Source organism: Ahaetulla prasina, chromosome 1 (assembly GCF_028640845.1).
Source record: "Ahaetulla prasina isolate Xishuangbanna chromosome 1, ASM2864084v1, whole genome shotgun sequence".
Lineage (NCBI taxonomy): Eukaryota > Metazoa > Chordata > Lepidosauria > Squamata > Colubridae > Ahaetulla > Ahaetulla prasina.
In genome coordinates, this window is record NC_080539.1 from 259,496,922 (window position 1) to 259,716,115 (window position 219,194).

General features: G+C 38.3%; 3 protein-coding genes across 3 annotated transcripts; 2 read left to right on the top strand and 1 right to left on the bottom strand.

Moving 5' to 3' along the window:
• The first annotated feature begins 5,066 nt into the window (after positions 1-5,066).
• TESMIN (testis expressed metallothionein like protein) lies at positions 5,067-43,376 on the top strand. The gene is made up of 13 exons (XM_058156528.1): positions 5,067-6,508; positions 9,736-10,265; positions 11,738-11,852; positions 12,151-12,212; positions 12,872-13,033; positions 13,810-13,912; positions 29,586-29,662; positions 35,804-35,877; positions 36,478-36,549; positions 38,271-38,373; positions 40,231-40,368; positions 41,498-41,664; positions 42,788-43,376. The coding sequence occupies exons 1-13, from the start codon at positions 6,472-6,474 to the stop codon at positions 42,978-42,980; spliced, it is 1,833 nt and encodes a 610-aa protein (XP_058012511.1). The 5' UTR covers positions 5,067-6,471; the 3' UTR covers positions 42,981-43,376.
• A 36,140-nt stretch (positions 43,377-79,516) lies between these two features.
• GAL (galanin and GMAP prepropeptide) lies at positions 79,517-86,352 on the bottom strand. Its single transcript, XM_058156541.1, has 6 exons — positions 86,272-86,352; positions 85,500-85,554; positions 82,973-83,038; positions 82,182-82,262; positions 81,151-81,228; positions 79,517-79,578 (listed from the first exon to the last, which is right to left on the bottom strand). Exons 1-6 carry the CDS (start codon positions 86,350-86,352, stop codon positions 79,517-79,519), a joined length of 423 nt encoding a protein of 140 aa, XP_058012524.1.
• Positions 86,353-101,300: 14,948 nt separating this feature from the next.
• On the top strand, positions 101,301-207,489 carry LOC131186115 (sodium/hydrogen exchanger 10-like). The gene is made up of 26 exons (XM_058159426.1): positions 101,301-101,484; positions 106,878-106,958; positions 109,383-109,513; positions 119,866-120,031; positions 121,758-121,874; positions 126,728-126,889; positions 126,986-127,085; positions 131,028-131,171; positions 133,838-134,015; positions 140,075-140,156; positions 141,576-141,746; positions 143,601-143,731; positions 149,207-149,304; positions 151,508-151,627; positions 152,850-153,045; positions 174,143-174,331; positions 178,623-178,772; positions 179,602-179,653; positions 184,804-184,952; positions 188,006-188,128; positions 195,822-195,920; positions 200,203-200,409; positions 203,833-203,970; positions 205,226-205,411; positions 205,615-205,732; positions 207,341-207,489. Exons 1-26 carry the CDS (start codon positions 101,301-101,303, stop codon positions 207,487-207,489), a joined length of 3,621 nt encoding a protein of 1,206 aa, XP_058015409.1.
• The last annotated feature ends 11,705 nt before the right edge of the window (positions 207,490-219,194 follow it).

Here is a 219,194-nt window from a genome sequence, read left to right on the forward strand (position 1 = left end):
CCACCCGCCACATTATCATGGGTGATCTGCGCATGGTCCCGTTGTCCCGTTGCAAACTGGTAGTAAAGGTAAGTAGAACCCACCCCTGGGCTATTACCGTATATTATTTTATTATTTTTTATATATGATGCTTTTATATTCCTGTAAACTGCCTTGAGTCGCAATGTGCAAATAGGCAGCAATATAAATTTTCTAAATAAATAGCCGGTGGCATGTGTTGCCTTTCTCTCACTTGTCTTTGTGTATCTATCAATAAACAAGACTAACTTGGTCAATATAGACACAATAGCTCCCTTGGCATCTTGAGCAGAAAATGTTATTTTCTAGATCACCTTAAATCTGGGACTTGAAGCTGGGGGTAGGGTAGTAAAATATCACCCTGTTTTTTAGAAGCAACATTAGCACCAAAAATCCTGTTAATGTAAAAGGCAAGTGAAGGAAACAGGCCTTCATCTCTGCTGCAAAGTGTTTCCTGTTAAAGTTCTTCACTTTCCTTGTGATTTGCCTGCTTGTCCTTAACTTTACAGCAATTGAATATAATTGGTAGAACTTAAGAAACTGGGAGTTTGCCATCATGCATAGAACTACCATGCATGTGGTTATCTTATCCAATAAGGAACATATAAGCACAAGCCCCACCCTACCCCAAAACAAATCACATGCAATAGAAATGTGTTCCAGGTGGTCCTATTCTTCTCACCTGTCTTAGGCATTTCACTGGGGGAAAAGGAAAAGGTTACAAAGTTAGTATGTATAACAAAGGCATTAATTCCCTTAAAAGGGAAGAGACAAGTACCGTAACAGTATATTGTCTTTATATTTTCCGTTTGTAGGATATTAAGAGTAAATTGCATAATTTTCTTTATTGAGGATTTAATTTTTGAAAGTGTAGAAGGCTGTACTTATTATTGTGGCAGAATGCTAATTAAAAAGGCCACAAGAAAATGATCAAGGTATATTTTAAACTGGACTGGTTGAAGAACAAGAAACCCATGAATTTACAGGCTTTTAAGTTCTGTGAAACCAATAAGTAAGCTACCAGGTGCGTCTGAGTGCAGGTGGTTAATGACTGTCAATCTGCTGTTCACAGGATTTATTTATTTATTTAATTTTGTCATAATATACACAAGCATAACAAAAGATTATATAATATATAAACATATATATGAGGAGAAACAAGGTAGTATAAGCATATATATATATATATATAGGGGAAGAAACAATAGGACAGGAACGGTAGGCACATTTGTGCTCTTATGCACTCCCCTTAGAGTCCTCCTAGAAATGTGGTGAGGTCAACAGTGGATAGATTTTTAATAAAGCTTTTGGGGTTATGAGAAGAGACCACAAAGTCAGGTAATGCATTCCAAGCATAGACAATTCTGTTACAGAAATCGTGTTTTCTGCAATCTAAACTAGGATCTCCTAGTTTGATTTATGGACTCTTATGAATTTGGGTGTACGGGCTCATGTGCACTGCAGCCCTTTTTACCTATTATCCCCGTCGGAGAGAATGTTTTGTCTTTTGCTCAGAAAAGCAAAACTTCGTCTTCCCCTCCGTTTTCTTTTTCGGAAAGTGAAAAGGTCGAAACGACTTCGCCCATTTAAATACCTTCTCGTGAGAGGATGAGCACGAGTCTGGAGCTGGACCGTACGGAACGACAAGACCCTGCGTTTCCAAAAGCCACCGCTGCCCTGCGTGCAAAGCGCGCGCGCGCACAGCCACAGGCGAAGCGCTCGGGGGTGGGTTGGTGTTTGTACTCACAGAGAGGAGGTCATCTGACCCGGAACCAGCGCGTGCCCTCCAGGCTCCGCCTCAGCTCGAGACACCCGCTGCTCTTCTCCCCCTCCCCGCCCAACGGCTCTTCCTCCGCAAATTAGAGCAGGCGCTCGTCAGCGTAATGGAAGGGAAAAGGCGGGAATCTGGCGAGGGGAAAGGTGAGCGGGAGAGACGGAGAAGTACTGTATGCGTACGACTGACCCGTCAGGACTTGTTCGTCTCATGTAACATGCACACGCACACCCCTCCTCCACCCCGACAGATTGGAGGAAAAAATTTTGGGTGGGGGAATCAGATCAGATGTGATCTACTATAGCCCTTTTCTTGAGATAACGCGTATTAATCTACCCAGCAGCTGGAACTTATGGGTATAGGTGGATACAGATAATGCACGCTTATTAAACCTTGACGTGCCCGCAAGTTCTTTCAGTACAGGCGGTGTTGTAAAGTGTGAGGCAGCCCATCTTCGATGACGCATGAAAAAGTCACAACTATTCATTATTTTCAGAAGTGTCTATATGTGTGAAAAGTAAACAAAAGAGCCAGCAACTGTATGTATGACAATAATCATTTCCATCATGCACAGTGCAAAAAAAAAGCATCCCTGAAGAACTGTATATATAGACCTTGATTCCTCTTTGATTTACTTGGTACACATGATGAAATTCTGTAGGTGTGTATAATCGTTTCACAACATCAATATATTGTATCGACCTTCATCCTCATCACTGGTTTATCAGCATTGGAACCTACCCTAAAGAAGAGTCTTCCACCAGAAAGTCAGATCCACACCATAGAAAAAACTTAATTAAAATCTGAGCTGTTCAAAGAATATTTAATATCTTCATTGGTACATCTCTTATAACTTAAATTATCATTTTAAAGAAGCATTGCAGTTTATATTATTATATTTTACAATTATTTTAGTTTGTAATGTGCACTACCATGAGTTCCTGTGGAGTTTGAGGTCGTCCTCATCTTACAACCACAATTGAGCCCAAAATTTCTTTTGCTCAGTGAAACATTTGTTAAGTGACTTTTGCCCCATTTTATGACTTTTCTTGCCACAGTTGTTAAGTGAATTACTACAGTTGGTAATTTAGTAACACGGTTGTTAAGTGAAACTGGTTTCCCCATTGACTTTGCTTGTCAGAAGGTCGCAAAATATGGTCACATGACCCCTGGGCACTGCAATGGCCATAAACGAGTCAGTAACCAAACATCTGAATTTGGGGGTGCTACAATGGTTGTAAGTGTGAAAATGGTCTTAGCTCACTTTTTCAGTGATGATGTAACTTTGAATGGTCACTAAATGAAGTGTTGTAAGTTGAGGACTACCTGTATTAAATAATCTACAATAAATAAAGTTAATATACAAAGTAAATCCCTCCCCCACCCCTTTGATGTACAGTATCTGTTCATATAGAATACTGTAGGGGAATCGTAAAGCAAAAATTACCCAGATAAAATAGTGTTGTAAAGCTGAGGATGTAATGCTTTGAAAATTTTGAAAGGCTGATAAAAAATATTATTTAAAAGTGTGAATTTTATATTAGATATATAGACTTCTTATTATTTATAACTTTCATAGAAATTTCTATTGAAATTCATTTTGAAAGAATTGGTTTGCCAATATTTAGACTTTAAATATATGTATGTATGACAATAATCATTTCCATCATGCACAGTGCAAAAAAAAGCATCCCTGAAGAACTGTATATATAGACCTAGATTCCTCTTTGATTTACTTGGTACATGATGAAATTCTGTAGGTGTGTATAATCGTTTCACAACATCAATATATTGTATCGACCTTCATCCTCATCACTGGTTTATCAGCATTGGAACCTACCCTAAAGAAGAGTCTTCCACCAGAAAGTCAGATCCACACCATAGAAAAAACTTAATTAAAATCTGAGCTGTTCAAAGAATATTTAATATCTTCATTGGTACATCTCTTATAACTTAAATTATCATTTTAAAGAAGCATTGCAGTTTATATTATTATATTTTACAATTATTTTAGTTTGTAATGTGCACTACCATGAGTTCCTGTGGAGTTTGAGGTCGTCCTCATCTTACAACCACAATTGAGCCCAAAATTTCTTTTGCTCAGTGAAACATTTGTTAAGTGAATTACTACAGTTGGTAATTTAGTAACACGGTTGTTAAGTGAATTACTACAGTTGGTAATTTAGTAACACGGTTGTTAAGTGAATTACTACAGTTGGTAATTTAGTAACACGGTTGTTAAGTGAAACTGGTTTCCCATTGACTTTGCTTGTCAGAAGGTCGCAAAATATGGTCACATGATCAAAATTTAGATGCTTGACAATTGACTCGTTTATTTTGATTGCAGTGTCCCAGGGTCATGTGAGCACCTTTGGTGACCTTCCGACAAGCAATGAGAAAACCAAATTCATTTAACAATCTATTACTAACTTCACAATTGCAATGAAGCCCTTACCCCACTTAGGTACACTTATTTATTCACTTAACCTATCTCTGACTGCAACAATGTTAATAGCTTGCTGTTATGTGACCTATGCTCATTCAGTTGCTGGTTAGTAAAGCATATTTTCTTTGGTAAGGAAATTTTTTTTTGAAAACCATGGCTCCCTCTTTCTGGAACATCATTCCCCCAGAGATTAGAGTGGCCCACTCTAACAATCTTCCGGAAGGCACTGAAGACCTGGTTCTGCCAGCAGGCCTGGGGAACCCAGAGTAGGATAGAGCCCATTAAATGGCTTGTGTGATGTGTTGTCACTGGGGTGAAGGGTAGTAAAACCGGCAGGAGGCTCCACCCACCCACCCGCCACATTATCATGGGTGATCTGCGCATGGTCCCGTTGTCCTGTTGCAAACTGGTAGTAAAGGTAAGTAGAACCCACCCCTGGGCTATTACCGTATATTATTTTGTTATTTTTTATATATGATGCTTTTATATTCCTGTAAACTGCCTTGAGTCGCAATGTGCAAATAGGCAGCAATATAAATTTTCTAAATAAATAGCCGGTGGCATGTGTTGCCTTTCTCTCACTTGTCTTTGTGTATCTATCAATAAACAAGACTAACTTGGTCAATATAGACACAATAGCTCCCTTGGCATCTTGAGCAGAAAATGTTATTTTCTAGATCACCTTAAATCTGGGACTTGAAGCTGGGGGTAGGGTAGTAAAATATCACCCTGTTTTTTAGAAGCAACATTAGCACCAAAAATCCTGTTAATGTAAAAGGCAAGTGAAGGAAACAGGCCTTCATCTCTGCTGCAGTGTTTCCTGTTAAAGTTCTTCACTTTCCTTGTGATTTGCCTGCTTGTCCTTAACTTTACAGCAATTGAATATAATTGGTAGAACTTAAGAAACTGGGAGTTTGCCATCATGCATAGAACTACCATGCATGTGGTTATCTTATCCAATAAGGAACATATAAGCACAAGCCCCACCCTACCCCAAAACAAATCACATGCAATAGAAATGTGTTCCAGGTGGTCCTATTCTTCTCACCTGTCTTAGGCATTTCACTGGGGGAAAAGGAAAAGGTTACAAAGTTAGTATGTATAACAAAGGCATTAATTCCCTTAAAAGGGAAGAGACAAGTACCGTAACAGTATATTGTCTTTATATTTTCCGTTTGTAGGATATTAAGAGTAAATTGCATAATTTTCTTTATTGAGGATTTAATTTTTGAAAGTGTAGAAGGCTGTACTTATTATTGTGGCAGAATGCTAATTAAAAAGGCCACAAGAAAATGATCAAGGTATATTTTAAACTGGACTGGTTGAAGAACAAGAAACCCATGAATTTACAGGCTTTTAAGTTCTGTGAAACCAATAAGTAAGCTACCACGTGCGTCTGAGTGCAGGTAGTTAATGACTGTCAATCTGCTGTTCACAGGATTTATTTATTTATTTAATTTTGTCATAATATACACAAACATAACAAAAGATTATATAATATATAAACATATATATGAGGAGAAACAAGGTAGTATAAGCATATATATATATATATAGGGGAAGAAACAATAGGACAGGAACGGTAGGAACATTTGTGCTCTTATGCACGCCCCTTAAGAGTCCTCCTAGAAATGTGGTGAGGTCAACAGTGGATAGATTTTTAATAAAGCTTTTGGGGTTATGAGAAGAGACCACAAAGTCAGGTAATGCATTCCAAGCATAGACAATTCTGTTACAGAAATCGTGTTTTCTGCAATCTAAACTAGGATCTCCTAGTTTGATTTATGGACTCTTATGAATTTGGGTGTACGGGCTCATGTGCACTGCAGCCCTTTTTACCTATTATCCCCGTCGGAGAGAATGTTTTGTCTTTTGCTCAGAAAAGCAAAACTTCGTCTTCCCCTCCGTTTTCTTTTTCGGAAAGTGAAAAGGTCGAAACGACTTCGCCCATTTAAATACCTTCTCTTGAGAGGATGAGCACGAGTCTGGAGCTGGACCGTACGGAACGACAAGACCCTGCGTTTCCAAAAGACACCGCTGCCCTGCGTGCACAGCCACAGGCGAAGCGCTCGGGGGTGGGTTGGTGTTTGTACTCACAGAGAGGAGGTCATCTGACCCGGAACCAGCGCGTGCCCTCCAGGCTCCGCCTCAGCTCGAGACACCCGCTGCTCTTCTCCCCCTCCCCGCCCAACGGCTCTTCCTCCGCAAATTAGAGCAGGCGCTCGTCAGCGTAATGGAAGGGAAAAGGCGGGAATCTGGCGAGGGGAAAGGTGAGCGGGAGAGACGGAGAAGTACTGTATGCGTACGACTGACCCGTCAGGACTTGTTCGCCTCATGTGACATGCACACGCACACCCCTCCTCCACCCCGACAGATTGGAGGAAAAAATTTTGGGTGGGGGAATCAGATCAGATGTGATCTACTATAGCCCTTTTCTTGAGATAACGCGTATTAATCTACCCAGCAGCTGGAACTTATGGGTATAGGTGGATACAGATAATGCACGCTTATTAAACCTTGACGTGCCCGCAAGTTCTTTCAGTACAGGCGGTGCTGTAAAGTGTGAGGCAGCCCATCTTCGATGACGCATGAAAAAGTCACAGCTATTCATTATTTTCAGAAGTGTCTATATGTGTGAAAAGTAAACAAAAGAGCCAGCAACTGTATGTATGACAATAATCATTTCCATCATGCACAGTGCAAAAAAAAAAGCATCCCTGAAGAACTGTATATATAGACCTAGATTCCTCTTTGATTTACTTGGTACACACGATGAAATTCTGTAGGTGTGTATAATCGTTTCACAACATCAATATATTGTATCGACCTTCATCCTCATCACTGGTTTATCAGCATTGGAACCTACCCTAAAGAAGAGTCTTCCACCAGAAAGTCAGATCCACACCATAGAAAAAACTTAATTAAAATCTGAGCTGTTCAAAGAATATTTAATATCTTCATTGGTACATCTCTTATAACTTAAATTATCATTTTAAAGAAGCATTGCAGTTTATATTATTATATTTTACAATTATTTTAGTTTGTAATGTGCACTACCATGAGTTCCTGTGGAGTTTGAGGTCGTCCTCATCTTACAACCACAATTGAGCCCAAAATTTCTTTTGCTCAGTGAAACATTTGTTAAGTGACTTTTGCCCCATTTTATGACTTTTCTTGCCACAGTTGTTAAGTGAATTACTACAGTTGGTAATTTAGTAACACGGTTGTTAAGTGAAACTGGTTTCCCCATTGACTTTGCTTGTCAGAAGGTCGCAAAATATGGTCACATGACCCCTGGGCACTGCAATGGCCATAAACGAGTCAGTAACCAAACATCTGAATTTGGGGGTGCTACAATGGTTGTAAGTGTGAAAAATGGTCTTAGCTCACTTTTTTCAGTGATGATGTAACTTTGAATGGTCACTAAATGAAGTGTTGTAAGTTGAGGACTACCTGTATTAAATAATCTACAATAAATAAAGTTAATATACAAAGTAAATCCCACTCCCCCCACCCCCCTTTGATGTACAGTATCTGTTCATATAGAATACTGTAGGGGAATCGTAAAGCAAAAAATTACCCAGATAAAATAGTGTTGTAAAGCTGAGGATGTAATGCTTTGAAAATTTTGAAAGGCTGATAAAAAAATATTCTTGAATATATCAGTTCACTATATTTTTGTTGTAATTTTGATTTATATTAGCTTCTTGCTGATTTTCATATCCAATATTGATTTACTAAGTGAATCTACAGATATGCATTAGAGTCTGGTTTGCTTTGAAATTGTATTTCACAATATAAGTTGTAAAATCAGGAATATCAGTAATCATACTCAAAACACTAATTCACCTAGTGAGATCATAAACTATAATATTATCTGAATTGCCAAAATCTTTTCTTATTTGGAAGTTCTATAAAAACATGTAGACTCTAAGCATAGAGAAATTTAATCTTTGAATATACACCCAATCCATGTGTTAAATTGAAATCTATGAATGCTATCCAATTTGAATTAAATTTCTGTGTTAGATTTTCTTTTAAGATATAAAGTTATTTTAGATATCAAAGCATACTCCTAACAATTTCTTCAGCTATTCTTTCTTGATGAACGTATCTTTTCTTTTATGTACACTGAGAGCATATGCACCAAGACAAATTCCTTGTGTGTCCAATCACACTTGGCCAATAAAAATTCTATTCTATTCTATTCTTTCAGTATGAGAATCGTATGACTTTTGCAGTATAAAATTATAATATCCTTGAAGTAGCTATTTAAAAATCACAAACTGAAATGGGAATTCACCTATTAGATTGTTTCATTATGATATTAATCTATTTCAGAGCTTTACAAAATTGCCACCTACTATGAAACCATGATTGTTTGTACTTTAATTCTAAACTGACTATAATCAGAATATGAAAATAAATATGCTCATTTTATAATTGTAACTAGAAAACCAGTGCCCCCATTCAGTCATTGTTTCAGAGATATTTCCTTACCTAAATAGAGAAACAGAATTACCAAGGCTGTGCAAAAAAGCAGTAGGATGAGGAGTAGCTTCCAACTTCCTGCTGGCTTACCCATTGAATTCCTTATGGAAATCTAACAGGGAGCATCAGAAATGCTGTTGTGGGAGCAAGAGGGGAGCAAGGGATTGTAGACTGGCTTGTTAGCTATCACAGAACACTGAAAATGAAGATCACATGACTACACAATGTTTCCATCTTTCATTCCTTTAGGAATCTTGGATTTGGTCACATTCTGTAAGATAACTCATTTGATGTACGTTGGTTCAAAAATTGCCCTATATGCACCATTTCACCCAGTTAAAAGTCATGACAATGAGAGTTCTAGCAACATACTAACATTTCCAATGTACAGGATTATATTTATATTGGCATAGATGCATATTTTCATAGAAACAGAGATATCAGGTACGATAGAATAAAACCTTCACCTATGTCTAATATAGATTACTCTTCTTTTGTAATAAAAGCATTTTAGTATTTCAGATGTATAGAAAAAATGCAATGTGATTTATGTTTCTCTTAATGCATTTAAGATGCAAATATGTAACAATACTTAAATAAGCATAGAATTTTATATATAATCAATTTATAAAATAAGTATTGCCATCTACTTAGAATATGATTTATTTATATTTATTTATTTTATGTGTATCCCACCTATTATTTTTACAAATAACTTGAGGCCGTGAACACACTTTCTACTCCAATTGTCTCCACAGCAACTACCCTGTGAGGTGAGTTGGACTGAGAGTGACTGGCCCAAAGTCACCCGGCTGGCTTTCATGGCTAAAGCACGACTAGAACTCACAGTTTTCCGCTTTCTAATCCGGTGGTTTACTATATATTATAATGAATATATATAATGTATAGAGTATAACTTTATATTTAACATAGTCCGACTATATATGTAGAAAAATATTTAAATTTATGATGAGAGCTTTATATTACTTTTTTGTTTATTTTGAAGCTGATACATTTATCAAGAGGAAAACTGCTCTAGGACGTGTTTCCATTGAGATGAAACATAGCCAGTCTGAAATTTTAACTGTACCTACGGAAAATCATCTAATTCTTGCTGGAATTTCCAGGACAGATAAAGGACTTGCATTTAGCTCTGAAAACCATAAGATTGATTTACTAAATAAACCAGTTGAAAAGGGAGCCCTTTGTAGTCAAGATACTTGTTCAAATTGCTCAGGTGAAACTGCAGTTGATCATTTGAAACATACACTTAACAGGGAAAATGAAAATGCAGTGCTAGAAGTAAAAATGCAGCCATCTACACAAGATTATTGTGATGAAGACCTTGGAAAATATGAAAAAGTATCTGAAGAGGCTCCTTCAGAAGCAACAAGATGTGCATATTTACCAGAACTGCAGTTACATTCATACAGTGTTCAATTTTCTTCATTAATGACACAAGATAGAAATGCTGTACTATCTCTTGGTACCAGCACTCCTGATGGAACAATCAGTACAAATGCAGAAATTACACCAGTAAGATTGTGCTTCTATTTACCATTTAGAAAAACCATAACTATTATATTTATCACACTTTATTATATTTAATTATATTAAATTGTAACTAATAAACTAATTACATTATTGAATACTGCTGGTTAAAGCTGAAACAATTTTAAGACTGCTGAGTTACATTATCACATCATGCAGCTATGCAACACAAGTTCCTCTTTGCCTCAGAAGATGTTTCATTAGAATAGATTTGGAGATAAAAGCTGAAAATGGGGAAAGAATCTGTTGGAGGTGTATAAAACATTTTAAATTCAAAATTATTTGGACACGGAGTGTTCTATCTCAAATTCAGAACAATTATTTTGAACTTTTATGAGTTGAGCATTTTGAGTGCAAATATATCTGCTTTGAATTCAAATTAGAGTACTTCAAAATATTTTAAAATTTAAATATTTTATATAACTAAAAGCTATTCGGTTACCAAATGGAACAACTTGTTTTGTAATATACAGGCTGTAGAATTATATATTTTAGCCCTAAAATAATATTTTATCATTTAAATCCTGATAATTTGAGGAAGAAATCATGTTAATTTTATAAAAATATGTTGGGCATCATATAGTGATCAACAAAATATATGTTGAATATCATAACCAGAGCAAGATGATATTTTTGTTCTTTATCGATAATATGATAGTTTGCTGCCTTTGAATCTGGATTATTCAATTATTCAAATCCAGATATCTAAAGTTACAAAAGCTTTGGTGCATCCGTACCTACTTAGAACATTCCAATCTCCACTCTTGTGCAACATTTCCATTGCAAGAACTGATAATTTATAGGACTGGCTGTCCAAATTGACTGAAACAGGCTATTCAAAACACATGGAAAAAAAAGCACTTTAAAAATTCTTTGATCAAGGGCATCTCTTTCCAAGCTTCTGAAACTGAACTGGAAGCTGTTCTCTTCTGTTTATGCATGTATGCAAACACAGCCAGTTTGTTTCACTGCAGAAAAAGTATTTTTCCCATTACTTTCTGTTCTGTAATTTTTTGGGGCTAATCCATAAAAGGAGCTGTCTTATTATCCTAAATCAGTTCAGGAAGTATTGAGATTTGTGCAAAGCCTTATGAAAGTTTAAGTACTCTATAGAATCCCTCCACTTTCCTGTTTTCATGTTTCAAAAGAGCGTATGTTACTGAAAGGTTATATCATGACCTTAGATTATTGCTAAAATAGCCAACAATCTTAAACTCACTCCCTTCAGAAATCTATTCTGGAGGATCTGGGATAGTCTAATGGATTATGATAATAGAGAAAAATTATACAATATAACTGCAAAAGATAGTGGAACAGAAAATATGAGGTTCTACATTTAAGGAGGTTCTACAAATATTTTCTGCTAAAAAAACCTCAATATTAGATAACCATAGAGGCTTACTTTTACAATGTAAATAATAGTTTTAAGCTTCAAAGTATTCTACTTTGTTTCCTAGGTACTGAGACCTTTATTAACTCCTTCAAATGCAAATAGCACTATTTCTTGTGACCAAATCAAAGGGATTGTTAATTATTCTACAGTGTCACAATCCTTATCAGGCTGCTCTGATGGTAAGTGATTTTATAATATCAGTTCTTCTGTACCTGAATAAATTATATTGCAACCAGGATATGCCTCCTGCAAATGGGAAAAATCTTTCTATTTGAAATGGGATTAAGATTCAGGTGAACCTGCCATAGGGAGAAAGGTTAAAAAGATTTTTAATAGAGTTGCCTATGCCAGCTTTCACATTTGAGGTATTTTGGTGAATTAATCTCAGATACTTCCAAAGTTACTTTGCTTTTTGAGTTCAATGGTTTATATATAGTATAATTTGTCCTTATAATTTTTCACATTTGTTTTGTGCAGTAGAATCTTGCAATGGTATATGTATTTCACCTCAAGATGCAGATCCTGTTTATGATACATTTGTAAGTATTAATTTGACATTTATCGCAACATCTAATAGAATTTATGAATTAAGCAGAATCACCCATTTGAAGGCCTTCTGAAGCTGAACTTGGTTTCTATGTACCAATATCTACATATGCCCTGAATTAAGTTTTCAGATTATTTATTATACATATTAATCATTTAGGGGTTACTGTATTGCTCATCATTTTTATTCCAAGGGGAAGGATCGGTAATGGAAAAGAATATAAATATTTTAAACAAAGATTCAAAGTCTGATATTCTAATGGATTTGCTTTAGTACTATTAAAAACAAACATTCAGAATATAGATTGAATAAAAAATAACATTAAAATGCCCTGTCTTACAACTACTAACTAGTAGGAGTCTTTGATGAAACCCTTAAAAACCAAATGGCCACAGCTCATAAAGCAGGCGTTCTCTGGAGAAGTTGCAAAAAAAATTCTGCCATATTTTCTTCGATAGTCCTTTGCCTTTTGTTAAAAGAAAATGAAATTGTTCCTTATAAAAATATTTTAATGACAATTAAGAACAGTGGCAATTTGAAATTCTTATTTACATATCAATGTCAGCATATTCTGTTTAAATTATTAGATTTAATTCTTAATATTTTAATATAATGTATCCTATTTCAAATATGAAATTGCTTGTATTTCAGAATGAGATCAAAGAGACAGCTGTAAGCCTTGTAGTAAATAATACCGAAGAAGGTGTTTTTCAGAGTTCAAATGGTGCTGAGGCAGGCCACAATCTGGCAGCTGCACAAAATGCTGTGGAGGAACCCACTTATTCACAGAAAAATTACTCTACTCCTCAAGTGGTAAATATAAACTCTTCATAATAACAATATATATCTGCATTAGAGAATTTTGCATGTTTTTATTAAAAAAAAATTTGAGTCATCTATATATTTGTTAGATTTTTTTATGGTTAACATAGCTATCCAAATGGCACAATAATATTTTAAAAAGCTTGATACAGCTTTTATAATCCTTCCATCCTTCCGAGGTCGGTAAAATGAGGACCCAGATTGTTGGGGGCAATATGCTGACTCTATAAACCGCTTCGAGAGGGCTGTAAAGCACTGTGAAGCGGTATATAAGTCTAAGTGCTACTGCTATTGCTATAATATAAATAGACAATCCTTATCCACGTGAAAGTCACAAGTGGTAGAACTAAGTAGATTGGAGGTACGAGCCACTAGCAGGCATGGATAGGATGTGGTTTTCCTTCTCATATGCACGCAAGCACTCACACTTCTTTTTCATTATTTAATGCAAAAGATTAGAGCTCAGTCTTAAAATCTATAATTTAGAAGTAATAATACCCTTTCAGTTTAATAAGACCTACTCCCTGATAAATGTACATAAGATTGCAGTATTGTGCAATAAACAGAAATGTAAAGTATTGAGCATTGCTTAAGTACGAGTATGGACATCTTTGTGTATTCCTCCAAAACTACACAAGTAATACAAGAAACTAATAAGCTGATTTTAAGTAAAGATTTTAATGACTCCTTTTTTTAAATAAATACAGTACTTCTGCTACACATAGAATGAAAATTGTAGCAAACTAATAATTGGTTATGCATTTTAGATAATATGTCAGTTGAAAAATGGCACTCATATACTTTGTGTAAACAATACTGAGACAAGAGAATTGAAAGCTATTCATTTGGTTCCCCAGTATCAAGAACAGCGTAAGTATCTATAATAGATATATTGTTTCTGATATTCAAATTATTAACTATGTTGGTACTTCTTAAATGTTGATATGGAGCTCTAATGATACATTTATAAATTGAACATTATGGTTCAATTTCTTCAAGCTATAAAAATCCATCCCTGTGCATGATGTAAACATGTCCACTTTATATAATTGACCTACCTACCCATTGAAGATCTATTCCTTCCCCAAAAAATAAAAGTACATTGCCAGCTTTAAAAACTTTATCCTTTCTTGGCTTATCAATGATTAAGAATCTGTGGTATTTTTCACCAAAACATTCCATCATCCCTTATTAGTCTCTGATTTAAAGGACCACAGAATGCATGCTCCTATTTAGATTCATTCTATTACATTTTGATATATACATTGTATCATTGTATGCTAGTCCTGCCTGTATATTTACAGCAATTTTCATAGGGCAACAAAACTGAGAAAACCATTACTTTTTCCAAATTATAACGATTTCAATTTCAAGAAAATGCAGTGTTACCATAATAGAAGTAATAATGTAGGAGAAAAGAAAGTTTCTCAACTGAGTTAATAAAATATGCATTTATATATTATGAAAGGGGAAAGGCCCTGATGAAACTTAAAAAACCTAACTGTATTTATGCACAAACTATCCACTTGATGTCACTCTTTTATCAACAATGAAAAACATCTTATATATTAATAACCTGTATCTTGTACATAGCAATCATTCTTTTTGAACAGTAAAAAGGCAAACAAGAATAAAGCATTTCGGGATTTTTCAGAAAATATTGTTAAAATAGCTAGTAAGAACCTATTGAACATATACATTTAAAGTTTTTCCTTACTCATCTCCACCTTAAAACTACCTGAAAGTATATATTGATGCTTAATTTTAAAACGTTATTTTTATATAATATATGTCAATAACTCTTTCAGTAAATGTGGATTAATTTATTAGATCTGAAAACCTGGCTCTGCCAGTTGGCATAAGACCCTGATATGGGCTTATGCCCTTATATTGGGGGAGCCTGTTTGGGTTGACAGAGATGATATCCACCCCCATGTCACCCATCTTCTTAGTTTTTAGTTTCTTATTCAATCCTTTTAATTTTAATCATCTTGTATTTACCTTTTTATTCTATTGTGAGCCGCACAGAGTTACTATGAAATGGGCAGCATATAAATTAAATAATAAACAGACAAACAAATAAGAAAACATCCTTAACAACTCTAAGTAGATTAGCCTCTCTCAATGTGGTAACTTGCTACAGCAGTTATGTAAAATAATGGTTAGGTGAATCCAAGTAGTGGACCTTAGCGAACACAATAAAAAGAAATAGTAGCAAAACATTCTATAAACCAGGGCTTTTTTCATGCAATTTATTACAAATATGCATATGTCAGGAAATGTGTTTGTGCAAACGTGTTAGGAAATACAATAAGTGTTTTATGTAGCCTTATACAAAAAAAAACTATTAACTTTTTCTATTATAGCAATATATAGAGGGTTAACTTATACCAAATTACAGTACTAATTCATAAAGATAAATAACTATATTTCTAAGTACAGTAGCAATGATACTCTAGCTTTTCAATTCAGATTTTCCTAGCGTATTTCCCAAGCATGTAACATAGAATATTGAAGCTATGACATTTTGTATCTAACTCATAAAACTTGTAAAAAAAAGTCTGAGTGGTTTTTTACTGGTTTTTTTTTCTGACATCTACACATAATCATATGTCTACATTTGGTTTTGGGACCAATAAAATTGGAGAGGCCAGTCACTTTGAGATTGTTCTATAATATCCATCTGGAGCATCTTTCTACTTTCTTTTGTAATGCAGCTTTCAACTGCTCAGGAATCCTATATTGACATTGTCTAATCAGTCTGGTTTCCCCATTTCTATTCTGTGCTCTACTAAGTTAGTTACATCGGTTATATGGTAAACATATGTTTACAGTCCCACCATTTTTTCTTTCTCTATGGTCTCCTAGGTCTAAATTAATATGTATTTTTTCATGGGATAATTGCAGTATTGTCTCCAAGCTTAATTCAACAATTCTGGATGCCTTTCTTTTAGAACAAAGAAAGCCATTCTAGGTTCAGCTTTATTGCACCATTTCCTCAGGAGGTTGGCATGGTGGATTCTTTTTCCTGCCTTCTAATTCAAGTTCATAATTTACTGACCCAGTTCTTCTCTTTACTATGTGGGAACCTTACCTGTTTGCTTTCTTTAGCAAGTAATAACAACAGCACTTGATATCCTATATTAAATTGCTTTGCCTTTAAATCTTTATCATAGTGTCTTTCCAGCCTTCCCTGGCTATCTCTAAATATTCCTGGGCAATGTGTCCTAGGGCTTTTAACTTGTTCCTCTGCATTAATATATATTTGATTAAGTTCTTTGGGCCTTCTAAGTTTTCACACCACACCTTTAATAATGCCTAAAACTCTTGAAGGTTTTCTCTTATGTAGTAACACAAAAGAGCTAATTTTTTTTTATTTTGTTTTGTCACAAAAGTATACACAAACAATTGTCATAAATAAAACAACATATTTTGAAGAAAATATATACATATATGTAAAAAAAATATATGCATCAACTATATCAATTTGATATGATGAAGGGAACAATAGGACAGGAACGGTAGGCACTTTTGTGCTCTTATACACACCCCTTATAGCCCTCTTAGGAATGAGGTGAGGTCAATAGTAGACAGTCTTTGGTTGAAGATTTTGGGATTTTGAGTAGAGACTTTGGAGTCAGGTAATGAGTTCCAAGCATTAACAACTCTATTACAGAAGTCATATTTTCTGCAATCAAGTTTGAAGCGGTTGACATTTAGCTTGAATCTATTTTTTGCTCTTGTAATATTGCGATTGAAGCTGAAGTAGTCTTTTATAGGAAGGATATTGCAATAGATGATTTTGTGTGTTAAACACAGGTCATGTCAAAGTCGACAGAGTTGTAAGTTTTCTAATCCCAGGATTTCAAGTCTGTTGGTATAAGGTATTTTGTTGTTTTCGGAGGAGTGAAGAACTCTTCTAGTAAAATATTTCTGGACTCTTTCTATTGTATTTATGTCAGAGATGTGGTATGGGTTCCAGATGGATGAGCTGTATTCAAGAATAGGTCTGGCAAATGCTTTTGTATGCTCTAGTTAGTAGTGTAGAGTTTTTAGAAAAGAAGCTGCGTAAAATTAGGTTTACAACTCTTAGGGCCTTTTTGCTATGTAGTTGCAATGGGCTTTGGCATTAAGGTCATTTGATATGAGAACTCCAAGATCTTTGACAGGGTGAGGGTCATCAGTTAGGTAATGTCCATCAAGTTTGTACTTGATGTTAGGGTTCTTTTTTCCAATATGTAAGACTGAGCATTTGCTGGTTGAGATTTGGAGTTGCCAAGTTTTAGACCAATCGGAAATTAAGTCGAGGTCTTCTTGAAGGGTAGAAGTATTATTAGTGGTATTAAATAGTTTGACATCGTCAGCAAAGAGAACACAATAACTTGAGATGAGGTCGCAGAGATCATTTATGTATAGTATGAAGAGTGTTGGTCCAAGAACACTACCTTGGGGAACGCCACTTTTGACAGGAACAGGATTAGATATAGCGTTGCCAATTTTGACCACTTGTTGTCTGTTTGACAGGAAGGCATTTATCCAATTGTGAAGAGGTCCCGAAATGCTGTAGGATTTTAGTTTGAGGAGTAGTTTATCATGTACAACTGAATCAAAAGCTTTGCAGAAGTCTATGTAGATTGCATCTATTGCTTTTCCTTGAAAAATTTTGTTAATGCCTGGGGAATTATCCTGTAGGGAAACAATAGAAAAGGCGGCCACATATCGCAATGTTTTGAGTCTTGGCCTGCATATTTCTTGATATTTCTGGTTCGCCCTTTCCATAAGAATAATTCCCTGTGGATAAGGACTTGTATACACCCATTTTATTCCCAGGTGTATGCATAGAGCATTACTGATTGGAAATTGACTCCTTGATCTGCAAGGATCTCATTTGGTATGCCTACTCTTCTTAAAGATTTTGACCAGCTACTTTGCTATTATTTTGGTGATCACATTCCTTAATGGAACCTCTTCAGGATATTGAATTGCATAATCACAGATAACTGGAATATACTCATTTACTATATTGTGGCAAAAGGCCTACACAATATTCATAGCTATTTTAGAAAAGTAGAGATTAAAAGCAATCTCTCCATAGGAACTTTATCATATTCCCCTTTTGGTTTTAGCAACTGAAACATAGGGTAGGATTTACATTACTGGGCCACTTCTTTACAGATCCCTGGCCTAATATTCTAAAATCTAAAGTTCTGTATGTGATCCAGTGGTGGGTTGCTCCCAGTTCTGTCCAGTTCTATAGAATCAGCTCTGCCTACCCGGCACGATGTCATCATTGGTGATCTGCGCATGCGCAGAAGAGCACACAATCCTGCTGCAAACCGGTAGTAAAAGTAAGTGGAATCTACCCCTGATGTGATCCTATTCCTACCCATATGTCTAGATCATGTAATTTCAGTATATTCCTTGGCAAACTGTTATCTGTTCAATTTGTTCCTTCATATAGGGATTATTCAGTACAGCAACCATGATTTTTCTTAGAATCTGGGTGTTGTTTCCCTGTTTCTCTCCTTTTCTGCTGCTAGCCAACAATGTTGGTTTCTTTTGTAAGTGTCCCAGGTGAATCTTCCATTTAGGAATGTTTGTTGCTATGAGTTCATCCCTAGTTTGGTTGGCCTTTCGTAAAGCTTTTTCCTTTCTGGGGTATCTCATTTCTCCTACAAAACCAGGATGCTTAGGACAAATCCCAGGTTCCTTTACTTCCTGCTTTCGTTCCAGCCTTGTCTTTGTCTTAGACTGGGCTCTTATGGTTATATCCTCTATTTTAGCCTCCTTTGTGAATCCTTTTTTCTGAGTCCATCCCTCTATAAATGAAAAATCTGTTCCAATCATTAGGTTACATGGTAAATTAGAATTACTCTGATCACTATTACCTGTTTTTTTCCCCATATTGACAGTCTGGCTTTAACCAATGGAACCTTCTCAATGTGCCCAAACATACTTGTAAGGGGCTCTTTTCCCATAGATGCTGCCTTTTTACTAAATGAGAGTGTACCAACATTCATCTACTCGCAGTATCTACTAATCCTCTAACAGTGACCCCATTAATTTGCTGGGATTATAACTTTTCTCCCCAGAGATGCTTGCATACTGTAGACATTCCCTTTTTCCTCTGGCTTTTAGTTTTGACAAAAGTCCCACAGTTGTAACAACCACAGGGCTCTGATTTCCCAATGTTCCCCTTTTGTTTGGGCAGGAGCTAAACGCTTCTTTCTTTCATCTTTATCCCCTTCAATTTCTTTCTGGAACAGGCTTTCCTATTGTTTCTCCTTCTCTATTTTTCTAATATCCTCTGACCATTTTGTTGCCATGTAGTCCTCATCCAATTAATTCTGCTCTATTTCTGGGTTGTGTTTTGTACCCAAAACCTCAATTTGGTAAAGAGTACCTCTAGAAACTGTTCTAAAATTACCATATTTTTTGGACTATAAGACACTTCAAAGTGTAAGACGCATCTAGCTTTTGGGGAGGAAAACAAGGGGGGGAAATCTGCCTTTGCTTCCCAGCAATTTACCTGCTTGCAACGTACAGCAAACAGCCTGGTCAGCTTCAGCAGACCTGGCAGCTTGGAAGCTTCTGGTGCTAATATGGCTTCCAAAGCTGATTTAGCACAAGCAGCTGATTGGCAGTTAGATCAGCATCCTGGAATACTGCCTATCAGCTGTTCCAGGCTGCAGGGATCGCCACTGCCTGTTCCCACCATCACCATTGCTGCTGCTGCCTATTGCCACCTCCACGTGCCCCATTTTCGGCCTCCGCACATTCTATTTTTGGCCTGTTCCAGGCAGCAGAGATCACTGCTGGTGGTGCCTATTCCCACCACCTGGAATGGGCCAAAAACGGGACACGCAGAGGCCAAAAATGGGACACGCAGAGGCCAAAAATGGGGCACATGGAGGACAAAAATGGGACATGTGGAGGCAGCATTAGGCAGCAACAGCAATGGGCGGCAATGGGCAGTGACAATCCCTGCAGCCTAGAATAGCTGATAGGCGGTATTCCAGGAGGCCAATCCAACCGCCAATCAGGTGCTTGTGCTAAATCAGGCTGTGCTGAAGCTGACCAGGCTGTTTGCTGTTTGCTGCAAGGAGGTAAATTGCTGGGAGGCAGAGGCTGGCGGGTGGGGGCTGGCAGGTGGGCAGGGCTTCAGCATCATTCGCTGTATAAGATGCACAGATATTTCCACCCACCTTTTTTGGGGGGAAGTGCATCTTACACACCGAAAAATACAGTACTTCTGCCAATTTTCTTTGCTCCTTTTATCTGGCCTCAACTGTTTCCTAAGTATTTAATCTAAGTATTTAATCTTGTGCACAATACATGAATTGCTTCATATTTGTCATGTATAGCTCTAAACTTGTGGGAGTTACATCATGCCTATATAGGATTCTCTCTCTTGAACATGGGAGTAATCCATTACTTCTCTTGCTGCAAGAAGAGAAGCTCTATTATAAGCTCTCAAAGCCTTTCCTCTTAAACATGGGGCTATTAAGACTCATTCACAAGAGGTAGCAATTCTTTCAAACATGGCAAAATGTGCTTTTATGTTAGAACTTCTGACATCTTAGGGATTTTTATGTCTTTGGGACCATCTTCTCTCTATGCATTCTGAAAAACATAGAGGTGTTTATGCCTCTTCTGGTGACTGGACTGGGCCCTTTTAAATAAATCTATGAGCCCCTAAATTCTTATCTTCTTGCCTCTTTCATTCTTTTCCCATTGTAACCTATGTTTCCTTTCTATCTCCCTCCAAAGTGGTTTCTCCTGTTTTAATCAAAGCTTTTCCTGTTGCTGTTGCTTTAACATTTCTCTGGCGATACTGGCCCAAGTATTTGAGCCTAATCCCATTTCTGGCTGGTCTATCTTCTTTGGTTTAACTCCAGGCATAGAGTGGAGTTTTGTCTCTATCAAAATAGTAGTGTAAGGAGAATCTGTACCTTCTATCTTTTCCCTGTCTCTCTGTTTGTGGTGTAGGTTCTGGTAAGAGGTGCAATTTCTGCAGCTAGGATGTTGTTTATTGTTTGCAAAGTTTGAGTTCTGCAAAGCCAAATTCCCTTTATAGCTAATATTTGTTTCCTTTTCATGAAGCAGAGATGGGTTTCAGCAGGTTCTGACCAGTTTTTGAAGAACCGTTACTGGAAATTTTGAGTAGTTCGGAGAACCGGTAGTAAAAATTCTGACTGCCCCACCCCATCTATTCTCTGCCTCTCAAGCCCCAGGTGATCAGGAGGAAATGGGGATTTTGCAGTAACCTTCCCCTGGATTGGGGAGGGAATGGAGATTTTACAGTATCCTTCCCCTGCCACGCCCACCAAGCCATGCCCACCACTGTCATGAAATATTTAACTTGAATTGAGCCCCCAGTTGCCACCCCGAGTTGGATACCCCACCTGTTTATGGATATCCCACCATAACGTGTCTCAGGTTCTTTTAATTGTATCCAATTCTGTGGGCTCAAGACACAAAAGAGCCAACACAGCATATGCCCCTAGACAACATATACACAAGCACTCCAATTTATCTACTACTCACCACTACATCATTTCCCCCCACTGCTACAACTAGGATTTTTTGTGAGTCCTACTACTGCAACTACTATTCCTGATGAGTCCTACTCTTCCTGCTTCCAAATACTGCTAGAGAAAATTATTATCTTTCTGATTGCTTTACAAACACACAACCTCTTCTCTTTCCCACACACACCATCCCCAAATGTCTCTCAGCTGAGTTTTTATAGTCAACTTTGTTGACTGTGGAGAGGGCTTAAAGAGACAGGAGAATCGCAGCCCAGGTGTTGGCCATTTTCTCAGCAACCTGCTCTCTCTTCTGAGAGCTTTCCTGTCTGAAAAAGAAAGAAGTACTTCCTTTCTTTTACAAACCTTTTTTCCACAATTTTTACAAAACCATGCATTTTTAGTTTTTATACTTTCTACACAAAAATGAATACAGGTTGATACTGGAAGAAGTATCTATCATTGTACAGTATGCCTATTTTTCCTGCAGTGGAGCAGCTTATTTCTGTATTTCCTGCTTGCTCCAATATGTCAGTGAAGTTGGAAATATCTTTGGGGGGGGGACTATTTTTGTTACATATGGACATATAGAGCACCCATTTACATGCCCGCTGCTGATTGGGTAATCTAGCGGCAGGAAAAATAAACCACTGTCAATGGCCGGCAAGACTGCCGGAACTCTGTAAGAGAGAGCTCCAACAGCCTGCTGGCCTCTTGTTCCTGATCACACCTGAAAATATAGTGCTGGACAGACTACGGTGTCCCATCTCTTTTATTCACACCCCCATCTAACAATTTTCAATCTCGTTTTATTCTATGATAGAAATTCTATTCTATTATTCTATGATAGAAAACTGTATATGCTTGCCAAAGAGAACACAATGACTTGAGATAAGGTCTCACACATGGGAGCAATTTCTCTACATGAAAGATTTATTTTTCTATCTCCTTTTTGCTAATAAGATCCAACAGAACAGGGAGGTATATTTGACATGGAAGATACTGAAAATGGACAATAACAAGGCTATATTCTCTGTCTTCTACCAAAAATAAAAGGAAACTTTCTTTATACTGAATTTGGCACTTAGGCAATTTATAATTCACATTGGAGTTCAAATTTCTCCCCTCATGAAAGAGAAACAATAGTCAAATTGTTACTGTCAAGTTATCATTCCCTCGTGTGAAATTTTACTTGAGAAAACTGCTAGCTTTTAAAATACGCAATTTGCATTTGGTGCGCACTGCGCATGTGCGCGCATGCGTGGCCAGTGAACCGGTAGCAAACTGGTTCATGTTTCACCCCTGGTACTAGTACATTATCCTGAGGGTCATAACACTAAAATCTTCCCATATATTAATACAAAAACTAATAAAAAATGGGAAGTATCACAGTATGCTATGAAACATAAATACATTATATATATAAAAACATACTATGAAACAGCTACTTGCAAAACAGACCTAAAAACAGTTATTTAACTTGACCACTTGGGTAACAATATTTTTCATTAACTACCATATTTTTCAGAGTATAAGACACACCAGAGTATAAGACGCAGCTTAGTTTTGGGGGAGGAAAAAAGGAAAAAAAAATCTGCCTACCAGGTATTCATCTGGCTAGCATCCTTAGTCTGCTCAGCTTCAACACATTAGTTTGCTGTTTTTTATCCCCTGCTTGGGGATAAAAAACAGCTTCTAAAGCACAACCGATCTTTGGAGGGGGAACCAATGAGAAAAGCAGGCAAACCACGGAGATTGCTTCACTCTTTAGCGCCTCCTTAGAGTTGAAAAAAAGCTTCATAGCTGAGAGTCAGAGCAGGCAAAGCATGGAAAATTACTTCACTAAAAAAAAGCTTAGCACTGGAGATTGCTTCACTTGCTAGCATCACTAGCGCCTCGTTAGGGGTGAAAAAAAGCTTCAAAAAAGCTACATTTGGAGTATAAGACGCACCCAAATTTTCAGCCTCTTTTAGGAGGGAAAAAAGTGTGTCTTATACTCCCAAAAATATGGTAATGTGTAGTTTTATTATTGATGTATAATTTTTTAAAAAGCATGTCTAGGATTTAAATTAAGAAACCCATCCGGCTTTCCTTTTTCATCTCTTATGAGCAGAGAGCTCTTTCCTTGTTTTGGTCTTTTTCTTATCTCTTCTTGCCTGGTATTATCCTTTCTTTTTTCCTTTGACTTAAAACGATATCTTGCTTGCTTGATCTATTCCCTGCTGTATAAGATCCTTACAGAGTAGGGCAATCAGATCTGGTCTTTCCTATCACTGCCCTCCATTTTCCCCATGGAAAGGGTACAGAGAGAGTTTAAAATATATTTTATTTATAACCTTGAAGAATATCAGAAGCCACCTCTTTATTCTTTCTTTACTGTTTATTTATTCTTTAGTCTTTCTTTACTGTTTTTAATCTTTTTATTTTTGCTTTTTCTTTTATTTCTTTTTTCCTCCTTACTTTTGATGAGCTTGTGTTCACTTTTATCTTCTGTTGGGCATTTTTTTAATCCATTAAAAAACAGCCTGGCATCAGTTCAAAAGTAACAGCCACCAAGGAACATAACAGCAGGTTGGCAGTTTCCAGGGCAATGTTGCTGAGCATAGGAGGATTTGGGGCACTAATTATGCAGCCAGCTGACCATGGGTCTAGCACAGATATACCCAGAGCCCATATCAAAGTAGTATTTATTTTTGCTTCCTAATATAGCAAGTAGCCACTTTAATTAACTGGCATCTGTTAGAAAGCAAATACTTCCAAGTCAGATCCTTTAGTAAATTCACAATTTGATTGCTGAAAACTTTTTCAGCAATCATTACTAGCAGTTGATATCTTCTAGAATGATTTTCAACCTTATATTCTCTTGAATTCAAAACTGTTACTTTTTCTATATTTTTCACAGAGTGACTTAACTATTTCCCACACTCTGGTGTAAATGATACTTGCTTACTTAGAAGCGTCACACTTCTGCTCTGGAAAAGCTAGCTCCCTATACAGCATGATACCATGTAATATCTGTTCAGTTAAAAATATCAGGAGTTTGCAATTGAAAACCACCATTTTCAGTTTTGAGTACTTCTGTTTACATTCCCAGGGTTTTACAGACTATATGGTAGGTGGCATGGTGGCCTAGTGATGAACACACTTGCTTCTCACTCGGAAGGTTGAGAGTTCAATCCTAGGTAGGGGCAGATGTTTCTCTCCTAGGGCAAGATAAAAAATATCTGCTGTGAACTCCATGTGGTGTCAGGAAGAGCATTCAGCCAGTAAACGCTCAGCTACATCTAGTCGGCCCAACTCTACCCCAGAGATTACAGGGTTGTAAAAAGAGAGTTTTTATGGTATTGGCCATGCAATAACTCATCTCCAAGATATTAGATACTGTAGTCTGTTATAAATGCAACTAATTATTTGTAGTTCTAGTTCAAAAATCATTGTGCTAGTTTATTATATGTTTTGTGTCTTCAGCACCCTTGACTTTTTGTATAAATATCCGAAAAAAATCCCCACTCCTGCATTGTATTTCTCATTCACCAGTATCAAGCTTGATATCTAAATTCTATGATCTCTGAAGTCACACAAACATAATTTCTCTGTGATTTCCCTCTCCTCTTAACATTTACAGAATCCTTCCACCAAAAAAACAAAATAATCCCTATATCAATCAACCGATAGGCAGTATCTTTTTGTACAATATTAAAAATAATTAATGCAGGGTTACAGTTTGTCAAGATTCTGCTTTCTTTTTATGCCATGAGATTAGCCTTTTCTTCACCCTCTTTGTTCTCACCTTCTGTTGCAGAGATCATTCAATTTTTTTCATAGCATCTCACATGATTCCTTCATAAATTCCTTAAGATTTTGCATGTATATCCATTGGTCCTTCTTGGTCTCTGTGATACTTTCTGCTTTGATGGCAAAAGTGATTCTTACTACTTTACTGTTTCATCTACTGTCTTTGAAGGTTATACTCCTTTGGACTATCGCATCAGTGAGAAAAACTGTCTTGGAAACGGTGAGGATCAATTCTTTCACCTATTTTTCTCTTTTCATAGATACAGTAAGTTTCATACTCCATGTAAACGTTACATTCTTACTGAAAGTGATATGAAATTTCATGTTATTCAGACTATGATTCTACCTTGATCTCGCCACCTATGAAACCAAAGAAGATTTCACTGCATTATCTTAACATAGATGTACTTGGCTATTTTATTGGGTTTGCACGAAAACATTTCATAAGATGTCTTAACTTTTTATATGTCATTTCACCTCTGAAGCAAGCACTCACTTTTTCTTCACAATGTGTTTACCACCACCACTCAGACAGTGCATAACTACTAACATACTTGTGTTCACCATTGAGAATCTGAAAACATTTACTAGAATGGAGTCTGATCACATTCTACTAGGAAGACCTGTATCAGATAAAAGCTGCTCTGATAATGTTTCTCAAAAATCTTGTTCATCACTCTCTATAAATAATATGCACAATCTCAGATAGTTTTAAGCTTTAGTAGAACTATGCTTTCTTCAGTACAATATCCAATTGCCTGGCTACTTTCCCATTTGCATGATGCACAGAAATTATGAAAAAAAACCACGAGTGTTTACTTAAACCCAAGGTTATTTAAGCTGTCATCTCTGCATTCAAATAATCTACCTTCCATTTCTATAGAAATATTATTATTTCTTTAGAATGTAACTATTTCAGCTAATAGTGAGGAACACCTTGAATGTATATAGGGAGATGGAGACAATAACAAAATCTGGAGTAGTCCCTTGAACACCACCATCATTGATAAAAATCACCATTAGTCAATTGCAAAAGGAAGGCTTGCTTGGAACAGCTTATATCCTGTGATACCTTTAACACCATCAAACAACATCTGCCTTTTCCAGATCCTTGGTAATGACTTAATAGGTGAGCAAAAATGCCAAATCCAGTCTGACTGACAGTGCAAGAAATCATAATAATAGTAATAATCCTTCCTGTCTGGAGATTTGTCAATGGTAGAATATTTAGGCATGCAAATTCATTTATGGGAACATATGACCACTTAAAGAACTTCAGCTACCAATAAGTAGCCTGATCTATTTTGTAGTGTTGTCATCTATTTTGTTTGCCTTTCCCCTATTTTCTTTCAATCTGTTCTCTAGTTTTGTTTCACAGATAGGAGCAATTTTTCCAGTTTTCTGCCTACATTTATTTGTTGCTATTGGCATCTGAATTTGTAAGAATATTGTTCCTCCGCTAGGAAGGACATTTCTAGATTTCTGCCTATCAGAGTGGGATACATATCCTTTAAAGGATATCCTTCTATTTCAGGAATAAATATATCAATTGTTATTTTTGTAACAAAAATCTTCATTCTTAGTTATCTAGATATGTTATCCAGTTATGTACTGAAGATATTGTTGCACCAAATGTCATTCAATAAGTACTTTCTTATTAGATGCAAGCAACTCGGTAACCTCTGTACTTGGGCAGTTTTTGCCAGTTGCAGGTAAACTGAATACCTGTGCTCAAGAGGTAAGTATATTTTTCCTTTTCCTCCAATTAAGAATTTATAATCGTATACTATATGTTGTTGTCCCTTTTTTGTGCAAAGGATATCTCTATATTTTATTATCTTGCCACTGTCTGCCCAGATGCATGGATTCACCTTTCTGTGATTTTATTGTAGACTTTCTCTGCAAAAGGTGTAATAATGCAATTAAGAATAACTTCCCAGCAAAAACAGCATGGTTTTTTTTCCATGCTGAGAACTGTAAGCCACCCAGAATTGTTTGGAGTCCAGCAGTTTCTAAATTTGTATGAATAAATAAATAAATGTCATATATTAACAGATTATGGTTGGCATCCCTTGTGTGGAGCCTTCAATTACCACTCAGGATAAGGATACACTTTTTTTTTTTTTAATTCAATTTTTATACCGCCCTTCTCCTGAAGGACTCAGGGCGGTGTACAGCCATGTAAAAATCACAATATAAACATTAAAAGAAATTAAAACAAGCATATTATAAGGTGGCCGAATTTAAAACATTTAAAACATTAAAATATAAATAACCCCACTAAAATTTTAAGCCAGTCCCGCTTGAATACATAGGTGCGTTTTCAGCTCACGGCGAAAGGTCCGAAGATCAGGCACTTGACGTAACCCAGGGGGAAGCTCGTTCCAGAGCGTAGGGGCTCCCACAGAGAAGGCCCTACCTCTGGGGGCCGCCAGCCGACATTGTTTGGCGGACGGCACCCTGAGAAGGCCCTCTCTGTGAGAGCGTACGGGTCGGTGGGAGGCAAAAGGTAACAGCAGGCGGTCCCGTAAGTACCCGGGTCCTAAGCCATGGAGCGCTTTAAAGGTGGTAACCAGAATCTTAAAGCGCACCCGGAAAACCACAGGAAGCCAGTGCAGACTGCGCAGGATTGGTGTTACATGGGAGCAATGAGTTGCTCCCACTATTACCCGCGCAGCTGCATTCTGGACTAACTGCAGCCTCCGGGTGCACTTCAAGGGCAGCCCCATGTAGAGAGCATTGCAATAATCCAAGCGGGAAGTGACGAGGGCATGAGTGACCGTGCATAAGGCATCCCGGTCAAGGAAGGGGCGCAACTGGCGCACCAAGCGTATTTAGGAAGGCCCTCTTGGAGACGGCCGCCAAATGATCGCCAAACGACAGCCGCCCATCCAAGAGGACACCCAGGATCTGCCACTGGATACCGGAAGTCGTCTCATCACTGCATTATCTTAACATAGATGTACTTGGCTATTTTATTGGGTTTGCACGAAAACATTTCATAAGATGTCTTAACTTTTTATATGTCATTTCACCTCTGAAGCAAGCACTCACTTTTTCTTCACAATGTGTTTACCACCACCACTCAGACAGTGCATAACTACTAACATACTTGTGTTCACCATTGAGAATCTGAAAACATTTACTAGAATGGAGTCTGATCACATTCTACTAGGAAGACCTGTATCAGATAAAAGCTGCTCTGATAATGTTTCTCAAAAATCTTGTTCATCACTCTCTATAAATAATATGCACAATCTCAGATAGTTTTAAGCTTTAGTAGAACTATGCTTTCTTCAGTACAATATCCAATTGCCTGGCTACTTTCCCATTTGCATGATGCACAGAAATTATGAAAAAAAACCACGAGTGTTTACTTAAACCCAAGGTTATTTAAGCTGTCATCTCTGCATTCAAATAATCTACCTTCCATTTCTATAGAAATATTATTATTTCTTTAGAATGTAACTATTTCAGCTAATAGTGAGGAACACCTTGAATGTATATAGGGAGATGGAGACAATAACAAAATCTGGAGTAGTCCCTTGAACACCACCATCATTGATAAAAATCACCATTAGTCAATTGCAAAAGGAAGGCTTGCTTGGAACAGCTTATATCCTGTGATACCTTTAACACCATCAAACAACATCTGCCTTTTCCAGATCCTTGGTAATGACTTAATAGGTGAGCAAAAATGCCAAATCCAGTCTGACTGACAGTGCAAGAAATCATAATAATAGTAATAATCCTTCCTGTCTGGAGATTTGTCAATGGTAGAATATTTAGGCATGCAAATTCATTTATGGGAACATATGACCACTTAAAGACCTTCAGCTACCAATAAGTAGCCTGATCTATTTTGTAGTGTTGTCATCTATTTTGTTTGCCTTTCCCCTATTTTCTTTCAATCTGTTCTCTAGTTTTGTTTCACAGATAGGAGCAATTTTTCCAGTTTTCTGCCTACATTTATTTGTTGCTATTGGCATCTGAATTTGTAAGAATATTGTTCCTCCGCTAGGAAGGACATTTCTAGATTTCTGCCTATCAGAGTGGGATACATATCCTTTTAAAGGATATCCTTCTATTTCAGGAATAAATATATCAATTGTTATTTTTGTAACAAAAATCTTCATTCTTAGTTATCTAGATATGTTATCCAGTTATGTACTGAAGATATTGTTGCACCAAATGTCATTCAATAAGTACTTTCTTATTAGATGCAAGCAACTCGGTAACCTCTGTACTTGGGCAGTTTTTGCCAGTTGCAGGTAAACTGAATACCTGTGCTCAAGAGGTAAGTATATTTTTCCTTTTCCTCCAATTAAGAATTTATAATCGTATACTATATGTTGTTGTCCCTTTTTTGTGCAAAGGATATCTCTATATTTTATTATCTTGCCACTGTCTGCCCAGATGCATGGATTCACCTTTCTGTGATTTTATTGTAGACTTTCTCTGCAAAAGGTGTAATAATGCAATTAAGAATAACTTCCCAGCAAAAACAGCATGGTTTTTTTTCCATGCTGAGAACTGTAAGCCACCCAGAATTATTTGGAGTCCAGCAGTTTCTAAATTTGTATGAATAAATAAATAAATGTCATATATTAACAGATTATGGTTGGCATCCCTTGTGTGGAGCCTTCAATTACCACTCAGGATAAGGATACACTTTTTTTTTTTTTAATTCAATTTTTATACCGCCCTTCTCCTGAAGGACTCAGGGCGGTGTACAGCCATGTAAAAATCACAATATAAACATTAAAAGAAATTAAAACAAGCATATTATAAGGTGGCCGAATTTAAAACATTTAAAACATTAAAATATAAATAACCCCACTAAAATTTTAAGCCAGTCCCGCTTGTATACATAGGTGCGTTTTCTGCTCACGCGAAAGGTCCAAGATCAGGCACTTGACGTAACCCAGGGGGAAGCTCGTTCCAGAGCGTAGGGGCTCCCACAGAGAAGGCCCTACCTCTGGGGGCCGCCAGCCGACATTGTTTGGCGGACGGCACCCTGAGAAGGCCCTCTCTGTGAGAGCGTACGGGTCGGTGGGAGGCAAAAGGTAACAGCAGGCGGTCCCGTAAGTACCCGGGTCCTAAGCCATGGAGCGCTTTAAAGGTGGTAACCAGAATCTTAAAGCGCACCCGGAAAACCACAGGAAGCCAGTGCAGACTGCGCAGGATTGGTGTTACATGGGAGCAATGAGTTGCTCCCACTATTACCCGCGCAGCTGCATTCTGGACTAACTGCAGCCTCCGGGTGCACTTCAAGGGCAGCCCCATGTAGAGAGCATTGCAATAATCCAAGCGGGAAGTGACGAGGGCATGAGTGACCGTGCATAAGGCATCCCGGTCAAGGAAGGGGCGCAACTGGCGCACCAAGCGTACTTGGTGGAAGGCCCTCTTGGAGACGGCCGCCAAATGATCGTCAAACGACAGCCGCCCATCCAAGAGGACACCCAGGTTGCGCACCCTCCCCGTTGGGGCCAATAACTCGCCCCCCACAGCCAGCTGCGGCTGCAGCTGACTGAACCAGGGTGCCGGCATCCACAGCCACTCCGTCTTGGAGGGATTGAGCTTGAGTCTGTTTCTCCCCATCCAGACCCGTACGGCTTCCAGACACCAGGACAGCACTTCGACAGCTTCGTTGGGGTGGTCCGGGGTGAAAAAGTACAGCTGCGTATCATCAGCGTACAGATGATAACTCACCCCGAAACCACTGATGACCTCACCCAGCGGCTTCATGTAGATGTTGAACAGGAGGGGCGATAGAATCGACCCCTGAGGTACCCCACAAGTGAGGCGCCTCGCGGTCGACCTATGCCCCCCTGACAACACCGTCTGCGACCGGTCGGAGAGATAGGAGGAGAACCACCGATAAACGGTGCCTCCCACTCCCAGTCCCTCCAACCGGTGCAGCAGGATACCATGATCGATGGTATCGAACGCCGCTGAGAGATCTAATAGGACCAGGGCAGAGGAACAGCCCCTGTCCCTGGCCCTCCAGAGGTCATCCACCAACGCGACCAAAGCTGTCTCCGTACTGTGACCGGACCAGAAGCCGGACTGGAACGGGTCTAGATAGACAGCTTCATCCAGGTACTGGGGAAGCTGCCATGCCACCACACTCTCTACAACCTTCGCCACAAAGCGAAGGTTGGAGACTGGACGATAATTACCCAAAATAGCTGGGTCCAGGGAAGGCTTCTTGAGGAGGGGTCTCACCACCGCCTCTTTCAAGGCGGCGGGGAAAACCCCTTCCAACAACGAAGCATTTATAATTCCCTGGAGCCAGCCTCGTGTCACTTCCTGAGTAGCCAGCACCAGCCAGGAAGGACACGGGTCCAGTAAACATGTGGTTGCATGTAACCTTCCCAGCAACCTGTCCACGTCCTCGAGAGTCACAGACTCAAACTCATCCCAAACAACCTCAACAAGACGTGCCTCCGCCATCCCACTTGGATCATCGCAATTTTGGTCTAAACTATCCCGAAGCTGAACGATTTTATCGTATAGATAACCGTTAAACTCCTCAGCACATCCCTGTAGGGGGTCATCCCGCCCCTCCTGACGAAGGAGAGAGCGAGTCACCCGGAACAGGGCGGCTGGGCGGTTATCTGCCGATCCAATGAGGGTGGAAACGTAGGAACGTTTCACCTCCCTCATTGCCACTAGGTAGGTCTTAGTAAAAGACCTCACTAGTGTCCGATCAGCCTCGGAATGGCTAGACCTCCAGGTGCTCTCTAGGCGTCTTCTCCGGCGTTTCATCTCTCTCAGCTCCTCAGAGAACCAAGGAGCCAATTGAGATCTACGCCGGGTCAGAGGCCGCAAAGGCACGACACGGTCCAAAGCCCCAGCCGCGGCCCACTCCCAGGCCGCTACTAGTTCTTCAGTCGTGCCGTGGGCAAGATCCTCAGGGAACGGCCCAAGCTCCGTCTGGAACCTCTCCGGGTCCATCAGGCGCCTGGGACGGAACCAACGCATTGGCTCCGTCTCCCTGCGGTGGTTAGCGGTGGTCCGAAAGTCTAGGCGAAGGAGAAAATGATCTGACCATGACACCGGTTCTGTCACTAAATCTCCTAATTCCAGATCATTAATCCACTGTCCAGAGATAAAAATCAAGTCTAGCGTGCCTCCCCCCGTGTGTGTAGGGCCATCAGTTACTTGAATCATGTCCGCGGCCGTCATGGAAGCCAGGAACTCCTGAGCTGCCGTTGACGACAAGCCGGCCGATGGCAAGTTGAAATCCCCCATGACCAGAAGTCTGGGAATCTCAACTGCCACCTCGGCAAGCACCTCCAGCAGCTCAGGTAGGGCTGTAGTCACGCAGCAAGGAGCCAGGTACGTGATCAACAGACCCATCTGATTCCTATGGCCCCACTTCACAAGGAGGGATTCACAGCCAGCTATCTGAGACACAGTGGACTCCCTCGGCTCTAGGCTTTCCTTAATCACAACCGCCACCCCCCCACCCCTACCTTGGGCCCTCGGCTGATGAAATGCACGGAAACCTGGTGGGCACAGTTCAACCAGGGGAACACCCCCCTCTGTGCCCAACCAGGTCTCCGTAATGCCCGTAAAGTCCGCGGACTCCCTCTGGATAAGATCGTGAATCAAGGGAGCCTTATTAACCACGGAGCGGGCATTGCACAGCATCAACCGAAGACCCAGGCTCTGAGGATCCTGACCATCCGGGGAACGAGTAAGGACTGAGGGGCCGGAGCACGTGATCGCTTTAAGACATCGAGCACGTGCTCCCAGAGAATGATACGACCCCTTGCCTCCGCCATATCTGCCTCTCCCACTCACCGTACAGATGGGGAGAAACAGGCTCAAGCTCAATCCCTCCAAGACAGAGTGGCTGTGGATGCCGGCATCCCGGTACAGTCAGCTGAGTCCTCGGCTGACTGTTGGGGGCGAGTCATTGGCCCCGATGGAGAGGGTGCGCAACTTGGGCATCCTCCTGGATGAACGGCTGTCTTTTGAAGACCATTTGACGGCCGTCTCCAGGAGAGCTTTCCACCAGGTTCGCCTGGTACGCCAGTTGCGCCCCTTTCTAGACCGGGATGCCTTATGCACGGTCACTCACGCCCTCGTGACGTCTCGTCTGGATTACTGCAATGGTCTCTACATGGGGCTCCCCTTGAGGGGCATCCGGAGGCTTCAGTTAGTCCAGAATGCGGCTGCGCGGGTGATAGAGGGAGCCCCTCGTGGCTCCCGCGTGACACCTATCCTGCGCAGACTGCACTGGCTACCTGTGGCCTTCCGGGTGCGCAGAACCACTGAGGCAACTATCATGCTTCATTAAACTGAATAGAATAATTCAGAAGGAGGAAAAAGTTCCCCTGCTGGAAAAGAAGCTAGAGTACAGAAAAAAGTATAGGATCTTTCAACACTCATAGTAGAAATAATATACTGTACTTGAGCAGGGGTCCTCAAACTTTTTAAACAGGAGGCCAATTCACGGTCCCTCAGACTATTGGGGAGCCAGACTAGCTGGGTGGGTTTGGCTAAGTGGTCATGTGACTGGATGGGCATGTCCAATTTAGCAGTCCATTAAACAATACACACAAATTTAATTTGTTTTGCTCCTGGGGTTGTTTTATTTGCTTTTGTTTGTATGTTGCTCTTTTGGTTGACCTTTCTTTTTATTAGATCATTTTTAAGTTGTTTAGGAGTCTAGTGGTCTACTCCAGGAAACTCAGTTTTGCAGCAATTCTCTCAGCCCCATGGAGCTTACAATCAACAAGTCTCCCTCTCTCTCTCTCTCACTCTCACTCTCACTCTCTCTTCCTCCCTCTCTGTGTCTTGTCTCTCTCTCCTTCTCTCTCTCTCTCTCTAACTACTGTATCTGTGTCTCTGTGTGTGTCTTGTCTTTCTCTCTCTCTCTTTCCCTCCCTTTCCCTCTGTTTCTCTATATATATCTTTCTTTCTTTCTTTCCCTCTCTGTCTATCTCTGTCTTTCTCTGTGTTTCTTGTCTCTCTTTCCCTCCTTCTCTTTCTTTTTCCCTCCCTCTCTCTATATCTCGCTCATTCTCTCTGTCTCTCTCCCTTTCTCTCTCTCTCTCTCTCTCTCTCTCTCTCTCTCTGTGTGTGTGTATGCATACTGTATATATATGTCTATCTTCTGGAGGCAAGAGAGGCCAAAAAGAGGGCGCATGGACGCCTCGGGAGGCCTCAGCATGCCCCGTTTTTGGCCTCTCCCACCTCCAGAAGCACTCTGCTGGCCAAAAATGCTGGCCTTACCTTCCAGTTCCAGCCTTCAGGGCTCGTGAAGGTAAGTCTTGCACTCAGACAAAGGGTGGGGGCCAGCAGGTGGGCAGAGCAGCCTTGTGGTCCCACGCAGGCTGGATTAATGGCTTCAGTGGGCTGTATCTGGCTCGCTGGCCATAGTTTGAGGACCCCTGTACTTGAGCAACAAAATGTTTGGAGATTTTTCTGACCCACCCTGTTTAATGGAGCTAGTATCCTTCCCTTCACATGAATGGATACCTCCAGCCAATAATCTTAGCTGAAGCAGGTTAATTTCTCCCTGACTTTGCCCTCCCAAAAAGTGAACATGCCATCTCCTTACCATCTCGTATCTGCCAAGTTATTTATGGTGCTCTATGACTTTTCATAAAGATTTTTATTTTTTTTATTTTTTTGCCAATCTAATAGAAACCATGTCATGCTGCCTAATATAGAGCCAACTTTAATCCTTACTCTTTACCTGGTTGCTATTATCTATCTAGTCTGTCATTCCTTTGGCTTTGATCTTTTATATGCTCTCTTTTTCATTTCATCATCATTCATTATTTGTTTTAATTACTATATATATATATATATTCTGGGAGAAGCACGAAGCTGAAGCCTGAAGATGACGAATGAGACTTCGTCGAAACGTCGCCAAAACACTTCCAATTTTACGCGGGAGAAAACCCGAATAACCAAAGACCTACATACAAATACACGTGAAAACCTCAAAAAACAAACAAATATATATATATATATGTGTGTGTGTGTGTGTGTGTGTGTGTGTGTGTGTGTGTGTGTGTGTTTTCTGAGATATATATATATCAATCAATTTTTCTCTTTTGCTTCCTTCCCTTCTTTTTTTATTCCAACTCTTCACATTGCTATCGTTTCTTTTGTTTCACCTATTCATTTTTTCACTCTTCAAACATTTCCAACATTTGTAGTATTTTTGAGCAGCATATGCAGATTTTTTTTAAATTTTTTGGGTTCTGCTCAACAATCTGGAGCGGCTCCTAATCAGCAATGTGCAATATGTAGTAATATAAATGGAAGACAATAGGCTATGAAGGCAATGTTTTAAAATATCAGTTATTTCAAATGATGTTCTCTAAGACTATTAATTGTTATTAATATTATATAGTGTGTAAATGTATGTTAATTTAATGCAAATGGAATGTCTGGATTTTATTTTGAGCAGCTTGATAATGGATCCATACATACAAACAATTCAGATCTGACTTTTCAGGAGCCAACAAAACTTACTTTAGTTGGGTAAGAATTGTAAAAATGTACATTTCCCTGGCATCATTATGTGAAATAGCATTTATATAATTATCTCTGCAGACTGAAAAATTTATTGTTTACAATTGTTTTCAATAATGCATTTTTATACAGTACATATATTTTATTGATGCCTACACCTAGTTTCTAATGAGATATATGTATTTCATTTCAGTCAAGTGAACAAAAGGTTTACATTCTGAGATATTTTGTTAAATTTTGCAAGGTAAATTCATTTTAGGAATCATTGCTACATAATCAACAATGAGAATACTACATACATTGGCACTCAATATATTTGAATACTTTCCCCAATATAATAATTTATGTTTTGGAATTGCTAGATAATTTAATAAAAATGCGAAGTAATACAACTTAAACATCATTAAATAAATATTTTTGCTTATAATTTAATTATTCTACCAAAAAGATAGAATTCATGGATACCAAAAGAAGAAACTAAACGGAGATTCAGAAATGAAACTATTATATTTTTCTTGTTACCTTATCACTTTGGGGGTGTCATCTTTCTAATATGCACTAGTCCATAAATGCTTCATAATAGTTTAGATGCGACATGTGTTTGTTTAGGTTTCCTTGTGCTTCCTGGGATACAAAATCAAAGAAGCCATGCAACTGCACTAAATCACAGTGCCTCAAACTGTGAGTAAACAAAATGTCACTGAGATATTATTTGGCTATGTAAGAAAGGAGAAGTTTAATTTGTTTCTTTCGTATATACTCAAATATGTCATGCAGATGTTATTGTAGGAACGTCAGATGCAATACTTGAATAAACATAGACATGCTTTTATACTTCTAAAACAACTTTTTCTTTTTTTTCAATTTAAAAAATACACCACACAAAGTAACTAATCATGACAAAATATATATTATAGTACTAAGTTACTATACATTTTCTTCATAGTATTACTGGTAAGTAAAATAATCGTTGCTTTTTGCTTTTATATGCTAAATACTGTGCATGGCACAAGCGTATGAGTTTATGTTTATCAACTTCATTTAGACCTTTTATTTTTTGTATTTTTTTCTTTTTTAAATAATCTTAAGTAAAACATGGCTCATAGTGAAGATGGGAAGAATGCTTAATAACTTTTGCATTAAATTAGATGCATATCAAAACATAAAGCAACAGCATGTAATGAAAAGGAATCTCAAAAGATAACATAACAAATAAATGATAATAATAAAATGTTTGGAGTATATGAATGTATCCCAGAGCCTTTTAGCAAGGCTGATTTTCTGGAAGTGCATTTGTTAACAGTCTTCAAAGTACCCACATATGTGGCGAAATATATAAAGGATAAAATTAATAGATTATTCTGACCTAGGCTTCCCCAGCAGCATGAAGCCAAGTCCTCGTCCCAATAAACCCCTTTTATTTAATTTATTTATTTTATTTATTTATCACATTTACAGTGAATTCCTCTCCAGCAAAGTCTTTCCTTTCCCACAGTCTCTCAAGATAGTTCACAATCACCGACCTTTATCAGCCTTGGAGAGTGGCCAGGCCGATATCTTTCAGAAGCCACAATACTTGGCAAGAATGCAGTAATGAACTAATTGTCTCCTGCAAACTCTACTCTCCTTTCGCTCCTCTTTTATTCCCTTTGGGAGGGGCCATTCATCGTCCACCTGTGGCCTTACTCCCAAGTTGACCCTTATTCTTTAGCTGTTCCCTTCGTATGGCAATTCTGTGCATGCGCACACTGGGATTAGGCTCCAGCTGTTCGTCTGCCTCACTGATGACTGACTCCAAAGGCAGCTGATAACTGGCTGATAACTGGCTCTGGCCGCCTCTCTACCTCCTCCACAGAGCCCCCATCAGAGCCTTCCCCAGACTCCAGGACTAGCCCATGTTCCTCCCCAACCTCCTCACTGCCCGAATCTGCTTTCAGAACATAGATATCCATATAGTTTAACTTACTTGTTTCTCAGTCTAGTAGAGTGGGTTTAGTCCAAGTTCTTTCCCTAGTGAGGCTTAGGCAGCAATTTTCTGCAGCACCCTGGGATCTGGCAAGCCTCCATTCTCCTAGCCTTTAAGAGGGGGTTGAAAACCTGGCTGTTCCTTCAAGTATCGGGGTAATGTGAGGCTGGAGCCCAGTAATTGCAGTTGTGGATCAGTTAGGGGGCTGTTGGCTTAAGTGCAGAGATTCTTTTTCTTTCGTTTTCTGTATTTTAGTTTTCCTGTTTTGATGGATTTTACTGTGGTTCATGAACTGCCCAGAGTTGTGATGTTAAAACAAGTGTCTCTACAGGAATTTTAAATAAATTAAATAAATAAAAAATAGTAGATAAGAGTGAGCATTATCTGAAAATGCTGAACTACAAACAATTTAATGTACTTCTTTTGTTAAATATAGATACTGCGATTGTTTTGCCAATGGTGATTTCTGTAGTAATTGCAACTGTAATAATTGTTATAACAATCCAGAGCATGAAATAGAACGGTTTAAGGCTATTAAGGTAATTCAGCTATGTTCTCTTTTTATTTTGATATGAAAACTATTTACTTTTTATTCATTAGGTGTTATTTTAAAAACATTTTGAATGAATTGCATTTACATATTCCATCAATTTAGGATATCAAACTGAGTAAACATATGAATTAAAACAGCCTTTTGAAATATAGGTAGTCCTTGACTTGCAACAGTTCATTTAGTGATTGTTCAAAGTTACAATGGCACTTAAAAAAATGACTTAGGACCATTTTTCACACTTATGACCAGCATCCCCATGGTTACATGATCAAAATTCAGATGCTCGGCAATTGACTCATATTTATGATGGTTGCAGTGTCCCAGAGTCATGTGATCCCCTTTCACAAACTTCTCACAAGCAAAGTCAATGGGGAAGCCAGATTCAAGCATGTTGCTAACTTAACAACAGCAGTGATTTACTTAACAACTGTGGCAAGAATTATCATAAAATGGGGCAAAACTCAATAAATATTTCATTTAGCAACATAAATTTTGGGCTCAATTGTGGTTGTAACTTGAGGACTACCTGTAGTGATATCTTAATACTATCTCATTTTTTACATATCACTTGAATTAGGGAATGAGAAATTATGTTCAAAACATATCTGTTCAGTCACTTTAATGCAATTTCATCTCATCACAGATGATTTGCATACTGGTTCTCAATTCAAGTTTACTGGAAAATGCTGGAAATAATAGTAATTGTACTGCAATTAACAGATTTGAGCAATAATTTGGATACAAAGGCAAAAAAACATGCTTTGGAGCATATAGGGATAGGAAAATAATTGTTTGCAACTCCTAAGTAAGATGTACCGTGTTTCCCTGAAAATAAGACCCTGTTTTATATTTTTTTGAACCCTGAAATAAGCGCTTAAAAGCCCGATTGGGCTTATTATCGGGGGATGTCTTATTTTGGGGGAAACAGGCTATTTTTCCTGGGATTATATGGCAGCTGCATTTCTCTTCAGGCAATGGCACTTCTGAAAAACCTTACCAAGAAAATTGCAGGGACTTACTTGTCCAAGCAGTCTCTAGAATCAGCCATGATTGAATGGAAGAAAAAATGTACTGTTAATAGCCTATAATGTTAGAGTACTCTTCCCTTAGAAAGAAACAACACTTTGGTGGGAAAAAAGGAACTGAACTGAGACAGGAAGGAAGTGATGAAAATCCTGAAAAAAAATCAATCCAACCAATAGGATACATATTATATAGAAGCATTCTAAGTAAGTCTTTTTCACAAGATAAAATTATAAAAGTACAGAGCAACTCTAATAACTGTCTCTTCATCTAATACCTAGTGGTCAATGGATTTATAGATGCAGACAGCTGGTGCTGATCTGAATTCAAAGTGAGCTATCTTAAGATTTTTCTTCTCCCAAAAGTCTTCATCCAAGAGTTGGCTTACTGTTGTCAGATACATCAGGACTGCAAGTTACTTCATCAGATATGATGAAGTGAGCTACAGCTCACAAAAACTTATGTTTTTTTAATCAACTTTTCTGGTAGGAAAATATAGTATCAGATTCCTGATTTTCTGTTCTTGTTAGGTTTTCTTCGAACATGTGAAACATGCAAAAATTCTTTTAGGACTAATGGTTCAGATCAAGATAATAAAATACATACCAGTGCTTTAGATAATTTGACAGTGAATTTCTGCTTGATATACATTTTGCCTTATATAATTCTATTTCATAGGAGCAATAGCATGCTTAGAAATTTCTGTCTCATGAAAAGACTGAACTTTAGGAAAGGTTTGCTTTTAGGAAGCAAGTAAGCTGTTGTTTTTTTTCAAACTGCTTGAGAGGTATATTCTATATGAATAATATGTTTTATTTAGGCTTGTCTTGACAGAAATCCAGAAGCTTTCCTGCCAAAGATTGGAAAAGGAAAACTTGGCGATATTAAACCAAGACATAATAAAGGTTGTAACTGTAAGCGTTCAGGGTGCCTAAAAAATTACTGTGAATGCTTTGAGGTTTGTTGAAAATATTTTTCATCAGTTTTATAAAAGTATTATCATAGCAGAAGAATACTTAGACTAAGCATTAAGAGTCTTTATTTAATGGAACCTCCAGGGTATATGATCAGAGAAAACTGGAGAAAGCAATTGTGAAAAAAATTGTTTTTAAATTTTAAAAAGGTTAAAAAGGGATGAGAGAATGGCAAATAAGAAAACAAGCAGGACAAAGACAAATGCCTACCTATGGCATGCTGAATGGCAGTAACTAGCCAATTTTTGTTGATCCTTAAAAGCTAGGAGGTGGTCAGACCTTTTTAATACTTGGATAGGAGGCCACCAAGAAATCCCAAAATTGGGAAATCTGAAAAAAATTCCCAGAAAAAGATAATGGCAAATCACTTTTACATTGTAACCAGAAGATAACACAGCTATTAGGACTGTGCAATGCTCTGGTTTGAATCTTTATATTTTGAAGTGCAACAATGTATGAATTAAGCAGCAATATATAACACCCTAACAGGACTGCACTTTAAGTTGCTTGAACTGCTTTGTTTTGCAGACTGTTGCTACATTCATGTTTCTACTCTAAACCACTTTTAGAGATAAAATCTAAAACACTATCTAGCTCTAATATATACATCTATGAAATTACCAGGAGTCAAACTTACCTAATCTTGTCTATACTTTCCTTTTAGATATGAATGGTGCTGTTTGCTATGTATGACTTCATAGATCTGGAAAAGCTGTAAATAAAGATTTAAAATAAATATATAGTTTTAGATCCTAAATGTCTATGATTGTATCTCTGGACATAGAAAATTTTCATTTACAGAACAGGGAGTGAGGTTTTTCTTTCCAATACGTCCCTCATCTTCCAAACAATTTGAACCCCAAACCCTTTAAAGAGGTTGAAAACATTCTACAATAGTAGGGCAAATTCCTCTCATTTTAAAATATTTAAGCGTTCTCTGGATAAAAGAATCTTTGTTCAATGGAAAATTACTGGACTCAAGAGATTTATTTCCAACAAAGCAGCTGTATGATTGAATTGTCGAACAGTCCAATCTCATTGGGTTTTTTTAATTGTAGATCTTTATTAAATAACATGTCTTTTTAGGAATTAAAATATTTTGTTTCTCTGTAGGCTAAAATTATGTGCTCATCTATCTGCAAATGTATTGGATGCAAAAATTATGAAGAAAGCCCTGATAGAAAAACATTAATGAATATGCCAGTTCAAATGGAATTTAAAACCAATGAAGGAAATGATTCTGAATCATTTTCTGAAATATTAAAAACCAAGAAAGAAAGGTAGAAATTAATTACCTATGTAATATTTTTCTAAGACATTTCTTTTGTACTATGGGAATATTTTTAGATAATTCTTTGAGTCTGGACTTCCAAACTCTGTTCTTTTCATTTGTAGTTATCCAAACCAGATTCAATAATTTGTTACAGCTGTACTTTCTAACACATGTACAAATGTGTATGTTTTATGTATTATACAATTTCATAACTCTTTCAGAATTTACCATTATCCTGTTTATACTGAATTATAATATGGATACAAACAGAAAACATGGAAATATCCTGAAAACCTCCATACTCTAGATTTTAAAAAATTGAATCCAGTCACTCAAAGACTAGTAATAAGGGAAAGCTTCAGTAATCTTTAAAGAATTTACTATTTTCTCTGTAGTTACTTCAAGAATATAAGTGTTTCAGAGACAACTATGAAACCTACCTATTTCGGTGGGAAAAGATTGCCCTAGTTTGGTATTTTTAAAAGTACATTTATTATTAATTGGTATTATCTGACTAAGATTAAATTAACATTTGGCATTAGTTGAGTTCTGAAAGAATGAACTAAAATACTGAAAAACTGCATTAAAGGTACAAGAAGTGATGGATAACAGCAGAGAGCTTAATTCATCATTTGTTCCCTGTGCATTCAGTACCCCTAGATAGACAAGAAGATGCCAAAATTACAAGATGTGCATAATTCAAAACTCCCCCTTTCATATGGCTGTCCCAATCTGATCATTCATTGAATTAAGTTTTTGTCTGTCTTCTGCCAAAACATTGAATGCAAGTATGCAGAGATTACATTGTAACATGGCTCATATTTCAGCAATTGTCGTCCTTGTAGACAACCATGTCCCTATTTTTTTCCTGAAAGATCCCAGCTATCTGTATAAAAGGAGATTGGTTGCAGAAAGAAAGCTGCAAATTTTAAAAAATGTTTGGTGTCTCTCAGACTGACTTCTGCTGTCACTTAACATCTATTCAGGAATCAGTCAGTGTTGAAATACAAATCTGTCACAGAACAGTTAGTTAAACTATGAGTAAATTTAGAATTTGGTGGTTATGTATGGTAATTCTTGCATCAATTTATATATTTAAAATGTAATTATATATTGTTTTGTTGTAATAGACAATCTAGTACGTGTATATCTTGGGAGGTGGTTGAGGCAACATGTGCCTGTCTTCTTGCTCAAGCTGAAGAGGCAGAAAAACAAGATTACTCCATTTGCTTAGCTGAACAAATGATCCTAGAAGAATTTGGGAGATGCTTATCGCAGATTCTTCACTCTGAATTTAAATCCAAAGGATTGAAAGTAGAATAATGTGTTTTACTTGCAGTGCTAAAGTATTGCTTGAAATTATTTTAAATTTGATAAAATATATACAGTAACCCACTTAGTTTATTTTCTAATTCTATTTCTCCTGCTTTTATATTATCGTGATTGATAATTATTTTGTTCCAAATTAGCAGAGCAATGAAAAGTTCAGCTGGATTATTCTACATTTAAATTATTTTTTAAATGAATTCCTAATATGGTCTGTATGTGTGTGCATATAAAATTTCTTTACTCTTACTTTACTCTCCTTGTTCAGTACTCAGTGTCTGACTAAAGATGAACTAAAACTGAAGAAGTACAAGGTTCCTGTTTTAATGTTCAATTGTTAGAATGAAAGGAACTGTTTTCCATTTGCTTTATTTATTATAACAATGGCATATATTTCAGCTAATAAATATCCTTATTATTATAAGATCATTTGTGTGTGCTAGACAGTATTGTGCAACATATGTGTACCACATAAAACCAAAGGCTTGAGGCATGACATTCAAGACACCCCGCTGTCAGTGAGCAAGGACCTAGGTTGTTTAAATTTCTGGAAGATGATGTGGCAGAAACAATGCCTAGAGTACCATTAAAGAAAGACTACAAATCAAAGACTGAACATGGGTATATAAGCTCATATTCAAGTCTACAATCAGGTGATAAAAGTGGCAAAATATTATTATTTATTTCTTATTATGTAGGTGATTTATCAGTCAAGTGCTCATTTAGGATAATCCACTCCTGTGGGGAAGAGAATTGCCAGTAGATCTTTTCCCTAGCAGCTGGGACAATTTTGAACAGTATTTTGCAATTAGTCCATAGGAAGAGTATGATTAATCACAGAGATGCACATCTCACATATTAATGTATCATAATTTAATATGAATGTTATATGTTAAGTTATATCATAATTTCATATATCTTATGATAAGATATGAAGACTTTTGGTAGCTGGCTTGCAGCATAACAAATGAAACATGCATCAATCATTAATGGAAATTCTAGTTAAAATCTAGTTAGAAGCAATAGATTTGCAAAGGATCTATTATAGGAAACAATCAACCTCATCTAGTTTCTTCTTTAAAACTGAGCTGTGTCTATTTTCTACTTTACTGTATATGAGACCAAAAGAAGGAACTGCATAAATGCATTTCATAAAAAAATGCACCAAAATGTCATCACTGAGAATTCAACTCAAAAACATTTTTTAAAAAGTAGCTATGAAACTAGAGGGGGGAAATCTAGAGGACCTTGTATAGTGCACATTCTCTGCTTATGGAATTGAATATTTACTGCTTAAATATTATTCTTAAATGTAAAAAATGCATCTTTAGTGTTCAATTAAGACAAATATATGCCTTGATTTTCAGCAGGCAGTGTAATACAACCAATAATGACACAAGAATTACAGAAAGATACAGATTTATTTTGGAAAGCTCAATAATACATCTCAAAAAATGCTTTTCATACATCTTAATTATAATGTGGATTTTTGCTATCCTGTATTATCCACTTCAGAGATAAATGTGACTCACTATTAAATTAGTACAATGTAGGAACAACTCTAACACTGTCTCTTTGTGAACCATTTTTGTCGGAGTAATTACATTAGTAATAGCCGATTACTCAACAGTCTTATGTTTCTATGAAATTAAAATAATTACTGCAGCTAGAAACACATCTATCTATATTATGCTGTAATAAGAAAACTAGTTGGGGGTGTGCAATGTTTTCAATGTCTTTAAGGCATATATCATTATGGTAAAATTACATTATTAAGCAAAAGTTTTGGAAACACTGGAAAGAAGAAAGAAAGGGGAATACTTTTAAATGACAAAGCTAATTAGACATAAGAACATAATTCATAGCAGGTGGCTTAAAGAGAGGGAAAAGAGCATACATGTGTGAATCTAAAGACTTACTTACAGAAGAGATTCTGATAGTGGCACTATTCTGGAGCAGAAGATGAGTAGGAACATTTGTTGGATTTAATACAAATACACACCTTGAGTCACTGTAAAATTCTCTGCAATGCTCTTGCAGACATAAATCTTGGTATGTACAGGAGAGTGCTTGTGTCCATGTCAGGTTCTTGTAGGATCTGATGTTTATTTCACATTCAAGGAATTTATACTAAGTTGGAGAAGGTTTTTTTCTTCCAAAAAGACTATCTAGTTCTCTACTCATCTATCCATCCATTTCTTGTAGCAAAATCTTAAAGAGACCTTTTGTTGTTAGTGACGAAGTCGTGTCCGACCCATCGCAACCCCATGGACAATGTTCCTCCAGGCCTTCCTGTCCTCTACCATCTTCTGGAGTCCATTTAAGCTCATGCCTACTGCTTCAGTGATTCCATCTAGCGACCTCATGCTCTGTCGTCCCGTTCTTCTTTTGTCCTCAATCTTTCCTAGCATTAGGCTCTTCTCCAGAGAGTCCTTCCTTCTCATTAGGTGGCCAAAATATTTCAGTTTCATCTTCAGGATCTGGTCTTCTAAAGAGCAGTCAGGATTGATCTCTCTAGGACTGATTTGTTTGTTCGCCTTGCAATCCAAGGGACTCACAGGAGTTTTCTCCAGCACCAGAGTTCAAAGGCCTCAATTCTTTGGCACTCATCCTTTCTTATAGTCCAACCAATGGTGAGTTGCTACTGGTTCTCCCCAGTTCAGGCAAGCCGGTAGTGGTGATGGTGAGGTGAGAGCGAACTGGTTCCCTCCAACCATCAGCTGGGCCTTCCTGTCCACCCCTGCGCTATACCTACCTATATTTGTTCATTTTTAGTCCAGCTGATATGCACAGCAGAGCAGATTGCCGTGCCTCAGCTGTTGTGAAATGAAATGTGCTTGCGCAAAGTGAATCGCAAAGTATGTGCAAAGCAAATCGCAAAGTGTGCACAAAGCGCATGCACAAAGCAAACTGGTGGTAACCAATTGAAACCCAGCACTGGGTCTAACTTTCATAGCCATACATTGCAACTGGGAAAACCATAGGCTTGACTATACACACTTTTGTTGGCAGGGTGATGTCTCTGCTTTTTAGTATGCTGTCTAGATTTGCCATAGATTTCCTCCTTAGGAGCAAGCATCTTTTAATTTCTTGGCTGCAGTATCCATCTGCGGTGATCTTGGAGCCCAGGAAAATAAAATCTCTCCATTTCTTCCCCATCTATTTGCCAGGAAAAGAGACCTTATAAGCAAAAAGCTCTTCCTCAAAGCTGTATTCATATTTATTTATTTATTTTATAGTTTAATTTCTATACCGCCCTTCTCCCGAAGGACTCAGGGCAGTTTACAGCCTTTTTTTAAAAACACAAATAATACATAATATAAATAACAAATTTAAAACAAATTTAAAACAAAATATTAAATAGGCCTAATTTAACTAAAACGGTCATAGACCGACATAAAAACCCTTATAATTTAAAATTATAATTAAAATGCACTCAGGCAAGTCCCGCACGATTGAATAGTAAGGTCTTCAGTTCCCGCTTGAAGGTTCGGAGGTCGGGGAGTTGGCGTAACCCCAGAGGTAACTTGTTCCATGGGGGCGGTGCTACCATAGAGAAGGCTCTCCCCCTGAGGGCCGCCAACCGACATTGTTTGGTCGACGGCACTCTGAGCAGGAGCACACAGGTCGTTGGGAGGCCAGCGGTGGCAGTAGGCGGTCTCGTAAATAGCCCGGTCCTAAGCCATGGAGCGCTTTGAAGGTGGTCACTAACACCTTGAATTGCACCCGGAAGGCTACCGGCAGCCAGTGCAGGCCACGCAGGATAGGTGTTATATGGGAGCAACGTGGTGCTCCCTCTATTGCCCGTGCAGCCGCATTCTGGATTAGCTGGAGCCTCCTGGTGCTCTTCAAGGGGAGCCCCATGTAGAGAGCATTGCAATAGTCCAGGCGAGAAGTAATGAGGGCGTGAGTGACCGTGCGCAAGGAGTCCCGGTCAAGGAAGGGGTGCAACTGGCGGATCAGGCGAACCTGATAAAATGCTCCCCTGGCGACGGCCGTCAGATGTTCTTCTAAAGACAGCCGATCGTCTAGGAGAACGTCCAAGTTGCGCACCCTTCCCCTGGGGGCCAATACTTCACCCCCAACAGTCAGCGAAGGTGTAAGCTGACTACCGGGATGCCGGAACCCACAGCCACTCTGTCTTGGTGGGGTTGAGTTGGAGCCTGTTCCTCCCCATCCAGACCCGCACGGCTTCAAGACACTGGGCCATCACCTTGACTGCTTCGTTGGGGTGGTTCGGGGTGGAAAAGTACAGCTGAGTATCGTCAGCGTACAGATGATAATCCACCCCGAAACCACGGATAACCTCACCCAGCGGCTTCATGTAGATGTTGAAAAGGAGAGGCGAGAGAACCGACCCCTGAGGCACCCCACAAGTCGATCTCTGCCCCCCTGCCAACACCGTCTGCAAACGGTCAGAGAGATAGGATGAGAACCACCGATAAACGGTGCCCCCCACCCCCAATCCCTCCAACCGCTGCAGCAGGATACCATGGTCGATGGTATCAAAAGCCGCTGAGAGGTCTAACAGGACCAGGACAGAGGAACATCTCCTATCCCGAGCCCTCCAGAGGTCATCCACCAACGCGACCAGAGCCGTCTCAATGCTGTATCCAGGTCTGAAGCCGGACTGGAACAGATCTAGAAAGACAGATTCCTCCTGGTGCTGGGAAAGCTGATATGCCACCACACTCTCAACAACCTTCGCCAAGAAACGAAGGTTGGAGACTGGACGATAGTTCGCCAATATAGCTGGGTCCAGGGAAGGCTTCTTGAGGAGGGGCCTCACCACCGCCTCTTTGAAGGCAGTGGGGAAAAAGCCCCCCAACAAAGAAGCGTTGGTAACTCCCAGGAGCCAGCCTCGTGTCACCTCCCGTGTGGCCAGTACCAACCAGGAGGGACACAGGTCCAATAAACATGTGGTGGGATTCAGCCTGCCCAACAACCTGTCCATGTCATCAGGAGTCACAGGATCAAACTCAACCCAGGTAATATCCACAAGACTCGTCCCCACCATCTCGCCCAATCTATATAGATACTATAATTTTAATATATTTTATTATATTCATTATTTATATATTATTTATTTTATGGCTGCCCATCCCACAAAATGACTCTTAGTATAAATTGCGGTGCCTTGTTAGCCAGATTCTATTTTCCTTTAATGATGAGTCTGGTGACTGCTGTTAAATCCTTGCAATTTTAATATGGGTCAGTTGAAGGCAAGAGTTGGTGGATTTCCCTGACTCTGCTTCTCCCAGCTAATTTCACCTGACAAGGGGGGGGGGACTTCCAGCCACTGTCCTTAACAAGCAATCAGGTAACAACAACATCTCTGGGTGGATGCCTGAGATATAATCATTTGTCAAGTTGTTTGAACTTGAGGATCTCTATCCCATTGACCTCTGAGTTGTATATTTTTGAACATAGGTGTAGCACTCTTAAGAGTGCTGGACCTGTTCATTTAAATCAAGGGTCTGCCAAAATGTTCAGCTCATAATATTTCAGATTTTTCATTGACCCCTAAACTTATTATATGAAAATAAGTTCGTAAATACTATAATATTACTAATCATTGTTCTGACCTACCTTGTTTGTGTCACACAAATACAAGTTGCTAAATTAGTGAATTATTTACTTCAACCAGACAAATAACAATAGACAAGTTCATCAAGGTTTTTGCAAAGAGTGCTTGCCTTAATAATTCCATTTCAAATTCAGGCAGCAAGAAAATGCTCTAAATTTATTCCAGGAGTAAAAGAGCCAAGTCAGATAATTAGCCAGTCCAATAGACAAGAATTCAAGAGCAGGGAAACACAAAAACAAGAGTCATGAGCTGGAATTCCAAACTATTGATTCCAACTAAAGCTGAAGGCAAAATTGTTCCATAAATCAATCTATAAGCATCTGCCTTAAATACTCAGGCTTCACTCTTTGTGTCAGCCCTCCCAAATAAACCAGAGAGGAAACAAGACAAGATGAACTAATTCTGTTTTATTGTAAGGCTACATTAACAGAATCTTGCAATTCTCATTGTCGGGGGAAACGGCGGTCAGATTGGGGGAAAATCCTCTGGCTTGCCGTAGGACCGAGTCTGCAGAAACTTTTAGTAGCTCCGCCTCCTGTAGCCTTCCAGCTTTTCGACTCGGTCCTTGCCAGGACCACTAGTGTCGTTGCTGTCTCCTTCCACCTACTTCTAATTGTCTATCTAAAGAATTGTTATTATTTTTTATTTTTTTTATTTTTTTATTTTTTTTTTCCCAGCGTGTTGAGCGTTTTAATCAGGCTCCGCTGAGGACCGGTTTGTAAGTCCTTTCATAGGGAAACCGGCTATTCCTGGGTCAGCGAAGGCGGGCTTACCCCGCCGCGCGCCCAGAGGGCTCGCCTCTTTAAACCTAAGCGAGCAGGCAGCCGTTCTTGCCTTGACAGCTTGCCTTGAATTACCAACAGGGTTCATTATCGCGTTGGCAGCCTTCGGGCGAGCGATTAAGGAACCATTGTCTCTGGCGCTTTCAGCACTTCACGAAGAGGCGGCTCTGTCACATTTGAGCGCCAAACGAGATCGCGTTTTTGCAGCCGCTGAGGCGAGCGATCAGAGCGGAGGCACGTTTTTTGGCGGTTGTCGGCCCAACGAGGCAGCGAGTCATTCGAAATATCAGCTGAGACGGCAGAGGCAATTTGGGGCCGTGAGTAAACCATTTCAAAACGTCTTTTTTTGGTTTTGGCGGGAAAGCACCTAAAATGGCGGATGAAAATGGCGCAGTTTCCCTCAAGGGCCATAGCGGCAAGGGTCGCAGCCGCCATCTTAGCGATCCAGGAGAGGGCCCATCAGAGGCTTCTCCCACAGTATTGGCAGCCAATAAGAATTCCAAGCCTCCCAAATCTAATCCCCGGGCGGAAGAACGCCGGCACAAGGCCTTAGAAAAAGTTATTTCCAAATCTTTGAGGAAGGCTGACAAGACAGGGAGGCCCAGCTCTGAGGCAATTACTCCTTCGGATAATCCCAACTCAGTTTCTCCACCCACAACCCTCCCACATGCAGGAGCTTGGTCACCGGACCGCTCTGGGTCCACGGCTTTTACCCCCTCATCTGAAGTGGGTACCCTATTTCATAGTCAGTTGGAGGTGTCCTCTTTATTTCCTGTACCTCCCACCTCTGATCAGCAGCCACCCAAACAGTTGACTCCTGCTGCCCCCGGGCCCCAAAATTTCCTAGAGCAAACAGGACCAGCAACCCTCTTTCAGATGCTACCATCTTCAGCTCTGCCAAGTGCTGGTTTTTCTGCTCCCACTAACGTTTTACCAATTTTGCCACAACCGGCACTGCCTAATAACCTTCAATTACCACAACAACCCATACTACAATTACCTGATTCTTTCGGCATGTATATATCAGAAGCCATTAAACAGGGTATGGCTCAATGCCTCCATCAGAGTTCTGGATTTAATCAACCAGATAGTCAGTCACGTAAACGTGCATCACCCATATCAGATCTGCCTGGACAATCGAACAATCGAGATCAGGCACAGAATCACTCCCCGGATGCCGTAAGCCAGGGTTCCTTTTCGGATGAGGAGGAAGGCGAACTGGCCCTCTCTGACGATGAGGGCTTGGCCCCAGACCAGCCTTCTTTCGTTGGATTGTTTAAACCACATTTGTTTCGATCCTTGCTGTACAAAGCACAAACTTCCACGGGTTTAGGAATCTCACCACCAGCCCAATCATCTCAGGACCCTTCGGGTCATTTGTTCGCCCAACCAGCAGTGGTTTCGGAAGTCATCCCAACCCCAAAGCTTTTTCTTGATGTAGTCGAGCACCAATTACAGTCTCCTGGTTCCGGTTCCAATCCGAGTTCCACGGACAAGAGGTTCTACAATGTGGCTCGGAACTGGACAAACTGTTACAAGTACCTCAGTAGACGCTCCGTGGTGGCTCTTACAACCACTGCTCACCTAGCAGGACAGGCGGACGAATCCTTCGCCCAGAAGAGAAACGCGCGCCTGCATTTATGGTGAATTGTCATCAATCTTCTGCCTGGGCTATCAGAGCTTCCACATCATCCTCCTTCTTTAGCAGATCTGCTCTCCTATGGATCAAGCAGCTGCAGAGCAGAATCCCTTCATCAGATCTCAGATCACATCAGGATATAAACAAGATAGTGGCCGCCTTAGAGTTTTCGGCTGATGCATCACTCAACGCTGTTAAATTTTCGGCGAAAGCCATGGGTTCCGCTATTTCTTCTCGCCGTCTTCTTTGGCTCAGACACTGGCAGGCTGACACCAAGAGCAAATGGAGGCTCGCATCTTCTCCCTTCTCAGGGACCGCTCTCTTTGGGGCCTCCCTGGATCCTATAGTAATTGAGACTAAGGATAAACGGAAGATACTACCTTCCTTATCGAGAAGAGGGGAAATCCGTCAGCAGCCGATTTTCGTTCCCAGTCATTTCGTCCATCCGACACAGGAAGTTTTCCCTCCCGGTCTCAGCGTTTCTTTCCACCCAGAGGATCCCAACCTCGAGACGGGCAGGTTAGGCAGGGGTCTAGATATACCAATAGGAAACCCTTTCGAGGTGGGAGGGGGAGGGGATTCAGACGTTCAAAATGAGATTCTTTCAGATTTCCCCATTGGAGCCAGGCTTAAATATTTCTCGGCTCAATGGGAGGCCTCGACTTCTGACAAGTGGGTCAGAAACTCCGTTAAATTTGGTCTATCCCTGGAATTTCTATCCCTCCCCCCGAACACTTTTTTACGTTGCCCCGTGTCTCGTAACCCGGTTACCAGGTCTCTTGTTTCTGAGGCCATCAATCACTTGATTTCCATACGGGCTATCCAACCGGTACCTTCAGAGCAAAGGGGTCAAGGTTTTTATTCTCGGCTATTTGTGGTCAGTAAGTCTTCGGGGGGATGGAGGGCGATTCTTGATTTGAAGTCCCTTAATCGTCACATAGTTTACCACAAGTTCAAGATGCATTCACTTCGGACCATTTTAGAATGTATCCGTCCGGGTGACCTGTTATCTTCCATTGACTTAACTGAGGCCTACCTCCACATCCCTATCCTCCCTGCCCACCGTAAATTCCTTCGCTTCTGTTATAGGGGATATCACTATCAATACAGGGCATTGCCCTTTGGATTATCATCAGCCCCTCGGGCATTCACAAAGATCTTATCAGCCCTCTTAGCCCACATTCGTTCCACACCTATTAGGCTTCAAGCCTATCTTGATGACATCTTAATTATGTCATCTTCTTCTTCATCTGCGGAGATGGATGTATCATCTACTATCCAGATCTTACAGGATCATGGTTTTTCCATTAATTGGAATAAGAGTCACCTTTCCCCATCCACCCGCATTGTTCATTTGGGGGCAATTATTGACACGGAGGCCTCCATGGTTTTTCTCTCGGAAGATAGGCGTAACAGCCTATCCAACCTGGCTTCTCATTGCCAGTGGGTAGGCCCCATTCCCCTTATTCAATTGTCCCAATTGCTAGGAAAAATGGTCTCTACCTACGACATCATACCATGGTCTCGTCTCCATAGCAGGCCCCTTCAATGGATGCTCCTTCCACATCAGCGTCACCACACCAGTTCTTCCTGCAGGACGGTAACTCTTTCCAAGGAAGTTCGAGAGTCCTTGGAGTGGTGGACATCTCCAGCCATTCTCCGGGGGTCCTATTTCAGGGAACCTTCACGAATAACCATCACCACGGATGCCAGCCTCTCGGGCTGGGGAGCCCACCTGGACTCGCATCTGGCGCAGGGTCAATGGTCGGCATCCGAAGCTCGTCACAGCATCAATTTCCTGGAACTTCGAGCCATTTTCTTAGCACTCCAAGCATTCTCGACGCTCATCACCGCCATCACGTCCTGATCTTAACGGACAATACTACAGCGAAGGCCCATATAAACCGCATGGGCGGAACACATTCTCTCTCTCTCCTTCAGGAGTCCTTCCGAATTGGTCTTTGGGCGGAGGCTCTCCTCTGCTCTTTGAAGGCCGAACATATTTCGGGAGTAAACAACATCACGGCCGACTCCCTGAGTCGGAATACCATAGATCAATCGGAATGGGCCCTCACAGCTTCGCTGTTCAACGACCTGTCATTTCGCTTCGGCCTCCCATTGGTGGACCTGTTCTCTTCAGTCTCCAACCATCAACTCCCACGTTTCTTTACAAGATTCCCGTCTCGGGGAGCGGAGGCAGTGGATGCCCTACGCAGCCCTTGGCCTCGGGGTCTACTGTATGCCTTCCCTCCCCTTCCTCTAATTCCCAGGGTAATCCGCAAGCTTCTAGAACAGAAGGCCGAGTTGATTCTTGTCGCCCCGTTTTGGCCCAGGAGGCCATGGTTCGCCGATCTCCGGGCACTGTCGGTACAAGACCCATGGAGGATCCCAGAACACAAAGTGACGCTTCATCAAGGCCCCGTTTTTCACCCGGATCCTCAGTGGCTTTGCCTAACCGTCTGGAGGTTGAGCGGAGCCTGCTGACGGAGGCTCGGGTACCTTCCCAGGTTATTCCAATCATTCAAGCTGCTCGTCGGGATTCCACATCACGTATTTATCAGGCCACTTGGCGGGCGTTTGCTTCATGGTGTGAAACACGGTCCATATCGGCTATTGCGGCGTCGGTGATCCAAGTACTAGAATTTCTCCATGATGGTTTCGACGCTGGTCTATCACCAAATACTTTGAGGCGACAACTAGCGGCTATATCTTCGGTTCTTACTTGTGGATCAACGCATTCCTTATCCAGGGAACCCCTAATCAGGGATTTCCTTCGGGGAGCCACTAATTTGAGACCGCCGGTGGTTCACAGGTTCCCTTCATGGAATTTACACAAGGTTCTTTCCCGTTTGACCAAGAGTCCCTTTGAGCCGTTACGACAAGCGCCCCTTCGCTTCTTATCTTTCAAGGTGGCATTCCTGGTGGCCATTACTTCAGCCCGCAGGGTATCCGAACTCTCAGCACTTTCAATTAGGAAAGATCTGTGCGTTTTTCACAAAGACAGAGTTGTTCTGCGTTTGGATCCAACGTTCCTCACCAAGGTTAATACGGTTTTCCATCGGTCCCAAGAACTGGTCCTACCTAACTTCTGCCCGAGTCCTCAACGGTCTCAGGAATTCGTCTGGCATACCCTAGACGTCCGACGCGCCTTGAAGATTTACATCAGTCGTACGGAATCAATTCGGAGAACTGAGTCACTTTTCGTGTCATTCCAACCATCTTCCATGGGGTTGAAGGTCACCAAATCTGTTTTATCCAGATGGATAAGAGCAACAATTATCAAGGCTTATGAAGGGCATCCGGCTCAGATGCCTCGTGGCATATCAGCTCACTCAACCAGGAGCGCTGCTACCTCTGCGGCTTGGGCCACTCAAGCCTCAATCGATGAGATCTGTCGGGCGGCGGCCTGGTCCAGCCCAACTGCCTTCATACGACATTACCGACTTGATGCATACGCAGCTTCCGATGCGGCCTTTGGGCGACGAGTGCTTCAGGCAATTCACGACGTTTCGGCATGACTCATTCGGCCTCCTCCCACCCGTGTGGACTTCAAGCTTGGGTATGTCCCCAATCTGACCGCCGTTTCCCCCGACAATGAGAATGGGCGTTGGCTTACCTGAACGCCCCTTCTGGGAGAGGGGGAAACGGCGGTCAGTCCCTCCCTTATGCAGTCGGCCGACTGAGGATTGGGACCGTCGGGGTGGGGGACCACTAATTCTTTCTCATTTCAGCACGACACTCCAGTCTGCAGTCAACTCCTCGCCGAAAAGCTGGAAGGCTACAGGAGGCGGAGCTACTAAAAGTTTCTGCAGACTCGGTCCTACGGCAAGCCAGAGGATTTTCCCCCAATCTGACCGCCGTTTCCCCCTCTCCCAGAAGGGGCGTTCAGGTAAGCCAACGCCCAGTCTGAAGACATAAAACTTCCTGCCTCCACTTTAACTGTTTGATCCATTAGGGTGGGTCTTTCTTTCCCTGATTGTCTGCAGTTTCTTTCTCGTGCTCCTATTGTTTGATTGTTTCCTAGACTAAATCTTGTTCCCTCTTTCTTCAAGATAATTGATACATTCCATTACACTTTACCTAGTGAGAAACCTCATTGACTAATATTGCTTTGCTTACTGCTGCATACTTTGAGACCTGGGATTTGGGAGCCATGCCTCATCTTTCAATTGATCAGGAGATTCCTGTGGTTAATCAGCCCCATATGAATCATGGCTTGATGAATTCTGAGGCTGACAATTGATAGGCTCAGTTGGAGCAATGTTATGAATCAGATTCTGAATCTGAATTATAGTCTATGACCATAATAATAAATACTTCCATTAACCCTTAGAGGTCAGTAATGACCAGCTTGGGGAACTCTGATTAAATGTATATCTAGTAGTCTGTTATTCCTGCTTTATCCTATGCCTCTCTCCTACATAGACAACCTGGTTTTTGATCACTGGTTTAGCACTCTTCCATAACTACGACAAAGGTTATCAAGACCATTGAGAAAGTTGTTTCTGACTTCAATCTGCATTCTCTATTGTACATTGGAATATATTGTTTGGAAGTTGAAGAAAGGTAAAATAGAAAAAGACCAATCAATAATTAAGTAACTAGGTTCATTGCTTGAGAAAGATTTCTATTTTTAACATTTAGACATTCCTCTTTTATCAGTCAAAAATGGCCCTTTAGTTCACACAGAGATTATGGTTAAGCACAGAAAAAAGATCCCACCTTAGCAGGCTGGGAAACAAAATAGCTTCTGAATTTGAAAATAATTCCATTGCTGAGATTTCTGTAACCTAATCCCATTTTCTTTTCAATAAATCTGGCTAAAGAAGCCTCTGTGACAATCTTGGTTTTGGGTGAAATCAATTGTCCATTTCTTGACTGCTGCAAAGAATGTAAGTTTTGGCAGTGAGTGGCTATGGTCAGCAGCACCTCATTCTGGTCATGCCCATTGGCTATTCCTGTGACCTGTCATTTGGGCTTAGAGGAGAAACAGGCAGCTCTTACCATTTTATACCTAATCACATGGTAAATACTTTATGCTAAACTTTTAAAAGCAAAGTAATATAAATATTGTAAATTCTACTAAGACTCATAGCAAATGTAATTTTTGCTTTTAACAACATCACAACTTTCACTGTCTCATTTAAAAACGGAAAATTATACTATGTTTCACAAAATATGAACAAAATGTATTAAAGATTCTGGGTTATTTAGTACTGCTGTGATGTGGGTCACATAAATATTGCAATTGAATGTCAAGAGTTGTATTTTGACTAATGTTGCAATCAGTGGGTATGCATGTTGGTTTGTGCAATTTGTCAGAATTGTAGCTTGAACCTTGTGTTCTATTATCATAATGAAAATTAATGGCCACTAATATTTTACGATCCTGCTCAACAAGGCTTCTACTTACTGCTGGTGAAACCAAAACAACCCAAAAGAAAGCACTTTTCAATTATAGGACAGAAGGTTTTTTGAAAATGCAAATGAACACAACATATCATTAAGTACCTTTGCTATGGAATAATATTATTATGGATCGAAGATCACACTGTCATTTTCTAGTGAAATGTCCTTCTGATCCATGAATTACAGGATACTAGAGTATTAACTAAAATGCATTTTGCATCATTAGCTGTACAGTCTCATCCACAACTAATTGGAGAAAAGTTAGACCAAGGGTTTCTTCATCAATGAATGCAGTGACACTAAATAGACAAAAAGTTTGCAAAGTTTGTGTGTCTTTACAGCAGAGTGAATATTTTCATAGAATCATAGGATTAGAAGAAACCTCGAGAATCTTGTCCTACCTATTATGAATTTTGATTACAATAGTAAAAACAAATACAAATTAAACTTAGATTTTTTGCATCGGTCTTCACGCAAAAAGAAACTATAGCCCAACCTACCAGAAACATAAATGTAAAAAACAGACTGGAAATAAAAGTTAAAATAGGCAAAAAAAAAAAAAATAGTAAGAGAACACCTGTCTGATCTTGATGAATACAAATCACCAGGACCTGACGGATTACATCCCAGATTCTAAAGGAACTGGCAGATGTCATCTCAGAACCACTGCACCACATCTTTCAAAAATCGTGGAGCACCAGGGAACTACCAGAGAACTGGAAAAGAGCTAATGTGGTTCCCATCTTCAAAAAAAGGGGGGGGAAAAACAGACTCAGGAAACTACAGAACAATCACCCTAACATCAATACCCAGGAAGATACTGGAAAAGATAATTAAAAAACTTATCTGCCAACACCTAGAAATGAGTAACTAGCAGCCAGCATGGGTTTGTTAAAAACAGATCATGTCAAACCAATCTTATTTTATTCTTCAACATAGTGACTAAATTAGTAGACCAGCAAAATACTGTGGACATAATATACTTAGACTTCAGCAAAGCATTCGAAAAAGTAGACCACAACCTACTTCTTCGTAAGCTAGAAAAAAGTGGGATAGATAGCTTCACAACCAGATGGATTTGCAACTGGTTGACAAACCGTACTCAACGAGTAGTCCTTAATGGGTCTAAGTCTACATGGAGAGAAGTGAGCAGTGGGGTGCCATATCCACTAAAACTCATATATGAGCTAGCAGTGTGCAGTAGCAGCCAAAAAAGCCAATGCAATCCTAAATTGCTTTAACAGAGGGATACAATCAAGATCAAGTGAGGTACTAATACCACTCTTTAAAGCCCTAGTAAGACCACACCTAGAGTACTGCATCCAGTTTTGGTCACTACACTATAAAAAAGATGTTGAGACTCAGGAAAAAGTGCAGAGGAGAGCAACCAGGATGATTAGGGGACTGGAGACTAAAACATATGAAGAATGGTTACAGGACCTGGGCATGGCTAGTCTAGTGAAGAGAAGAGAAGGACCAGGGGAGACATGATAGCAGTGTTCCAATATTTGAGGGGCTGCCATAAAGAGGAGGGGGTCAAGCTATTTTCCAAAGCACCTGAAGGCCAGACAAGGAATAATGGATGGAAACTGACCAAAGAGAGATTCAACCTAGAAATGAGGAGGAATTTTCTGAAAGTGAGAACAATCAACCAATGGAACAGCTTGCCTTCGGAAGTTGTGGGAGGTTCATCACTTGAGACTTTCAAGAAAAGATTGGACTGCCATTTGTCAGAAATGGTGTAGGGTTTCCTGCTTGAGTGGGGGGTTGGACTAGATGACCTATGAGGTCTATGATGGGTTGCTCCCGGTTTGGTTCGGTTCTTTTGAACTGGTAGTAAAAGCTGTGGGAGGCTCCACCCACCCGCCCGGACATCATAATTGATGATCTGCACATGCGCAGAAGTGCACACGCTCCTATTTTGAACCAGTAGTAAAGGTAAGTAGAACCCACCCCTGTATAAGGTCCCTTCCAACTCTGTTAATCTGTTTTAATCTGTTTAGAGAAAAAGAATAGAATAGGATAAAGAAAAGGAATAAAAAGAATAAAAGATGAAAGAAAAAATAAAAAGAAGAAAAAGAAAGAAAATACATAAAGAAGTTACTTCCAACCTTCATTACATGCATAAACAAATTTAGTAATTCTTTACCTCCTATAAAATTACCAACATCTATCTCTGCATTCCATAACCCATGCTTTATCTATTCATAAAACATCAGCTTTTCTATCATGGTGTCAGCCAAAAATCCATAGAAAGTCACCAGAACTTGCAAAAATGCCTTATTTGAACTCCAATTAAATAAATCAATTTTATATTCCTTCTTTTTATTCTAACAGTTTTCATCTTAAATGTAATCAGATATTATCATAAGATTTGATTTATCTTCAAGTCTCCTTTTCCCCCATCACACAGATTTCTTTAAGGCTTTAACAAGTGTTTTTGGATAAGTTTATTCTACAAAATAATGTAGTGGTAAATCACTGAAAAATATAACCTATTCTGCACAGTGGTTGCTATTTTTTTCTTCTTAGTCTTTTACCTTTGAATTGTTAGATAATTTAACTACCAGGAGACAAGCATGATGGTCAAAGCCTAAATTAATGTAATTTTAACTTTCTAAAAGAGTAACGTGATATATTTGCCTTCATTCAGCAGATTAAAATCCAATATTTTGGATCAGACCTTCACTATGCTGGTTGAGTGTTTATCAGCTTTATTCAAAGATTATCGAAATTCTGATTTGGGACTTTCAGTTTTCAGTTGGTGATGATGACTCAGGATGCAAGTTGAGCTGAGCATTGTGATTTTGTCTTCTCCCTTCCACTTTGTCTCAGATTTTGGCTTTATGCCAAATTGAGAGGCAGCATTGAGAGATAGTAATTTAGCCTTCTCAATGATCAGCACATCAAAATTAGTATCAGATTCTCTAACAAAAGGAGATCTAATGAGACTTCTTCTGTGCCTATATGGGGCTGGGTAAAACAGAAAGAGAAAATATAACTATATGTCAAGCATTTATACTTGGTACCTCACATATTGTATTAGTCTTTTATTTGCTGCAGTAGTATATACATTTTCAAGGAGAAGGCTATAGAGACAGCTCTGTTCTCATATATGTGATCACAGCAATAGAACTATGTTTTGACTGTTTATTCAATAATTTGGGCTAATTCCTAAATTATTTGGTTTAAAAAAGATATTACTACATTACAATTTTATTTATGAATAAAATAGGTAACCTCTATTTAGTTTAGACACCCCTAAATTCAAGCTTCTAAGCTCTAAGGTATCCAGAATGATCAGTGACAAAATGTTTGGGTAAAAGGTAATTTATATATATATATATATATATATGCCTGATGAATACTGTACTTAATACTCTGGTAGTGACCTAAAACTTAACAAATATCATTGGTTGGTCATGTTCTCAGGTGATCTGGAACTTGATTGCTAGAAGCCCAAATGATCTAGAATTTGTTTGCTAGAACTTCTTTGTGCCTAGGAGTCCCACAAGAATTAAGAGTATAATTACTTCTACTAGTCCATATATTATCTCATTACAGTACTAGGAATTACCAGAGTCCAACCTTGTCCTGGATATACTTGCTGTGTGTGCTCTCAAGAGAGCCTGTTTATCTGACCCCATTTTTGGTGGCCTCCTTGAGGGATTGCCTTTTGGCTCATCAGAGAAATATGGTCCTCCAAGAAGCTTGTTTGACACAGCCTTGGTTTTGGGAAAGTTTTTCTTTGCCATCTATAAAACTGTTCCCATTTTTTTTTAAGGAAAAAAAAAGCAACCACAGCTAATTCCTGGGGATGAGAAAGAATGCATGTATGGTCTCAGCTATTCAGTAACTTTTTTTTCTCATTCCTCAGCCTTGTGCCAACATGCTACCTGGTGATCATCATAGCTAAAGTTTAACGTATTTGGCGACCATCAGGTTGAGGATGTTTGTTTATTTACTGGAAATAATCAATATTATAAATAAATATTATCCATTCATGAAAAATTAGGACATAGTGTAAAAACTAGTTAGGTTTATCTAAGTCCTTTACTGCAATCTATGTAGTTAATATGATTTTTTGTCAGGTGTTTAACCTATCTAGATTCTTTTGGTTCACTCACTTCCACTCTCCCATCTGTTCTAGTTTAATTTTATCACCCAATATTCTTCTTATAGCCAAGCTAATGATGTACATAAATTGCACCCAGTAAATGTTAAGAACATGCATTAAAAAGATTTCATATGGCATGTGAGACATGAGACTCCTTTGATCAGGTCCTTCTTGTCAGTGTGTACCAGTAGATCAATAATTCTGAATGTGTGCTTCTGTCCACACTGTTCTACATCTACCCAGTGATAATGGGTATAAAGTGATTACTTATTTCCTAAGGCTGGAAATATATAATGAAAATACTCCAGTTTAGTTTATTTCTATTATCTCCCTCCTTTCCAATTTGTCCATTTAGCAACATTTCCTCATTGCTTAGGAAGCTCATATCAAAATAATTTTTGTTCAAGTCATGAAGCTATGAAATCTATTCCAGCCATTGCAACATTATGATGTTATATTATGATGACAGCTTTGGGTTGATGCTATTAAACTAATCATTTTTCTTTAGCAATTACATGAAATCTACTCCTGGCTTTCAGCCTTTGTTTTTAACAAATAGCTGGTTTTATTTTGTATGTTGAATTACAGTTTGGAAGAGTTATTATCCAGTGCACAGAAATGAAGAGGCTAATCAGTACGCAAATCAGTAAATAATGCACCAAATCCTTTTAAGGAAAATGGGTGGAATTTTGCAGCTGGTCATCCCTCATGCACAGCAAGTTTCTGTTTCTAAAGATTTTTCCTTTAATCATTTCCATCCTATTTCATTAGCAGAACAAACTTACATACCTATATAAATCCCCAGATGCTCTTCCCTTTCATGGTAAGCAACTTTATATAAAGCAGAGAAAACCAACAGTAAATAGTCAAGCTCAAAATGTAAAGGAATAAGATAAAACTAAGGGAGATAGAACTAAATTTAGTTTATACCAATAGCAATCATTCTCCATAACTTACTATTTTTTTTAATAAACCATCTTTGTTTGCACTACATTAATATTGTTTCTTACATTGCTTTTAGTTCTTTAAATGATTCCCCTTGCTTCTAAAACAATTTGTAAGCCCCCCCCCTTTTTTTTTTCAGGAGAAGGATTTGAGTACATATATTGAGCAGTCAGAAAACAGCTTGAGAGGTTGCTCTGGCAGGAAGTGAGGAGAGATGCTGAGCAGCTCCAGAGTGTCAGAAGGAAAAACATCAGCCTCACCTCTTTGTCATCTACATGCTGGGTCAATTGCTGATGAAAGGGTATTCAGGAAGGAGGACAAGGGTTTTTTTGACACTCCCATCCCAAGGAGTGGGATAATGCTCCTACTCAACCTCACAGTTGTAGATTTGGTTGCAAAGACGAGGGTGCATGAGGTGGGCTTGTTTTCATTTTCAAAAGCTGGCAGATTCCAGCTGCAAAATTTGCACCCATTGCTAGGAAAACAATAGAGGCAAGGAGAAACACGCTGGGCAGCAGAGCCATATAGTTCACAGAGGCATTTCATGAGGTATAGACAGCCTGTCTTGCCAGCCACAGAGAGACACAGAGATGTGGTATGGAACCCATACCACATCTCTGACATAAACACAATAGAACGAGTCCAGAAATATTTTACTAGAAGAGTTCTTAACTCCTCCGAAAACAACAAAATACCTTATACCAACAGACTTGAAATCCTGGGATTAGAAAACTTACAACTCCGTTGACTTCGACATGACCTGTGTTTAACACAAAATCATCTATTGCAATATCCTTCCTATAAAAGACTACTTCAGCTTCAATCGCAATATTACAAGAGCAAAAAATAGATTCAAGCTAAATATCAACCGCTTCAAACTTGATTGCAGAAAATATGACTTCTGTAACAGAGTTGTTAATGCTTGGAACTCATTACCTGACTCCATAGTTTCTACTCAAAATCCCAAAATCTTTAACCAAAAGCTGTCTACTATTGACCTCACCCCATTCCTGAGAGGACTATAAGGGGCGTGCATAAGAGCACAAAAGTGCCTACCGTTCCTGTCCTATTGTTTCCTTCATTATATCCAATTAATATAATTGATGCATAATTTTAATTATATATATATATATATATATTTTCTTCAAGATATGCTGTTTTATCTATGACATTTGTTTGTGTATACTGTTGTGACAAAAAAAGAAAAAAAGAAAAGAAAGGCAGGGCCGTAAGGCAAGAAGATGGTCCAGCGAAACTCAAGGTACTTCCACCCGGTGGGTTGTGGTGGGGGAAATTAATCAACCAGTTGTAAACCAATGTGATGCTTCAGAACCAAATTTCTGTCCTTATTTAACAGATTAGTTTCCTGGTACTGCATGTAATACAAAGGAGACTTGCGAATGGCTTTTTAAAAAAATGTTCAGCTATTAAATTAAAAGAGAGGAAATGATGCAAGCACCCCGTAAAGCAGATGGCTCTGGGTTGTAAACTGACATATCCATTAAGCTAAGATAGAAACAGCTATGAAATGACTTGCATATATTATAAGCAAATTGGCTTGATGAAAGACCATTTAGACTTATTATCAATAAGACAATCTATTTTCTTTTGCTTTTCTTTCTCAAGATTTTTTTCTACCCTACAGAACTTGAGGGCGGAAGTAATTTATTACAAACTCAAAATTTTATACTCCCTGTTTGCTATTTCTTTTTAGCAGAGCTCCGTTGCAGGGCAACTTTGCTCCTTAATCTGCCCTAAAGTGATACTAGAGGGGGACAATCTAGAACAATGGTAGGCAATGGACACCTACCTGAAACAATGATGACCTGTAGCCATTCATTAAAGCTGGATAATGTTAAGGGAGGCAGTAATGTCTAGGATGGCATTTTATTCAAGACTCATATTCAGAATAGGTTTCTGTTACATCTTTTGTCAGGGTCCTCAAACATGGTTTATGACCCCACCAGGAGCAGCTCTGAGAGGTTTGCATGTTGTTTCATCTTATGTCCCGAAAACTGAAGCACTATCAAAACTTATTTCTATTTCCCTGTGCAAACTGGATTGCCCAGAAAAATGTGACACAAGGCCCAGAAAAGCTCCTTCCTCTGATGTTACATACTGACAGCATGAGGGTTTCCCTCAGGTCCGTTGTTTGAATGGGAAGAATACTCAAACGTGATTGGTTGAACTCCCTGACACTCCCTATATAAGGGCAAGCTGTCAGAGAGGCAAACTGCTGGATTGTATATAGTTCTCGAATAAAGAGCTGTTGTCTGAAGCCTGTTTCCAGTCTCTTCACTTACCCAATTTAACACTGGTGATGAAGGTGGGATTGGTGAAGGAGAACTGAAGCAAAAAGCGTTGACAACGAAACATCCAGCCAGGAGGACGAGAAGGAACGGCAGCCATTTTGCACACCAAATTTGAACGAGCAAAAAGCAGCAAGAATGTCTGCATTCCACCCGCCTACACCCTTCTATCCAACAAAAGAACACTGGGATACTTATATGACTCGATTCGAGTGCTTCATGGAAGCAAAAGATCTCCTCGGGTTATCAGACAATTGAAAAAGGGCATTATTACTCAGCCATTGCAGCCACGATGTGTTCGATACGGCAGAATCCCTGTCTGACCCAACTCGATGCAATCCGTACCATGGCAAGTGCTTCAGAACACACTAAAAACTCATTAACCTCCAGCCCCATCCAAGAAAATGAGACGCCACAAATTCTGGCACTGAATGCAGAAGAATGGCGGGTCCATAAACCAATATATTGCAGCACTTCTAAAAGCTGCTGCCACTGTGAGTTTAGAGACTTAAAATGATATCTTTTTGTATCAACTCATCTGCAGGATACAAGACATCCGGCTGCAACTAAGGCTGCTAGCCAAAACAAACCTGACTCTACAGGCCAGCTTAGATGAAGCGAGGGCCACCGGGTTGTCTAACAGGGCGGCTGAATCACTCCAGAAGCTCGCCACAGCCCCAGCAGCAGTGAAACCTACAACTACCATGCACAAAGAACACTACCAGGACAAAGAATCTGAGGGTAGCGAGGATGAGGTCTATCACACAGAAAGAAGGAGGCCTTCGGAGCAAGAAAGCAAACAGCAATCATATGCCAGCTGTAGGAGCCAGCACTCAAGAACATCCTGCTGCTACCGGGATGCCATCTGCCGGAGATGTGAACGGAAGGGGCACTTGGCAAGAGTATGCCAAGTAACTCTGCCCATCAACTGCAGAGCCACCCCAGAGTTTCTCTGCCTGATGCACCGAAGCCACATAAGCAGGAAACATGGAAACCGAAGTGCACACATAACGCAGGGGCATCTGAAATCAACCAGACAAGAATTGGCCAAGCGAGCACCTCCTCCCAAGAGAAACTAAACATGGTGGTACAGATCGACGGGTCCCCTTGTGAAATGGAGATTGACACCAGGTTATTGGTGACCATCATATCCTGGCAAGCCCTAAATGCAGTGGTCCCGAGATTCCAAAAGTGGGAACTGAAACGCCAACAGCTAAAGCTCAGCGACTACCAAAGGAATTGAATTCTGGTGTTGGGCTGTGGAACATTCAATGTGAAATACAACAAGTTCCATGGGAAGCAGTCATTAACTGTTTGGCGGAGACCTCCCAAACCTACTCGGTTTAGATTGGTTCGGTTCCCTCAGATTGGGGGTAACTGGCTATCAGGCAACTCGGCTGAGATCGTCAGAACCCTTTAAAAGCTTTTTTTCCTCTGGCAATCCCGGCTGAGTTGCCTGATCATCACATGCTTTTAAAAGCATTTTTTACAACCTCTTTGGCCAAAGAGCTTGTAGAAAAAATGCTTTTAAAAGTAAAAAAAAGAAAAAGTTGGCCACGCCCACCCAGTCATTAAAACCCCCCCAAGCCATGCCCACCGAACTGATAGTAACAAATTTTACATTTCACCCCGCCCCAAAGGCACCAGTACAGGAGTGGGAATGACCCCAAGCCCCATGGTCAAGGGTCCACATCGATTTTGCAGGCCCCTTCCATGGCCAAACATTCCTAGTGGTCGTGGATGCATACTCCAAATGGCTGGAGATCATCCTGATGGGCACGACCACTGCAGATGCAGTAATTAGAGTATTGAGGAAGTTCTTTGCAATGCACGGCCTACCCGATCTCATTGTGTCAGACAACGGCCCTCAATTTACTGCCACCCAGTTTGAGGGATTCTTGGCAGATCAGGTGTCGTGTCCCCCTCCCCCTCCGACGACCGGGTCTAGGAAGTCCGTATCAAGCGTGGCAACGAAGCCTCTGCAGTGTCAGGCCTGGAAACCATATTAGACTTTAGGTTTCCAGACGCTGCCACATTTTTCCCCTGAGGGGAAGAAGGGGGGCTGAGGGGTATGGTAACATTCTTTAGACGGTCAAGGTCAGATGGGGTTCACATCTGCAGGAAGAGTGGCAAGAAGATATTCGAATGGACTGGGAGAACGTGGGACCATGTGACCATCAAAGGGGTCATGGGGGTGGGACTCTTGGGGTTTGTATAACTGGGGACAAGAATCCGGAACTTCAGTTTTGGAATTGCACTCATCGTGTGCCAGTCTCCTCATGCTAGTAAAGAACTCTGGAAAAGAAATGTCTCTGAGTTTCTTTTACGCAGAAGAGGTATTTCTGGAACCTTGACATGCAGCTTTGCCAAATTCTTTCGAGGTCTCTCAGGGCAGGCAGGAGTCCAAGTTGTGACTTCAGCAAACTAGATGAGACTTTGCTTGACTCAAGGTTGGAATGCCAAAAGCAGGTCCTTTATATAGGCTGTGGGGTGTGGCTCTATGACTCAGCATTTATCCAGGCCTGCCCCACCATTCCTTCTGCTGGCATTGCCTCTCAGATCTCCAGAAGCGAGGATCCTCCCACTTTGAATTGTCTTCTGCTGTTTGGGAGGGGTCAGAAGGAGTAGGCCCGAGTAATTCCAATCCGTGGCTGACTTCCTCTGATGGCTGAGCCAAAGGAACACATGCCGTATGAGTGAGGTTTGTTTGTTCATTTCTGGAATCCTCTCCAGGCATGGGGCCAGGGCCGGGGGCTGGAGGCATGACAGGCCGATCATCTTCATTATCAGACTCGGAGTCTGATAGCAGGCCCGGGTGTAGATGGGAGGGGCCCGGCTGAGGAGAGGAGGGAGGACGAGGCACAACACCAGGGAATACAAAATGCCCTCACAGTGCCTTTTCATCTGGCCAGCAATGGGATGGCTGAAAGGATGGTGAGATCTGCCAAAAAAGCCTTGGACTGATTAGGACCTGGGATTGGCAAGCCCGGGTAGACAAATTCCTCCTATACAGCACATAATGCCCAGCATGATAACAGGAAGAAGCCCAGTTGAACTACTAATGGGTTTCTGGCTTTGGTAGGTCTTAGACCAGCTTCACCCAAACTATGCCCCAGAAACAGTAAAAGAATCAACCAGCCGCACCAGATCCTTTAGCACTGGGGACCCGGTGTGCACAATAAACTTTGCCAAAGGATCCCTATGGTTACCAGGGAAAATAAAAAAAATAACAGGCCCTAGGTTGTACAGTGTCAGATTAGACAACAGGCGCCAATGGAGGCAGCACATAGACCAACTATGCAGCCGCCTCTGCCCTAACACAGAAACCCAAGAACTAGACAATACTAATAACTAAGATGGCGCCGACGAAGGCTGCCTCGGTGAAATGCTCTCTAATTGTTTCTTTATTTCTAATTGTTCTCTGTGACTCACTACGGATTTCCTACTCACGAGACCATCTGCTAAAAATTAAGGAACATTTCTTTAAGGAGCAGCTTTCTTTAATCTCACCCCCGCCTGTCTTTACAAACACGGAGGAGATTCTAACACAGGAGGAGGCAATTCCCACGGAGCCATGGATTACTAAAAAAACCAAACGACGGAAACGAAGGAAAAGAGGTAAACGATCTGGGATCTTAATCAAGCTAAGAACTCGCACTAAAACTCCTCTGCCTTCAATTTTCCTAACAAATATACGCTCACTTGCAAATAAGATGGATGAAATACTCCTCTTAAACAAATACTATTCTGATTTTCGCAATTCAGCAGTCCTATGCTTCTCTGAAACCTGGTTAAATGAATCAATTGAAAATAGCAGCCTGAACATTCCAGGATTTCAAATTGAACGATCAGACAGGATTCCAGAAACATCTGGTAAAAAGAAAGGAGGAGGCTTATGCCTATATATTAATTCAACCTGGTGTCAAGATTTTAACATAATTTACAAATTCTGTGACAACAATTTAGAGACTCTAATTATCAACTGCAAACCTTACTATTCGCCTCGTGAATTTTCCTCATTTCTTCTAATTGCTGTTTATGTCCCACCACAAGCCTGTGTAAACGAGGCATTACGAACTCTAGCTGACCAAATCATGGAGGCTGAAGCCAAACACCCTGATTCACTGGCCATTGTTTTGGGAGATCTAAACAAGGCAAACTTAAGGAAAGAACTACCAAAATACTTTCAGCATGTCAATTGTCCCACCAGAGGCAAGAATACTCTAGACCACTGCTACACAACACTAAAAGATGCCTATCGGTCTTTACCACGTGCAGCTGTAGGACACTCTGATCATTGCATGATTCACCTTGTACCTGCTTACAGGCAAAGACTTAAAGCCATAAAACCAATAATTAAATCAGTGAAAACCTGGACGGAGGAATCAGAATTAAAGCTACAGGCATGTTTTGACTGCACTGATTGGAATATTTTAAAGATACCTCTGCAGACCTGGATGAACTCACAGATACTGTAACATCATATGTCAGCTTCTGTGAAGACCTATGTGTACCTACAAGGAACTTGCGAATACACAGTAATAACAAACCTTGGTTTACACCTAAACTTAAGCAGCTACGACATTCCAAAGAGGAAGCCTACAGAAAAGGTGATAAAATGCTGTACAATCAGGCCAGAAATGCACTAACAAGGAGATAAGAGCAGCAAAAAGAAGCTACTCTGAAAAGCTAAAGAATCAATTTTCAGCAAATGAACCAGCAAACATGTGGAAAACTCTTAAAAATATCACCGGCTATGGCAAACCCCCTTCCCAGGCTGAAGGTAATCAACAACTGGCAGATGACCTGAATGAGTTTTACTGCAGGTTTGAAAGGAAACTACAGCCACCTATCTCCACAATCCCATCTCAGACACACCAACAACAGCCAAGCCTCCTACAACTGACCCCATTTCATTGGGTTCACAACCCCTAGTGATCACAGAAAAGGAAGTGCAGGACCTATTTCACAGACAAAAGCCAGGAAAAGCTCCAGGCCCAGACAAGATAACTCCTTCTTGCTTAAAAGTCTGTGCTGACCAATTGGCCCCATCTTCACCCATATTTTCAATAAATCACTAGAGATGTGCTATGTTCCTTCTTGCTTCAAACGCCTACCATCATCCCAGTGCCAAGAAGCCCACCACCAAGGAACTGAATGACTACAGACCAGTTGCTCTAACATCTGTAGTCATGAAAACCTTTGAAAGGCTAGTGCTTTCCTACCTGAAAACCATCACGAATCCGCTCTTAGACCCCTTGCAATTTGCATACCGAGCAAATAGATCAACAGATGATGCTGTTAATATGGCTCTGCACTACATCCTACAACATCATGAGTCTCCAAAGACCTATGCAAGGGTCCTTTTGTAGACTTTAGTTCAGCATTCAATACCATCATTCCAGACATTCTTCTAACTAAGCTAAACCAGCTACAGGTACCGGAACAGACTTGTAAGTGGATCACAAGCTTCCTAACAAACAGGAAGCAGCAGGTGAAGCTAAGCAAGATCACATCAAATACCTGTACAATTAGCACAGGGGCCCCCAAGGCTGTGTGCTCTCCCACTTCTCTTCTCTCTGTATACCAATGACTGCATCTCCAATGATCCATTTGTTAAGCTACTGAAGTTCGCAGATGACACAACAGTGATTGGTCTCATTCGAGACAATGACGAATCCATATAGACGAGAGGTCGAACGACTAGCCTTGTGGTGCAACCAAAACAATCTGGAACTGAACACACTCAAAACCGTAGAAATGGTGGTAGACTTTAGGAAAACCCTTCCATACTTCCACCTCTCACAATACTTGACAACACAGTATCAACAGTAGAAACCTTCAAATTTCTGGGTTCTATCATATCGCAAGATCTCAAATGGACAGCTAACATCAAAACATCATTAAAAAGGACAACAAAGAATGTTCTTTCTGCGCCAACTCAGTAAGCTCAAACTGCCCAAGGAGCTGCTGATCCAATTCTACAGAGGAATTATTGAGTCTGTCATTTGCACCTCTATAACTGTCTGGTTCGGTTCTGCAACCCAACAAGAAAAACACAGACTTCAGAGGATAATTAGAACTGCAGAAAAAATAATTGCTACCAACTTGCCTTCCATTGAGGACCTGTATACTGCACGAATCAAGAAGAGGGCCATGAAAATATTTGCAGATCCCTCGCATCCTGGACATAAACTGTTTCAACTCCTACCCTCAAAACGACGCTATAGAGCACTGCACACCAGAACAACTAGACACAAGAACAGTTTTTTCCCGAAGGCCATCACTCTGCTAAACAAATAATTCCCTCAACACTGTCAGACTATTTACTGAATCTGCACTACTATTAATCGTTTCATAGTTCCCATCACCAATCTCTTTCCACTTATGACTGTATGACTATAACTTGTTGCTGGCAATCCTTATGATTTATATTGATATATTGATCATCAATTGTGTTGTAAATGTTGTACCTTGATGAACGTATCTTTTCTTTTATGTACACTGAGAGCATATGCACCAAGACAAATTCCTTGTGTGTCCAATCACACTTGGCCAATAAAATTCTATTCTATTCTATTCTATTCTATTCTATTCTATTCTATTCTATTCTATTCTATACTGAGCTAAAATATACTCCCTCCTTAGCAAACTCAAGCCCGGTGGAGACGGAGTATGCACCTGAAGAATCGGGAATCCAGCGACATTCCTACAGTGAACCGGTTCCATCCAAGTCTAAGGCCCTACCTGAAAAGTTCCACGAGTTTCCATGAGTGGACCAGGAGGCAGCAGCAGGCACTACCTCTCAGGCCACTGCCACCACAGCTACTGAGCTGCTCAGGTCTGGGAGGACTTGTAAACACCCCGCCTACTTGCATGACTACGTATGCAGAGTGGATTATTCCAACTAAGAAGGGAGGGGTGTTAGATACTGACAGCCTGAGGGTTTCCCACAGGTCCGTTGTTTGAGTGGGAAGAATACTCAAATGTGATTGGTTGAATTCCCTGACACCTCCCTATATAGAGGCAAGCTGTCAGAAAGACAAGTTGCTGGACTGTAAATAGTTCTTGAATAAAGAGCTGTTGTCTGAAGCCTGTTTCCAGTCTCTTCACTCACCCAACTTAACATCTGAGATCATCAAACAAACTCTGCACCGGCTTGTGTCAGGAGATGGGTAAGGTTTGCAGCTTGATCTTCTTTTCAACTGGGAACAGCCATGAAGATTGTGCCAGATTGAGAGGACAGACACATTCCCTCCTTACTCTAATGTCCACTGCCTCATTTGGGCCAGATGTTTGGTAGGTGAAGGTGGTTGCCTTCATGATTGGTGTGAAGGAACATAGCCAATGTCCTAGGCAAAATGAGGTCATTCTCACATGGCAAACTCATAGGAAAAGTAACCCTAGCTGGAATTACTTGTGGAAGGGACTTGTAGCTCAAGCTGTTTCCCAGTCATTCTAGACCGAAGTCAAAACCAGTAGATGTAATTGTGGTGGTCTGAGGGCCACTTCTCTACCTCAGTCCCCTTTCACGGGAACAAGGAGGGCAGATATGCTGTCCTGCTGAACCTGCTTTAAGCACTCAGAAACCAAAAAGGGAAAGTAGCACAGCAGAAACAACTCCTTTGCACTTAGAAGCCCATAGTGAGAAGCTAAGTGAGGAAGGGCTGACATATTCCCATGGGAAGCTAAGGCACCACTTGCCCATGTCAGCATGGAGTGAGTCTTCTAGGCACAAGAAGCCAAACACCACAAGGTCCTTCTGAATGGTTCTGCTCAGCTAGCAGCAAAGAGGTTTGAGCTTGGAGCTGGTAGAGCGATGAGCTGCAAACTGAGGAAGTCCCTTGGCCTTTCTTCTTGCATGCTGCAGCATGGCCATTGGGCCATTCAACTGCTCTCCGGGAAATTCTGCTTTTCCAAATGGAGTGAAGTACCAAATACTTCATTTATGCTTCACCAGTCTGTTAGAAAAAGTTATCAAGGAAGGTGCGAAAGAATCTTTCTGAATTTAAATAGCTCACTTTCTAAGTCTAGCCGAAGAACTATTATTAATATGAACAATTGCAATCCATGGACAAAGACCTTTTATTTAAGTATGGTATAAGGAAGAAATGCTGGCTTATAATATTTGAAAAAGAAAGTACACCATTTTCCCCCATATTCTTAAATAAAAAGTCTTTGTCCATGCACAAAAGGCAAATAATGCGAGCAGGTGATGTACTAACCAAAGCCTCCTTTTTCACTAAATCAACACCTTTTTGCCATAAAAGATTTCTTTTCTCCAAAGTACAGCTTTTATGATTGGTGGGATTTTTTCCTCCAAAAAATGAGTTTCTGATAAAAAGAATTTTACAAAATCTCATTGAACTCTATTAGATAATGAGATATTAGGGACCGTTCACATAATTAAATGGTCTTATTTTTTTTAGCTCACTGATGATAACAAGGCTTTTTAAAATTAAGAATAAACTATCAGATTTGGGTTCAGTTGTTTTGCTTTCAGGTTGGTTTTTTTTTTTTTTGTTATTGACAATTTAATTTTTGGTCACACAATGGATCTATTCAACATAGATTACTGCGGATTTCTGCTACAAATACAGATGAGAAAACTGAACTGAACAAATGCCTTTCATCAGTGCTGTATGGCAACCAGTTTTAAGAGAAATAATGATACGCCAGAAGGACTTTCCTGTTCTGCATATCAGGACAATCTGCCAGCAAATCCCTCTGAAAACTAATAAAAACTAATTTACAAGCTGAGCTAAGAAATCTATTTAGACAAATGAAGATCCTGAATTCTGGTTCCCAGTTAATCAGTTCAGAAGGGACAAGAGGTTTGAGGAGGTCTCTTTTCCCCTTTTGTGATTATATTTGTCTTCCATTTCCTATTCATGTCCCTTTTAGCTTAGTCAAAAGCTCCCTGTGCATCCCTAAGGGGTTTCTAAACTCTCCCCCCACTTTCCCCCCTCTCTTTGGAATGGTATGCAATTGTACTTCAATTTTCTTATTTATTAGAAGGCTTCAGTGCTACTGCAGTCTCTTTGTCTTAGAAATTTTTATCAATGGGATCCTGACTAGGACTTTTATAAGCTTATTGAAACTGGCTCTCCTGAAATCTGGTGTGCTGATATGACTATGTTCTGATTTTTCTTTTGGTAGTATCTTGACACACTACATTTATCTCTTCAACCAGCTTTTCTCTATTGGTTAGGATAAGCACTAAAAAACTGAACACTTTACAGTGTTTCTTCCTCAACTTTTTGGAAAATAAAACTGTCAGCAATGCTATTAAATATGTTTTTGGATTCTGCAGTCTTGGCCAAATTATTACAAAGTCTCCACTTATGATGTTTCTCCATTTTTTATTGACTCTATGTGTGATGTGCAGTATAAGGTGTTGATTAACATGTTGTAAGAAAAGTGAATTTTTAAATGAATGGGACCGTGTAAGACAAATGGAAACATAAAATGAATATATTGAAAAATAAGGAATGTTCCATAGCCTCGGAGCTTCAGCCTGTTGTATATTTTATCAGAACATCCCTAAGGTAACTCTTGGCACCCTGAGCTATCCCCTTCTTTTGATCTGTTTCTTCTCACTAAGACAATTGTTCTCTTTGAGGCAGTAGAAAGGCAGTAACCTAAGATCTACTACATTATTATTATTTATGAATATGTATATCTGCATCATTTCCCCTCCTTTCTGAAATGTATAATGTAAGGTAAAGGTAAAGGTTCCCCTTGCACATACATGCTAGTCGTTGCTGACTCTAGGGGGTGGTGCTCATCTCTGTTTCAAAGCCGAAGAGCCAGTACTGTCTGAAGACGTCTCCGTGGTCATGTGGCCGGCATGACTCAACGCCAAAGGCGCATGGAACGCTGTTACCTTCCCACCAAAGGTGGTCCCTATTTTTTCTACTTGCATTTTTACGTGCTTTCAAAACTGCTAGGTTGGCAGAAGCTGGGACAAGTAACGGGAGCTCACCCCATTACACGGCAGCACTAGGGATTCGAACCGCCAAGCTGCCAATCTTTCGATCGACAAGCTCATCGTCCTAGCCCCTGAGTCACTGCATCCCCATGTATAATGTATTTAATGTATAAATATCAGTGGATATCTGAATAGAATAGAATAGAATGGAATAGAATAGAATAGAATAGAATAATATCTTTTGTTTGCTGAGATAACTCAACAACCTTTTCATGGGGTCAACTCCAGTATGTACTGTTTATATGGTAAACATTGCAGTGAGCCTTAATTATTTGGTTTGGGTCCTGTGTTTTGATTCCACATTGTTGAAGTTGAAAGGAGGAATCTATTTCTTATTCAACCATGGAGGTCATTGAGGCCTTCAGCTCAGTCCCTCTTTGTAATGATTGTAATGGTGATGGGAAAAAATTAAGGGAGTTCCTCATGTAAGCTGCCTTGAGCTGTCAGAAAAAAGATGGAAGAGAAAAGCGCAGAAAAATAAGAGTCATTGGTTGTATGAAGCTAAATCCACTTCTACTTAATGACTGGTTCACCATTGGATCATCACAAGCAGGATGTTTATATATGTACATTGTGTTGCGAGTGCCTTCATATACTGTATGACTGTATTGTGGTCAAATGTATCAGAATACAGAATGGCAGAGTTGGAAGGGACCTTTGAGTTTTTGTCCAATCCCCTGCCTAAGCAAGAGAGGCTATACCAGTGGTGGAATGTAAAATTTGTTATTACCGGTTCTGTGGGCGTGGCTTGGTGGGGTGGTGGTAATGTGACTGAGTGGGCATGACTAACTTTTTTATTAACTTTTAAAAGCATGATTTCTACAACCTCTTCAGTCAAAGAGGCTGTAAAAGAAATGCTTTTAAAAAGTTCTGATGATCCAACTGAGCCGCGCGATCATCAGAGGCTTTTTTTTTTACTTTTAAAAGCATTTTTCAGCCGAAGAAAAATGCTTTTAAAAGTAAAAAAAAAATACCTCTGATGATCGCACCTCAGCTGGGCATGGGCAGGGGGAGGGCAGGGATTTTTGTTACTGGTTCTCCGAACCACCCGCTGCCATTGCTACCGGATCGGATGATCTGGTCTGAACCAGGAGCATTTCACCCCTGCCCTGTACCATTCCGGACAAATGGCTGTCTAATCTCTTGTTAAAAACCTCCAGTGTTGGAGCACTCACAACTTCTGAAGACAAGCTGTTTCTTAATTCTAGATTGAATCTCTCCTCTTTCCATCTGTTATTTCTTGTCTTGCTCTCAGGTGCTTTGAAGAATAGGTGGACCCCCCCTTTTTTGTGACAGCCTCTCAATTATTGGAAGACTGCTATCATGTCGCCCCTAGTCCATCAATACATGTCATGTCTAAATTGCACAAAAGCTTTGTAACCAACCAACCGACACACTGTTTGTATTTTGATTGAAGATGTTTTTATGTATGTTTGTTTAGAAAAAAAAAATTCAAAAATAAAATAAAATACATGTCATGTCATAAGTAAATGCAGGGCCCAAAGCTAGTCTCCTATTTCACTTGTTGTAGCTATGGAAGTATGTATCCATATGTGATTACATCTATGTTTGGGAGGAGTGAAATATTTGTTCTAAAATTTTTCAGACAATATATTCCGAGTCTTGAATCTTAAAGTCTGCCATTCATTTTTTTTTCTGTCATAAAAACCATACTTGATTATAACAAGTCATTCAATATCAACTTGCTTCTATGTTATACTTGCTACAATTTAATTTAATTTAATTTGTTTTTATTTTTTTATTATAACAGGATCAAAGGGAATTATTCCCCTTACTGATGTGCTCTCTTTTGTTTTATATTCATCCATCCTAGCTGAATTGTACAACCTGCAATGCATTTTCTAATATGAACTACTTACTTGTGACAAATTGCTTTGTCAACTTAGTAACTGATTGAATAAACAAAGTGATTTCTCTTTGTGCACCATTAAATCTGACAATTGAATTACACATATCCCAAATTATGATAGCTTTTAAAATGGGAGAAAAAGTTTTCCAGACAATTCAAATTCCACTCCATTTTTCTGCAGTTCATAGTTGCCTTTAGCTTAATAGTATATGGGGCAATATCCCACTTATATGTGTAATATAAAAACAGAATTATTTATTTTGCTACAAGAACCAAAGAATACTATTCCCACCAGAATACTATTCTTTCAAATTCAAATTAAATTTTAAAAGAAATCAAATTATTGTTTTCCTTTCATTAATGGCATCAATTCTTTGAAGAAACATAATTTTATGCTCACATTTGGCCATATCACATTTCTTAAGATTTATTAAACTAATCATGAATGCTATATGTGAGAGTATATCTAAGAAACGGGATAAAATGCACTAAATAGGTGATTAGATAGATAAAATGTGCAGATATGGGATTATGAATATCAGACACTGAGAAAGAACAGAAAATGGAAGATTAAAGGATATTTGCATCTTCCAAAAAAGAACTATTAAGGAGATATTTGAGAAGCCATAAATTGACATTGCAAACATTAAGAGGGAAATGACAGCCCGCCTGCCATGAATATGGTTTTCAGAATCAGTTCTGTTATGATATGTGTGGCTGACTTTTGGAGGCAGGGTAAAGAGACAAAGAGATAACCAAGGTAATGGTCAGGTAAAAGGCAGCTGAGCTTGCAGCAGGAATGTAGGCCCCACTTTCATGGACTGTACCACAACTCAGATTTCCTTTAAAATATTAACAGAAATTGGTACTAAATCTTGATATGGAGTTTTAATAGAAGTCATACAAAATTAACCACATTGTTAAATTACAGTGGATGATTGTGTAAAGACTGAAGTGGTTAGTCATAAAGACAATTCATGAATGAGCAGATTTTCTGCCAAGGTTCTGAAGTGTCCACTGTGGTTTGAAATTTTGCTTAAGTAAATTGCTAAAGATAAAACCTAAGTCAACTTCTGTAAGTTCTGAAGATTCCCTATTTCATTGCTTAGAGACCAATCAATATAAATAATACTCCTGTTTATCCTTGGTTAGCCTTCTACACAATGTGGAATTCAATAGATGAAACAACTTGGTTTTTTGGTAACAGTTAATTTCACTTATTACTCACAATGAAGTGGCTCTTGGCCTATCCTGTTATTGCCTTTTTCAGTCCCAGCTGTATATGTAGAGGAAATGAACCAATTTTATATATTATATATTGACAATCTACTTAGGCTACTGTCCCTTTGCTTCTATCTGACCTGCTGTGCTCAAAAATGAACTATAACTTATGAACTTGCCTTTTGATAGAAACTTGGAGAGATTATTATTTCCCATTTTTATGTCTTAATATGGGTAGTCCTTACTTATGATCTGTCACTTAGTGATCAAAGTCATGACAGAGAACCCAAAAGGTACTTACAATCCAGTTCTAAAATTAAGAAGTCTCTCCCACCGCCCCCGTCATGTGACTGTCTTTCGAGTGCTTGGGAGCCAGCCTGCCTTTGCAGCCATTTGTAGCATGTTGTGGTCATGTAATTGCAATTAACTATAGTTTTGCTGAAAATTAGCATTTTCTTCCTGTTTTCAGCAAAAATGGACTGTAGCAAATAAAGTGTTTGCTTAACGACTGCCATATAGAAGATCATAAAAATGAGTCTGGTCATGTGGTGACCCACTTTACAACCGTAATGGGCAGGCTCGATTACAGTCAAAAGTCCAGGACTACCTATCTCTTAAGGAGAATTATGCAAAAGGTCTTTTCAGGCACTTCCCCATCAATTGGTGCATTCTGAGATGTTACTTTTTGTGGGGATTTTAATATATCCTCTCTTCACTAGTCCTCTGGAACTACACTATTTTGCCAACATTTATTAAACAATGCTGTCAGTTCTTTCACCACAGCCTGGCCACCATATTTTAGGATCTCATCTAAGCCAACTGCCTTGTTGTTTTTAAGGCTTCTAACTGCCATCTTTACTTCTTCAATTGTAATTTCACCAGTATTCATCTGAAGCTCTTGTTGGACACACTGTTCATTAAAGTTGTATATAGTGAATGGGTTTGGCTGGCTAGAAATTTCATGGAAGTGTTCAACCCATCTTTTATTGTTCATCTAGGCCAGTGACCAAAAGGTGAGATATAATAAACAAAATATTTATAACTCAGTAGCACCTTCCCATTTTCAGTTTTATTAACTTTTTTAAAAATTTGAATATCCCCATGCAGGGCAGAGTCATGATGCCCCAACATTGCTCTAACAAATATCTAAACACAACTTAGTTAAATCTTACAATTTCCATATTTGTATTAGCCTAGTTCCTCTGGGAATGTTATGAGAAGAAAATGCTTATATCCATTCAATTTTGTAAGCCTGAGAAAGTTAGGAAATAAAGGGACTATAGGAGCATCCAGAAATCCAATGCATTTCATTAACTAAACGCTTCTGCACATAGCTGCAGCACTGTGCAGACTGTTAAGGCAGCAAATTGAAGCGGTTTGTCTGGCAGCTGCCATTTTGCCCCAACACACAAGCAGGTGGGAGAAAATGGTCGTCTTTGTGTAGCCCTGGGACACATGGCCTGCCCTCATTCCCCAAAAAGGGATCTGGAAAGCTCCAAAAGGTGTGATAGGTGATGGACATATGCAGGAGGTTCAAGCACTGCAGGTCCTGGTGGGGTGGGATGAAGGGAGAGAGGCAGGGGCATAAGAGCAAATGACTGCAGGGGCATTGCAGCCGTCATAACTTTGAAACAGGCTCTTATGTAATTTGGGCTGCCTGTTGAAACTTGGAACTTTGAAGTTTGTTAAGCTACCTGTTATATCTCAAGGACTATCTGTAGCCTCTTTCAGGTAGGGAGGCTTTTTTAACTTTTGAAGAATCAAATATTTAATATAATACAAGAGATAAAGGAGGCACTTCATCCTTTTTTACTACTTCTGTTTTTGCATTTCAAAAGCTGTACATTCAAAACCAGCTCTTTACTTCTTCCCTCCTGATGGGTTGTTTTCCAAAGGAAATGGTGTATCAATTGGATCGTTGTTGTTTGCTCTACAAATTTACAGGTGTCTCCCCAGTTCATCATTCAAGTCATCATACAATGGAGGATAATGCACTATATCTTTAACATTCTGGCAGCTGTTTTGTGTGGTCTCTGTAAAAGAACAAGCAATCTCTCCCACTGCAGTGGTACATTATGGTTTTTTTTAAAGAATGGATGCACTTTGCTAATGGATGGATTCAGCACCACATCTCACTTGATATAAATTGCATATGAAGAGATCTAACAGAGTTTGTACACATAGGAAACGTTCTGTGCTATGAAGGATGACTTTATAATTTGATATTGTTTCAGCTGAGTTGCTATTAATTCTTGGAAAGAGACCCAGGGAAGATTTCTATTATTTGAAATAGATATCTGTTCATTTTTAAATGAATTTACAGTCAAAGACCCAATTAAATTGTTCATTGTGCGCCTTTTTTGGTTTAAAGTAAAATGAGATTTCTCCTATCACCTTCACTTCCTCTGAAATGAAAGAGATTTAAAAGAAGAACAGAAGCCCCATTTCCCTAGGAACAGTAGCCCAAAAAGTAGCTGCTATTTTTTTTATTATTGTCATTTATCCAAAGCAATTGCTTTTATTAAGGATAAATCTTATAACATCACTGGGGAGAAAAGAACTTGACAATCAGCCAAAGTGTAACGTCATTGTAAACAATAAATAACGTCTTATTTTGTTCAGGGTTCAGATGAGATCAATTCAGAGTATAAATGCAATCTCTTTCAGGACTGATCTTTTTCTTCTGAAGAAACTGTTGTAACTATGTTGTCAAGAGCCCCGGCTTCTGCATCGAGAAAAGAAAAAGTAAAAAACATGTCTGCATTACAAGACAGGGAAAGAGCACTCAGTAACAGTGGCTGTACTTTTGCAGATAACGTTGACAAGACTTTTACACGGTTTTGTTCTCAGAAAAATTAAGACATCCTTAACACTATTAATTTGATCTTGAAAAATAGATTGTTGTAGTAGGGCAGCACATATTGCATCTTTACTTCTTCAGTTGTAATTTCACCAATATTCACCTGAAGCCAGCAAAGAGCCTTTAATCCATCAAAAGTAACCTTAGGGCCCTACTGGAAAATACCATGAGCAAAATTGGTTGATTTTGACTCAGAGATCATTGCTTTATTGATAACAGTGCTTTTATCACATTGCAATTACGGCCTTAGCCTTTCATCTTCCTGTTATTATTTTTTTTCTTCTTACAAATAATTTTCCAGTTTAGAAAAAAGGTAGGAAAAAAGATTACATGGCCTAAACAAATGAAAGTAGCTTTGGGATTCATAAATACACCCACCCCAAATATGTCAACATAATGCCCCTGGAAGGTTATTTATCACCGAATCATTTGACACTGAAAACCCGTAATTCCATATACTTTTCTCTCCATTTGATATTGCATTTCTCTCTTTATTTTTATACCCAAATATCTCAAAAACATATTAAAACAGAAGAGATGCTTACTAATGTCAGAGCTGAAATGCCAACACCATTTTATAATCAATCTTTTTTGCTATTAGTAAACTATCAATATTAATACTGACAATTTTAATTATCAATTGATATTTGATGATGGATTCTTTCTATTTGGACCCTCAAAAGAAGCCCTACTTACCATATCTGAAATCTAGTAAAATACAGAACAAAATATGGAGCATAACGGCAGAGCGAAAACAGCCCACCAAAGTTTAAAAAGAGAGATAATTATTTCAGAAAAAGAATTCGCTAGATGCTAAAAGGAAATAGCAAGGAAGCCAACCTCATCATTCTTGGGAGCATCAGATTCAGGGGTCAGAGACTCATATTCAAAAACATTCATCCCACATCCCAATCAATCTTACCCATGCTTAATTCTGAACAGTTGAGAACTTTGTAGACAACAGCTAATCAAGATTAGGTTTTTTCCAGCTAAGGAAGACCAACATCTGGTCTTAGCATTTGGATTGGGCCACCAACCTAAACTGAGCAAAGACAATCCAAATTTCAGAGGACACCAGATTAGATTTTCTAAATTGGAAAGTCCATTCTTGAGAATTAATGTGACCCTATACAACATATGCTAAGAGCTAATAATTTTATTCATTTTCATTTGTAGATCCGGTATAATCCTGGACTGGCTTTCCTATTGACTAGGGAAGCAATACAATGGCTTCTGAAACAATAGTGTACTGACTATTAGCTGGAATGGGAAGTTGGTATATGTCACTATATGGATACTAAGCTGTTATTTTCTTCCTAGGGCCCCTCATGACTAGATAACTTGAGGTCTGAGTAACAGCAACCTGCACATGCAATTTTGTATGTCCCTATATTAAAGTAGCATAACTATTCACGTTGTATGGGAGTAACTACTAACCTTTAAGATGTAGATAGGCCAAGAATTCAATTATTGTACGCATAATATTGTTATATGTCAGCAGTCTTGTGGAAGTATCTGGGGGGAAAATCAAGTATTACTGATTAAAAGAGAGAATGAAAATGGGAAAGCTAGATAAAAATGGTAGTTAAGGGTTAACTTATGATATGTCTCTATGAACAAAATTTTAATCTTGAAGCAAATGTAGGGGTTGCTTCTTGGAATTAAAAGTGGATGAACTATAAGAAAACTGGGATGGTATCCTCTGGAATTTATAATCATTAATGAAAAGTTTTGGTTAGCTTTAACACTTTTATTTACATGTTATTTTAAAATGTAAACTGTTCTGTGGGTGGAATTATTTTTATTTTATGTTTCTACATTTTATTGGTTATATGGTTATATATATAGATTTTTGCTGCCTGAAAAATGCATTGCATAGATTAAGATTTCTCAATCCTGGCAACTTTTAAGATGTGGGAATTGAAGCTCACACATCTTAAAGTTGCCAGGGATGAGAAACAATGGTATAGATAATAGAGAGTAGATTCCCTATCCACACTCCAGGGACTTCTTTCATGCAGATTTGGAGGGCATTCAAGGTGAGCAGAGGAGGGAGAAAGGAACCATGAGAGACTCACTGGGCAAGTTAGTCAATTCTCACAATGACAACAATCATATTATCTATTTAATTTTAATTAAATACAATGAAATCTAACTTGGATTTCATTCTACTCCTAACTACTACTGCTAGGGATATAGCTGCCCAGTTTAAACCTAAGGAAAATGCATGATTAATTTTGTACATATTACCCAATATTTCTTTCAAAATAGAAATATCACCTTGGGAAAATAAAATTATCCACTTAAATAGACTTCATCATGTTTCATTAAAACAACACCCACATAAAAGGGCAGCTCTTCAAGCAGAAAAGTTGTGCATCATGATTTAGGAAAGAAGAAATTGGGAACAGCTTTTAAGATATGCTTGGAAGTACAAAGCAGAAACGTATTAGAAGAAGAAAAGTTACCTGCTTTTACATTTTCTTCGAGGTTTATGTCACGTTTACCAGCCAAACCATGCTTGACACTAAAAATTCTGTCTATTGCATCTGCAAATAAAACAAGAGGTGAGATCAGGTTTTATTACCCTAACATTCACCAGCGTGAGATATTTCTCCACTAGGTAAAAAGATTCTGAACAAAAATGTAACATATATTTTTGATGGAATGATGCACATTGAATGAGTGGGGGGGGGAAACATTTCACTAACTGTAAAGCAAAATATCTTTGCTATCTGTAATAGCAAAGACCTATTGCAACATTGGCATACAACACCAGCAAAATTCAGCACAATGTCACATTTTGGGTGTAATCATGCAGCTGTTGGTATAATGAAAAGACAAGCAAGGAGTTGCCTTCCAGGTGCTGTTGGACTGCGCTTCTAACATTTCTCATTCTTTACCATTTGAAGCTTGAGCAGCTAAGAATGGAAGTTCAATGGCATCTGGAAGGTCACAACTTGCTCATCTCTGGCATAATGCAAATGTTTTGATTCAGCCAAATATGGGATTAAGCCATTGCCACTAAATTAAAGAAAATCATCTCTGGTACAATAGCCACTTTATAGCCATTTGTTTGCTCTGGTTGAAAAAGATGAACATATTTGAGTGCACGTACTGTGCTGCCTTGAGTTTAGTCTGTTTACTTGAGAACATGCAGCACAGTAATTGCTTCCTTTGATTTTAAGAAACACATTAGATTTATTTTAACAGTAAACTGCAGTTAGTTTACACAAATAACCTCCAAAAGCCATCTTACATTCCCCAGGTGGCTCTTCTCTCCCCCTTGCATTGGGCATTTCCTTGAGGAGCTGTTCAATACGACCTGAAACAGATGATGGCTATTACCTATCCTTAGAGAAAATTGAACTTGAAAAGTAGATTTCCTTTGTAAGGCATGGAGGTTTGGCCATCTTTCATCCATTTTGCCACCATTCATTCGAACCCAACATAAACAGAATAAAATATTCCAAGAAAAAATATTTGAGTTCTGTTCACTTAGTGAATGTATTAATCCTGCCTTTCTTTTCATAAGTAATAACATTATATGGTTTTAAAGTAGTGTCCAGACATAATAATGTCTAATGTACACATCAAGTAGCAAAGTACATCTGTAACATGTTTGCTTTCCTGAAATAATTTTAATTAATGTATTACATATATTTGTATACCGCACCCAAAATTAGCTTCAGTTGATCCAATGAACAGTGCTGACTCATACTCAGCATGATCAATTACATGACAAGATTTTTTTCATGCATATTGTTACCAAAGTAGATTGATACTGTCTATTGGTCATTCTTTGCCTTGCATTTTATTTTATTTTTTCTTAAGTGAAGAACCTTATATTTATCTCCATTCAATTACAGTTTGAATGTTAGAGAAGCCCACTTCTCTAACCTATAAGTACCATTTTAAAAACATATTGTGTTTACTTACTGGTATCATGAACAACAGAGGTTGTTTTAAAAAATAATAAAAACAAAATCGCTGAGATGTGATGTTCAATTATTCTGTCCCCCACTCAGAATTGCCTCTCAAGAACACGGTTTCTTTTGTTTTTGCACCTATTAAAATGGCAGGTTCTTGGGCTAAAGGGAATATTCCCCCCTTGCCTTTATTTTTCAATCCATATCGGATTAATTTTCTAAAGCAAATATATGATTATTGGGAAGTTAAGGAAATTTATTGGGAAAACAAATAAATCCTTCCACCTGATAACACAAAACTGGAGAGAAAGTGGACAGACTGATGTTATATAGCCTGATGTCAAGTGAAATGATGATAAGTAGCTTCTATGTATTGTACCATTTTTGTCAAAACATTTTTTTGTGATGTGTGTGTGTGTTAGGGAAATCTTATCCAAGTTCATGTTAATGTGGAACTTCATAGCTTTTCTAGCAAACAGCAGCTGCCACCCTCTCAGCTGCAGCACTGAATGGAAAAATCACCTTTCTTCAACATTGTTGTAAACTCTTTGGGAGCATCTTTTCTGAGGCAATGTAGTATTTTCTATGCCTATGTTTTTAGAGGGCTGATAAGTTGAAAAGATTTTCTCAATTTCAATCTGAAATTTGAACTGAAGGGGATGGTAATTAAATGGCTTGTGTGGTGTATTGGGGGTAGAGGGCTGGGTTGGGGGTAGAGGGTTATTATATTATTTTATTATCTTATTATTTTATTCTATTAGTTTTATTTTTTATATATGGTTTTTTTATATTCATGTAAGCTGCCTTGAGTCACCGTGCACGAATAGGCAGAAATATAAAATTTTTAATTAAAAAATTATTGTTTTTCTTAAAATCATGCAGACCTAATTATGTTGAAACTTGCAAAAAACTGCAACAGCTGTTTAAACTGTCTCAATATGGTGCCCTCCAAAGATTTTGAATGGTTACCACTAATTTTGATGATCAGAGTTTATGGGAACAGATGTATAAACATTCATCTATGCCCATAGCTGTTTACAGCAAACATAGCTATTTGGATTTTTAAGAATACATAGATAAGCATATGATGTTGACAGCTATGAGAAAGGCTTTCTAAGTGTATAATTCTACCAAAATGTTAATTGGCCCAGTCATGGCTGACAAAAGTATTTGTCATGTACTTAGCAATAACCAAGGGCAAAGCCACATAAATATCTTCTGCCAGCCCATAATAGTCACTTAAATCATTTGACTGAAACCCCTTCCTCAGTCCTACCAGGTATTATGTATTGCTTTACTTCAAAACTGTAATGTAGCCCTGTGTATTACCTGACTGCTTATTTTGTTACTTGGGATATAATGGCCCTACCAAAGTCTCAAATATTTGCAGGCAATCTAAAATATATGACTCTTACTAGACAGTTGCAGAAAAGAAGGCAAATAGAAAGAAGCAGCTTGAAAAATAACAAAAACCATTTTCAAGAACTATATTCTTTATATTTATGAAATGGAATGGAACCAGAAAGTTGATCAGTATATCCAGGGAACACTGGTACATCAGATTAATGCATTGACATGGTCTGGAAGTGAAAATGGAGCTCAGATTAAATTGGTTTGCTCTTAAGGGTTCAAGTGAGGTAATGGAGGACTTGTTCCTTCAAAGTACTCAGTTGGAAATAGTTTAAACCAAGCTAGGGAAAGCTGTAACTGAAAAATTTCATAGCCTCTCCCATCAAGAGCAGGGAGTGAAAACTATATATATATATTTCTCATTTCTCTTCAATTCATATGCAAATAGCTGTAGAAATTAACATTCTTCCACATTGCTTTAAATGTATATTAAATATTTTAACTCACGTGGGCCAAGCAGATAGCCAGCACTATTCATAGTCCATCCCCTTTTCTCTTTAGCCTTACAGAAGGAAAATGCATGATTAATTTTGTACACATTACCCAATATTTCTTTTAAAACAAAAATACCATACTGGGAAAATAAAATCATCCACTTAAATGGATGTCATTTTCATTAAAATAACATCTATTGGGGGGGAATGCAATTAATCACAAGTTATAGTAGTTACACAGGATTTACCAGAATTTACACAGGATACTTTTTAAAACAAGCTGTACATTATAAAGTAAACCAACTGTGTATAAGAATTAGTTTCAAAGTTATCTAGGATTTCAGAGAACTCAGAAGTAAGCTCCACAGATTTTATAAGGAATTAATGACTTTCCTTGGAATAAAAGTGCTTAGGAGTTAGAGTTAAGTATTACATATGCATCTCAGTAGCAAGGATTTAATGTTAGGTCTGCTCCTGAATTTTGCCAAAAGATCTGCGTCTTTTTCATTTCAGCCACTCTGCTCTTCTTTCACAAATTGCTGCCCAGTTGGACCCATCAAATCTTTGCCAGTGATTTTGCTCCTGACACTGCCACACACATTTAAGAGACAGCCATCCCCGTGTTTGTAATTTTAAGAGACAGTCACGACCCCTGCTTGCAATGACGTCCTGGGTTTGTAAAGCCACCAGGAGGTCGAGTCGGAGCACGTGTTACGGGTCTCTTGTAGTCTTCTGAAAGATGCGCAAGCGGCCGAGAACTATACTCGCTTACTTAAGTTACTTACGGATAAAACCAGCCCAAACGTCTCTGAGAGGGCAGCGCAAAAGATTAAGCCGACAAACAGGAGCCCGGGATGCCGCTGCATCTAAAAAAAAGAGACCTAAAATCATTTCTTTCCCGCCCTCCGCGATTCTCGCCCCCCAACCAGGGACCCAAGAGGGTCTGCCTTTCCAGAGACAGACGAAGACCCTTAGTGGAAATGGCCCGTCCACCGGAATCCTGAGGTTTTATGGGTGTTTTAAACTCCTGATCTTAAAAATTAGCGAGTGTTCCTAGCCTAAAGTGGGAGCACACGACGAAAAGAAGCGGGAGGGCGGACAAGATGGGGAACTTGAAGGAAAGTACCTTGCCCCGGAGCTAAGGGTGCCCTTGCCTGTTGAAACAACCTGCTCGATTCGCCCCGTCGCAGCTGGGAGAAGGGAGACCAAGGGGAAGGAGGGATCCTTGGACCGATCTCTCTATCGGATCTCCTCAGTCACTGCATGGCTCGGGTGCCAGCCCAGAGATGAGCTCTGCGGATGGACGCCACGGGCAGCGCCAGACAAGGAGATCGCAGTAGAGATCAAACCTGCTTCTCCTCAGCTATTTATGAGCTGCGGTTCAACATCATTACTGGCGCGCCTCGTCACTCGCTTCGGGGGGATCAGGAGACGCCCACACTCCATGGCCGTTTCCCCGCGGCAAGGCAATGCATTAGGAAGGGCAAAAAAAAAAAAAAAAGACGGCAACTTAATTAGAGGCGTTTGGAGCCTGCAGATGGCGCGCAGTTCGGCCAATTACCTTTCATTACGGCCAGGCTGGTCCCCTCGACGAGAAGGCCGCGGCTGCAGACGCGCCTCGATGTTTCTTCCTCTTCAACTTCAGAAGTTCTTTCTTGCTGTTCGCGAAGGAGGGAATAGCTCTGCCTTGTCGGGGAGCCGGCAGTGAAATTCGAGGGGGAAGGAAGGAGGCCTTTGTATTTCCATTATGGCTATTATTATTCGCCATCAGATTCACAGGTCTTCCAATTACAGGTTTCCTGGCCTTTTTCTCATCTCTCGAGGAAACAAGTTTTACCTATGGAATTCCTTTTTTTTTTTTTTTTGATTCAAGGCAGTTTCCTCTCTTGGCTTTCTGCCTACCGGTTTTCTTTTTTTTTAGATAAAGCTTGCTTTGTCCCCATAAGCTCCCTGGTGCACCCAAGAGAGGCTGTTGTGGAGGCAAAGGTGATATAACAAATAAGAGCCCAGCGATTTGAGTTAAGCTCCCACAACTAGCTAAGTTATTTTGATTTCTGAGGCAGAAAATCCTCAAGCACTCCTGTACTATCCATAGCAGTAAAAATACAAGATGCATTCAATAGTTCAGGATTCCTTGCCCTTCTACAACAATCCCACTTATCGTTGGTCTCCCTAATGGTAGGGCAGGCCCTGCTTCTAGAATCATTTTCTCTGGAGTACTGCAATGCAGGACTACTTTTCTTGTTTCAAAATCCAAACTCTACAGGATAGAATGGCTCAAAAGGTTTATCATGACTTTTAATCAGGCAAGCATGGAAGAGCCAAGAAAAGGTAGGTTAAGCTGTGAGATCTGCATTTTCAAGAGCTTCAGAATGAAGATAGATTGAAATGCAGATGGCATTTTAAATACAGGTCGATCTCAATTTACAACAGTTCATTTAGTGACTCTTCAAAGTTACAATGGCACAAAAGTACAAAAGTGGCATAACTTTTTTCTCACAACTAATGCAGCTTTCCCTTGGTCATGTGATCAAAATTCATATGCCTTGCAACTGACTCGTTTATTATGGTTGCACTTTCCCTGGGTCATGTGATTACCTTTTCTGACCTGACAAGCAAAGTCAATGAGGAAGCCAGATTCACTTAATAACTGTGGTACTAACTTAACAACTGTAATGGCTCATTAATTGTAGCAAGAAAGATTGTAAAATGAGGCTGTTGAGCCCAGCCCACGGGCTCGCCACAACTGGGGGGGACAACGAGGCAAGGGCACCGGCAGTCATGGCAGCAGAGGCAGGAATGGCCAACGGAGGTGAAAATTACCGGCGCATCGCCGAAATCGTGGGAGGCACCAAAGAGCCCCTGTGCCTCTCAGCTGTTCCCCGGCGCATCATGGAGGGCTTGGGAGGAGCCTCTCTCTCTGTGCCTCTCTGCTATTCACCAGCACTATCAGAGGCACTGGGATGCCGCTGCACAGCTGATAGGACCAGTGGAGACCTGGGCATTCAGTCGTGGCCGGGTCTGTGGCAGCTGAAATTACGCCACCAGCAACGCTGGCCCAGAACGGCGCCAGGGATATTGCCTGAATCAAACCATGGCCACCTATGCGGGATGTTAGCTGCCGGGGGGGGCGCTTAGCCGCAGGGTAATTGGGGATAAGAGGAGGTTAACTGCTGGGTAAACGGGGTGAGGCATTAAGGATAAAAGCAGTGCTGGAAGGTAGATGCTCCCAGTGCTGACTTCACATGGCTTATTGCATTTTCACTACGTTCTGTGGCTAGCCTGTTATGGAAGAAATAAAGACACAGTTCCAGCTGCTTTTGTGGTCACTTCGTGTTGGCTTTGTTTTTGTTCCAGCCAGGCTTGCCCTGACAGGCTGAGAGGGACAAAATTCACTTAACTATCTCACTTAGCAATAGAGATTTTGGGCTCAATTGTCTTAAATTGAGGACTACCTGTACACAAGCAGCAACATTTAACACACTGGAATGAATTCCTTCCTGGCTGAAATTGCACTGAAAATGTAAGTGAACTTGGAATGACTTTCTTCTGGGATAACATAATTTGCATTGTTTTATTGGGCATTGTTCTACCCTGGCAGATGGAGTTGTAAAGTTCTAAAAATCTATCATAGATATAATTTTATTTATTCTGATTACAGGGTGGTACAGTGCTTTTAAACCAATGATTTGAACTTGGATGATTTATGCATTTATTTCTCAAATCTTTGGTAAAATAACTGGTGTTTATCAGGTGAGTAGACAGTGAAACCTTTTTTATTATTAAAGATTCAGCCCAGTAGTTTTCTACTTAATTTTTTTGACCCCTCTTTTCTCCTTTTATCTCAACTAGATTGTCAGGACAGAGTTAAATCATTTTCTTCTCAGATGCACATTGTTCTTTCAGTTCTGCTTGTCAAGAATATTATTAATCCTTTTTTTATTTTTCAGTACTGACATGTCTAGTTGTGCAGGCAGGATAATTCACAGTGAGTATTATGGTTGCACTTTTATGTTAGCATTCAAATGAGTCCATTGTCCAAATCAAATTGCAGTATAATATTGTGGGTTGACTCTCTAATACATTTACTTCTTACTATTCCTCAGCATGAAAAATAACTTGAGGTTTTTAAATTTATCCTAAAATCACATCACAGGAGTTGATTCATCTTTCAGTTAAAACTTGTGTAGGAATGCATGATAGAATGCCCCAACTTTGACCTCTGTCCTTTTGGAAAGTAATCTTTCTGACTGCTCGGGACAATCATCTATGTTTCCTTTCTGTCGTCTCCAAACTTTGTCTGATTCTGAAGAAAATAACAAAATGAAAGAATTGGAAGGGACTTTGGAGATCTTCTAGTCCCATGTTGGCGAACCTATGGCAAGCATACCAGAGATAGCAATCAGCGCCCTTTCTGTGGGCACATGAGCTGTCACCCCAGTTTAGCCCTACCGTGCATGTGTGCACACCTCCTGCCAGCTGGCTGGTCTTTAGGTCCCTGTTGTGCAGGGGAGGGGTGCATGCGGAGGGCACTCACACATGCGCTGGGGAAGGGATGAATGTGCGAGAGCCGAGCATGCATTGCATTATGGGGGTTTAGGCGCGTGCATTCACACACACACACACGCTTTGGGCACTTGGTCCAGAAAGGGTTAGCCATCACTATCTAGTCCAACCTCCTGCTCATGCAGGAAACCCTGTACCATTTCAGACAAATTGTTATCCAATCTCTTCTTTAAAATCTCCAGTGTTGGAGAACCCACAATTTCTGGAGGCAAGTCATTCCACTGATTAATTGTCCTAATTGTCAGGAAATTTCTCTTTAGTTCTAGGTTGATTTTCTCCTTGATTAGTTTCCATCCATTGCTTCTTGTCCTGACTTCAGGTGCTTTGGAGAATAGGTTGATTCTGAATGAAGGACTTTTTCCATTTAAGTAGGATCAAGTGGATACTTCTTGCTGAAAGAAGATGGTGAGGAAATATTTTTCCTGAAGACCAAAAAGGAACATGATTTCTGAGAAGCTATTGCAATATACGGGTGCTACTGTAGAGAAGCAGTGCTTTCTAGTTAAGTCTTCCCCCATCTCTCAAAAAGAACAAGAAGTAGTTTCTGCCTGAAAGATCTAATGGGCAGGGTAATTCCATTGGAAGAAGGTGGTATTGCCCATGCCCAGATGCTTATATAGATAGGTTGATAGATTGATAAATTGATTGATATCTCAACTTTTCTAGTATCTTCAGTAATTTTCCCAAACTTTGCTGGTTCTAATATAAAGTTAGAAAATAAAAAGCAAGAGAAATAGAGAACATTTGCCTCTTTCCTTTGATGTGCTTCTAATAATTTATTAAATGATTACAATTCTTATGTTAAAATTCAATGTTTTTAACAAGTTTTGAAACAAAAATACTGAAGTCAGTGAGATTATTCCCAGTATCTACATCTAAGAGTGTAATCTTGAATTTTGAATTTCTGTGTTAGTTTCTAATAGAAAAATAGGATATAATCCCCCCTCCCACAGTGAGACTGTGAAGACTTCCCTAGGGAAATGGTGATATATATTTTTCACAATGAGCTCTTGTACAGTAAAATGTAAAATTTATCATAATAAAATGCCTCTTACATTTCTGTTTTGTTCTATGTATTTATTGCTTTCTTAAAGACGCGAAGAAACTGATTCCATCTCAAATACTGGCAAGTTTTATGGGGGCTACTTTATGTGCCATCTCCTTAATATAATAATAAATAAAGTCAAGCTTTTTCTCTGCTCTAGCTATGTTCAGTTCTGAAATATTAATAGAAATGCTAACCTTCGGTTGTAGAAATTCCCAGGCTAACCAAACAAAGAACAAGGATGACATTAAATTCAAAGTAATTTTAAAGCAAAAAGGTAGAAATATTATACTCATTAGTTTAAAGCCAAACTAAAAAGTACCCATTAGGTCCTTGATCATAAATCAAATTTAGGGCCATGTAAATTCCTGGCCTTGCACAAATGCCAAGACAATTATTAAGTAGTAACAAACCTGGAGAGAAGCTTCTGAATTGTCAGATGTGAACAATCAGATGCATATATGAAGAGTTCAATTAACTACTTTATTGTTCATTCCTAGAATAAATGAATCTTCTCAGACTGGTAGTTTGCACCTGAGCCAGACTAGACAAGGTTCAGCAGCATACAAGGTGGGGGGGGCCCCTGGACTTTGCCTTCTTCTGCTTATGTAGGGATTCCAGACAAATTCCCTGTCTCTTTCCAATATGCATACTGTAGGGCTATAATAGCTGGGCAAAATTATAGTAATTTAAGAAGTTTATATAGAAGGAAGTGATTATTTAACATAAAACAGAATACAATAGAATTGTATTGTATAAAATTTAATTTGAATATATCACAGACTACTTTGCTATAATTGTATCCAACCACACTTTTATCCAAGAAGTTCAAAGCCATTTTCTAACTTTAAATTGTAAGTTAGGATCAGAACCTAGATTTGTAATGCTATATCCAAATCCAGTATTACTGCATTGAAATAACTATAGTTTCAATAAAGAAATAACAATTACGCCACTTTGTAAAGAAAATAATTCCTTGCCTTTGTCTCCAGTTTTAGATTTTCGTTTAATGATATTACAGGAACTTATTTGAACTTTTTGTTTGCTGCTATCTGGAGTTTGTTTTTATGACATAGACTGAGACATTTTCTGCATCTTTTAGGTTTGCAAAGGGGACATGTTGCATTTTTCAGTATTAAAAATAGAACTACATTCAGCAATACTCTCAGAAAAATAGCCATATGGATATAGAGATGTAGTTTGATGCACATACCAGGATAATTGAAGAAATTATTCTGGAACCATTAGTGTGAATGTTCAAAAACCTGGGGGAAGCCCTAAAGATCACAAATCTTGATTACTCAAGCACTTATATGCTGAAACATAATAATGTAATAGGCATTGTAAATTTTTGTTCTCTGAAAGTCTTTGAAGCTCTTTCAGTCATATTACTAAGATTTCCTGGCACTTTTATTTCAACTCATTATTGTGTATCCATTTAGGGATTTTAGTCAAGGTATTTTGGGGATAAGACATGATGCTAAGATGTTGTGGCCCTGTCATCTACAGTCTTCTAATGTCCTGGATATATTTTATTTTTTATTATATAGTTTTTATTCCATATATATTCCATAATTACAGAGGCTGCTTTTATCTTTGTTCATTTTGTCACATTTGTGAGAACAATTGAAATCTTTTTAATCAACCAAGAACAGAAAAAGGTGATGGAAAAACATGAAAATGGATGGTAATAACAGAACACTCATTTTCCTAGTATTTCCAAAGCCTCTGCTATCGTTTTCTCATTATCCAATTCTGTCTAATGGAGTGGGAAGAGGACATGAGTAGCCTCATATCTGAATAATTTACTTTTTACCTCATAGTGAGTCAAACTGAGGTAAATATTAAAATACTTATTGAAGAAGTGTCTGCTTTCTTTTCCTAGTTACATGTCTGATTTCAGCTACTATAAAAATAGTTCGTTCTGTGTCAGTAATTTAACAATATATCTTTGTTGTACCCTGTTCAGTTTCATCACTGGTAAAATGATTCAAATGGACAATTATACCTGTGAAAGAACTTAACAGTGACTCGATTCTGACCCCTCCAATACTGAATTCATCTTTATGTCCCACAACTATGGACTAAAAAGGGAAAAGGACACATTGATAGAGAGAACATATTATTCCAATTCCTTATTCAATATTGGAAATCTACAGCAAAGCTAAATAGTTTTGGGTTCGACTGGATGTTTTTTTGTGGCAGGCCTGAAAACATCCTAAAAAGAATAATTCATCATAATGATTGCCTATTTCCTTATGAATCACTGTGGATATAGGCTAGCTTCTGTATTTAAGACTACTTGTTATTTTGGATCACTTGTTTTCCCAGTATATTCTAATGTTCCCATCTTTGATCTAGTTCAAACACTGCTCTAAGCCAGTATTTCTTTAACTATGGTTTACTGAATATATAACACACTGCAGTAAGGCTTAAACCGTAATGGTTTTAGGCATATCCTGGTTCCTCAAAAAATAAGACCTCCCTGAATAATAAGCCCAATCAGGCTTTTGAGCGCATAAGTTATAATAAGCCCTCCCCTGAAAATAAGCCCTCCCTGAAAATATTTAAACGCATGTGCAGCTGGTTCCCACCATTTGGTCTATGTTGCCACGCAAACAACACAAGGTGAGACGAGGATGGAGGGGGGGAAAGGGAGCGAGGAACATGCCCCACGCACCCCACACGCCCTTATCTAATGGCTGCTCCTGCAACCCTAGCCATCATACCCCTTCTGTCATGCTAATGGCCACTGCAAAAGCCATTAGTGAAGAACGGAGGCAACAGCAATGATGGGACATCTGGTCGCAGCGGGGTGGCTGGGCTGACAGCATGGTGCAGAGTCCTGGGAAGCATGGCTGGAAGAGTGTGCATGGCCTCGGGTGAACAGCTGATGAGCAGCTATGTCAGCAGCAGCCATGAGGTACCCACAATCGCCACCTCCTGCACCTCAAAAATAATAAGACTTTCTCAAAAATAAGGCCAAATGCTTATTTCGGGGATTAAAAGCAAATAAAACCCTGTCTTATTTTCGGGGAAATACGGTACATTATCTAGGTCATAAACCTTTAGGAAAATCTGATGAATGAAACTAGTCTTAAAGAAACAAGCTGCAGTTTGGTTGCGAGAGAAGCATGACAAACAAAACAGGTAGTCCTCACCTTATGACCACAATTGAGCCCAAAATTTTTGTTGTGAAGCAAGACAGGTGAATTTTATGACCCTTCTTGCCATAGTTATTGAATGAACCACTGCAGTTGATAATAACAGGATTATTAAGTGAATCTGTCTTTTCCATTGACTTTGTTTGTCAGAAGATTGCAAAAGATGTTCATACTACAATTGTCATAAATATATGCCAGTTGCCAAGCATCCAAATTTGAATCCTGTGACCATGCAATGGTTATAAGTCACTTTTTTCAGTACTGTTGTAATTTCACAGTCATTAAACAAATGGTTGTAAGTCAATAACTACTTGTTGTAGAGTCCTAAGTCTAGAAGATAACGTTGTACTTTAGAGATGGGAGTCTGTAATATTAATCCAATAAGTAGCGCACTCAAATAGAAATACTGTAAAGGAAGTAGGCTTGAGACATGCTGGGAGAAGTGTAGAAATGTATGCACATATCATCTTTAGTTATTTTTCTTCCCATGATACTAATAGTATTTTGCTAATATGAGGCACTATGACTTTATATGTTAAATAATCAGAAGATAAACTGCTTTAAAAGTTTCAGCTATGAATTTTAGTGCTAAAATCTAAGCTGGTCTTTTGTGCTTATTATGTTTAAAAGCATCATCATAACTCAATTGAAATGACCACTGCTGAATAGAAAGCTCTTAAATTTTATTCATGCTTCAAACTATAATAGAATCCTATTACTGAATTAGAATTTTGCATTTATATGACAGACTATTTTTTTATTTCTGCAATTTTAAATTGGTGAATGGAATCTTTCTGCATCATACATTCTTATATTGTATTCTACTCTGAAAATAAAGTTAAATCTCGATACTAATCTTTCAAAAGTGACATAGTTAACCTATACATACATATATATATATATAGGAAAGGACTAGAATTATGAAGATCATTTTAACTTTAAGTTAGAATTTAATCGGAATAAAAAGACAATATAATATTCCAATATTCCATGACATAAATTGAATATATTGCGTTTCTTTATACCAATACCTCCAAACTCTAAACTAAAGATCTTTTTATCCAGACTGCTTCTATACGAGGTCGTGGAAAGTTTGAGATTATGTTAGTATATTGTACATGGTTAATATGTGTTCATATGTGTTCATATGCTAACATTTAGCCATTTTCACTTGTGTGTTACACTTTAACCAACATTTATGATCTGTATTATCAAAACCGCCTATGCCCATAATGTTGTCTTTCCAGAATCCAAGATTCACAGTCTGCAATAAACTTTGTTACAAATCCTGGTTTCCCGCAATCCAATTTATATGGGTTTCTTTGATATAATTAACTCTGGCAGATACAGTATTGTTCACTATTGATTGTAAACATGTAGACATGTTTATGATTTTGACATTTTAAATATCAGCATATATCTGAAAAAACTAAAGAGAATTTGAAACTAAATTTTAGTTTCAAAACTTTAGTTTAACTGAATTTTTGAAAATTCAGTTAATATTAATTAGAAAGCCTTAAGGAATGGATGCCAGATTCATGGAGAGAGGCATATGTAACACTAATACCTGTGGTGGGTTGCTACCGGTTCTCCCCAGTTCGCAAGAACTGGTAGTAAACATTTTGAGTAGTTAGGAGAACCGGTAGTAAAAATTCTGCCTGGCCCTGCCCACAAACTATTGCTGCCTCCCGACTCCCAGCTGATCGGCTGGAAGGAAAAAAACTCAGGGCTCACTTGACAAAGAAGAGAAAAAAAAACGCAAGACGCCGTCGCTTTAAAATGAGAAGCCAAGAAGCCTCCCAACTGACCGGCTACAATGAAAAAATCAGGACTCGCTTCTCAGCCAGGAGATCGCTTGGCAAAGAAGAAGGTGGGGGGGGGGGGAAACGCTGTCGCTTTAAATTGACAGAGCTGGAAGCTCCTTTCTGGGTCAGCTGAACAACAAATTGGATAAGTGGAGGAATTCTTACATGGTTCAAAGTTTTTGAAGTTTTGGAGTTTGTGCAACATGGGGCTTTGTGTTTCTAAAAAGGTTTGGGCGATTTCCATTGTGAAGTATCCTGTCTTGAATGAGTTTTCTGCCTGCTTGTAAATGGAGCCAAACTTCCGGCTTCCACCTCTAAGCACTGGTAGCTGTTTTCTGCTTACAAATGCAGCTGGCAAGAATGTGGAATTCCAGGCAGGTTAACAGCTTAATTATTTCTTAATTATCTAGTAATATTTTATTTGGGAAATGAAGAAGGGGGAGTTTGTTGAAAACTTCTTCAGCTTCAATCACAACAATACAAGAGCAAATGATAGGTTTAAACTTAATGTTAACCGCTTCAATCTTGATTGCAGAAAATATAACTTCTGTAACAGAGTTATTAATGCTTGGAACACATTACCTGACTCTGTGGTCTCTTCTCAAAATCCCAAAATCTTTAACCAAAAACTATCTACTACTGACCTTACCCCATTCCTAAGAGGTCTATAAAGGGCGTGCATAAGAGCACAAATGTGCCTACCGTTCCCTGTCCTATTGTTCCTCTTCAATATATCCAATTAATATAGTTATTACATATTTATGCTCATATATATGCTTATATATTATATAGTTATTTCATATTAATGCTTATACAGTATATATTATGACAAAATAAATAAAATAAAAATAAAAAAGTTATGACAAAATAAATAAAATAAAAATAAAAAAGTTTGATTCCTTCCCAGAACAGATTAGTGGGGTGGAGAGGGAATGGAGATTTTGAAGTAACCTTCCCCTGGAGTGGGGAGGAAATGGGGATTTTAGACCTGTTGTCAAACATCAGCCATAATACTAATGACTGTTTTGAACAATATGCAGGTTGTATTACATGAATGACTATTTTATATGTGAAATTATGACTGAAACCTATATAGGTTCACACTGTCAGGAAGTTTGTCCTTAGTTTTAGGTTGCTTCTCTCTTTGTTGAGTTTCTATCCATTACTTGTTTTGCCTTCTGGTGCTTTGGAAAATACTTTGCCCCCCCTTCTTTCTAGCAGCCCCTTAAAACACGTTGCCTATCACACTCTTGGGCAAAGCATGTGAGCCATTTCCTCCATTCAGTGGTCCATGAAAGTGCATCTATAGCAGAGGTCTCTAACCTTGGCCACTTTAAGACTTTAAGACAGCAAAGGCTGAGGAATTCTGGGAGTTGAAGTCCACAAGTCTTAAAGTGGCCAAGTTTGGAGACCCCTGATCTATAGTATGTAGATAATAAAGTTGAAAAAAGGTGAACAACATTTTTGAAGAACTATAGATACGTTGAGGCTGGGTGTGACAAGGAATGGCTGGGAGGGGAGGGGCCAGGCAAGGTACTCCTTGACGTGAGTGACATTGAGTTGGCCACACCTACCCAGTCACATGACCATCAAGCAACATCCACTGTCACATGACCATCAAGCCACGCCCACAAAATAAGCCACACCCACATAACCAGTAGTAAAAAAATTTAGAACCCATCCCTGACTTATACCCAAAGAAGACGCAGACTTACAACTGATAAAAAATTATAGACCGATTTCAGTACTAAATGTGGACTATAAGATTTTTGCTTCAATAATGGCAAACAGATTAAAAAGATTGTTAAATCAATTTATCCACATAGATCAAAATAGTTTTTTTACCTAAGAGACAAATTAGAGATAATACGAGGATAATATTAAATGTATTGGAATACTATGAAGCACATCCAAGAAACAAATGGCGATGATATTCTTAGACGCACAAAAAGCTTTTGACTACATGAATTGGCAATTTATGATAAAACAACTGAAGACAATGGACTTTGGGGAGAGATTTGTAAACATTATAAAAACAATTTATGAGAAACAGCCAGCCAAGATAATGATAAATGGAGAAATGACAGGAAATGTTAAAATCAGGAAAGGTACAAGGCAAGGTTGTCCGCTATCCCCATTGCTATTTATTTTGACATTAGAAGTTCTGAACAGGAACAACAGATAAAATGAAAATATAAAAGGAATAAAAATTAAAAAAGAAGAATACAAACTGCAAGCTTTTGCTGATGACCTAGTATTTATTCTGGAAGAACCACTTACATCAGGTTCTAAATTACTAGAATAAATAGAGGCTTATGGAAAAATTTCTGGCTTAAAAATAAACAAGGAAAATATTGGTGAAAAACATGACAGAAAAACAGAAGAGAGAGATAAAAGAAAGATTAGATATTCAAGTGGTGAAAAAAGTGAAATATTTAGGAATATTTTTAACATCAAGATGTGTAACGATAAAAGAAATTATTATAAGTTAAAAGATCAAATTGAGAAAGATTTGGAGAAATGGAAAAACTTGCAATTTTCACTCATGGAGAAAATAGCAATCATAAAGATGAACATATTACCAAGATTACTGTATCTATTTCAGACAGTACTGATAAAACTTGAAAAAACTTATTTTCAACCTCTCAACAAGATATGAAAATTTATATGACAAAGGAAAAAAGCTAGAATAAGTTTAAAGATGTTACAGGACACGAGGTTAAGGGGAGGATTTGGACTGCTAAATTGGGAACTATATTACCAGGCAGCAGCACTGACTTGGATGAAGGACTGGGTGGAATTAAGGAATATAAGACTACTGACTTTGGAAGGACATGATTTGCAACTAGGATGGCATGCCTTTTTATGGTATGGGAGAATTAAGATGCATATGTACTTTCATAGACATTATGTAAGAAATGCACTGCTATTGGTATGGGAGAAGGTCAGAGACAAATATTATATGAAAATTCCAATATGGTTATCAACAATGGAGGCTTTAATATATCCAAATACTTTTAATTTTAGAAATATTTTTAGGTATAAGGACTTATTAACAGATGGGGGGGGTTGAAGCAGAAACAAGATTTGGAAGAAAGGGGATTGAGTTAGATTGGTATATGCAAATACAAACAAGATACCAGAAAGATGTTAAATTATATGGTTTTTATTTAGAAAAGACAGAGCTAGATAGGATTCTCACAGGAATGGAGGATAAATTAATTAAAAAAACTATAACATTTTGTTGGGGATTGAGTTAGAAGAGGAACAAGTAAAGGAAACTATGAAAGCATGGGCTAAAAATTGTGGATACTCAATAAACCTAGACAAATGGCAACAGTTATGGGAGAGGAATTATAAATTAACAATGTCCACTGCATATAAAGAAAATCAATACAAAATGTTTTATAGATGGCATATGTCACCTGAGAAACTGGCAAAAATGTGTAAAGATAAACCAGCTAAATCTTGGAAATGTTACCAGTTACCAGGATCTTATTATCACATGTGGTAGACATGTCCGGAAGCCAAAAACTATTGAGAGAAAATAAAGGGTTGGTTAGAAGAAATGATCCAACAACATATTGACTCAAAACAGGAGCTGTTTTTATTGGGGATTCTACCAGAGAAAATCCATAAAGAAAATAGCTATTTGATTATACATTTAATTACAGCAGCAAGAATTGTAATTGCGCAAAATTGGAAAGCAGAGAAAATATCCCTGGAAGGAGAAATTATTAGAAAAAATTTAGATTGTGCAGAAATGAACAGGTTAACTTTGATGATTAAAGAAAGAGGATTCAGAATATTTTAAGATATGGGATAAATTTTACCATTGGTTAGAAGAAAGGTACAGATAAGCAATGGATAATTATGTAAGAAAATGATAATGTATTTGTGGAAAAATGGTAATAGTTTAAATTGAAGTGAAGAAAGAAGAAACAATAAAAGATGGAGCCAGGAAGAAAACACCGAGATGTCACACGGAAGAAATTACTGATGTTTTAAATGTATGTTTGTTTATAAAATAAAAAACTTTTTTCAAAAAAAATGATTTCCCTTAAATACAAGACACTTTTTTTAAAAATTTGCATTTATATCCCGCCCTTCTCCGGAGACTCAGGGTGGCTTACACTGTGTTAAGCAAGTCTTCATCCATTTGTATATTATATACAAAGTCAACTTATTGCCCTCCAACAATCTGGGTCACTGAGACACTGAGTTCTAGTCAAATGAATCTTTCCTTTTAAGTTTTTTTCTCCAGGGATTCACCACTGGAACTGCAGGCTTCTAAGGGAAAAAGTTGTAAAGTGACCAATATTTATGATGTGTTGAGTTTGTCACCCAATAGAGTGTAATCTAGACCTTTATTTTGTATATAAGGTAATTTGTATACCAATCAAGGGTTTATTTGGCACAAAGTTGATAATATAAAGTATTTGTATAATTGTACAAATTGTAATGTATTGCTATTTAGTTGTAACTTTTTTCGAGGCATGTAATGATGCACTCCATTGAGCTGGATCTCTATAAGCTACAATTTCTCTAAATAGAAATACCAACACTTTGAAACTACTTTTAATATCTAAGTGAGCGATTCCATCTTTTGCAAAGTAAATATATTTGTTACAGCGCTACTCCTTAGAAAACTAATTGATATCCACTGTTTATTATAAAGCGTCGAAATACCAAAAGTGGGGCTGACAGACGTATTTCTAAATTATACTAACAATGTGGCAGCCTGCAGCTCTTTTCAGTAAGTAAACGGCTCGGAAAGTATTTTTTGTGCCTTGTTAAGCCCGACGCGATTCACAAATCAATCTTTCTTAGAGCAAGACATTTCTCCCGCCTTCCGGCTCTTTGCGGTTGACGAGCCATGTCAGACTAAACAGATTGGAATGCCAACGGCCGGTCGCGCGCTTGCTCTACGGAGATGCTGAGACCTTTTCCCGCTTCTTGGAACATTGGTAGCAACACGCACTCGCCCATTGGCGTGGCGTGCGCAGTTTTGAAAAGCCCCCCCCCCCTGCTCGTGTCACTCCAACGGTTTTCCCGCTGGAAAGAAGCTCTTGAAAAGCCATACCTGAGGGGGAGGGCTAAAGAGAGAAAGGGAGTGGGTAGTGTGTGCGTGATAGGGAGGTTTACGGGTTTCTGAAGTCGCTATTTGGCAAACGAGTCGTATGAATCTCCCGCTTTGTTGAGGGTGTGAAGTGGCGTATGCAGTACATGGTAGCATGAATTCCTTAAACCTGAGCCTTGCTGTCACCGGCGCCTTTGCCGAAGTTATTTCTCCGCATTATGAAAGTCGGCATGTTGATGGCAAAAACGAGGAAGATCAGTTTCATGGCAAATTTCACATCATCCCTAAGGACAGACCGATAGTTCTATTGGTAATGTGTGTGAGCTGCGCCTTTGGAGGTAGGAAGTCGGAGGTGGCTCTTGACTAAGCGCCCAGAAATATCCTTTAAACATGGCCTTGGGCACTCTGAATCCTAAAAAGCAATAACTGAATCTTTGGCTTGGATGTACATTGTTACAATATAGGTTACTTATGGTTAGTGGACAATCTACATTAATGAATGGTCAATGGATAAAACACATTAATAGTCATACAAAATGTCTTCAGATACTTAGAAATTGCAACAGGGATTGAAACCAAATGAGCCAAATTAAGGGTTAATGGGATATAGTATGGCAATTCAGTCTTCTAGTGGATGGGTTTTCCATTTTAGATTTCTGATGTAGATGTGTGTGGCCCTAAATGCAGTCTGAAACCAGAAAGATTGTTTAAAAATAGCATTACATCACAATGTGTAATTGACAGCTGTGTTGTACATCCATCTATTTTAGACTGTTTTTTCTAAAATGTGAAAAGCTCTTACAGCAGCTTGCAAATAACTCAAATTTATAGGCTGCTGATCTAATGGTTTGAGGTGATTGAAGAGCTTACTAAACATTGAACAAATAAAATAGCAGTATATACAAATTACAATAAGAAATATAAAAATATATGTAATGTATTAACAAAGAAAACAAAATAATTAAAATATCCTAAATGGATTAATTGTAAAGTTTTCACCTGATACCAAAAATATCAAATTCAGCAGGAGATGAGTTTTGTTGGGGAAATGTTAGGTAATCAAATGATATAGCTGATGAGAGCATGTAGTTTGCAAAACATATTCATATGGTTTATTTAATCTGATTTTCTGGATTCTTGTGATACACAGAAGTATAAATTATCCACATTGGATGGATTTACATAATCTTGTTAGTACCTGGATAGTAATGCTTCTCTTTTGAAGGTGGGATTTTCTGCCACTTACAGTAGGCTGTATAGGTAGTCCTTGAGTTATAAAAACAATTGAGAATTTTGATTGTTAAAGCAAGGGGGTTGTTAAGAAGTTATGCCCAACTTTACAATCTTTTTTGCCATGGTTGTTAAGCAAATCACTGCAGTTAAGTGAATCTGGCTTCTCCCCATGATTGCTTGCTAGAAGCCAGCTGGGAGGGTAGCAAATGGTGATCACATGACTCCAGGATACTGCAACTGGTTGCCAAGTGCTTAAATTTTGATCACATTATCATGTGACTGCTGTGACAGTTATCACTTTTGACTGCCACTGTAACTTTGAGTCACTAAATCAGTGGTAGTCAGTCTGGTCCCTACCGCCCACTAGTGGGTGTTCCAACTTTCATGGTGGGCAGTAGGGGTTTTGTCCCATACTGAAGCACTTTCCTTTTTTTTAATTTAATTGACTTTTTTTAAAAAAATTCATAGCATTATTTAAAAATATTTTCATTAGGTTTTCATAAAATTCCCCGTGATAATTTAAATTTCTGAAAATATACTATTTGTATCACCCGTGCATACGTTTAGTTCACATTACATAAGTGAAACTAAATGGCACTATAGCGCGACCACAAACAAAAGAGCCTTGTCCCGGAATAGCTCACGCATCTTCCCCCACACCACCCAGCTGTAACAGACAAGCAGAGCTGGTAGCCGGTGCCACCCCCCAAACCCAATCCACGATGCGGGAGAGGCATGCGCAGACAACGATACACTTTATAAATCACCATTACTGTGGAACCAGTGGGCAGTTAGAAAATTATACTACTAACAGAGATACAAAAGTGGGCGGTAGGTATAAAAAGCTTGACTACCCCTGCACTAAATGAATGGTTGTGAGTCAAGGACTACTGCATTGAATTAAAGTAAAAAGATGGCTATATAATGCAGCTGTCAATTAAACATTGCAATTTAATCCCATTAAAAAAATCTGTTTCAGACCCTATTTAGGACATAGTCCCTTCCATAGAAGGCTGTACTTTGTTCTCTAGATTCCATGTTTGATCAAGCTAGTGGGCAAATGCTGTCATGTTACAACTTCAGTACCTCTCAGATGAAATGCATTATCTTGATTCCCTTCAGTCTGGATTTAGAACTTGTTTTGGTATGAAGACAAATCATCCTGCTGAATAATTTGTAGGAAAAAGATGGGTAATCAGCCCCCCCCCTCCATTCCTGCTTCTCTGCAGCTTTTGTGACTGTTAATCAAGGCTGTGCAAATCCTTTGAAGGAAGTGTTTTTGAATGCATATATTTTTCCTGATGTTTGCGTAATAGATCTATTAATTTTGCATTCCTGCTTAAATACTCTGAATTGCCTTCTTCAATTTTATAATCTACTTCATAAATATGTGGATTTATTTCTTATTTTCAAACATTTTTGTGGACTGCAGCTCATTTTATTAGATGTACAGAGTGCCTGAACTTATGTAGGATTTAAATGTGGGTGGGTTAGGGAGATGCAGGTTGCACGTCAGACACATAATTTATGAATTAATAATTGTAATGTGTTAAAACCCAATGTGTTTATTAAGATCATTTGTGATTGCCCGTAACTTTTGACATGTAGGTAAATTCAGCAATCTCTGGCTGAATTGTGTTAGTCTCAAATGTCTTTTAATAAGATTTGCTAATTGAAAAATGTTGCTATCATGTTTGTTTGTTTTTTGCCATCATAAACTATTATGCCCCCATAGGGTCTTAGATTAATCACTGTCATTATTCATTAGCATTCATTAGCATTAGTGATGATAAATGCAGGGGCTAGTAAAGTCTGCAGAAAATTGCAATAAAATGACACTTTGTACAAGGTGACAATCATATGATGCCATCTCTGCTTGTGTCCTGATGTAATTGCACAATGCCATCATACATATTTTATCATTAGCTTCCATTCACCACCTTTTTGGATGACCAAAAGAGAGGTAGGGAGAACCACATGTGTTGTCTTTTATTACTTGAAAGAAAGATGGAGTATAAATGCTGTGGTTAACATAGCAATTTATTCCTTTAGTGGAACAGTTTAATGTACATTTTGCTTTTCTGATACATGAATCTGTTCACAACTGTCAACCAAATTATACTGCCTGTCTATTAAAATTGATGTTAAAATTTTGTAAATTATGATTTTACAAAGCAATTCTTAAAACACTGAAACTTAGTATTAGAGTGGTCTGGCTTTTCAGATGTCAGTTTTTCAAAAATCTCTATTTGTAGTACATTATACCAATGAAACTGGGGCTTGGAACCAGATGTAATTAGGATAATATTTGTAGAGTGTTAGTATAGTCATTGTGTGTAATTGCAATCACTCAGTTTGACAGCATGCAAAGTGTAAATCGACCTGATTTGTAGAGTAATAAAATAGCAACTTTCTCCATGAAGAATTGCAGTATTTCCACATTTCAGCAAAATTAATAAAAAATATAGAACATAAGATTGCAACTACAGTATATAAGCATGCTATTTTAAAAATTAATGTAGCAGATGTCTTCATTTTCTAGACAACCTTTTTAAAAATAGAGTTTTAGCACAGTTGATAGAATGATTATATACCATCTGATCAATGTTGACTCTTTGTGACCAGATGGATAAATTATTTTCCATGACGATCGGTCCCTAACCTGATCTTTCAGGATTTCACAATTCATTATGTGAATTCAGGCCTTTTGGTTGTTAAATAATATATTAAATAATGTAATAGTGAATCTCTTGTGCTTTATGCAGCAAATCATCTAATCCATTGTTTAATGTAATGAGTAAATACATTCTGTGAAGATAACCCCTTTGATTATTTTTTAGCATGCTGAATGAATTATAATTTATGATGTAATGCAGTATGTGAACCAGCCTTATAACAAGAAGGGTGTTTCCATTTGTGGAGAGCCTGTTTGATGTACAGTAATTATACCATGACTTTGTTCTATAATGGCACACCAAATATGCCAGCAATGGATTTTTAATGGCTCCTTTAAAGAGAAAGACTCAACAGATTCCTGTAGTCCTCAATTTACAATAGGTTGTTAGCGACGATTTGAAATTATGATAGAACATCACCACCCCTGCCAAATATACATATCACCCAATTTTAAAGTTAAAACTTTGCTGATCAGCTATAGGCTCCCTTGCATAACTGAGTAGTTGATTTGGGAGCAGGCCAAGACCTGGAGTGACCCTGATGGACAAGGTACACTGGGTGCCTTAGGTAGGAGAAGCCTTGGGAAGCCCAGGGCAAGCATGCCTGCAGCATGGGCCTGTGCTAAGCCTCCAAAGGCCTCCTCCACCTGAGGCATCCTGTGCTCCAACTAATGACCTGCACTTTTGTTTAATGATTGCATTGGGAAAGCAGGATTGGGGAGGTTGTTAAGTGAGATGCTTCACAATGGCCGTTGCAACATGTGAATGTAACGGGCAGACTAGGTCATAAGTCAAAGACTACTTGTTATAATAATAGTTATACTACTTGCATTATAATAATATCGCCATAGGGGAAAATTTGGCAAAATACGGAAAAAATATTGTTTTCATACTTATTTTTCAAAAAGTCAATTTAAATTTTTGCTTATCCGCTATTGCTCTATTGAGAAACTTCTGAAAATTTTTAATACATACCGTATATTCATATTAGCCTTTTTCTTTATTTGCCATAAACAGAATTCAGATTGTTTTATTTCTAGGCTTACTAGTTATTATGTTTTAGTATAACAAATATAGTTATTTATTCACAAATATAAAATAAGAGCAGTAGTTTAGCTTTCTAAGTAGAAATACAGTTTGCTTACAACATGAAAAATATTTTTTCTTCCTAATCTATCCTGCATCATGATTCTGTAAGAAAAAGAAATGAATTAGATTTTTTTTTAAATAGAAGTTTTATAAACAGAAAAATAAGAGATGTAACTTATACTTTGATTCTGTGACTGAACTGTAGTAATATTTCTGAAGATAAAATTCATCTGTTGTCTTATACTTGTACTAACCAACTGCAGTGCATCCTGTTTCTTTTTGGATCTATTTCAGAGAGCTTTAAAATGTTTCCTGATTCAGGAACCAAGTAACTGATTTTTTGTATATGCTATTCAGATCATTATCAGATTAGTTTCCATTGCCATGTGAGGTGAAATGGGTAAACACTCGAGAGTTTATCTTGGTGATAGCATCTTTATTGTACAAGACTTTCTGATTCATTGGGCACAAAGCAAAAACTTTTCCAAACTGTTGCTTTTGTTCTTATTTTATTTTATTTCATTGTAGCTTAGACTATATTAACGCTTCTTTGATATCATTTAACTACACTAATTACATGTTTGTTACTTCAATTAGCTCAGAAAGGTAAAAATTTATTTGAATGTTGCATATAAATTATTGCTGATTCAAAAATGCTATTCTCATTTAAAACATAGATAGTGCTTTAAGATTCAGCACAAAATTACATATTTAATGGTAATATTTTCTTTCAGCCTTATTACGAACTATTTTGAAGGAAACAAAAATCCCTATTCTTGTAATTATATTCATGGTTGGACTTATCCTTGGAATAATAGCCCATTTTTCACAAAAGGTACAGTATTAAAATAGTAGTATATAGAGAACCAGGGAATATATATTATTGCAGTTTATAAATAGGCATTGTAGATTAATGTATATTAGGCTGGGATGGCAAAAGGATAAAGGAAATTTGGTCTCCTCTTCTAACAAATCCAATGGGTTTCTACTCCCAGAAGATATTGGAAACTATTCCTGTGAACCCATTGTTCTAGAACAGAGGTATCAAACTCAAGGCCCACGGGCCAGATCCAGCCCATGAGAAGTTTAGATTTGGCCCAGGGGGCTGCCCTAGAAATATCAAAGGACCAGCCCGCGATGCCTCTGCCAGCGAAAACAGAGCTCGGCTCCCTGAGCTCCATTTTCGCTGACAGAGGGCTGCAGGAGGGCACCATGGCTCAAAACAGGGCCTGGGGGTGCACATGTCACCTCCCCCACCTGAGCTTGGTTTTCTCTGGCAGAGGGTTAGCAAAACAAAGTAAAAACAAAACAAAACAAAAAAAGAAATGTTTCCTCTTTTGCATTTGAGCATCCAAGAAGGGACAGGAAAGGAGAAAGGGAAAGAGCGAAGTTAAAGAAAAAGATGGGAGGAGAGCAAGGAAAGAAAAATAAGTACAGGGGAAGGAAGAAGAAAGGAGAAGAGGGAAGGAAAAAGAAGGGAAGGAAGGAAGGAGATTATAATGAGAGGAAGGGAGGGTCTAAGGGAAGTACTGCCTTAGCACTTGGCCACCACAGATGTCCCCAACACAAGTAACATTGAGGTGACCACGTCCACCTGAGGTCAAACACAACCCTGATGCAGTCCTCAATGAAATCAAGTTTGATACCCCATTCTAGAATCTTTATGGGTTAAATGGATTTAAGACATAGTCTCAACACTGTTTTAATGAAATTGATTTAAAGAAACCAAGTGCTATAGGATTGGTTAAATTTATTGTAGGAACTTTAGATTTAAATGATTGATTATATTGGAATAACTGGGAAAATATTTTCTATCTGATGAAAAAATATAATAGGATTTATTAAAAAATATTAGGAGTTAGAATGGCTCTTTATCATCTGATCTGTCACTTATTCCTATTGATCTTTGGAGAAAATTTGTTTTCCTGATGTTGGCATGTTAATTTCCCCAACTTCCAGAAGAACATAGGAAGCTTATATAAAGCTACGGTGAAGTGAGTGTTTGGTTACCCTCTCCTACACTAATACACTTACCTTAGAATTCATAACACATGTTCTTCAGTCTTAGTAATATTAATTGCAAAAGTTTGCATGAATATATTAGGAAATATGTGCGTTGATGGGGGAGGAGGCTTTAGTGATTGATAAATAAGGGTACCTCCCCCAACTTAAAGATCAGTACTGTTGAAACGCTTTCTATTTATCCAGTTTCCTATGTACTAGTTATCGACTCTGAATTAATATATAATGTAGCTATTTATGTGGTATGGTTTATGGAATAATATGTAGTGAGGTATTATCATTATTTCTAAATATATGAATCAGTAAAATGATAATCAAATATGAATAAAAAATTACTTATATGTAAGATGTATATGTTTTGGTTTTAGCAGTAATCACAGGGTTAGTATGGTAGACAAAACAGAACAAGGTTTATTAAATCGTCTAGACTAGAGGAAGCAGACTTTAGCCCCATAACAGTTTCACTTCTCCACTAATAAGATCCCTCCCTCCCAGTCCTCCTTTGGAGTCTAAACAGGAATGCCCAAGAATCAGCACTGAATAAATTAAAACCTACTCTGGATCTTTTGAGCCCAAAAATTACAGGATGGGCGTATCATTTTTAATTTGTCAATTTGAGCAGTGATCAGACATACTAAATTCTTGTTGGGATGGACACAAGTCAAATGGATGCTGTCCAAAGTACTGCTAAAAGAATGGTTTGCAAGAAAATGATTTCTGTGAGAAAAGAACATACCTGTTATGCTCTATTCAAATGGCACATTTCCACTCCTCTTAAGGGAGAGAGAGGGAAACCATCTTAAGTGACTTCAGTTTGATTTTTTTAATGAAATTTTATTCTAATAAATATTTTAATTCTGCAACAGTACAGTTCATCTTCTATTTTCTTCTTTGTTCCACTTATCAATTTTATAGATTATTTATGAAATAATAAATTATTATTATTATTTCCAACTCTGTTATTCCCCTTCCAACTCTGTTGTTGTTATTATTGTTATTATTATTATTGTTGTTGTTGTTATTTAATATATACTGCAACATCTAAATTCATCAATAAATAAAACATTTGTAAATATGGGTTATCCTCCAATATTTATAACTCAAAGTTACTATTAATGAATCGATATGCAGATTATTCATTCATTCAATATTTGAAGCTAGCATATAAAATAATCTTACATTATATAGTATTCTTACAATATCTTTTACTCATTTTTGTCAGTTGCCTTTTGTGAAGATTATCGCAGATATAGATCCGATACTTTTTCTTCATTTATTTACACCAATCATAATATTTACAGCTGCATTTGAGATGGATTTATATATATTTCGAAAATCATTTTGGCAGGTAAGTCCAATATGTTTTTACTTTTTTCTTTAGAAACATGATAATCAGTAACTCAACCATTTGCTATTTCTTTTCCTCAAATTTCCTCAAATCCTTCCTGGAATTTATATGGTTTTAGGTGTTTTGAGCCTTTTCTTTTCAGTCAGAGTATGAGACAGTTCATTAATGAGGAGCTGCAGATTCTTCACCTCTAATTTGGATGATGGAAACATCTAGGAGTAACAGATGAGGCCAGAATTTTTGTGAGGAAAACAGCATTATTGATTACAAAAAGGGGCAAATTTCAAGGTAGTTATGGCTCCTTCCAGAATTGTGAAAAGATATGGAGAGGAGAAGAGGTTAGAGAAAAGTCCAGGGTGATGTCCAGTGGTGCTTCAACATTTGTGAGGAAAAGGAATTGAAGTGGAGACTGAAAAGCAAGATACATCAAAAGAAGGGGGAAGGTAAGACTCTTCTTTGTTAGGATGAATTCAGCAAGAGATTAGTGCTGTAGCTGCCTAGTCATAAGAATTCTTTGAATATAAAATCTTATATGTTTTAACTTCAGCTTTTCAGTAGCTGTTAGTCTATATTCTTGCAGTTTTCATTGCAGTTCTAAGACAAGTTACAATTGTATTGGTATGCATGCACAAGTATATTACAAGTTATTTTGCACTTTGTCAGCCCTGGTGCTATTATCTCAACAAATAGTTGCCATAGTTTCAATAGGGAAAATGTGACAATCTTAGACCAGGCTAAGTCCAAAAATGACAGGGAATTTCTAGAAGCTTGACACTCTTACAAGTCAGCCATTAATAGACACATAGACATTAACAACATTTATAGACTATACAAAAGAGACAACCAGCCCAAAAGAGAAAAAGAATCCAAAACCTCTCCACCAGTAATTAGCACTCAGGTCAGCACAGATTAACTCCAAGGTCAACTTCAGACCAACAATCAAGTAAGCAATACCCCAATCAAGAAACTCAGAGCCATCAGTAAACAGTTCAACCAAAGAATCTCTACCCACACAGACAAACATGTCACCAGAATATAAACTGATAGCAAACAGCACTTCTCACTAGCATTGATGATGTTACCTAGTTAAGGGTAATGAAACGTCTGCAAGAAAACAAGCAAGCTCAAAGAACACCAAGGACCCCTCAACAAGTAGTTACCCACTTGCTGGTTTAAAGTTATAAATAGGCCTAAAGTAAAAAAATAAAATAAAAATAAAAATGGGCCTGTGATTCTGTGAGCAGGAAATGTTGACTGTTATAATAGTTATCACTTTATCATGCATTACTCTTCTGTTTATTCATAATCTGGAAAATTAACTTTTAATAAAACGTCAAATCATTTTTATAAATATCAGTTTGTTAAGCTTGACTAGCTTAAATCAAATTATTTAGTATCATTCTGTTACATGCAGACACAGAGTAGAAATCAGTATGTTCCTTTGGGTTAGCTTCTTGGATTTATTTCATTTCTATCAGTATGAATGGTATTGGTATGAATGGTATGAATGGTAACCTCCTACAACTGACCCCATTTCATTGGGTTCACAACCCATAGTGATCTCAGAAAAGGAAGTGCAGGACCTATTTCACAGACAAAAGCCAGGAAAAGCTCCAGGCCCAGACAAGATAACTCCTTCTTGCTTAAAAGTCTGTGCTGACCAATTGGCCCCCATCTTCACCCATATTTTCAATAAATCACTAGAGATGTGCTATGTTTCTTCTTGCTTCAAACGCTCTACCATCATCCCAGTGCCGAAGAAGCCCACCATCAAGGAACTGAATGACTACAGACCAGTTGCTTTAACATCTGTAGTCATGAAAACCTTTGAAAGGCTAGTGCTTTCCTACTTGAAAACCATCACGGATCCGCTGTTAGACCCCTTGCAATTTGCATACCGAGCAAATAGATCAACAGATGATGCTGTTAATATGGCACTGCACTACATCCTACAACATCTTGAGTCTCCAAAGACCTATGCAAGGGTCCTCTTTGTAGACTTTAGTTCAGCATTCAATACCATCATTCCAGACACTCTTCTAACTAAGCTAAACTAGCTACAGGTACCGAAACAGACCTGTAAGTGGATCACAAGCTTCCTAACAAACAGGAAGCAGCAGGTGAAGCTAAGCAAGATCAAATACCTGTACAATTAGCACAGCCCCCCCCCCCGGGGTTGTGTGCTCTCCCCACTTCTCTCTGTATACCAATGCATCTCCAACGATCCATCTGTTAAGCTACTGAAGTTCGCAGATGACACAACAGTGATCGGTCTCATTCGAGACAATGACGAATCCGCATATAGACAAAAGGTCGAACGACTAGCCTTGTGGTGCAACCAAAACAATCTGGAACTGAACACACTCGAAACCGTAGAAATGGTGGTAGACTTTAGGAGAAACCCTTCCATACTTCCACCTCTCACAATACTAGACAACACAGTCTCAACAGTAGAAACCTTTAAATTTCTAGGTTCTGTCATATCGCAAGATCTCAAATGGACAGCTAACATCAAAAACATCATCAAAAAAGGACAACAAAGAATGTTCTTTCTGCGCCAACTCAGTAAGCTCAAACTGCCCAAGGAGCTGCTGATTCAGTTCTACAGAGGAATTATTGAGTCTGTCATTTGCACCTCTATAACTGGTTCGGTTCTGCAACCCAACAAGAAAGACACAGACTTCAGAGGATAATTAGAACTGCAGAAAAAACAATGGCTACCAACCTGCCTTCCATTGAGGACCTGTATACTGCACGAATCAAGAAGAGGGCCGTGAAAATATTTACAGATCCCACACATCCAGGACATAAACTGTTTCAACTCCTACCCTCAAAACGACGCTATAGAGCACTGCACACCAGAACAACTAGACACAAGAACAGTTTTTCCCCGAAGGCCATCACTCTACTAAACAAATAATTCCTTCAACACTGTCAAACTATTTACTAAATCTGCACTACTATTAATCTTCTCATCGTTCCCATCAACAATCTGTTTCCACTTATGACTGTATGACTGTAACTTTGTTGCTGGCAATCCTTATGATTTATATTGATATATTGACCATCATTTGTGTTGTAAATGTTGTACCTTGATGAACGTATCTTTTCTTTTATGTACACTGAGAGCATATGCACCAAGACAAATTCCTTGTGTGTCCAATCACACTTGGCCAATAAAAAATTCTACTCTATTCTATTCTATTCTATTGGAGTGAGTTGAATCCAAGAGCTATTGACTGAAGAGATAAAGTCTCCTGACAGAATCATTGAATGAGGAAATGTAGATACCGGCATCCATATCTCAGGAGCTGCAAAAATGAACTCTGGCTAAATATATTCCATTGAGATTGAAATACAAAATTTCAAAAATGACATTCAGCTCAAACACTAGGAGTCAACTCCTATACCTCATAAATATCTGCTTAGAATTTTTCAACGCTATGGATCAGATTTTGAAATGTAAATAGGGTGCTTTAGGAGAGAGAATCCAATCTTTTCCTACCTTTCTAACTGGGTTTCTACATCTTAATATATTTGGTTCCATCTCTGGAGTTCAGAGTTCAAAAATGAAGACTGTTATCTCTAGTCTTTAAGAAAAGGAGACTGACTTCTTTGTAAGGTAGCTATTGGGTTTTTAGAATATGTTAGAAATGTAATGCAAGACACTACTCCAGAGCTTTCCTCTTTTGTTATGAAGCGTATCAAAGTGAGAACCTGTTACATTTTCTTAGCTTCACCTGGCAAGCAGTTCCTTGCATTGCACTCCGCTGCAATCTCTTTTCCTCCCAAGCCTCAGTTGATAAGTAGTTAAACTGCTAGACAAAAAATGACTTATTCTACTCAAAGTTCCAATCTAAAACAACTACAACCATAATATTTGCCAATTTCCATGTGATTTACATTAATTACTGACATGCTGTAGTTTTCTAATTCTGCTTCCTACTTAAAAGTTTACAGAGGTTGAAGGCACTTTTCTTTTAGTCAGAATGGAAGCCGGTTCCTCCCCCCCTCCGCCCCTTTGGCAAGATTTTTCAGTTTTTCTTCTAAACTACTCACCTTCACCAAAATCTTTTTTGGTTGGGAAGAGGTTTAAAAGACTGCTTAAGTCTATTTTATGTGATAATTGGGACATTATTTCACCTACTTCTATATTTGAATCTGGAAGTATTCCTGGCTGAGCTGCTTTCTTTCAATGCCCATGTGCCTCTATTAGCTTAGATCAGTGAAATTCAATTTTTTTTACTACTGGTTCTGTGGGCGTGGCTTGGTGGGCATGGCAGGGGAAGGATACTGCAAAATCTGAAGTCATATTTTCTGCAATTGAGTTCGGTGCGGTTTACCTTGAATTTGTATCTATTATTTGCTCGTGTATTGCTGTGGCTGAAGCTGAAATAGTCATTGACAGGTAGGCATTGTGGCAGATAATTTTATGTACTACACTTAGGTCAGACCAAAACTAAACTCAAAGTAAACCACTCCAAACTCAATTGCAGAAAATATGACTTCAGTAACAGAGTGGTCAATGCCTGGAATGCATTACCTGACTCTGTGGTTTCTTTCCCAAACCCCCAAAACATTAACCTTAAACTCTTTACTGTTGACCTCACCCCATTCCTAAGAGGTCTGTAAGGGGTGTGCATAAGTGCACCAGTGTTCCTACTGTTCCTGTCCTAATATTCCTTTTTACTCTTAGTCTTTTCATGTATTCAAATTATGTTTATACTTTTACCTGTTATCTTATATATGCTTGACAAATAAATAAAAAAAATTTTTTTGAGTAGTTTGGAGAACTGGCAAATACCACCTCTAACTGGCCCCAGAGTGGGGTGGGAATAGAGATTTTACAATATCCTTCCCCCAGGAATGGGAAGAGAATGGGAATTTTGCAGTATCCTTCCCCTGGAGTGGAGTAGGAATGGAGATTTTGCAGTCACAGAACCAGTAGTAAAAAAATTTGAATTTCACAACTGATCTAAGCTACCAGTTCTCCGAACTACTCAAAAATTCTGCTACCGATTCCCCAGAACCTGTCAGAACCTGCTGGATTTCACCCCGGTTTAGATCCAGAGATCTGTCTGGAACTCTGTGGTCTCTTCCCAAAATCCCCAAAGCTTCAGTCAAAACCTGTCTACTATTAACCTCACCCCATTCCTAAGAGGTTAGTAAGGGGCGTGCATAAGAGCATAAGCGTGCCTTCCGTTCCTATCCTATTGTTTCTTTTAATTATATAGAATAGAATAGAATAGAATTTTTATTGGCCAAGTGTGATTGGACACACAAGGAATTTGTCTTGGTGCATATGCTCTCAGTGTACATAAAAGAAAAGATATGTTCATCAAGGTACAACATTTACAACACAATTGATGATCAATATAGCAATATAAATCATAAGGATTGCCAGCAACAAGTTATAGTCATACAGTCATAAGTGGAAAGAGATTGGTGATGGGAACTATGAAACGATTAATAGTAGTGCAGATTCAGTAAATAGTCTGACAGTGTTGAGGGAATTAATATCCAATTAATATAGTTATTACATACTTATGCTTATATATATGCTTATATATTGTATAGTTAATTCATGCTTATGCTTATATATACTGTATGACAAAATAAATAAATAAATAAATAAATCTTATTGTCAGGTTTTGCAGATAAAATAAAACGTAAACTAGTTCCCATCATTTTGTGATTTTTTTTAAAAAAGGGAATTTACTTTTTCTCCTTTGACGTTAGTGCCACCTTGTGGTTTCACTTTGAAAAAGCACCTTCACAAATAAGGTGAGCAAAATTTTCATCTTCTGGGGAAGTTATTCTCTTAAACTACTCATCCACAGAAGAAGACAACAAAAGTCCTGCTACACATTCTTTCAATCACATTAACCAGAAAAGAACTAACTACTAAGCAGGAAGTAATCTCTTCAGGTCTTGTTTCAGTAAGGCTTTCTCAGATTTTCATGTGGGTTTCAAAAACAGCCCTCAGAGGTTCTCAACATAGTTACCCAACTTGTCAATTGAGTAGTTGATATCTCACCCTCCCTGTAATGTATTTAAACTTTAGGAGGGAAGTTTGGGTGGGAACTAGCACGTTGCTGATTGGTTGAAGCCTCAGCCAGAATAGTATTTAAAGAGGGGTTTTTGCCTGTTGTCTTTTGCTGGGATCACAATAAACTAAAGAGCTGTTGTCACTCACTGGTCTCCTGCCTCTTCAATGCCCAAACTTAACATTGGCGACGAAGGTGGGATTGTGAGGCAGTGAGATCGGAAAAAGAGCTGAAGGAGCAAAGGAATTCGCGAACCCAGCCAGTTTCAAGGGCGGATAGTTAGCGATGTCCAGCTACATGCCGTCAGCACCATTTGACCCAGCCAAGGAAAAATGGGGGTCGTACATGGCTCGTTTCGAGTGTTTCCTCGAAGCGAATGAACTCCAAGGAGTCTCGGACAATCGGAAGCAAGCGTACTTCCTGAGCCACTGCGGTCCAGAGGTTTTCGATACTGCAGAGTCACTTTCAGAGCCAACGCCGGTACAATCGGTACCGTGGCAAACACTACAAACAACACTTCGAGCGCACTATGCACCGGTACCCTCAAAGTTCGTCCAACGGTTTGAGTTGAGGCAACGGGTACAGCGAGAGGGCGAATCGATAAGCGTGTACATGGCCGCATTGAGGAAAGCCGCGAACCACTGTGAGTACAGAGATTTGGAGGACTCCTTACTCGAACAACTCATTTGTGGGGTCAGGGACATCCGACTGCAAAGGCGGCTGCTGTCTAAGAGCAACCTGACTTTGGCAATAGCTTTGGACGAGGCCAGGGCTCACGAGATGTCCACCAAAGCGGCGGAGACCTTGCAAAAGCCGAACGCGCAGGGTGCCGGAGCGAAAACAACACCGGTCCACAGCGAGGAAGTCCAGGCCGAATCGGAAGGTGAGGAAGAGGAAGAGGTTTTCCACACTGGGAGGCCGGAGAGAGGTGACCGGGATGAGTGCGTGAGTTGTGGGGGCAAACACCAACGACAAAACTGCAGGTTCAAAGATGCGGTTTGTCGGCGGTGCGAAAAGAAAGGACACATAGCTCAGGCCTGTCGAGCCCCCCTACCTTCCCGCCAAAAATTCAAACTGACCAATCAGAGCGCAAGAGCAGCGAAGCGGCCCAGGATTGGTCCATTCAAAAAGGGCGCGAAGTTAAACCAAACCTGTGAGAGTGGGCCATGCATCGACTCGACTACAAAAGATTTTTACCAAAACTTACATTGAAGGGGTACCGTGCCAAATGGAGGTAGACACCGGCTCATCAATCATAATTATGTCCAGTGACGCCAACCTGTTCCTCCTGAAGACAGCAGGGATGACTCTGCCAATAATCCAGGGCTGGACGGCCCAGAGGAGGAGCTGGGAGGAACAAACAGTCCCTCCGGCCAGCTCGACTCACTCCCAGAGAATGAATTGCGCAGGTCAGAAAGAGTTAGGAGACGCCCTGTCTACCTGCGTGACTACGTGGAAAAATAACTTGCAAATTTTATGTAAATATGGGTACAATGCGTTCTGGGAGGGAAGGAGTGTAATGTATTTAAACTTTAGGAGGGAAATCTGGGCGGGAACTAGCACGTTGCTGATTGGTTGAAGCCTCAGCCAGAATAGTATTTAAAGAGGGGTTTTTGCCTGTTGTCTTTTGCTGGGATCACAATAAACTAAAGAGCTGTTGTCACTCACTGGTCTCCTGCCTCTTCAATGCCCAAACTTAACACTCCCAATATATTTGTTCAAAGTAACTTTATGAAAAGTTAGAAAGAAAAAAAGATAGCCAATTGAGATTGATAGAATCATGGTCAGAGAATATCCTTTTTCTGTAAAATTTCTGGGGCTATATGAATAAAGTGGATGTAGTTGGATTAATTGTTGACACTTATTAAAAGTGAAGGAAAGTGAAAATGAGTTGGGATTACAGTTCAGATATCTGGTGGATTTGGGACTTAACAGGTCTTTGTATCATAGACTTTATCTTTACTTTGGATTGTAATTCTATTTTTATTGTTTTTAGAAATGTTTATCTTTTATAGTTTTATTGTTTTTAATGTTATAAGTAACCCAGAGTTGCTTTGAAATGAGACAATCAGTGATGGAATTATTAAGATAGCAGAGAAGAAAATAAGAGCAAAAGCAAGGAATTTTAAAATGTCTTACAGGAAAAGTATAGCTTGCACAGTAAGGTTGCAGCATGAAGCATAGTATTAGGATAGTGTTACTGAGACAAAAGCATGTGATAAGGGGAAATGCAGCTGAATCAGGCTGTGGTACATGGAGCCTTGTGAAGAGAGGCTGATAAGTGCTGATACTGGAGGAGGAGAACCAAGGAAGAAATCTGAAAAGAGTGTCCAAAGCTGGTCTGTTACTCCATGCTGTATTCCACAACAGAACATTTTAGGCTGTGGGTGTGGAGTTGGATTTTTGCATAGTTTTCTTTCACATATCTGAGTCTTGAAATTGCTGGGTCTGGGCATATCTGTCCAAACAACTTGCCATTTGGGTTGACAACCTGAAAATTTTGTAACAATGCAATGCAAACTATTATCTGATAGGATGGTCATTGATTAAGAGGATGGTCTGGAAGATATTATTGGTGGAAACTGGTTTTGTTCTGAACATTGGTTTATACAATGCTGTTAGGGAGAAAAAGCTGAAAAGAGTGATGGGAAGAATGAATTGTTATTCTTAGGTTCAGAGGATACAATGAAGACTAATGTGAGAGCTGGGCTTGGGGTATGGATTAATAGAAGAGGGTTAAGGAAATGTTGGTGTTTTTGTAAGGTTTGGGCCTATGATGGCCGCTGAATGACTAGTCAATTTCAACCTTTATTCTAACCTTCCTCTTGGATCTCAATTCTGTCTGTGGTTTATCTAAAATCTTGAATTTTGCATATGAGCATGAATATTAGCTTACTTTGTGTAAATACTGTAACAAGTTACAAACAGGATAGCAGAAAAGGGAATAATACCTTAGCTATATGAAACTGTCTTGATGTTGATGACTCTGCAATACATCATTTGAATAATAGTCTGCTAAGAAAAGGCTGATGTATGTAACACACTGGCTGAATGAATAACATGGTTTTAAGTTAACTGTAAAGTTCCTTACCAAACTGGTTTCAAAGTAGCATAGTTCAAACAGTGTGCATGCAGGTAAGAAAAAAATTAGGCTGACGAAGATCCTTCTGCTGTTACCGAAGCAGATCTTGCAGTCAAGATAATAATAATCTGGGGATCATATTTCCAGTTTAATTTTTTTTCTCTCTCCTTTCTATCAGTCTTGGAAATATTATCCATGAATATATTCTAAAAGGAATAGTAAAGATTGTCCTTTTATTTGAGATTGTTGAGCCAATTCTAGCTAATTGGACAAAGAGATATCTGAAGTGCACATCTCCATATCTCCATATAAAATATCACCATTATTTCTCTTTCTGTCAGATGCATTATGTTAATCATAATTCTCCACAGTATTGTTGCTGGTGCTTTCCCACATATTATCCTCCTGTTGATTATATTTCATACATGCAGCTGTGACGAAGCAAATATGTACAAGTATTTTATACATTATGATAGTCTTTTGTATTAAATATGAACAAAAGTGTGTGAAATGTGAATAGTCAATGTTTATAACTTTTCTAAATATATCACTCATTGGTGTAAGTACAGGCAGTCCTCACTTAATGACTTAATTGGGACCAAACTTTCCATTGCTAAATGAAATTGTTGTTAGGCAGAATGCCATATGACTGCACCACTTAGTGATGTCACTTCCCATTGCAGTCATTAGACAAGGACTGCATTGGCATCTATCATCAGATGCTTCTCCTATTCTGCCATGCTTGCCTGCACTTCACAAAGGACCAGCAGCTGCCTTGGCCAGCTGTACTTTGTTAGCAGTGGAAGGAAGAAGATGGAGTGTGGGGCTGCAGGAATAGATGGGGCAAAAGGCTGGGTGGTCAAAAGGGCAGAGTGGCAGGTGGGGGGAGTTGAAACATATGCTGTGGTCATAATTGTAGGTGGGCTGCCAAGTGCTGAACTTTGATCACATGACTGGGAGGCGCTGCAATAGTATAACTTTGAGAACTGGTTGCGACAACCATTTATTCAGCTTTATCATCTTTGGACAGTTGCTGAACGAATGGTCGTTAAGCAAGGACTACCTGTATGCAATTTACGTTTTAGTTAATTTGAGAAAATCATATTTACAACTTTTATTTATTATCATTTATTGCGTTGTATTTAGCAAATGATTTTGAAATAATATAAATGAATTATAGCCATTTGAATTCCAAAAATATATGGATACATTGTTTTTTACAGGTGGTAATTCTGTCAGTTCCTGGATTTTTGATGAATTGTGCTTTCCTTGGATGGATAACTTATAAAATTAATAAATATAATTGGTCTTGGGATGATAGCATGTTGTTTGGCATAATTCTTAGTACAACAGATCCTATCCTTTCTGTAGCCTCTGTAAAAAATCTTGGTGAGTAAGATGTTAACTTTCTTATGCAGTATGAAACCTACTCCTTTTTTTCTGATGGTATCATTGCCAGAGTAGTACATGATATGATCATAAGAGTTGAAGAAGCCACAGTCAGTTCAATGAATTTTACTGGTATATCAATGTTGAATCTATTCATTTCGTCCTTAATAATATTCAGCTTTCCTTTTTGATGTTACATGTTCTTAATTTGAAGGTCTTCGAACAGTGGAGATATCTCTTTTTACTAGGAGCTGTGTCAATGGCTTGAGGGGCCATTATGATTTACCCCATCTGTATCATGGATGTTCCTGCTACTATGATATTGTCTTTGCTCTTCCACTGTAGCTTTATTGGTACCTCCCAGCCAGGGGGACACACTGGTACCATATTTCCACATTTTTGAGTTGATCTGTAAGGTGTTTTGGCGGGGAACACTGGACCCCAGGTCTTTTCATAGGCCAGAGCCATGTTGGTCAGTATAATAGACTTATACTGTTCAATCACCACCACCACAGTGAGGTATGGTTGCGGGGGGTGGGGGTGAGACTGCTAAAACAAATAGGTCCAAATCACATATGAAAAAGTAATTAATGGCTACAGAATTCATAGATTTGATAGCGAGAACATTAGGATTGATTTCAATTTCATAAAGTCATAGAGTCCTATACCTGAAGGGGCCATTTAATCATTAATCCAAACTTCTGTTCATTGCTGAAGTACAGATTAAAGTACTTTTACAGAAGAATATTCATCCTCTTAGAACATCCACTGAAGGGAAGCCCACTAACTCCTTGGATAATTGATATTCTGGGCAATATTATTTCAGGTACTGTAATATCATATCTTCCCTATGACCTCTCAGTGCTGATCATCCCCTGTCTCTTCAATCTGAGCAACTTGTATAGTGTGTCATCCCTAGAGGCCATCTTTTACTTTGGATTGTCAGGGCTGCCACACTTAGTGCTGTGGGAAATTGGGAGGGGATTGCATGGAGTTGTGGAGATACCTAGCCATAATAACATTCTTTTCTTTGAGAGTCAAGGACATTCTGCCTGCATCCGGAGTGGCGTGACTGGGAGGCATCTCCAGTTGGGAGGGTGCATTGATTGGACTATATGATGGACATGTGGGTTCAGGGGAAGGGACTTGGACTTTCTTTTGGGTGGGGAAAACTTGTAAGCTTTCAGATTCGGATTTTCCTAGATGTGCCAATATGACATCTCTAATAAAATGGAACTTTGAAGAACTTCTAGCCTTGGAGTCTTCTTTCATTGGAGGTGTTACCTGGAACCCTAACATAGTGATTATTTTACTTTGAATATAATTGAAGAAGTCTAGCATCCTTTGCCAATTTCACCTCATTCTGAGCTTGGTCAATTACAGCAATTAACTTTGAGACATTAGGAACATGCATAATGTAAACGGGTAATGGGATTTATATTGAGAAACTCATGATGCTGTTATTTCATCATTGCTTTTTAGATAAAAAATTAAGTGTGGCAATGCCCCCCTCCCATTAGATTTCTTTACTTGTTAACAATAAAAATGAATCTTAATTCACTTAAATAGTTGTCTTTTGGGGGGAGGGGGTTATGGCTTTTTTATTGTCTTTTTATTTGGCTTTTATTTTTATAAGCTGCCCAGAATCACAGAGTGAGTTGGGCAGTCATATAAATTTTCTTAAATAAATAAATAAATTACATTAATTTTCATATTTTTTTCTTAGGCCTTTCAAAAATAGTTATCAACTTAATTAAAGGTGAATCTTTGTTTAATGATGCAACTACAGTAATTATTTTTGAATTGTATAAGGACCTTATACATCAGGGCCACCAAGAAGTAGGTATGTGTCTATTTTTATGTAACCTTTTCTTGCATAGAATAATATATAGTAATACCATGATTCTTAACAGAAAATTTTTAATTATATATTTGCAAGACCATTCAGATTAGAATATTTAATACCGGTATGTATTAATCATTGTCATGCTGCCTAATACAGTGATTAATGATAATTACTTTATTATTTTACTCCATTTGTACACTATGAGAAATAATTGCTGTATAGCAGGGGTCTCCAACCCCTGGGCCATGATTCGCTACTGGGTTGTGGTTGAATGGACAAAGCTTAATTTGAGCATTCATGGGATTTAGTTTGTGTGTGTGAAACCATTCCCCCGCTACTGAAATCGCCAAAGCCATCTCTAGCACCGCTGGTCCGCAGAACCAAAACAGTTGGAGACCACTGCTCTATAGAATCTTAGTTACATGTAGTTTGCAGAAACTATGGGTTGTGAAACAGACATTTCATTTTATTGGATTTAGATTTTGCCTGACTTCAAAATGAGTCTGAGCACCTCAAAAAAAACAACAACCAAAACCCCACACCAGACTAAAGTCAGTGTTATGTAGATAACAAGACAGCATCTGACCATTCAATGCAGCATTTACAGAAATTCATCCATTGAGGAGGCCTCATCCACCCTAATGGAAGACCTGGAAGAAAAATCAGTTTGTTTATTTATATTATGTGTATATAGCTATTAATCCAAGACAAGTGACTCTTGGTGATTCACAAGATTAAAACAAACAAACCCCAAACATAATCCTCTGGCACCCAAGAATACACTGCTAATCCCACTTACCATCAATAGAAAGAAAACTCATCTGCCTCCTGGCAAAATCTCCAGAAATGGCCAGGTCTTCAGTGCCTCGTGAAAGGCTAACAGGGTTGGGGCCATTCAAATGTTGGGAATTGTTCCCTTCATCATTTCAAATTGATATAGTTGATGCCTATTTTTATACATATATGTATATTTTCTTCAAAATATGTTGTTTTATCTATGACAATTGTTTGTGTATACTGTTGTGACAAAAGAAATAAAAAAAAAATGTTGCTGCCCGGTCCACAAATCAGGTACTACTATTGAGAAAGCATGACTGGTCCTATAACATGACATTCTTTAATAGAGGAAACCCAAAATGTATTCTCTTTACTAGATCTGGTGGGGTAGGCAGAAATAATAGGAGAAAGATGGTTGCACAAGTAACCTGGTCATGTGCCATGGAGGTCTTTGTAAGCAATAATCAGTATCTTGAATTATATCTGGAAGCCTACTGAGAGCTAGTGCAGCTCATGGAGCAACAATGCTACATGCACATAATGAGATACGCCAAAAAATCCCCATGCCTCTGCATTCTGAAACAGATGTAGTTTTTTTTCGAAAAAGTTTTTTATTTTTTTAAAACACACCACATACAGTATATTTTTGAACAAAATATTGGTCAGGTATATAGTCAAACCCAATTCAATTTTCCACCATATATTTTATCCAATGTATTTCCCTTTCCCTCTTAAAATTTCATTGTTTGCATATTTCTAACATAAAATTCATTCTAACCCTCTATCCTGAATTTAACTCTTAAATCAAGTCTAGTCCCCCCACTTTTTGCCCCCTTTCTTATCCTTCCCTTCTACATTAAAAACATATGTTCCCAATCCCAAATTTCTTTCTTTTCACTCTTTATAATCAATATCCATAGTCATTACATTTCACTAAACAAAGAAATAAATGTTCTTAATTTTATCAAAAGAAAACAATGACAAAAGAAATAAAAAAAAATGTTGCTGCCCGGTCCACAAATCAGGTACTACTATTGAGAAAGCATGACTGGTCCTATAACATGACATTCTTTAATAGAGGAAACCCAAAATGTATTCTCTTTACTAGATCTGGTGGGGTAGGCAGAAATAATAGGAGAAAGATGGTTGCACAAGTAACCTGGTCATGTGCCATGGAGGTCTTTGTAAGCAATAATCAGTATCTTGAATTATATCTGGAAGCCTACTGAGAGCTAGTGCAGCTCATGGAGCAACAATGCTACATGCACATAATGAGATATGCCAAAAAATCCCCATGCCTCTGCATTCTGAAACAGATGTAGGTTTTTTTCAAAAAAGTTTTTTATTTTTTTAAAACACACCACATACAGTATATTTTTGAACAAAATATTGGTCAGGTATATAGTCAAACCCAATTCAATTTTCCACCATATATTTTATCCAATGTATTTCCCTTTCCCTCTTAAAATTTCATTGTTTGCATATTTCTAACATAAAATTCATTCTAACCCTCTATCCTGAATTTAACTCTTAAATCAAGTCTAGTCCCCCCACTTTTTGCCCCCTTTCTTATCCTTCCCTTCTACATTAAAAACATATGTTCCCAATCCCAAATTTCTTTCTTTTCACTCTTTATAATCAATATCCATAGTCATTACATTTCCCTAAACAAAGAAATAAATGTTCTTAATTTTATCAAAAGAAAAACAATGACAAAAAAGAAAAAAAAAAGTAATACTAACTAGCGTTCATTATTTCAAAAAATCTCATACATTTAATTCTCATCTTTTTAATATTTCAAAAAAAAATTCTCTCATCATTTTAATATTTCAGTCTTAGTCTATATTAGTTCCCTTCTTATTTCCCTTTAAAATTCCTTGCTATAAAACACTGTATTCTTGTATTTCAATAAATTCCGCTCATATCTATAACTTCATTATCAATCATCTCTTTATCAATAACAGTTTTAAAATTATATATTCTTAATAAAAAGCAAAAGTAAAAAGGAGCAAACATTTCTCTTATTTCAAAAAATTTCATGCTTACCGTATATTTGTATATTCTCTTAGAAGTTTTAATCTCAAGTTATTGCAGTTTAATTATATAAGTTTAAAATTCCATATTTTCTTAACTTATCCTGAATTTCTTGACTCTCCTTTTTCTCTCCCCCACTTATTTATATCTCTCCAATAGCCTCTGTATAATCTTTTAGATTTATATTTTAACATCATAAATTTTTTATTCAGTGTCATTGCTGAAAGCAGCTCTTATTTTTTTCCTAGATCATTATTATTACTCCAGTCTTATAGTTGTTTCTTGTGTTCCTTGCTTAGAAGTCGTTTGTGTGTTTCTCTTGTTGTCAGTTGTTCTCTGCTTTATTCTTTGAAGTTATAGATCTTATTCATATGAAGGTCAGACAGCTTGTTAGTAGAGACCTCCCTTAAAGTTCTTACTGTTTCTCGTCTTGGTCATAGGAGCTTTTCAATGATGACTAAATGCTTGTATTTCCTCTTCCACCTTTAGATGTTAGTCTTTCGTCCACAGTTGCAATTCACAATTAACAAAGTATCCATCTTGTTTCTTTAGCTTAGAGCGGCGCCTTGTTTTGTTTCAATTTACTTTCCCCCTTTGTCCAATTTATCCCATTTAAAATAAGTAGCTTCAGTTTGATACTTTACTTAATGCAGATTTATAGAGAATAGAGGAAATCAGAGGTAGTCTTTGAGGTCCAGTTTTAAATCTTCCTTTAATTTCTCCCCCCACCCCTGTTTGTAGTCTTTGATCAATTGTTAAAAACGTTTGTTAAAAACAATTTGATCAATTGTTAAAAATTTTTGATTAAAAGTCCTATTTTTCTCTATTTATTTAAAGGCTCTAGACTTCAATTCCAAGACAAATTCTTATTTATTTATTAAATTTCTAGACTTGTCAGGTTTTTGGGTACTGTTTCTATTTCTTCCTTCGAATTGCATTTACTGTCCTTTTCAATTTAGCCGCTATTCCAGGGTTTTTTAAAAAGCTTATTGCAAAGATCAATTAAGATGTCTCTCTTTGAGTTGATGTTCACTCACCCAGCTGCAATATCTTGTCCAATTTCATCGCTTCAACCTCCTGCACGTTCTTTGTGGCCGTCCCGACTCTGGCAGCTTGTTGGCTGCGGCCCTCAATGCTGGGTTGAAGGATAATGGCCGGTGCTACAGGGAATTTGCAACGTCCCTGTTCGCTCTGGTGGCTCCTTCTTTCTTCGTTGTCCCTGCAGGACAGCTATGGTCCGTTGTGGAGCCCCATACTGACGGGATTTTCGGCGCTCCCCCCAGAGCTCCTGGGGTTCGCATCCGTCTCGTCGCGATGCTGGCCATGCCTCCTAAACCAGATGTAGTTTTTGTGTGGTCTCCAAGGGCAGCCCCTGCAGAGTGGGCTACGGTAATCCCAATGAATCGCCATGAGCAAAGCTTTCCAGTGTAGGAATGGACACACTTTTTGCACAAGACATACCTGTAGAAGAGCCCTCTTGACCATGTCTGCTACCTGCTCTTCTACAGGAGCAGTGAGTCCAGTACATCCTCAGATTGTTCACAAAATTTAACTGGAGAAGTGCATCTCCATTCACTTTTAAAATAGGTATTAGACATAATTGTCTTGAATGATAAGTGTTGCTGTAATTTCTTTAAGAGAGTCACAATTGAATGATATACTCCTAAAGCTATTCAGAGATTTATATATTTTTGTTGCCTACTAAAATGTGCCCACATATTTTAGATTACTGTATGCATATTGTCCTCACAGCAAAATCATTATCGGTAGAATGGTTCCAATTACATTTGCATTCTATGCTAGTCATGTTTTAGTCTCATTTGAATCAATGAGTTTAAGTCTATAATTTTGTTTCACTGTTAAGACTTTATATTGTTTTAAATAGTATTACTTTGATTTGACTAAGGCAAGAATATAATTTTGATCTAGGCAGTATATAATATAAAATGGGATGTGAAAATTATGATACAGTTAGATATGCAATATTAGAAGTAATTTAATAAAAACAATCAAATTGTAATTATTTTTTCCTTTTATAGTTCAAGAGATTTTTATAAAAATGTTTTTAAAATTTTTTGCAAGTGCCGCATTTGGATTTTTGAGTTCAAGGCTAGTTCTTTATTGGTTGCAACATATTTTCAATGATGGAATTATTGAAGTAGTTTTAAGCTTCTCCATGGCATACATAATTTTTTTTATTGGTAAGTTCACTATATAATCTTTGTCAAATGCTTAATTTTAAAGCACACTTGCTTACTTTTGTATAGTAATGACTTTTTTCCCTTTTCTATCTTCAGCTGAATGGCTTGGCATGTCTGGAGTTATAGCTCTTTCTATTCTGGGCCTTCTTTTAGATTCGGTATCCTTTAGTCCAGGAATGGATATTTTTCTTTATAAGTAAGAGTTTATCTCTTTATCTTAACCACTTTGTAAATATTTAATTTGTCTCATTTACATATGATATAATACAAATTAGTGCGTTAAAATGGCTGTAGAATGGTAGAATGAATTTCCATTTTGCAAATTCTGTATTTGTAGTTGTAATTGTATACCAGGTTTTTTAAAAAAATGGTAAGTATGAATATTAAAATTCATAATATTAAAACTAAAATTATTATAGTTTCAGTCTATAGAATTTATGTTTTGCTCATGAGAAATCTCATGAAAATGGGCTTGAGTGAAAGTCAGAGAGAGAGAAGAAAATTATTTGTATTCCATCTAAACTGCTGCTCATTGAATAATGCTGTGGCCAAGCTGATTGACGTGGTCTCAGGCACAGTGGTGGAGGTATAAATCTTGAGGCTGTTTTCAATTACTCAGTTTGCACAGCATGCTCCAATGAAAATCATGGGGCGACCTCACTGCACTTTTTTCCTGATATCGGCCATGCAACATCAGCTGTGATCTGGTCTTTTTCCCTAGATGCTTGGTGAATCGTCTGGAAGTAGGGGAAATTGAAATACTGCCGCTATCGTAATTAGAATGCTTCCTAGTAAAGAATGATCTTGGTTCAGTGGTGATGAATTTCCAGACTAATAGGCTGCATTATAATTATTTGGTATCTAGAGGTTTTACTAGCAACTGTGATTGGCAACTTCAAAGATGAAGGAGCTCACAGACTACTGAACAGGAATTGATTTGACTTCTTGTATTTGCAACTGAACTAATTTTTAATTGGACCATGCCATTGGAATTCTGGAAAGCTAACTTCTGACTGATTCTTCATCCAGATGAAATTATAATTGAGCCAATTGAAAAAGTTCCAGAGCAGCAAATTTTTTGATTGGTCTTTCTTAGAAATACACTGTTGTTTATTATTTGTCAGGTGAGATTGCTGAAGATTTTAAGTGTTAATTAAGGGCTATTTTATTTTGGTATTATTTATTTTCTTTGAGTTTTTCTATGCTTTGGCTGGTGTCAGCTTTGATAGTGTCCAGTTACCGTGTTCTTTGATGGCCTGGTTTCCTTTTTTAAAAATATTTCCAGTCTAAAATATAATCTCAAGTGGGCTAACATTTATTTCTAATAAACAATACAGTGATATAATAAAATGCATTTTATTATGTATAGAATAGAAATGTTTATGGTAGATTTAATAAGCCCACTATAGCAGTACTTTCACTTATTTCTGCTGTGTACAAGTCCTTGCTATCCTCATTATGTCACTTGCAACAATCTAGACTTTATACTGGAGACCATATTAAGCCTGCCAGCACTAGCCAGACTTTGCTTGAAGTCCATGGTAACTGCACCTGAAATCCATCATCCTTGTTGCTAGTCAACTCTTTTGTTTTGAAGGGTTTATAAATTCTTTCTTCTTCCCTGAGATACAAATTCACTTGATTAATCTATCCTCATCCAGAGATGATGATGAATTGGATTTGACATCAGTGGATTCATAGACTTCAATCATTTTGCTTAGTATTTGGCAATAATTCTACACAGACTTCTGATAATCTCTCATTATTGAGTTGATATGCACAGCTATTCTTGTGGCAAATCCAATAATCTAGCTGACCACACCCAGTTCTGCCTCTCCAGTTTGCATTCTAAACTGCTTACTCTCTTAAAATTGATGAAAAATGTTTCACAAAAAATATTATTTTTCCCTCTAATTTTTGAATGCTTGAAAATCCTGTATTGGGTTTATGGGTAGACCATTGAATTCTCATTAGCCATCCTACTCCAAATTTTCTGTGATGATGGTAGCAGAAGTCAATATCTGTGGTCCAAATCGGTATTGATATATGGAAGACTGGGACTTGACTTATAAGAGGAGCAAATGGTATAAATCATATATTAACAAATGTTCTGGACCCTGGAATTAGCCTTCAATCCCCTAACATCTTTGGAGTCTGTGCAGACACTGCATTTAGCTGTACTGTTTCCATCCCTTGTTATGATAAATCTGTCATATCATCAGTAAGTATAACTTAGTAATCATGCAGTGATCACAGTGAGGGATAGGTTGTTTATTTATAACTCTGGTTTATTGGCTAATCATCTATGCATTCACTCAACTCTGGGGACTTTATTTGGATTGAAGGTCAAGACACTTTTTTGGAACCAGATTCTACCCTTCCTCTGCTTCCACAGTCATGGCTGGTACATCAAAGGCCAATCCACTAACAGGGAGGTCACTGATAGCCTTTTGGACAGGTTACCCAGGCCTTGGGTAACCCCCATCTCTCACCCTGCCTGAAACTTGGACCTGGCAATCTGCCATCAACCAGCCTGTCCACTCTTACCTCATGAGCCATACAAATGGTGATGGGCCAATTTGGCCTGCAAGATGTAGTTTGCTAACCCCTAATATAGGTACAGGGACGGGGTGGCTCAGGGGCTAGGACGTTGAGCTTGTTGATCAAAAGGTCGGCAGTTCAGCTGTTCGAATCCCTAGTGCTGCCGTGTAAAGGGATGAGCTCCCATTACTTGTCCCAGCTTCTGCCAACCTAGCAGTTTCGAAAGCACGTAAAAATGCAAGTAGAAAAAATAGGGACCACCTTGATGGGAAGGTAACAGCATTCCGTGCGCCTTTGGCGTTGTGTCATGCCGGCCACATGACCACGGAGACATCTTCGGACAGCGCTGGCTCTTCAGCTTTGAAACAGAGATGAGCATCGCCCCCTAGAGTCGGCCATGACTAGCATGTATGTGGGAGGGGAACCTTTACCTTAATGTAGGTACATAGCCATTGTATTCTGAAACATTGCTATTAATGAAGAAAATGAAAATGCAGTGTTAGTGCCCAAGAGCAAGTATCACAGGATAAATATGAGGCTTCCTAAAAAAATCATTTGTAGAATATTTCAAAGTTTGCTCTGTGCAGATGCAGAGACTAATATATAAATACAATCACTGAGAGAGGACAAAGTTATAGGTAAGCAATCTATTTCTTTATAAGCCCCCATATTATAAAATCTATAGTTTTCTCAAGAAAGTTCTTTCTCAAGAACTGAAATGAACAGAAACAATTTCAAATATCGTGTTATGTGGCCATCATTTCTGTATTGAAGTGGAATGGAATTATAAATTTTGTGTTTTGATTTAATTTCAGAGAGGAAAGAAACAATTTGTACTCTATATTTTATATTAAGTTTGGTCTAGTAGTTAAGGTGCTGGCCTAGGAACCAGGAAACCAGTTTTAGTCCTACCTTAGACAAGGTTATTGTTGTGGGGAAATAAGGAGGAATAAACAGTATTGCTAATGTTTGCCACCTTGAGCTATTTATAAACAATTATAAAAGTGGGATAAAAATCATATCAATAAATAATCCCCTTATCACATTAGTAAATATGTTTTGAAATCTTGAAATGATATTAAAATGTTTGTATTAGTGTCAATGATTGTCTACAAAGTCTAGATAAAAACAGATTGAAATTGGTTAAATTTTGCTCATCTAATTTTACTTTTTAAAAATGATTATGATGTTATCTATTCAGTCGAGTTTGACTCTTGATGATTCAATGGCCAGGTCTTTCCACATCTTCCAATTTTGCCCTATTTCTTTGAGTTTTTCTATGCTCTGGCTGGTGTCAGCTTTGATAGTGTCCAGATACCGTGTTCTTTGATGGCCTGGTTTCCTTTTTAAAAAATATTTCCACTCTAAAATATAATCTCAAGTGGGCTAACATTTATTTCTAATAAACAATACAGTGATATAATAAAATACATTTTATTATGTATAGAATAGAAATGCTTATGGTAGATTTACTTTTGTACAATAGTGAGAAATATAATTTAGCTTATGTTACACTAGTAAATGATAAATAATTGCAATATTTGTTTTCTCATTGGCATGTTTTAATGTCTCCCTTAATCTGCTTTTTCTTAAACAGGTTTTGGGCTATGCTGACGTTTTTGGCTCACATTAATATATATCTTATAATAGGAATTGTGATAGCTCAAAAAACATTTCCAAATATAAATTCTCGTGCTTTTTTTTACATTGTAACAGTCTACCTTTCACTGAATCTTGTAAGGTAAATACTTTTTTACTTTTATGAAAATTGACTAACATTGCCTATCAGCTTATATCAGTTAAGTGATATTCTTAAGTTGCTGTCTTCTAAACATTTATCTGGAAGTAAGCCACAGTCAAACATGCATGCATGCAAGCACCTGTGCATGCACACACAGATTATTAAAATTCTTAGTGCTACAGTTATTGTCACTGAACCTTGAGATGAGTGGCATATAAATTTGGTAAACAAGCTGTCAAAAATCTTTGATCCATGCACTGTAGTTTATTTTAGCATGGAAAACCTGGGTGTAAATTGCTCTGTTTGGTTAAATAACTCTGTAATATCTCTGTCACTGAACATGAATGTATATAGCTTATTCTCATTATTTCCTAATGAATTGCATTGTAATCAAGCTATAGAAGAACTGTTTCCCATTAAATTTTTGCTGTTGAATGTAGAAAACATTTCCCTTCTTCTTCCATAATGGTTGAAATGAATTATGCCAGTGTTTTAGGTGCTGCATATACCATGCCCATAGGGGGAAAAGCTTTCTGGAAAACTCCAAAACTTCCACATTTTTGACGTGTGTGTGCGTGTGTGAACGTAAAAAAAACCCTGCAAGTCAAGTCATCCTTGGTCTGGACATTGTAAGCTGTGTTAGAACTCAGTAAATTACAATATAACTTAAAACTAATCATAGTGATCTTAATCAACATGGGACTATTAAGATTTTGTAACTCTTATGTTTTGGAAAAAGGATATATAGAGAGTATCTGAATAATACATTGGAAATCCACTGTAGCATAATGGTTAAATTGCTTAATTTGAGGTAGAGAAACTCAGGGTCTTCCCATTAGATACACAACTAAGTATCCATTTATAGTGGAGTTCACTGCATAACTTTTTCTCCGTAATTCTGCCAATTACTTACAAAAGTAATTTGTAACTTTTGTAAATTACAAATTTAAATTTAAATTTAAATTTGTAATTTAATTAATTTAATTAATGTAAATTATTTATTTAAATTATTAAATAATTATTAAATTAAATTATTTTAAATTAAATTATAAATTAATTAATTAATTAATTAATTAATTTAATTTAAATTATTAAATTAAATAATTTAAATTATTTATTTAATTTAATAAATAAAATTTAATTAAATTTAAATTTAAAATTTAAAATTTGTAAATTACAAAAGTAATTTGTGTTACTAAATACAAGCTCGATGGACATTACCTTGTAGATGACCCCCACCCCGTTAAAGACCTTGGAGTTTTCATATCAAATGATCTAAGTGCCAAAGCCCACTGCAACTACATCGCAAAAAAGGCTTTAAGAGTTGTAAACTTAAACTTGCGTAGCTTCTTCTCCAGGAACACTACACTACTAACCAGAGCATATAAAACATTTGGTAGACCAATTCTTGAATACAGCTCGCCTGTCTGGAACCCATACCTCATTTCAGACATTAATACAATTGAGTGTGTCCAGAAATATTTTACAAGAAGAGTTCTCCACTCCTCTGAATACAACAAAATACCTTATGCCACCAGACTTGAAATCCTGGGTTTAGAAAATTTAGAACTCCGCCACCTTTGACATGACTTGAGTTTAACTCATAGAATCATCTGTTACAATGTCCTTCCTGTTGAAGACTACTTCAGCTTCAATCACAACAATACACGAGCACACAATAGATTTAAGCTTAATGTGAACCGCTCCAATCTTGATTGCAGAAAATATGACTTCAGTAACAGAGTTGTTAATGCCTGAAATGCACTACCAGACTCTGTTGTCTCTTCCAAAAATCTCCAAAGCTTTAACCAAAAACTATCTTCTGTTGACCTCACCCCATTCCTAAGAGGTCTGTAAGGGGCGTGCATAAGAGCACTAGCGTGCCTACCATTCCTGTCCTAATGTTCCCTTTGATTATATCCAATTTCATATAGTTATTACATACTTATGATTATATTTATGCTTAGATATCATGTAGTTATTTCATGCTTATCCTTATATATACTGTTGTGACAAATAAATAAATAAATAAATAAATACTTCACAGGACTTCTAGGGCTTCTATAGAAAGACAGTGTGTCAGCATTCCAGAAAATCCCCCAACTCCCAGTAAAAACTCTGAAGCAAGCATTTTGCAAAGTTCTGTTTACTAGAATAGGTAAACTGGCACAACTGGGAAAACCCAAATCTGAGAGGTCCAGGTTTTCTCTCAGTAAATCAAAACCCCCAAAACCATCTCCTCAGTCAATCATATGCTCCAATCACCATCCGCCCCTTCTCGAGACAGCACTCCAACCACTCCTTCTCCAGATGCAAGATCAGCCTGACCTTGATCGACAGGAAGAATGCTATTATGTCTAAAGACAACCCCTCTACTAAACCCACCCCCTCCTACTTTCCCACACATGAGAAAGTGTCAGCACAGAAGCTTCCGGCCTAATATGGCTTCCAAAGCTAACACGGTGTTTATATGAAAGAGACAATAATATGATATATTTTTGTTTAATAACAAACTTTTATATTGATTGATAAATGTGGTCTTTTATCTTATAGATGATAATGATTAATTATTTGTTTAATAAATTATTTTAATTTTTGATTATGATATAAAATTTCACTAATACTTTAAATATAATTTTTCTAATTTTTACATTTTATTTACTTAGGTTTTTAGTTATTTTGACATTGAGTCCTTTTTTGAGTCGACTTGGCTATGGATTTAATTGGCGTTGGGGAGCTATTATTGTTTGGAGTGGAATGAGAGGCACTTTTACTTTGAACATGGCTCTTCAAATTAGCCAGACAGAGAGTGAGACTCCAGCTGAGGCTAGCATTAAGAACCAGGTAAAAATAAATTAGTATCTTGAAAAATCAACATTTCTGATAAATTTATATTAGAAATTAAACCTATGGAAATCTTTTTAGCAAAATGTCCTCTGGATCTGCTTTTTAAAGCCTTGAAGTGAAGGCATACCAGCATATTGGACATTGTAATAAAAATATAGTTCAATTCAGCTTGTAAAAAATGTAAGGTTTAATTTATATTAAAAATATAAAATAGGTATACATATATCTTGATTTATGAACATTCGTTTAGTGACAATTTGAACTTACAACTGTTGTAGCATCCCTGTGATTGTAATTGTGATTCAGGCACTTGGCAACCATCAAGTATTTCTGGTATGTGCAGTGTCCTCCAGCCATGTGAATATCATTTGTGATCTTTCCAGCTAGCTTCCAACAAGTAAAGTCAATGGGGAAGTGGGCAGGGAAAGTCTCAAGTCACAATCATGTGATGTCTCACTTAACAAGTGTGATGATTCACTTAACGATCACATTGAAAAAGTAAAGTGCAAAGTAAATCACATGTGCTTAACAACAAAATTTTCCAGGCCATTTTTTGAGCAGTCACTAAACAAATGATTGTAAATTGAGGATTATTTGTAAATTATTTTGTTTTAAAGGGATGTTAACATAATCAAAAAAGTATCTTATTTTTTATTTTATTTATCAATTTTATTAGTCACTCATCTTACCACATGGTAACTCTGGGTGAATTACAATATTAAAAAGATAAACTATATAAATAAAATACTAGAGAAATATAATAATACAAAATACAATAGCTAAAAGATGGGGGGAAGGAGTAGAATGAAGAAGTGGGATTAGATATTAATTTATCAACCACCCCCAGCGTGAAGGCCTGCCTTTGGAGCCCCAAGCCAACTGGCCTGGTCTCTAGGCTCTTGTGGAATGACAGGAGGGTTAGAGCAGATCTCACTTTGGGGAGCAAGATGCTCCACAGGGTAGGCATAATGACAGAGAAGGCCCTCCTCCTGGACCCTGCCAGCTGGAATACCCTGCTGATGGGGCCTGCAACATGCCCCCTTTGCTGGCATGCATAAGGTGGGCCAATCCTAGTGGAATGAGACAGTCCCTTAAGTAACCTGGACCCATGTCATGAAGGGCTTTAAAGGTGATTACCAACACCTTTACTGCTGGTAATTACTGATGTACACAGACATTTATTTTTATTTATCAAACTTGTATGCCACCATCTCACCCAAGGAGACTCTCTTATGTTACTTAACCTATTGATTCTAGTGGCTTAATACCATATAATACAAAAAAAATCAGTTGTTTGAAATTTAATTCTGCAGCTTGCTATTTGGTTTGGATGAAAGAATGGGAGCTGCTGAGAAATAGAAAGCTTTTGGAGTTAGAATGACATGATCTGAGATTTAAGTGGCATGGATATTTGTGGTATAATAAAATCAAGGTTAATGTGGATTTCAAAAATCATTATGTTAAATGTACTGTACTGAGAATATTGAATTGATATAAATCCAGGTTTTACCCCAAAACACCTTTGTAACTTTATGTACAAGATACATTTTGTAGACAAGAAGTAATAGGTAAAAAACAAATGGCTAACTTACAATGATATTGTGGGAAGAAAAATCAGGTCCAGTTCCAAGCCAGGAATAAGAGGGTTAAGAAAGAAAGTTTATTGATGAGCAGGACCAACAACAGCATGCTGTTCTGGAACAGCTGACAAATTAGCTTGATGAGTGCAAGGAATTTTATACAGTTTACAGTACTTTATAATTTTGAGGTTTGCTTTGTGTGCTTTTATTATTTGATTGATGTTGGGTTAATCCTATTATTTATTTATTATTTATTTATCATATTTATATACCGCCCTATCTCCCTACGGACTCAGGGCGGTTTACAGGCAGTTAAAAACACATATAAATACAGATTAAAACAGCAATTAAAAAACTTATTCGAAAGCCCAAATCATTAAAACAGTATAAATAATAAAAAACCCCTTAAAACCAATTACTTTAAAAACCTAATCCAGTCCCGCGCAGATGAATAAGTATGTTTTAAGCTCGCGACGAAAGGTTCGGAGATCCGGAAGTTGACGTAGTCCTGGAGGGAGTTCGTTCCAGAGGGTGGGAGCCCCCACAGAGAAGGCCCTTCCCCTGGGTGTCGCCAGACGGCACTGCCTAGCTGACGGCACCCTGAGGAGTCCCTCTGTGAGAGCGCACGGTCGGTGAGAGGTATTTGGTAGCAGTAGGCGGTCCCAGAAATAACCCGGCCCTATGCCATGGAGCGCTTTAAAGATTGTCACCAACACCTTGAAGCGCACCCGAAGGCCACAGGTAGCCAGTGCAGTCTGCGCAGGAGAGGTGTCACACGGGAGCCACGAGGGCTCCTCTATCACCCGCAGCCGCATTCTGACTAACTGAAGCCTCCGGATGCCCCTCAAGGGAGCCCCATGTAGAGAGCATTGCAGTAATCCAGGCGAGACGTCACGAGGGCGTGAGTGACCGTGCATAAGGCATCCCGGTCTAGAAAGGGGCGCAACTGGCGCACCAGGCGAACCTGGTGAAAAGCTCTCCCGGAGACGGCCGTCAAATGGTCTTCAAAAGACAGCCGATCATCCAGGAGAACGCCCAGATTGCGCACCCTCTCCATCGGGCCAATGACTCGCCCCAACAGTCAGCCGAGGACTCAGCTGACTGTACCGGGATGCCGGCATCCACAGCCACTCTGTCTTGGAAGGATTGAGCTTGAGCCTGTTTCTCCCCATCCAGACCCGTACGGCTTCCAAACACCGGGACAGCACTTCGATAGCTTCATTGGGGTGGCCCGGTGTGGAAAAGTACAGCTGGGTGTCATCAGCGTACAGCTGGTACCTCACACCGAAGCCACTGATGATCTCACCCAGCGGCTTCATGTAGATGTTGAACAGAAGGGGCGAGAGAATCGACCCCTGCGGCACCCCACAAGTGAGGCGCCTCGGGGCCGACCTCTGCCCCCCTGTCAACACCGTCTGCGACCGGTCGGAGAGATAGGAGGAGAACCACCGATAAACGGTGCCTCCCACTCCCAATCCCTCTAACCGGCGCAGCAGGATACCATGGTCGATGGTATCGAAAGCCGCTGAGAGGTCTAATAGGACCAGGACAGAGGAACAACCCTATCCCTGGCCCTCCAGAGATCATCCACCAACGCGACCAAAGCCGCTCCGTGCTGTAACCGGGCCGGAAACCGGACTGAACGGGTCCAGATAGACAGTTTCATCCAGGTGCAGGGGAAACTGATATGCCACCATATTTCTACAACCTTCGCCGGGCGGGTTGGAGACCGGACGATAATTACCTAAAACAGCCGGGTCCAGGAGGCTTCTTGAGGAGGGCCTCACCACCGCCTCTTTCAAGGCGGCCGGAAAGACTCCTCCAACAAGGAGGCACTCGTAATCGCCTGAGCCAGCCTCGTGTCACCTCCTGAGTGGCCAGCACCAGCCAGGAGGGCACGGGTCCAGTAAACACGTGGTGGCATTCAGCCTACCCAACAACCTGTCCATGTCCTCGGAGCCACAGGGTCAAACTCATCCCAAAAATATCACCAAGACCACCTCAGACGCCTCATCTGAATCGCCGCAATTTTGGTCTAAACCGCCTCAAGCTGAACGATTTTATCGATAGATAACCGTTAAACTCCTCAGCACGTCCCTGCAACGGGTCATCCCGCCTCCCCTGGTGAAGGAGGGAACGGGTCACCCAAACAGGGCGGCTGGGCGGTTATCTGCCGACGCAATGAGGGAGGAGGCGAGCAACGCCTCGCTTCCTCAGTGCCACCAGGTAGGTCCTAGTATAGGACCTCACTAGTGACCGATCAGCCTCTAAACGGCTAGACCACCAGGAGCTCTCTAGGCGCCTTCTCCGGCGTTTCATCCCCCTCAGCTCCTCGGAGAACCAAGGAGCCGGTTGGGATCTGCGCCGGGTCAGAGGTCGCAGAGGCACGACACGGTCTAAAGCCCCAGCCGCAGCCCGCTGCCAGGCTGCGGCTAGTTCCTCTGCCGTGCCGTGAGCCAGACCCTCAGGAAGTGGCCCAAGCTCCGTCCGAACCTCTCCGGGTCCATCAGGCCCCTGGGACGGAACCAACGCTGTGGTTCCGTCTCCCTGCGGTGGTGAGTGGCGGTCAGAAAGTCCAGGCGAAGGAGAGAGTGATCTGACCATGACAAAGGTTCTATGACTACATCTCTCAAATCCAGATCCTTCAACCACTGACCAGAGATAAAAATAAGGTCCAGAGTGCCACCCCCGATGTGAGTGGGGCCATCCACTACTTGAGTCAGGTCCAAGGCCGTCATGGAAGCCATGAACTCCCGAGCCACTGTCGATGACGCGCCGGCAGATGGCAAGTTAAAGTCCCCCATGACTAAAAGTCTGGGGGTCTCCACTGCCACCCCGGCAAGCACCTCCAGGAGCTCAGGCAGGGCAGCTGTCACGCAGCAAGGAGCCAGGTACGTGATCAGCAAGCCCATCTGACACCTATGACCCCATCTCACAAAGAGGGATTCACACCCAGCAATCTGAGGTACAGTGGTCTCCCTCGGCTCTAGACTCTCTTTAATAGCAACCGCAACCCCCCCACCCCTACCCTTTTATGTTCTAAAGGTCATGTCCTGTTCTTCTTAATCCCATCAACTGGAGCTGAAGGTGTTTTGTTTATGAATAGATTAGTCCGGATTTCTTAATGGGCACAAAATATCCATCTCTAAAGACTTCAGGCATCTGCTGGAGGCTGTTGGGACTGCTTTCTACCTTTGTTAAGATTTTTCTCCTTTGGAGAAATATAATATTCTGCCTCTCTTAATATTCTCCAAAATATTTCATTCTCTAGGCGGGAGAAGCTTCCCACAATATACTAGAATTTTGTCAAGAAAAATGAAAAATAAAATCAAGAGAGGAACTTAACGGCAGAGGGATATGTCAATGGTTGTCATATTTACAATTTTTAGAAAAAATGTAAAGTAGACAAAATTTATGGTTTTGAATATTGTAAGACTAAGTCTGAATGAAATTGAATCACGTGTTCAAATGAACATATAATTGCTAAAATATATAAACTTTTGTTAAAATTTGAAACAGAAGAGCCAGTCAAACAATGTATGATAAGGAGGGTTAACAATTTTAGTTATACAGATGGAATAATGGGAAAGCATGATCTCTGAGGGAGATGTGAGGTTAAGAAATATTATAAACAAACAAACAAGCAAAATATTTTCTTATAGGTACTAGCTAATTTATCCAAAACATAATAAAATAAAATTCTGGAAGTTCAGGGAAAAACAGTATTTTAACTATTTTCCTGAATATTAATATTCAGATATAATTAGAATGAAACTAATGAGGTTCTGCTTCAAGATCATTGCCTCAAGATAGTAATCAGTCTCTTGAGCTATAGAACTGATGGATTGATTGCTTTGGAGTTCACAGTACTCTTGGTTAACATCTCTAAACAAATAATTTGAAGATATCTTTTGTTCTTTTTCAGTGTCCAATTTTTACAGTTACATTTTATCACTAGAAAGATACTGTTTTAGCTATTCCTTTACAATCTTGTTTAATTTTTATGTCATTATGTCTCCCTAGAATTTTAGTGCTTAAACCCACAGTTTTTATTGCAATTATTTTCTAATTCTCTCATTATAATTTCAAGTACAATAGATCTGGAGACAAATACATCCTAGTCTCAACTCCCTTTCTGCTTCTTTAAATTCAGTTCTTACAGTAAATTAGTGTTGATTGTAAAGTTTTTTCTTAAAATATTGATGTAAACAATTAGGGGCAGTGAAGGGGTAGGTGGAGAACCTAAATTAACTCATTTTCTTTTTCAGCTCCTTTTATATGGGGACAAAACAAAATTCAGAATCCAGGACTATACTACTATAGTTGGTTATGTTTAATTTTGTTTTGTCAGCTTATTAGGTGAAATTGTACTATATGTGTATTATTCTTTCTACTTTGCCTTGCCCCCTTAAGATATGGTATCATAAATGTATAAACATTTTATGAGGTTGCTAATTACAACTTTTTGTGTTTCAGATATTAATGCATGCTGGAACAGCATCACTGTTAACCTTGATTATTAATTCAACCACTGTGAAGACCCTGGTTGTAACCTTAGGTGACACCCTAAACATACCATTTTTAAAAATATTTGTTTTTCTATTCAGTTTCTAAGAGGTAGACTGTGTACATTTTCCTGGAAATATTTCCTACTGAATGCAATTGGACATGTCTGAGTTAGTACGTCTGGGATTATGCTATTAATGTATTGAATACTGGCATATTATATAACAAATGCAAATTTGCGGAAAATTTAATTTGATTAAATTGTCAATCTAGCCAAATTTTAGTTAAATAAGAAAATTATACATAAAATGCATCTACTTTCCAGTAATTTGAATTGGAATCCTTTAATGTAGTTTTTAAGATGTAACATTATCTGGATAAGAATTTAACTTCATATTTATACAGAGTTTCAAATCAAATTTAACTGGAGCTACATACACAAGCATATTTCTACATAACCATAAGTATGCTATAAATTTATATTATATCTATTTTAATCATATTCAATTTTTATATTCTGTCAAATCCAAAACAGTCTTTAAATGATGTATAGTACATAATATCTTCATATTCTAAATTGTAATTCACAGTTCAAATATCAATACATCTTCATATGTTTAATTTATTTGAAATATAACAAGATGGCAATTTCCTAAATTCCCATTTAACTTCTGAATAGATACAAGAGTGAATCGTAACTCACTAACATCTAAAATTGAATATTAAAATAACTTGTAGAGTAATAGGTTACTTTACAGGACACACAAAATGGCCAACGTCAGCAAAGAGGAGAGTATGGTGCCAAAGGAAGGAAAATTTTAGGAAAGAAGTAGAATAGGGCAGGGAGCTAAGAAAATAGCAGGACAAAGTGAAAGAAAGCATGGTGGGGAAGGAAAAAATCCTTTAGAAAGCGTAAGTAGTGATAATAAGGAGATTGTACATAACGGGGAAAAATTGTAGGGAAACTTCAAGAAAAAAAGTAAGACATTGAATACAGAGAGTAAGTGATACGGACTGAGAAGCAATGTAAAGGCAAAGATAGAAACAAGAGAAAAATGTGGGAAATGCGGCAGAGGTTAATGGGTGGAAATAGAGTTAGCAATTGAAGTAAATGCTTTTCTTAAAATTGAATATAAAGTTTCCTTCAAGTTGAGCTATTTTATTTTATAGGTTACCCAACCACCAAACAATTTACAATTTAAAAAACCCAACAGATTAAAAATGCAATTCACCTAGAAGAGCAAAATACAAAAATAAACCAAAGCAGATTAAAACCAAAACAAAACCTTGGCTTTGTAGTAGTTATGTAGTTATCGTATCCCCAAGACCTAAGAGAACAACCAGGTCTTCAATAATTTCCTGGTGGTGGGAGTCACATGATTATTTATAGATTATAATTTATAGACTATCATTGATGCTTACATATTTCATACACATTTCACAATAACCAATTACTTTTCTCTTATTACAGGGCTTTGTAATATTACTCTTCCAAAGCGTATGGCAATGTTTAATGCTATTCAACGTATTAGAAAAATGGAGGCCAACACTTTTGCAATGCTAAAACTTGATCGATTTTTGGCTGATGCAAACTGGGCAATGGCAGAAAAAGCAATAAAAATAGATTATCCTTACAGAGTAAGTAATACAAATGTTAAATAAAAGTATAGTTTAGAAAATATATAAATTAATATTATGGTATTTACATATTTGCTATGACTAAATACAAGAGATTAGCTTTCATCATACAATTGAATTGGTCATTATTCAGCTTGTAGTGACGCTTGAAGTTGCAAATAAACCTAGGTAGATATGCAGAAAGGATAAAGGCTGCTTGGGGATTGAGTGGGAAGGGATAGCATAGTTCAGTGATGGTGAACCTTTTAGAGACCGAGTGCCCAAACTGCAACCCAAAACCCACTTATTTATTGCAAAGTGCCAACATGGCAATTTAATCTGAATAATGAGATTTTACTACCTAAAATAATTATAAACAAGGCAGAGTGCAGCTAATTGTTCTAAGAAAAACGTGATAAATGCACTTTTATGCACCTTCGTTTTTTTTCCTTCTTTTGAAATAATACGTTTAGCAACGATGAAGAAGAAAAACTTTTGTAATATCATTTCTCTTTCCTTCCTTCTCTCTTCCCCCTCTCTCTCTTTCTCTTCCCCTTCTCTGTTTCTCTCTCTCTCTTTCCCTCCCTCCCTCTCTCTCTTTCCCTCCATCTCTTTCTCTTCCCCCTCTCTGTTTCTCTCTCTCTCTTTCCCTCCCTCCCTCTCTCTCTTTCCCTCCATCTCTGTCTATTCCTCTCTCTGCCTCTGTTTCTCTCTCTCTCTTTCCCTCCCTCCTTCTCTCTTTTTCTCTCTTCCCTCTCTCTGTCTTTCCTTCTCTCCCTCCCTCCCTCCCTCCCTCCATCTCTTTCTCTTTTTCTTTGTCTCTGTCTCTTTCTCTCACCCTTCTCTCTGTCTCTCTCTCTCTCTTTCTATCTCTTTCTCTCTTTCTATCTATCTCTGTCTCTTTCACTCTGTCTCATATATCTATCCATCCATCCATCTATCTATATCTATTTATCTGGGCTGCCCTGCCCAGCTTCACATGTTGTGTGAATCCAACCACTTAGGCTGTGAAGGGGGAGTGGAGACTGGCAGGCAAAGCCAAACATTAGAGATCCACGCAAAATAAGACAACCTGTTGGGGAGACATCCTCGCCTTCGCTCTTCCTCTCTCCCCACCGTGGCAGGGGCCCTGGCAGCCTGAGCACAGCTCCCTCCTCGAAGGCGACCAGCAAGCAAACAAATGTGGTGCTTCGGCTGGGAGGAGGCGGTGTGGAATCTTACCTCTGGCTGGTGAGAGCATAGCAGGCAGGGTATGCACCTTCCCCACTGCTGCCGCCACGCTGGCTCTGGGTGGGAGGGATGCGCGAGCTGAACATTTGGAGTTGCGCTTGGTGGAGTTTGCAAGCAGGTTTGGTGGGGCCAATTAGCAGGGAGGGAGACCCCGGCCCGTTTGGTTTGCTTCAGCGCAGGGTGGGAACGGAGAAGGCAAAGGAAATCCGTGCCTCTCAGCGTTCAGCCCTCAAAGACTCCTCTGTGGTGACTGGGAGGGGAGGGCGAGGGGCAGGACCAGCCAGTGGTGGGATCACCCGATAGGGTACAGCAGTGGAGGGACGAAAGAGCCCACGGCTTGCCGACACCCACTCTATGGCATACTGTGCTGGGGCGACGTCGCACGTGCCCACAGAGAGGGCTCTGCATGCCCTCTCTGTGGGCAAGTGCGTGCCATAGGTTCGCGTGCCATAGGTTTGCCACCATGGATATAATTGTAAATGGAGAGAAAGAAGTAGGGAAGAACTAGATGGAGAGAGTGATATTAATACAGAATATAAAATCAAAAAAAAATTTACAATCCTCCCCTGATTGACTGAATAATTTAACATCATTATCATTGTTTTTAGTTATATTACTGTTCTTTTCTTCCTCCTGCAGTTAAGTGCAGAAGAAATTAATCAATTGGTCAGATTACTTAGATGTCCAGAATGCAATGCAGATATTACATTTGAGAGAGATCCTGAACAAATTGCTGAAATGTTTGAGGAAGCCAGGTTACGTCTCTTAACTGCACAGATAGTTAGTATATTTTCCCCTTGTTTTTTTGCTCTAAATATAATAATAATAATAATAATAATAATATCAGAGTTGGAAGGGTATATTTAATGTATGTAATCTGAGAGCAAAAGTATTTAGCAGGACTAGTAACAGCTTTTGGGGTTTTCTTACGCTTACTTCCCCAATAATTCCTTGGTCATCACTATTAAATAAATTATTTATCCACCCAGAGTAATATATTTGAAATGGGTGGCTATATAAATTGCAGTAAGTAAATATACACACTGTGGTAATAAAAGGTACCACCTACTCATACATTGTGAATTGCATTCACTACTACCTGCACCACACCTGTGAACTGCTTAAAGAGCCCTTCTAAAAAATAGTTGGAACAAGCTAAACTGACATTCAGTGGCGAAAAGGAGAAGAATCAGTTAATGACCAGTGGCTTAGTAAACCAAGTTGTTTATATTCTCTGACCTATTAGGAAGGGATAAATAATAAGGCCACTCAAATGGGTTTGTCAAAAACATTCCAGTGAGAACCTGTAATTTATACTGTTTTTGCTTTTTCCTTTGCCTTTTCAGTATAGTAGGCCAGGGGTTGCATTGTAGTAGGCCTAAGGATAAATAAGCTCTGGTTTTCTTTTTGCTCAGGGCTGCAACAAGTTGCCAATGGTTTGTTGGGAGCCAGTGTATTGTTTGCATGCCTAACAAAATTTTGTGGTAGCTTGAAAATAATTTGAATGCTTTAAGGTTAGCAAAGTTTGGGCCACAACATCACTTACCTAAGAATATTTTTATGCAATGATCAGGTTCTTTTCTGGATCTGTAAGATATTCTTTTATATGTATATTATCCCTCAAACATCCACACACCTTCCTAATGAAAATCTCAGGTTATTTCATTCATTTGTTTAGTAGACTGGATGTAGTCCAATTATGCTAAGAGAATATTGTGTGGGGAGAATCAGTCTTCTATATCACATCCCCATTTTAATAATGTTTTTAACTAGTCAATGAAGAACAAAGTGATGAATTTCAGGAAAGATGATTGCAGTACTGGCTGAGGCCATCTTTAGTCAGCACTGCAGACTCAAAACACTCTGCCGCCAAATAGTTTCAATAGTTGCGTTGGGGATGTTCCTTGGAACACTGACATATACATCTTTCTGCTAGTTTCATATTAACATGAAATTATATTATATTACATGATATGACGTGATATTACTTGAAAGAGCATACACAAATAACTTTTCCACCAAGATATCTTTGCCAGATCCAAATACATTTTTCACTGGTTACAAGTTCTGGTCTCAAGATTAGTTGAGACCCCTAATTGTTAGCTTTGATTTCCATTTTGTTATTTTGAAATGGTGTTTTCTGGTATGGGGACCATACTTTGGAAATGAATGAATGCATGTCACCATTACCTAGATGCTATTTAGAATTCTCCATGCAAACAGGATCTTTTGCACAAAAATTATTTTGCCCTCCTTAATAGAAGACTATAATTCTCTTTTGGGTTCTGAGGTTTAGGGGTTCATTTGAAGTACCTGATTATCTCTTGAAATTATGGCAGATTTGTTTTGTCTTTAGGACATGAACTGTCAGGCTCAAAAAGTTCTGAATGGTAAAACTTTAAACATATTAGAAATAGAAATAGAATTTTTTTTTTATTGGCCAAATGTGATTGGACACACAAGGAATTTGTCTTGGTGCATATGCTCTCAGTGTACATAAAAGAAAAGATACGTTCATCAAGGTACAACATTTACAACACAATTGATGATTAATATATCAATATAAATCATAAGGATTGCCAGCAACAAGTTATAGTCATACAGTCATAAGTGGAAAGAGATTGGTGATGGGAACTATGAAACGATTAATAGTAGTGCAGATTCAGTAAATAGTCTGACAGTGTTGAGGGAATTATTTGTTTAGCAGAGTGATGGCCTTTGGGAAAAAACTGTTCTTGTGTCTAGTTGTTCTGGTGTGCAGTGCTCTATAGCGTTGTTTTGAGGGTAGGAGTTGAAACAGTTTATGTCCAGGATGCGAGGGATCTGCAAATATTTTCACGGCCCTCTTCTTGATTCGTGCAGTATACAGGTCCTCAATGGAAGGCAAGTTGGTAGCAATTATTTTTTCTGCAGTTCTAATTATCCTCTGAAGTCTGTGTTTTTCTTGTTGGGTTGCAGAACCGAACCAGACAGTTATAGAGGTGCAAATGACAGACTCAATAATTCCTCTGTAGAATTGGATCAGCAGCTCCTTGGGCAGTTTGAGCTTACTGAGTTGGCGCAGAAAGAACATTCTTTGTTGTCCTTTTTTAATGATGTTTTTGATGTTAGCTGTCCATTTGAGATCTTGCGATATGATAGAACCCAGAAATTTGAAGGTTTCTACTGTTGATACTGTGTTGTCAAGTATTGTGAGAGGTGGAAGTATGGAAGGGTTTCTCCTAAAGTCTACCACCATTTCTACGGTTTTGAGTGTGTTCAGTTCCAGATTGTTTTGGTTGCACCACAAGGCTAGTCGTTCGACCTCTCGTCTATATGCGGATTCATCATTGTCTCGAATGAGACCAATCACTGTTGTGTCATCTGCGAACTTCAGTAGCTTAACTGATGGATCATTGGAGATGCAGTCATTGGTATACAGAGAGAAGAGAAGTGGGGAGAGCACACAGCCTTGGGGGGCCCCTGTGCTAATTGTACAGGTATTTGATGTGATCTTGCTTAGCTTCACCTGCTGCTTCCTGTTTGTTAGGAAGCTTGTGATCCACTTACAAGTCTGTTCCGGTACCTGTAGCTGGTTTAGCTTAGTTAGAAGAATGTCTGGAATGATGGTATTGAATGCTGAACTAAAGTCTACAAAAAGGACCCTTGCATAGGTCTTTGGAGACTCAAGATGTTGTAGGATGTAGTGCAGAGCCATATTAACAGCATCATCTGTTGATCTATTTGCTCGGTATGCAAATTGCAAGGGTCTAACAGCGGATCCGTGATGGTTTTCAGGTAGGAAAGCACTAGCCTTTCAAAGGTTTTCATGACTACAGATGTTAAAGCAACTGGTCTGTAGTCATTCAGTTCCTTGATGGTGGGCTTCTTCGGCACTGGGATGATGGTAGAGCGTTTGAAGCAAGAAGGAACATAGCACATCTCTAGTGATTTATTGAAAATATGGGTGAAGATGGGTGCCAATTGGTCAGCACAGACTTTTAAGCAAGAAGGAGTTATCTTGTCTGGGCCTGGAGCTTTTCCTGGCTTTTGTCTGTGAAATAGGTCCTGCACTTCCTTTTCTGTGATCACTAGGGGTTGTGAACCCAATGAAATGGGGTCAGTTGTAGGAGGCTTGGCTGTTGTTGGTGTGTCTGAGATGGGGGTTGTGGAGATAGGTGGCTGTAGTTTCCTTTCAAACCTGCAGTAAAACTCATTCAGGTCATCTGCCAGTTGTTGATTACCTTCAGCCTGGGAAGGAGGTTTGCCATAGCCGGTGATATTTTTAAGAGTTTTCCACATGTTTGCTGGTTCATTTGCTGAAAATTGATTCTTTAGCTTTTCAGAGTAGCTTCTTTTGCTGCTCTTATCTCCTTGTTAGTGCACTTCTGGCCTGATTGTACAGCATTTTATCACCTTTTCTGTAGGCTTCCTCTTTGGAATGTCGTAGCTGCTTAAGTTTAGGTGTAAACCAAGGTTTGTTGTTACTGTGTATTCGCAAGTTCCTTGTAGGTACACATAGGTCTTCACAGAAGCTGACATATGATGTTACAGTATCTGTGAGTTCATCCAGGTCTGCAGAGGTATCTTTAAAAATATTCCAATCAGTGCAGTCAAAACATGCCTGTAGCTTTAATTCTGATTCCTCCGTCCAGGTTTTCACTGATTTAATTATTGGTTTTATGGCTTTAAGTCTTTGCCTGTAAGCAGGTACAAGGTGAATCATGCAATGATCAGAGTGTCCTACAGCTGCACGTGGTAAAGACCGATAGGCATCTTTTAGTGTTGTGTAGCAGTGGTCTAGAGTATTCTTGCCTCTGGTGGGACAATTGACATGCTGAAAGTATTTTGGTAGTTCTTTCCTTAAGTTTGCCTTGTTTAGATCTCCCAAAACAATGGCCAGTGAATCAGGGTGTTTGGCTTCAGCCTCCATGATTTGGTCAGCTAGAGTTCGTAATGCCTTGTTTACACAGGCTTGTGGTGGGACATAAACAGCAATTAGAAGAAATGAGGAAAATTCACGAGGCAAATAGTAAGGTTTGCAGTTGATAATTAGAGTCTCTAAATTGTTGTCACAGAATTTGTAAATTATGTTAAAATCTTGACACCAGGTTGAATTAATATATAGGCATAAGCCTCCTCCTTTCTTTTTACCAGATGTTTCTGGAATCCTGTCTGATCGTTCAATTTGAAATCCTGGAATGTTCAGGCTGCTATTTTCAATTGATTCATTTAACCAGGTTTCAGAGAAGCATAGGACTGCTGAATTGCGAAAATCAGAATAGTATTTGTTTAAGAGGAGTATTTCATCCATCTTATTTGCAAGTGAGCGTATATTTGTTAGGAAAATTGAAGGCAGAGGAGTTTTAATGCGACTTCTTAATCTGTTTAAGATCCCAGATTGTTTACCTCTTTTCCTTCGTTTCCGTCGTTTGGTTTTTTTAGTAATCCATGGCTCCGTGGGAATTGCCTCCTCCTGTGTTAGAATCTCCTCCGTGTTTGTAAAGACAGGCGGGGGTGAGATTAAAGAAAGCTGCTCCTTAAAGAAATGTTCCTTAATTTTTAGCAGATGGTCTCGTGAGTAGGAAATCCGTAGTGAGTCACAGAGAACAATTAGAAATAAAGAAACAATTAGAGAGCATTTCACTGAGGCAGCCTTCGTCGGCGCCATCTTAGAAATAAGAAGCTATTAGCTATTGGCACTTAAATTCCTGGGGTCTTTTTCTATTTTCATGGGAATGAAACTATGTTTTTCTGTGTTCTGAGAAAACAGTGACCTGAGAAGCAAAAGAAAATCAACTTTATTTCATCCAATACTTGGTATTTTCTATGATAAAGAGAAATCACAGGTGTTATATGACCCCTGGTAAGCAATTAGTTTTACGATTGAAAAGCATTCTCGATAGCTATTACAGATCATTCAAGTTGACTTCCATTTAAACAGCAGAATGACTGCAATCCCTGTTTTTCCCCAAAGTTCAAAGATAAGTATCAGTTAATAATGGTTGGTAGACTCAATTGAAGATTAAGCTTATCACATATCAAAATAATATGACATCAGCGTTTAAGAACCATATAGAACTGCTGCTTCATATCAGATGTGATAGTGCTTCTCAATGGAATCCATAAGCAGATTTAGTAAAACTAATAGGGTCCTAAGACTAGATGCAGGCAAGCAATTAGCATGAATACTTTTTATATGTATAAAATTGCTTTATGGGTTAATTAGTCCACAGTTCTGGAATTTTACTTATTCAGATTTTTTTTAAAATATAGGCTAGTTATCAGAAGCAATATAACAGTGGAATGCTGAACCAAGATGCTGCACAAATATTGATAGGTGCGGCAGAAAGCTATGTCGATATTAAAGGAAAGTAAGTGCTTAACAATTAATAAAAATAATGCACATGTAGCTATTGTAGTTCAGTATTTCAAATGAGAAGAGTAGATACTATAATATGTTGATACTATTGTTGTAATTACTTTTATTGACATGTATAAAATGTTACAATTTTATTTATTTTATTTAATAAAATTTATATGGCTGCCCAATTCGCTTATGACTCTGGGCAGCTTACAAAGATGAAAACCCAATATAAAAATCAGTGACACCTCATCCTCCTGGCAGATGTACATTTTTAAAAAAAATACAATTTACATGTAACCAAAAATATATAGATACCTCTAAAATACCATAAAAGTGAAATGAAGCAAGAATTATGACTGTCACTAGTTATGACCATGATGGGCAGAGTGCTACATGTCTAAGAGTTCCTGGATGAAATCAGGAAACAGACCTGCTTCCAAGCCCAATCTTGAAAGGCCAATGAAGTAAAGAGCTTTCAAATGAACTCAGTTCCTGATATTATTTTATTCATAGCTTGGGAGTTCAGCAAAGTGTTTATGAAAAGATTATAATATTTATCTCTTTGGCAATAAATAGAAAGCAAGCTGTACAAAACTAGAAAGCTATTTTATTCCAAGATTTGAAATAAATAGAATCAAAAGAATCCTGGATAGGGGAGGGGGGACGGCAATTTGTAGCTAGTTAAGTCTTTTGGAAGGAGATGATACTTACAAGAAAATGAATTTTTGTTAAGCCAAAATTCAAGGAAGATAACTCAGATAAATTATTGGCCTATCAATTGTTTCTCATTTACTATTCTTGATTGCTTTAGAAGTATTAGCAAATAAGTTTTCAAAAAACAAAACCAGGTACCAGGTATCAAGACTTAAAGAGAGAAATAAAACTTAAAATAGTATGCGGATAGTGTACTAACTATTATGCAACTGCAAAATGCAATAAAGGAGTTGATGAAAACAATGGTTTTGATGAATTCTCAGGATATAAAATTAACATACAAAAAGCAAATAACAGGGTACTTAATTCAAGAAAAAGAAAGCTTTGTGCGGAAAGATTTGGGTTGCCAGCCAACAAATATTTGGGATTCTATTTGACAGGCAGCAGCAAATTCAATTTGTAATTTCAAAAGTATTAAGCAGATTATGGACAAAAGTTTTAAAAAATTTTTTTGAAAGTGGAAATATTTAAAACTTATGTTTTATTAAATCAGGATAGCTATGGATAATGGATGAATATATTATCTACATTGCCAACAATATCAGATTGGAAAACCACACTCATGGAATATGCAACAATAGTAAAATTAACAGTATACTGGTATATTAAGTAAGAATGGTTTCTGATATAGATTCATATAATAAGGCAAAATCAGAAACATAACAGTATAGTTTTCAAGGGGGAAATAACTGATTCAAAGACAGTAATTAGAAACGGTGTTGAGAAATACAATATATTTATGTTACATCAGTCACGTACAATTGAAAGGAATTTAAAATTATGTGATTTTCCCCAATAAGTATTTTTTATTGATTATTCTTTACCTTTTTCCTTATTTTTTTTATTTTCCCTTTTTCCTTTTTTTCCTTTGCATTGCTATGTGCATCTATAGTGGTGTTAAAACTTTGTAAACTCCTTTGCATATTCAGTACTTTTGCATAAAAATTACCTGAAATGTGATCTATTCTCCACACATCCTATTTAAGAAAAAGCAACTATACAAGTCAAAAATATTGTACTTGTTCATTTATTTATTGAGAAAAATAATCCAAAGCAACATACAGGTAGCTCTCAGTTTAGTATCACAATTGGAATCAGAACCTTTGTTGCTAAGTGATGCAGTCATTCAATTTTACAATCATTTTTGCCATTTTTGTTCAGTTAGTCACTATAGTTGTTAAACAAATCTGGATTTACCCACTGACTTTTTTTGGAAGCCCTCTGGGAAGGTCACAAATGGCAATCACATGACGCTGGGATCCTGCAAAAATCATAAATGCATACTGGTTGCTAAATACCTAAATTTTGATCATGTGACTGTGGATGTTACAACAGTTGTAAGTGTGTAGACCACACGTAAGTCACTTTTTTCAACAATGTTAACTTTGAATGGTTGTTAAACGAATGGTCATAATTCAAGAATTATCTGTATTTGTGGAAAAAGTATTGAGAATTATCTTGTATTCACTTAAAGTATATGCTTTTAATTATTCCAGGTTTATGAATATTCATGAAGTAAAAACTTATTGGGAAAGCAAAGGCGTATTGGTCACAATTAAGAACTGGCTAACTGAATGGGTGCACACTGTGAAAGAGGAAAGTTTTAAGCCATCAAGGTTGATATACATTAATAGATATTAAAATATGTACGATGGGAAATATTAACATTTTATATAATGAAGGTGATATATGCACTGTTATATTCTAACCTTAATAATTGGGATACTGAATAACTAGTAATTAAGAATTAGGGAGCCCAAGTGCCCAGATTTATTGGAAATTAGCTTTCAGCAAGATCTAGTCCTGAAATAGCAATCAATGTTGTTGAATGCAGAAAAAAGGAACTGTAACAAATTATGTTCAAAATTGGAAAGTTGATATCAGAAAGGCTAGTAGAGACTAGTAAGTTTCTAAGGCAGATTTATGAGAAAGAATGTGGAAAATTCTCAAAGTTAAGTTGCTCAGAAAATTGTGACAATCATGGTCAGTTGACAGTTCTAAGTCTTTATGACGATTATTTAGTCTCAAGGGAATTTGGCTGCTAAATATCTTTTTTTTAATATAAAGACAAATACAGAGAGATATAAAGAGAAAGAAAGAAAAAGCGCAGAGAAGTACAGTTAATAATTAAAGACACAACTTCCAACCTTTACAGCAGTTATGAAGTCATTAACCTTTCTCTTTAATATTACAAAAATTCCTTCAGCCCCTTATTCAATGCTTTTGCAACAATCAAATTCAGAAATCACCATTTTTACTTTTTTTCTTGTTATCAGCAAAAAGTTTTCATAAATGTTTTCCAGTCTTTTATAAAAAATAAATCATAAATTGAGGACTACCTGTAATCCGAAAAAGGTTATCATAACAACTCCACTTTGTCAAAATACTATATTTGATTTCTCTTCAAATCATATAAATCTTTCATCTTGGAAATACTTAGAAACATCTATTTCTGAGAAAGATCTGTGTCTTTCAGAAAAGAAAGTATATTCCTTGGAATCGCCACGTTATACCTCCATATATTTATAATCCCTCAACATCCTTCAAAAATATTTTGGGCAATTTATCTCGTGTTGATTTAATTCCTTTGACAGACGTTCTCTTTTTGTGGGCAAAGCACTTCATTCCATTCTTTTTTTGTTGTGGTAATTTGAGTTCATCATTTGACATCTTTAACTGTCCATAAAATCACAGAGTTGGATTCTTTTGAATCACTCTTTGAGAGCAAGGTTCTTAGACAGTGCTGATCACTGTCCCTATATAGTATTAAGAAATGAAAAGTAATAGAAGTTTAAATGACTGTTATTAATTGCATGTTGACCTTCTTTCCTTTTACAGAAACAGGTTTATGAGACTATGCTACCAATTAGTGATAATGGAGGAATTTGAATATATATGTTGCGTGGTAACCCTTTTGAACTGTTTTCCAATTGTGCTTTACTTTATACTTACTACCAACACACCATATTTTCCACAACTAAAATTGTGCAACTATTATTTTCTGACTTTGTACATACTGGAAGCTATATTGAAGGTACAAACTACATAAATTAATATTTCTTATTAATAATGTAAATAAACATGCCTACTATATGCTCAATAACCAGAATATGCATTTTTGGATTATTTGCAATAGAAAAGCAGGTTAGAAATGTTATAAATATATGTTATTCAAAAGTAGGAATTGAAGCCTTAGAGTTTTTTATAAATATAAAATATAGTGCTATCACTTCTTCAGTGTTTTTGTAGTAATTGCTTTGCTAAACTTAATATTTTGCCTTTTGCTGAACTTTAATTCAAGCATCCTGTGTGATTTTACCAAGGTGATAATATAGCCATATGTTTCAATATGTTTTCTATATGTTTCAAGAATAAGGAAAATAAAATAGTAAGCTGGAAATATGAAAGAACCATTAACCAGCTAAGAGAGATTGAAAGGCCAGATCAGGAAATCAGCTATAATGGAAAGCTAAACTATTTTTACTGAGATATATAATAACACAATCTTCTATTTTATGGTTTGAGATTCACATGTCGCCAGTCCATCTCCAATACTCACATAGTTCAATAATTTATTATTGTGACCAGAGGCCATGACAACAGGATATATCAGAAAAGAAGAATAAAATTGATTAACAATAAAATTGTAAACAACAGTAAAGAAAGCATACAAGAGAATTAGGAATCAACCAATACGACAATTGGGATCTTAGTTTTATCTCTAAATTTAAAAGAAGGCATGGCAAATGTAGTTGACCTAATTGTTAATAATTGTAATTGTGCCAGTGAGAAGGTATTTTGGTTGTTTAGTATCCTGCACCATAAATTTGTTTGTCATCAGTGTTTTCCTTTTGATTTTATCTTAGATAGGGCAGTAAAGGACATAATTATTAATCTCATCTACTTGATTGGCACTACAGGGGCACAGGTTCTCTCCACTGGACATGTAAAAAACTTCCCTTAAAGATAAGTGGAAGCCATGGTCTAAGTAAACAGATGTAAAGGGAGTCCTTGGCTTATGTCTATTTGTCCAGTAATTGTTCAAATTATTGAAAAAATGGCTATATGCTTGGTCAGTGAAATTCTGGCCCCATGTGATCACATGAACACTATCAGGGTGTGCACCTAATGATTTGAGTTGTCATGATTGAGATGTGATGATGTTCATTTGTGACCTTGTCTGCCGGCTTCCCACAAGCAAACTCAATGAAGAAGCTAGTAGGGAAGGTTGCAAGTTTCTCTGTTCCCCCCACCCATGCACAGCTGTCACTGACCCTTCTAGGCTTTTCCTAGCCACCTGTAGTTCAGGTGGCATGGGCCAACCCCGCTCAGTTTCTCCCCCAGCATCCCTTGGCTGCATGTGACCTGAACTCTGTGACCTGAACTCTTAGACCTTCCCTTCCTCCCAGTCATGGCATCTGCACACCCTTTTCCTGGGATTTCTGCCTTTTCCCACAATGATTTTGGGATTACAACAGCTATCTCATTCATAGTGAACCATTGGTTTGCTTAACTACCATCATATTAGCTTAATGACAATGGTGATTCACTTAACAACTGCTGCAAAAAAGTTGCAAAATCAGGTTGGTGATATGAGTGACCCAATTTACAATTTCCTGAGTTATGGCTGTGATGGGCAGGCTCCATCACAATTGTAACTCAAAGACTTTCTGTACAAGTAACAGAGTTTAATGATGAGATTTTTGGAAGCTTTCTAATTTTTTGTTCCTCAACAGTGCAAGGTGAATTCTAACAGAGATTGAGAATAGGCCTACTTTCATTCTAAGATAGGTAGCAAGAGTACCATAAGGAAGGCTCAGAATCTTTCTTAGAACTAAGCTGGCACAAAGCTGTGTTAGGGGAACAGAAGAGGGCATTGGTCAATTCATGTCTAATTTCTAATCACTTGTTCTAATCACAAATTAGGGTGTTTGGTTTTTAAGTTGAAAAGCTAGAAAAAGATCTTTATCTCCTAGAACAGGGGTCTGCAACCTTAAACACTCAAAGAGTCATTTGGATCCATTTCCCACAGAAAAGAAAACACTGGGAGCCACAAAACCTGGGTGGGCGTGCCCAACTCAATGGCATTCCCACCCAGTCACATGACACACACCCCAGCCACACCTACCCAGGTTTTGTGGCTCCGGGTTTTTCTGTGGGAAAAACCCTCTTCTTTCTTTTCTTTCTTTCTCTCCCCTTCTCTCTCTCATTTCCCTCGTTTCCCTCTCATTCTCTTCCTCCAACTCTCTCATTTCTGTGTCCCTCTCCCTCTCTCTCCCCCTATTCTCTCTCATTTTTTCTCTTTTTCCTCTCTCTCATTCTCTCCCTCCATCATTTTCTGATTTCTCTCTCTCATTCTCTCCCTCCATCATTTTCTGATTTCTCTCTCTCTTCTTCCTCTTTTCTCTCATCTATCTCTCTTTCCCTCCCTCTTTCTCTTCCCTCCTCTCTTTCCCTCCCTCTCTCGCCCCCCCTCGTGTGTGTGTGCGCGCATGCGTGTGTGTTCCCTCTTGAACCATTTCCAAAAACAAGCGAGGGTTTGGTGTGGTTCTTTTTGCTGATGTTCTTTCTTTTTCTTTGGGTGCTTTTTACCATACAATTTAAATCAAGAGTCATTTCAGGTTCCCAAATAAATGAAGCTCTTTCGTCCCCTGCTGTGGCTCCCTGTCAGTTGGCTGGCCCTGCCCCTCGCCCTCCCAGTCACGCCTCACGTGGCCTGAGAAGGTGAGGGCGACAGTGGGGATGGAGACTTGCTCCATATTCCAGAGCATGAGGGAAGCACTTCTTCGTGGGCGCTTCTTCCAGCGCTTCTTGGTGCTACACGCACCTCGGTCACTTGGGAAGACGCACGACTTTCTCTCTGTCCTGAGACACTAGCCCAGTCCAGCTATGACTGAGGCTTCGTGTCATAATGGGTTCCACGAGGAGGAGGGGACGGCATCTCCCCTATTGTGAAGCATGCTAAATTTAAGTGTGCTGTGTAAGGCAGTGCAAGAGCAGTGAGCAAGCCATGGAGATGGCAAGATGAGCAGCGGCAGCCTGGCCGGTCCAGTGCTCTAGACTTGCAACTTGCTCTCGGAGGAGGGAGAGGGAGGGGGAGGGAGAGGGGTGGGGCCAGCCAGTCATCAGGGAGCCACAGCAGGGGGACGAAAGAGCCGCATGTGGCTTGGGAGCTTCATGTTGCTGACACCCATCCTAGAAAATAGCTTCCTAAAATAGAAGTTGGGTTTCTGTCAACCAGAGTTCCATGGAAAAGGCCATTAGGATACTATTCCCTTTGCTTCCTAGGCCAAATTTCCTAGAAAAGAGGCAGATTACCGTATTTATTTACTCTGGTCAGAGAAGACGCAGTTACAGAAAACAATTTTTATCCTTGCCATGTAGAATATCCAGAGCCTGCTGATAATCTACCAAGAATGCAGATTGAAGGATAATATATTCTGGCTACAATGGGGATGTTTTGGCATGTTTTAAAGAGTGCTAGTATGCCTCCTCCTCAAGATCCAAATAGTTGGATCCACTGTTTGTGGAAAATTTTGTCTAGTCTCTTGTTTTCCCTTTTTAGGGAAGGTGGTTGAGAAGGTGATAGTGATGCAATTTCAGAGGATCCTGGATGGAATGTATTATCTGCCCTTTTCAGTAGGCCTAGATATAGGACAGAAATAGCATTGATTACAATTTATGGATGATCTTTGACAGGAGGATGAAGATGGTGCACCCATTCTTCTTGCTCTTGAACTTTCAGTGGCTTTCAATACCCTCAACCATGGTATCCTTTGGGGCCAACTTAGGGAGTTGAGGGTGAGTGGCATAATTTTGTGCTGGTTCACCTCCTTCCTCCAAGGCCGATCCTAATCAGTGTTGATAGGGACAGAAATTTGTAAATGGTATTTATTTTCTGAATCAATTTTACTGTAATTTTAGACATTGTTTTGAGACATATTGGCGAAACTCAAAAAATTAGAATATTGTGGAAAAGTTCATTTATTTCAGTAAAGCAACTTAAAAGGTGAAACTAATATATGAGATAGACTCATTACATGCAAAGTGAGATAGTTCAAGTCTTGATTTGTCATAATTTTGATGATTATAGCTTATGAAAACCCCAAATTCACAATCTCAGAAAATTAGAATATTGTGAAAAGGTTCAATATTCTAGGCTCAAAGTGTCCCACCCTAATCAGCTAATTAAGCCATAACACCTGCAAAGGGTTCCTGAGCCTTTAAATGGTCTCTCAGTCTGGTTCAGTAGGAATCACAATCATGGGAAAGACTGCTGATCTGACAGTTGTGCAGAAAACCATCATTAACACCCTCCATAAGGAGGGAAAGCCTCAAAAAGTAATTGCAAAAGAAGTTGGATGTTCCCAAAGTGCTGTATCAAAGCACATTAATGGAAAGTTATGTGGAAGGGAAAAGTGTGGAAGAAAAAGGTGCACAAGGCAGCAGGGATGACCGCAGCCTGGAGAGGATTGTCAGGAAAAGGCCATTCAAAAGTGTTGGGGATTTTCACAAGGAGTGGACTGAGGCTGGAGCCAGTGCATCAACAGCCACCACACACAGACGGATCCTGGACATGGGCTTCAAATGTCGTATTCCTCTTGTCAAGCCACTCCTGAACAACAAACAACATCGGAAGCGTCTTACCTGGGCTAAAGAAAAAAAGAACTGGTCTGTTACTCAGTGGACCAAAGTCCTCTTTTCTGATGAGAGCAACTTTTGCATCTCATTTGGAAACCAAGGACCCAGAGGCTGGAGGAAGAATGGAGAGGCACATACTGCAAGATCCTTGAAGCCCAGTGTGAAGTTTCCACAGTCTGTGTTGATTTAGGAAGCCATGTCTTTGCTAGTGTTGGTCCACTGTGCTTCATTAAGTCCAGGGTCAATGCAGCCATCTACCAGTAGATTTTGGAGCACTTCATGCTTCCTTCCGCAGATGAGTTTTATGGGGATGCTGACTTCATTTTCCAGCAGGACTTGGCACCTGCCCACACTGCCAAAAGTACCAAAACCTGGTTCAATGCCCATGGGATTACTGTTCTTGATTGGCCAGCAAACTCGCCTGACCTGAACCCCATAGAGAATCTATGGGGCATTGCCAAGAGAAAGATGAGAGACATGAGACCGAACAATGCAGAAGAGCTGAAGGCCGCTATTGAAGCATCCTGGTCTTCCATAACACCTCAGCAGTGCCACAGGCTAATTGTTGTGACCCAGGTTCCTGGACCTGGACTCCTGGACTCGGATGATTCAGAAAGTGAGGGAGAAGACCTGGCAAGGCATGCTTCTCTTGGGCCCTCTCCCTCCCTGGCACCCACTCAAAGGGAGGAGGAGGGGCCGGCAAGGCTTGATTCTCCTGAGCCTTCTTCTGATTTGGCAACACCCCAAGAACAGTTTTGGAGTGATGCAAGACTGCGCAGACGTGACCAGCGCGCGCAGCAGAGGAAGCGTTGGGACAAAGCCAAGGAATGATGGTTATGCAGTGACATCTGCAGAGACTATAAATAGGAGGCGGGACTTCCTGGTTTTTTGTCTTGGACAAAGCAATGAATTTGCGCAGGCAAACTGTATCAATGGAGGGAAGAATATATTCGTGAGTAATTCTGGCCTTATCTATAATTTCCTCATTATCTCCAGAGACTTGGCAGGCCTGTCGGTAGACGTGGCCAGGACATTTATCTATGTAATTAAATTAGAAGAGAAGGCCTTTGACTGACTCTTTGTTGGGAGTATTGGGGGAGGGAAACAGAACACTAATAGCATCCATGCCACACCGCATTGAGGCAGTAATTGATGCAAAAGGGGCCCAAACCAAGTACTGAGTATGTAGGCATGCTTATACTTTTCAGAGGTCCAATATTGTTCTATGTACAATCCTTGTTTTATTGATTTCATATAATATTCTAATTTTCTGAGATTGTGAATTTGGGATTTTCATGAGCTGTAACTCATAATCATCAAAATTATGACAAATCAAGGCTTGAACTTGGAATAGACTGAAGAGGGCGACCAGCACAATGAGGAGCGGCACAATGAGTAGCCGCTCCTCAGCTGCGTTGTGAGAAAGCCGTGGTGTTGCGGATTCTGTTTGAAGCTGCTTGCAAAAGGACTTATTTTTCACCCAAGCAGTTTTTAAAGAAAGAAAAGAACTTAAAACATCGGGGAAGCGGAGGTAAGGATTGTCCGGTAGTAAAATCCCCCTTCCCCTGCTGCCACCCCGCCACCACCACCACCTTACCGCTGTGGCTGCCGCTACTGTCCAGGCCTCAAAAATCATAAAATCACAAAAGAAAGAAAGTTTTAAAAGATAGAGAGAGAGACCGTGGAGAACTCTCACATAGAGCAAGCGCAGAGAGCGCAAAGAGGCTGAAAGAGAGAGAATGAGAGCGTGGAGAAAGACGGCCGCCTTGCTCCAATCCAACGACCTGCCCAGAGATACTTTTTAAAGAGATACTTTTTAAAGAGATACTTTTAAAAAGATACTTTTTTAAAGAGAGTGAGAGAGATACTTTTTAAAGAGATACTTTTTAAAGAGTGAGAGATACTTTTTTTAAAGAGAGTGAGAGAGAGAGAGACAGAGTGATTATAATCCCCTGACGAAATAGAAAGAAAGAAAAAAGAGAGAGAAAGAGGAGGAAGTGAAGAAGAAGAAGCAAAAGTTAAAAGGAGCAGGAAGATTTGAAAATACCACAACCGCCGTCTTCGCTCTTGCAGAAGTGGGGATTTAAATTGAGACCTACATGACCACGCTGAGCGGAGACTTAACCAGCTCCAAGCAAGCAAGCAGTTTTTAGGAGTGAATATATATAGAGAGAGTGGGTTTTTATTTTTATTTTTTTTCTTTGTTACCATGCTTTGAGCATCCCTCCACCAATTTAAACTGACTGATCTGAATCTACCACCATTCTAAAAAAAAACCCTCCAACCATTTATGTCCATCTTGTTTTCCAAAATTTGACTACCTAATTTCCATGTCTGATAAGATCTATACCATGGAATCAACTATAAAGTCACAACAAACTATCATTGACTCTATTGAGGCAAGCTTAGAAATAAGAATACTAGCCTGTTTAGAACCACGTTTCACAAATCTTGAAAAAAAAATTACATCACAAAAAAATGGAAACTCAGCAGATCAAAATCTTTTCCCAATCCAACAAACATTACCTAATCCACAACCTAAAACACAAATATCTGCCAACCAACCAAACAATATAACCATACTCGTAAAAGATATCATCGAAAGAGAACAAAAATGTCAAAATGCTATATTATTTGGATTAGATAACACCAGTGAACCAGATATCACTATAGTTCATAAGTCATAACAACATTAAAAACTACAATTCACCCACCTTCTCCCCTGATGAAATAATCAAAGTCTCCAGAGATGGACCTGAATACAAAAACAGTGATGGCTCAGTGGTGCCCAAATTCTGTAGAGTCATCTGCATAAATGAGACCAGCAAATGACAGTTCATTCATGCTATAAACTCAATTGCCAGAAACAACCCCAGCCATAACAAACTTAGATCACGGCCTGATCTATCATTTCTGCAACGGATACGCTCCCGAGAATTCCGCACAGAACTCAAACGATGGCAAGACGAAGGTGAAACCAACCTATAATTGACTACCGTGCTGACTGCATAAAAAGAAAAACCTACAGTCAATTGCTCAACATCCAACCCCCCATCACCCAAAACATCCAACATCCGTCATACAGAACTTCCAACCATCCGTCGTACAGAACTTCCAACCAGCCGTCATCCAAAACTAGGTACGCACGCCCCTTATTTCCTCCACACCAATCACTGCAGATCTTAAATGCAAACTGATAAATGCAAGAAGCATAGTAAACAAAATGCCTGAATTTCTCTTCTTGTTAAATACTGGTATATTCAACATTATATTTGTATGCAAAACATGGCTGAACTCATCCCTCCCTGACTCCATTATTTCAGACAAAGCGTATCATGTTTTCCTGTCCGATCGCGAAACCCGCAGAGGAGGTGGAGTGGCTATCTTTGACAAAAAGTCACTGAATCTAAAAAATTCAAGTTGCACATAAATTAGCTCTTCCTGAAACTATTGTATGCGAACTATCCCTTAACATCACACTTCGCTTCTTGCTATGCTACAGAGCCCCTGACTACGACATCACACATGCAAACATGTTAACCACACTACTAACATGGGCTACCTCTTGCCCTTATCCTCTCATCTTCCTGGGTGACCTCAACCTACCTCTTATTAACTGGATAACAAACAAATGTACAATTGAACCCATCCATACTACCCTGTACAATGCTGTTACAAATCTAGGTCTTGATCAACTAGTAACTAATAATACAAGACTCAACAACTGCCTTGACCTCATCTTCTGCAACAATGCAAACTCAATTTATGGACTACAAATAAAAGAACCCTGTTCCAACAGTGACCACAGCATGATCGACTTTTGTCTCAATAAACGCCCTTACAATAATCTCCATTATAATGGTATTCCAAACTACAATTTCAAAAAAGCCAACTATGATCTTATAAACACCTACCTCTCATCTCTTGACTGGCAAAATCTATTCTCTAACTGTATCACTGCTGAAGACCACTATAGAGTTTTCCTACTTGAAGTCAATAGACTCATTAAACTATATGTACCACAAACCACTACAAAAATAAGAAAAAACAAATTACCCATATCAATAAAAAAGCTCCAATCCCAAAAAAAATCCCTCTGGTGAAAAAACAAAACTGGCTATATAGCCAACTCAGAAACCGCTACAAAAATATTTGCAACCAAATAAAGATTGAATGCATCAATTACCACATCAAACAAGAAGAAGACCTGCGCACAAAATCCAATCGGGCTTTCTATAATTTTGTGAACAACAAACTTAAAGACTCGAGATCCATCCCACCCCTAAAAGGATCTAACGGTAAAGAATATAATGATGAAACAGTTAAAGCAAACCTCTTTGGCTCAGTCTTTGTTAACAGTAATGGCTCATACCCAACATTCCCCAATCGTACCAACAATGAGTATAACGATCTAACACATATAGTCTCACAGAAGATAATGTTCAAAAGGCCCTTCGCAAACTGAAACCATCTCTATCTATTGGACCTGATGGTCTATGTGCATACTTCTTAAAAAAGATTTCCACTAATATAGCAGAACCCCTAAGCATAATCTTTGAAAAGTCTTTCAGGACCAGCTTCCTTCCCAAAGTATGGTCACTTGTCATGGTCATTCTTGTCTTCAAAAAAGGAGACCCCAGCCTAGTTGAAAATTACAGACAAATTTCCTTATGCTGCGTCACCTGCAAAGTAATGGAATCAATCATCAACCAATCCATCACCCTCCACCTAGAAACAAACAACCTACTCTATAATAAACAATTTGGTTTCAGAAAAAATTTATCCTGTAATTTACAACTTCTTCACTGCAAAAACATATGGACTACAAATCTTGATCAGGGCAAAGCAATAGATGCAATTTACATAGTCTTCTGTAAAGCTTTTGACTCAGTGGTACATGACAAACTTCTTCTAAAACTAAAATCCTACGGCATCTCCGGACCCCTCCATAATTGGATAACAGCGTTCCTGTGAAACAGACAACAAATGGTCAAAATAGGCAGTGCCCTATCAAATCCTGCTTCTGTCAATAGCAGTGTCCCCCAAGGCAGCATTCTAGGACCAACACACTTCATATTATACATTAACGACCTGTGCCCATATTATAAGTAATTGTGTTTTCTTCGCCGATGATGTTAAACTATTTAACACTACCAACAATACGGCTACCCTTCAAAAAGGCCTTGACTTTGTGTTGGAATGGTCAAAAACTTGGCAACTCCAAATCTCAACCAGCAAATGCTCTGTCTTACACATTGGAAAAGAGAATCAGAACACTAAATACAAGCTCGATGGACATTACCTTATTGATGACCCTCACCCCGTTAAAGACCTTGGAGTTTTCATATCAAATGATCTAAGTGCCAAAGCCCACTGCAATTACATTGCAAAAAAGGCTTTAAGAGTTGTAAACTTAATCTTGCGTAGCTTCTTTTCCAGAAAGATTACACTACTAATCAGAGCATACAAAACATTTGCTAGACCAATTCTTGAATACAGCTCGACTGTCTGGAACCCACACCTCATTTCTGACATAAATACAATTGAGTGAGTCCAGAAATATTTTACAAGAACAGTTCTCCACTCCTCTGATTACAACAAAATACCTTATGCCACCAGACTTGAAATCCTGGTTTTAGACAATTTAGAACTCCGTCACCTTCGACATGACCTGAGTTTAACTCATAGAATCATCTGTTACAATGTCCTTCCTGTTGAAGACTACTTCAGCTTCAATTGCAACAATACACGAGCACACAATAGATTTAAGCTTAATGTGAACCGTACCAATCTTGATTGCAGAAAACATAACTTCAGTAACAGAGTTGTTAATGCCTGGAATACACTACCTGACTTTGTAGTCTCTTCCCAAAATCCCCAAAGCTTTAACCAAAGACTATCTACTATTGACCTCACCCCAGTCCTAAAAGATCTGTAAGGGGCGTGCATAACAATGTTCCCTTTTGCTGTAACAAAATCATAAGCTTGAGAGGAACTTGAGGGCTCTTCTATGCCAATCCTCTACATTGTGCAGGACACCTCATCTATCCCAAAGAAATGGCTGTACAATCTTTTCTTCAAAACTTCTAGCGATAGAGCATCTGAGGAGTAGGATGCTCCACTGCTTAATAGCTCTCACAGGATATTCATTCTTATTTCAGATTTGGATTTTTCACAATAAAATTTTCACCCAAATGATCTTGTCTTATATTCAAGTGCTGTGGAGAATAAATCCACAATCTCTTCCCTGAGATATCCATTCATGTATTGGAGGGCTGCTGTTAATGTTTCCTCTTAGCCTTTTCTTTAGATTAAACATGCTAATTTCCTTTCATTGCTCTTTGTAGGATTTAGCCTCCAAGGCCCTTCCCATCTTTGCCACTCTTACCTGTATTCTTTCCAGTTCCTCTGTGACCTTTCTGAATTGTGACCAGAACTGACCACAGTATTCCAGATGTAATCTGTCCAATGCAGCACAGATTGGCAGTGTCACTTTTATACTACATCTCTATTGATGCAGCCAAAAAATGCACTGGCTCTTTTGGCAGCTGCAACACATTGCTGGCTCATTTTTAATCTGTGGTGTACTAAGATATCCAGTTTGTTTTACAAGTAATACTGCTAAGCTAGTTACTGCCTATTTTGTAGTTGTGTGTTTGTTTTTTCCTATCTAAGTGCAAAATCTCTCATTTTTCACTTCTGAACATTTTGTCGGATAGGGTTCAATCTTCAAGTATATCAGATTCTTTTTGAATTTTGAGTCTATCTTCTGGAGTGTTAACAATCCCCTTTAAGTTGTATCATATGCATATTTTATGAGCATGTCTTCTGTTCTTTTATGTAAGTGATTTATAAAAATGTTGAAGAGTATTGTGCCTGGGACAAAACCCTGAGTTATCCCACTGAACATCACATTCTGTATGGACATGGACCAAGTAGGGACATGTGTTGGTTATGGTTACTCAGCTAGTTGTAAATCTACGTGTTAAGTGAGATCATCTATCCACATTGTTCTGGCTTATCAAGAAGGTTACTGTGGCATACTTTATTAAATACCTTGCTGAAGAAAGTACAGTACATCCAAATATTCTCTTGAGCTAGTCACGTTATTAAAGAAAACAACAAGATTTTGCTGGCATAATTTGTTTTTAACAAATCCATCACACTGTTTGTTTCTTTTTTTCTTTTTTTTTAAATCAAAATTTTTATTTTCCATAATAATTCCCACAATTTGACCAGTGTACAATACAATCACTTATCCAACAATCAATCCTATACTCAAATTATACTCAATCAGGGCTGCTCGACCGCCACTCCCTCCCTTAATCCTTTCTTCCCTTCTCATCCTTCTTCAACTTTCCCCACCATCTTCTCCTCGCTTTCCTACTTCCCCACCTCTTTCCCACTTCTCACTACCATCCTTTCTAACCCTCTATCTTCTCCTTCTTCTTCTCCTCCTATCCTTTCTTCTCCCTCCCTTCTTTCCTACCTACCCACCTACCTACCTACTTTCTTCCTTCTTTACTCCTCTTTCCTTACCCTTTCCCTTCGGGAGTGGTTACCGAGCAGTCCCGACTTTACACCATTCCAACTTGTTTATTTCTACCATTATTCCTGTACAATGGCAACCAATCAATTTATAGTCTTCCCCTTCCCCCCCCCTTTCCCCCCTCCTCCCCCCCCCGAGACTTCCCAGAACAGAATACAGGGTATTGTAACTAACAAACATAATCTAAAATATAACATAAAACATATTCCATTTCACACCATCACACTATCAATTCCCTTCTTTCTTAAACTAATACATAGCAATTCATAACTTCACTCAAAACTAATTGATATTTTTAATCTGATACTTATTTTGAATATAATCAATCCACTTCCTCCATTCCAAAATATATTTTTCTTGTGTACAGTCTTTCAAGTAGGCAGAAATTTTGCCATTTCTGCTAAATTTGATACTTTACTAATCCATTCTCCAATTGTAGGTAAGTCTTCTTTCTTCCAATATTGTGCAATCAATAGTCTTGCAGCAGTTATTAAATTCAAAATCAGTTTTGTCTCTATAACAGTGCAATCTGGAATTATTCTAATAAAAGAACTGTGGAACAAACTTGATCTTCTTTTCAAAATGTTCTGCATAATCCACCATATTTTTAATCCAAAAGGCTTTAACTTTTTGCAAGTCCACCATATATGATAATAGGTAGCATCCTCACAATCACATCTCCAACATTTTGCTTTCACATTTGGATACATACATGACAGTTTTTAGGATCTAAATGCCATCTATAAAACATTTTATAAAATTTTCTCTTAAATTTTGTGCTTATGAATTTAACATTCCTCACCCAAATTTTTCCCATGTTTCTAACATTATAGGTTGTTGAAAATTTTGTGCCCATTTTACCATACAATCTTTAACCAACTCCATTTCTGAATCAATTTCAACCAATACATTATATAATCTCTTTATATGCTGTTGACCTTGATCTTTTATTTGTTTTACCAAATTATCATCACTTTGCCTTATACCAATTTTCTGATCTATTTTCCATCTAGATTGCAATTGTCCATACTGGAACCATGTATAATTTCTCCCTTCATCCTCAATTTCTCTCTAGATTTTAACTGTAATTCCCCTTTTTCCATAGTCAAAAGCTCTTTGTAAGTGATAACCTCCATTTTTTGTAATATATTTATATTCTCTATCATATGTCTGGGGATGGTCCATATTGGTATCTTTCCATCTAACTTATATTGATATTTTTTCCAAATCCTCAACAAAGCACTTCTGACCATATTATTCTTAAATGTCTTATCAATTTTCTTGTCATATATTACATATGCATGCCATCCATATAACAAACCATAACCTTCTATATTCAAAATCCTTTCCTCTGTTAAATTAATCCAATCAGAAATTAAAGCTAAAACAACTGCATCATAGTACAATTTCAAGTTAGGCATTTTAAACCCCTCTTTCCTAACATCTTGCATTATTTTTAACTTTATCCTCGGTTTTTACCCTTCCATACAATATTATTATTCCTTTCCTGCCCTTCTTGTAAATTTGCATCTTTCTTCAATATTGGAATCATTTGAAACAAAAATAAAAATCTAGGCAAAACATTCATTTTTATAGCTGCCACTCTTCCCAACAATGATAATTGTAACTTCTTCCATTTCTCCATTTCTTTAATTACTTTTCCCCACAATACCTCATAATTATTTTTATATAATTTTACATTCGATGCTGTAATGTATACTCCTAAGTATTTAACCTTTTTAACTGCTTCATATCCAGTTATTCTTTCTAATTCTTCCCTCTGATGTGTATTCATATTTTTAATTATCATTTTTGTCTTCTGTTGATTCACTTTAAACCCAGATACCTTACTATACTGATCAATTGTCTCCATCAAATATACAGCTGAATATATTGGTTGAGATAAAGAAACAACCAGATCATCTGCAAACGCTCTTAATTTATAATCTTGATTTTTAATTCTAATTCCTTTTATTCGATCTAAACCACGTATCTTACTCAATAATATTTCCAAAGTTAGAATGAATAATAATGGTGACAAGGGACATCCTTGTCTAGTCCCTTTCTCAATCTTGAAAGATTCTGTTAATCCACCATTTACTATTATTTGAGCTGTTTGCTTTTGATATATAGCCTTAATTGCTTGAATAAAATAATCCCCAAATTGCATTTTTTCTATTACTTTAAACAAAAACTGCCAATCCAATCTATCAAAAGCTTTTTCCGCATCCAAAAAAAAGAATGCTGCTGAGACCTGGCTGTTTCTTTCCAAATATTCAAGTAAATTTACAATTTGTCTCATATTATATCTCATCTGTCTCCCCTTAATAAATCCTGATTGATCATTATGAATTAATTGATTCATCAGTGGCATCAATCTATTCGCTAATATCTTAGCAAATATCTTATAATCAGTATTTAAAAGCGATATTGGCCTATAATTCTCTGGTTTAACACCATCTCGATCTTCTTTAGGTATTAATGAGATAAAAGCTGTCCTCCATGAAGGAGGAGCTTCTCCTCCCCTTTGTATTCTGTTAAATAACTCCTTAAGTGGTACAATCATCTCATTTTGTAAATTTTTATAATAAGTAGTTGTCAAACCATCTGTACCTGGTGCTTTATTCGCTTTAAGCTGCTTAATTGCAAACACTATTTCCTCTGAAGAAATTAATTGATTCAACTCTTCCCTTTGATCTACTGTAATTTCTAAGATACCGTGGTCCTGTAAATATCTATCTATATCTTTATCATTAATCACATCTCTAGAATATAACTTAGTATAATATTCTAAAAAAGCTTTTTTAATCAAATTTTGCTGATATACTTCCTTACCTCTATATTCTATTTTATCAATTATCGTCGTTTCTGTTTCTTTCTTAATAAATATGCTAACCACCTTCCAGGTTTATTAGAATTATTAAACAAATTATGTTTTATATTGTAAATTAGTTGCCACCTGATCTGCCATTAACATATTAAATTGACCTCTTAATATATTTATTGACTCTTTTATTTTACTATCTCCTGGATTACATACCAATAACTGCTCCTTCCTTTTAATTTCCTCTTCTAATTCTTTTCGCCTTTTGTGCAGTCTATTTCTATATTTATTATTCATTTCTAATAAAATTCCTCTCATATAAGCTTTGCTTGTGTCCCAAACTATCTCTATAGGTGTCCCTTTATCCATGTTCAAAGAAAAAAATTCCTTCATTAGAGTTTTACATTCATTTACATTTTGTTCATATTTAAACAAGTTCTCATTCATCCTCCACGACCTCCTGGCCTCTTTTTCCCGATCTAGCTCAATCCATACCGGGCTATGATCAGACAAAGTTCTAGAACAAATTTTTGTCTTCTTCACTCTGAAAAACAAATCATTAGTAATTAAAATAAAATCAATCCTAGAAAAAGATTGATGTCTGTCAGAAAAAAATGTAAAATCTCTCTCTTTTTCATTGCGTTCTCGCCATACATCTCTCAATTCTAAATCTTCCATCAAATCAAAGAATGCCTTTGGCAGTTTTACACGATTGGAAATATTTCTAAGACTTCTTTTATCTTTCTGGGTATCCATCACTCCATTCCAATCACCCATTAATATATAAGTTTTATAATCCCAAGATGTTATTCTTTTATGTAAAAACTTATAAAATTTTTCTTGTTGTTGATTTGGTGCATAAACTCCTATTAAAAGTATTTTTCTCCCTTCCAATAAAAGTTCAATAGCAATATATCTTCCTTGATTATCCGCCTCAATTAATGTTGCAGATAAATTACTCTTTATATAAACAACTAGTCCATTCTTCTTTTCTGTAGCAGATGCAACAAAATGTATTCCCAATTTGAATTTATCAAATATTTCTGGTCTAATGTTCTAATATGTGTTTCTTGTAAACATACAATGTCATTTTAAATTGCTTCAAATAATGAAATATCTTTCTTCTCTTTGTGGTGAGTTTAATCCATTGACATTCCAAGATAAAAGTCTAATTGCCATTATCAGCAATCGAAACTTTTGAAGCACCAGCTGCAAATCATATCTTTCTTTGGGCCTTGCTCCTCCCACTGTTTCCATCTTGGTAATAGCAGATTGAGCCTGTTGAGCCTTTTCTTCTTGTTCCTTGCGTTTGACAGCTGCTCTTGTCATCCTTGGCTCTTTTGGAATCTCTGATCCCATCTTAGACACATCCAACGCTTGTATAGGTCTTCTTCCATTACTATCACTTCTTTTTCTTTAATTTCACCTTCCTTTCTCCTACCATCCGGAGATGGTGGACTTCCAGCTTTAAGCACATAAGCATAAAACTCTCGTGCTTTACTGACTGTATTAAGACGATGTGCTTTCCCTTCATAGTAAACTATTATACCAGTTGGGATATCCCATCTATACTCAATCTGACATTTTTTAAGTTCATTCACCAAAAAAGCAAACTCCTTCCTACCTCTCAACATTTTGGGGGGAATTTCCTTTAGTATTAAAATATCTTGGCCAGCCGCTTGAATCTTGTCTCCTTTAAAAGAAGCTTGTAAAATCTCATTTCTCACTGTTCTAGTAGTAAAATAAATAACAATGTCTCTCGGAAGATTTCTTTGTCTTGCTATCCAGGAATTCACACGATAAATTTTATCAATATGAAAAGCCACATCTACTGGCCGAACTGCCAAAATCTCTGCAAAGGCCTCCGAAAAAATTTGCTTCAAATTCTCATATTTACATTCTTTCAGTCCACGGATTCGTAAAGCATGTTCCATAGCTCTATATTGTACCAAAACAATTTCATCATCAACTTTATCCATTTTACTTTGAACTGCCTCAATCTTATTTTCCAATTTTAAATTAACTTTCTTATTTCTTCTACTTCCTGTTCCAGACCCTGTACTGCTGACACCAAACCTTCTTTGACTTCTTTATTTCCAGTTTGAATTTCTAACATCTGTTTTTTCATCTCTGACATTTCTTCTGTAATTAATTTAAACTTATCTTCTATCTGGGAAGTTTGCCAATTCATAACATCGTTAAGAGATTCTTTCATAAATTCTTTCAGATTATCCTGAAGTGCTTCCAAATTTAGTGATTTTGTATCTGCCGTATGTGCTGGAGAAACTCCGGGTGTTAATGTTCCTGGGGTTTTTGTAACAGTTGACTTTAATTGTTTTGCTGCCATCTCTTAAAATTTCTCTTTAACTTAATGTTACGTATAAACCTTTTAAGTCTTTTTTTTTTTTTTTAAACAGTCTCAGTATCTCTTCTCCCTTCTCATTACAATGTTTTAAAAAAATTTCCAGCTGACCTTCAGCAATAAGCAGCAGACAGTGAGAACTGTAACACTTTCGTTTTCAACTGCGTAGCTCATTAAAGAACAACCGCCATTTTCGCTTTGAAGTCAAAGCCAAAACTTAAAAAAAAAATAACAGGGAATTGATTGATTACTTGCTTTTATATTTAGAGCTCTCCTGTTTCTGTTCAGTCCGGTATTATCTTCTTTAAGTTAAAATTGGTCCCGGCAGTTGGTCGCGGCAATTAGGTCTGCCGAAGCAGGAAGAAAAGCCTCAGATCTGGAGCACTTTGAAGTTCTGAGGGGGCTTAACCCTTCGAGCCCCCTGGTATCTTCCAGGAGCTCTAGGGAAGCTCTACCTCTGCTTCTTTTGCTCTCCTCCGCTTCTTCTCCCGAAGAGGGGGATTTCTGAACCGCTGGACAGCTGATTGTCGCTGTCTTAGCAGTCCAACACGATCCAGAGGTTGGTGACCAAAAAGATCACCTCCATTGCCAACGGAGCCAACCAGGAAGTCCACACTGTTTGTTTCTAAGTGCTTGCAAATCACTGCTTGATTATTTTTTTTCCAAGATTTTACCAGGTATTGATGTCAGACTGATTGGTTTATATTTTCCTGTGTCTACCTTTCCCCTTTTTTAAATATTAGAGCAGTGTTGATCCTTCTCCAAGCATCTGGCACTTCTGTACTTAAGCTTTCAGTCAATGATTCTGAGATAACACCCACTAGTTGCTTTAACACCCTGCAATGTAATCCATCTCATTCAAGAGAATTTGATTTGTTCAGAACAACTACGTGTTTTCTCATCAGTTCCTTATCTTTTTTGATCTTCATTTCTCTTCTCCCCACAGTATCAATTCTATTAAGTTGCACTGTTTTTTTTTCTTTTGTGAAAAGATAGATGCAAAGTAGGAATTAAACATTTCAGCTTTCTCCCTGATTTTCACAAATGAAAATGCTGCAATTTTGTCATCTTCTCCAAATAGTGGGTCATCAGTTTCCTTGACTTTTTTCCTGTTTCAGACCAATCCTTAAAACCCTTCTGTTATTTTCAGCATTTAAAACAAGGTTTTGCTCATGCTGACCCTTAGCCTTCCTGACCATATCCTTGCAGATTCAGGTTATTTCCTTATATTCTCCTTTTGTTAATTCAATTGATTTTCTTCCTGCAACTTTTTATTCTGTGACTGGAAAGGAAATATTTAGTGCACAAATGGATATTTTTTCAATGAGGAATAGAATTCTGGTTAAAAATTTACCTGGAACAAAAGCTGCCTTTGGAACTATCAGATATTAGTTTATGTCATCATTAATCCTGTGTTTACAGCAATATGAGATGTCAATCCACAGTCGTCGGTGTTATGTATCTAAGTTTTGGAGGGAAATTTAGGCTACTGCCCCAGTTCATTGCCTATTTCATTGGCTATTGCCCCAGCCAGAAAAGTATATAAGGAGAGCTTCTCTTCTGGTTCAGTTGCTGGATTCATACCATATAATAAAGAGCTGTTGTTCACCACAACCTGTCTCCTGTCTCCTCAATCGCCCAATTTAACAATCACTGTGTACAATCCTTCCTGCTGAGCAGTGTCCTTACCTGAGCTAAATTCCATAGATGGGATGGCAGTACAACTCCCAATTCCAAGTTGCTTGGGGATTTCAATCTGCTACCCAGTGACACTGACTCCAGAACAGAGTTCATTGCCTTCATGGCAACCACGGACCTACCCTTAATCATTAATTGGCTGATGCTTACTGGAGGCCACACACTAGATCTGGTTTTGTTTTAGGCAATTAAGGTGTGATCTGGAGGACATTAATATTATTTTGCTGCTATGGACAGATCAGTCTTTGGTTGTCTGTTGCCTCACTGGTGCCACTCCTCCCTGTAGGAATACAGGTCTTGTTTGATTGGTCCCCACAGGTATATTGATGGATCCAAGCTTGGGTTTCCTGAGGGTCTTGTGGGAAGTTCAGATGAGGTCAAGTCACTGCCTGGAATGGGTGGGTGGGTGGAGCCCCTGGATTATATTGCGCCTATGTGGCCTCTTCCTGTGTGCTAATCCCAGTATGCACTTTCATTTATTGAGCAGTTCTGGAGATGTAGTGCTTGAATGGCTGGAGCACCATTGTAGGAAGACTCATTGTGAGTTTGACCAAATATGGGTGAAAGCCTGTATTAGGGATTATTTTGTGATAGTATGGATGGCAAAACATAAATATTTCTCTGCCCTTAGTGCATCTTCTGATAACTGTCCAACAGTTCTGTTTTGAGTGTTCTGGTTCCTATTGGATAGGTAAGCTCCTCAGAATATCTGTCGGGTCTCTGTGAGGCTAATCGGGAAGACCGCTCAGATCCACTCTGCATTTGACTTTAACTGGGCAGCTCAGGCTGAGATGCCTGGGGCACATCTGGTGTGATCTGGGATGAGTTTGAGGAACTGCTTATCTCCTATAGTATCTGTTGTCACCCACCAGCTGCCAGTGGAGCTGGCGGCAGACTCAGATAATGAGGAGGTTGGGGAGGAACTTGGGCCAGTTCTGGAGTCTGGGGAAGACTCTGATGGATGCTCTGTGTCAGACGCAAAAATAGAGCCAGGGCTGTCCAACATTTCCCAACCACTGGAGAGGCAGCTGCCTTTGGAGGCTGAGATGAGGAGGAAGAACATCTGGGGCCTGTTCCAGATGCATGTATGCACAGAGCAGTTAGGAGAGGAGAACAACGAAGAACAAGGAGTCGACTTGGGAAGCAAAGCACACATGGATGCTGAATGGCCCCTTCCTGCCTGGGGAATAAATAGAAGGAAAGGGGAGTGGTTTTCATAGGAGACAACAGTTCGGAGTTCTGAAGATTTTGGCTCAGTGTGTTTTGTGCCACAAAGACTGCTTGCCAGAACTTAATTAGCAGCCTTTCGTCTGGGAGCTCATGGCCTTGAAATCATTGCAAGGAACTGATAATGTCTATAGTGCAATTAACTCTTTGAAGGACTAATGCCTGGACTTTTTGATGGGTGAATGCAATTAATTCACAAGAGAAAAAGAAAGAGGGGTTTTTCATGACAAGGAGTCTGTTTCTTGTTTCTGCTAAGGCTCAGAACAATATCTACCAGGCCAAACCAAACTGGCAGAGTTGATGCATTCCAGGTTCCTTCAATTAATGCAATCTATTGCGACTCCAGAGGTGCACCTTCTGTGTTGCATTGCTTGCACTCTGGAACAAGATTTCTCCAAGATCGTCCCACCCTGTTTCAAAGGGACCTGAAGATCTGGCCTTTGATAGGGATGACTAGAGTCTCCTTTTAACTTAGATTGCTTTCATTTGTTTCCATTCAGTTTGGTATTCTGTCATCTCTATCCTTTTTTCTTCTTTTTTTTCTTGTCATGTTTCTCATGCTTTAAATCATTTGTAAACTCCCCAGAGTTGCTGGAAGTCAGGCAGCACATAAATTTAATAAATAATAATGTGTGGGTTATATAGTGATACAGGAGCCCACTCTTTGAAATGGAAAACTAAATGTTCTGACATTTAGCATCCTACTGTTATAGCATTTATGTGATAATTTTTATTGTACAGTAACTTCAAGTACAAATATATAATTTAAAATGAGTCTCATGATATTTACATTTAATGTTTATTTAGTATCATTGTATTGTTTTTAACAGATGTCTGCAGTGGGGAGGAACTATTTCCATCATCATTGGAACCAGTTTGATGTAGTAATCATAATCATTGGAATTATAGATGTTGCAATTATCAATATCATTAAATCAATTAGCCCAACATACGCTATTATTTATATTATCAGGATATTACGGTTTCTTCGTGTTGTAAGAGTTCTGCGTCTCTTAAAGGTAAACATAATGATATTGTTGAAAAATTGAGGTTTTTGTTTGTTTCAGATTTTTTTTAAAAAAAATATTACAAATATTAAAATATTAAATCCATTTAGTCCATTGTTTATTTATGCTTATTGACGGTAAGCATTGGATTGTTTGTTCAATTAAATTAAATTCATTTAAAGTGTTCTCTGCTAATTTGGGAGCAGAAACCAAATACTTATGAAGTCTATAAGTTGGAAATGCTTGATGTACTATCAGATTTTATTCACAAAACGTGAAGACGCACTGAATATGCTTCTCAACAGCCTCTGTCTTATTATAAGCTTCATGAAAACAATGCCCACAAAAAAGTAGTATCATCTGTTCATATCTCTTGAGTATTTGTGAGAGTTGAATCTGAAATGATATAAAGACATTTGTTGTCTGTTTTGGTTTATCAGTTGGGTGTTAGTTTTTGAGAGGCATATTATATAGTATTAGAATATTGTCATCACTCATTTTGTGATAGCTGGCTAGTTTGGTTGGTGACATTTTATACTTTCCTACTAATGAATAATACAAAGAAGCAAAAATGGATATTTCATGAGATGTGTCTGCATCTCTTAGTAAGGGAAAAAGTAGATTTAAATCAAGTGTAATCGTATTTTGAAAGCCATATTCATATATTACATTTTTACTTTAGGAATCTCCTTAAGAGAATATTTCCCACGTCTGGATTTTTTCTCTCTCTTGCATTTACGTGCTGAATGTTTTTCTTCTTACCGGCAGACATTATTAGAATTCAATTTTGCCTGTATCGGTACTATTTTTCTCCTTCTATAAATTTACTGACTAATAGGAGCAATAAATGTAGGGGTAATTACCAAGATTCGGCATATTTTTCTCATCGCCTTGTCTAAAAAATTTAGTTTGCATTTCTCTACATACAAAGACCTGTTGGTTAGATTAGCATTTTTAGAGCTTTCTATCTCACTTCAATTCTATTTGTCAACTGAAACTGATCTATGTGGTTCAGGATTTACTTGACTGCCTATTTGTTCATAGTGGAAAAAAGCACACTGTATGCTTTTGCTATGAATAGACTTAATTAACTTTGACTTTCCTATGTCCATGTTATTTCCTGAACAAGTGTATTTCATATTTTTTTACCCAAGTTCCAGTCTCAGGAATGCTATTTTACAAACGTTTAATCCAGTGGTGAAATCTGAACTGGTTTACTACTGGTTCGCTGGCTGTGCATGCACACTGCATGCCAAATGCCCAAACAGGTTGTAAAAAATGCTTTTAAAAGGTAAAAAATTGCTCTGACGATCACAGCTGTGCTGTGCGATCGTCGGAGTCTTTTTACTTTTAAAAGCATTTTTATAACCTATTCGCCCAAATAGGTTGTAAAAAAATGCTTTTAAATAAAAAAAAGGCTCTGACGATTGCGCACCACAGCTGTGATCATCAGAGCCTTTTTTTTATTTTTTAAAGCATTTTTACTACCCGTTCCGGAGAACCTGCAGTAAAAAAATGTCTAAAAAATAAAATAAAAAAGTTCTGACAATCAGCTGAGCGATGCGCGATCTTCGGAACTTTTTTTTTTACTTTTTAAAGCATTTTAAAAGTAAAAAAATGCTTAAAAGTTTTTTTTTTTAAATTCCGACAATCGCGTGTCATTCACCTGATCATTGGAACTTTTTTTTTTTTTACATTTTTTACTACTAAAAAGAGGCAAACCAGTAGCCTCTTTTTTTTTTTTTTAATTTGCATTTATATCCCACCCTTCTCCGAAGACTCGGGGCGGCTTACACTATGTCAGGCAATAGTCTTCATCCATTTGTATACTATATACAAAGTCAACTTATTTCCCCACAACAATCTGGGTCCTCATTTTACCTACCTTATAAAGGATGGAAGGCTGAGTCAACCTTGAGCCTGGGGGGACTTGAACCTGCAATACTGCAAGCAGTTGCTGTTAATAACAGGCTGCATTAGCCTGTTGAGCCACCAGAGGCCCATTTACTACCGGTTCGGGCCTCTGGTGGCTCAACAGGCTAATGCAGTCTGTTATTAACAGCAGCTGCTTGCAATTACTGCAGGTTCAAGTCCCACCAGGCCCAAGGTTGACTCAGCCTTCCATCCTTTATAAGGTAGGTAAAATGAGGAGCCAGGGTGTTGGGGGCAATAAATTGACTTTGTATATAATATACAAATGGATGAAGACTATTGCTAATATAGTGTAAGCTGCCCTGAGTCTTTGGAGAAGGGCGGGATATAAATGCAAATAAAAATAAATAAATAAATAAACAAACTGGACCGAACCGGGAGCATTTTACCCCTGGTTTAATCCTTATTTTAGAATATCTCCATGCATTTGTTCTGCTGCATAAAGCTGTCTCCTCTCCAATACGTATTTATTTATTTTATTGTGCTTAATGATAGCTCCAAATAATGAAAGAGAATAGTTGAAGAGAATTATCTAGAAAGAGAAATATCATGGGCTGGTTTTTTTTTTTCTAAATTGAAAAAGGGCAAGATTTTTCTATAAGCTTTTCTTTTAACTAAATACATTGGATTACAAGGAATTCCATGCAATTACATCTCTCATGGCATGATTCTTATCAGTTAAGTAACCCAAAGCAGAATGGATCCAGTTTCTGTTACATTAAATCATTTCTTTGTATTTAAATCTTTTTTTTTTAGGGGCACCTACTCATTTTTGGCAAGCCCATTCTATACTGCAAATTGATCAGAGGCTCTCTTTTGAATATTCCCAATTTCACCCTCAGTTCTCATCTAAATAATTTCTAATCTGCTCTTTCCATCTTCATGTAAGTGCGCACACATATTTTCCTTCATAGTCATTCATCAGAACTCTTCAAACCAATTTGCTCCATAACTTTATTCACCAATGCCCTTCCTTACAATCACTCTGTAGCCTTCTCAAAACAAGCTCCCAGACCTAAAAACAAGCAGGTGTTAAAAGAAAATGCAAAATCAAAGTCATATGACTCATATGAGACTCAACAGCATTCCTTATAAAAAATATATATTGGGTGGGTGCACGCCAAACGCAGCTTCATTTATTTCATCAACTTCACTTATGGTTATTTAAGGCATGTCAAAGTGATAATTATGACTTAAAATGCCCAATGTACTGTATTTTTCGGAATATAAGACACACTTCCCCCCCAAAAAGGTGGGTAAAAATGTATGTGCGTCTTATACAGGGAATGTTGCCAAAGCCCTGTCCACCTGCCAGCTCCCACCCTTCGGCCGCTTTTGGCCTCCGCACGCTCCATTTTAGACCCATTCCAGGCTGTGGGGATCGCCACAGCACATCACTGCCTCCATGCGTCGTGTTTTCAGCCTCCGCACATCTCATTTTTTGGCCTCTGCATGTCATGCTTTTGGCCCATTCCAGGTGGCGAGGTGCGGCGGTGGCAGCGATCTCTGCCTGGACCAGGCTGAAAACGATATGCAACATGCGGAGGCCAAAAATGCAACACGCGGAGGCAAAAAATGCGACGCATAGAAGCCAAAAATGCAATGCGCAGAGGCGGCAATAGGCTGGGGCGATCCCCACAGCCTGGAACAGCTGATTGGTGGTATTCCAACCGCCAATCAGCTGTTCTTGCTGAATCAGGCTGCAATAACATGCTGAAATTGACTAGGCTGTTTGCTGTTTGCTGCAAGGATACTAGACACTAACATACTGATGGGTGCTGGTAGGCAGAGGCAGAAGTTTTTCTTTCTTGTTTTCCTCCCCAAAAACTAATGTGCATCTTATACTCCAGAGCACGTTAAACTCTAAAAAATATGGTAATTTGATACCAATAGTGTTTCCAGAAGAGGCATTTACTGCACAGTTCCCTTGCCTTATTCATTAAATTGAAGTAATGATGTTCGGATAGCACATCATCATTCAGATCTTTTATTTGTGTATTCTATGTTTCCTTTTTTTCTCAACTGAAAAATATTATAATAGAAAGGTATAGAAATAAGAAAGGTAGGTTTGAAAAAAATGAAGAGATGTAGCAAGCATTACTACTATGGGGAGTTAGAAAAATTGTGGCAATCTGAAGAAAGCAATAGGGAAATCAGGAAAGAACAGCCAAGCTGAGGAAATTAGTATTACTGTGAAGAAAGCAGATAAAGTAATGGGGAAGTTGGGAAGCTGAAACAGAAAATTAATATAGTTTTTATGGTGGAGTAAGATAAGGTATGGAGGTGGACAAAGAAGTAGCTTTGATGGAAAGGATGATACACAAAAGGGTGTAGTAAAAAATACCAATTTTTAGCATGTTATCTATTTCAGATAATGATACCCAAAATGATTTTCTTGTTGAATAAACAAATAAATAAACAGCTCACTTTTCGGTATGATATTGCCAAAGGATATGTTCAAGGTGAAGAAGATGTAAAATGTTTAATTGGACAGATTGCTGGCCACGAGAAAGTTTATGTTGTGAGTAAAATAGCCAAAGTATTTGTCATATCATTCTTTATTTGCATTCTATAAATGATTATTTTGAAAATATATTCAGATCATAAAAACACTGTTATATAATACACTGTTGTAACATAATATATATGACTACACAAACCAAAAGTTAAAATGAACTGAACCTTTAAAAAGCAGTTTGGTTTCATTTATGTTATTGTAAACTCTACTGACTGATTCTGTTTTCCATCAGAAAGGTACTGTCTGAAGTTCCTGTTTAGGGACAAGAAAATGCTTATCTTCCACTTATCATAATTCATGTTAAAGAAATGAATTAGTATATCCATTTCTTTAAAGTGATAGTACCGGGTATTCCCATTGTGGAAACTAAGCACAAATACATTAATAGTTAGGAGAAGAAATATTACCTTATGATTACGAATTTCCTCACTTCCTCACCTCCCCTGATAGTCTTGATTGTGATCCACAAAAGTGTTTGTGGTGTATGTGCATGTATGTGTTGTTTTAGCAGAAGTGTGTGTGTGTATGTGTGTGTATTAGGAGAACTATGTTTTAAAGTTAATCTGCCATAATAGATATAGATCATTAGACACAAATTTGTTTAAATACTCTATTGCATTCTTCATCTTAAAAATAATGTTAGTCATTAACAATGTAAAAGATACCATACATGAAAAACATCATGGGGATTGAAAAAACAGAAGGGGTAGGGGGGAAACCAAGCTAAGTCATTGTGCTCTGTAGCCTTTTGGGAAGAGTGCTATGATTGAAAATGGTCTTACTTGGCCATTTATAATTTCATTAATATAAAATACATATTCCTTTTTAACAGGCAATTAGCAAAATTTTGGAAAAAAACAAACAAGAAGCCATGAAAGAGTTAGGTATGAATTTAAAGAGATTATCATTATTATGACTTAATATTGTTTTCATTATTATTAATGAAACTTTAATTTCCATAGTGTTGATTCTTACAAAGCTGAAATAGCATTTACTATTGTACATGAAAGAGCTACTCAAAGCAAGGACAATCAGAAAGACAATAGTAAGCTCCATGGTTTCCTGTGCATTTACTCTGGCTTCAATAACTTTATATCCTGCTCAGCCCCATATGAAACTGCACATTAACTAAAGGTCGTCCTCAATTTACAAATACTGTTGAGCCCAAAAGGTTAAGCAAGACAGTTGTTAAGTAACTGTTGCCCCATTTTATGACTTTTCTTGCCATATTGTCTTACATATTGGAAAAAAAGAACCTAAACACTAAGTACAAGCTTAATGGACATTACCTTACAGATGACCACCACCCTGTTAAAGACCTTGGAGTTTTCATATCAAATGATCTAAGTGCCAAAGCCCACTGCAACTACATTGCAAAAAAGGCTTTAAAAGTTGTAAGCCTAACCTTGCGTAGCTTCTTCTCCAAAAACACTACACTACTAACCAGAGTATATAAAACATTTGCTAGACCAATTCTTGAATACAGCTCAACTGTCTGGAATCCATACCACATTTCTGACATCAATACAATTGAACATGTCCAGAAATATTTTACAAGAAGAGTTCTCCACTCCTCTGAATACAACAAAATACCTTATGCCACCAGACTTGAAATCCTGGGTTTAGAAAATTTAGAACTACGCCGCCTTTGACATGACCTGAGTTTAACTCATAGAATCATCTATTACAATGTCCTTCCTGTCAAAGACTACTTCAGCTTCAATTGCAACAATACACGAGCACACAATAGATTTAAGCTTAATGTTAACCGCTCCAATCTTGATTGCAGAAAATATGACTTCAGTAAAAGAGTTGTTAATGCTTGGAATAAACTACCTGACTCTGTGGTCTCTTCCCAAAATCCCCAAAGCTTCAACCAAAAACTGTCTACTATTGACCTCACCCCATTTCTAAGAGGTCTGTAAGGGGCGTGCATAAGAGCACAAGGGTGCCTACCGTTCCTGTCCTATTGTTTCCTTTCGTTATATCCAATTAATATAGTTATTACATAATCATACTTATATATATGCTTATATATTGTATAGTTATTACATGCTTATGCTTATATATACTGTGTGATAAATAAATGGATGAAGACTATTGCTTGACATATTGTAAGCCGCCCTGAGTCTTTGGAGAAGGGCGGGATATAAATGCAAAATTTTTTTAAAAAAATTTAAAAAAATAAAAATAAATAAATAAATAAATTAAAAAAAGTTGTTCAGTGAATCATTGCAGTTGTTAAGTTAGAATACAGTTGTTAAGTGAATCTGGCTTCCCCCTTGACTGCTTGTCAGAAGGTTGCAAAAGGTGATCACGTGGACCCAGGACACTGCAACTGTCATAAATGTGAGCCAATTGTCAAGAGTCCGAATTTTGATTACATAACCATGGGGATGCTGCAACAGTTGTGAGTAAAACACAACTTGTCTTAAATCACATTTTTCATTGCCATTGTAACTAAGATTAGTCATTAAATTAATAGTTGTAAGTTAAGGATTGCCTATATAGAAAACATTGCTTATTTTGATTGCAATGCTTCAAGTTATCTGTGCAATCACATAACTTCGCTTTCCTGTTCAGGGATTGTTTAGTTGTAACAGTGCTGAATGAGGGGTAATTACAAACAGTCCTTGAAGTTCTGGCTGTTGCTACACCCCTGGGGTCATGTGAACTCAGTTTGGGTGCTTGGGAACAAGTTCACACTTAAATGGTTGCAGTGTCCCACAGTCATGTGATTGCCATTTGTGACTTACCTTGCTGACTTCCCACAAGCAAAGTCAATAGGGAAGCCAGCAGGGAAGGTGGCAAGTCACTCTGTAATTGTCCTCCCCACCTCCCTATGCCCTGTGTCCTTTCTTGGGACCTCCCTATGCTTGCATGCATGTACCTGCAGCACCCCCTCCTCCAACTTGTTTGTGACCTGCTCTGAGCATACCAGGGGCTCCCTAATTCTCCTGCAGAACCAAATGTTCCTTTCCTTGATACTTTCAGCTTAATGACCTCTGTGTCTTGGAATTACAATAGCAATCAGAACTACCAGGATTGCCATTATTAATGCAATATTCATTTGCATTTTTTTAGTAGCTCCTAAATGAAAGAGAAAAGGAATGGAAAGAAAGTTTATCTGCATGACTGGAGCAGTCATCAATGTCTTAAATTCCATAATCTTTATTGGCACACTGGATGAGTACTTACTGTAAATCACCAGATATATCACCATATATCTATCTCAGAGAGTTCCCTCAGCTGATACATTGTAGAAGAACCTGAAATATATTCAATTAAATATCCCTGATTAATATTTAGAGTTAATTCTTATTAACATTCTACATAACTGAAATACTATTTTAGATGACAAATACTTCTTAACTATTAAAGCCACAATAAGATTGCTCTAATTATGCAATCACATCAGCAATATTAAAAAGGGGGGAAACTAAATAAGAAACAAAATATAATGAAATAGTGTAGGTTAAAAAAGGCCTTATAAGGACACATGCTTTTTATCTTGCTTTTTAATTTTTTTGTATTTTTCACTTATTTTTACACACTTGTAATTTTTTTTGATAATGCACATTTTTTTGTTTTTGTTTTTTCTTTTTCTGTTTTTTTTAAAAAAAACAATACAAAGTTTTATTTAAAAAAAACACCCAGGGGCTAAATTATGCTGATGTTTAGAGTGGGCAATCACTGCCCTTAAATCTCATCTTCTTAATCTCATCTACCAGTTTTCAGTTGTAAAAATTTTTTTGCTTTCTCTATGCAGAGACACTTTTTTTCTTCAACTATGGGTAGGGACAGTGCATGAATGGAGAAGATTTATACAGGTACTCCTCAACTTATTCCTACAATCAAGCAAATTTCTGTTGCTAAGTAAAACATTTGTTATGTGAGTTTTTCCCCACTTTACGACTTTTCTTGCCATAGTTATTAAGAGAATCACAGCAGTTGTTAAGTTAGTACCAGTAACACAAATGTTAAGTGAATCTGGCTTCTCCATCGACTTTGCTGGTCAGAAGGTCACAAAAGGGAATCACATGATCCTGGGACACTGCAGCCATCATAAATACAAACCAGTTGCCAAGCATGTGAATTTTGATCACATGACCATGGGGATGTTGCAATGGTCATAACTGAAAACAGTCATAAGTCACTTTTTTCAGTGCCATTGTAACTTTGAACAATCACTAAATGAACTGTTGTAAGTTGAGGACTACCTGTATAAAGAAGCACTTCAACTTTCCTATATATATTTACAAAGCAATATAAAATAGATGTATTTTATCTATGGATACCACTTTTGGCAGCTATAGTATCTGGATTCTTTATAAGTATTCTTGGATTTTACTGTACAGACATACCTAATGATAATGAAATGTTCAGCCCAGGAAAAAAGTGTATTATTTTATTGCTTTTTTCTAAAGGAGAACATTCTTCTTCCTAAGACTTGTTTCATACAAGAGAAATTGACAGTGATCTGAGTAAATTATTTGATTCCTTCAAATTCAAATCCCTAGTGCCACGTAATGGGGTGAGCTCCTGCTACTTGTCCCAGCTTCTGCCAACCTAGCAGTTCGAAAGCACGTAAAAAATGCAAGTAGAAAAATAGGGACCACTTTTGGTGGGAAGGTAACAGCATTCCATGCACCTTTGGCGTTTAGTCATGCCGGCCACATGACCATGGAGATAAGTACCGCCCCCTAGAGTTGGGAATGACTACCATATATGTGGGAGGGGAACCTTTACCTTTACCTTTAATTAGTTATATTTCTCTTTTCAGGCTGAAACTACTTTTATATAAAAAAATAGTACTTGTTTATGTATCTATTTCTGAGGAGCACAGAGAGAGTTCACTTTGCTTTTCCAGTCTAATCTGAGAGGGCTAGAAGTTTGATGTCAATGGGGAAATAGTATCTCAGAAATTATTTAATGGTTTCTTGGACACAGAAAAAAAAATGTTTTTTTATTCGATGTCTTAGGAACAAAGGGCCCCTGGCTTGCTTGTTATTGTTATGAAAGTAATTTTTATTGTTTTTATAATAAGAAAAAAACAAAAGGAACAAAACACAAAAATGAAAATACTTGTCTTTCATTTAAAACAGGGGTAGTCAACCTTTTTATACCTACCGCCCACTTTTGTATCTCTGTTAGTAGTAGCATTTTCTAACCGCCCACCAGTTCCACAGTAATGCGCCGTGTATCATCGTCTGCACATGCCTCTTGTGCATCGTGGATTGGGTTTGGGGGGGGCAGTGCCGGCTACCAGCTCTGCTTGTCTGTTACAGCTAGGTGGTGTGGGGAGAGATGCGGGAGCTATTCTGGGATGAGGTTTTTTTGTTTGCGGTTGCACTATAGCGCCATTTAGTTTCACTTATGTAACGTGAACTAAACTTATGCGTGGGCAATACAAATAGTATATTTTCAGAAATTTAAATTGTCACGGAGAATTTTATGAAAACCTAATGAAAATATTTTTAAATAATGCTATGAAATTTTTTTAAAAAGCCAATTAAATTAAAAAAAAGGAAAGTGCTTCAGTATCGGACAAAACCCTATCGCCCACCATGAAAGCTGGAACGCCCACTAGTGGGCAGTAGGGACCACTGATTTAAAGTCATGTTAAAATCAATAGGACTAGAAAAAACTGTAGATTTTTTTTCTTTTCCTTTTAGTTGGTTTTTATTTTTTAATCCAAGGACCTCCTGCAAAGAAATTTCAGTTTCCGAAAAATAATACTTTATATTTTTGTGTCTCTGACCTTCAGTATAATTTAATGAGTTTTGCTGTATTAACATATTTGTAATCCTGCACATCATGTGAATGGAATTCTGCACTTATTCAGAACTTTGTTCAGAATGTTCTAGAACTGAGATTTTTTATAGGCATGATTTCTCAAATCCATTTGTGCATATCTCCATAGCTGCAGTTGTTGTTAGTCTTGGGGAGGGGGCATTTACTCCTAAACAGTTTTCTTTCACTTTGAATGGCATTTATCATTTCTTGTATGAAAAAATATTTTTCTTTACTTTAGGATTAATGCAGCGTGACTATCCAGATATTGTCATTGCTGTGAAAACCAGACAAGCAGTTCAAACTGTGCTAAATACAGCTTTTGAAACGCTTAAATTTATGATATCAGGAGGAATTGTGGATAAAAATGAAGGAAATGAATTACATAAGGTAATTCAAACAAAATTATATATGAAACATGAGATATTTTTGTTAATATAGAAAAATTCAAATTATATTTACAAATTTTGGATATTGGAATTTCCAATAAAAATAGAATTAAAATTAAAAATAGAAAGTTGGAGATAAAAGTAAACAATATTTTCATTAACGTCATATGCATAAATTTTCATTGAAAGAATTTTGAGAACATTAAATGGTTGCATATTTATTTTTCACACAGATTTCTGCCAAAATTTTGCAGGCAAATATAATTTGTTCCTACTGTTATCTGGAATCTGAGCTCAAGTACTGAGCTTCTTTGTGACCTAAAAATTCCTTGAAGATATTTCTCCACCTTTCTTTGATGTGTGCCTAATTATAGCCTGTAACCACTGCTTTTTGCTTCCTATTTTAATATTATTTTTATAAAAGATTTTAATTGTGCACTCTCAAGAGATTTGGTATCACATAATGAACATTATGATATAACAGTACCCCATCATTAAATTTTGTTGTATGAAGAAACTGAGAGTTAATTAAACTCAGTTGTTCTAGCCCTGATGGATTGTAAATAGCTTAGATAATGGATCTAAAAACACTTCAATGAGATAAACTCTAGAAATCTTAAGTATTGTATTGGGATCATTAAGATTTTTAGGTAGAGTATGGTGAATTGGACTGAGACGCATTTTGTTTCTCTATTATGTATTTCTTTTTTCCCCATTTTATTTTTTATTAAATATATAAAGTAACATAATAAAAACAAATGCAAATGAAACAAGAGAAAGAGAAAAAGAAAGAAAGAGAAAGAATAAAAGTGCCAAAAAAGAAAATAATAATAATGGAAAATAGGGAAAAGCAAAGAACTGGATTAAAAGAAAGAAAAACCAAAGACCTACAAAGAAAGAAATATGTAAAGAAGTGACTAACAGTCTTCATTAGAACAAGTAAAAACATATCTAATAACTCATCATCCACTAAAAAAATTTCTTCTTAAAATTTCTTCTTTCTGTAGGCAAACTATAAATCATCAACTTTTCAATCCTGATGTCAGGATTTTTATAAAGCTTTAGTTTTATAAAGCTTTAGTAATTCTGTACAAACTTTTGTACAAAAAAAGTTTGTACAGAATTACTAAAGCTTTATAAAACATGTCTTATTTTAACCTTGATCAAACAAATCAATTTTATATTCCTTTTATTTCTAACAATCTTAATCTTTAATTCATTAGATATTATCTTTTTCTTATCACAAAAGGTTTTTTGAAGATTCAATAGACCTCTTTTATGAGTCCAATGGAAAACCATTGTGAGTCTTGATTTTCAGTGTTTAGCCAATTTTTTTTTTGTATCCAATAAAGGTGTTATCAAGGTTGTTCTTTTGGCTCTTCTCTATCTTTTAATCCATTTTCCTGTCATTTGTATCTCTATTTGGAATGCCTTGTCTGCTTTGTAGTCCACATTTTTTAATATTTAAAATCTACATAAAACAGGTAGAAACAAACTCATTGATTTAAGTGATATATCATCATACTGAAGTTGCCCAGTTATATATCTCACTTGGAGCCAAACAATAGATGTCTGAGGATTTTAATACTCTAGATCAGGGGTGTCAAAACTCAGTTTCATTGAGGGCTGCATCAGGGTTGTGTGTTTGCGGGGGCTGGGATGAGCGTGGCCAGGGTGGGTATGGCCAGCTCGACATCACTCGTGTCATGGATGCCTGTGGTGGCCGGAGCGTGGCCCTCCCAAGCTCTGTTTTCAGACGCAGAGGCACCACAGGCCAGTCCTTTGCTGTTCTCAGAACAGCCTTTTGAGCCAGATCTAAGCACCCTGCAGGCTGGATCTAGTCCATGGGCCTTGAGTTTGATACCCTTGCTCTAAATTGAACTGGATAAAACCAATTGAGATTGAACCCTAGCACAACTGGGTGGCTGTTTGTCCTGCAACCTCATTTGGAGGGGTAGTGTCACATACTCCCCAAAACAGCAGTTCTAATTTAGGGATGTTCTTTGATTTGGCTAGACTGATACATGGGAGCAGATCTCACCTCGGGAGGGTGGGGAGGGTGGAGAATAAGATGTTCCAAAGGGCAGGAGCTATGGCAGAAGAGGCTCTTCTGAACCCCGCTAACCAGAATTTCTTGACTGACAGGATCTGCAGCATGCCTATTGTGCTGACATGGATGGGGTGAGCTAGTCCCATTGGGGTGAGACAATTCCTCAAGTACCATAAATTTTCTTGATGGGCATACATTATTGATAGTTCTGCCCTAATATCAAGCTTCTTTTGCTTTATTCCAAAACTAGTTTTTAATAGTTAATTGAACCTACTTGTAGATCTCTGTTTTTGTTAAATCTATCTATGAACTGGCAGTCTTTGGTGCATAATGGGTTTTGGCCTACTGTCTTGGATTGTATTGACCTAGAGTGACACTTTCTAGTTAGCTTAATTTTTCTGGATGGATTGTACATACAATTTGCTTCTGCTGTCAATTAGCAGATAAGCCTTTTCCACTCAAAAGAACTGGCTTCAGTTATGGCGTCCTCCATATAACGCATTTTTAATTCCTTTACTGTATCAGTTATTGAAACTGAGGGTATAGGAGGAACTAAATCCAAGGTTATCTGTGGGGATATATTTCTACTCAAAACTTTGCAGTTTTGGAAAGATTCACAATCAACAAATATATTTGATCATCATAAATATATACTCTCAGACAATGACAGTTAAAAGTAAACGTGTCTCACCTTAGTTCTCACTAGTGTTCTTGGAGAGTAGTATAAAATATATTCTATATAAAAACCAGCAGCTGGGGGTTTTTTTGGAAATTTTTGAAATTATAATATGATTAGCATATTGTAAAAAAGATCTCTGCATTAATCAGAAAAGTATACTATGTGATTTAGAGCCATTTTACCTCCTTAGAATTATATCATTCAAGTCTTAGATCATACCATCTTAGATCTAAGAATGTAGAAATCATTTCATAGTGGTTGTTAATAATATGAATTTAAATAACTAAGAAGTAATATGTATTATAACAATAGTCTTCTTTTTTAGGTAATTCTTGTAAAAAAACAACAGCTTGGAATTGCTCCTACAATTGCCCCACCTACTGCACATGACCTTCTATGCAATATTGTGTGGCTTCAGGGTAATAAAAAACAGATAGAATACATTCAGGTAATAATGCTTCACACAGGTAATATCTGGCCCAATGCATATCAGTGGTCACATATTAGATCTAATCTTCACCTCCAAGCAGTATAGGATGTCAAAATGATAGAATGACTATTTGTCTTTTGCATGGTCAGATTCTCCCTTGGTCACTTGAGGTTTATGTGTTTGTTACTTCCTGCTTAGATTACTACAATGACCCTATATGAGGCTGCTGTTGAATACTAGTTGGAAGTGTGGTTAGTCCAAAATCCAGCAGCCTGCTTGTGAAAGCCACTTTCTCCAGAGCACATAACTCTAATGCTTTGGGCTTTCTATCTGATCTTTAAAAACTTATGAAACTTGACCCTCTATATCAATTATTCCTAATTATTACATTCCTAAGAGGTCTGTAAAGAGCGTGCATAAGAGCACAAGCGTGCCTACTGCTCCTGTCCTATTGTTTCCTTTCATTATATCCAATTAATATAGTTATTACATACTTATGCTTATATATATGCTTATATATAGTATAGTTATTTCGTGCTTATGCTTATATATACTGTTGTGACAAATAAATAAATAAATAAATAAATAAAATTAGCTTCTACCTACCCAGTACACATGTCTCTGGTTTCCTGAGGGTTTGTTTCCTCTGTAACATCTAGGACAGGGGTGTCAAACTGATGGCCCATGGGCCGAATGCATCATGTGCAGGCCACACCCACTCCAGCTTCCCGAAGGGGAAAACCCGTCACAATACATCATGTGACGGCAACGTGATGCTGCAAGTTTGACACCTGTGATCTAGGGGAAACCAGCATCATCCTATTCTTAACATTGACACCAACCCTATGGAATAGCTTTCTATCAGATATTTGGATGATTGCATTATTCTTGATCTTTGAAAATGTCTTAAAAACTGAGCTGCTCAGAAAGGTTTTTACTTAACTGTGTCATCAGAATATGTGTTACAATCATTTTAATGACAGTAATTAAAGAGATGACTTGGTGGTTATAATTGTATTATTCTTTTTTATTACTGTTACAATTATTTTGGGGTTTTTTGCACTTTCATAACTTGATGTGGAATGAGCTGGTATATTAATGAAAGAAATCTCTCTTTCAAATGTCTGGAAAAAAGAAGAAACCTGTAAAAACCCATGGGTAGCCCCACATACATACAATAAATCATATAGACAACTTGATATTCTTCAGATACAGTTCCCACATCACTTAACATTAGCTATGCTAGCTGAAACTCAGGAGGTAAAGCCGTAGAAATCCCAAATTACAAATTGAAGATCCTATGTGTGTCATTCTCTAGACACTGAATATATTATTTAAATAGACTTTTGACTCTCAGATCATACGATTATAAATCCTTAATTTTGTTATATGGTTTATTCATTGGTGAAGTAATGCCAGAATGCATAAGGAGCTTTCTATTTGATATGCAAATAGATTTCAGTAATGTAATATATATTGGTATTAATGAGTTATGGGCATTTCCACAGCTGATCCCCATTCACTTTTTGGGTCTTGTCATATCTATCTTCTCATGATGAGTTGATAATGGCAAGTTTAGGAGAAGAGCTTTAGACAACCAATTTACCGTGTCTAAAACAATATTGCTGGAAATGATGAATGTATTGTTTTCATGCCTTCTAAATTCAGCTTTCTCATCACAGCGGGTGAACTTTCATAAGAGGAATATTATGTGTCCCTCTATGAATCCTTGGATAAGGAGAACTTGATATCTCTTTTGGCCAGAACTTGCTGAGTCAGTGATGACTAAGCCAACTGTAAAGCTGGGGATAAACAGTATACTTTAAAAGAACAGAATTAAAGTTGATGAACTGCTGGAATCTAATTCTTCAAGGAACAGCAAGAGGCAACTGAGGTTGCTTGGGCAAAGATGCAGTCTTTTGGAGGCAGAACAGGAAGACAGCTGGAGAATAGCTATAATCTACCTTTGTTTTTGGTTTCAACTCATTCTTTTCTAAGGGTCCCATGTCACAAACCAAGTATGAGGGCTGACAGGATGACTTCTGACCATCTCTTCTTCACTATTCCTTTGGATTAGACTGAAACCAATGATTTGAACTTCAGACTACATTATCTAAGCAGCTGTTTATCTCAGACACTCTGCTTCTCTTGGCTTTCCCTCCACAGTAGATCTGCCATTTAAATTTGCTAGAGTTCATTACCACAACAGTAGCCAAAGAAGCTTAAATGGCAAACCACTCCCAATCAATTATGGCAGTATAATGAGGAATTACAACAACCAAAACAGATACTTGCCTTATAGTTGACTCAGCTCAGAACTCTGGTAATTGTCTTACAGGCTTAGTCAATAACAAGCTGCTCATTTTATTGCAAAATTCCGATTGATGTTCCAGAAAAATTCATGGTGAGAAATAACACTATTTTCCTAGCTCTGAATTAATAACATGCAACTAAAACAATTTTCTTCTGATCAAGCAAACTAGTACAGGTAGTCATTATTTAGTGGCTGCCTTGGACAGTGACCATCTATCCAAGATGGCGCCGACGAAGGCTGCCTCGGTGAAATGCTCTCTAATTGTTTCTTTATTTCTAATTGTTCTCTGTGACTCACTACGGATTTCCTACTCACGAGACCATCTGCTAAAAATTAAGGAACATTTCTTTAAGGAGCAGCTTTCTTTGATCTCACCCCCGCCTGTCTTTACAAACACGGAGGAGACTCTAACACAGGAGGAGGCAATTCCCACGGAGCCATGGATTACTAAAAAATCCAAACGACGGAAGAGAAAGAAGAGAGGTAAGCGATCTGGGATCTTAAACAGACTAAGAAATCTCATTAAAACCCCTCTGCCTTCAATTTTCCTAACAAATATACGCTCACTTGCAAATAAGATGGATGAAATACTCCTCTTAAACAAATACTATTCTGATTTTCGCAATTCAGCAGTCCTATGCTTCTCTGAAACCTGGTTAAATGAATCAATTGAAGATAGCAGCCTGAACATTCCAGGGTTTCAGATTGAATGATCAGACAAGATTCCAGAAAATCTGGTAAAAAGAAAGGAGGAGGCTTATGCCTATATATTAACAGCAACTGGTGTCAAAATTTTAAAATAATTTACAAATTCTGTGACAACAATTTAGAGACTCTAATTATCAACTGCAAACCATACTATTCGCCTTGTGAATTTTCCTCATTTCTTCTAATTGATGTTTATGTCCCACCACAAGCCTGTGTAAACAAGGCATTACGAATTCTAGCTGACCAAATCATGGAGGCTGAAGCCAAACATCCTGATTCACTGGCCATTGTTTTGGGAGATCTAAACAAGGCAAACTTAAGGAAAGAGCTACCAAAATACTTTCAGCATGTCAATTGTCCCACCAGAGGCAAGAATACTGGACTGGCCTGATTTTAAATTCTAAATTTTAAATTTTAATGGAATTTTGATGGGTTTTAAATTTTTGTAATTTTATGGGGTGTAAGGTTATTTTAAATTATTGGCAAATTTGAATCAGTTTTTTAAGGGTTGTTTTAATTATGATGTATTTGTATTTTATTTGCCTGTTCACCGCCCTGAGTCCTTTGGGAGAAGGGCGGTATACAAATTAAAATATTATTATTATTATTATTATTATTATTATTATTATTATTATTATTATTATTATTATTATTATTATTATTATTATTATTATTATTACTCTAGACCATTGCTACACAACACTAAAAGATGCTTATCGGTCTTTACCACGTGCAGCTGTAGGACACTGATCATTGCATGATTCACCTTGTACCTGCTTACAGGCAAAGACTTAAAATCATAAAACCAATAATTAAATCAGTGAAGATCTGGACGGAGGAGGCAAAATTAAAGCTGCAGGCATGTTCTGACTGCACTGATTGGAATATTTTTGAAGATATCTCTGCAGACCTGGATGAACTCACAGATACTATAACATCATATGTCAGCTTCTGTGAAGACCTATGTGTACCTACAAGGAACTTGCAAATATACAGGAACAACAAACCTTGGTTCACACCTAAACTTAAGCAGCTATGACATTCCAAAGAGGAAGCCTACAGAAAAGGTGATAAAATGCTGTACAATCAGGCCAGAAACGCACTAACAAGGGAGATCAGAGCAGCAAAAAGAAGCTACTCTGAAAAGCTAAAGAATCAGTTTTCAGCAAATGAACCAGCAAACATGTGGAAAACTCTTAAAAATATCACCAGCTATGGCAAACCTCCTTCCCAGGCTGAAGGTAATCAACAACTGGCAGATGACCTGAATGAGTTTTACTGCAGGTTTGAAAGGAAACTACAGCCACCTATCTCCAAAACCCCCATCTCAGACACACCAACAACAGCCAAGCCTCCTACAACTGACCCCATTTCATTGGGTTCACAACCCCTAGTGATCACAGAAAAGGAAGTGCAGGACCTATTTCACAGACAAAAGCCAGGAAAAGCTCCAGGCCCAGACAAGATAACTCCTTCTTGCTTAAAAGTCTGTGCTGACCAATTGGCCCCTATCTTCACCCATATCTTCAATAAATCACTAGAGATGTGCTATGTTCCTTCTTGCTTCAAACGCTCTACCATCATCCCAGTGCCGAAGAAGCCCACCATCAAGGAACTGAATGACTACAGACCAGTTGCTTTAACATCTGTAGTCATGAAAACCTTTGAAAGGCTAGTGCTTTCCTACTTGAAAACCATCACGGATCCGCTGTTAGACCCCTTGCAATTTGCATACCGAGCAAATAGATCAACAGATGATGCTCTTAATATGGCTCTGCATTACATCCTACAACATCTTGAGTCTCCAAAGACCTATGCAAGGGTCCTTTTTGTAGACTTTAGTTCAGCATTCAATACCATCATTCCAAACACTCTTCTAACTAAACTAAACCAGCTACAGGTACCGGAACAGACTTGTAAGTGGATCACAAGTTTCCTAACAAACAGGAAGCAGCAGGTGAAGCTAAGCAAGATCACATCAAAGACCTGTACAATTAGCACAGGGGGCCCCCAAGGCTGTGTGCTCTCCCCACTTCTCTCTGTATACCAATGACTGCATCTCCAACGATCCATCTGTTAAGCTACTGAAGTTCGCAGATGACACAACAGTGATTGGTCTCATTCGAGACAATGACGAATCCTCATATAGACGAGAGGTTGAACGACTAGCCTTGTGGTGCAACCAAACCAATCTGGAACTGAACACACTCAAAACAGTAGAAATGGTGGTAGATTTTAGGAGAAACCCTTTCATACTTCCACCTCTCACAATACTAGACAACACAGTCTCAACAGTAGAACAGTAGAACAGTAGTAAATTTCTAGGTTCTGTCATATCGCAAGATCGAAAATGGACAGCCAACATCAAAAACATCATTAAAAAAGGACAACAAAGAATGTTCTTTCTGCATCAACTCAGTAAGCTCAAACTGCCCAAGGAGCTGCTGATTCAGTTCTACAGAGGAATTATCGAGTCTGTCATCTCACCTCTATAACTGTCTGGTTCGGTTCTGCAACCCAACAAGAAAAACACAGACTTCAGAGGATAATTAGAACTGCAGAAAAAATAATTGCTACCAACCTGCCTTCCATTGAGGACCTGTATACTGCACGCATCAAGAAAAGGGCCGTGAAAATATTTACAGACCCCTCGCATCCTGGGTATAAACTGTTTCAACTCCTACCCTCAAAACGACGCTATAGAGCATTGCACACCAGAACAACTAGACACAAGAACAGTTTTTCCCCGAAGGCCATCACTCTGCTAAACAAATAATTCCATCAACACTGTCAAACTATTTACTGAATCTGCATTACTATTAATCTTCTCATAGTTCCCATCACCAATCTCTTTCCACTTATGACTGTATGACTGTAATTTGTTGCTGCCAATCCTTATGATTTATATTGATATACTGACCATCAATTGTGTTGTAAATGTTGTACCTTGATGAAGGTATCTTTTCTTTTATGTACACTGAGAGCATATGCACCAAGACAAATTCCTTGTGTGTCCAATCACACTTGGCCAATAAAATTCTATTCTATTCTATTCTATTTGAAGTTATGATAATGATAAAAAATAATTTTGCAACCAAAACCTGCATTTATAACTTTTGCAGTGCCTGTCTCTCAAGTCATGTGTTTGCCATTAGAGTTGTCCTGTGCCTGACCTATTTTTCTCTCTTCACCCTCACACAGTGGCAAGATTGTCTAAACAAACTATCTTTTCCTGAGCTGCTTTTCTCCCCAGCCTAGCACTCCCCTGAAAAATGCTAATTACAAGTTAACAAGCTCAGCTCTATGACCTTTATTAGTGAATTAGAACCTTCTGGCTGGGGTAGCTTCAATCTGAAATCGATAAGACTCTAGTCAGTTTCACAGTAAAGGCTTTTTGCCTCCCCCTTTTGCTAACAACTTGCAGCATAGTATGCTAGGTAGATGGTGCCAGTGCATTCCCCATTGTGTGTCTGCTTGCTCTTAAATAGATAGACCTTGTTTAATGACTATCATGTTTAGTGAGTGTTTGCAGTTATGATAGTGATAGTGACAACCAGTCCTTGCATTTGCAACTTCACATCTGTAAAGCAAAAAAAAGCTGAATTAAGATTGCAAGCATAGTCATGGGTTCGCATAGTGTTTGTTTTGCTTAATGACCAATAGCATTAATATACTGTCCCATAACACTTTACAGCACTCTCTGGACAGTTTATAATCAGATCTATACGTCAAACCCATTGCTGGGAACTCATCTTCTAATGTAGGGATTGGTCTTATAACTCATACATTTGAATTTTTACACCACCAAGATCAGATATATATATTCCAGTTCCAGCAAGAAAGAGCTTTTTGCATCTCTGTTATGACAGCCTGTAGGACATTTTGGACACTACAAGGTTTTATTTTTTATAAGGTCTGGACTGTAGCCTTGTAACAGTACTGTGTTACTCTGTTAGTTCTCAATACGACTAATAGAGTGATTTTTTGCTCCTTGAGAGTTTGGTTATAGTAATTTTGGTGCATGCCTTGGCATCAACAATTTTCTTTTGTTTGCTTGCCTTTTTTGTTTGTTTTGTTTTGCCTCGGTTTTCTGTACTTCCAGCCAACCAGTAATTGCAAACATTCTAGAAGGTTAAGTATCAACAGAACCATGCAAAGGAGCATTACAGATGCTTTGTAGATCACCATTGACAACTGAGGCTATGGTCTCGGTTTGAAAGAAGTCTTTACCCATTTAACAGTCATCTTAAAAATTTGATACCTGTTATATGTGAGTTTTTTCCCCATTGTGCAAACTGATCAAGTGGTTTTCACCTTTAAATCCCAGACCACTCTTACATTCATTTGATATTCCATCATTCGATGTTTGGAACCAAAGTTTAGAGCTCATCTTTTGCCCAACAAAAATCCCCAGTATTTTGTACTTAAAGTTATTGTGGATGTCTTCTGGGTGGTAAATTTAAATAGTTACATAATTTAAATATCTTAATATATTTTACTAATGCAAATTTTATTTATCATTGATTTTGTCTTCTAGTTTCAAAATTCTTTTGTATGTATTTGTCAGTTGCAACTCTCTTAAAATATTCAAAGCACTAAAAAAATACTTTACTTACTGGATGTCTTTGGTGGTATGCTTAGAAACGTATTTAGTCTATATTCTACAATACTATTTATTTTTATTTTCAGAAAAAAGCAAACATTCTTTATTATGATTATGGAGATAACATATGTGAAGAAGGCGATATGCCACAAGGAATCCATTTAATTGTATCAGGGATGGTTAAGGTGAGATATAGGTATCAACAAATATCCAGGAATATAACTGGGAATGAAAAAATTAATTACTTAGAATGTTAGTAATATTGTATACAATTTGTAACTCTCAATTGCTACCAGTCTGTAACCTAACTTGAAAACTGAATGCCTGTTTCGTTATGGGTCAAAATTTTAGACTTCTTTGCTCTTTATTATTGTTTGCTATAATAAATGGTATATGTTAATTGCATATAAAAAAGGGGCTGGGTTTTGATCATGCATTGTAACCACCTTCTTGATTTTATTGACATATACCCTCTCCCTTCACTGGATGTCCCTGTCTACTACTAATTGTCTGATGAAAAGTTCTGAAGAATATAAAAACTTATATGCTCATTTTGTTCTTTTAATTTATTCTAATAAAATGAGGATTTGGTTGATTCTATTCAACTGAGGATTTGGGATTTTTCTTTCCTTTACAGTAAGACTTATTTTATTTTTATTGATTGATTGTGATAATTATTTGTTTGCTGTTATATGGAAGAATGCCCTTTTTGTCACCTTGATTACTGTATCTATAAAAAATTTTTTGATAAAAGTAGTGATCTACATCTATAACTATCAGAATTAATTCCATGACCTCAAATATATGATTTAATTGGTATTTTTGTTGTCACAATAGTACAAGGGGACAAAATATTAATTCTTAATATTTGGCACATAATAGTAGTAGCTTATAACTTGATTGATCTTGCAACCTTATCAATAAAATAAATTAAAAAATAAAAATAAAATGCAGTACATAGTCTAATTCTGGAATAAGACAGATAGGAGGAAATAAAATACATATGTGTTAGTATAAGGCATCAGTAATCAGATAAATGGATCTCCTTTACAGAGTACGCCAATTTGCTCAATGTATCTGGTTCTTAGGGCCACTGCTTTTGTTATAAATTTAGCAGTTTCATATATGATATGTACATTTCAGCCCACGAAGAAGTACAACAATATGTGGTTTAGATCCCAGTGGGCTGTGCTTTCCCATAGGGATGATAAGTATTTAAGCCTAATGGGAGCATATAATTGACAGTTGAACAAAATATGAGAAATATTTTCAGTGGCTGGGGTACTGCATATGGCAGATTCTCTTATTATATGGCAAATTGTGGAAGCATTTCCACCACATATAATCGGCAACAAGTAGCAGAGGAAAATCTGCAGGGGCTCCCTAACTTTTACCCAGGTCTCATTGGTACATTGGTACATGCTTTGGGGAATAAGTATGCAATTTTAAAAGTGTCTGTTTTATAATTGTCTTTCTGCATTTACTACAGTGTATCTCTCAGATATATATTTGAAAGGTTAATAGTGAAATGAAATAGGTGCAAATTATTGAAGCAGTGATGGCATGCTGGCAAGCTGATCTCTGATTGATCCATATCATGGAGAGACAAGAAAGCTGGTTCTTCATTAGTTTTTATTTATTTATTTATTTATTAAACTTTTATACCGCCCTTCTCCCGAAGGACTCAGGGCGGTGTACAGCCTTCATTTAAAACAGTTAATATACATATTAAAATAACAATTAAAAAGCTTATTCAATAAAAGGCCGAAATTAAAACCGTCCAATTGACCATATAAAATACCCAGTAAAATTACAATTAAAAATTAAAAATTTAGAATTTAAAAATCAGGCCAGTCCCGCTTGTATAAATAAATAAGTTTTCAGTTCCCGGCGAAAGATCCGAAGGTCAGGCAATTGGCGTAAACCGGGGAAGTTCGTTCAGAGGTAGGTGCTCCACAGAGAAGGACCTTCCCCGGGGGGCCGCCAGCCGACACTGCTTGGCGGACGGCACCCTGAGAAGACCCTCTCTGTGAGAGCGTACGGGTCGGTGGGAGGCATGTGGAAACAGCAGGCGGTCCCGTGAGTACCCGGGCCCTAAGCCATGGAGCGCTTTGAAGGTGGTAACCAAAACCTTGAAGCGTACCCGGAAGACCACAGGTAGCCAGTGCAGACTGCGCAGGAGTGGTGTTACCCGGGAGCAACGTGGTGCTCCCTCAATCACCCGCGCAGCTGCATTCTGGACTAACTGAAGTCTCCGAGTACACTTCAGGGGTAGCCCCATGTAGAGAGCATTGCAATAATCCAGTCGAGAAGTGACGAGAGCATGAGTGACCGTGCATAAGGCATCCCGGTCAAGAAAGGGGCGCAACTGGCGGACCAGGCGAACCTGGTAAAAAGCTCTCCTGGAGACGGCCGTCAAGTGATCTTCAAACGACAGCTGTCCATCCAGGAGAACGCCCAAGTTGCGCACCCTTTCCGTTGGGGCCAGTGACTCGCCCCCAACAGTCAGCCGCGGTTGCAGCTGACTATACCGGGGTGCCGGCATCCACAGCCACTCTGTCTTGGATGGATTGAGTCTGAGTCTGTTTCTCCCCATCCAGACCCGTACGGCCTCCAAACAACGGGACAGCACTTCTACAGCTTCGCTGGGGTGGCCTGGGGTGGAAAAGTACAGCTGAGTATCATCAGCGTACAGATGATAATTCACCCCAAAGCCACTGATGACCTCGCCCAACGGCTTCATGTAGATGTTGAACAGGAGAGGCGAGAGAATCGACCCCTGCGGCACCCCACAAGTGAGGCGCCTTGCGGCCAATCTCTGCCCTCCTGTCAACACCGTCTGCGACCGGTCGGAGAGGTAGGAGGAGAACCACCGATAAACGGTGCCTCCCACTCCCAACCGGCGCAGCAGGATACCATGGTCGATGGTATCAAAAGCCGATGAGAGATCCAACAGGACCAGGGCAGAGGAGCAACCCCTATCCCTGGCCCTCCAGAGGTCATCCACCAACACAACCAAAGCTGTCTCCGTGCTATACCCGGGCTGGAAGCCGGACTGGAACGGGTCTAGATAGACAGCTTCCTCCAGGTACTGAGGGAACTGCCGTGCCACCACACTCTCTACAACCTTCGCCACAAAGCGAAGGTTGGAGACTGGACGATAATTACCTAAAATAGCTGGGTCCAGGGAAGGCATCTTGAGGAGGGGTCTCACCACCGCCTCTTTCAAGGCAGCGGGAAAGACCCCCTCCATCAAAGAAGCTTTTATAATACCCCGGAGCCAGCCTCGTGTCACATCCTGAGTGGCCAGCACCAGCCAGGAGGGGCACGGGTCCAGTAAACATGTAGTGGCATGCAGCCTCCCCAGCAACCTGTCCACGTCCTCGGGAGCCACAGAATCAAACTCATCCCAAACAACATCAACAAGACGAGCCTCAGTCATCTCATCCGGATCATCGCAATCTTGGTCCAAGCTATCCCGAAGCTGAGCAATTTTATCGTATAGATAACCACTAAACTCCTCGGCACGTCCCTGCAAGGGGTCATCCCATCCCCCCTGGTGAAGGAGGGAACGGGTCACCCGAAACAGGGCGGCCGGGCAGTTATCTGCCGATGCAATGAGGGAGGAGGCGTAAGAACGCCTCGCCACCCTCAGTGCCACTAGGTAGGTCTTTGAAAAACATCTAACGAGTGTCCGATCAGCTTCGGAGCGGCTGGACCTCCAGGCACTCTCTAGGCATCTTCTCCGGCGTTTCATCTCTCTCAGCTCCTCAGAGAACCAAGGAGCTAATTGAGATCTGCGCCGGGTCAGAGGCCGCAAAGGCACAACACGGTCCAAAGCCCCAGCCGCGGCCTGTTCCCAGGCCGCCACTAGTTCTTCGATCGTGCCGTGGGTAAGATCCTCAGGGAACGGCCCAAGCTCCGTCTGGAACCTCTCAGGGTCCATCAGGCGCCTGGGACGGAACCAACGCATTCTTTGTCTGATTGGTCCATTCTGAAGAAATTCCAAAGTACCAGTTCCTGATTAACCTGTCTTTGAGCCAGACTGCTGATTGGTTCCTTATGCGGGACCCTTAACAGAAAGAATACCTAGCAGCATCCTGGCTCAAAAATAGTCCAATTAGGACCCATAACTCTTGGAATTGTCCGAAATTAATCCAAGCAGAAGTCCACCTATACAAGGACCAATGAGAAATCAGCTTTCCAGGTTCATTTAGGTTCAGGTTCCAGTCAACCTAGCTCAGTTCTCTTTAGCTGATGAGAGATATACCACAAAGCAGCCCACTCTGCTTCTGAAGATCAGAGCAGCTGATGGAACAGCAAAACAAAAGAAAACTAGACAATTGACACCCAGCCTAAAAAGTTCATTACTTCATTGATGCCAGCTGTGAAAACATATGCTAGTACATGCAAATTAATATTTCATTATTTTCCTAAATTTAATTATTACTGTTTCTTTATACCTAGCTTTCTGGTAAAGCCCCTTCTTATGGAGTTTCTAAAGAAGTTAAAGATAATCAAAAAGAGTCTGACAAAAATATTCACAGAAGAATTCATAAACCTGTTACCTCTCACTACACAGATTACTTTGTGACTGGAGCTATACTAGGAGAGCTCAATTGCTTAACTAAGCAAGAAATGGAATATGGAATTTTTTGTGAAACTGCTGTGCAGGTTGGAGAATTCTACTTTATAAAGTGGTATTAGAATTAAAGTTTTTGACTCATTAGAAATTATATGTAATTATATAAAATATGTAAAAGTCATAATGGTAGTTCATATTTTAGATTTTAAAACTGAATTCAAAATACTTAACATTAAATCACTTAAATCTTAACAAATTTTAAACAAAGCATATTGAATTATCCAATTGCTTTATATTATATTTCTATTTTCTCCAATGCCCTAAAGTTGAAAGGATAAAATTATATCACTGTGGGACAGTATAGAAAGCAGCCAATTATTGTGTCCATTGCACAAAATTAATTCACTTAATATTTGCCAGAAAAACTGCTCTTAAAAATACTAAAATGTTGTTACAGAATTTATGGCTGAGGAAATTACCTGAGGCGTTTGTAGTGGCAGTCATAAGTAGATTAGAAAAACAACTGATTCTCCATTTTCCATGCTTCCTACATAGCTATGGATAAAAGGGCAAACTGGCTGAAACATCTGTCACCCTGTTGTTTGTCGATATTGATCCGAAAGATCTGGGAAGCTACATTGGTGTCTGTCCCTTAGCATTTCATGTATGTCCCTCCCAAAGTTGTTTGCTCAATAGAAGTCGACCTCCATCCCAGACAAAAAGAGTATATAAATTTTTGGTCAAGGGTATATAATATAGATTCTTTGTATAATTACTTTCAGATATTGTCTATTTGGGGCTTGCTCTCTCTGCTAATCACAACTTGTATTGGCATTGGCAATGACCAAAGAAGGAAAAATATTTCTAGGGAACTGTTTTTTTCCATCTAGAAATGAGGCATTGCCATTGAGTGGTTCCTTCCCTAGACATATTTTGTTTCTTGTAAAGAATGTAAAATGAAAGTTAATTCCTTTGTTTTATGGAGTAGTTTGGGAAGCCCACTGCAGGAGAAAGGAGACATACAGTATATTGCTGCATCTCCCTTCTTCTAAGCCATTTGTCCCTGTCCTAACCCTATGGTTGAATTGTCAAGCACCTTGACCTCCAGTTGCTCTTGCTAAAAGCCAAGTTTGCACCCCTTTATGATATTTTTGTGAAAGATGCAGATCTTCCATGTATCCCTGGGACCTGGATGGACAGCAACAGGAATATAATCCTGTTGGGAAAATTCCAGCTGAGTTTCAGCTGCTATAGCAGTCACACCATAAAAATTGAAGAGGGGCACCATTATAGTTTGAGAAATTATTACAGTAGTAAGGACCAGTGCCCTGGACATGAGTGGATGTGAGTTCCTGTGTATGGAAGAAACTAAAGCTGCTGATAGTGTACCAACCACCTAATTGCCCAGCAGTTTTTCATCCAGAATTGAATATAATGTTATTTTACATTTCTGAACTGCCCAGAGCTGTCTCTGATAAGATGGATTGCAAATGAATTTAATAAATAAATAAAATAACTTTAGGCAAAAAAAATTGCTTCAGATTGCATCAAAGTATTTTTTGTACAATAAAATTATGGTCTAAAATCTCCACTGTATTTTTTTACATGTTAATAAAAGGAAAAACTAGATAAGCGAAGCAAACTTCACAATTAAAATCCCCCCCAAAGGAATACAAACAACTGGGTTTCTAATTTCCTCTTTTTATACATTTTCTAATATACAATATTTATGGATGTTTAGACCACCTTAGAAACTAGACTGTAAGTGATTATATTTGCGATACTGCAAGATGTATTCTATGTATGGGGCACATTGTTGCTTAAATTTGATTTAACAACTGTTATAAACAGTTAAATTTGCCATTGCTGCATATTCTACCAATTTAAATTCCCAAACAGCTATTGTTGAAATTGTATCTTTCAGTTTGGGCCAAAATTTATTCTCACAGCTCATTATGTCATTTATCCCATTAAATTATGATGCTTCTTGTTGACTTTTTCTCAGATTATACATAGTTAGAAAAGTTGTGGTTCCATTTCAGATTTTTGCATTATTTATATTATATTTTTATTAAAATTATATGCTGCCCATATCACTCTACAAGGCTTAAATCTTTTTTTACATATCCACCACACATGATAAAACATTCTTTATGTTTTATGACATTTCCAACATTTATTACTGTATGATTTGTTTATCTTGGATAAACTTTGTTTATCTTAATGGAATTGTGTGCCAGCTGTAGAACATTTTGTACTAGCTTTCTTTTAAGTTATAACTTGATGTTCATTTTATAGATTTAGTCCATAATTTCTTCCCATTATTCTATTCTGTTTCTTTAAAACATTTACATCCATTTTACCACCAATTATTTTGTTTGTTCTTCATTTGTAAACATTTATATATGCACCCTAACAGATGATGATGGGTTTGTATGAGCATTTTAAATTCTGTCTTTGACATTTTTGACCCCTTCTCTACTGCCCACCATTCTCTAATCTTGTAGACTGGAGGAAAAATTTGAACCTGAATATATTTTGATTCCTGACAAAAGTGAGAGACTAAAATCTTTGATTGGTTGGAAGGACTATTTAGTTCAAACCACTTGGCTGTCAGTCCATTGTGACTTCATGTCTTACAAAAGAAGAGAGACCATTTGGGGAAGGGAAGAAACATCTTTGTATAACTTTTGAAAAAGATAGAGACTAACCAACCTGAAGCTGAGATAAGCAGTTCTTTTTCCACATTCCCTTCCTCCATTTTTAACTTCAAAATAAAGTGGAACACATTGTTTTATATTGTTATTTGCTCTGCATAACTTTTGATCTCAAAAGTGATGCCACCCCGAGTAACCTTTTGTTAAGTGAGCAGTTATGACAAATTCCGTAGAGAATTAATCCAGGATTTAATTAAATTTAATTAATTTAATTTAATTAAAATTTAGCAAGCAATTCTCATACTGGCAGAACTTTGCTTTTTGGCGCCTCTTCTTCCTCTCTGAAATCTATGCCATGTAGACATCCAATGTTATGCTGTTTTTCTCCCTGCATGGTGATCTTTATGTCCTCTGATTATCTTCCATTATCCAGGAACTTGCATATCTTCAACAGTCTGAAACTACATAAATCCAACTTCCTTGCTAGCCATCTTCTCATTTTTTTCTCTTAGTCCAATAACAGCTCTTCCCCTGCCAGCTCCTTATGCCATTTCAATTTCTTCCTACTCTGTTGAGAGAGACTCAATGTATCTGTGTGTGTTTGTGTGCATGCAGGCACATTTATGGAGAACCTCATGTTTATCTCAATTACAAATATAGCTTGCATTGTGTAGTAGATCTCATGACAGGATGGCACACAATGTTTGCTCCATTTTTCACACAGGGGATATGAAAAGGGCAAGATTTTGTGAAGTTCAGCCAAAGAAGTTGAAATTGAAGTCAATACAGTTGCCCAACGTACAATGATAGTTGTTATTCTCTCATGGCATTACTTCATTCTTTTTTCTCCCTCAGACATGTTTCATCTCTATTGATGATTTGTTTGAAGCTTTTGATACATTTTTGGACCCACCCTCCCTGGAATATAAAATATGGTTAAAAATTGCTCTTGATGTTGCTCTCAAAACTTTTAAAGAAAGTCTTCCAAATCTGGTAAGTATGTCTGCAGCTTTTTTATGGTTCTAGTATAAGTTTTATGGTTCTAGTATAAGTTGTTTATGGGTGCGCTTGCTTAAACAGTGCTGCAACTGAAATAGACTTATCAGTGAAGAAGCTGAAAATTTTAATAATTTTCAGAAGTGTAACTAACAAACCTTCTCAATATTTATAGTGATAAGTGAATATCTGGATTCACTGGTTCCTAGATGGTATTGTATACAAATTTTTATCTCTCTGCTATTTAAGTATATGGATTGTCTGCTTTGAGAAGATAGGGAGAAAGGCCAATAAACTATAGTTTTGAATTAGAATTTGAGAATGGCTGGCATACTTTTGGATATCTACTGTTTTAATATAAATTAAATATTACAGAAATGCAGTGAGTGGGCAGTGGTAGTTCCTTCAAAGAAAAAAAATGCTGTTAAGTGATGCTGAGTGATATCTCACTACTTTGAGTTATAGGGTGCATTGTATTAAAGCAATCTTTCTTGTTCTAGTGGAAGATTAGAAAGCAGGAAAAAACATACTCCTAGATTGATAAAAGTGAGATACAAGCAGCATTTTCCTTTTAAAAAAGAAAAGGGGAAAGAACAATTTCTTATTGTTATAATTATGGTGCTAAATGTAAGAAAAGGAACTTGGAAGTTTGAAACAAAAGTCTGAGTTATATATGGTTATGAAATTGACATAGAATACTGAAGAACTAGAAAGAATAGCTTATTGTTTAAATGAGGTATGAATTTAAATGGAGTCATAACAATATTTAGATTTGTCCATTGGGATGACAGTCTCCTTATGTCTTAATCCTACTGAACAAATATATGTCTTTGAGTACAGAATGGAATTGATATAATTTTTAATTGTGGTTTCAGCTAATATATAATAAATAAATATGCCTTTACATATGTGTTACATTTATTGATTAACATTATTGTGCAAAACTTTTAGGTATTTTTGTTAAATATCTAAAGTTTGAGTACTAGAATATCCAAGGGCTCTTAACTGGAAAATTCTGTTTATAGTCAAGGTATGATTTAGGGTACAAGTCTAGGAAATAATTTAAATAGGAAATAATTTAAATAAATGTATATGAGATAGGCAGCCTATAAATCTAGTACCTAAATAAATAACAATATTTACTGATGTTTTGATGGTTCATCCAAAGTGTACAATAACGAGCAGAACAAGGCATCATAACCTTTCAAAATATTTTATAAATGTTAATCTAATTTATATCTTTGGTGTACAGGATTGGTCATACAGAATGTGTATGCAGTTTTCTAATACGTATGTCGTGGATGTACCAAATCACACTAAATGTGATATTTATGATGAAGCTATGGATGAGGTAATTCTTGTACATGGAACTGTGCAGGATTGTCAGTCAGGGGAACCTTATTGGGCACCATTCATATTACCTAAAACCTGCCATCAGGTAAGAAATATGTTTATAGTTAGCCAATAATTATGTAATTGATGACAGTTTGCTGGTTAGGATTAAATATTTATTTGCAAAATATATGGTCATCCAAAGAGTCAAATCAGCCCAATAATCATTATAAGTAGAGCTCACTGCATTGATTCTATAGGAATGAACTCTTGTGATTTCCACAATAACTTATTAAGATATTCTTCCAGATACAAGGTACTTCAGCTGCAACAAAATTATTAATTGTACGAACTGAAGACACAGGAGAGAGGAAGAGCACAGAAACAACTAATAGTATATGCCAGTATCACTCAAGAAAGAGATTTGGTGAGAAGAATTTGAAATCCTTGGTATCAGAGAATTTAATTGAAATTATAGTCCTTTTCTCTTACTTTCTACCTTTCCCAGCATTATAAACCTCTCAAGAGAGCTGGGTCATTTCATACTTCGGGAGGAAGGATTAAAAAAAAAAAACTATTAGCAAAATGCATGGACCCAATTTCTGCAGTGATGGGTGCACCACTGGAAGACCTGAAAGCATCCACGTGGTCACTAAGAGCTGACACTGACTTGATGGCATATAATGAATCAATTATATATTTGTAATTCAAGTACAGCTTGTATATAATCTCTGTTACGATTTATTAAAAATCAAACTTTCTGAGGTTGCTTTTATTATTGAAGAACTGAAAATTTGAAAAGTGATTCAGTATTTTTGATTTTTTTCCCTGAGAAAGAATGAAGCAAGGTATTATATTTACCACTATTTGTCTCCTGAGAGCGAAATTATAAATTTATTCATAGCAAAATTATGGCAAAATTCTTTTGTGGACATAGTATGTGCTTAGGTTATAAATATTAGTGCCTGTGTTAAAGTTATTGTGTTTATTAGACTTTATTCCCTGGCAAATGTACATTTAATTATAGCCTTAACTAAGATTCTTAGGAAAAAAAATATTATTTTAATAAAGAAAATGCTTTAAACCAGGGGTCACCAACCTTTTGGACCTCAGGGACCACTAAATTCATAATTTTAAATCCCGAGGACCACTAATATGAATTTTTAAAAAAGATAAATAGTGTTATAATATAAAAAATGCAATATAAAAAATGCAAATAATTTTTCTGCATACCACCAAAATTTTCTCACGGACCACTGGTTGGTGACCACTGCTTTAAACCTTTATTAATTATTTTTAAGGCACACATTTTCAGCTATGGTTGATGGGAATTATGATAATTATTTGAAAAATATTTCGAAAATAGGTGAAATAATTTCACCTGCAATTCAAAGAAATTATTAAACTAATTACTAATATATCAAAAACTAGTTATTTATGCTTAAAGTTGGCTTATTTTATAGTTGTTTGAATTGTACTTTTGGCTTCCAAACACATGAAAGAATCTGTGACATAAGTTGGCTTTTTTTTTCTTGTTTTGGTGGTACCTTTGAGCCAATCCGGACTCCTAGCAACTTCCTGAACAAGTCCATGAAACCTTGGCAAGATTTTTGGAAGTGGTTGTCCTTGCATTCTTCCTAGGGCTGAGAGAGACTGACTGGTCCAAGGTCACCCAATTAGCTTCATGTCTAAAGTGAGAGTAGAACTCACACTCTCAGTTTCTAGCCTGGTGTCTTAATCACTACACCGAATTGCCTTTCTGAGACGAATTTAACTAATGCAATATTAAACTATCCAAAAACCAAATAATCAGTACAACAATATGTATTTTTGTAGCTTATAAACACAAGAGTTAAAAGGACAGCATATATAAATCTGTTTAGTTTTTTTTAAACTTGTAAAATGTTCAGAGATAACTGAAGAGATGAATATTGAGAAATTTTGTGTTTTAATATTTTATAAATCTTATCTATTGGAAATTTTAAAATAAATTCAGTTGGCTTTCAAATGTTTTTGTCTTCTCTTCAATATATAGGAACCTTGGAACACATTTTTGCTTCAGAACATAGCAGCCAAGACACATTAATAGACAATGTAGTAAGTATGCTTATTGCATTTATTCAGAAATATGTATGTATAAGGATTCCTAGGTCATCATGTCAGCCTGCTTTGGGTGATAGGTGAAGACTAAAGAGTTGCTTTATACTAGCTACAAAATTAAAAGAAAACTTGCTTGTTTCATCTTCCCAGCATGATTTACTAATCCATATCCAACCATAGGAGCCTTTCTAGGACTACCTATTCTCTAAAAAAAATTATATTTCATCACAGTTCCTCCCAGTGCTTCCTTTCATCTTTTTAATTATCTTGCCTGAAGAAAAGTTCTTCAGGCAAGATAATTCTTTACTTATAATTTATTTATTTTATTTTTATTTATTTATTTTATTTGTCACAATAGTATATATAAGTATAAGCATGAAATAACTATATGAATTGGATACAATCAAAGGGAACATTAGGACAGGAACGGTAGGCACGCTAGTGCTCTTATGCATGCCCCTTACAGACCTCTTAGGAATGGGGTGAGGTCAATAGTAGATAGTCTTTGGTTAAAGATTTGGGAATTTAGGGAAGAGACCACAGAGTCAGGTAGTACATTCCAGGCATTAATAACTCTGTTACTGAAGTCATATTTTCTACAATCAAGATTGGAGCGGTTCACTTTAAGTTTAAATCTATTGTGTGCTCGTGTGTCGTTGTGATTGAAGCTGAAGTAGTCTTCAATAGCAAGGACATTGTAGCAGATGATTCTATGAGTTAAACTCAGGTGGCGGAGTTCATAATTTTCTAAACACAGGATTTCAAGTCTGGTGGCATAAGGTATTTTGTTTTGATCAGAGGAGTGGAGAACTCTTCTTGTAAAATATTTCTGGACACGCTCAATTGTATTAATGTCCAAAATGAGGTGTGGGTTCAGACAGGCGAGCTGTATTCAAGAATTGGTCTAGCAAATGTTTTGTATGCTCTGGTTAGTAGTGTAATCTTTCTGGAGAAGAAGCTACGCAAGATTAAGTTTACATCTCTTAAAGCCTTTTTTGCGATGTAGTTGCAGTGGGCTTTGGCACTTAGATCATTTGATATAAAAACTCCAAGGTCTTTGACGGGGAGAGGGTCATCTATAAGGTAATCGAGCTTGTATTTAGTGTTCTGATTCTTTTTTCCAATGTGTAAGACAAAGCATTTGCTGGTTGAGATTTGGAGTTGTGAAGTTTTTGACCATTCCAACACAAAGTCAAGGTCTTTTTTAAGGGTAGCCATATTGTTGGTAGTGTTAAATAGTTTAACATCATCGGCGAAGAGAACACAATTACTTATAATACGGTCACAGAGGTCATTAATGTATAATATGAAGAGTGTTGGTCCTAGAACACTGCCTGGGGAGACACTGCTATTGACAGGAGCAGAATTTGATAAGGCACTGCCTATTTTGACTACTTGTTGTCTATATGACAAGAAAGGTGTTATCCAATTATGGAGGGGTCCGGAGATGCCGTAGGATTTTAGTTTTAGAAGAAGTTTGTCATGTACCACTGAGTCAAAAGCTTTACAGAAGTCTATGTAAATTGGATCTATTGCTTTGCCCTGATCATGATTTGTAGAAGAAGTTGTAAATTACAGAATAATTTTTTTCTGAAACCAAATTGTTTATTAGAGAGTAGGTTGTTTGTTTCTAGGTTGAGGGTGATGGATTGGTTGATGATTGATTCCATTACTTTGCAGGTGACGCAGCATAAGGAAATTTGTCTGTAATTTTCAACTAGGCTGGGGTCTCCTTTTTTGAAGACAAGGATGACCATGGGAAGTGACCATACTTTGGGAAGGAAGCTGGTCCTGAAAGACTTTTCAAAGATTATGTTTAGGGGTTCTACTATAACAGTGGAGAGCTTTTTTAAGAAGTATGCACATAGTCCATCAGGTCCAATAGATAGAGATGGTTTCAGTTTGCGAAGGGCCTTTTCAACAATATTTTCTGTGAAATCTATTTGTGTTAGGTCGTTGTAATTATTGTTGGTACGACTAGGGAATGTCGGATATGAGCCATTACTGCTAACAAAGACTGAGCCGAAGAATGTATTAAAGAGGTTTGCTTTAACTGTTTCATCATTACATTCTTTACCGTTAGATCCTTTTAGGGGTGGGATGGATCTCGAGTCTTTAAGTTTGTTGTTTACAAAATTATAGAAAGCCCGATTGGATTTTGTGCACAGAAGGTCGTCTTCTTGTTTGATGTGGTAATTGGTGCATTCAATCTTTATTTGGTTGCATATATTTTTGTAGTAGTTTTTAAAGTTGGCTACATAGCCAGTTTTGTTTTTTTGCCAGAGGGATTTTTTTTTTTGGATTGGAGCTTTTTTATTGATATGGGTAATTTGTTTTCTCTGATTTTGGTGGTGGTTTGTGGTACGTATAGTTTAATTGACTCTATTGACTTCAAGTAGGAAAACTCTATAGTGGTCTTCAGCAGTGAAACAGTTAGAGAATAGAATTTGCCAGTCAAGAGATGAGAGGTCAGTGTCTATAATATCATAACTGGCTTTTTTGAAATTGTAGTTTGGTATACCATTATAATGGAGATTATTGTAAGGGCGTATATTGAGACAAAAGTCTATCATGCTGTGGTCACTGTTGGAAAAGGGTTCTTTTATTTGTAGTCCATAAATTTAGTTTGCGTTTTTGCAGAAGATGAGGTCAAGGCAGTTGTTGAGTCTTGTATTGTTAGTTATTAGTTGATCAAGACCTAGATTTGTAACAGCATTGTACAGTGTAGTATGGATGAGTTCAGTTTTACATTCGTTTGTTATTCAATTAATAAGAGGTAGGTTGAGGTCACCCAGGAAGATGAGAGGATAAGGGCAAGAGGCAGCCCATGTTAGTAGCGTGGTTAGCATGTTCACATGTGCGATGTCGTAGTCGGGGGCTCTGTAGCATAACAAGAAGCGAAGTGTGATGTTAAGGAACAGTTCACAGACAATAGTTTCTGGTAGAGTGAGTTTATGTGCAACTTGAATATTTTTTAGATTCAGTGACTTTTTGTCAAAGATAGCCACTCCACCTCCTCTGCGGGGTTCGCGATCGGACCGGAAAACATGATACTCTCTGTCTGAATTGGTAGAGTCAGGGAGGGATGAGTTCAGTCATGTTTCGCATACAAATATAATGTTGAATGTACCAGTATTTAACAAGAGGAGAAATTCAGGCATTTTGTTTACAATGCTTCTTGCATTTATCAGTTTGCATTTAAGTTCTGCAGTGGTTGGTGTAGAGGAAGTTAGGGGCGTGCGTACCTAGTTTTGGATGACGGCTGGTTGGAAGTTCTGTACAACGGATGGTTGGATGTTTTGAGTGATGGGTAGGAAGTTCTGTACGACGGATGGTTGGATGCTTTGGGTGATGGGGGGTTGGATGTTGGTTAATTGATTGTAGGTTTTTCTTTTTATGCAGTCAGCACGGTAGTCAATGTATAGGTTGGATTCGCCTTTGTCTTGCTGTCATTTGAGTTCTGTGTGGAGTTTGCAGGAGTGGATCCATTGCAGAAATGATAGATCAGGCCATGATCTAAGTTTGCTGTGGATGGGGGTTGGATGTTGGTTAATTGATTGTAGGTTTTTCTTTTTATGCAGTCAGCACGGTAGTCAATGTATAGGTTTAATTCGCCTTTGTCTTGCTGTCGTTTGAGTTCTGTGTGGAGTTCACAGGAACGGATCCGTTGCAGAAATGATAGATCAGGCCATGATCTAAGTTTGCTGTGGCTGGGGTTCGTTCTGGCAATTGAGTTTATAGCATAAATGAACTTTTGTTTGCTGGTCTCATTTATGCAGATGATTCTACAGAATCTAGGTGCCACTGAGCCATCACTGTTTTTGTATTTTGGTCCATCTCTGGAGACTTTGATTATTTCGTCAGGGGAGAAGGTGGGTGAATTGTAGTTTTTAATGATGTTACGAACCTTAGTGATATCTGGTTCATTGGTGTTATCTAATCCAAATAATATAGCATTTTGATGTTTTTGTTCTCTCTTGATGGTATCTTTTACGAGTATGGCTACGTTGTTTGGTTGGTTGGCAGATATTTGTTTTTTAGGTTGTGGATTAGGTAATGTTTGTTGGATTGGGAAAAGATTTTGATCTGCTGAGTTTTCATATTTTTGTGCTGTAATTTTTTTTTCAAGATTCGTGAAATGTGGTTAAAAACATGCTAGTATTCTTTTTTCTAAGCTTGCCTCAATGGAGTCAATGATAGTTTGTTGTTACTTTATAGTTGTTTCCAAGGTATGGACCCTATCAGGCATGGTAATTAAGTAGTCGAATTTTGGAGAACAAGATGGACATATATAGATAAATGTAGGATCTGATTGTAGGAAATTGGCTATCGATTTGTTTATTTTCAGGCAGGTGTGGTGGGCATACTTGGTACATAATTGGCATTTCTTGAATTCATCACATTCGTCTATGGATGCGTTACATTTATAGCATATTCTGGAGTCGTTTGGGTCATTGTTTGTAGTGACAATTTTTGTTTGAGGGTGTTTGGCAGATCTGTTGGAGTTTTTGCCTGGAACATGGTCAATGTTCCTTAAGTATTTTACAAAATTAATTAGTCAATATCAATAGTGAAATAGTAACTAGAAAGTATTACACAGATAACAAATTAATGTCAATAATACATAAATTAACATAGAAGAGTAAATTATGTCATTTACTTAACTATTGAGTTGCTAATAATTAATTAATTAGATTATTGGATATTCAGCTATTCAGTGCTAATTAATTAATGACTAATGATAATTGATATTAGATAATTGATAAATGATAGTAATGATGATTAATGGTTAATAATATTAGAGTTAATCCTAGATTATTAGAGTTAACTCTAGATTGTTAAAAATAGTGGCTTCCGAGTGTCTTTTGCTTGATTCCTTTGTTTAGAAGTCAAGCAGCAGCCTGTTTCCTGTATCTTTTAGTTAGCATGCTTTTCTGAAGTTGTCCGGTGGGAGGGTTTTTTAAAATGGTGGTACATTCAATACAGTTTAAAATGATGGAGGGAGGCTCAAAGCTTGGTAACAAAAAAACCCACCTTTGAATCTTGAGCTGGAATTATATCTTTATTATATCTTCTCCATGGGGTTAGCCTGGGGTCCGAATGACCGAACCTGGGTGAAGACGATGGTGACGTTGTTGATGGGGGCCCCGACAGCGGTTGGCGTTGTTTTTGTGACGACGGTGGCAGCGGCAGGGTCCTACCATCCTGCGTCAGTATTGTCACCTAATATCATCGCTTCTACCTGGGGAGTTTTAAACCCCATTTACCGTCCGGAATTTCTGCCATGACCATCTGGATTGGCCAGATTAAGGCTTTACCATCTGCCATCCTTTATAAACTCCGAAATGTACTCACGATCGCAGCTTCTTGATCTGCGAGTTTCCCACCTCTCGCGGACATGGCCCTCCACTCTATCGAGGGCCTACCTTGATGACGGATTTTGGAATCCTGAGAGGTGGCATGCAACTAAGAGGAGGGTTAGGAGCTTTTTAAATTCGTGCTATAGTAAATTTTTAAATAATTTAACCATGGGGAGGGGTGGGATGGCGAAGATAGGTTTAGGGGGACACCTATCAGGACCACTGTTAGATCCTGTGAAGGCTCATGGAATAGATATCGTTGGTTCGGAGGTGGAAGAGGAGGCTAGAGCTCAAGGCCATGAGGGCGGTTTCATCTGCACGGTAAGTGGGAGGAGCAGGTATGGCGGACGCGGGGGCCCATATCAGGTTCGGGGAGTGCGCACTCGCTATCTACGAGCGATTGCGAACTCTGGTTCCCCGGTCGTTTCCCGTTCTCCGAGTGGCTTAAATCCCCAGAGGCTGGGCCTTCGTTTGATGTTATGCAATGCAAGGTCCGTAGTAAATAAAGCCCCCCTCATCTCTGATCTTATACAGGAGGGGGCGCGGACCTGATAGGCATTTCGGAGACCTGGTTGGGCACGGAAGGGGGAGTTCCCTTGGTAGAAATGTGCCCACCGGGTTTCCGTGCATTCCATCAGGCGAGGGCCCAGGGTAGGGGTGGGGGGGTGGCGGTTATTATTAACGAGAGTCTAGAGCCAAGGGAGGTCACTGTCCCACAGATAGCCGGATGTGAGTCCCTCCTTGTGAAATGGGGCCTGGGGATGCAGGTGGGTTTACTGATCACGTACCTGGCTCCTTGCTGCGTGACAGAAACCCTGCCCGAGCTACTGGATGTGATTGCCGGGATGGCGGTGGAGACCCCCAGGCTTATGGTCATGAGGGATTTCAACCTGCCGTCAGCGGGGGTGGCATCCATGTCGGCTCGGGAGTTCATGGCTTCCATGACGGCCTTGGACCTGACCCAGTTAGTGAATGGTCCCACTCACATTGGGGGAAACACTCTGGACTTGATTTTTGTCTCTGGACAGTGGTTGAATGATTTGGAGTTACGGGAGTTAGTTATTAGACCCCTGTCATGGTCAGACCATTCTCTCCTTCAGCTGCACTTTCGAACCTCCGACCCCCACCACAGGGAGACGGAACCGACTCATTGGTTCCGTCCCAGGCGCCTGATGGACCCAGAGGGGTTCCAAATGGAGCTTGGGCCATTCCCTAAGGATTTAGCCCACGGTTCGGCTGGTGCTCTAGATCGCGTCGTACCTTTGCGGCCTCTGACCCGGTGACGATCTCGATTAGCCCCTTGGTATTCCGAGGGGCTGAGAGAGATGAAGCGCCGAAGAAGACGCCTAGAGAGTATCTGGAGGGCCAGCCGCTCCGAATCTGACCGGACACTAGTTAGGTCTCAAATTCGGACCTACCTAGTGGCGATGAGGGTGGCAAAATGGGAATATTTTTCCACTCTCATTGCATCAGCAGATAACCGCCCAGCTGCCCTGTTAGGGTGACCTGCTTGCTCCTTCACCAGGGAGCGGTGGAGGATCCCTTACAGGGCCATGCTGAGGAGTTTGGACAATATCTGTTCGATAAAATCGCTCAGATTCGGGAAGGTTTGGACACAGATTGGGTAGATCTGGGCGGGGTGGGAGAGGCAGGTCTTGGGGTTACTATCTGGGATGAGTTTGATTCTATGGCTCCTGAGGACATGGACAGGATACTGGGGGGACTGAATGCGACCACATGTTTACTGGACCCATGTCCCTCCTGGTTGGTACTGGCCACCTGGGAGGTTACACGAGGCTGGCTCCAGGGAATTGTGAATGCTTCTTTGATGGAGGGTGTCTTCCCTACCGCCTTGAAAGAGGTGGTGGTGAGGCCACTCCTCAAGAAGCCTTCCCTGGATCCAGCTATTTTAGCAAATTATCGTCCTGTCTCCAACCTTTGTTTTGTGGTGAAGGTTGTTGAGAGTGTGGTTGCACGACAGTTACCCCAGTACCTGGATGAAACTGTCTATCTAGACCCGTTCCAGTCTGGTTTCCGGCCTGGTTACAGCACGGAAACGGCCTTGGTCGCGTTGGTTGATGATCTCTGGAGGGCTCGGGACAGACGTTGTTCCTCTGTCCTGGTCCTAATAGATCTCTCAGCGGCTTTTGATACCATCGATCATGGTATCCTGCTGCGCCGGCTCGGGGTACTTGGAGTGGGGGGCACCGTTCATCGGTGGTTCTCCTCCTACCTCTCCAACCGGTTGCAGACGGTGTTGACAGGAGGGCAGAGATCAGCCCCGAGGCGCCTCTTATGTGGGGTGGCCCAAGGGTCGGTTCTCTCGCCTCTCCTGTTCAACATCTATATGAAGCTGCTAGGTAAGATCATCCGTGGTTTTGGGGTGAGTTGTCATCTATACGCTGATGTTACACAGCTGTATATTTTCACCCCTAACCACCCTAGCAAGGCTGTTGAAGTGATGTCCCAGTGTCTGGAGGCTGTACGGGTCTGGATGGGGAGAAACAGACTCAGGCTCAATCCCACTAAGACCGAGTGGCAGTGGATGCCGGCAGCCCGGTACAGTCAGCTAACTCCATCGCTGACCGTTGGGGGTGAGTCGTTGGCCCCCACGGAGAGGGCTCGCAATCTGGGCGTCCTCCTGGATGTACGGCTGTCTTTAGAAGAACATATGACGGCCGTCGCCAGGGGAGCTTTTTATCAGGTTCGCCTGATACGCCAGTTGCGCCCCTTTCTGGACCGGGCTTCCTTATGCACGGTCACTCATGCCCTTGTTACATCCCGCCTGGACTACTGCAACGCTCTCTACATGGGGCTCCCCTTGAAGGGTACCCAGAGGCTTCAACTGGTCCAGCATGCGGCTGCGCGGGTGATAGAGGGAGCACCTCATGGCTCCCATGTGACACCTCTCCTGCGCAGTCTGCACTGGCTCCCGGTGGTCTTCCGGGTCCAATTCAAGGTGCTTGTTATCACCTTTAAAGCGCTCCATGGCTTAGGACCGGGGTACCTACGGGACCGCCTACTGCCACCAGTAGCCTCACACCGACCAGTGCGCTCTCACAGAGAGGGCCTCCTTCGGATACCGTCAGCCAAACAATGTCGGCTGGCGACCTCCAGGGGGAGGGCCTTTTCTGTGGGGGCTCCTGCCCTCTGGAATGAGCTGCCTCCGGGGCTTGGTCAACTCCCCGACCGCCGGACCTTCCGCCGCGAGCTGAAGACGTTGTTGTTTTGACGTGCAGGACTAGCTTGAGCATAGTTTTAAATTGGGGTTTTAAATTGGGGTTTTAAATGGGGTTTTTAATCATATTTAAAAATTTTAGGCCATTTATCGAATTAGTTTTTTATACTGTTTTAATCTGTATTATATGTATTTTGGTTTTTATTGGCTGTGAATCTCCCCTGAGTCCTTCGGGAGAAGGGCGGTATACAAATATAATAAATAAATAAAATAAAATAAATAAATATCTGGGCTGCTATAAACACTCCTAAAAACTGGCTTGCATGTTGCTGCTACACCACGCTCGGCGTGGTGATGTAGTTCTCAATTTAATTTAAATCCCCTCTTCAGCAGGAGCGAAGACGGCGGTTGTGGAGAGCCTGTCCTGCTGCGGCAACCATTCCTCCCCCCCAAAAAAAACATATATAACTATTTTCAGTAATTTCAAACATATATAATTTCTAACATATATAACTATTTTGTAGAATTAAATTTTCAGGTGATCTAAAAGAAAATTCTGGTAGTGTTTAAAATTAAATGTTCTTAACTTTTCAGAACTATGTAGCCAATAAATTACACATCAATTGCAAATAATTACTTTGTCACTAGGCTATCATTTAGGGAAGGTAAATGTAACTAGATTCCCAGCTGCAACTTGTTGTTATTATTATTATTAAAATTTTCAACATTTATTTTATAAATGTTATTCAAATTTTATTCAAAATTATTAAATTTTCCAACATTTAAAACACAAGACACAAATTTACACTTATAACAGCTTTTTCCATATCGATATCTATATCTTTTGTAACAATAATATTTGCAAGAATTCTATTTCTATATATCACTTTACTAAGTTATATCCTTATTTAAGTTATATTTACATCTACCCACAAATCGATAACATATATTTACATTTATATATATTACATTTTTACATCTTATACCTTATTTTTTACGTTTACTCTCAAGCCAGGAATACCATCTATTCCAAGTTTGATAGTACTCGGTCTCTTCCCTCTTCATTTCCATAGACAGTCTATCCATTTCTGCACATTCATAGATTTTCCTTATTATAATTTGGTCTGGAGGTGTATCTGTTTGTTTCCAATTCTATGCTAGAACAATTCTACTTGCAGTTAATATCTGTAATGTTAAATATTATAAGTTTTTTCTCATTTTCCGATTGAAAATACCCAGGAGAAACAGTTCTGGCTTCAACCCTATCCTCTGTTCAGTTATCTCTTGCAGCCACTTTCTTATCTTATACCAATATTTTTTAGCCTTGGGGCAAGTTCACCACACGTGGTAGAACATTCCCTGCTTGTAGCCACATCTCCAGCACTCCGGTGATCAGTTTAAGAACAATTTAGCCAATCTGGCTGGTGGTAAGTGCCACTGCTAAAACATTTTACAGATGTTCTCCTTATAAGCAGCTGACATCATTAGTTTGTAGTTTCTCTCCCATAATTTATCCCATTGATCTAATTGAATAGTATGTCCAAAATTTCTCATCCAACTAATCTTTGTCTCTTTCACATTTTCTTCTTCCATTTTAAATCTTAATAGAAAGTTGTTCATTTTAGTAATCATTTTCTCTTCTGTTCCTAATAGTATTTTGTCAAGTTCCAATTGTTCTCCATAGATGCCGTATTGTTCCCTATCTTTTTTATATATATTTTTAATTTGCAGGTAAGGCCACCAATCAATTTTTATTCCTTGATTTTTTTTAGCTCTTGCTCCAATTTTAAATTTCCTTGTTCATCTAGTAATTCCGAATACCTTACCACTTTGTTTATATCTAATACATTTGGATAAATTATTGCCTCCATTGTTGAAATCTAAATTGGAACTTTCATATAATGGTTTCTCTTAATTTTATTCCAAATATTTATCAAACCATTTCACATTAGATATCTTTGAAAGTATGTATGAGTTTTATTTTTTCCTTCCCACAGAAATGTGTGCCATCCCAATTGAAGGTCGTGAGCCTCTAGAGTTAATACCCTCTTGTTATTTAATTGGACCCAATCTTTAAGCCATGTTGCTGCCGCCACTTGATAGTATAATTCCCAATCCGGGAGGCCAAAGCTTCCTTTCGTTCTAGAGTCCCGTAAAAGGTTAAGCTTTATTCGGGCTTTTTTCCCCAACCAAATGAATTTACCTATTATTTTATTTAGTTGATCAAAAATATTTTCCCTAATCTTATTGGTATTATTTGGAAGAGATATAACAATTTGGATAATATGTTCATTTTTATTGTGGTGATTCTACCGATTAAAGATATTTCTAATTTTGCCCAATTGTCTGTCTTTTTGTATCTGCTGTACCAATTTATCATAATTATCCACTTTTATTGTCGAGCATATAGCCGTTAGCCAGATTCTCAGATACTTCACTTTTTTAACAATTTGAATCCCCAGTTTCTCTTCCAATTCCTCATTTTGCATTTTTGTAAGGCTCTTAGTCAGGTTTTTAGTTTTTTCTGTATTTATTTTGAGCCCGGCCACTTTGCCAAGTTCTTCAATTTCAATGGGACAGCTCCCATTTCCAAAGGGTCTTCTATTATAAAAACCAGTTGAAACTTCTTTTTTTATAACTCTAGTTAAAGTAAATACTGTAAAATAAACAATTGGGTGTATTCAGTGGTGAATTGTAAAATTTGTTTCTACCGATTCTGTGGGCATGGCTTGGTGGGGGGGTGGTAATGTGACTGGGTGGGCGTGGCCAACTTTTTTTTACTTTTAAAAGCATTTTTTCTACAACCTCTTCAGCTGAAGAGGTTGTAGAAAAAATGCTTTTAAAAGGCTCCTCTGACGATCCCAGCTGAGTTGCCTGATCGTCGGAGGCTTTTCTTTTCTTTTAAAAGCATTTTGCCTTTAAAAGAAAAAAAAGTCTCCGACAATCAGGCAACTCAGCTGGGATCATCAGAGGAGCCTTTTAAAAGCATTTTTTCTACAACCTCTTTGGCGGAAGAGGTTGTAAAAAATGCTTTTAAAAGCCCCTGACGATCCCAGCTGAGCTGCGCGATCATCAGAGACTTTTTTTTTTACTTTTAAAAGCATTTTTTCGGCCAAAGAGAAAATGCTTTTAAAAGTAAAAAAAAATAAATCTCTGATGATCGACAGCTCAGCTGGGGATATGGGGGCCAGGGATTTTTGCTACTGGTTCTCTGAACCACTCGCCACCATCGCTGCCGGATCAGGTGATCT

Bases quoted from the DNA above. Each gene is read 5' to 3' on its own strand.
- TESMIN (XM_058156528.1), top strand. From the start codon at position 6,472: ATGGAAGGGAAAAGGCGGGAATCTGGCGAGGGGAAAG. The intron at 6,509-9,735 runs GTGAGCGGGAGA...TTTATTTTGAAG, and splicing joins GGAATCTGGCGAGGGGAAAG to CTGATACATTTATCAAGAGG. The intron at 11,853-12,150 runs GTAAGTGATTTT...TGTTTTGTGCAG, and splicing joins CTTATCAGGCTGCTCTGATG to TAGAATCTTGCAATGGTATA.
- GAL (XM_058156541.1), bottom strand. From the start codon at position 86,352: ATGCAGCGGCATCCCGGGCTCCTGTTTGTCGGCTTAATCTTTTGCGCT. The intron at 82,263-82,972 runs GTAAGATGGCTT...TTTTATTTGCAG, and splicing joins AGAAGAGCCACCTGGGGAAT to ATGCAATAGACAGAATTTTT. The intron at 81,229-82,181 runs GTAACTTTTCTT...TTTTCCCCCCAG, and splicing joins CGAAGAAAATGTAAAAGCAG to ATACTTCCACAAGACTGCTG.
- LOC131186115 (XM_058159426.1), top strand. From the start codon at position 101,301: ATGAATTCCTTAAACCTGAGCCTTGCTGTCACCGGCGCCTTTGCCGAA. The intron at 151,628-152,849 runs GTTGATATACAT...TTCCTTTTACAG, and splicing joins GAAAGTTTTAAGCCATCAAG to AAACAGGTTTATGAGACTAT. The intron at 203,971-205,225 runs GTAAGTATGTCT...TTTGGTGTACAG, and splicing joins AAGAAAGTCTTCCAAATCTG to GATTGGTCATACAGAATGTG.